The sequence below is a fragment of the Phocoena sinus genome, chromosome 17 (genome assembly GCF_008692025.1).
Source record: "Phocoena sinus isolate mPhoSin1 chromosome 17, mPhoSin1.pri, whole genome shotgun sequence".
NCBI classification, from domain to species: domain Eukaryota; kingdom Metazoa; phylum Chordata; class Mammalia; order Artiodactyla; family Phocoenidae; genus Phocoena; species Phocoena sinus.
The window spans coordinates 61,010,910-61,299,267 of NC_045779.1; the positions used below are offsets into that span (position 1 = coordinate 61,010,910).

At 41.3% G+C, this 288,358-nt stretch overlaps 1 protein-coding gene across 3 annotated transcripts; it reads right to left on the minus strand.

Moving 5' to 3' along the window:
• Positions 1 to 2,787: 2,787 nt before the first annotated feature.
• SNTB1 (syntrophin beta 1) lies at positions 2,788 to 228,808 on the minus strand. Of its 3 annotated transcripts, XM_032609748.1 has the most exons (8): positions 228,633 to 228,808; positions 227,686 to 228,465; positions 127,886 to 128,102; positions 85,179 to 85,386; positions 46,030 to 46,169; positions 16,930 to 17,126; positions 9,145 to 9,335; positions 6,164 to 6,256 (listed from the first exon to the last, which is right to left on the minus strand). In XM_032609748.1, exons 2-8 carry the CDS (start codon positions 228,257 to 228,259, stop codon positions 6,164 to 6,166), a joined length of 1,620 nt encoding a protein of 539 aa, XP_032465639.1. In that variant the 5' UTR covers positions 228,260 to 228,465; positions 228,633 to 228,808. The 3 variants fall into 3 exon arrangements, with proteins under 3 accessions (XP_032465641.1, XP_032465639.1, XP_032465640.1); XM_032609750.1 differs by lacking the exons at positions 9,145 to 9,335; positions 228,633 to 228,808 and having other exon boundaries at positions 2,788 to 6,256; positions 227,686 to 228,259; XM_032609749.1 differs by lacking the exons at positions 6,164 to 6,256; positions 9,145 to 9,335; positions 228,633 to 228,808 and adding an exon at positions 9,393 to 10,335 and having other exon boundaries at positions 227,686 to 228,259.
• Between the last annotated feature and the right edge of the window lie 59,550 nt (positions 228,809 to 288,358).

Genomic DNA, 288,358 nt, shown 5'->3' on the forward strand with positions numbered 1-288,358 from the left:
CCTGGCTGCCTGGCAGCAGCCTAGGGGAGAGGTCAGGGGAAGCAGCGTTTCCAGGCAAGCAATGGATTGGCTCTAAGTGGCAGAAACACTTAGGTCAAGCACAGCTGTCTGTGGTGATGCCTGAAGTTGAATAAGCGGGTGAAAAGTCTGGGAGACCAGCCAATCGCATTGAGGGAATCTGAGGAGATACACAGGATGTGCCTATTAGAGTAATCTAACCTACATGCACTCAGAAATTTTTTTTTAATTGATATCCTCTAATTGTAAAGAAGTTTTGGAAAAGACTAATGATAATAAAATAATATGCATTTCAGTATGGAGAAGCTGGGGTACTACTACACTGAAAGACAAAATGAAGTAGTCGAATATTTGACTTTTAGTTGGATTCAGCATGAATGAGGCACATATAATAGCCGTCATGTGTTTGACTCAAGTACCACAAACACACTCGCTACCAGTGACTTGTTTTTATAAAGTGCCCTGAGCAAAACAAAAACACGACCTTTCTTCCATATGCATGGTAGTTGTATACCTAGAAAATTCAGAATATATTGAATCAGTCAAAAAATGTTTTCATTTGTAAAATGTAGTCAGGTCTAGGCTCAGATCATTATACGTGTTTCTCACCTAACTCAGCAGGCACAAAAGTTGTGTGGGAAATGGTTCTGTTGGATGTGAGGACTGTCATCACATTGCAGGGAATCTAACCAACCCTGGCTCTTGTTCATCAAACTGATAGCGTCATACTCCTGCACCCCTTCCCCCGCCCCAGCCCCATCATTGTGACAACACTAGCACAGACTTCCAAATGCCCCGCAGTACCATTCTTCTTGAGAACCACTTCTTTTGAAAGAACAAATGGACTTATATATCTACATATCTATATCTGCATTTTTCAGAACTTGCATTTAGAAATTCTGTGCATATTAGATGGACCATTCTTTGTAACAGCTGCAGAATATTCTGATGCATTGGTGAGCCATGATTTATTTAGCTCTATCGACGGTCACGTGGACCTTTTCAGCTTCTTGTTACGAATGTTGCTGCAAAGATGATCTTTATACATTAGCCTTTGTGCACTTCTGTAATATATCTGTAGGACAAATTCCCATAAGTCAAAAGGTACATGTATTTGTAAATTTTTATAGATATTGCAAAATTGCCCTCCAAATTATTGCCAAATATATACCTACAAATTTATACCTACAGGTATAAAATGCCTGTTTTCCCATCACTTCCCACCACTAAGTATTGTGGAAGCTTTAATCTTGGCCAATTTGTTCTTTAAAGATAAAAACGAGAAAGTTTAAATATCCTATTTAAAGCCATTTTCAGATCATTTTATATTACCTAGGAGCCCCCAGCCTTGATTTGTCTTTTATACAGGACACTCACGTGGAAAACAGATTGGACTCTCAGTGTTTTCTAGAGTAGAACAGGGTGATGACTAAATTTGACACAGACGTTAAGTTTTGGCTCTACGAGTGTAAGAATTTTCTAACAACTCTAGCCACCCGGCAATGGGATGGCTGGCCTCAGGAGATAAGGAGCCTCCGCCATATAGCTGAAAATTTTCAGTTTCAGGTGGAATGAACAAGTACAAGGGATGTTCAGAAAGAGATTCCTGAATTTAGTGGCATATGCTACAAGGTCAGTGTTTCTCAAAATGTAGTACTTGGATTATAGTGTATGTGGTGGTGGTACAGATTTTTCCAAAAATTATAATTGGTGTACATTCATATTTTTTTAATTTTATTTATTTATTTATGGCTGTGTTGGGTCTTTGTTTCTGTGCGAGGGCTTTCTCTAGTTGTGGCAAGCGGGGGCCACTCTTCATCGCGGTGCGCGGGCCTCTCACTATCGCGGCCTCTCTTGTTGCGGAGCACAGGCTCCAGACGTGCAGGCTCAGTAATTGTGGTTCACGGGCCCAGTTGCTCTGCGGCATGTGGGATCTTCCCAGACCAGGGCTCGAACCCTTGTCCCCTGCATCGGCAGGCAGATTCTCAACCACTGCGCCACCAGGGAAGCCCTACATTCATTTTTATATGTATACACCATGTTGCTATATTACTAGCAAATTCCATATCCTAAAATATCAATACTAAGGTAGTATTGCTAAAATTATAGGTAAACTTTGAGCAATAATGTGCTTGATAACCTCTGAAGTCTCTTCAAAACAGATTCTAGGGCTTCCCTGGTGGCGCAGTGGTTGGGAGTCTGCCTGCCGATGCAGGGGACATGGGTTCGTGCCCCGGTCCGGGAAGATCCCACATGCAGCGGAGAGGCTAGGCCTGTGAGCCATGGCCGCTCAGCCTGCACGTCCGGAGCCTGTGCTCCGCAACGGGAGAGGCCACAACAGTGAGAGGCCCGTGTACTGCAAAAAAAAAAAAAAAAAAAAAAAACAGATTCTACAGTTCTAATCTCAACACTATTAAATTTTCAAATAGTAAAAGACTTCTCAACCCCAGCCTGTTACATTTATTACAAGTAACTTAGACACGAACCAAGTTCTACAGAGAATTTGAGTTTTTGGAGCTTGGTGTACAGGTAAAATCCCATGAAAATTTAGTTAAAATGAGAGTTGAAAGCCCTAAGCCCCAGGTGAAGACCCATCCTGGAACTATACACACAAAAACACACAAAAAAATTGCTAGTGGCATCATCCCCTCACCTCCACCCACTAGCACCTTTCAAGGCCAGTCTTGGAGGCACAGACTAACAGGATGTGTCTTTTACACACCCATATCCCTCTGTGGCTATTAGGAAACCACCAGCCAGCCCACCATATTCAGAGATGAATATTTATTTAATTCATATATCAATTTTACATGATATCCATAGTGCTATAAACATAGGCACATTTTTTTTTTTAACTCATGGTACATTCAAAAATTACTCCCTTACCCCAGTCTACTCCAATCCCGTCAAGATAGAGTATCCAGTATTTGTAACAGGGGCCAGAAAGGCCCTGCTCATTAATTTCAGAAGAATCCTTCTGCCCGTTAAGACCTCCTTCTGACTTCAACCAAGCAGGGTCAACAAGCATTTGGATAAAGAAACATGCATTTTTCAGCATTTTAATGCATCAATTGATAGAATTAATGAAATGTCTCAGCCTGAGTGTTTTTTTGAATAGGTTTATAGTTTTGTTCCTCCTACTTAATTCAAGTCAGAAAAAAAAACTGATAGCAATCTTCCTGTTGCTTTTCTTTAAATTCCAATGGGATGGTTTAAAGATATGTCACCACACCAAAGGGCTCGCCTAATCACATCTAACAAATGGGCAGCTTCCCACAAAATATAGATTAAGACATCATTCATCGGTGTTGGTTTGCCCCTAAAAGGACAGACATTGTGAGTTTAATAATTCATCAATTCAAATAAGAAACAGATTGAGCACAGAGGGAACTGGACAAAAACAAACCCCCCAAAATCACTCAGTTGATTTGCTAACCATACCCACGCACAATCCAGATGTACGGGTTTGTGTTGTTCACAACATTCATAACACACATCAACAAGATTAAATCTACAGGGTAAACTTATATAACCTGTTGAATTCAGAATGAGGAAAAATGAGTATTTAAATTGACATCATAGCCACTCTGATATGATACAATTTAACTTTGAGGAAGAAAAATGATTTATATACACAATTCTCTTAGTAAAATTTTCTATTTCTTGCTAATAACACATTTTAATTCAGAAAATGCATTAACTTTATGCAAATATATTTTTCTAAAATATAAATATTTAAATTAAACTTTTATAAACACGGAGAATGTAGTTTCTGTTGACCCGCATCCAGATATTAATCAGTCCAAAACTCAAGTGATGAAATAATATTTGTAATTATGATCATTTTGTCTATAAATATATAATAGGATCTCTGCAACTAAATTATGAGTAATTAACTCACACTTCATGTAGTACTGAGCACCTTAGATTACACATTGTTGAATTAAGCTATTGGCATTAATATATGTATTTTAATATGTTATTTACAATACACAAGTATAATTCTCTCGTATAACAACATTCCAGTGATTTTGAAAATATATAATGAAAGAGTACGTTACAATTTACAATTCATCAAAGATTTCCTACAATATTCAGGCTGGGGCTTCACTCTTTAGCATTTTAAAATAGGAAACAAAACAAAATCAGTGTCCTGAAGCTGTGTTTTCCAAAATGTATTTTTTGTTTTGTTTTGTGTGTGTGTGTGTTTTGACACTAGCTTCACAAGATGCTCCTTTAGAGAGGAGTTCTGTAGGTAAGCGTTAGGAATGGCACACAGGATGCCCCCCCTTGCAGAATCGCAATGTTCAATAAAGTCTTTGAGGAGGCCTGCAGTCATGAAATCTGTTCAACATTTTTTAACTCAGTATTGAACAAACTTTTTTTTTTTTGCGGTACGCGGGCCTCTCCCGTTGCGGAGCAACAGGCTCCGGACGCGCAGGCTCAGCGGCCATGGCTCACGGGCCCAGCCGCTCTGCGGCACGTGGGATCTTCCCAGACCGGGGCACGAACCCGTATTCCCTGCATCAGCAGGCGGACTCTCAACCGCTGCGCCACCAGGGAAGCCCTGAACAAACATTTTTGATGACCAATCCCTTTAATTGCCCCCCGACAAAACACCAGTCAATCAGTGCCCCTTGGAACTTGTATTACGTGTTACTTGTATTACTTTGGGGAAACACTGATCGAAAATAAAATGCTGATCTAAAGTAAAACTCAAGAAACACATGTATCTGAGTGAACAAAATCACATTCTTTTAAAACAGTTTTACTTTTTAAAGCTCTTTGCATAGGTATTTGCTAAAATACGGTTCTGAAAAATAACACACAAACCTAACCTGAAACATTTGTCTATGTAAAACTATAAGGGAGAGGACGGTTACAAATACAGAAATTCTAGAGCTAATTTTCAAGATTTGAGAAAAGTGACTTTAAAATCAAATAACAGGTGTGTTTTCAGTGAATTTGTTTTGAAAGATAAAAGCAAAAGTGTTAAATCAGTAATATGCTATACGATGTCTGAAAATATTCTTGTAGAAAAATTTCAGGTCATTATATTATTTCCCTGGAATTCCAAAAGAGCTGTTGATGGGTTTGATTATAACGTTGGCTCTCTATGTAAAACCCAGCATTAACCAGAATCATATAAGGCTGCTCTATTACTTGCTTGAAAATGCATGCATACAAGCACAGGCAGAAACAAGGGCCAATAAATTGCTGGGTACTTCCACTGAAAACCACAAAGTGGGGAAAATTAGTTAACCCCGCATGAATTATTATTATATATATATATATATATATCCATTGACAATCTTTTAAAAAAATCCATAATTTGCTTTTATAAATAAAGCTATAAGTCATGGCTCTAAGATAGCAGACTTTGGGTATGAGTGTAGTCCCAGAATTAATCATCTTTCACGCACACCACTCTTCAGCAGAGCTTTGCAATTTAAGCAGTCTACTTTGGCTCAGAATCCACCAGCTTACAGCTCAGATCAGTATCTGATGCTTTATTTAATTCCCACTCATCATATGCTAATAAGAACACTTCAGAATCATTCTACATCATTGAAAGATAATTCATTAAGAAAAAGTAACAGCTGTTTCACACTTAAATAAAAGGTGGGTTTCCATTTGAAGTACTTTTCTTTCCTTACCAGCGAAAGTCAACTCAATTAGAAATAGAAAATAAAGCACAATAAAACAAGGGGTCCTTATTACTGGGGTGGGGAGGGGAGAGGTGAAAAATGTCCATTTCTCATCTATACAGCCCTTGCTTACCTGGGTGAACCAGTTGCCTAGAAACTGGTATGATTAAGATCTGCACATCCTGTTCTAATGTTCATGTCCTTGACTGTCATTACTTAAAAGCTATGCTGTGTATTTCCAATCAGCCTCACCTCTTTACCCTTTTACTGTTCTAAAAAAAACAGTTTCATTCTGATAGTCCTTGTGGAGTTTTTCTGAAGGTACCCTTTATAGTTGCTGAAATTGACAGAGGAGTCTGGGACTGTTACACAGGACTCGGGATCTAAAGCTGACAGTGGCATGCTACATCTGGTGCATCACTGCAAATGGTGTCTGATATGACACTTTTCGGTGGCATTGCAGCCCTCCTTTTCTCAAAGGCAATTCGTTCCTCTGTTCAGGCCACCAACCCCAGCCTTGTAATCTTAGCTGACAGGAAGGAATGAATGATGAAAACAATCGGCTTGGGGCAGGAATGAAGGTCCAGTTGCTGAAATTCAAAAAGAAGAGAATATGAAAGATTTTAAACTAATGCTTGATACAAAATAGTGATTTACACATCAAACAGATCTATGCACTTCCTGCTTTTAAGTGTTAACTGGAGCAATTGTGTTTTTAAATCCTTGCCCCCCAGTGAGATAAAAAAATAACTCTTTGAACTTTTTCCTTACATCTCGTATATCTTTTTTTCCAAAATAAGTTCTGTGAAATTTATACATACCCATAGCATAAATATCAGTGTTGCCCTTCTTGACTGTCTAAACCATTTATTTTTGGTATCACGATAGTGATACTATTTATGTCGGATTAGGTACAGTATGAAGCAGTACTAAATTTCACATCATAGGTTTCAGTCCTGGTTCTAATACTTTTTAGACGTGTACATAATCTTGGACAAGTCACTGAAAATTTTTCCCAGGCCTATCTAACTCACAGCGGGTAGAGTATTAAAATGAGATACTGTATGTGAAAATTCCTTATAAACCATAAAATGCAGAACCCAGGTTTTGAAGTAGCTGTGTCCTCACTGTCCTATACTCATAGATTGTTGTAATCACGTACATCACTTGTCTGTTAAGACCCCCTCTAAAGTTTTATCTTTCTCCGTGTGTTCCTCCTGGGCTGGCACGTGGTCAGAGCCTAATAGGCTGAATTTTTATCACCTGACCTAATTCAGGAGTATTGAGTGTGTTGCTCCCAATTCTCATCCACTGTCCCCAATTCTGTTCCGATGATGACACTGTTGGGGAATAACAACCTGATCATAAAATAACATCCAGCAGAGTTAACTTGTATTTAGCATGAACCAGGTGCTGTGTTACTATCTTATTTAATTTTCACAAAATCACTATGAGGTAGCTATCATTACTATCTCTATGTTTTATAAGGGAAACTAAGATTTGGAGAAGTTATAAAACTTTCTGAGATCATAGATCTTTCAGTAAAGAGAAAGCATGGACTCAAACGCAGGTCTGTCTGATGCCAGAGTCTGGGCTTAATCACCATATTCTATTTCACTAACACAGAATGCAACTTTTAGAAGTAACCTTAAAGATTATCTACTTCAGTCACTGTATTTTATGGATAAAGACTCAGATCCAAAGAAATAAAAGGACTTGCGCAAGACAATTGGTGAGTTAGTTCCACACTCAGAAAGAGCAAGGGTCTCCTGACCCTCTATTTATTGCATTTTGTACAGCTCACCTCTGTTCCTTTCCTCCTCCCTGGCACCTGCCTCTGGGGGTTGCATAGCTAGACCCTGGGGGAGCTGTGTCTGAACTTGAGCTTATCAGCCTAATATATTGGCAGCAAAAAATCAGTCCTTCCTAAGTCTTTCAAGTCAGGTTGTAATTACAGGCAGAAAGGCTGAAATTTAGACATAAGTGATTTTTTTCCTCATGGGCAAAAATAGCCTTGAATTTTCAAGCCATGGATGAAACAGGAGACTGCTTCTTGTTCTTTTCCCTGCTGCTAGGGAGCAGTCACCCTTAGGAAAAAGTGCACAGCTGGGTGATGGACAGAGCAGCAACTGAACCAGAAGCATTCTCAGCAAAATGGACTTTCCAACAATTTCTTCTTTCCAAACTGGTGCCTTCAGGCTGCATTTACTGATTGAACACACAAATAAACAACAAAATTTTATAAAATTCTGCGGATCCATTTTAAAGGTTAGAAAAATGACTGGCTGGAAATTGTTCTCAGAAAGTGAGTTCAGATCACCTGTCAGCCACGGGGCACTGACTTCATCATGACTCCTGTGACACCCATAGGAAGAAACCTGGTACTGCACTGGGGCTAGTAGTATTGCATGATCTAGGAGAGTGGTGCTGAAATTTTGAGATTTCAGGCTCCTGTGCTCTTTCAAGTGTGGCCCTGGCCCTTTCCTTCAGAGAGACGGGAGTAGGGAGAGGGAGAATTGTGCAAGGCTAGTTAAAATGACTAGATCTTTAAAATTGAGGTTTATCTCTGCATTTTATATATCCCCTGTCCCCGTTACCAAGTGTGAGTCAACAGATATTCGTTGACTAGGAAGGACCTAGACACAGACTAGTTGTTCCAAATCAAGGTCCTGTTTGAAGTTCTACATTCCACAGCTTAAATGAGATGCTATGTCTTCTTGAGAACTATACTTGTTAGAAAGTAAAGGAATGTGCCACTTTCACCCTTCAGTGGAACTAGAGTAACATATTTTTTCACTATGGTAGGCGGTAACGATCACAGGAAATCATGATTTTAAATACATGGGCAATTTGCAATGATATGAGAAGTATAAATGTTATGTTAACTGACAAACTTGCTGAGCTTGTTGGACACTTTTTGATATGAGCTCAAAACTTCTGGGTCCTTGTCTGGCCCTCTCTCCATTCAGGTAGAGTTGACCACTTTTGCTGGGTTTCCTCACTGCCCCCTCCACTCTGCCCCTTCCCACCCCCTCCCCATCTGTACTCTTCATACTCTCTGCTCCTTTGAGACCCCCCAGGTTGCCAGGACTGGTGTTTTACACCCCTACATCCCTGACACCTGGCACAATGCCCAGGTTAGATCAGATGCTTGATACTTTTAAACAATGAATGGTATATCTTAAAGCTGGTGGGACCCTCTTTGAAAAGAATTTAATGCTGACTTTGTAAAGGATCCTTTCCTTGATTCAAATATTTCTGTAATATTCCCATGGAAAATGAGACCAAAGTAAAGAACTGTGAAAAAATTGGATCCCCTCACTGTTTTTAAAGGTTCAATTAAGACATGAACCTATAAGTACTTTGTAAATAGTCAAATGCTAAATAAATACAGGCAGCATTATGTTTGCAGGCCATAATGGGTGTACTGCAAGACAAAATATACGAAACCACACTGTCTAAAGAAAAGTGCACTTACAAGCTCTCCATCTTTGCCTCCAAAATCTAAATACAGCATCCTGATTCCATCATCTGAAGACATTTTCAGCTTTTCATAAGGAGCCTGTATGATTGTCTTGGGAAAGACACCCTCCTGTGGTTCAGTGATAATAGAAAATCCATTCTCATAATGTATGGTCAACCGGCACTCCTGGTTTTTATAGGTGCAAGCTGAGAGAGACAGATGGAGACAGAAGTATGAACAATGGAAGTCCATCCATTTTCCCAGGCACTTAAGCTTCTAGTCTCCCCAAACCCAGGGCCCAGCCACCAACTTCTTTCTAAAGTTAAAAATTAATAATCATGCATGAAAATATTCTCCTTAGATTGATTGTGATATTGTAATTTAACTTGCCCTGTGAAACTAAGGGAAATAAACTGAAAGAAATTCCTTTTGCTGGATTTTGTCTGGGCTGTAGCCCTTATATGACCATCTGACAACATGTATGTAGGGAGACGGGTGTTCCGATGGCCTTGTATCAAGCTGGAAAAAACTGACATTTGATTTAGAGTAAGCTACCTCTGATCATCGTCAGCACACACACAATCAATCGATCAATGAGTGCCATGTCTACCACCTGGTGAAAGAAGCAAGCAATCCCCCAGTGACATTACCCAAGGTAACAAAAACACATGGAAGAAGTCAGGAGTGAGTAGTGAAAAAATAACCTGATTTTTAATTTTTAAAAAGTTGAAAAACTCATTTTATAAACAGAAAGAAGTGCTTTTTGAGTTTCCCTGATGGTCTGATCATCTTGGGTCCCGGAAAAGCTGCCGCTGTAGATCGATGTCAGGTGTGGCACCTTCGGTGAAGGATTTGGGTGTCCACACTCCCTCTGTCCAGTGTGGTATTCAGGAACCTCAGCTGGTGTCCACAAGGTGCCCTCTGATCCAACGGAACAAAAGTAAAACCTTCTGATCAGGTTAGGTGCCAGCATTTATCTGTGGTCCACCTTGCGTTTAGGAAAAGAGACCAGCGCTCTCAGATTATGAGCTGGACAGGGGGACTGCCACCTGATTCCAAGTTCCCATTAGGAAGACTTGTGAGTGTTTAAAACCCTTAATCAAAAAGTTCTGGAGGGAATTCCCTGGCGGTCCAGTGGTTAGGACTTGGCACTTTCACTGCCGGCCCCCGGTTCGATCCCTGGTAGGGGAAGTAAGATCTTGCAAGCTGCTCGGCCAAAAAAAAAAAAAGCAAAAGTATCAGATTGGAGTTTTTTGCCTCACGAAACACCACATTTAACCGGCCCTGGCAAGTCAATTGGCTCTGGCCTTCATATACATCTGAAAGCTCTTTGGGGATAGGAGGACATAGGCAGTATTGATTACTCTCGACCAACTTTAGCTCAGCTCAGCTTTATATACCAAACTGAATTTCACCTCAGCACACTTTAGAAGCAGGACCTTAGCTTAATATTATAGGTGATAAAAGCAAAGCTCAGAGAGGTGAACATGTCACAATCCAGTGGTTTAGATTTCAAAATTCAAGTTCTTTCCTTCCAGTCTGTCTTGTACAGCCTTCTCACACTCTGGTGCTCAGGACACGGAGGCATGTGGGGAGGGATCTTGGTAAAGAGGCTCTCAGACTAATAACTGGGGTGGGGGGAGCCCCTCAGAGTTTGGGGGAAGGAACAGAGTGTCTCTCTGCCCACAGAATGAGGTGGCTTTTAATTGGTTAAAACATATACCCCTTCCTTCGACTGACCGCAGCCATCTTTCAACTTGTAACAAAGGGTTGGTATTTTCCAAAGGTGCATTCTCTAATGAGTCCTGGGAAGAGCCCCTTGGCAAGTCTTAAGTTATCCTCTCAGAAGGGCCCTAGACCCCTGCCACCCATCCAGTTCAAGGATGACCAAAACATAACATAGACACGGCACAGATGTAGTTATGACTTCCCATCTCGAATCCTCGTTTTTGAAAGTTTTCACTTCTAACATATGCAGAATATGTGGGTGCCTGAGCTCTAAACATGTTTTTTCCCCCTTCCTCTATGTTTGAATTTGAAAGCTGTGCCACTGGATGGTTTGAATTAATTGACTCTGGTTACTTTTAATTTTAATTGACCTAAAGTGGTATTCGTGGCCTTTATATATAATGTAATCAGTTATCTGAAGATGTTCTTAATCTACACAGGATAAATTGAACCCATTATCAAGTTAATTGAAGCTCTGATTAAAACATAAGCCCCTCCCCCCAACTCTCTGCAGGCATCTTTCCATTTGAAACTGGGCTGCACCTTTGGCCATTTCCCTAATTTCTTCTCTCCCACCACCCAGCTAGCTCAGTCCACACAATTCTTTGTTATCCGCCTTTGGCTAGTCTATTAACAGCCTCATTGTTTTCCTGTTGAAGTAGAGTTCAGCTTACTGAGAGAAGGATTTTATGAAATTTGTGGAATGTAAACTAAACCAAACCCCTTTGGCCATCTTCATTCTTTTCTAGAACACCCCAGAAGTTGTTGCAAGGAGTCTGGACTTCTCTGCAATTACACGTATAACTACATTAAATTTAGTTTTCAGGTGACTTGAGCCTTTTCCAACTCTCAGGTTTGAAACTCTAGTTTTTCGTGCCATACAGAGTGGCTTAAAAAATAAAAACTTCCGTGACACTCCGAGAGACATTTTCAACAATGTTGGAAAATATTGGGGGGTACTAACTAGTTTCAGGATAATTTTTAAAAGACAGTGATTATCTCAGAGATGCTGCAGCAGAAATTCTACAGAACATCTGGTTTTTCATGTTTGCACCAGTAAAGGAAATGTGGAGAAACCCTACTACACGTTGACGTGGGTCCCATCTTTTAGAATCCTCCTGGGTGCTGGAGGAAGTTGCACCCTAGTGCAGTGCTGCACACCGAGTGGTCCACGGACCAGCAGCACCAGCACTGCCTGGTATCGTACTAGATGCAAATTCTCAGGCCCTGCCCCAGAACTGCTGCGTCACAATCTCTAGGGATAGGCATCAGCAATCAGAGGCTTCTGAGGGTACAACTAAAAAACTTTGTTTTTGTTGTTCTTGTTTTCAGTGTGACTGAAGTTTGGAAACGCTGTACCTAAGAGGTCTTTTTTTTTTTAAGGCCAACTTAATTTATTTTAACCTAAAGTAAACACAAAATGTCTTGTTTTTATATGGCATCCCTCCCTGGATGAAACACCTAATTCAGGAACCTCAAGAGACAGATATTCGTTTAGGATAGAGGAATAGTTCTGCTTCAGAGCAGAGATGGAGAAAGGATTTATATTCCACTTAATTAATTCTTTTTAAAAGAATTTTTTTTATTGTGGTAAAAGTTACATAATATAAAACATACTATTTTAACCATATTTAACCATATACTATTTTAACCATATTTAACCATATACTATTTTAGCCATATTTAACCATATACTATTTTAGCCATATTTAACCATATACTATTTTAACCATATTTAACCATATACTATTTTAACCATATTTAACCATATACTATTTTAACCATATTTAACCATATACTATTTTAGCCATATTTAACCATATACTATTTTAGCCATATTTAACCATATACTATTTTAACCATATTTAACCATATACTATTTTAACCATATTTAACCATATACTATTTTAACCATATTTAACCATATACTATTTTAACCATATTTAACCATATACTATTTTAACCATATTTAACCATATACTATTTTAGCCATATTTAACCATATACTATTTTAGCCATATTTAACCATATACTATTTTAGCCATATTTAACCATATACTATTTTAACCATATTTAACCATATACTATTTTAACCATATTTAACCATATACTATTTTAACCATATTTAACCATATACTATTTTAGCCATATTTAACCATATACTATTTTAGCCATATTTAACCATATACTATTTTAACCATATTTAACCATATACTATTTTAACCATATTTAACCATATACTATTTTAGCCATATTTAACCATATACTATTTTAACCATATTTAACCATATACTATTTTAACCATATTTAACCATATACTATTTTAACCATATTTAACCATATACTGTTTTAGCCATATTTAACCATATACTATTTTAACCATATTTAACTATTCAACCAGTCCAGTGGCACTAAGCACATTCACATTGTTGTGCAATTCTCACCATCATCCGTCTCCCAAATTTTTCACCTTCCTAAATGGAAACTCTGTCCCCTTTAAACACTAACTCCCCATTCCCCCTCCCCTGCCCACCTCCCAGCCCCTGGCATCTACCAATGTACTTTCTGACTCTATGAATTTGGCTATTCTACATACCTCGTGTAAGTGGAGTCAAACAGTATTTGTCTGCATCTAATGTATATTGGAGTGCATTTTTAAGGTTAACTTAATATATGTCCTTCAAACAGATTTTACCGTCATTCTCCCCAACCCGTGCTATACAGTAGGCCCTCACCAGCCATCTACTTCATACACACTAGTGTACATACGTCAATCGCAATCTCCCAGTCCATCCCACCCCCGAACTTGGTGTCCATACGTTTGTTCTCTATGTCTGTGTCTCTATTTCTGCTTTGCAAATAGGTTCATCTGAACCATTATTCTAAATTCCACATACATGCGTTAATATACGATATTTGTCTTTCTCTTTCTGACTTACTTCACTCTGTATGACAGTTTCTAGGTGCATCCATGTCTCTGTAAATGGCACAATTTCGTTCCCTTTTATGGCTGAGTAATAGTCCATTGTATACATGTGTCAAAACTTCTTTATCCATACCTCTGTTGATGGACATTTAGGTTACGTCTGTGTCCTGGCTATTGTAAATAGTGTGGCTATGAACATTGGGGTGCATATATCTTTTGGAATTACAATTTTCTCAGGGTATATGCCCAGGAATGGGATTGCTGAGTCATGTGGTAGTTCTATTTTTAGTTTTTTAAGGAACCTCCATACTGTTCTCCATAGTGGCTATCAATTTGCATTCCTACCAACAGTGCAAGTGGGTTCCCTTTTCTCCACACCCTCTCCAGCATTTACTGCTTGTAGATTTTTCAATGATGGCCATTCTGACTGGTGTGAGGTGATAACTCATTGTAGTTTTGATTTGCATTTCTCTAATAATTAGTGATGTTGAGCATCTTTTCATGTGCCTCTTGGCCATCTCTATGTCTTATTTGGACAAAAGTCTATTTAGGTCTGCCACCCATTGTTTGATTGGGTTCTTTCTTTTTTTGGTATTGAGCTGCATGAGATGTTTGTATGTATTGGAGATTAATCCCTTGTTAGTTGCTTCATTTGCAAATATTTTCTCCCATTCTGAGGGTTGTCATCTCGTCTTGCTTATGGTTTCCTTTGCTGTGCAAAAGCTTTTAAGTTTAATTAGGTCTCATTTGTTTGTTTTTATTTTCATTACTCTAGGAGATGGGTCAAAAAAGATCTTGCTGCGATTTATGTCAAAGAGTGTTCTGCCTATGTTTTCCTCTAAGAGTTTTTTATATATGTATATATATATATATATATATATATATATATATATATATATATATATATAGTGTCTGGCCTTACATTTAGGTCTTTAATCCATTTTAAGTTCATTTTTGTGTATGGTGTTAGGGAGTGTTCTAATTTCATTCTTTTATATGTAGCTGTCCAGTTGTCCCAGCACCACTTATTGAAGAGGCTCTCTTTTCTCCATTGTATATTCTTGCCTTCTTTATCAAAGGAAAGGTGACCATATGCATGTGGGTTTATCTCTGGGCATTCTATCCTGTACCACTGATCTATATTTCTGGTTTTGTGCCAGTACTATATTGTCTTGATTCCTGTAGCTTTGTAGTATAGTCTGAACTCAGGGAGCCTGATTCCTACAGCTTCGTTTTTCTTTCTCAAGATTGCTTTGGCTATTCGGGGTCTTTTGTGTTTCCATACAGACTGTGAAATTTTTTGTTCTAGTTCTGTGAAAAATGCCATTGGTAGTTTGATAGGGATTGCATTGAATCTGTAGATTGCTTTGGGTAGTATAGTCATTTTCACAATGTTGATTCTCCAGTCCAAGAACATGGTATATCTCTCCATCTATTTGTATCATCTTTAATTTGTTTCATCAGTGTCTTACAGTTTTCTGCAAACAGATCTTTTGTCTCCTTAGGTAGATTTATTCCTTGGTATTTTATTCTTTTTGTTGCAATGGTAAATGGGAATGTTTCCTTAATTTCTCTTTCTGATCTTTCTTTGCTAGTGTATAGGAATGCAAGAGATTTCTGTGCATTAATCTTGTATCCTGCAACTTTACCAAATTCATTGATCAGCTCTAGTTTTCTGGTGGCATCTTTAGGATTCTCTATGTATAGTATCATGTCATCTGCAAACAGTGACAGTTTTACTTCTTCTTTTCCAATTTGTATTCCTTTTATTTCTTTTTCTTCTCTGATTGCCGTGGCTAAAACTTCCAAAACTATGTTGAATAAGAGTGGTGAGAGTGGCCATCCTTGTCTTTTCCTGATCTTAGTGGAAATGGATTCAGTTTTTCACCATTGAGAATGATGTTTGCTATGGGTTTGTCGTATATGGCCTTTGAGGCCATATGTTGAGGTAAGTTCTCCCTATGCCCACTTTCTGGAGAGTTTTTATCATCAATGGGTGTTGAATTTTGTCAGAAGTTTTTCTCCATCTATTGAGATGATCATATGGTTTTTATTCTTCATTTTGTTAATATGGTGTATCGCATTGATTGATTTCTGTATATTGAAGAATCCTTGCGTCTCTGGGATAAATCCCATTTGATCATGGTGTATGATCCTTTTAATGTGTTGCTGGATTCTGTTTGCTAGTATTTTGTTGAGGATATTTGTGTCTATGTTCAACAGTGATATTGGTGTGTAGTTTTCTTTTATTGTAGTATCTTTGTCTGGTTTTGGTATCAGGGTGATGGTGGCCTTGTAGAATGAGCTTGGAAGTGTTCAATTTGAGAAGGATAGGTGTTAGCTCTTCTCTAAATGTTTGAAAGAATTTGCCTGTGAAGTTATCTGGTCCTGGACTTTTGTTTGTTGGAAGATTTTTAATCACAGTTTCAATTTCATTACTTGTGACTGGTCTGTTCATATTTTCTATTTCTTCTTGGTTCAGTCCTGGAAGTTGTACCTTTCTAAGAATTTGTCCATTTCTTCCAGGTTCTCCATTTTATTAGCATATAGTTGTTTGTAGTAGTGTCTTATGATCCTTTGTATTTCTGCAGTGTCAGTTGTAATTTCTCCTTTTTCATTTCTAACTTTATCGATTTGAGTCCTCTCCCTTTTTTTCTTGATGAGTCTGGCTAAAGGTTGATCAATTTTGTTTATCTTTTCAAAGAACCAGCTTTTAATTTCATTGATCTTTGGTATTGTTTTCTTGCTTTCTATTTCATTTATTTCATAACCTTAGAGGTCTTGTGGGAAAATCCTGCTCATCCAGAGCAGATACCATCAGGGCTTTCTACCATGATGGAAATGTTCTAGATTTGCACTGTTTACCATGGTAGAAATGACATCTGACTATCTAAGTTACCCACTTTTCCTGAATGACGATGAGATAGGCTTTTCACAATCAGACCCCTAGGTTTCATTTTAGTAGGGCATTCAGTGCCTTAATTTAGAAGAATTTTAAATTTACCTCTGGAATTTAAGTTTATCTCTGGAATTTTAAGTATCCCAAATGGCCAGTAATGGAAACAATTTTGAGGCTGTGGTGGAGTAGACGGTGCATTCTTTCCATAAGGATGTGACATCACAAAACCAAAGCCAACAATGCTCACCTGTGGTGACTTCAATAGTGAGTTCAGCTGAATTATGGCACCCCTGTACTATGCTCCTTGTCCAATGTGAGAGGTCCCTGCTGATCTCAGCCCTGAAGAGATGCGTTTCAATACCCTGCCTGGTACCAGTTCGTGTTGCAAAGGACAGATCTACACCAGCCTGGGGTGATCCTTTCCCTGGACCTGAATGGACCAGCCTGTTGAGAAAAACAGAGAGAGAGAAATTATCAAAATGGAAACTACTGTATTCACCTGATACACCTGTGAAAAGCCCCAAATTGGTGATTTGCTCTCAATTTTCTGATCCGGTACCAAAAGGTCCACTATACCCTAATGTTCACCATGATTTTCTGCCATCTCCTCACCCAGTGCCCGGTCAATGGTAGAGTGAGATTAGCATAGTGGCCAAGAACTGTGCATCCGGTTGACTATGCAGAGGAATTGAATATTGTGACTTTAACTTTATTTAGACAAATTCAGCTATACTTACTCAACCAGAAAGGAAGATGATTAAGTAAATGATTGAGAGAACAATTTAAATAATGTGGAAAATTCCATCTCCCCCATTCCATTCCTGGGCATATGTATGACCTAGTGAGAGCATGAGACAAGAAAGGAAATCTGTTGTTTCCTGGGTTAGAATTAGTTACCCCCTGTGTTTCCTGTACTTTGGATCATCTGGCTGCACTTCTGCATGCATTTCTCATGCTCACAGCCTCCAAATGCAAGCAGACAACCAGGGGACTCAGCTGAAGAAGTAGCAATCTGTGTATCGGTGTTAAAGCTTGAAAAAGAACAGTAATGCTGGACTTCTTGAGACATGGAGGAGAACTGCATTTTATGGGAGATTAAAGGGATTTTAAAGAGTGATTTTTTAAACATCTTTATTGGACTACAATTGCTTTACAATGGTGTGTTAGTTTCTGCTGTATAAAAAAGTGAATCAGCTATACGTATACATATATCCCCATATCCCCTGCCTCTTGGGTCTCCCTCCCACCCTCCCTATCCCACTCCTCTAGGTGGTCACAAAGCACCGAGCTGATCTCCCTGTGCCATGCGGCTGCTTCCCACTACCTACATATTTTACATTTGGTAGTGTATATATGACCATGCCACTCCCTCACTTCATCCCAGCTTACCCTTTCCTCTCCCCGTGTCCTCAACTCCATTCCCTACATCTGCACCTTTATTCCTGTCCTGTGCCTAGGTCCTTCAGAACCTTTTTTTTTTTAAATTCCATATGTATGTGTTAGCATATGGTATTTGTCTTTCTCCTTCTGACTTCACTCTGTATGACACGCTATAGGTCCATCCACCTCACTATAAATGACTAAATTTCATTCCTTTTTATGGCTGAGTAATATTGCATTCTATATATGTGCCACATCTTCTTTATCCATTCATCTGTCGATGGACACTTAGGTTGCTTCCATGTTTTGGCTATTGTAAATAGTGCTGCAATGAACATTGTGGTTTATATATTTTTGAATTATGGTTTTCTCAGTGTATATGCCCAGTAGTGGGATTGCTGGGTCATATGGTAGTTCTATTTTTAGTTTTTTAAGGAACCTCCATACTGTTCTCCATAGTGGCTGTATCAATTTACATTCCCACCAAAAGTTCAAGAGGGTTCCCTTTTCTTCACACTCTCTCCAGCATTTCTTGTTTGTAGACTTTTTGATGATGGCCATTCTGACCAGTGTGAGGTGATACCTCATTATAGTTTTGATTTTCATTTCTCTAATAATTATTGATGTTGAACATCCTTTCATGTGTTTGTTGGAAATCTGTATATCTTCTTTGGAGAAATGTCTATTTTGGTCCTCTGCCCATTTTTGGATTGGGTTGTTTGGGTTTTCTGATATTGAGCTGCATGAGCTGCTTGTATATTTTGGACATTAATCCTTTGTCAGTGGCTTTGTTTGCAAATATTTTCTCCCATTCTGAGGGTTGTCTTTTCGTCTTGTTTATGGTTTCCTTCACTGTGCAAAAGCTTTTAAGTTTCATCAGGTCCCATTTGTTTATTTTTGTTTTTATTTCTATTTCTCTAAGAGGTGGGTCAAAAAGGATCTTGCTGTGATTTATGTCATAGAGTGTTCTGCCTATGTTTTCCTCTAAGAGTTTTATAGTGTCTGGACTTAAATTTGTCTTTAATCCATTTCAAGTTTATTTTTGTGTATGGTGTTAGGGAGTGTTCTAATTTCATTATTTTACATGTAGCTGTCCAGTTTTCCCAGCACCACTTATTGAAGAGGCTCTCTTTTCTCCATTGTATATTCTTGCCTTCTTTATCAAAGGAAAGGTGACCATATGCCTGTGGGTTTATCTCTGGGCATTCTATCCTGTTCCATTGATTGATATTTCTGTTGTTGTGCCAGTACCATACTGTCTTGATTACTGTAGCTTTGTAGTGGAGTCTGAACTCAGGGAGCCTGATTCCTACAGCTTCATTTTTCTTTCTCAAGATTGCTTTGGCTATTCGGGGTCTTTTGTGTTTCCCTACAGATTGTGAAATTTTTTGTTCCAGTTCTGTGAAAAATGCCATTGGTAGTTTGATAGGGATTGCATTGAATCTGTAGATTGCTTTGGGTAGTATAGTCATTTTCACAATGTTGATTCTCCAGTCCAAGAACATGGTATATCTCTCCATGTATTTGTATCATCATTAATTTGTTTCATCAGTGTCTTATAGTTTTCTGCATACAGGTCTTTTGTCTCCTTAGGTAGATTTATTCCTTGGTATTTTATTCTTTTTGTTGCAGTGGTGAATGGGAATGTTTCCTTAATTTCTCTTTCAGATTTTTCGTCATTAGTGTATAGGAGTGCAAAAGATTTCTGTGCATTAATTTTGTATCCTGCTACTTTACCAAATTCATTGATTAGCTCTAGTAGTTTTCTGGTAGCATCTTTAGGATTCTCTATGTATAGTATCATGTCATCTGCAAACAGTAACAGCTTTACTTCTTCTTTCCCGATTTGTATTCCTTTTCTTTCTTTTTCTTCTCTGACTGCTGTGGCTAAAACTTCCAAAACTATGTTGAATAATAGTGATGAGAGTGGGCAACCTTGTCTTGTTCCTGATCTTAGTGGAAATAGTTCAGTTTTTCACCACTGAGAACGATGTTGGCTGTGGGTTTTTCATATATGGCCTTTATTATGTTGAGGTAAGTTCCCTCTATGCCTACTTCCTAGAGGGTTTTTATCATAAATTGGTGTTGAATTTTGTCAAAAGCTTTTTCTGTATCCATTGAGATTATCATATGGGTTTTATCCTTCCATTTGTTAATATGGTGTATCACATTGATTGATCTGCATATATTGACGAATCCTTGAATTCCTGGGATAAATCCCACGTGATCATTGGTGTATGACCCTTTTAATGTGCTGTTGTATTCTGTTTGCTAGTATTTTGTTGAGAATTTTTGCGTCTATGTTCATCAGTGGTACTGGCCTGTAGTTTTCTTTTTTTGTGACATCTTTGTCTGTTTTTGGTATCAAGGTGATGGTGGCCTCGTAGGATGAGTTTGGGAGTGTTCCTCCCTCTGCTATATTTTGGAAGAATTGAGAAGGATTGGTGTTGGCTTTTCTCTAAATGTTTGATAGAATTTGCCTGTGAAGCCATCTGGTCCTGGGCTTTTGTGTGTTGGAAGATTTTTAATCACAGTTTGAATTTCAGTGTTTGTGATTGGTCTGTTTATATTTGCTATTTCTCCTGGTTCAGTCTTAGAAGGTTGTGCTTTTCTAAGAATTTGTCCATTTCTTCCTGGGTGTCCATTTTATTGGCATAGAGTTGCTTGTAGTAATCTCTCGTGACGCTTTGTATTTCTGCAGTGTCAGTTGTTACTTCTCCCTTTTCATTTCTAATTCTATTGATTTGAGTCTTCTCCCTTTTTTTCTTGATGAGTCTGGCTAATGGTTTATCAATTTTGTTTATCTTCTAAAAGAACCAGCTTTTAGTTTTATTGATCTTTGCTACTGTTTCCTTCATTTCTTTTTCATTTATTTCTGATCTGATCTTTATGATTTCTTTCCTTCTGCTAACTTTGGGACTTTTTTGTTCTTTCTCTTATTGCTTTAGGTGTAAGGTTAGGTTGTTTATTTGAAATTTTTCTTGTTTCTTGAGGTAGGATTGTATTGCTATAAACTTCCTTCTTAGAACTGCTTTTGCTGCATCCCACAGGTTTTGGATCATCATGTTTTCATTGGCATTTGTCTCTAGGTGTTGTCTGATTTCCTCTTCGATTTCTTTAGTGATATCTTGGTTATTTAGTAACGTATTGTTTAGCCTCCATGTGTTTGCATTTTTTATGTTTTTTTTCCCTGTAATTGATTTCTAATCTCATAGCATTGTGGTGAGAAAAGATGCTTGATATGATTTCAATTTTTTTAAATTTACTGAGGCTTGATTTGTGACCCAGGATGTGATCTATCCTGGAGAATGTTCCATGAGCACTTGAGAAGAAAGTGTGTTCTGCTGTTTTTGGATGGAATGTCCTATCAATATTAATTAAGTCCATCTTGTTTAATGTGTCATGTAAAGCTTGTGTTTCCTTATTTCTTTTCATTTTGGATGATATGTCCACTGGTTAAAGTGGGGTGTTAAAGTCTCCTACTATGATTGCGTTACTGTTGATTTCCCCTTTTATGGCTGTAGCATTTGCCATATGTACTAAGGTGCTCCTTTGTTGAGTGCACAGATATTTACAACTGTTGTATCTTCTTCTTGGATTGATCCCTTGATCATTACGTAGTGTCCTTCTTTTTCTCTTGTATAGTCTTTACTTTAAAGTCTATTTTGTCTGATAAAAGAATTGCTAATCCAGCTTTCTTTTGATTTCCATTTGTATGGAATATCTTTTTCCATCCCCTCACTTTCAGTCTGTATGTGTCCCTAGGTCAGAAGTGGGTTTCTTGTAGACAGCATATATATAGGTCTTGCTTTAGTATCCATTCAGCCAGTCTATGTCTTTTGGATGGAGCATTTAATCCATTTACATTTAAGGTAATTATCAATATGTATATTCCTACTACCATTTTCTTAATTGTTTCGGGTTTGTTATTGTAGGTCTTTTCCTTCTCTTGTGTGTCCTGCCTAGAGAAGTTCCTTTAGCATTTGTTGTAAAGCTGGTTTGGTGGTGCTGAATTCTCTTAGCTTTTGCTTGTCTGTAAAGGTTTTAATTTCTCCGTCGAATCTGAATGAGATTCTTGCTGGGTAGAGTAATCTTGGTTGCAGGTTCTTCCCTTTCATCACTTTAAATATGTCCTTCCACTCCCTCTGGCTTGCAGTTTCTGCTGAAAGATCAGCTGTTAACCTTATGGCGATCCCCTTGTATGTTATTTGTTGCTTTTCCCTTGCTGCTTTTAATATTTTTTCTTTGCATTTAATTTTTGATAGTTTGATTAATATGTGTCTTGGCGTGTTTCTCCTTGGATTTATCCTGTATGGGACTCTGCATTTCCTGGATTTGATTGTCTATTTTCTTTCCCATATTAGGGAAGTTTTCAACCATAGTCTCTTCAAGTATTTTCTCAGTCCCTTTCTTTTTCTCTTCTTCGTCTGGGTCCCCTATAATTCGAATGTTGGTGTGTTTAATGTTGTCCCAGAGGTCTCTGAGACTGTCCTCAATTCTTTTCATTCTTTTTTCTTTATTCTGCTCTGTGGTAGTTATTTCTACTATTTTATCTTCCCGGTCACTTATTCGTTCTTCAGCCTCAGTTATTCTGCTATTGATTACTTCTAGAGAATTTTTAATTTCATTTATTGTGTTGTTCATCATTGTTTGTTTTCTCTTTAGTTCTTTTAGGTCGTTGTTAAACATTTCTTGTATTTTCTCTATTTCCAAGATTTTGGATCATCTTTACTGTCATTACTCTGAATTCTTTTTCAGGTAGACTGCCTATTTCCTATTCATTTGTTTGGTCTGGTGGGGTTTTACCTTGCTCCTTCATCTGCTGTGTGTTTCTCTGTCTTCTCATTTTGCTTAACTTAACTGTGTTTGGGGTCTCCTTTTCACAGGCTGCAGGTTCGCAGTTCACGTTGTTTTTGGTGTCTGCTCCCAGTGGGCAAGGTTGGTTCAGTTGGTTGTGTAGGCTTCCTGGTGGAAGGGACCAGTGCCTGTGTTTTGGTGAATGAGGCTGGATCTTGTCTTTCTGGTGGGCAGGACTGCGTCCGGTGGCGTGTTTTAGGTGTGTCTGTGAACGTGTTATGATTTTAGGCAGCCTCTCTGCTAATGTGTGGGGTTGTGTTCCTGTTTTGCTAGTTGTTTGGCATGGGCTGTCAGCACTGTAGCTTGCTGGTCATTGAGTCGAGCTGTGTCTTAGTGTTGAGACAGAGGTCTCTGGCAGAGCTCTCATCGATTGTTATTACAAGGGGCTGGGAGGTCTCTGGTGGACCAATGTCCTGAACTCGGCTCTCCCACCTTAGAAGCTCAGGCCTGACACCCGGCTGGAGCACCAAGACCCTGTGAGCCACACAGCTGGTTGGCAGAAGGAGTCTTTGTAAAAAGCAGATTCTGGGGAATTCCCTGGCAGTCCAGTGGTTAAGACTCTGCGCTTCCACTGCAGGGGGCTTGAGTTTGATCCCTGGTTGGGGAACTGTGGCAGGCACCCAACACTTGAGAGAGAGAAGGGTTTAAATTTGGAAGAACTGGATGAAGTGGTGCCTCAGTCACTTGCTGGTTGTGGAACCCAGGCACAGCCCTAAAATCCGTGAGCCTGTTTTCTCACCTCCACTCAGCCTCAGGGCTGTTGCAACGTCGTCGTGGCTCTGCCTGTCACCCGGGTCTGATGCACCTCCAAGGGTGATTTTTACTGTACATGATTTCACACTGACTTTAGAACATACATTCACAGCATAAAATGTGACTCTCATGGTAAATATTTTCTAAAAGGGCAGAGGAAACATGAGGAATCAAAGGCTGTGAGTGCTGCCTTCTGAGCAGGCACTGGCTCCTACTTCTCACTTGCCCCCTGTAAACACTCAAATCTCTTATGCTCTCTCCTTCTCCTCCATACCCCAACCTCCTTCTGGGAGAGACTCTCATATCAATAATTTGCAGGAGAGAATGAGTATAATTTAGTAAATATTACTTCTCTCCAGGGTATTTGCATATTCAGCCTTATCTTTTAATACGGAAAGAAACACTTCAGTATTGGCTAGAGAAATTCCAGGTGTCCATTCACTTGGTGGATGAGAGAGTTATTTTCTTAGGCAAAGGGCTTGTTACCTCTAGATTAAAAATTGTACAGAGGAAATCCAAAAGCTTATTTTCTCTTGCAAGCTTAAATATTGTAGACCAAAATTATCACTGAAATAAAACATACTGTAACCCACTGAATTTCTAGCGACAGGCTCGTTTAACCCTGAGGAGCTTTCTTTTACTTACAGAGTTGAAACTCAGTGGGAGATGTGGTCTGCAATGCTGACTTGAAGCAAAAGGTTAATTGAAAAAGGTTTTTGGCTGTACAATTCTTTGAAGATAGAGACATTACAAATGGTAACAAATGTTGGCAAGAATGCGGAGAAAAGGGAACCCTTGTACATGTTGGTGGTTATGTAACTTGGTGCAGCCACTATGGAACACAGTATAGAGGTTCCTCAAAGTATTAATATTAGCACTACCATATGATTCAGCAATGCCCCTTCTGAGGAAATATCTGAAGGAAGCAAAATCAGCATCTGAAAGAGATGCCTACACTCCCAAGTTCACTGCAGCATCATTCACAACAGCCAAGATATGGAAACAACCTAAGAGTCCATCAATGGATAAATGGATAAAGATGATGTGGTGCATATATACATAATGGAATATTATTCAGCCTTAAAAAAAAAGAAGGAAATCCTGCCATTTGCAACAACATGGATGAACCTGGAAGCATTATGCTAAGTGAAATAAGCCAGACAGAGAAAGAGAGATTCTGTATGACGTCACTTATACGTGAAATCTTTTTTTTTTTAAAAAAAGGCAAACTTATAGAAGCAGAGTGTAGAATGATGATTGCTGAGGCTGGGGGAAATGGGGTGATGTTGGTCAAAGGGTATAAATTTTTAGTTGTAAGATGAATACGTTCTGAGGATCTAATGAGCAGCCTGGTGATATAGTTAATAATATTGTAGACTTGAAATCTGCTAATAATTAAGATTTGTGAAAAAAGAGGTAACTATGTGAGATGATCAATGTATTAACTTGATTGGTAGCCAGTTCACAATATACATGGACATGAAAGCATTGCGTGTATACTTTTGTCAGTTATACCCCAGTAAAAAGATAATGCAAGACAGAAGTTCCATGAATCTCATTGAGAGGAGAGTCCAGGAGAGCATGAAGGAAAATGTCTGCTGACATGGGTGTCGCCACCCAGGGATTTAACATGTAGAGACTGAGTCGAGTTCGTCGGGAGGGAGGAGGGTGTTTTGTAATAAGAAGGGAACAAGAGTAACTGAGAAGCTTCTGGGAGGTTTCAAAATCTGGGTGAGAGTAGAGAAAATGGAAAGCACTTCTCAAAAGCCTAAGAATTTAAAGGGATTGAGGGTCAGATAAAACTTCATTAAGAAGAAGTATGTGCAGAAAGCGCAAATTCCTATTGTGTTTTCTTAGTTGCTCAAAAGTGTTCTTCTCCTCAAAGGTGTTTACGTTTTAGTTGCTTCAAGAAATATATCTAGCTCTTCCTTTTTAAAATCTTAAAACCTGTGTCAGTTGGGCACAGGTGGCAGGCTGCATGGTAAACCGAAAAGGGACATGGGTTTGGGAGGCATAACAAACTGCATTAGAACCCTCTTCTACAGAACATTAGTGAAATGTTCTAAGAGTCACCACCTCATAAAGTAGTGTTATAAAGATCCAATGAAATGATCTGTGTACCGTACTTGTACAGAACCTAGATATGGTTTGTAATCAATAAGTATTATTCCATCCCTTGCCCCTACCCTCTGTTTCCTTACTTTAAAAATATAATTCTTGCCTCATATGATTAGGATTAAATATAAGAAAATATATAAAGAAAATATGTTGTGATGATCTGGAACCAAACCCGCAATATCTCCAAGGTCAGCCTGTGATGGATTTGTATGAGTCTGTCATTAAGGCAATCTGAAATGTTGTCCTTAAAATATTTTTTAAATGCTCCTTTTATAGAGAAATATAAGGAGACTGAACCTACCAGACATAAAAATATATTTTAAGGCTGTATTATTCAAAACGGGTTAGTACTCATTCAGGTAGAAATGGGAAGATCAGTGGAACTAAACAGAAGATGGCTGGCTAATCAAAATAACAATGAGATGCTACGTTAACCAAAGAGAAATGAAGAGGTCAAAAAGTTTGGTAACAGATTTGGGGTATACATTGGGGCAGCTTCTACATAAATTAAAAAGTATGTGAAGGAATGTATGTATATTCAAGGATTTTCAATGCCACATTGTTTATAAAAGCAAAAGACTAGGAATACCTGGTTAAATATCATCATATATATATACTCAGTTATAATATATATGCTTGTGGAAAGAATGGGCTGTATTGATGTTTACAGAAATGAAACATCTATAGTAAACAAAAGTGAATAGACCAGGCTCCCATTTGTTTAAAAAAAGAAGGTGGGGAAGGAGTAATACACACACTTACATATTTATATATGCTTTTGTGTGTTTATAAAATATTTATGTAAGAACATATAAGAAAATACTAATAGTGGTTGCCCTGGGAAACAGATCTGAAGTAGAAAATTTGACTTCTCCTTATATACCTTTTTCTACTCTTATTTGCTTTTAACTGGGTACTTTTTTTTTTTTAGTTAAAATTACTTTTTTTTAAGGAAAGAAAAAACAAACCTGATTCTTTATGTTCCTAAGGGTACATAAATGTTAAATGCATTAAATGTCATGTTTATACACACACACAAAAAGAAAATATATAAAGGACTTGATCCAGTATTTAGTGCATCATAGTAAGCATTCAATAAAAATTATTTTCCTGATGCCTTCCCTGTTCACGTTCTCACTTTCTATCCACTAAATTTCCACCCAGAGGACATCAACTTTGTCACAGTCCAGGGATAGTGTAAATGTAACACAGAGGCACAAGTGAAGCAAAAAAGAAGTTACACCACCCTCTGAAGAATGTTACATGTTTGTGAATTTCTTACCAACATTTCTTTTTCTCTAGAGAGACTATAAAATTAAAGCCAATAATAACTGGAAAATGCAATTTGTTAGGAATTTTGCATTTGGTAAGTCTGGATATAAGGGAATGAAATTACTAACAGAGTGTAACAAGATATGAGCAAGCCCTGTATCTAGCTGACCAATACCAGGCACAGGGAGTGCTTGATGGGGAAATTCACCGTGTTACAGGAAATAATGATTAAAAAAAAAAGCCCTTTGTGGGGAGGACTGTTGGTGTACCTTGTTATTTGTTTCATCACCAAATTCTCACTGAAGAAGAAAAGGGAAGAGGCAAAATGGATTTTTCAACTACCCAAGTGTGAATTATCTAACATTTGTGTCAAAGAACAAGTTGATTTGCAATCTGAAGAACATGCTGAATTATGTGTTCTTTTGAATATACCAATATTGGTTAATGAAACCTACAGTACTGTATGTAAACTGTGAGACAGAGCAAATTGTCTTTTCTGCTACCTAGTGTGCATACTGGTAACAAAAGGATAGTTTTTCCAGATGAAAATCAAATGAACTACATCAGATATCCACACAATGCACTTCGGTACACATCTTCTGGATGGGGTACTACACAGTCCCAACAAATTATTTTAGAAACACATATGTGAATGTGGAGAAGTGCACCTGTACTCATTGAAAGGCTCCAAATATGCAACTGAACTCTGTAAAATAAAAGCTTAGAAACAAATCCATTAAACTGTCAAGCAATTTCATGCTTGATTTTATTTCTACTTTATTTTTTTAATTCTTAAATTTTTCTCTAAGCAACATATACTGCACAAGGTAAAGATTAGCTTTACAAGGCTATGGGACTAAAATGAAACCAAATATTTCGCCTTAATTTCTAGAATCAGGACTTCCATTGCACTGAAAAACATATGCATTCTGACTCAGTGTGGAATACGTGTTTTGTTTGTTTAATGTTAGCGGCAGTTCAGGGCTGGAATACTAGATGAACTCATCTGTGTCCTCTTGCATTGGTTTGTGTCTGTGTTAGTCTAAATTGTCCATGTCTAGCTCCTATCACCTGACACCTGCAGCCTGTGGCTGTGGAATAGCCTTTCTCAGAATGAAGTTAACCGATCCATGTGGGATGAAACCTACACTCATGGCCTCATGAATCCCTTACATGAACCTACTGGCCTCCAGCAAGTGAGTCACGAGGGCTGCTGAGACCTGCCAGTTGAAGTTACACGATCCTTTTGGATTCAGGGGTGCACTGGGGGGCCTTCGACAAGCTTCTTGCTCTGTTCAAGCCTCTTCTTCCATCCTTTCAACTGAGCGCCAGAAATCACTCAGAACGTAATTTGGCGATGAGAGACCGTGTGAGGAATGGGAAGGAGGAAGGGGGCAAGCATACAGGTCTGCAGTATCTGTGGAAGTGTTCAAGCATAGGCTGGTCAGCGACTCCCCAGGGATGGTAGAGTTCTCACCTTGAGAGTCTATGGTTAGATCAAAGCCGTCCCTGGACTTTGGGCCATCTTGGGAGAACCACACTTGGAGTAGATGATTTGCTTCTTGGGATCTAAGGTGAGGTAGCGACATTTCCAGCAAGGCTCAGACTGCCTAGGCTGGCAGCCAGCAGGAGTTCTTGGGTGCCCTCTCTGTATGTAAGGTTTGTTGCTCGTGTGTCAATGACAGCTCCTGGGTAGGAAGATGTCGGGGGAAGCAGACTTGCTGTTGACAGCACAGTGATCGGCTGGTGCTCCAAGACCAAGCATAGCACGGATCTCCTCAAGGTAGGCGTCCCTCCTCTGGACGCCACACATCATTATCAATTCATTTACCCCACTGCTTAAGATCACCACGTCATCTCCCCTAATGTCCTTCAAGGTGGGAGCCTTGTCCCATCTCTCATTGATTCCTCAGTGTGTAGTATCTTACCTGATTCATAGTCGGTGTTCAATACATGTTGGCTGAGTAACAGCATCAATGCAAGTTTTTCAAAAGTTTTTGAAATGTGAGCTCAGTTTTACAAAGAGAAGTACACACACACACAAACACACACACTCATACACAATTGACCTATTTTGAAATCCTTTGAAATTTGGGGCCAGTGAAAAGCTCCTACTGGGCTCTTCATTTGCAGACTGCATTTGAGAACACATTACAGTAGTCAGATTCTGGATACAATGTACCAAGTAAATGTCAGCTGGATGGTAAGATTTTAAAAGTCATCATTTGGACTTTTGAAAGGGTAGGGCTAAGGACAGAATCTGTCTGCCTGAGTTTTTCCCATCCTGCTGGGAACAGCCTTTTTACATTCCTCTCAAGATTCTTGCCAAAGATCTTTCCTGATCTGCAGTCTCGGTGGGGTGGGGGGCAGGGGACTCTGAAACAGCTATTATTTATCTTTCAATTAGTTTACATTTTTAAGCAAGTGTATCCTTAAAAATACGACCATCTGTCTCTTATCTGCAGTGGGGACTACACTAAAGAAACCAAGGAAATGCTGTCTCCCTAGAGAAGATAACTTTCTTACCCAGCTAGAAAAAATACTGGCGCCCAGGGACAGGGTTTCAAGGTGCAATTCACACCCAATTTCCTTTTTTTTTTTAATGTTTATTTATTTATTCTTATTAGTCATCCATTTTATACACATCAGTGTATACATGTCAATCCCAATTGCCCAATTCAACAAACCTCCCCCCCCACCCCCCCGTGGCTTTCCCCCCTTGGTGTTCATACATTTGTTCTCTACATCTGTGTCTCAATTTCTGCTCTGCAAACCGAATGATCCGTACCATTTTTCTAGGTTCCACATATATGTGTTAATATACGATATTTGTTTTTCTCTTTCTGACTTACTTCACTCGGTATGACAGTCTCTAGATCCATCCACGTCTCTACAAATGACCCAATTTTGTTCCTTTTTATGGCTGAGTAATATTCCGTTGTATATATGTACCACATCTTCTTTACCCATTTGTCGATGGGCATTTAGGTTGCTTCCGTGACCTGGCTACTGTAAATAGTGCTGCAGTGAACACTGGGATGCATGTGTCTTTTTGAATTATGATTTTCTCTGGGTATATGCCCAGTAGTGGGATTGCTGGGTCATATGGTAGTTCTATTTTTAGTTTTTTAAGGAACCTCCATACTGTTCTCCTTACTGGCTGTATCAATTTACATTCCCAACAAGAGTGCAAGAGGGTTCCCTTTTCTCCACACCCTCTCCAGCATTTATTGTTTGTAGATTTTCTGATGATGCCCATTCTAACTGGTGTGAGGTGATACCTCATTGTAGTTTTGATTTGCATTTCTCTAATAATTAGTGATGTTGAGCAGCTTTTCATGTGCTTCTTGGCCATCTGTATGTCTTCTTTAGAGAAATGTCTATTTAGGTCTTCTGCCCATTTTTGGATTGGGCTGTTTGTTTTTTTAATATTGAGCTGCATGACCTGTTTATATATTTTGGAGATTAATCCTTTGATGATTCATTTGCAAATATTTTCTCCCATTCTGAGGGTTGTCTTTTTGTCTTGTTTATGGTTTCCTTTGTTGTGCAAAAGCTCTTAAGTTTCATTAGGTCCCATTTGTTTATTTTTGTTTTCAATTTCATTACTCTAGGAGGTGGGTGAAAAAAGATCTTGCCGTGATTTATGTCAAAGAATGTTCTTCCTGTGTTTTCCTCTAAGAGTTTTATAGTGCCCGGTCTTACATTTAGGTCTATAATCCATTTTGAGTTTATTTTTGTGTATGGTGTTAGGGAGTTTTCTAATTTCATTCTTTTATATGTAGCTGTCCAGTTTTCCAAGCACCACTTACTGAAGAGGCTGTCTTTTCTCCATTGTATATCCTTGCATCCTTTGTCACAGATTAGTTGACCATAGGTGCATGGGTTTTTCTCTGGGCTTTCTATCATGTTCCACTGATCTATATTTCTGTTTTTGTGCCAGTACCATATTGTCTTGATTACTGTAGCTTTGTAGTATAGTCTGAAGTCAGGGAGTCTGATTCCTCCAGCTCCGTTTTTTTCCCTCAAGACTGCTTTGGCTATTCGGGGTCTTTTGTGTCAACATACAAATTTTAGGATTTTTTGTTCTAGTTCTGTAAAAAATGCCACTGGTAATTTGATAGGGATTGCATTGACTCTGTAGATTGCTTTGAGTAATATAGTCATTCTCACAATATTGATTCTTTTAATCCAAGAACATGGTATATCTCTCCATCTGTTGGTATCATCTTTAATTTCTTTCATCAGTGTCTTATAGTTTTCTGCATACAGGTCTTTTGTCTCCCTAGGTAGGTTTATTCCTAGGTATTTTATTCTTTTTGTTGCAGTGGTAAATGGGAGTGTTTCCTTAATTTCTCTTTCAGATTTTTCATCATTAGTGTATAGGAATGCAAGAGATTTCTGTGCATTAATCCTGCAACTTTACCAAATTCATTGATTAGTTCTAGTAGTTTTCTGGTGGCATCTTTAGAATTCTCTATGTATAGTATCATGTCATCTGCAAATAGTGACAGTTTTAATTCTTCTTTTCCAATTTGTATTCCTTTTATTTCTTTTTCTTCTCTGATTGCCATGGCTAGAACTTCCAAAACTAGGCTGAATAATAGTGGTGAGAGTGGACATCCTTGTCTTGTTCCTGATCTTAGAAGAAATGCTTTCAGTTTTTCACCATTGAGAATGATGTTTGCTGTGGGTTTGTCATATACGGCCTTTCTTATGTTGAAGTAGGTTCCCTCTATGCCCACTTTCTGGAGAGTTTTTATCATAAACCAGTGTTGAATTTTGTCAAAAGCTTTTTCTGCATCTATTGAGATGACCATTTGGTTTTTATTTTTCAATTTGTTAATATGTGTATCACATTGATTGATTTGCATATATTGAAAAATCCTTGCATCTCTGGGATAAATCCCACTTCATCATGGTGTATGATCCTTTTAATGTGTTGTTGGATTCTGTTTGCTAATATTTTGTTGAGGAGTTTTACATCTATATTCATCAGTGATATTGGTATGTAATTTTCTTTTTTTGTAGTATCTTTGTCTGGTTTTGGTATCAGGGTGATGGTGGCCTCATAGAATGAGTTTGGGAGTGTTCCTTCCTCTGCAATTTTTGGGAAGAGTTTGAGAAGGATGGGTGTTTGCTCTTCTCTAAATGTTTCATAGAATTCACCTGTGAAGTCATCTGGTCCTGGGCTTTTGTTTGTTGGAAGATTTAAAATCACAGTTTCAATTTCATTACTTGTGATTGGTCTGTTCATTTTTCTATTTCTTTCTGGTTCAGTCTTGGAAGGTTATACCTTTCTAAGAATTTGTCATTTCGTTCAGGTTGTCCATTTTATTGGCATAGACTTGCTTGTAGTAGTCTCTTAGGATGCTTTGTATTTCTGTGGTGTCTGTTGTAACTTCTCCTTTTTCATTTCTAATTTTATTGATTTGAGTCCTCTCTCTCTTTTTCTTGATGAGTCTGTCTAATGGTTTTATCAATTTTGTTTATCTTCTCAAAGAACCAGCTTTTAGTTTTATTGATCTTTGCTATTGTTTTCTTTGTTTCTATTTCATTTATTTCTGCTCTGATCTTTATGATTTCTTTCCTTCTGCTAACTTTGGGTTTTGTTTGTTCTTCTTTCTCTAGTTCTGTTAGGTGTAACGTTAGATTGTTTACATGAGATTTTTCTTGTTTCTTGAGGTAGGCTTTTATAGCTATAAACTTCCCTCTTAGAACTCCTTTTGCTGCATCCCATAGGTTTTGGATCGTCGCGTTTTCATTGTCATTTGTCTCCAGGTATTTTTTGATTTCTTCTTTGATTTCTTTAGTGATATCTTGGTTATTTAGTAACGTACTGTTTAGCCTCCATGTGTTTGTGGTTTTTACGTTTTTTTCCCTATAATTCATTTCTAATCTCATAGTGCTGTGGTGAGAAAAGATGCTTGATATGATTTCAATTTTCTTAAATTTACTGAGGCTTGATTTGTGACCCAAGATGTGATCTATCCTGGAGAATGTTCCATGTGCACTTGAGAAGAAAGTGCAATCTGCTGTTTTTGGATGGAATGTCCTATAACTGTCAATTAAATCTATCTGGTCTATTGTGTCATTTAAAGCTTGTGTTTCCTTATTAATTTTCTGCTTGGATGTTCTGTCCATTGGTGTAAGTGAGGTGTTAAAGTCCCACACTATTATTTTGTTATTGTTGATTTCCTCTTTTATAGCTGTTAGCAGTTGCCTTATGTATTGACGTGCTCCTATGTTGGGAGCATATATATTTGTAATTGTTGTATCTTCTTCTTGGATTGATCCCTTGACCATGATGTAGTGTCCTTCCTTGTCTCTTATAACATTCTTTATTTTAAAGTCTATTTTATCTGATATAAGTATTGCTACTCCAGCTTTCTTCGATTTCCATTTACATGGAATATCTTTTTCCATCCCCCACTTTCAGTCTGTATATGTCCCTAGGTCTGAAGTAGGTCTCTTGTAGACAGCATACAGATGGGTCTTGTTTTTGTATCCATTCAGCAAGCCTGTGTCTTTTGTTTGGAGCATTTAATCCATTCACAATTAAGGTAATTATTGATATGTATGTTCCTATTACCATTTTCTTGATTTGGGGGTGTTTGTTTTTGTAGATCCTTTTCTTCTCTTGTGTTTCACACTTAGAGAAGTTCCTTTAGCACTTGTTGTAGAGCTGGTTTGATGGTGCTGAATTCTCTTAGCTTTTGCTTGTCTGTAAAGCTTTTGATTTCTCCATCGAATCTGAATGAGATCCTTGCCGGGTAGAGTAATCTTGGTTGTAGGTTCTTCCATTTCATCACTTTAAGTATATCATGCAACTCCCTTCTGACTTGTAGAGTTTCTGCTGAGAAATGAGCTGTTAACCTTAAGGGAGTTCCCTTGTATGTTATTTGTCATTTTTCCCTTTCTGCTTTCAATAATTTTTCTTTGTCTTTAATTTTTGCCAATTTGATTACAATGTGTCTTGGCGTGTTTCTCCTTGGGTTTATTCTGTATGGGACTCTATGCGCTTCCTGGACTTGGGTGGCTATCTCCTTTCCCATGTTAGGGAAGTTTTCAACTATAATCTCTTCAAATATTTTCTCTGGTCCTTTCTCTCTCTCTTTTCTCCTTCTGCGACCCCTATAATACGAATGTTGGTGCATTTAATGTTGTCCCAGAGGTCTCTTAGGCTGTCTTCATTTCTCTTCATTCTTTTTTCTTTATTCTGTTCTGCAGCAGTGAATTCCACCATTCTGTCTTCCAGGTCACTTATCCATTCTTCTGCCTCAGTTATTCTGCTATTGATTCCTTCTAGTGTATTTTTCATTTCAGTTATTGTATTGTTCATCTCTGTTTGTTTGTTCTTTAATTCTTCTAGGTCTTTGTTAAACATTTCTTGCATCTTCTTGATCTTTGCCTCCATTGTTTTTCTGAGGTCCTGGATCATCTTCAGTATCATTATTCTGAATTCTTTTTCTGGAAGATTGCCTATCTCCATTTCATTTAGTTGTTTTTCTGGGGTTTTACCTTGTTTCTTCATCTGGTACACAGCCCTCTGCCTTTTCATCTTGTCTGTCTTTCTGTGAATGTGGTTTTTGTTCCACAGGCTGCAGGACTGTAGTTCTTGCTTTTGCTGTCTGCCCTCTGGTCTCACACCGCATTTCTAAGTTTTATCTGAAACTGCTTGAGAAGCCGAAGGACATGTTTTGTTCCAGTACAAAATTCAGATACACATTTCCATGGCTGGAAGCAAAGCCACAAACTCTAGCAAGATTTTACACTCCCTGTTAGCAAGGAGTGTAGATAACTGAACAAGTGAATAGGACCATATAACATGAGGGAGTGGGGCAAGAGAATAAAGCCACAGGTAGGAGGGGACATAGCAGAGAGGCAGATACCCCAATGGCTCTTTGCCAATGGTATGACCTTGACAAGTTTCTTAAACTCTTCATGGCTTGGGTTCATCAAATGGAAACTGGGGTTAGCAACATGTCAGGATGAAATGAGTTACAGGAATACTGTATGGAACAGCACCTGGCACAGAATATATAGTAATAGTCATTATTATAATTACTTTGATCTGCGCAGGACTTTTTATTTGATTATCCCCTGCTGTATGCTTAGCACCTAGAACAACTCAAGCACATGGCAGGTGCTCAGTAAATATTTTTTAAATGAATGACTAAATGAACAGCTAGACTACAAAGAGGACTCTTTTCCAAGAAGTTTGTGATTAATTACTGCTATGAGATATTGACTTCTCTCCCACCCTCCATCCCTCAACCACACCAAACAGTAGTTACGGCTAAATCCAAAGAATTTGGTTTGCATCCACTAAAATGCTAATTTCCAGATTAATTCGGTCCTTAAAAAAAAGTGATCTTGAAAGGTATCTGGGATTGGATGTTCTATGAGATTACTCTAACATCCATTTCCTGTTTTTCTTTCAAATCCATCTTTAGCAACTGGTGTTTTCAGTAGTAGCTTGGTTGCTTAGGGAGTCTGAGTGTTTTGGGGGTTTTTTTGGTCTGGGAGTAGAAGGTAATCATCTTATCAAAAAAATGAAAGTCATTAAGATTTTACATTCATGGCTAGCATGGATCCAGTGTACATTTAAAGAATTATATATAATTAGGTCCCTAACCCATTTATCTTTCTATAAGATAAAAAGAAAGGGCGAAACATTTTTAAATTACTTCCAATTCCCAAAGTGGTGGATTCCATGAGGCTCAGAAGGGCTGTGTGATAAGCCCACTTTCAAGTCAAATTCTTTGTCCAAGATTTGGGGGAACAAGGCAGTAGAAATACTCATTACTGTGGGAGGCCAGGCCACCTGTTTCTCTATCAGTAACTGAGGTATGACATAAGGCTGCATATTGTTTCTTGATCCTCAGATATGCCCCTTTTGTGTGACTGGTTTTGAGATAAACAGAAACAAAAAAATCTATCTCACAAGGGATGCTTATGCACTAATTTAATTCTGGATAGGTGTTCACATAAAATGTTCCATAAAAAAACATTATTATTAATATCCTTAATTAAAACAAAAACAGTTGCAGCACACAAATTCAGCCAAATTAGTAAAATTACAGATTAGGTAACTGGGTTGCTAAGCAATATTACATCCTCATTTTACTTAATTGCTGTAATTAGCATCTCCCTGCATACCACAATGCAAGACACACAAAAATAAGTAAAGAAAAGAAAGAAAGGAAGGAAGGAAGAAGAAGGAAAGAAAGAGAGAGAAAGAAAGGGAGGATGGAAGGAAGGAAGGAAGGAAGGGAGGGAGGGAGGAAGGAAGGAAGGAAGGAAAAGCAGCCGGTTAGATCCCTTCAGTGGTTCCGGTGCTCCTTTTGAATACTTTCATCAACTGGTCACCCCTAATGGGGCTCAGCAGTCAACAGACTCTTCAGGAAAGAAGTGAGGGGAAATAATCTCTAATAAACCCCAAACTATCAGACAGGAAGGGCTGCCCAAGAACAAGCGTGCTGTCCCTCGGCCAAGAATAACTGAACACTTACTTCATTTCTACCTTCTACACTTCTTTCATCTGAATATGGTGGTAAAAGACTTAGGCAAGGTCCCATCTCTCAGAAAGTTGATATCATTGCGGGATACTGAGTGTAAGCCAAGACCCACTGAACGTAGGAGAATGAGCAGCAAAACAGATTGGAGCCCAGTTTTGACGAGTTATGGTATTATTACCCAGGTGCATTTCCAGAGACACGTGATCATCCTCCACACAGTCCCCATGGCCTCACAATCATTCAGAGCCAGCTTCCGGCAGTTATAAAGAGGGAGGAAAGTAGATGTGAAAAGTTGCACTGATAAACTATCTCGTCTATCCTCCACAATGAGTCTTGACAGTGTATTATGAGCTCCATTTTCCAAACAAGGAATCCATGGTTCTCTGTGGTAAAGTAGCTGCCCAGGACCACATATTGAGTGTCCAGCATTTGAGCCCAGGTCCACAAGACTCTTTCCATCATACCAGGAAAAGGGGCCAAACTCCACCTGGTCAACTTTAGGTGGGAGGGAAATTAAAGTGAGAGAGTATAATGAAGACCTCAGGTCATCTGTGGGCTTAACTCATCCATGTACTTCCCTTCTCCAGGGATAAACAAGACTCCCAGTCTGATGGATGCTGTCACATCGTGATCATCCAATGTCTTGGTAAGTTTTTCCTTTCAAGTTAATAGCCTTTTAATTATTTAGCAATTTTAGAACTCTGATTTTTAGATATAGTCTTTGAATTGTCTGATTATCTTTACATATTCTTCTATCCCATCTATGCTTTAATTACGTCAACGTATATCACAATGGGTATAGAATACATATTATTAAAAGACCTTCAAGAACTTCTCCATGTAAGGTAATGACAATTAAAATCAGCCCTGGTTTACTGAGAAAATAAAGCCATGAGTGCATAAACTGAACAATTAGCTCTTACAACATTTGGCTTTTATCTCTCGCATTTTTTTTTTAATTCCCCTACTGTCAGCCTCTAGTACCATGTTGGCGCCTAACAGGAGCCTGTTAAAAGTTTCTTAAATTGAACTGAAATTCCTTCTCCAAGGATGAAGCCATCAATTAAGCCACCTACCTGCAATGCTGTTACAGGCAGCATTCAGAACTAACTTTGTGACGTGAGGTAAGGGGTTCCAGGTTCCCTATTTCCATCTCACACTTCCCTCTCCCTATAAACAAACCCACAACTGTTAATTAACCCAATCCTTACATCACAATGACTTTGGTTTAAGACACTACAAGTCCCTGATAAATACAGTATCACAGGTAGGATCAAATAGGTCCAATTACTTCTCAGTCATTCATACATTAATGCCAATTATTAATATTTTCCCCAATAATAACAGTTGCTAGCATTTATCAATCACTTATTATATCTCAGTAATCTGCTAACCGTTTACATACACTGTCTCAGTCGGTCCTATTAATAACTATGTGAAGCAGAAGGTACCATTACCTCCTTCATATAGATGAGGGGACTTGTTTTCAAGAGAGATTGATATTTTGCCCCAATCACTTTGCAAGTAGAGGTCTCAGAATTTGACTCCTGGTTTGTCTGATTCCAAAGTCCATGAATTTCCTCACTCTGCTAATCTCCCACTCACCACCTCTGAAGAACTCCTGGATTGGTAAGAAGGAGGGCAGGAGGCTGACAGTTAATATGTGTACTAGGTATATGGGAACAAATGGAATGGATGGGTGTGTAGGCAAATCCCCCACTTTTCAGTTTGACGGAGTGCAGATTCTTGGGCATGTAGATCCTTTCATGCTACCCTAGGGAATGCCCATGGAATATGCCCACATTCTGTAAGAGTGAGGGCGGCTCCTAGGCTTAGCGTGAAAACCATGGGCTGATTATAATTTAATGTTTGACAAATGCAATTGGCCAGCCTTTTCCAGTGGAAAGCATTCTTAAAACGTCTGAGGCTGGCCTGAGGCAGCAGCTACTTTTAGCGCTTAGAAACAGGTTAGTTCCTGAGGCACCAAAGATTCCCCCAAATGTTCCATGTCTCTGGTTCCCAAGTGATATCAAAGTAGAGGAGTGCATCTCCGTCTGTTCCTTTTTTTGAGCTACTTCAAACCCACAGGTCAGGGGACTGGGCTCAGAGCAGCGTCATTCTTTTTACAAGCTCTGTGCTTCTGAATTTTTCACCAACCACTGGGACTGGGTGGGCAGAATTTCTGGGTTAAACTTTTTCTAGAATTCCAGAAATACTGCAACCTTACTCCTCGCTCTCTGTAGACCTATCTCACTTGCCATTTGTGACGACAGTGACAAAAAACCAACACACTTACTCCTTATGGGCAAGAATACCTTTCTTTATTTTTAATGTTCAGCAACATCAAATAAGCTTTTAGCTAAGCAAAAAATGTTTTCCCGGGGATGCATAAAAAGCTGAAGGATGAGAACTAAAATTACAACATGTTTGCAAACTGAGCACACTGCTATGAACTGCGCCATCAATGTACGGAGGCACCATGGAATTTTGTCAGTGGAAAAAGTGACTGCCTGTAACTTCTCTGCATGGAGGCTGACACCAAGAACATATTGTGAGCATTTCTAGGGCCTCTGCCTTGAAATACAATCAAATTTTCATCTTCCAGAAAAATATAAATTAGATGTGCCTGGGCCCCCCCAAAAAACCTCAAAACAAATCAACTATGAACTCTCTGAGCTGAGGGATAACTTGATTTTAGAAGAAAACTGTTTCCTACTGGCTACAGTCCCAGCCAGTTCTTTCTGTGCAAAAGAAAAGACTGTCTCTCTCTGACCTCCTGAGCAATGCTTTCCAGAACTGCTAAGATGAAGGGGAGAGGCCTGACAGCTGCGCAGTCCTGCTATGTGCCAGGCATCGTGCTAAATAAGGCTGTAGTTAAGTCAGTGCAATGGATTGAATTCTGCTCCACCCCTACCCTATCAATTCATACGATGAAGCCCTAATCTTCAATGTGACTATATTTAGAGATAGAACCAAGGTCATTAAGGTTAAATGAGATCTTAATGATGGGGCCATGCTCTGATGGGATTAGTGTCCTTGTAAGAAGAGGCCCTGGGGAGCTCAAGTTTTCTCTCTCTCTCCTCATGCATGCAAAGAAGTCATGTGAGCATGTAGCAAGGTGGCAGCCATCTACCAAATCAAGAAGAGAGCTCTCACCAGAAACCAACCATGCTTGGACCCTGATCTTAGACTTCCAGCCACCAGAATTGTAAGAAAATAATTATCTGTTGCTTAAGCCACCCAGTCTATGGTATTTTGTTGTGGCAGCACAAGCTAATACAGTCATCATATTTTAACTTTCATAATCACTCTGCAGTAGACATTTTTCAGACAAGGAAAATGTTTTCAGACAAGGAAAATGAGGCTCAGAGAGGAGAAGTGATTTGCTCAAGATCATACAGCCTGTAAACTTGGGCTTAACTGGGCAAAACTGGAGTGTGAACCCAAGTCTGCCAAATCCAATACTGTGATCTTTCCTCTCTACCATTAAATAAAGTTGTTGTTCTTTTATTTTTTAAGGAGATAAGAGTAAAAATAACTAAATTTATTTAGCATTTACCATCATCATATGCACGTTACACGGTCTAATGTGATCCTCTTTTTTAAAATTAATTTATTTTTGGCTGCATTGGGTCTTCATTGCTGCACGCAGGCTTTCCCTAGTTGCAGCGGGGGGGGGGGGCTACTCTTCGTTGTGGTGTGCGGGCTTCTCATTGCGGTGGCTTCTCTTGTTGCGGAGCACAGGCTCTAGGCACGTGGGCTTCAGTTGTGGCACGCTGGCTCCTTAGTTGTGGCTCACGGGCTCTAGAGCGCAGGCTCAGTGGTTGTGGCGCATGGGCTTAGTTGCTCCACGACATGTGGGCTCTTCCCAGACTAGGGCTCGAACCCGTGTTCCCTGCATGGGCAGGCAGATTCTTAACCACGGCGCCCCCAGGGAAGCCCCTAATGTAATCCTTATAACAACCTTGTCAGGCAGGTACAAATATTATCCACATATTACAAATATGGGATATGAGGCAAAAAGAGATGGTATGATTTGCCCAAGTTTCCAAAGCTGGTAAGTAGCTGGGATTTGGAGCCATGTTGTACTGTCTGAGGGATAATTCAATCATAGAAGAAACCTGTTTCCTACTGGTGACACTCCCAGCCAGTTTCTCTCATGCAAGACTGTCTCTAACATTCCGAACAATGCTTCCCAGCACCGCTAAGCAAAGAGAAGAGGACTGACAGCTGCCCCGTCCTGCTGTGTGCCAGGCATCGTGCTAAATAAGGCTGTACTTAAGTCATCACTGTGCAGTGACATCCTGTGCACTGGAGGATCCATGCAGTGGGGCACTGCACAGTAATTCAAAGGAAGCTGAGGTAGAGGGCAAAGGACCCATGGAAAACGCCTATAAGATGAAAAAGCAGGGCAGCCATACTGTACATTCTAGGAGCTGTGAGCACCTGGATCCAGGACACCCTTTGAACTAATTCATCATTGGTCATCACAGCTTGAGGCAAAACAGTGCTTCCGAAGAACCGCAGAGGAGAAAGAACCCAGTCCTTGCTATGGCATTTCCTTCCTACCAGGAAGGCAGCAGAGCCTTCCAGGAATCTTCTAAACCAGTGGTTCTTATTAGCCTGCATCAGAAACACCTGGAGGGCTTGTTTACTCACAGATGGGCTGGGCTCCACTTCAGAAGTTTCTGATTTAATTGGTCTGAAGTGGGATGGAGAATTTGCAGTCCGGGACCCTACTTTGAGAACCCTTGGGCTAAGTCCTGGGTAGAAACTCCAGGTCTCTGAGAGCATCCCCAGCTCCATCCTCGCTCTGTTGGGGGATCTGAGTGGCCATCTATTCATGATTAAGTTGTTAGGAGAGCTAAGGAAAGCTCTGAGCAGATTCAAAGAGCCACCAAAACTTCAGGGAATAAGAAACATGCTCCTGGGACGCTGCAGAGAATGGTGGTAAAGAAGGTGGGTTCAGAAGCAGAATCTCAGGTCTGATTCTCACCAGCTGTATGACTGTGGGTAAGTTACTTAACCTCTTAGTTCCTCAGCTTACTTCTTTGTGAAATCGGAATAAAACTTAAACCTTGTAGGGTTGTGAGGGTTAAATGTGGTATCCCTGAGGACTACATGTGCTTGATGCTTGTTAAAAACACAGCCTCCTGGGCTTCCCTGGTGGCGCAGTGGTTAAGAATCCGCCTGCCAATGCAGGAGACATGGGTTCGAGCCCTGGTCCAGGAAGGTCCCCCTGCCAATGCAGGAGACATGGGTTCGAGCCCTGGTCCAGGAAGGTCCCACATGCCGTGGAGCAACTAAGCCCGTGTGCCACAACTACTGAGCCTATGCTCTAGGGCCCGAGAGCCACAACTGCTGAAGCCCGTGCTCTGCAACAAGAGAAGCCACTGCAATGAGAAGCCCGTGCACTGCAATGAAGAGTAGCCCCTGCTCGCCGCAACTAGAGAAAGCCTGCAAGCAACAGTGAAGACCCAACGCTGCCAAAAATAAAATAAATAACTTTTTTTAAAAAGGAGCTGCTTTCTTCAACAACAACAACAACAAAACAGACTCCTGACTCCTAACCCTGGCCTGCTCAGCCAGAACCTCCAAGGCAGGGCCTTGGGACCAGAATCCTTAATAAACAGCCAGGTGAATCTTAAATTGGATAAGTTTTGCAAACTCAGATAGAATCCATGTAAAGCCCTTGGCGTTGATCTATGCTCCCTCCACAAAGGTCAGCCACTGGCTTATTACCAGCTGGGTCTAGCTATTTGCAAATGGTACTACCATGGCCTTTGTGATAACGTTACCCAGGATGATTAATTAGTAGACACCCTAACCTATAATAAAATTTTAGAAGACGTGGCTCTGTATCCACAAATAAAAATTAATTGAACCATACATTTAAGATTCATGTACAGTACTGTTTATAAATTTTACCTCAATAAAAGGTTTTCAAAAGAAATATTAAAAAGACATGACTCCCCTTCCTTAGAGAAATGCCCTCGAAGACAAATAACGCTACTAGACAGGCTATGTGCCCAAATGCTCATATATCAAGGGCACAGTGCCACATGTGACTGCCTGGAACACATGGAAAGTAAATGAAAGAGTCACCTGATGAACTTCAATATGCGGTCGGGGAAGAAGCCACTGGAAGTACTGGGGTAGCTTCTATAATGCAATGATCCAGAGTTTCCTTGGACTTCTACCGCTTCTAACGGTGGTTTCTCTAAACCATCCTCAGCCCAGCCTCCCACCTCAGAGAACCAGCTTTACCTGCAAGGACACAAGAGTTTCAGTCCTCAGCTGAGATGAACACTGCTTCACAGCCTGGAGCTACAAAAGGGCTACATCTCCCCCGCGTGATTACACAGGGGAAGGGATGGGTCGTTTTCCTCGCTCTTTGTTTGCCAAAAGTCTTTTTCTAGACACATCCACAGGGTCGAGGAGGGGAGCTGACCATGACCAATGTGTGCAAACCACGGTAGCTGATGAACAAGCCAAAAGGTCAGTGAAAAACCCATTTCCCCAAAGCACATCTCTCCCTGGGTTTGGCAGAGGGCAGCATTCTGCCTAGTGCATTAACAGATGAGGACTCAGAAGAGGGAGGTGAAGTGATCAGGCGGGGTAAGACTGTTTTCGCGGGAGCAAAACTAGGATGGGAAGTTCAGCTCCTGCATCTCCAGCGTGCTGCTCAAGGACAGACAGCTCCTTACCTACTAGCTCAAGGGGCTGAAGTAAGAATGGACTGCCAGCGCTGCCTTAACATCTCACCTCTGCCTCACAGGCTTCCAGCTTAAGATCAGGGTCATGATTATGGGCCTAATTTTATCATTGCTCCTATGGCTAACATGCGCACATCATAATGAATTATTTTGCAGCGCAGAGGTTAGTAATTTGGGAGAGGGGTAGCGAGATGAGAAGTCACGTATCCCCGCTACATCTCCTTTATATTTAGGTGGCAGACACTGATTTTTTAAAATGTTGCATCTTCTGTTCTAAATGAGCAGTTTGCACTGAATGGGGTTTCCATTTCCTATTTCCATATTGGATGCAGGCTTATGGTTTTAGGCTATTCATGTGTTTTGCTCATAATCCAGACCTGACATCCCTATGGCTCATGAGCCTATGACAGGCGCCCCACCCAAACCTACTCAGATACCCTTTACTGTGTCTGTGCACCCATCTCTCCTTCTGGGGGCTTTGCTTCTTTATGGGTTCATATCTACGATTTTCTTCAGTGAGTGCCCTGAGCCACAGGTGCCCTGCTTGCGCCGACAGCCTGAAAAGCCTGTAGGATGAAATCCCATCAGGCAGCCTGAGCTTTGACTGACTGCTGTGGAACGGGCAAGTCCAGTCACTTGCCCGAATTGGGACAAATTCTGAGGAAGTCACGTATGCTCTAGGGCAGTGCTGTGCACAGAGCTTCCTGCGATGATGGAAATGTTGTAGATCTGTGCTGTCCAAAATGGCAGCCATTAGCCCCAACAGCTGAGTCCTAGAAATGTGGCCAGTGTGATTGAGGAACTAAATATTTAAAATCCTGAATGAATAGTGCACGCACACAGGAACGAAACAGTAGCCTCCACTAGGTCAGAATGCTGAGAAACGGTGAGGCAAAAGCTACATGTTAGGCTAAGTTTTACTCTCAAGTTGCCTGAGGATTACCCAGAAACATTACCTTCTTTAAACGTTTTTTTCCTGAAAACCGTTCCAAGAGGCATGAGTCCAGTTTATCTGAGATCTCAGTAACTGGAAGACCATGATTGTGGTCTAATCTTTCTTTGGTTTCAATTACAGAAATGTCTCAGAATCTGAACATCAGTGCCCATGGATGAGGAAAATGGATATTAACTGCAGGGGACTGGGGGCCTCCCTGGTGGCGCAGTGGTTGAGAGTCAGCCTGCCGATGCAGGGGACACAGGTTCGTGCCCCGGTCCGGTTAGATCCCACATACCACTGAGCGGCTGGGCCCGTGAGCCATGGCCGCTGAGCCTGCGCGTCCGGAGCCTGTGCTCCGCAACGGGAGAGGCCACAGCAGTGAGAGGCTCGCGTACCGCACAAAAAAAGAAAAAAGAAAGTGATGGGGATTACGCTGAATTTGAATGAACCCCAAGACATAGCCTGAATCTTCGCAGGAACATCTCAGGATGCTTGGATTCTGATCATTGAGGTTTTATTATAAACATCAGTAGTACTTGAATAGCTAGCCTGCTGAAATTTCTGAGGCTTAGGAGACTCAAATTAAATTACTGTTTTATTTCATTTTATTTATTTGATTAATATCTAAGTGATCTAGGCCTGGTTCCTAGCCCCGGAAGGCTTCCTGTATTCACCTCTGGGGCCAATAACTGGCATTTTCAGGTTACTTCTGCTGTTCTCCATAACCAACCATGAGTGGAAGGAGGAGGGATTTTAGGGAGTTTCAGCTCTATTCACTATTGCCATTTTGAGTTTATGGTACTTTTGCTCTGCTACTGAGTCTCATCTTCTTCCCTGCACCTGAGCCTTGACTGTAACCTGTTAGGCATCTCAATCCCTTCAGAACGGAGAACCCATCTTGATTCTACCTCTTGCTCAGAACAGATGCCCCCAAACCTCAGTCCACTATGCTACATCCACTGGACCAAACTCCTTCCAGAGTTTGCCCCACATTGTTCAATAATTCATTCAACAGACATTTAAGGGCCCCAAATTACCAAGCACTATGCCAGTGGGGGCCACAAACATTATGTTAACACACATAGCTACTAGGTAGAGAAACAGGTAACAAGAGTAGTGAAAACTGCACCCATTATCATAAGGCACATACAGAAAGAGCTCGCAGCAGAAGCCAGGCGTGAAGGCAAGACTGGTTTGATGTGCTTTCACGCCCAGGATACAGGGCTTTAAAGAAGGGGGGAAGCATATGATGTATTAGGATAATGTCACATGAACAATAAGTGAGCACTGAAGGTGCTAAGAAACGGACCGTGGCAGCCCCACTCCACGGGAAGCATCACACAACTGCAGAAGAACTTGTTATGGGGTCTCCCGCTGGGTGAGCTTTAGAAAGCACAATGGGACATTCCCACGTGACATTTTTTGTGCCACCAAGTGAAGTCCCTTTCTTAATTCTACCTGAATGTCAAGACTGTAAACACACTGGTATAGTTCATCTCAGAGGGAATGGGATGGAGACCCAGGAAGGTGACTAGGCTGGGACCATATCACAGATGGCACTGTTCCTTCCTGATGGAGAAGCAGTTTGTTCTCTGGCTTTGTGTTGCCCTGTGTTTGGTCATAAATAATAATCTATCAATAAAAGGCTAAAAACGTGTGGCTATATTCTGGAGGAACTCTCAGCTCTTATTGCAAGAGGAAGCAGTAATATCATAATATGCTGAAATAACGGTAATTGATTAAATAGTTTCAAACAGACCACACATCATACCCGGACACAAAACCATGGCTACCTGGTGGCAAGAAGAGGGTACGTGTGCACTGGGCTGAACCAGGCTTCCTTCCTCCGTGGCATGTTGTCATAAATTAGAAGGTCCTTCTCAGTCAGCACAACCAGGGCTGGCTTCCACTGTTTCTCGCTGTCCCCGGGCACCTGAAACAGAAAGCAGAGACCCATCAAGCAACAGCCTGAGAAAAGAGTAACTGAAAAGAAGTTGGCATCCCCCCAATCAGAAGACTCAACAATAAAAGTGCCTTTTGGTTCAGGTTGTAAAAATCAAAATGAGAAGAAATTATTCATGGTTGCATGATGCTTTTTTTTGTGTGTGTGTGTGTGTGTGGTTCGCAGGCCTCTGTTGCGGCCTCTCCCGCTGCGGAGCACAGGCTCCGGACGCGCAGGTTCAGCGGCCATGGCTCACGGGCCCAGCTGCTCCGCGGCATATGGGATCTTCCCGGACCGGGGCACGAACCCGTGTCTCCTGCATCGGCAGGCGGACTCCCAACCACTGCGCCACCGGGGGAGCCCCGGTTGCATGATTCTTGATCCTTGAAAATATGTTTTCTCAAAGGCCCTGGTATATACAGTCAGTGCAGCCAAGAAGTAGCCCAGCAGCCAAACATCTGTCACTGTTTCTCACCTGCCAGTCAGCACTGAAACCTCTATTTCATAGTGGGACGCAAATGCATAGGGGAATAAGCACTCCCAGCTGGTTCTCTGGTAGAGGGCATTGTTTTTATTATGAAATGGTAAGGTCTGAAAGCTTTTGAATAAATATCCAAAGGCTCCAAAACTATACCATGGAGGCAAATGTCTGTCTGCACAGGCATGAGATGTCACAGCTCTTCCCCCAGTCTTTCACTCTTAGACTGTTTCTGTGATTCAGGCACCATCTTAAAATTCTTTCGTTCAATTGAATGTTTTTTCCTTTCATGGAGAATACTTCTTTAACTCAAGGGCTGAGATGACCTGGCAGGGATACAAGAGGATTCAAACATCAGCTGGATGTTTGGACCAGATGACCTTTAAAGTTCCTTTCAATCCTGAGAGTGTGTAGCTCAGACCTTATCTCATGAGCCATCCCTCCTCTGCCCAGTGTTGATTTGACCAGACTCCCTAAGTGTTCTTCCACCTATGAAAATGCCCTCCTTCCCACTTGAACTCTGGGCCCTGGGATAAATCCTTCTGATCAGTTTGGAAAAGCTCAGTGCTCTAGCCTTGGTACTCCAAGCACAGATCATGTTCCAGTAGCATCAGCATCACCTGGAAGCTTGCTAGAAATGCAGAATCTCAGGTCCATCCCAGACCTATTGAATCAGAATCTGCATTTTACCAGATCTTCAGGTGATTCTTATTGTCATGAAAGATAACAAACACTGCTGTAGACGAGGTTAAGATTGCCTTCGACACTGGCAGTTAATCCGGTGATGATTCAGCTCTCTCATAATGAGCCACCATCTCCAATTTATTCAGAAATAAAAGAAACAGTAAACTAAATAAATAAACGGTAAGCTAAACAAATGATAAAGCAATTTCTTCCCTTTCTATGCTTATCATTATCTTTTCTAAGCACCACAGTGAGATCTGTATTGAGGTGGAAGCAAGTGTGTGTGGCTTTACAAATGACTGATCAAAGAGAAGGTGTGCAGGATGATATGAGGGTTGAGCTTTTGTAGGTTTATGTAGCTTATAGGCTGCCTGACCTGCATAACTTGGAGCAAGTTGTTATTCTCTGTCTTTCTGTTTCCTCACTGATAACATATACAACAGTATATTCTGGAGCTAGAATGCCTGAACATAAATCATAGCTCCACAATTTGCTACAACATCCCCACAAGACCGTGGGATCCTGGGCAAGTCAATTACTCTCTTTGTATCTCAGTTTTTATATCTGTAAAATGGGGAAATAATAGTACCTATATCAGAGGGTTGTTGTGAAGATTGAGTTAAAATGTCTAAAATGCAGATTAAACATCATTTAGAGCCTGTTTAGTAGCATGGACCTCATAATGCTGGAGAGGAGATTAAATGAGACAGTGCATGTTATGTGCTGAGCCTGGTACCTGGCAGATGGTGAAACTCAGGGTGAGAAAACTGTGGCAGGCTCACCAATTTTTAAACTTATCAAAAAAAGGTATTCTTTGGAAACAGCAACAATATAACTACCTGCTTTCCCTGGGAAAAACTATAAGGCAAGACACGATTATCTTTGGTGCTGACAATTTCAACTCATTCTCCTCCCAGGAAGAATTCATTACACAATGATCACCTTTACTTTTGAATGCCCACCTTCCAACAAGTCCAAATAAACATTTACTTTTTAGAATGAAGAAATCCCCTGTAGAGCTATTTATACTAGAATGTGAATGACTGCCTGGCTTATTTCCCCCTTTATGCATTTTATGCATACAAAAAAATTGAGCTTTAGCTTATTGCTTTTTCCAACAGTATCTTCAAGAGATCAAAATGAATTGTTAGAGAAGGCAATGTACCAGACCCTACAAGGTGAATAAGCTATGGTCTCAAGGCATAAAGTGTTTGGGGGGTTTAGAATAAATTTTTTCCAGCCTCTACATTAAACCTAGTAAATTACTTTTCCAGCTCATTAAATAGGACTGGAGAAGCTACAAACAATCCTCCCAAAGCGCCTGTCTTACTTACCTAGTCACATCTGATCCATTAACTTTGACTGGAACCAGTCACTTAAATGTGAACACAACTAAGCATCATTCTTCAAAAACAATATTAAGTTTGTAAAATAAATGTCAACAGTAAATACCATCAGTAAAGTGCAGACCTTTCTAATGGTGGAATCATAAACTCACCCACATGTTAAGTGGCATATATAGGTATGAATAATCCCAAAGCCCTGAAACATTTTGTGGCTTATTAAAGACTTCTGTGTTGATAAGTTAATTCTGCTGAGAGAAGACTCAGAGTGGGCAATCCCCACCATCCTTGTGTACAGAATGTTCGTTTTGATACTATGTGGATGCTCAAAGGTAGAAGTCTGCTCATGAGGACCACCGACTTTCCAAGGAGAAAATATTCATGTTGAAGAACAGGTTTTTAAAACTATACTTTGGGCCACGTGAGCTCCACATTGTAAAGCCTTTCAAGGACACTTTTCTTCAGGCTTGAATATTTAGCTTGTAGTTTGGTGACAACTTCTGTTACAAGTCCAGATTTCCTGGCACCCAAAGATTCTCCAGTGTCTATGCAACAGTTCTGGGGATGTGTCTGCATTTTATTGAAACGTGACTCCTGAAATGGATGTGACAACTTTCATCTCCACTCCAGCTTCCCGTCATCAGATGCTGCATTGGTCAGAGACTCAAGAACTGATCATGTTTCTAATGAAGAAGGTGAAGCGAAAAAGCAGGGAAACAGACATTCAATTTTGAAATTATTCTGATGTGCAACCGAAGTGAGCTAAATCCCATAGGGGGATATCGCACAGTCACCTCTGCAGAGCATGAGAGAAAAAGGTTTATGAAAAGACAAGCAGAATCTAAGAGAGAGTGGTAAGAAGTCAAGGTTGAAAACTGAGGGAAGTAGATATAAATGTATGAAATCAACACGTTGTACACCTTAAACTTACACAATGTTCTATGTCAATTTTAATCTCAATTTAAAAAAGAATTGAGGGAAGTAGTCATTGAATCCTCAATTTGAGGCAGGTCTCAACAGTCATCTAGTTATAAAACAAAATGTGAAACAACTGAAAGAGAGTTTGTATAGGGTTGCAGCCGGGTTGGGGTCCCAGACTTTACGGCTTTATCCTCCAACAACTCACATCTCTGAGCGGGGTTCCTAACAAACATTGAAATAACAAACATTGAAATGGGATGAAAAATATAGTCTGACTGTGGGGCAATTAAAGAGGACATAATTTTTATACGCCAACTCTCCCAACAACCAACAGCAGCAGTTCTCAAGTTCAAGATTGCTCTCTTCTGCCAAATTGTGAAACTGGGTCTGGACCCCTATAAGCCATATATAATAAAGCCCCAGATTCTGGGCTTATGGTTGGAATGCTCACCAGAGTCAACATACAAGTTAGTGAGGTGAGACTCTGGCGCTTGGGTGACAGATAAATCAGTCACCTCAGGTGTCGGCAGGACGATGTCCCCTCTGGAGAGTCCAGGGAAGAATTCTTCCCTGCCTCTTCCTAATCACGTGGTAGCTACCAGAACTCCTTGGTGTTTTGTGGCTTTGTACTGCATGTGTCCAATCTCTGCTTCCATTGTCACATGGACTGCTTTCTGTGTGTCTTCTTATGGCCTTCTTATAAACACACCCGTCATTGGATTTACAGCCTACTGTATTCCAATATGAACTCAACTAATTACATCTGCAAAGACCCTATTGCCAAACCAGGTCATGTTCTGAATTGGGGGCGCAAGGTTAAGACAAGAAATTAATCATAAGAAAATGGTCTGAACCCACTATATTTTCAGTCAGTTTTCCAGTTTTGTCTTTTTTTCCCTTTGAACACTTGCAGATCCAGAGTAGATTTTTTTGAAAGTTATCTTATTTACTGAGTATGCAGAAGGTCAGATGCTAACGGACTCTCACAGAGGCCTTGGTGGCTCTATTGAAAGTAATGCCTTGGTCCCCGGTATTTCATAATGAAGCCAACCTTAGGGCAGATCACACATATCCACGGAGGTAAGTGCACAGCCAGGTTTTTTTGTTTTTGTGGTATGCGGGCCTCTCACTATTGTGGCCTCTTCCGTTGTGGAGCACAGGCTCCGGACGCGCAGGCTCAGCGGCCATGGCTCACAGGCCCAGCTGCTCTGTGGCATGTGGGATCCTCCCGGACCGGGGCACGAACCCGCGTCCCCTGCATCGGCAGGCGGACTCTCAACCACTGCGCCACCAGGGAAGCCCTATTTTCAGTTTTTTGAGGAACCTCCATACTGTTTTCCACAGTGGCTACACCAATTTACATTCCCACCAACAGTGCAGGAGGGTTTCCTTTTCTCCACACCCTCATGAACACTTGTTATTTGTTGCTTTTTGATGATAGCCATTCTGACATGTGTGAGGGTTATTAGAATTTGAGTCATTTAAATCTGACAATTTAAAAATCTATATGACAAGGAAGAATTCTCTTTATCAAGGGAGGATACGGCTGAGAGAGTAAACACGTATTAAGAGCCTACTCTATGATGAGCACCGTTATGGGTTGTACTGTGTTGCCCCCTCCCCCAAATTCATATGTCGAAGTCTTAACTCCAGTACTACAATATGTGACCATTTTTCGAAATATGGTCATTGCAGATGTAATTAATTAAGATGAGGTTATACCAGAATACAGGGGCCCCTAATCTAATCTGATTGGTGTGCTTATACCAGGGGACATTTGGACACAGACACACACACAAGGAGCACATCACATGAACATGCAGGCAGAGATCAGGGTGATGCATCTAGAAGTCACAAAATGCCTAAGGTTGCCAGCAACCCAGCAGAAGCTAGGAGAGAAGCAAGGAACAGATTCTCCCTCACAGCCCTCAGAAGGAACCAACCCTGCCAATGCCTGAATCTTGGGTTTCTAGCTTCCGGAACTGTGAGGCAATACATTTCTGTTGTTTAACCCACCCAGTTTGTGGCAGTTTGTTAATGGCAGCTCTAGGAAATAAGACAAGCACTGTGATACGTTTCACTTCTTTCAATCCTTCCAACACAATGAGGCATTTATTATTATCCCCATTTTATAGAAGAAACTGTGGTTCAGAGAGGTCATGTACAGCCAAGGCTACATTAGTTCCTGTCTTCAAAGCTGTGATACTTTCATATCACGAAGCTGTCTCCTATAAGAAAAGGCGGATGATGTGGGAAAATGAGGTAAAAGGTAGGAGGGAAGATGGCTGGGAACTCAGCCATGATGCTTCCTGCAGGCTGGAGAGCTGGGATCCTGTTCTGTGCACCCACGCAGCAGGCTGTTTCCCACGGGTCCTTCCCTTTGCCCCTCTTTCCCACCTCCTGGCACATAGGGCTTCACTCAGGCCAGACATCAGTCTAATCCAAGCTCCTAACTTCCCTTCTTAATCATCGAAGCTCTTGACTCCCCCAGTCTCACATTTCATTAAAGTATTTCAAGACTAAGGTGTAAATGTCTCATAACCCATAATAGGTTGTTCCACTAAAGGGATATTTCTATTTATAACGAAAATTAGTCTCTTATGTTTATTCTTCATTGAACAATTGAGGGGCCAGTAAATGAAACACAGTTTGTTTTCTAAAGGTGATGAAACATTCCATTACACTATAAATTTAATTTGCATGTTTTTTTATTTTGGTTAACACATTTCCTCATGGGTGGTGTTCACCCCAGTACAAATGTTTGCAAGTTCTGAGAGGGTGAGGTCCAGTTTAACGTGCTGTGTAGTTTTAAATCATCCACATATCATATGTTTAGGGACATATAACAGATGAGTACAGTAGGCTGTGAAATAGTGTTTGAATATTTGTAACTACCAAACCTTTCTAGATATTGGAACCACTAGGAAGTTAAGTGGCTTCTGACCCTTCCAGCTCATGGCTTAAAATAACGGTCGATTCAAAACACATGCTTTCAGCAATGTTATGGAGGCTATATGAACTACAGAATCTTCTAGACAAGCAGTCACAAATTCAGAGACTACAGAGGACCAGACACAAGAAAAAAACAAGCTAACCACATCCCAGTTATAAGGTAGCTTCTTTTCAGCTTTAGCCTATCATTGCCAGGAAAGACTGTGGGCTCAGCATTGCCCAGTCTCTGATTTTTCAAAAGAAGCCCTAAATCTGTATTATTATGTGAGTTCTCCGTATTTTTAAAACTTTGTGTATTAGTTTCCTATTGCTGCTCTAGGAAATTACTGCAAACACAGTGGTATTTATTATCCTACAGTTCTGCAGGTCAGAAGTTCTAAAATCAAGGTGTTGGCAGGGCTGCTTCCTTCCAGAGGCTAGAAGGGAGAATCCATTTCCTGGCCTTCCAAATGCTGCTGCCTACATCCCTAGGCTCATGACCCCACATGGCATTGCTCCTTCTGTTTCTGTCACCACATCCTTTGTCTTGATTCTTACCCTCCTGCCCCCCTTTGTAAGAACCCATGTGATGAGATTGGGGCCGCCTGGATAATCCAGGAAAATCTGACCACCTCAAGAGCTTTAACTCAATTACACCTGCAAAGTTCCTTTTCCCACCTAAGGTAGCATATCCGCAGACTCTGAGGGTTAGGCTGTGGACACCTCTGGGAGATCATTACTCTGCCTACCTCAGGTGGCAGCTAGTTCAACGTATGGAATGAGGTGATATGAAGTTTGGCATTTGTTTTGAAATCTTCTGCCCCCTGTCCCCCAAAAGGAAACCAGTTGGACAGAATACTCACGGTTCCATACTGTATCTAGGTATGCATGGTGCCTACATAATGCCTAGGATATAGGGGGGCGTTCAGTAGATTCTGGCTGAATGCCGAAGGACTGAAGTCATACCTTGGTGTCTCAGGCCCCCGATAAACACCGTAAATAGGACCTAACCATTACTGCCATTGGAGCCCAGAGGCCTGTGATCACTGTACTCTCCCATGGGCATTCTTCACATACCCATGGCTCCAATTCCTTGTTCCCTTCACTAGGTATGAGCTGTCCATACTCAGCTTCTAGAAGTGAATGAAAGGCTGCTTCTAATCTGTGACACTCACAGATAATTAAATTAGACTCCTCTCGGTCTGCTGGGGAAAAGCTATTTCATACTTTCATTAATTCCAAAGGGCTATTTCAATTACAGTCCCTGTCTGGTAAACAAGTTATCTTCGACTTACAGCCTTTACTTCTCTAATGCCCAGGAAATTTGCCCTCTAAAGGGCTGCTAGTAGGCAGCAGAAATTTATAAGTTTTTAAAAAGTTATCTTTTGAAAGACAGCTGACATTATCACTAAATCTAAAAGAGCAAGTTATTAAAAAAATAAACTATGCTTCAGCATCCTTTGTTTTGTTTTCATTGTATCTGCGGGCTTCCTTATCTGTTTTCTTTATCCTTTAAAGGAGAAAACCAACAGTTCGTCAAAGGAATAAGTCTCGAGGATGTAACATACAGCATAGGAAGACAGTCAATAATATTGTAATAACTGTGCATAGTGACTGATGGTTACTAGATTTATCGTGGTGATAATTTCATACTATATGCAAATGGAAATCATTATGTAATAAACATGAAATTAAGATTATATTGTACATCAACTATATTTCAATTTTAAAAAACACTATCAAAGGCAAAAAAATGTAGGGAGTGTCAGCCTCAAAAACACATCAGCGTTTTCTAAAGTCATGGCCTAGTCCAACAGCTTATGTCAGACACCATTCCACTATTTACTGTATGAAAAGAATATCAACACGCTTGCTTTCAGTTGGAGCTCTCAGAGTTTTATAACTAAACAAACAAAAGCAAAAAAGGATTCATTTTAGAGACAGCTCAAACTTTATGTGTCCAAGGACCAAGCAACAAATTCCAAAGTCCCCTTATCCTACTTTTGTTTAAATGCCTTCATAAAGCCTGCCTCAACTGGGAAGATTCTTTTTTTTTTTCTCTGACCTCCTGAAAGCAAGGAGGCAATCTAGTATTAAGATCATAAATCTTGCTGTCAGACAGTTCTAGTCTGCAAGTCAACTCAGCTATTTACAGTATGATCTTGACCCAGTTTTCTCCATGCTTCAGTTTCCGCATCTGCAAAATGGGGGTCATAAAAGTCCCTCTCCCATATGATTATCTGAAGGATGGAGTCAGATACTGTGTATACATGGTTTATAGCACAGTGCCTGGAAAATATCAAGTTCTCAAAAATCAGTGTTTCTCAACATTTGTTGTGCAGATCACCTGCTTCTGTATCAGCTGGGCTGCCAGTTACAAATTCAGATGTCTGCCCCTTCTAAGATCCAGTTCTTCAGAAGCACTGGGGGTGGCACCAGGAACCTGCGTTTACAGCAAAGGCTCGGGAATTTTTGTGTCCACTATTGTTTGAAAACATCAACGTGTCAGTTACCACGTGCACAATCATAAATGTACAGAGCACTCGTTTTCTACCCGTGATTTCCGGAGACCAGTGCCCTTGGATGCTGCCTCAGCAGCACGAGGGGACGCCTTCAAAGTACAGATTCTAGAATCCCAAATCCACTGAATCGTAATATCTAGGGATTGACACTACACATCTCTATTTTTTGCAACTTTGTCTGGAGATTCTGATGCACAGCTTGCTTTGGGATTCCCTGGCCCACATAACTCATTCTGACACTGGATCATAGCCTCCTTTTTATAAATTTTATTTTTTTAATATTTATTCATTTGGCTGTGCTGGGTCTTAGTTGTGGCATGCGAGATCTAGTTCCCTGACCAGGGATCGAACCCGGGCCCCTTGCACTGGGAGCATGGAGTCTTAGCCACTGGACCACCAGGGAAGTCCCTTAGCCTTTTATTTTTTAACCATTTCATCAGTGTCTACGATAGTATGATAAATGTTGCTGAGATGAGTTGACCTGAGTAAAGGTGTGTTGGCCCAAGGAAACCTCTAATCTATAAAAGGCTCTGCTAAGGGATTTTCCCTCTTCGTTTCTTCCTAATGTGATATCCATGGACATTTGATTCCTGCACAGTTTTTCCAAACTCTAGTCATTAATGTACCATTTTCATGATTTTTATTGTATTTACTTAATATGGGAATAAATGCTAGCTGCCCACCCCAAATCTGTTTCCTCCTTCTTTTTATTAAGAGAATTAAAATTACCAAAATTATTAGGAGTGACAATATGTCCAGTTAAAACACTCTACCTCCTAGCTTCAGCTTTCACATTCCTTCATATTCACCCCCTTCTGACAATTCCAACACAGGCATGTCCTCCATCTCTACCCTATTAGGATTGTCTAAATATCCAAGTTCATAGGCATTTGGCGGATCACATATCCAGGCACATCCTACTCTGAAAAGAGGTCTCTTTCATGTCTGTAGGTGCACTCTTTGTAGGTGTCAAACAGGAAACAATATAAATGTCATTTCCAGATAGAAAAGTAACTGTGAAAACACAGGGTGACAAGTGCTTTTCCTTCTCTCTCTAATAACGTTTTCTCTTTCAGCTTTCCCTTCTGCAACGAACAGTCTCTTTGCGGTCAACATGCTACTTTCAGGAGTAAAAGAATCATGAGGAAAATTCCAAGGACATTTGAACATTCTACAAAAGCTCAGCAGAATTAAATGAGACACTGTTAGGAAGGCACAGTTTCACATGCAGTACCACGTCAGAGCCGAAATCTCTCCAAAGGTGGACATTTTCTGGATGACCTTGAATCTCCCGGGAGGACTTTTAATGACAGGTTTCATAAAAAATTACCCTCATACTAATTAAACCTGAGATCTAACTTCAAATTTATAAAACTGCTAATGTAGTACACTATTAAGAACCTAAAAAGAATGCTGTTTTCTGAAAAGAAATGTCATTCTTGCCATTTTTTCTGCTTTCAGAACTCATTCATTCATTCAAGAAGTATTTATTTACCGCAAATTGTGTGCCAGGTACTCTGCTCCCTGTCTCAGGCCACTTAATGGAAGTTAGACGAGGCAACAAAGAGAGTAAATCAGCAACAAATATAAAAAAGTTAACTTGGCCAGTGTTGTAAAGAGACAAAATAGGCTAATATGGTTTCAATACGCGACAAACTAGAGCTGAACTTTTCATTTAGGAATAGTTTTAACTGCTATCCAGTGACAGTTCAATGTGCTAACTCTGCAGAGAGTTTTGAAATCGACATTTTTGCCTTCACGTTATTCGTCATCCCTTAGTGCAACTTGGCTTCTCCCTGCTCTTCTCTGGTTTCTAACCAGTGCCTCACGCTGGTCTAATTCAAGGAAAAAACAGTATCTACTTCACAGGATAACTGAAAATCAAATGAGGTAACATATGAAAAGTAGAAAGTATTAGAAGTATTATATAGAGTGTCAATAGGAGTGTGTGTTGTAAAAGTGCACACTGTTAATATGATGCTTCCTGGAATCCCCACAGTTTTTGTTGGCCTTACAGGGCTCATCACATATGAAGTGATGCCCACTGTCATATCAGCACATCCTTAACAAGTCTGATCCTGGCTACCCCTGTGCTAATCATAGGTCTCAACTGAACATGACAACACTTTTGATTCTCTGGAATGGATTGTCTTTGAGGTGTTATACAGTCATCCCTGGGTATCTGCTGGGGATTGGTTCCTTAACCCCGTGGATACCAAGATCCTTATATGAAAGGATCCTTATATCAAGTCTCTTATATAAAGTGGCAATACAGTCAGCCCTCCACATCCATTGATGCAGAACACACAGATTGGGATGCGGAACACACTGACTGTACTTCCCTAAAGAAAGCATCTGCAGAAGTGGTTAACACACAAAACATACACTGTAACGCATCCGACATTCAGCATCATGGATTCTCAAGACACTTGTCTCCTGGATTTTCCCTGGCCCTTGGATCATCAGTAAGTTCTGAAAATTAGCCATCCCCAACCCCACAAGAACACACGTCTTGTCTTTTCCTCTTTCGTTTCCCAAATTTACATCTTCCTATAGCATCTTCTTATGTGCTTTTCATTTACCAAACGCCGTTAGATTTTAGTCCACTTCATCTTTGACCCCTAGAGAATTGGTGACCTTTTTCATTAGAGTCACTTTTTTCTCCCATCCATCTTAAGAACTGAGGATCAAAGGCTTACATGCTATTCTAGATAAGATTTTCCAGAGACGCATAACTCCGGGACCTCCTCGCTCACTGTCAGGAAGGAATGTCTAAGAATAACTCTGGCTTTAAACTCACAGTGTGGGGAGTGTAAGGTTTGGGATTGAAAACATATTAACCATGACAATGCAATGGGTTATAGAAAGACTGCAGCTGGTAGCAACAATGGCCCTGTTTTATGAGTCTGTAAAGGCACTCATTCTGGTCTCTTCCCTTGCCTCATACCTCGCCTCCAACAAATTTTGGGGTCCTTTCCAGCCTCATCCCCCTGAGTGTCCTACACAGTCCAGTCTGCACCCTTTTCTCTCCCACCCTTGTAAAAACTCTTTCATCTTCATTGTGTGCAAAGGGGTGTGAGTTAGGTTAAAGGAAGTGACTTCCGTAATATGCAAGTGTTTGGTCTCAGTGGATGCAAAGAGCCATTCTCATTAAATTAACTTGAACATGAGATCGTTCAGTTGAAGATGATGATGATGAAACATGTAAAAAGAAGAACACAGACTACTTGAGTTTAATTTTACTACTTTCTCATTACGAGAATCTTCGGGGTCAATCTCTTCCAACTGCTTCTATTATAACAGTCACTAATGATCCACAGTTAACACCATTCATGAGAAAAGCTAAGTCATCTACCAGCATAAATTTTTTTTTAAAGTGTGAATAAAGTGTGAAAGCTTTGTTAGAAAGCTACTCAGACAAAAATGATAAATGAACAGTCCTATGTCAAACTAAGAAGCTGAACAATTTAAAAAAATCCATTCACACCACTAGTACTGGCCATCCTAACTGAATGAGGTAATAAGTATTCATTCACGGGACAAATGTTTTTGAGCACATGCTATATGCAAGCACTGGGCCAGGAGCTGGGCATGTTGTAAGAAGCAGAACCAGTCTCCCCAGATGGAGCTTATAGGCTGGAAGAGGAGACAGATGTTACAGAAATTATCAAACAAAATATCCAATTTTAAGCTGTGGTGGCTGCTGCCACTCATCATGAGGCTATATCAGAGTCCCATTGAGTCAAGTCTACTTTCTCCTACTCCGGAAGCGTTATTCTTAGTTCCCAAATTCCCTGTGCATTGAATGCCATTCAAGGCAAGTGCTAACATGGTCAGTGAGTTCGATGTGCACACCTGGAATAACAGGTGCGTGGAGGTTGCTACCTTTCTGTAAATATTTCTGCAAACAGCGGATTCCTTTGCAAATGATCTTTCACCCACACCCTGTTCTCATGGTTTTTTGTTTTTGTAAATGTTTGTTTATACAGCTGTTAAAAAGAAAAAGGGGGAAAAAACAGCTTTTGGGACTCAGAGGAAAAACAAAACCTAATAAAACAGATACGCTTCTCTTGCTTTGATTTTCTATCGTCTCAGACTTTTAAAAATCAGTTCCAGAGAGTTTTGATTCACAGGGTGGGTAATTAAGAAAACTGTGAGGTCAGTAAAGTTTAATTATGGCATCAGGTGTGATATTCAAGCTATTTAACCACAGCACAGCCCCACCAATGGAAGTGGGAGCCAAGAGGAAGGACGCCCTAGATGCTGACGGGTGCACATCAGCAGGAGAGCAGGCCTGGGAGGCAGCCCCCACCCTCTCACGCTGTATTGCCCGTGCCTTCCATAATGTTCCAGCACCCTTTGGTCTCATGTCTGATTCCATTATTTCAAGATCTTCCATCCAATCACATCTTTATTGAGCACATCTGGTATCATTGTATCCCAGTAACTGGATAGTACGAAGGCATAAGTAGTCCCTGCCCTCATGAAACTTAGAGTCTGTGGTGGTGACAGACAAAAAAGCACCGAAACACACAAATGATTCCAAACTGTGATAATAAACAAAGCAGGTGATGAGATAAGGGAGCAGGGAGAGAAAAAGTCTTAATTTAAATAAACTCATTCTTATAAAGATCCTTAGGGCTTAAAGGGTTAGTCTTGTATGAGGTATCTGCATCTTAAGAAACCAAATCATTAAGCCAAAGAAATGAATTGCTAATGATAGAGTTTCAGCCATAAAATGGCATAATGAGAACATTATTTGGGGAGATGGCAAGTTGGACAGGGCTTTTTCCTAATCCCATAAATCACCTCATCTAGGAAGGCATCCATCCGGGGAGTCTATTTTTAAAGCTGGCTCAAATTCACAAATACAAAAAGCCCTTGTCTTGAAGAAGGGAAATACTGAACTGCTCAAGGATAAGATCAGGCAGGAAGAGAGGAAGGACTTTCACTGTTTACTTTACCCAATTCTCTATTGTTTGAGTTTTTGGTGAGCCTTTATTACTTTTGTCAATTACAAAGTGGGAGGAGTTGTCTCTTCTAAAAAGCTCATGCCTTCATGTATAAACCTCAACTGATTTTGATATTTCTGAATCATTTCAAACTTTGAAGTTTGTGGTAATTTGTTATAGCAGCTGTAGAAAAGTAATACAACATCTGGTGAGGGTGAGGGGCATTAATCTGCCCCCAACAAGTGGTGTGATGGATTTTTATAAGCATGTGTGATTTGCACATGCCTGTTTCATAGCCAGGGTTCTTGCTAAATTGACATTTTTACAGGATGGCGGTTTTCGGAAGTACCAGTGGAAAAATGAGTATCCTTCACAACAGAACCACAAGGAAGGATCCCAATTAGTGAGTTTGCTAATTAATCACCATTTTGACTGGTAAGCTCTTACTGAGGACGTAAGTCATCATTATACAAAACAAGAGTTTGGGAGCGCCACCATCGGTGATCACCATTTGCTGATCTCTGCAGACTGGAAACGATCCACTGTTCTGAGCCACATGGGGCAGCAGCAGGACATAGCCCTGGCCAGGGATGAACCAGTGCTTTCTAGCCCATCTTGCAGCTTCAGAGGCTTAAGATCTACAGAGGCTTAATGTCCTAAAAAGGTTGTGGATTTACTTATTTACATGTAATTCAAAATAAAACCAAGATTTAATTTTAAAACAGAACATTGTATGCTAAAATTAAAAGAATATCTCGGTAGATTTTCCAGTTGCAAAATTCTTCATTAATTCCTCAAAGATAAAGCTTTCTCTTTTGTTAAGGGAGGCTACTTTGTTGATGCTTTTAACTGCCCACTGGGTAAACCATTTGCCCACCAGTCCAAAGCTATCCAGCTTTCACTGCATCCCTTTCTACTCCTATCATCTTTACTGGGTTTTCAAAGTCCTGCTTAATCTGCTCTCATGTCATCCCTCCAGGGGAGAGTGTTCTTGTTTCTCAATGGGAACTCAGGGTTTATTTGGCCATTTCTTTTTTCATTCATATCCCCAAACCCCATGTTAATTTATTCTCACCTTTGCACGTTTGCTCATAACAGCGCCCCCTGTCTGTAATGCTCTCCCCTACTTTACCCACTGTCTAATGTCCATGCATTCCTCCAAAAACCTTCTCCAACTTGTCGTTAGCTTTAGTATCACTTTGTATACATTTACTCTATGCCAAGCACCCAACTGCGTACCGTGGATACAGCAGTAAAGACGAACAAAGTCCCTACTCCCAGGAGCTTACTGTTCAGTGAGGGAGGAAAGAATAAAAAAAAAGATAAGCCAACAAGTAAATCAAATTGTGATAGGTACGTATTAGTATCCTATGTCTGCTGTAACAAATTACCACAAACTGGGTGACTTAATACAACAGAAATTCATTCTCTTACAGTTCTGGAGGCTAGAAGTCCAAAATTAGTGATACGAGGCTAAAGTCAAAGTGTCCACAGATCAGCAATTGCTTCAGAGGCTCTAGAGAATTCTTTCTTTGCTTTTCTAGCATCTAGAGCTGCATTCTTTGCATTTCTTGGCTCAGGGGCCCCTTCCTCCATCTTCAAAGCCAAAGGCATAGCATCTGCTCTCTTTGACTTCTCTCCACTTCCATCGCATCACTTTCCCTCTTCTGTACGAAGCCTCCCCCTACCTCCCTCTTATAAAGACATTTGTGGTTACTGGTAGGGTCCACCAGGATAATCCAGGATTACCTCCTCATCACATGATCCTGAACTTGATTACATAATCAAAGACCCTTTTTCCATAGAAGATAACATTCACTGGTTCCAGGGCTTAGGACCTGGTTATATTTTGAGCCTATTATTGAAGCTATCACAGGGGTTAGGTAGATAACAAACAAGGTGGGAAGAAAGGGTCCTTCCTCTAAATTAGGTGGCCAGGGAAGGTGCATGCCATGAGGAGACTTTAAGTCGAGACTTAAAGAATAAGAACAAGCCTTGGTTCTTGATCTTTTATCAGTGCCCATTTCAAAATATAAATGCACATTAAAAGTTAATCAGAATTCTATGTAATAGTCAGTTGTGTGATTGTGTGATTTCTAGCTCATGAGAATCTAGCTACTACCTCTGAAAATAGTAAAGTGGACAAAATGACACTGTACACATGCAGATTTTTTTTTTTGTATGTTTCTGAAGCTAATTGCTGGATGATGCTTTTGCTAAAACCCCTTATATTTATTTATGCCTCATTTCAAAACACATTTGAAGAATTAAATACCATTTTGACAATGATAAAAGCTTTGCTAAAAATATAGGCCATTGGTCAATTCACTAAACATTCAGACTGGCCACTCAACTGTCAGGAAAATGCACTTCCATTCATTTGCTACAAACTGACGGATATTAGTCAGTTGGGCCCTGAAATCTATAATTTAAATAATCATGAAGGGTTGGTGGTTATTTTGCAAATGTCAAAGATGTGGTTTTACTTGTAAAGGATAGAAGATTGGTAAGAATTGTTGTTTTTTATAATAGATCCTTCTTTTTCAACACTTTTTTTGTCACAGTAAAAAGCAATAGCTATTGAAGAAGCTCTCTCGGGTGCTGATAATGTTCTCTTTCTTGACCTGGATGCAAGTTGCATGGGTATGTTCAGTTTGTTAAAATTCATCAAGTTGTACTAATAACATATGCACATACATGCATGTATTATACTTATTAAAGTTAAAAAATAGCAATTTATGTATTTCAGAAAATATAGTGAAGCAACTATATTGAAGTACATAAAAACCACCATTACCTCCTCAAAATTTTAATTGGAATGTTTCAATTCACCTATTCTTTATTCATCTGTTGATCGTCTTGATGTGGTAGATTAAAGATGGATACAAATGCATCAAGAAATGGAGTCTATTTCCCTTTCCTAGGCTGGCCCTGTCACTAATTTTGACTAACAGGATGCAGCACAAGTGATGCTGTTGTAGCTTCTGAGATTGGGCTTTGAAAGATCTGCAATTTCTGCTTCTGTACACTTGGAACTCCTGGGATCCAACTGCCATGCTTCAAGAAGTCCAAGCCCTACAAAGAAGGCACACAGAGGACCAAGGTGCTCCAGGCGACAATCCCAGCCAAGCTCCCAGCTGACAACCAGTATCACTGGACAGCCATATGCGTGTGCCATTTTGGATGGGGCAGCTCAGTCAAGCCCCCAGACAGCAGCTCCAGCTGATAGCACATGGAGCAGTACTTTCCAGATAAATCCAGTCAGCCCACAGAATTGCGAGAGATAATAAAATGGTGGTTGTTTTGAAGCCACTACCCCAATTAAAAAGGCATTTAATTGTTGTAGATATTACTTAGCAATAGATAGCTGAAATTCTCTACTTGTCTATTATTGTATCTATCAATTTATTATTTAATTGACCTATAGACTGTCTTGGTCAGCATGGTGTAGTGTCTCTGCAGCCAGATTGCATGGTTTTATAGTCCAGTTTCAGGCTGGCCATGAGATGGGGGGAAAACTGGGAAAACTGGGCTTGGTCACGGGGAAATGGATGGGCCGTCGCTGCAAGATGGGGAGTCAAGGAAGCAGAGGCATAAGTCACAGAACAGGGCTGTCAAGGTTAATCTGACTGGTGGACAGAACAAGAGCCCGACACAGCTATGCACAGCCTGAGAAAAGGGGACTGGTTACACTAAAGCTGGAAGGAGAAGCCAGTAGTACAGAGAGAAGGAAAATCATGCCACTCAAGTGGGTAAAAGAGCCTGATGCCCAAGGGACCCAGACAAAGGGGAAGAGGCACGGCAGTCAAGCTGCTCCCCTGTGGGGTTACATCAGGACCGGCTGTCTCCTAGCACTGCTGGGAATACAGCTGGGCCAGGCCAGCTGGGCACTCTCACTCTGGGGAATGATTCCAAATCTCAGCAAAGAATGGGGCCAGCTCTGGCTCTCACCATCAGACTGGTCTCAAGGGGTAGGGGGTGGCCACATCGGGGGAGGGGGTTCATTACCTACCTAAGGATGGTGAATGTCGATGTTAGAATTTAGATTTCACTAGTCTCGTGAGGATGAAAGTATCTGAGATCCTGAGACAGCTTACTTGGACGAGACAATATGAAATTCCCTTAAAAAAAACCTTTAAATTGTAAATGTGTTACCAAAAATACCGCTCAGACATTCCGTACCTCATACCGAGCCTGACCCCATCTCTAGTCCCACTGAGAGCCTCACCACATCCTTCGTGCTAAAAAAAAAAATGATCCTTAATTTCACAGCCCTTTACAAAATAAAAAATACACAGTAATGCGTATCACAGACAACTTCATCCATTGCTGTCTCACCCCATCCACGACTCATACTGTGAGCCTTGCCTGGGGATGCAGTGGGAGCTCAGGAGCATCAGCTAAGCACGGAACTGCTTAAGAAACCACAGTGTTTTTATTTATTTACTCTTTATTTTTAAATTTTACTGGAGTATAGTTGATTTACAATATTATGTTAGTTTCAGATGTACAGCAAAGTGACTCAGTTATATATGCACAAATATTCATTCTTTTTTAGATTCTTTTCTCATATAGGTTTTATAACCAACAAGGACCTACTGTATAGCACAGGGAACTCTACTCAATATTCTGTGACAACCTATATGAAATCACAGTGTTTTTACGTTTTGAAGCTGCCACGTCAAAACAGCCTCCTCAACAAGAACTGCTTTGGCTGCATGTAAATGATACAGGGAGCCTCATGTTAATCATCTTGATGTGTCTGTGAGATGTGCCTGCCAGCCTACACGTGTTTTCCACTCGGTTCAATCATCCCAGGCTTGGCGTTACAATCCCTCAGTCACAAACATATGGCTGTCTAGAGTAATAACGCTGACAGCCAGATGAGGCTCCTGGAGTCTGGAGACTGTGTTCTCCCCGCTGGGTCTTTAAATTGGAGGCAAATAAAGATTTCCTTGCATTCCACTTAGTGTGCCTTCACCACAAGTAAGAAAGCAGGTTTTCTGTTTGTTTTGTTGACTTTATGAAGTTTTCTAAAGCAGAGGCTTTCGTACTTTTAAATCTGCGAATCACAGTCACGAAGACATTTTAAATCGCAAGCCAGTTCATCTGTGTGCAAATGGAAACAACAGTTTCACGGAGTGATATTTTTACTGTGTGGATGGTAAATTGTTTATGTCAGTTTTATATGTCTGGCTAGGCTATGGAATGAAGTTGTTTGATTAAACAATCTAGGTGTTGCCATGAAAGTATTTTTTAGATGTGGTCAATATTTAAATCAGAGTACGTTTGAATAAAGCAGATTATCCTCCATAATGTGGGTAGGGCTCATCCAATGAGTTGAAGACCTTAGGAGAAAACACTGAGGTCCCCCAGAGGGGAAAGGGTTCTGTCTCCAGACTTCCTTTGGACTCACGATTGCAACTGCAAATCCTGCCGCAACTGCCAGCCTGCCCTGCAGATTTTGTCTGTCTGTCTATCTCTGTCTATATCCTATTCCTCTGTTTCTTTGGAGAACCCTGACTAATACAATGTATAAAACACATGCTGATATTTTCTATTTCATTCCAATTAATTAAGAGAAAAATATTGCTTGCAACCCACTCTAATTAAAGTCATGGCTTTTTGAAAAGAGCTTTATTATCATGTGATTTACATACCACAACATTCTCCCATTGAGAGTGTACAATTCGATGATTCTTCATATATTTTTAGAGTTCTGTGGCCAGCCATCACCATAACCTACTTTTAGAATATGTTCATCATCTCCAAAAGAAGCCCTGGACTCTTTAGTATTCATTCTCTAGTTATCACTTGTTTTTTGTTCTAAAGCAGCGTTTCTCAAAGCGTGATTTGGAACCAGCATCATCAGCATTATCTGTGAACTTGTCAGCAGTACAAATTCTTGGACCCCAGTCCAGACCTAGTGAATCAGAAACTCTTGGGGTGGGGCCCACCACCTGTGTCTCAGCAAACATTCCAGATGATTCTCATGCAAATAAACATTTGAGAACCACAGTCCTGGAGGATAGGACAGGAAGACCATGTGCTCTCGAGTGTTCTCTGTGCTCCCAGGATGAGACAGGGCAAAGGCTGAGTCTCCCAGAGGTTCTGTGGGATTCAGGTTTCATTCAGGGATCACGTCAAATGTTCAGAGCTAAAATTCAGTTCAATAATCAATTCACTCATCACTTGGGGGATTAGTGGATTGATTGAGCTCTTAGTGAATTGTTAGAGCTCTTTCTAACAGAATAGAAAGTTTGAGTCAAGGCCTCATCTCCCCAGTGTGGATTCTAACCTGGATGGTGAAGAGGTGGCTGCAGCCCTTCTCAGCAGGATGAAGACAGTCATGAGGTCAAGACTTTGGGCGAAAGGACCCTGCTCCCCCAAAGGTTCCATGTCCAAGCGTCTGAGAGTGACAGCTGGCTTTGGTTCAGACACTCTGATTACAAAAAAGGAAAAATGACAAATCTGGGACCAAATCAAGAGGGGGTGTAGAAAGTGAGGCTGGAGAGGTCTCACAGAACCCAAAGACCAGGAGGGAAGGTGAGCCAGGCCCCCTGAGAAATGGAAAGGCAGATGAAGTGGAAGCAGTTTCCTCCTCTTCAGGTATCACCTCTGCTTCTTCATGTGTGTGTTCAGCTGTCTTTGCAGATGGGCATCCTCTGCTTTCTCATGGCTCAGGTGCTCTCAGGTTCTGAGTCTCAGTCACCCATCAGTTAGGCTTCCACACCTAGCAGCTCACTCTAGCAAGCTCCCAAAGTATCAGTCCTTCTTTTCTCGTGTGGTCATGTCATCAGCCACTGATTAGCCTAAGGATAGGTAGCCTGTGTCCCATATTCATACATCCAGCTACTCCACCAATAGAAACATCAGATCAAAGACTGAACTATAGAAACCATTCCCAGGTAAGACACATAGAAATCAGGATTCAAAGCCAGGCAACTGTCTCCAGTAAGATGTGCTTCCTTATTCAAGCCATTGCTATTCCAGAGACTATGAATGCATGTAGTGGGTGCATCGTAAGTTGTTACTGAAGGAATGAAAGTGCTTGAAATCTCACAAGGAGGGGCCTCTTGAATCCCAGAGTAGAGGTCCGTGCCGCATTTTAGTTTCTACTTTCCCATGACAAGCATGTGATCTTGGATTGGTAAAGAACCTTCCCACACTTACGTTCCTTCATGTATGAGGAATGTAGAACGGGCGATGTACACAACTCCCTGCCCCCCCTGTATGCATTTGAATCGTCAGTGCTGACTCAGCGGTTCCCTTTCTCCGAAGCTTGGAGGAACAGCAAGAGATGGGCTGAGTCCCCTGCTGCAGAAGAGCGCGCAGACTTCCATCTGCTTTCAGGAGCCTTATGTGCTTCTCCCGCCTTTCGGAACTCACTCTGGAAAAACATGTTACTTCCTCCAGCTCCCACAAAGACTGCCAACCTCCCAGGAAATAGCTGCAAGGCTAACAGATGGAAATATGTGGCTTCCAGTGACCTTACCATGTCTGCCTGTGCTTCTTTAGAAATGTCGCTTCAAACAAAAGTAATATCCATTTACAAGACGATCCATGACACACACCTTTGGCTACTGCTTGTTAAGCAGACATGCTGAGTTCAACTCTTTTCCACCTAGTGCGTATTAGTGATCCCTGCTTAGTAAATACCCAGTAGATGCATGTTGTTGACAGTGATGAAGACGGTATAATGTTTCAAAACTGAGAGTTATAAAAGGGAACACTCTGCAAAAATTATCTCACATTTGTTAAAACGAAGTCCAGATTAGGACAGGACTAAAGAAGCAGATGTACAGAATGGACTTGAGGACGTGGGGAGGGGGACAGGTAAGCTGGCACGAAGTGAGAGAGTGGCATGGACGTATATATACTAGCAAATGTGAAATAGATAGCTGGTCGGAAGCAGCCGCACAGCACAGGGAGATCAGCTCGGTGCTTTGTGACCACCTAGAGGGGTGGGATAGGGAGGGTAGGAGGGAGGCTCAAGAGGGAGGGGATATGGTGATATATGTATACGTATAGCTGATTCAGTTTGTTATACAGCAGAAACTAACACACCATTGTAAAGCAATTATACTCCAATAAAGATGTTAAAACAAACAAACAAATAAATAAAATTTAAAAAGTCCAGATTAGGCAAAACCGCTGTAAAACACTAGCATGAATTTGCACCGTAACCCCCATGAGCTGTGTATGGACTTATGCTTTAGGGGAGAGGGTTTAATCCATGGCTTGTGGGATCAGCCTATGTACTCTTTAAGAGAATTAGGAAAAGGCGCCCTCTTCTGGGAAGAAGCAGCCCTGCAGGTACACCACTTAGCTACAGTCATGTTGAAAATAAAGGGCCCTTTCTTCTGGTGGGGTCAGGTTCCTGCTACCACCCAATGCAGGAGGCTTGGCAAGCGGAATGTCAGTTGGATTTTGCCCTATTACTCCCCACTGCTGGGCACCTTTGTGGGGTGCACGAACTGTACAAACTTACAGAGCAGCCTTAGTGAATATTATCAACTGTGTAAACACAAACAGAACAGATGAGGGTTTTTCAGCACTTTATACAAGCATCTCAAAGCAACAGCTATTATTCCCCTAAAAGTTTACACTGAGACATATCTATTCCAGTTCAAAACATTGCACTGCTTTTGGATTTTTCTCACTTGCTTTTTAGTTAAAGAGAAGACCCAATTTGGGTTTTCAATAAGAAGTAAACAATAGGAAGTCTGAATAGGAAGGTCTTATTATTAAATCTGGTAACCAAAAGTGGACAAAACTTCCACTGGTATGTACAGTTGAAGGTCACTGCCCACTCAGGTCCAATTTTCAGTAAGTCATCTTTAAAAGAAAATTAAGCAAATTGGGCATTTTTCTGTGTCTCACAAAACCAGGTGGTGGTGAGAATTCAAGATGACAATGTACAGAAACGTGCTTTTAAATTCTGAAGACCTACAGAAATGTCAGTTACTTTAATCTGCGAACTAGCCGGTGTCAAGCTTAACAAGAAACCATGAATGGCATTCCTGTTCAAGTTAGGGAAAAGAAAATATCAGAATGCTTTCTATCCTCACTATTATGTAACACTGCTAAGAAAGTACTATCAATCCAGCAAAATAAACAAAATAGGGTCATAAAAATAATTGGAAGACAGAGCTAAAATGATCATATTTGGAGGTTGAGATGACTCTATAACTGGAAAACCCAGGAGAAGCAGTGGGAAAACTTATAAGTAACAGAAGAATACAAGTTGGCTAGGTACAACATTAATATATAGAAATCATAGACTTCATATATACAGTCTGTAAAAGTGAAAACTGAACAGATCCTATGTATAGTAGCTAAAAGTAAATAAAAGTAAGTACAAATCCATGTAAAGAAAATTAAAGAGAATAGAATGGAGGGATTCAAAGAAAATCTAAACCAATACTCAGTTCTTGAAAGGAACTGTTCATCATTATAAAGATGTTACTCTTCCCTAGAACCCATCATTTACATTTTCATTCTGGCAGTGGGAGACTAGCTATCTTGAAACACTTTAAAATGCTGGATAAAATCTAACACATATCCTTTTAAATGAATACCTCAAAATCTCAGGTGCAAGAAAAAAGGAGGGAACTGCAAAGCAATGGGTTGATGCTATGGCCAAGCTGGCGCAGAGAGGCTGGGGTAGACTGAAGGTGAGGTTATCGGTTTCCATAACCAAAATCAGGTTTCAGCACTCCTTGGGAATAGCGGGTTGCTGCCCAACGCCATGGCAGACCATGCCTGCAAGGTGGGAAGTTGTAATTGCTGTCCATGCATAAATCTGAACCCTTGAAGGGCTTCACAGTTAGTGAAAGAATAGACAGAAAAAAATTTTCTTGACAACACCCTGTGATTTGAATAGGATAAAAGGCCTCCTCTGATTATTTATAACCACAGGCTATGGCCCATGAAGGTCTGGGGTCAGCATTTACACTGCCCACATGGTCCAGGAAACCCCAAGCTGAGCAATTATCAAAAATGTTGACCTGAGCCACTGAAACTCTGGCCGCATCTGGCAGATCCTTCAAGATAAAGCTGTTCTGTAGGGACACAACTTTGACCCAGGCACATAGTATTCCCATAATTAAGCCCCCGATGGAGATAAGTTTACAGTCCAAAATTTCACAACACGTGATAAAAATCTTCCATGAGAACGGGTTAACAGACACATCATATAGGGTTATTAGAACACTAAGAACTTATGCTATAAGTTTAATTGTGTCTCCTCTAGTCCCCAAATTCATAGTCGAAGTCCTAACCCCTAGTACCTAAGAATGTGACTGTATTTGGAGATGCAGTCTTTGGAGAAGTTTAAGTTAAATGAGATCATAAGGGGGGGCGCTTAATCCAACATGACTGTTATTCTTTTAAAAAGAGGAGATTAGGAGACAGACACAAACAGAGGGAAGACCAAGTGAAGACACAGAGAAGACGGCCCATGAAGACACAGGGAGAAGACGGCCGTCTACAAGCCAAGGACAGAGGCTTCAGGAGAAAGAAACTAACACTGTCAACACCTTGATCTCAAACTTGTAGCCTCTAGAAGTGTGAGAAAATAAATTTTCTGTTGTTTAAGCCACTTAGCCCGTGGTACTTTGTTACAGCCCTAGCAAACTAACACAACTAACTACATACAGTAAAAGTACATACTCTAACATAGAAGTCTGTTAAAAATATTAGAAACCATAAACATGGAATAAGATGCTGAAAATAAGAAAAGAACTCCTGCTGAAAAAAACAAAAACAAAAGTGAAAAGCACTAAAGAAGTACTTCATCAAGAAGGAAACTGAATTCCAAAGGAAGAAGTGGGGTGTAGAAAGCAATGATGAGCAAAGAGAGCAGTCAATTTGTATGCAAATCTAAGCAAGTGTCTGTTGTTGGATTTAAAAAGTGACCACTAATTTGGGGAATGTAAAACAAGATGGCAAATAAGACATTGAACAAAATAACGTGTAAGACAGGAGTGGAGCACAAGCTTCCTAAGATCCTTACATTTGGGGGAATGAGTTAGAGATATTAATTTTGTTTAGATTTTGTGAAGTCATATACACATATTGAAAATTAAAGGGAAACTACTAAAACAACAGATAAAGGCTATCTGTTGTTAAGTAAGTAGAGAGGGAAAATAAGTAGAGAGGGAAAATAAAAGAACAAAATAAAAACAATAAATCCACTAGCAGGCAAGAAAAAAAAAGAAACAGAAAAAGCGAAGATCCTAACATAGGAAGAACTCAGTGTAGAATTGCCTGCTTCCCTCTCGTGTAGTTCATGACCCAGTGTTCCTTAACCCTCGGGAAATAATGGGGTAGACCATGTGTACAGCTCCATGCTGGAGCATTTCTCCCACCAGTGACTTCTATGGGTGATCCGATGACCACCTACCAGCAACAGTCCGGCCAGCAGGCATCAGACGGGAGCAGGACGCCCTGAGTCATCAGAGGAGACTCTTGCTAAGATGTGAAGTTCCAAGCCAACCTGCCTCCCCATCATCAAGGGAGTGTCTCTGGGGAGAGCTGCCCGCACTGCAGAGTCACCCTTGCAAAATCCATAATCAAATTAAAAGATGAATGGACAATAGTTTTTACAACAAGCACCCGTTAATTTTCAAAGAGAAAAATAAGTTTAAAAACATCTCGAAAGCGAGTGAAAACGAATCGTGTCAGCCTCTCTCTCATTCTTCCTCTTTTTCTGCTTGGAAGGGAGAGAAGAGAAACGTGTGTCACTTTATCTAATATTCAACATGTCTCTGCGCACAGATATTCCAGCAGTGCTGGGCCACAGTTCTGCCTGATGTTTTCCAGGCTTTGTAGGAAATACCTGACAAATTGGCTTGATATACTCTGGAATCATAGCACAGACCTGATGCCTCTTGTGGAAATACGTAATCCCTAAGGGTACCGGAGATGAGACTTACTAAATTCATATTTTCCACCCAAATCTTTCCTTAGGGGTTCTCCACGAGGCTGGACCAATGTTCCTAGCCCACCTGATCTCAGATGTATCTAATTAATCACAGGAAGACTTATACTGTTATTTAATCCAACAGGATTGGTTTTTGCCTTGCACATTTTCTCTGTGGATCATGGTTTGATTTTGAAACTTCTCACTTTGTTGTTTCCTTCTTTGATCAGCTTATAAACTACCTGAGGACAGGGGCTGTGTTTTGCATTTGTAGCCCACGTATGCCCTTGAGCAGGGCTGACCCTCCCGCAGGCAATTAACCTAACTTTGCTGAATTTTCTTGATAATGCTGAACAGAGCACTTAAGAAATTAATGCTGGCTGTTATTAGTTTTATCCACCACTAAGCTTGGAAGTAATTAGACCTTGCTTCATGGTCACTCTTAGACACTTGCTGGCCAGTGACCAAAGAGTGGGGATGGGAGAGAAGCAGCAAAATCAAAAGTTATTAAATAGCAATTGGAAGCAGCAGGGGCAGGGGGGAGTCAATAAAGAAACTGGAATTATTATTTTAAATTATTTTTGAATATTGATAGGGTTTTTTTTTTTTAGTGCTTCCTATGGCAGTCTCTGCAGAAAATTAAATCAGAGAAAGAACAGTTACCTTTAGACATGAGGTGATAGGAAGCCAACTCACATAACTACCAAGAAGGCAGTGTCAGACATGTGGCGAATGTCCTGTGAGTTTGCTGGAAGTCCTATTAGGATTGTTTTCTTGTTTTTTTCTGTTTATTAGTGGGCTTGTTTGGCTGTTACCTAGAAGACATCTACTTCAAAGCTAGCTCAAATACTGTCTTTGCAGAGCCTTCTAGGTGTCCCTCCAAACAGTGAATCCCTGTTTCCATTTGACTTCATTCATATCCCCGTGGCACGTATCGTGGTGTCCATAGTCAACTGCTAAAATTTAACTCCAGCCCTGGACAGAGCACACTTGAGGAGAGCGATCATGTTTATGTCTCCACCCTGTATAGTGGTCCTAATAATAATAGCAACTTTTACTATTAATGAGATCTCATTATATCACAGGTTGCTATGGTGTGAATGCGTCCTCCTAAAAAATCGTATGTTGAAATACTAATCCCCAAGGTGATGGAATTAGGAGGTCGACACTCTGGCAGGTGATTCCACGGTAAGGGCAGGGGCCTCCTGAACAGGATTTTCCCTCCTATGAGAGCAACCCCACAGAGATCCCTCTCCACTTCTGTCATGTGAAAACACAAGGAGAAGTTTGGACCTGGAAGAGGGCCTCAAACTTGCACCCTTATCTTGGACTTCCAGCCTCCAGAACTGTGAGAAATACATTTCTGCTGTTCATAGGCCAGCCCATCTGTGGGCTCTGGTTAGAGCAGCCCGAACGGACTAGGGCAGATGTTGTGATAAGCGCTTCGCATTCTTTACATCAGTTCATCTTCACAAAACCTTTGCCAAGTAGTTATTATACCCCTTTCACAGATAAGAAAACTGGGGCTTAGAAACATCAAAGTGGGCTTGTCCAGGCCACACAGCTGGAGGGTCATCGCACCAGGTGGGCTAACCCCATAGTCCACGCTCATTTTCACGATGGTAGACAGCGGTGGTTATTAAACTCCGATGTGCATCAGAATCTCCGGGGAGCTCGCTGAGAATGCAGATTTCCAGGCCCCGCCTCCTGGGGTGATTCTGATTCAGTAGGTTTGGGGTAGGGCCCCAGAATCTGCATTTTTAACCATCAGCATCCTCTCTCTAGGCAATTCTGATGAAGTTTCTTACAAAATTCTCGAGAAACAATACAATACTGTTGTCTGCGCACCAGACACTCAGTGATGGTCAATAAGTGGATATAACATTTATAGACATTTATACAAGATAAGCACGTGACATTCTTTTTTTAATTGGAGTATCGTTGATTTACAATGTTGTGCCTATCTGCTGTACAGCAAAGTGACTCAGTTATTTACATATATACGTTCTTTTTTTTATATTCTTTTCCATTATGGTTTATCACAGGATATTGTATACAGTGCCCTGTGCTATACATTAGGACCTTGTCGTTTATCCATTCTAAATGTAATAATTTGCATCTACCAACCCCAAATTCCCAGTCCATCCCTCTCCCTCCCCGCCCCCCCACCTTCGCAACCACAAGTCTGTTCTCTACGGCATGTGACATTTTTGTATCTGTTTCTACAAGGGTAAAGATGAAGAATTACAATGGTGAGACAGATTTAGGGACCTCTATGCCAAACACAGTCAAATGGGTTTCTTTATATCAGGACCTCTCAGAGCTTTTAATATAGGCAAAATATTAAAGGCGAAATATAGCCTTTTTTCAAAGTTATTTGGTCATGGATCCCATCACTTCTTTTTCTCTTACATTACCTCTTTTACACTGTATTAACAGTTTGGAAAGCAGTGTCTTGGAAAATAAATTAATGATAATAGCTTGCATTTGTATGGAGCTCTACAGTTTACAAAGAGCTTTCACATGCATCATTATTGCCTTTTTCAGGGTCGCATGCAAGAGTTCAGAGAAACTATCAGTGCTTTGCCCAAGACGAAGGAGCTTGTGTGAGCAGAGTGAGGGTCAAAACCGGGTCTTTTGGGCTTGGTGTCCACTGTTTATCCATGCCATCATAGCAGGTACTTTCTTATATAAACTTAATGCTTAATGGAAGCAGTGCAGTAAAGTGAAAAACCATTTACCTTTCTTTGCCTCAGTTTCCTCATCTGTAAAATAAGGCAGTTGGAACAAATTTAAGAGAGGTGCCTTGTCCAAAGTCAAATAACTACCTTCTGTAGCGTGAGTTTGTAATCAATTTTCTCAACTCCTTAACCAGTTCAATCCATCTGCCCTGAACTACAAGCCAGCAACAGTGCTAGGCACTCTGGGTGCCATACAAAATCAGGCACGATTCCTTCTTTGACATATTATGTCTCCCAGGATGTGCTGGTAGAAATTTTTGTGCACAACTGTCTTCTAAGGCCAGAGTGGCATGCGCTTTTGTACCTCCCACCTGCCATCTCCTGAAAAAACAAACAAAAAAACCCAGACAACACAGCACTGCCTTGAAATGTCACCAGTGTCCTTGCGGTCAGTGCCACATGGCCATGCCTGAAGGTCTTAAATCTACTGTTACTCAACAGCAAGGCTGGAAGTCAGTCAGCTTCCCTTTGGTAATAAAAGCTATTACCTGACTTTAAACATTTCAACTTTCCTCCCTACTTCACAGTTCACAGAGCACCCCCCTGATGCAGAAGGATTTTTTATTTAAGAGGAGATATAAGACATGTTTTTCCACCTCTTGATGGCTTATTACTTCCTGTAAGCTAAGAAATGGCGATTCTGCAACACAGCTTTGCTAATTGCTCACGTCTGTTAAGACGTCAGTGCACTGGGTGTCTCGCTGCCCTCCTCCCAACTCCATCTCATGGCTGGTCTGGCATTAGCACTGCCAGGGCCTGCGTTAATACGTACGCCATGCAACTCATTAGCTGCACATTAGACATTAGTATCAGAGCCAGGAATCAATATGATGGAGCCAACAATGTGTTGGAACTTGGGTCAGAGTCTCAGCTGAGGACTCCTCAAATGCAGAGGCCAGCAGCCTGGCGTGGGCTCCACAGTCCACACCGAACACATTGTGCTCCCAGGAGCCATTGGGGAGGACGACAAATATGGGGCCTCATTAAAAATTGAGGGGAGGAGAAAAAGCCCTTTGCAGGACCCACGAGACTTCATGGTTATTCATTTGCCCTTCCACTCACATGAAGAATTTACTAGGATTATCACCTAAATAAGACAGTGGTGAACTGTCAAGTGCTATTATCATAGTTCCAGGAATCAAATGCCATGCATCAGGGATCCAAGTGAAAGTTTTAAGCATGTCTCTTTAAATCCAAATGTTACTTTTATCCTCTGAATAACATAAGCTGGTTTCAGTCTAATGGAGGTAAAATTATTAAAGCATGTGTTTCTCTCCCATTCCCTCCTTCCTTCCTTCCTTCCTTGCTTCCTTCCTTCCTTCACTCCCTCCCTCCCTCCCTCTTTCCTTCCTGTTTCCTTCTTTCCTTCCTACCAACTTCCCCCTTAAATGGATATAGTAATAAATAGCTCTTTAAAACCTGTTCTTCCAGATTGGGGCCTCTCAAGTCATCCCCGTAATGCATCATTTGGCACACAAATACTGCTCACATACCCCCTATCACCTTTTCCTGGAGGACAGCAAACCCTAGCAGGACCAGAAAAATTGTATCAGAAAAGAAAGGCTTCGTCAGATCTCCAAGTCCGTCATGTTTCAAAGTAATTATTTAATAGGACACTTTTGGGTAGGACTGTCTTGCTATTACTAACAGTTTCCCTTTCTTTAAGAGTAGAACAAGGAGGTAAAGGCTCCCAGCAGTTGGTATTTTAGAGATGATTACCTGACCCTACATGGCTATTTAAAGTTAGCTTGATTTTTGTGGGTCTGGTTTGAAGAAGAAAAAAAACCCAACACTCCATGTTTAAAATTACGGTGCATGCAGTGCTCATATTTTCATAAAACCACTTAAAAATGAAAGGTCAAACTAATCATTCCAACACCGAGAATCGGCTTTCTTGTCAGCACAGTTCAAAGAGTAGCTTTTATTTTCAACGATCACACCTTTTTTGGGCAGAATCCCAATAAGCACTTTTCATCATGACAGCCGTGAGGCGTGCACAGCATCTCCGACTGTGCCTGTGTTCTTCCTGAAAGGGAATGTGTTTCTGCAGAGCAAGGATGTCCCCACCTCTAAACTGGGCACACAGCCTCATGCGTACCCACTGAAAGAACAGAACTCAACTCTGCTCTGGTAGTTAGATGGAGTAGAGTCAGTGAGTTCTCAGGAATGTCAAAGGAAATGAAGATGAAATCACTATGAAGCACGAAGTAAATATTTAATTCTACATATGGTCTGAATGTTTCCCTGAAATTCATATGCTGAAAACTAACGGACAAGGTGATGGTATTATGGGGTTGGGCTTTGGGGGAAGTGATTAGGTTGTAAGGACATGGAATCTCCATGAATGGAATCCGTGCCTTACAAAAGATATTCCAGAGAGGTCCCTGACCCCTTGCCCTTTCCCCCATCTGAAGACACAACAAGAAGTCTGCAGTCCAGAAGACAGCCCTCACCTGTCTAGGCTGGCACGTTGATCTTGGACTTCCAGCCTCCAGAGCTGTGAGAAATAAATTTCTGTTGTTTATAAGCTACCCAGTCTATAGTGCTTTGTTAAAGCGGCCCAAACAAAACAATTGTTTATTTATTTATTTTGGTCTGTTTGGGTCTTTGTTGCTGTGCATGGGTGCATGGGCTTTCTCTAACTGCGGTGAGCGGGGGCTGCTCTTCGTTGCTGTGCTCAGGCTTCTCATTGTGGTGGCTTCTCTTCTTGTGGAGCACGGGCTCTAGGCGCATGGGCTCAGTAGTTGTGGCTCACGGGCTCTAGAGTTCAGGCTCAGTAGTTGTGGCGCACGGGCTTAGTTGCTCTGCGGCATGTGGGATCTTCCCAGGCTAGGGCTCGAACCCATGTCCCCTGCATTGGCAGGTGGATTCTTAAACACTGCACCACCACGGAAGTCCAAGACAATTGTTTATTATAACTGGTGTGCTTCCTGGAGTTGGGACACCAAGGAAGAACACTTCTATGAGAGAGACAGTGGAGTGTTCACTTCTAAATCTATTTTGGTACAATACACAAAGCCCTAGGCTATATTTCATAAAAAGCAATATGCTACAGTACTCAAAGTTTTTTTAAAAAAAAGATAGTCCTGAAACAAAACAGAGAAGATGGCAGCGTGGGAAGATGCAGAGTTAGTGTCTCTGCATCTAGGGCGCCTGCCTGCCACTGGTGGAGAACTCTGACACCCAAGGAGACGGAAGGAACCCCAAGGTGAACTGGTAGGATGTAGGGGGACTGAGGGGGAAGAAGTGGAGGCCAGACAGGCTCAGCGCCCCTGAGGTGGGGAGATCAGGAGAGGCAGGCAGGAGGGACTCTCCGGGAGGAGAGGGAGAGGAGCGGAGGGCGATCACCTGGCCCACTTGGGCTGGGGAGCCTGCTGAGCTCCCAGGCTGCTCCCCTGCCCTCCAAGGTTCCCCCTTCCCCACCGGCCGTACTGGTCCTGGGGGCATAGGAGGGAGGTCGGGGAGATTAGGAGAGGCAGGTGGGAGGGGAGGGGCCCTCCCAGACCCCAGATGGGAGGAGCAGGAGAGGAGAGGAGGGCGTTTGCCCCGCCCACTCAAGCCCAGGAAGCCTGCTGGGCTCCCAGGTGAGGTCCCCTATCCTCTGAGACCAGGGTGGGGGGCACGGCTGGGCCCCTGCTGTTCCTTCAGCCTAAGCCCCACCCCCCACAGGCCCCAGGGCCTTTCTAGCCCTGTGGGTCCTGAGCATTGGCCCCTCCCACTGCCCAAACCTCTGCCACTGCTTAGACCCCGCCCTCCACAGCCAAGGCCTCCCCATCCCACCCCTTTTTTTCTTTTCCCTCCTCTTTTTTACTGTTGTGGTACTGATGTACGTTCCAGTTGTTGATTAATCTATATTTTTATTTTTATATTCTTCCTAACATATCTGTTAGTTTCCTAGTCTAATTCTGGTTTTTACTTTGTTATTTTTGTTTGCTTGTTTACGCGGCCTCAGGTAGCTTGCGGGATCTTGGGTCACGAGCCTGGGGTCTGGCCAAAGCTCCTGTGGTGGGAGCTCTCAGTCCAAACCACTGGACTAACAGAGAACCTCAGACTCCAGAGAATATTCATCAGAGTGAGGTCTCATGGAGTCTCTCATCTCAGCACCAAGACCCAGCTCTACCCAATAGCCCACAAACCCCAGTGTTGGAAGCCTCAGGCCAAACAACCAGTAAGACAGGAACACAATCCCACTCATAAAGACAAAAATGAGATGGCAAAAAAATATGTCACAGATGAAGGAGAAAGGTAAAAACATATGAGACCAAATAACTGAAGAGGAAATAGGCAATCTAGCTGAAAAAGAATTAGAGTAATGATAGTAGAGATGATCCAGAATCTCAGAAATAGAATGGAGGCACGATTGAGAAAATACAAGAAATGTTTAACAAAGATCTAGAAGAACTAAAGAACAAACAAACAGAGATGAACAACACACACAGCATCGGCCTTGCTTTGCATGTTTCCAACATCTATGAATTCCAATTGTCATGGTTTAATTAAATAATCCCAGTCTCTCAACAACATGGTTCAGATTTCAGTTACCATGGTGCATTAACCTCTGAGCCATACAGTAAGTCAATATTTTGCTGAAAGGACCAGTGCAAATCCTTTTTACTGCATTTAATAGACAATGTGTGTGTGTGTGTACACAAATTATATTTGTGTGTGTGTGTGTGTGTGTGTGTGTATTCTAGTGTTCCTCTAACCTATCCTATCAAAGATAATTTCAGTCTTTGTAGGACAGAAGAGAAAAGATTTTAGTAAGTGTTGCTCTGTCGTGGTATGTAAATTCCCTCTACTGTGGAATGAATGTTTCTGTCCTCCTCAAATTTATATGTTGAAGCCCTAATGTGATGGTATCAGGAGGTGGGGACTTTGTGAAGTGATTAGGTCGTGAGGGTGGAGCCCCCAAGATAGGATTAGTGTCCTTATAAGAAGACAGCTAGCCCTTTCTCTCTCTCTGCCACTTGAGGATACAGAAGAGGACTGTCTATAAATCATGAAGAGGGTCTCCACTAGAACTCAACCGTGCTGGTACCCTGATCTTGGACTTCCAGCCTCCAGAACTGTGAGAAATAAATATCTGTTGTTTATAAACCACCCAGTCTATGGTACTTTGTGATAGTCCGAACTGACAAAGACACCCTTTATTTTCATAAAGGCAAACGAAGGATTTGAGTTATTTTGATATGTCTCTTAGTTCTGAAACTGTGCTTTTCGTATGTAGTGGTGCTCTGACACGGGGTTCTGGGGGGGGTCTCACTCATATGGACACTTGTTCCCTGGGTCCCTTATTAGCTCAGCTTAGTGGAGAGTTCTGAGCTGTGGAGTTAGAAAGAGGGGTTCAAACTCTGGCTCTGCTACTTTCTAAAGGAGTGATCTTAGAAAAGTTTCTTAACTTCTCCAAGTTTGCCTCCTAGGATAGGGATTATTTCAAGCACACTGCCTGAGACAGACTAGGCACATAATAAATACTAATTACCAGCTTCGTCTCTTCCAACAACACCCTGGGGAGGAACAGCTCTATAAAACTGCCCATTTGAAGGAAACTAGTGGAAATGAGGAAAGCTGAGAATTGAACTTGCATCTCAGAGCTACCAATGGGGTATTTGTTTTTTAATTGTGTTGTGTTTATAATCTGACAAGAAATGTTTGCAAACTGAGATAATAAGGTAAAGCAAAGACAATACCCTACAAACTGAGCACAAAACAGAATTTTAAAATTCTGCCATATCCCTGTTTATTATTGTTTTTTTAAGTAGTGAGTCACAACTTTATTTTTTTCTATTTATTTTTTCTTTATTATTCTTTATTTTATTCTCTCTCTTTTTTTTTTTTTTGCGGTACGCCGGCCTCTCACTGCTGTGGTCTCTCCCATTGCAGAGCACAGGCTCCAGACGCGCAGGCTCAGCGGCCATGGCTCACAGGCCCAGCCGCTCTGCGGCATGTGGGATTCTCCCGGACCGGGGCACGAACTCATGTCCCCTGCATCGGCAGGCGGACTCTCAACCACTGCGCCACCAGGGAAGCCCTATATTCTCTCTTTGTTTTTCTCTTGTCTGAAATTGGACCACTGAAAACACCTCAATAATAACTGTAAAAAGATTAACTGAAGAAAGATGATTGAAAAAACTTGTTTGGGGCATAATGCATTTTATTGTTCAGGGTAGGGATGAGCATTTATGGGCCTTTTGGGGCAACTGGGGCTTTGCAAAGAGTTAAAAGGCTTGAGACTAATATGATGACGGGAAAGACTTTATATTGGTGCACCTGGCCCATCTACAAGTGAGGGCACTCACAGGGGAAATCAGTCCAGGACCTGTCACTGTGGTGTCGTTCACAGGACCAAGGACACCAAGGAGATAAGGAAAACAGCCCCACTCAAAGGCGATTGCAGAGCTGACCTTGATTCTGTAGAGAGTTCAGGGAATGGCTGCCAGAATTCAAGGAAAGAATTAAATTGATTGCCATGAATGAGCTGCACTGGATTCTTTTAAAAATTAAAGAGAAAATGATATCACAGCACTGTCCCATTCACTAATTATTCCTGTATCTTGACTTAAAGTGTGACCATAAATAAAACACCTTCCATTTTCTAGGTCCCAGAGTTCAGGCTACTGTAACACATTACCACAGACTGGGTGGCTTAAAGAACAAACATTTATTTCTCATGGTTCTGGAGCCTGGAAGCCCAAGATCAGGGTGTCAGCCTGGGGTTCTAGTGAGGGCTCTCTTCCTGGCTTAGAGAAGTCTACCTGCTTGCTGTATCTTCATGTGGTAGAGAGAAAGCGCTCTGGTGTCTTCATCCCTTATAAGGGCACCAATCCCATCATGGAGCTCTCCATCCTCATGACTTCATCTAAACCTCATTACCTCTCAAAGCCTCCACCCCCAAATTCCATTACATTAGGGATTAGGGTTTCAACTTACAGATTCTGGGGGGACACGTTCAGTCCATAGAGGTCACCTCTAAGTTCCCTTCTCTCTGATTTTCTACATGAAGATTTCCTATTGCTGCCAAATCAAATTCAAACCATCTGTCCAGCTTTCAAGATCTTCCATAATTGGGTGCCATCCAAGGTACCAGATTTGCTTACCGCCTTCCTTCAGGATGACCCCACTTCCCTTTAGACCAGTCTCTGGTCTGCTCTCTCTACAAACTGTAAGCCGCCACCTCCACTTTTTTCTCATTCTCATTCTCTTCTCTTGGAGTGTACTGAACTCTCCCCATTGACTCAAGACCTAAGCATTTCTTGGGAGACATTCTTCTAGTCCCTGGACCATCTCACAATGAAGAATACGTTAAATATAAAGTTTTCCTTCTGTGTAGTGTAGAGGAAGTTTTAGGGTTTGCACCGAACAGGATTTTTGAAGGGAAAATGTTGCTTCATATTGTTTTAGTTCATGTAAATGCCAGTTTTAAAAACTTGAAATTGAATATAATATGTACAAACCTTGTCCTAGAGCTACTGTTATTAATCCAAAAAAATCAAAGATCGACAGTATAGGAAAAGACAAAGGATATCAATTTAAGGTAAATTACAGCTGAATATATATAGGATCACACTTTTTATCTTTACAAATACCAAGTGAATTCTCTGATATTTGTGATAATATAAGAAAGCCACAGTATTAAAGATTTGCCATTCATTCTAACATTTTGCTAAAAACCATTCATATGTCTACACACTAGGATTCAGTATTAAATATTTATTCAAAAAAATTCCAGTTTGCATTTGCTCCCTTGGACTTGATCTATGGTAATCTTTTAAGAAGTTCTGAAGATGAAAGCAATAAAAGACATCCTTGCCTCTGATAATTATCCATGATAACTCATTATTGATTGCTCTTATGGATAAAGTGCATACTACAATTTAAAGAAACATCTATAATGATGATCTGAAATTACATCAAAAGAACAAGAATATTCTAAAAGCAGAAAGCTTTTTATGCACCTTTATGACTGCTCCACAGGAATGCTTAACGTGTCTACTGATAATCTGGGATAAGCAAAAAGGCACAAGCAGACAATTTATAAGTGAGAAAATGGAACCTCTGGAAAAAATGTCAGTATCACTACTAATGACACAATATCATTTTTCAACTATCCAGATAGTAATGGTTTTAAATGTAGTTGGTGTTAAAAGAGATGAGAGAAAAGTAGCTTCTAGAGTTGAGACCATCTCAGTTACTTGCAAGGTAGAGGGATGTGTGTTGGACAGCCTCCTTTTGCCACTAGTTCCACGCTCCATCCTTTTCTGCCCTGGTCGGAGCCCTGGGAGTCTGACCCTAACAGAGCATCGGTGGGGCTCTCTTGCCTCTGGCTTCCAATCAGCCTCAGCCAATGGGAGACACCAGCAGGAGATCGGCAGGCAGGGATTGGCAGGGGTTGTGTTTCTCTCCCGAAGACCATAGCTCATAGTGGATGCCTTTTTCTATAGCTACAAGTCTTGCTGGTTTCAGGTAACTGCTCCCGTTCCTGGCCACTTCAGGTTAAAGGATGGTAGTGACCTCTAACTGTTGAGCTCTGGAGTGCTTCTCCATCCCTTACTGGTTTTCCTTGCCTTGGCCACACCTTATAAATTATTGCTATGTTAAATCCCTTCCAATCATCCCTTTTGAGTTTGCCATCCACCTCCTGCTGGATCCTAAAGTATGCAGTACACTTCCACGTCCACTCCAGACCTAACCAAGTGAGGACATTTTTCATCCCAATCGACTCCTCCCCTTTTCCTTCTATAGCGAATGTCTATTGTTTTCGCTTTCCCAGAACCCATTCCGTCTTTTCCTTGCACAGCGGCCTAACTTTCCATGGGAGAACCACCTCCCTTCAACAAACGGGGCACGTGGTTTGGGTCAGGCTTATCTAAGGACTTCTGTGGGAACTAATGAGAGCAAAGAGGTTTCTATTCACTGAAATAGCCACAGCTACAAAAACAAATCAAAACAAAACCGCCCCCACGAGCCTGAAACTCTTAGGCCAAGTAAAGGGGGCTTGCTAGGGTATAAACCAACAAAGTGGACAGGGTACAAAGAGATGGAGAGGCAGGTCTATTATTATTATTTGAGTCCCTGGGTCCCACCATGCCTGAAGCTTACCCTTGGACACTGTAGTTATCAGAAGTGGTAGGTCCCCTTTCATGCTCAAGCTGAGCTGAGCTTTCTGTCACTAGCAACTGAAAGATCCCTGACTAATGAGACTTCTCCTAATAAAAACACATACATTTGGAGAGAGTAAAAAGCAGAGAGGGTTAGAGAACGACTTCTAAAATGCTATCATCCAGATCTGCAGTGTTGTTTTCATCAGGAATCCCCACACACGGTATCATGAGAGACTACCTGTGGTTTTTATTATGATCTTGGTGCCACCACAACCTGCACTGTCCCTTTAGTCCTTTGAAACCTGTGAGAGATGGGACAATACCAAACCAAACAGCCCACTTTGTGTTGAGCTTTGTGGCTGAGACCCACACATGAACTGATGCGAACAAAGAACAATGGTGGCAAACTGCCGAATGCTGTGTTCAAGTATTATTTTCAGGTGCCATTGGACTGGGTCTTCTCAGATGACATGGTTCACTGGCAGGAAAGCTGTTATTGCAACAATCATTATTCCCATTTACCACCTATTAGAATGTGAGTCACTGGGAGGTCAGACTGTCACCAAAGCCCAGTGTTCCTGAGCACTGAAGGTCAAGTTCAAGGGACAGCAATCAGATGTAAGGGCAATGGCAAAGGCTCAATCCTTTGAAATCAAGAGGAGGGTTAACTCCCAGGAGATGGCTGCAGTGAGTTTTACTATCTTCAACGTATCACACCACTTGGGAAAAGAAGTCAGAGTGACAGTGTTACCATGACCCTAGGTCCCTTCCACAGCAGCTGTCCTCCCTGGGGAAAGACAGTAAGCATTTTTTCATCTTTATACACCCCTCCCCACTCCTGCCTAGCACCGTGCCTAGCATAAAATAGGTGCTCATAAATGATGACACATTCAGAGCCTGCTGGCTTAAGAATACAACTTAAAGATAATATATAAGAGTCAGCATGGAGTAGCTGCTTAAGAAATCCTTGCTGTTATTATTTGTAAATGCGTCGATGTTAACAAGCAGGTCCATCAAAACCCACACGAACCCTCTTTTAAGCAACAATTTCAACTTCCTTACCTCCCAAGGAGACAGCTGTGTTGTGAGTCTGAGTTACTGCCCCTGCCCTTCCTGTGTACATGTGAGAATCAGACTGTCCAGTCACTTTCTCACTCATTCATCCATGCAACAGGCAATGAGTGACCACCTGCATTTTGCCACATATTGGACCGTCTGTGGGGAATCAAGGTTGCTGAAGACACAGCCCCTGCATAATGCAACGGAAAATCTGCTGGAGACAGACAAGAAATCCCAATGAGAGAATCAGCCCGTGGAATGAGGTACCTGACTTCAGTGGTTGCAGCAAGTGCTGGGAAAGCCCGGGGAAAATGCCTACGACGGCGGGAACGTTTTCCTTACCTTCTCTGCAAGCCAGCCAAGATGCCTGATCTCCCGGCTCCCAGCAATGCCCATCTTCCCCAGCTGCTCTCGGACCTCGGTGATCACTCGGGTGAGCAGGTCACTGACGTTGCAATGGATGGCAGTGAACCAGGCCTGGGCAGTGGCCGAGTCCTTGCTTCTCAGGATCACCGTGTGCTTAGCATCTGGAGAGTGGATTTCAAGCTGCCTACAGAAGCAAAGAGAGAAGCGTTGGAAGGTTCCCTGGCAGATCATGCTTCCGAAGTCCTGGGCCTCAAAGGTGAACTAATTCTTTGTTTTCTTTTCCTATTATACATTTTAATTTTTAGCTTTTCAATTAAGATTTTTGAATTCATTTTTCACTTGAATAAAAGATTCTTTATAGTGCTTTACAATTTTCAAAAGTTTCACACAGATGAGAGTTCATATAATTCCGTAATAACCTTTTTCCCCACCTCCTACCTCTATATTGCCTCTCCCCGCTAAGTTGAACTAATTCTTTACTCTTACTTTTAACTTGTTTCCCATGGTTTACCTTAATGCCCCCATCATTCATTCATTCATTCATTCACTCACTCATCCATTCATCTACAAACATTGACTGTATGCAGGCACTGGTCGAGGTACTGGGGGCCTAGCTATCCAACCATCCAATCACCTGAATTAAGGATGTCTGGTTTTCCTGTTACTCAGCTGAGTGGGTTTTTAGTAGTATCATATTAAGACTTCCAAACTGTGAGCTGATATTAATTTACCTTACCTCTCAATCCACAGAGGATTTTAACAATATACTCACAACCTAGCTGCTGCTGGTGGGAAGTAGACTGAAATATCCTACTGCTAGGGTTAATTGTGAATTAGCATCAAAGACAACCAAACTGCATTCTTTAAGAATCCTGTCTGTGGCTCATCTCCCTACCACTTAATACCTGGACAAGTGTAGTGGAGGAGTGAGTTGGCCGAGGAAAGGGTAACAGTGGGGAGAGAGATGCACGAAAAGTGTTGTTTATTTATTTTTTGGGGCTGCATTATGCAGCTTGCAGGATCTTAGTTCTCCGACCAGGGATCGAACCTGGGTCCCTGGCAGTAGAAGCACGGAGTCCTAACCACTGGACCACCAGGGAATTCCCAAAAGTGTTATATTTAAAGTCAAATACCAAAGTTTATGCCAGAACTCCAAAGGGATCACCTGAGATTCAGAGTGAGATCTACATACTGTAATTATGGTAAAAGGCAGAAATTCTAGACAAATCCTTTTAGTTTTTAAATTTTGCTTTGAAATACTTACAGATTTACATGGCATTGCAAAATTAAGACAGAGAGGTTCAGTATACCCTTTACCCAGTTTACTCCGATGTTTCTATGTTACACAACTCTCCCCCGACTCACCCCTCACAGTCACAAGCGCTGCCCTCCCCTCCACCATCCCAAGTCCCTGGCAACCACTAACCTGTTCTCCACATCTATAATTTTTAGACAGATAATTTTTATTGCAGAGAGAAAAGCATACATTTTATTTATTCATTCATGTATGTGTACATGCAAATAAATAACATTTCTTCACTCATGTTTGCATTAGAAAGATACAGGGATTGGGAAATTCAAAACTAAATGAAATGATCCATGTATCAATTTCCCTTCATCCCTCAATAATTATGCTAACATTAATTGAGTATTTACTATGTGTCAGGCAAAAATTTATATTATATAAATTTTTTATATTATTTTTTATAATTTTTGTAATATTATATTATTATATTATTTTATATTATTTTTTATAATTTTTTATATTTTATATTATATTTTTTATATTATTTTTTATAATTTATATTATTTTTATATTATATTATATTATATATTTATATTATATTTTTATTTTTATTATTTTTATATTATTTATATTATTTTTTATAATTTTTGTAATATCTCTATGACATATTATTTACCTCATTTAACAGGATAAAAAAAAACCCAAAAAACTAAAGTTTGGAGGGACAGAGAAAGAACTGACTCAAGGCCACAAAGTTGGTGATACTGGGATTCAACCCATGATGCTGAGGCTCAAAAGACCATGAATTTAAATACTGAATTACAATGCCTCTCCTTTAGACTGGATGACATCCAATAAGGGAGCATCCATTGTCTTCTACAGCTGTCTCAAGGCATCATCACCAACAAATATGCCCAACAGTGTCCTACTTAGCTCCTAAATTTAAAATAACAGTTTTGCAGATCACCAGAAAATTAGAAGTCCCAGTGTAACCTGGCCTCATTTACATTTGAAACCAACATTTTCTACCACCCATAAACTTAAATGATAGAAAAAGAATTATTTAAAAAGTAGAATATCTCTAGGGGAGTTTTAGCAATAAATAGCAGATTTTTTTTCAGTAAGAAATTTGCAAAACAAGTCTTCTCACTAAGACTTCAAAGGTTTTATGTGATGAAACAGGGAATTTTTTAGGTGACATGTGTTCTTACCCAGAAGAAAATACTCTCATGCCTCTTAGGCACTTTTCAAAGAAATGGGTGGTCAATCTAGGGTGAGTTTTCCTTCCCTCCCAAAGTTCTCAGTAAAGTTGAGTAGCCAAACACAAACTAGGATTCTCCAAAAACATTACTGAGAGCTCAACTTGCTTTTCAAATTATTCTATCAATATCCATTATTCTAGGAATTTAAAACATGCAAATATTTCTCTTAGAATATTTTCCTTTGAAGACCTGGATTTTTTTTTTCTTAATGACAGTTTGGGAAGCAGCCACTAGCCAGGTATCTCACACACACACACACACACACACACACACACACACATGCATACAAAAATGATGCCAGCAAGAAAGAAAGAAAGAATAATTTCTTTGTTGGGTTGCCAGCGTAACCAGAGGAAAGCTGGCCTATACACAGATGTCCAGGCTAGTGAAGAGGAGGCCCATTTTCCCCAGATTTTGACAGCATTTATCATTACTATTAATTTTTAAGTAAGCTTTTAAAGCGTAACATAGAGATAGAAAAGTGCACAGATTGTAAATGTATTTTCACAATGGGAACACATTCCTGTAACCACCACTCAGACGAAGAAACAGAATATTACAAGTATCCCAGAAGTCACCTCACACTCCCTTTCCAGTTATTTTCCCCTCAGATAACCACCAGCAGAATTTCTGTCACTGTGGATGACTTGTTTCAGGCAAAATGGTGAGGTTTTGTTTGCCTGTTTTCATTTGCTGTTGTTGTTGCCTGCACTATAGGGAGGATCTTGGACTGTTTTTTTTTTTTTTTTTTTTTTTTTTGTTTTGTTTTTTGTTTTTTGTTTTTTTTGCGGTACGCGGGCCTCTCACTGTTGTGGCCTCTCCCGTTGCGGAGCACAGGCTCCGGACGCGCAGGCTCAGCGGCCATGGCTCACAGACCTAGCCGCTCCGCGGCATGTGGGATCTTCCCGGACCGGGGCACGAACCCGTGTCCCCTGCATCGGCAGGCGGACTCTCAACCACTGTGCCACCAGGGAAGCCCTCTTGGACTGTTTTTGAGGCAAAGTTTAAACACCAGGTCCTATGCCTTTTTAGTGGTGGTTCTCAAAGTGTGACCACAGACCAGCAGCAGCAGAATCGGCTGGGAACTTATTAGAAATATAAATTCTCAACTCGTACCTGGACCCACTGAATTAGGAATTCTGGGAGTGAGGCCCAGCGATCTCCCTCCAGGTAAATCTGACGCAATTTAAGTTTGAGAAGGGTGCTCTATGGGGTCATAAGAAAAAAGCATTGAGCTTGGTTGTTTGCCAGGGTCCCCAGTGGCTGAAGTGAACATGCTGAAAAGTGAACTGACCTCACCCCGCCCCATCAGTCTCAAAGAAGGAACAGAGGGGATACAGAATAGAGAGGCTTGTGGCTTTTTATAGTCAAAAACAGAAGGCAGCAGAAGTTCTCCATCAGAAGTATTCTTCAGGAATCCCTGAGTTTTTTTTTTTAATCATTTAATTAAATACAGATGTTTGGGGCTTCCCTGGTGGTGCAGTGGTTGGGGGTCCGCCTGCCGATGCAGGGGACATGGGTTCGTGCCCTGGTCCGGGAGGATCCAGCGTGCCGCGGGGCGGCTGGGCCTGTGAGCCATGGCCGCTGAGCCTGCGCGTCCGGAGCCTGTGCTCCGCGACGGGAGAGGCCACGGCGGTGAGAGGCCCGCGTACCACAAAAACAAAAACAAAACAAAAAAATATAGATGTTTGGACCCCATCCCAGACCTATTAAGAATTTCTAGAGGCTGAGGCCTGGGTAAATGCTTTACATGTTCCACAAATTATATAGATTAAGGATCATGGCAGGCCTTTCTGAGCTCAAGCTCAAACCACCCCCTAAAGAGCTATGCCCATAGGGGACTGTCACCAGAAGGGCAACACAAGAGAGGGCTGTTGGAAAGTGTATTAGTAATCCACTGCTGAGTAACAAATTCCCCCAGAATTAAGTGGCTTAAGACTCCAAACTTTTGGGACTTCCCTGGCAGTCCAGTGGTTAAGACTTTGCCTTCCAATGCAGGGGGTGTGGGTTTCCTCCCTGGTCTGGGAGCTAAGATCCCACATGCCTCGGGGTCAAAAAACCAAAACATAAAACAGAAGCAATACTATAACAAATACAATAAAAGACTTTAAAAAATAGTCCACATCAAAAAAAACAAAAACTCCACACTTTTGTTTTCTCACAAAAGTTGCTGGAGTGTCTTCATGACGTGGTAGCTGGTTTCCCCCAGAGAGCAAGAAGAAACTACTATTCCTTTTATCACCTGGTTTCCAAGTCATATACCATCAGTTCTGATTCATTCATTCTTTTATTTTCTTTTTGATTTGAATTTTATTTTATTTATTTATTTTTATACAGCAGGTTCTTATTACTTATCTATTATATACATATTAGTATATATATGTCTGATTCATTCTTTGTGTTGGAAGTAAGGCACCAAGTCCAATGCACACTCACGAGGAAGAGTTAGGCTTCACTTCTTAAAGGGAAGAGAATCAAAGGATTTGGGGACATATCTTAAAACCACCACAGACAGGCCTTGGATGAAGTAAGGCTCTGGAGAGTCTGTCCTGAATGTAAAGGGCAAGTGTTTGGGGTTGTGAATCAACAGCCTAGGAAGGGCTTACAGATTTGAGTGACGAGGAAGAAGGCCATTCTTTCTGACAAAGCTGCAGCTTTGTCAGCTTTATAGATTCTATAAAGAGACAGAATGTGACTCAAGAGAGGGGTCACTGTCAACAGGGCGATGAGAAAGAGCCTTTCACTGACAGCATATGGGAGCAGCATGAAATCACCAAAAAATGATAGTGGGTGAAGAGTTGTTGGCTTGTCTGGCACAGAAATGATGTCAATTATTTGTGCAATGAATAAATGAAAGAATTCAGTGATCCACATTCACTTCTCCCTAAACCCAAAGGGGAAGGAGGAAGAAGAGTACCAACCTTTCCTTTTAATACCAATGTACTCTACACGCTAAAGCAAACAACAAGTAGCTGGTAGCACCAAAGTCCCCAGAACTTCTGAGAGACAACTCAAGATTCTGGTCAAGGTCATGGAGTGACTATGTATATATACGGTTACTTATCACGCTACCTAGCACAAATCTCAAACACACACACTTTGGCTTAATTTGTCATTTAATCTTATTTTGCCAAAATGTAAATGTACCAGGTGCAATGCATGTCTTGGAGTATAAGGAGAGAAAGAAGTCCTATTCCTGGGCTGGCTGTGCAGTAGTTTTTTCAGTAGCCCATTTTTAAAGAAAACAATTCAAACCCACATGTGTCAGGAGGTAGTTGTTAAGCATATAGATTTTGGGGTTCAGGCTGACTTTAAATAACCTCCCTAAGCTTCAATTTTCTTATCCGTAAGATGGCTCAATCTTGCCTCTCAAGATCACTGAAAAGACAAAAATGAGATAATGTATGCATGGGCTATCACAGTGCCAAGCTAATATTGATCAATTCTGGTTTGTATTCTGGTTTACAATGAAGAGTCTTCCCAAATTTGCGTACAAGAAGATGGTAGTGGTCCCATGAGGCAAGGAAGAGTCCTCCAGGGTGGGCCCTGAGACTCTTTTTCAGAGTACTTGGACTTGAAAAATGCAAGCCCCAGGAGAAACTAAAAAGTTATACAAGGGCTATTTCTAACATCTTGGGATAGAAAAAAAATAACTTTGGGGAGAGATGCATGAGTTTCTTGAGAGATACTGGAAGATTTGGGGCAAACCTGATTCTACATTATCCCTTATCCCATCTACCTAATTTATTCCACCTAAAAGGACTTTATGAAGTTTATGTTGAGTTTTAGCCATAACTAGAGCTACAACTATCTGTTGAAGTCCTTTTGCTTTCTGAACTGCCTGAGCTAACCAGTGACTCTGGGGGTGAAAAGAGATGTGGAATGGTTTCATCCTACTTAAGTATTTTGCCGACAACCTACCCCAAAAGAACCACTTTGTAGGGTCAAATATTTCAGGTAACTCATTCCTTAAAAAGGCACTTTCAACTCCAATAATTACCTCATCCATTTACAAAGGAGAGATTAAGATGAGGAAATAAAGTAGGAAGAGGGGAGGTGGCCGGGGTGGGGGAGAAAGAAAAGGAAAATAAGAAAAACTCAGGTGTGGAAAAATAACTAAGTGGTGTATAAACATGGCACTGTGGTTGGGTGGCTGAAGTCATGAGAGTCAGAGAACCAAAAAATGCCTGATACAATGGGAGTGAAAAATGCACAGGGCAGACAGTGAGAGCAGTATCATATCATTAATGTAAAAATGATCCATATAAATGTTTGTAAATGTGGAGACTATGCCTGGAGAGGTGTACAGGTAGGTTCAGTTAGGAGGGAAATTGAGTGACAGGACAAGATAAGAAGGGAAGCTTTCTCTTTTTTTTAAAATTTAAAAAAATTTTTATTTCAAAAAAAATAGCTCTATGCTAGATTTTACATATGGAGACATAAACATATACACATTTAATAACAGAAGAGGTACAATAGTCCCCCAAAGCCAAGTTCTGTAATCGAAGCCATATCTTCACAATAGAGATAGTACCAAACTATGTTTGCAAGCCACATAAAAACACAGCCACATTATAAAAATTGTCTTATTGGCACGCCTGAATACAAATGCCAACAAGCAACTGAGAACACAATCAATCCTTGCAGAATGTTAGAACCAAAATGAATCAGCAAACCCACTCACTTAAGAAGGGAAACTTTCACAGTATAACTCTGTATTTTCTGAATTTTGTTCCATGTGTACCCACTGTATATTCACTGTATTTGAACAGAAGAGGAGGAGGGGGGAGGGGGAGGGGAGGGGGAGGAGCCGGACTGGCCTGTTGGTTAAAACAACATTGTCCCAAAGCCCAAGCTCTGTCATTTATAAACTATGCTTCCTATGGACATCTGTGGTTCTGTCTGCCCAGTTTCTACTCCCCCCTTTTCTGGTAACAGGCTTTACCTCCATTCTCAGTCTATGTGATTTGGGGGCTTGATGGGTTAAAGGTTGTAGGTGTGATGCAATTTGGCCAAGGAGAGCCAGGCCCAGGATTTCTTCAGGAGTCATTGTTAGATGATGTTTTTCTCTCATCATATATACAGAGGGAACAGTTATAATCATGGATCTCCTGATGGCCATCTGGCCATCAAGAGGGGTGGTCTGCCTGCAGATGAAGCCAATACAGAGGAAAGCAGAGCTGAAAGATGAGAGACCTGCATCCAGCCGTACCTGACACTCAGCAGCATATCCTTGTATTTTCTTCCATGTTCCCCTTCTGCAGAAGCCAGTTTGAGCTGTGTAATTTTCAAACACAACTACAAGTCCTGAATCATAAATAGGTCACAGTTTCTATGAGCCTTGAGTTTCTTTATTCCTATCAAACAGGGATGATGATGATGGTGATGATGAAAGTGATAATGACCATTATAGTGAAAGTGAGAATAATAACCTTCATGGGGTTATTACTAAGGAACCAAATGAGATAATAACTGTGAATGTGCTTTGTGACTGGTAAATCCTGATGTTAGCAGTTGTCATTTAAGCTTTGGGCATTTTAAGACTGTGTTGTTGGCTCAGTTACTGGAAAAAGAAACTATATTAGTGGACGCAATCCTTTTATATTATCTGGACCCATGGGCACATATAAGCAAGTTAGCTCTCTCTTAGCTACACTATTAGTAAAGAGACAATCATGCCTATTAAAACAGAAAATCCCAGTAAATCTCTTGGGTTACAAAATGGAGTTGGGAACATGCAGCGATTTCTTTACCCATGCACACAGAAAATATGCTGTGAGTACTGGTGAGTCTTCCAGACACTCACATGTGTGTTGGGTGCTGCAGAGAAAAGTAGAATGCATGGTCCCTGCCCCCAAGAAGCTCACCATGTGTAGATGGTTGCATAGTATTTCCCCCAATTCATGCCTATCCAGAAACTCAAATGTGACTGATTTGAAAATAGAATCTTTGCAGAAGTAATGAAGTAAGGATGATAATGAGATGCTTATTTTATTAATCTACCCACTGGATTAGGATGGGTCCTAAATCCAATGAGAGTCTCAGTAGAAGAGACAGAAAAGATACACAGAGACACAGAGAAGAAGGCCTGGTGGTGATGCAAGCAGAGACTGGAGTGAAGCACCGCAAGGCCAAGGAATGCCAAGGATGGCCTGGAATGGTTTCTCCCTCACAGCCTCGGGAAGGAACCAACCCTGCCAATTCCTTGATTTCACACTTCTGGCCTCCAAAACTGAGAGAGAATATATAAAATTCTTTTCTTTTAAGCTTTCAGTCTGTGCTCATTTTGTTACGGCAGTCCTAGAAAACTAATAAACCATGGAACTATCTTCCTGTGCATAGTTGAACTGGGACTACACTAATGTTTAAAATATATGGATGCTTAGAGCCAAGACAGATTTTTCATGACATCATGTGAATCACTACATCCACCCATGCCTGTAGTTGGAGTCACCCCTTGAACTTCCTGGTTTCTCTTTTTCATAAGTAGTTTGAGTTGAATGTCTGTCACTTTCAAAGAAAAGAGCCGTTAACTACTTTTTCTTCCTGTCTTCAAGATGGTCTTCATAAAATATTTAAAGTTAATTTTTCCTGGGTTTCTATTACTATTTATGTTTATGTTATTTACTTGCTACTTGTTACTTACATTTATATACATGCACATCTTCTTGTAAACGAATAATGTTTTGAAATTTAAGAAATTGAAATTATTATAGAGAAACTTGGAAAAATCAGCTGCTATCCTCTGTTCAGTTAAAACACGGTATTTTACCGTGGTTTTATTTTGCATAGCTCAGTGTTTTATTACAAAGCAAACACCCATTTAACCACTACCAGAACAAGAAACAGAATATCGCCAGCACCCTATATATATGTGAATGCTTAAAGGAACTTGTAAGATGCAGACCACTTAAAGCTGTGGCAATCCTGCTTCCATTCCAACACATGTTGGTATTAAAAAATCTTCTCCTTGGCAAAATAATCATACTCCCTACTCACATTCAATTCTATAACCCGAAAAAAAAGGGAAGCCTTCTAAAATGAGACGCATAGATAAAGCACCGGGAAGCATACTGGCTCACAGTAGGTCTATACGCAGTAAACAGACTGAGGGGCTTCCACTTCCTCCTTGGTGTAAAAAAAAAAAAATCTAGACAACTTCTTTGAGAGCTGATGATTCCTACGTTTCTGGAACTGGGGGAGGAGGAGAGAGGGAGGGAGGGAAGGAGCAATAAAGTCAGGCTGGCTGATTGGAGCTATTTTCAGCAGGCCAGTCTTTTCTAACTCCTGTTTTGTTCCCCAGTTGAACTGACCACTGCTTGATGAATTGTGTTTATCTTTATTCAGCGATAAAGTTCTCTTTTAATTCCCTACTGAATAGAAATATTTAGGGCAATGCCACAGCTGTGTTTATTCTCACACTCCACCACAGTTATGTAAATACTGCCTATGGAACTATTTCTGATAAAGGCCCATACCAACCCCAAGGAATTATATGCTCACTCTAGATGTCTGCCAAGATGAGCCGTTTCCATGCAGCTTGGCAAGGCCTATGAATGATATCACAGCTTTTCAGAGATCATTTGGCAAACCTCACACTAAAAGTCATTTTCTTCCCCTCTCACTCTCTCAAAGGCTCTCACGGAGCCAGATAATATTTCCCAGCATCCTCTACTTCCCCTGTTTAGAAACACAAGGCTGACACACAAAACTGAAGCCTCCTAACACAATATTAATAAATAAAACATAACTTGCAACCTGGCAACGAAGGCTTCAAGTGACCTTTCCCCTCCGATGTGAGGCTGGAGAAAACACAGACGAAGGTGGTGAGTAGGAAGGTGGCCTGTGGACTTGCAGAACTACAGGGAATCAAGGGGAACGCAAACCACATGGTTGTTTACTGTTCCACAAATCTGTGACTCTGGTGGTTGATAAAAAACTTCCCGACAGACAAATACATGGCAGACCTTTAACAGTGGCTACCCCTAGATGGTGGAATTCCGAGGCATTTTTATTTCTACTTTTCTGCTTTTCTACAATTTCTCATCTTTTTGCAATGTAATCAGAAAAAAAATACTAGAAAAAAAGTTGAAGACAGTGAATGCTTGCATACCTTCTGCGATATGTCGTTAGTGAAACAATTCACCAGAAAAAAGATGGTCTTCTGTGAAAAAGACAACACTAAAAAAAGAGGTAAAATATGGCAGTAATAATATTCAAAATGAGGATGAGTATTTGTCCTGTGGGGATGTAAACTCCACCACCAAACGAGTTCACTGTCCTCCTTTTATCCTTATCACCGTCCTGTGAGGGGAATCGTATTAATGTGTCTACAGCACAGATGAGAAGATTGTGCCTCAGAGGGGCTAGGCTTGTCCAATCTCCCAGTTAGTAACAGGCAAAGCTAGAACTGGAACCCAAGTTCACCTGACTGCAAGGCTTGTGTCTTTGTCATTATGTTCCATTTAGTAGGACGTTTGTAAAGCATGGTCTGTTACTTAAAAGAGTAGAGAAGAATTTTCACGCTTTGCTCAATATCTTTTGAACACCCTTCCTGTGTATTTGGAAAGTTTTCCAAACTCTGAGTTGAGGTTCCCCAAAGTAGAAGCCAGAATTCCAGTTCTCAGCCCTCCTCACCGCTAGGGCACCGAGCCACTCACTCAAAATGGCAATTCTGAAGGAGGCAATATGAGAAAGCAGGTGAGTACAGGGTCCATCCTTTGGCACGTATAGTGGTGGAGGCACCCCGCTCTTAATGGCGGCAGTGGTAGAGCTCGGCCAGTGCCAGCTGTCACAGGAGCAAGCTGAGGCAGCTGTGTGGGCTGTGGATGGTTGTTAAGCAATGGCAACGGTGGCATTTCTTCTAGAACAGCCTTCACCATGTGGTTGGATGTTGAACTTCCTAGCCTGGCTATCTGAACTCCGGGAGATATGCGAGCACCCTAATATCCTCAGCCCGAGTTGATTCTGTTGCTTAAAACTACACTCCCCAGCTAAGAATGGAGATTTGGGAATATGGTTGCCATGATGGGAGCTGATGAGATCATCTAAGGAATGTGTCAAGTGTGAGCAGTTAATGGAAAAGAAGCCAGAAAAAGGTGTTCTGCTGTTTTTCCACAAAACCCCATTTCAAAAACAGGTCATGCATGATATAGTATTCTGCTCAGCTCTGAGGGAACCTGACAATATCTCTCACTTTGGCTCGTTTCAGTGTTTCACTAATACATAAATTTACAAAATATGTGAAGAATTTCAGCACTTTGGCCTCTCCTACGGGAGCGATATCGTTATCAAAGTTTTGGAAGAGGAGACAGCTAATGTCAAACTAGAGAAAACATTTTGTTCTTCTCCACACTTCATCTGTACCTCACAAAATATTCTGTGGTTTGACCTTACTCAACTGGAGTTTTCTTTTTTTAAAGCCATGTAAATATACAAGGTGCAATGCAGGTCAAATAAATATACATTTGTCTCTAGAATCTTAGTACAATATACTGACAAAATAAACAATCCACCCCATGGTTCAATCCAGAGCATAGCATTTGAAGCCTAAAGACCTATTTCTGCTTCTGTGTAATTAGATTATTTGGGCTAGGGTTGCCAGATTTCACATATAACAATATAAGATGCCCAGTCAAATTTGATTTTCAGACAAACAATGAATAATTTTTTACTCTAAGTATGTCCCGTACAATATCTAGTGGTGGAAATCGTATGAAGTACATGGATTAGAAATGTATAGAAAACAAAACTGATAGGACTTCATGATGGATTAGCTATGAGGAGTGAGGAAAAGGGAAGAGTCTAGGATGCCTAGTTTTCTGGCTTATACAACTGAATGAATGACAGTGCCAATCACCAAGACAAAAAGAAAAACAAAGTCCAGATTTGACAAGAAACATTATAAATGCTCCATCTTCATTTAGGTGTCTTGTAATAACTTCATACTTGTAGAATATACATATACCAGCTACTCTCCAAGAGTATTCTGTGGTTACTTTGTCTTCACAGTATCAGCGTCCTCCCAATAATCCAGGTTGGATGACCCAATCATCCTTGATGCCTCCTATCTTTTTTTTCCTGGTGCTCATTCAGTCTCCAAGTGTTATCAATATTATCTCCCTTTCAGAAAAGCTAGCCAGACTGTAAGTTACCAAATTTTCATAGTGGAGCTGGAGCAATATCTAAGGTGGGATATAAGTTCTACTTTCTAGGTCAACTTGGATTAAAAAGTAGTGGTTTCCTGAAATGATGTCTTGTGAAGGAGCCAGAGGTCTCATTCTAGGCTCAATGAGGTGCAGTAACATAATCATACATTGCTGTCTGCCATGGGCATGGCAGTGAGGATTGACAGCACTCATGCTATCTGTTTGATATTTCTAGAAATATCTAGAAAGCATTTTGACGTGTAGCTCTGACATGTAGCTCCTTATTGCCCTACCCTTGGAGAGAGTTCTCATTTTTAGTCATCTGATAATTTCTTTCAAGATTTATCCTTTTATAGTTTATCTCCCCCACCAGACTATAAATTCCTTGAGGGTATGACATATAGCAGAATTATCTTCATTTCACCCCCATTGTCTGGCACATGGAGGAGGGTATTCCATAAGTATTGGTTGGGCTAAGTGAATGGATGGCTCTGTCTACTAGTAAAAGATTGTCTCATCTCTATAGTAACTCCCTTTCCAGATAAAGTTCTATCACTGCCTGCATTGACATTTTTATTTTTTCCCTTACTAGAAATTAACCTTTTTAGTCTTGAAGAATGGAATTTAATTCTATGGTACAAAGTGTCTTCAGTTCTAAGTCATAAGCTTGGTACATTAAATAAAGTCAAATATGTTTTAATGTCCCACAAGAAGGCTAGTTTACATGGGTGAAGTGCAGTAGCATTCAGCTCAGAAATATTTATTGTATTTTATTTCATATTATAATGTTTATCACACAATTTGCCACAGATGATTTTCTTGGGCTAAAATAATCAATTTGTGATCTTGTGAGACTTACCCGGATTAGATGTAAAAGCAGGCAGCCTTGCAAATGTGTAAAACAGGGTAAAATGATGACACAGAATTGAAGCAACGAGGAATACTAATTCAAAGTGCTTATCTCTGAGAGAGAAGAATAGAAGTGGATGTCATCTAACTCTTCTATGTCAGAGTTTCATGTGAAAAAGTAAGACTTACTGGTCTGCCTCATTTACAAAATTGTGAGATGCCTTTTTCATTTATTTCCTTATCAATTATTTTCTGAGTGTCTGGTACCTACCAGACATGGCATTAGGCACATGAGGAGAAGGGCAACTCAACACTGATATGGTTCCTGTAATCACTAAGATTACTGTCTAGCAATCTTGGACAAACATACACACTTTCTTAAGTTTTCAAATATATCATGAGAAATTCCTAACACAAGAGAAGAGTTTGTATCTGTTCAAGGAGCAGAGAATCTTTTGTTAAATTCTCTATAAATGACTTAAGCAATAATTAACCACGTGAAATTGGTAGCTGCTTACACAGAGAACAGTACTTCACTAGCACCAAAATATCGCTCATCCATTTAGTTCTAATTTTGACTAAGTCTTTCAAGGAGGGAGGAGAAGAAAAGGGGAGAATATAAGGGCAAAAGCACTACTGTATGTCTATGACCCCTATATAAATAAAGATGTGTTAGCTACGGAAGGCAGCACCTTAAACCATTAATAGACGTGAACGCTTCAACAAAGATTATTAATAGCCACCAGCCAGCAGAGAAGAGGGCCCCGAGAGAATGGCAAAGAGGAGACGTAAATTGGATGGGGCAAGAAAAATTTGAAGAAGTTCTACCACCTGAAAGGACTAGAGCTGCCAGGGAATTTGGATTCAGGAAGTGGAAAAGACCACTGGCGATTTTCGTTAGCATGAGAACTAGATAAAGAAAGGTAGAAACCAAAATTATCGTAGTTTAATGTATGAATGAATGAGTGATCAAAGACAGAATTAGCAATCCAGAAGGAAGTTAGAGGTCATTTAAGCCAACCATTCATTTTAAAGATTAAAAAAAAACAACAAAACCCTAACTTCTGGAAGAGGAGAAGTGATTTAGCCAAGGTCACACTTACAGGCAGTAGTATCAATATTACTCAGCCGCAAATCCAACTTCTTTTTTTTTTTTATAAATTTATGTATTTTTTGGCCGCGTTGGTCTTCATTGCTGTGTGCGGGCTTTCTCTAGTTACGGCGAGCGGGGGCTACCCTTTGTTGCGGTGCGCAGGCTTCTCATTGCGGTGGCTTCTCTTGTTGTGGAGCACGGGCTCTAGGCACACGGGCTTCAGTAGTTGTGGCGCACGGGCTTAGCTGCTCTGTAGCATGTGGGATCTTCCCCAACCAGGGCTCAAACCTGTGTCCCCTGCATTGGCAGGCGGGTTCTTAACCACTGCGCCACCAGGGAAGTCTCTAGAATCCAACTTCTTAACAACCATGTTAAGTTCCAAGTTCAGAGAACAGGGAAAGAATGGAGAACTCATGGTGTGCTGGAGCCAAACAACTTTCTCTACCATTTTCCAGAGGGTTGATCCTGAATTTGAGGCTAGTAGCTCTTTCTGTGTTTGAAACACTCACTATAGTATTTTGTAGATATTTCACTGTCAAGGTATTTATGGAAATGACAGCTTCATAATTATTTTCTCTGTGAAGGCTTTGCTCAAAGACACTTTCACCTCTTTTGTAGACAGCAATAATCACTTTCATTACATGAAGGATTTAAACAAGCACGAACAAATAAATCAGCTACCCACAAAATTGCTATTTAAAAAAATCTATATCTGAACTATCTAGACAAGTTTTAAATTATCATGCAATTCTGTACCGGCTGCAAGAGAGGGTGAAAATCAGAATAATGCAAATGATCATCCTGAGTTTCAAAAGGTCACGCTATATGAAATTCAATCTTCCTCATTCTTATAGTAAATGCCAAGGTGTGAAACAAGTTGGAAAGAGAGTCAGTTTCTCTGTGAAGCAGCAAGGCTGTGGGTTAGATTTGTTTGATTTTGTTTTGACTTCATTAGCTTTTTTTTTTTTTTTAAAGAAAATATATGTTAAAATAGTGGAACTGGAAAATTGTTACAAATGAAGGAATTAACTCAAAGCTCTCTACTTCTTGGCATGGGAATGCATGGGGTAGGGGAGGTGCTGGGGACTGGGGTGGGTGACAGTGGGAGGGGGCGGGCCTTGGAGGGGAGAAAAGAATGCAGTGACTTCTATGGCTGCTGCCAGGGAGACCTGCCTCTGCCTCAAGGCATTCCAAACATTTGTTCCCTCCAGATGTTCAAGGCAATTGATTAAACTTTATATCCAGCTTTGTACCCTCGGGCAATCTGCATGAGGACTGCTTATCAATTAGCCCAGACTGCTTTTACCAAGACTTCAACATACTTCCTCCAAAAAAAGAAACCGAAAGAAGACAGATTTGAGGCTGGTGCAAGTACATATAACCTTAATCATGCTTGAATCATTCATTCAAAAAGATTTATTGAAGGTCTGCTCTCTGCCAGGTAGTCTGCTAGGTGCTAGGGACACTGAGTCTGACAATATGGCCATGGCTTTCGAGGAGCTTATTGTCTGCAGGGACTGAAAGGTGAGGGGGGAGTGGGTAATGGCAGCCAAAGAACTCAACGACTGGGCTTCCCTGGTGGCACAGTGGTTGGAGAATCTGCCTGCCAATGCGGGGCACACGGGTTCAGTCCCTGTTCCGGGAAGATCCCACATGCTGGGGAGCAACTAAGCCCGTGCGCCACAACTACTAAGGACGCGTGCTGCAAATACTGAAGCCTGCGCACCTAGAGCCTGTGCTCCGCAGCAAGAGAAGCCACCACAATGAGAAGCCCGCATGCAGCAAAGAGTAACCCCCGCTGGCCGCAGCTAGAGAAAGCCCGCCCGCAGCAAAGAAGACCCAACATAGCCTAAATAAATTAATTAATTAAAAAAAAAAAAAAGAACTCAATGACTGCCCTCCAGGAAAGGCCACATAGCACACTGGTTAGAATATTGTTGATGGAGTCAGTTGGCCTTGGTCCATGTGCTGGCTATGAAGCTGAACAGTCTGGAGTAAAGAACTAAACCTCTCTGCAGCTCACTTTCCTCATCCACAAAGAGGACTGGACTGAGTTATAACAAATACAGTGATGATCCTAAAGCTTACGTTTGAAGGAAGAGGATAAGCTGGGTAAACCAAGAAGAAGGATTAGTAGCCCAGGGAAGAGTATTCCAAGGAGAGGGGCAGCCTGAGCAAAGGACAGTAGAGGAAATCCACACTGCACATTATGGAAACTCTGTGTGGGTCTTGGCTTAGACGAAGTGTAGGGGAAATGTGGGCAAGGAAGTGAAGAGACAAACAGGGGAGAGAGGCTGAAGGGGACCCACTGACAGAATTTCATTTCAGCAAGTGACATGACCAAGCTGTATTTTAGGGGGATCATGCTGGGGAGATGGGACTGGAGGGGAGAGACACCTGCTAGGACATCTCTGCAGTTATGGGGGTACCAGCAGTAGAAATGCAGAGGAGAGAACAATGTAGATACTAAAGGTTAAACTACAGCAGAGTGGAAGAGCATTCTATCCTGACCATTTGATTTATAAATTAATACTCGTATCTTTGGAGAAATGGGTCCACCAAATATTGAATTCAAAAATACCCATACATGGATACAGAAGTCTGCTAGGCATGGTGGGGCATGGTGGGATACAAAGGTAAGTTGGATGTAGTCCATTTACAGCCTAGTGAGGGTGGTGGCAGAGCATATGGCAGAACAGGTATGCCATTAAAGAAGCATAGGTTATCCAAGGAAAGCTGCTAGATGGCAAGGATCAGGAAATACTTCTGGAAGACAAAGGCATTTGAGATGGGGCTTATGGAGTAAGTGGATTTTGACAGGTAGAGAATGGATGGAGGGCATTCCAGTCTGCGGGACGGGGGGACCACGACCAGGGACAGAGAGGCGCAGAAGCGGAGGATATTCTCAAACAGCAGATAGTCCAGTTCATTGGAAACTCTTTCTATAACTGCATTTATTTTTAAACAGTGTTATTGAGTTATAATTGACATACAATAAACTGCACGTAATTTAAAAAATTTTTTTTTTTGCGGTACGTGGGCCTCTCACTGTCATGGCCTCTCCCATTGCGGACCACAGGCTCCGGATGCGCAGGCTCAGTGGCCATGGCTCACGGGCCCAGCCGCTCCGCGGCATGTGGGATCTTCCTGGACCGGGGCACGAACCCGTGTCCCCTGCATCAGCAGGCGGACTCTCAACCACTGCGCCACCAGGGAAGCCCCATAAACTGCACATAATTTTCAGTGTACAAGATTTAGACACACGTATACCCTCCATGACTCTTCTTCCCTCTATTTCTCTTACTATAGCTTAGTTTGCATTATGTAGGATTTTGATAAATGGAGTCATACAGTATATATTCCTTTTTATCTGACTTCTTCTATACAGCACAATTATTTTGAGATTCATACAATGTTGTAGCATGTGTCAATAGTTCATTCCCTTTTATTGCCAAGCAGTAATCCACTGTATGAATATACCACTGTTTGTTTATCCACCACCTTTTGATGGACATGTGGCTTGTTTGTAGTTTTTGGTTATTACAAATAATGCTGCTATGAACAACTGTGTTTTTTTATGGACACATGCTTTCATTTCTCTTGGGTAAACAGCTAGGAGTGAAATTGCTGGTTCATATGATAGATGTGTGTTTAACATTTTAAGGAATTGACAAACTGCATATCAAAGTGCTTGTAACAATTTTTCATTTCCAATCAGCAGTGTATGGAGGTTCCAATTCTTTCAAACCCTTGTCAACACTTGATATGATCAGTCTTTTCAATTTTAGCCAGATTAATGTGTGTAGTGTTATTTCATTTGTGGTTTTAATTTGCATGTCTGTAATGACTAATGATGTAGAACATCTTTTTATGTGCTTATTTCCTATCCATCTATCTTCTATGGTGAAGTGTCTATAAATTTTTGCTCTTAAAAAATTGCATTATTCCTTATTACTAAATTTAGAGAGTTTTTAATACATTGTTCTGGATACAAGTCCTTTATCAAGTATTACTCTGCAAATATTTTCTTGTGTTTTCATTCTCTTATGAATAGGTTTTTAATTTTAATGAAACCCAATTTATCAGTCTTTATGGATTGCACTCTTGGTGCCATATATAGGACCTTTGCCTAACCCAAATTCACAAAAGTTTTCCCTTATTTTATTAGAAGTTCTATAGTTTTAAGTTTTACATTTAAGTTGATGATACATTTGAACTAATTTTATATACTGTGTAAGGTATGGAGTGAAGTTTTTTTTCGCATTTGGATATGCCATTTTTACAGCACCACTCACTAAAAAGACTATCCTTTCTCCATTACTTTTGCATTTCTCTTGAAAATCAGTTGTTCGTCTATGTATGAGTCTTTTTCTGGACCCCTATTATTTTCCATTGATCAAGTCATCTATCTTGAAGTTAGTACCCCACTGTTTTGATCATGTAACTTTATAAAAATGCTTGAAAGAGGTGGTGTTAGTCGTCTCACTTTGTTTTCTTTGAAACTGCTTGGCTATTCTGGGTCCTTCGCATTTCCATATGAATTTTTTAATCAGTTTGTCAATTTCTATAGAAAAACCTGCTGAGATTTAGATTAGTATGGTATTGTATTGTATACAGCAAATAACTTTGAAAGGAACCAATTATAGGACTTGGGTATGACCCATGCTTTTAATACTCCCTCCTTTGTTCTCGTGCCTGCCAACACCATCACTCATTTTGCATCTTGGACAGCTGGAGGAAATAAGGAACTCAAGTCACATGATTTTACTAATTGTAAGCAGCCCTTAGGCTTAGACTTAGGGGCAGAAGTTGAAACTCTAGAGGGAAATATTTTATGCTAATGAGCTTCCCTGTTTCACACTGTTATTCTATTGCCATAACCATAACAGAAAGTTGGCTCTACTTCAGATGGGAGAAAACAAAGCCTCAAGTGGTTCCACCTTAGATCCTGTGGGAACAAAGCAGGCTGGAGTAAGGGTACAACGTTGATGACATTGAGGTGTTGGCTTACATATAACCATCTTCATAGTGCTTCCAATTTTGAGATGAGCATTTCTTTCTTTTTTTTTAAACAGCAACTGGCTTTTTTTTTTTTAATTAATTTATTTTTGGCTGCGTTTGTCTTCATTGCTGCATGCAGGCTTTCTCTAGTTGCGGCAAGCAGGGGCTACTCTGCCTTGCGACGCACGGGCTTCTCATTGCAGTGGCTTCTCTTGTTGTGGAGCATGGGCTCTAGGCGTGCGGGTTTTGGTAGTTGTGGCACTCTGGCTCAGTAGTTGTGGCGCACAGGCTTAGTTTAGCTGCTCCGTGGCATGTGGGATCTTTCCTAGACCAGGGCTCGAACCCGTGTCCCCTGCATTGGCAGGCAGTTTCTTTTTTTTTTTTTTTTTTTTTTTTTGCGGTACGCGGGCCTCTCACTGTTGTGGCCTCTCCCATTGCGGAGCACAGGCTCCGGACACGCAGGCTCAGCGGCCATGGCTCACGGGCCCAGCCGCTCCGCGGCATGTGGGATCTTCCTGGGCCGGGGCACAAACCCGTGTCCCCTGCATCGGCAGGCGGACTCTCAACCACTGCGCCACCAGGGAAGCCCGGCAGGCAGATTCTTAACCGCTGAGTGGCAGGTGGATTCTTAACCACTGCACCACCAGGGAAGTCCAAGATGAGCATTTCATAAAAGTTGTTTGAAACAATATGTTGACCTTTCATGAGCTGGAGCAGCTGACATTTTGCCTGGATCTGAGCCAGGTTGGGTGCTGTTCTAAACGAGAAATCAGTCGTCCCATCTGCACTGAAGGAACTTTTTCTGATCATTTGTTAAAGCTTTATTTCCAAGGCACTGAGTGAATTTATTTCACCACCACCATCCCCTCCTTAATAAATTCCTCACATACGTGGATTCACTAGGAAATTGAATTTCATCTTTAGAAAACAAAAAAAAGGACAGTCAACCAAAGGATGAGAGATTAATTTGGTGAAAGCTCAGTGATTGAGTCAAAATGAAAATGCCTCTCAAACTGTAGTGAGACGAATCATAGTAAAATGCAGATTCTGGTATAACAGGTCTGGAGGGTGTGCCTGAGATTTGGCGTTTCTCACAAACCCACAGGTGATGCACTGCTGCTGGTGTCTCTGTATCGTACTTTGAGCAGCAAGGAGCTCGAAGACATCAAGACATCACTCATGTCTTATTTTACCACTAAGTCACTGCTGTAACCTGGGAACCCTTCTCAGCTGGGCTTCAGTTTAGTATGAATTGTTCTCTAAAGTTCCTTCCAGGTCTTAAAAATGTATCGTGTTCTTGAAAGCATGGGTCTAGCTTCCCTGTCTTCATGAATTCACCCCTTCTATTGGCAGACATGTACTGAGCACCTACCAGGGGTCAGGCACTGAATAAGGTACTGGCTAGTTAAGTATGCACTAGATCGAACACCTGCACTAAGAAATCAATTCACAGAGAGAATCAGGCAGTGATAACAAGATGCCACACATGCTATAAAGCTGCTTAAACAATGGTTGTTACGAGTACACAGAGGGCTGAGAATCTGTGTTTTGGATAGCAGGTAGGAGGGAGTGTGCATCTTCTCAGATGACTGTGCATCTCAGTCACCTGTAGGGCTTGTTAGAACAGAGTTGGCTTGATCCCACCCTCAGACTTCCAAGAATCTGCAGTTCTAATACATTCCTAGGTGACGCTGATGTTGCTGATCTGGGACCATACTTTGACCTCTGTTCTATTATAAATCATGCATTGTGCTAGGACACAAAAATGAATGGAACATGGGGTTTTGCTCTGGAATGGATGACTAGAAGGTCAGAGCTCAGTGGAGGAAATAGGCTTTCCCCCCTTTCCCCCATCCTGAATGGTTAGGGCAACTTTTTTTTTTTTTTTTTACATTTTATTTTTAAATTTTTATTTATTTATTTTTTCAGTTTTAATTTCTTATTTTTTTAAACATCTTTATTGGAGTATAATTGCTTTACAATGGTGTGTTAGTTTCTGCTTTATAATAAAGTGAATCAGCTATACATATACATATATCCCCATTATCTCCTCCCTCTTGCATCTCCCTCCCACCCTCCCTATCCCACCCCTCTAGGTGGTCACAAAGCACCGAGCTGATCTCCCTGTGCTATGCGGCTGCTTCCCACTAGCTATCTATTTTACATTTGGTAGTGTATATATGTCCATGCCACTCTCTCACTTTGTCCCAGCTTACCCTTCCCCCTCCCCGTGTCCTCAGGTCCATTCTCTATGTCTGCGTAGGGCAACTTTAGAAGGGGGTTGAAGACAGAGAGAGAGAGAGTATGTGAAGTTATGGTTCTATGCCATATGAGCTTTGGAATAAAAGGGCTGGGCTCAAACCCAGTTCTGTCACTTACTGCCTTGGTCTTAATACAGTAAGTGCTGTAAAAATGATAGCCAGGGTTCCTCGGAATAATAATAGCAATGATTCTGTCTTGAGAGAGGGAGACAGCAAAGACTTCCCAGAGTAGGTGATATCTCCCCTGGTGTGATGACTAAAGAATGACCCGAGTTTATGAAGTCCATCTGTTAGGAGTCAGTGGGTAGGGAGGCGAATAGGTGGTTCTAGGTGGAAGACGTCAGCAAGGTGTCAAATAACACACTGCTCTATTCACTGAGTACTTTCTGCTAAGTAGGCATGTATTACAGCTTTGTGAATAGAATTAAATTTATAATTCTTTGGAGAAACCTAAGAAATTCTTTAAAGAACTCTGACGTAGACACCTCTGTGAAGTCAAAAAGAAGACAGATTTCAATGGAAAGTTCATGGTGAACAAGGACTAGAAAGTTCTAGATTCAAGCCCCAGATCTGCCTCCTAGCAGCTCTGCCACATTCAGGGTTCATGTACATATGTTCTTTCCATTTTTAGAAATCCTACAATGTAGCTGACATCATTACTACCATTCTACAGATAGGGAGCCTGAGGCCCAAATATGCCCGAGGCTATAAACTAGTGAATCCCGGCACAACCAGTATTTGATCTCAAGTCTACTGGATCAAGTTTTATATTTGGGGATTTTTGCTTTTGTTTGATTATTTCAAAAGAGGATTTTCTATACTTAACCAATGATTAGACATGCCAAGAAAATGTGTTAAAACTGCAGATTTCTATGCTCTTTTTCTGGAGGTTCCAGTTCTGTGGGTCTGGGGTGGGCCCAGGAATCTGTATGTTTAATCAGTGACTCACTCCCTCCCCATACGGGTGACCCTGTGCCCTGGATGCTGGTACACCCCCTCCCTACTTTGTCCCTTCAGTCTAAGAGAGCTTGCTCAGCTCTGGGTGGTCATATCACCCCTGTTGGCTTCTCAGCTCTTCCTTCACCAGTATAACCAATTTCCTGCCTTTCATTGCCTCTGTTTAAAATGCCCAGAGTAGTCTGTTTTCCTGGTTGGACCTTGAATGACATCTGTCTGCAGGCTGGATTTTGATTTCCTGTGGTTGGAAGCCATCCCCTCTGCCTGGGTTACGTAGGGCAACGGAGGGACAGCTGCACCACCTGGAGTGGCACAAACTCTGTCTGATTCCCAGAGTGCCTGGAGCTGGGGTCCTCTGGCTCCACTGGGACTGATTAGCTCCAGGACCTCCTGGAAGAGGAGGGACACTGACTTCCCAAGGCCAGTCTTTAGTCCAGTCCTTCCCCCCCACCAGTCCTCTGGGCTCAAGTTCATGTCTCTTCGGGACAAGTAATTCTAAGCTGAAGGGTTACAACATGCAATTAGAGCACTGTCTACATGGAAATAGGGAAGGTACAATATTAAAGCTATCCAACTCTTACAAAGAGGCCAACAGAGGTCAACCGAGGTTCCCTTGAAAAAAATGAATTCTCTGCCCTTTGGTCATAATTGGAGGGTCGTTTTCCTCTCATAAGTGGTGCCTCATGATTTCTGCAATCTAACATACTGACTGAGGCAATCATTGTAAAGAAGAATTTTTCCATCTGGGAACCAGAAGTACCTTGGGGAACTTACAAGGTACCATAAAGATCATAGTTGAAGAAATTCTAGACATCTGTTTGGCCCATCGATGGTAACCTGCAGACTACAGAAATGCTGGAGAGGAAAGTTGAGAAGCGCTTTCCTATCTCCTGGGTCTTTCTTGTGTTCTTTTTCTCTCTTCCGTTCATCAATCCATTCATCCATATATCCCTACATATATACATCCAATGACTATTTATTCAGTACCTGCCCTGAGCCAGTCACTGATGAGCAAAAGCAAACATGGCCAGTGAACTCAGGGAGCTAGAGGGAGAGTCAGATGTTAGTCAAATAAAGACACAAATAAATGTAAAACCATCACATTGTAACAGCTGTAAAAGGGTGATACATGGAGACTCAAGTTGGGGAAGTTCTGGGTTTCTTTGGGCCTTGATGAAGGGGTGATGAGATATAGACATCTTCAGTGAGGTATGTTTTTCTCTTACATTCTTATATCTTTATAGATTGTGAACTACTTTAACATACATTATCTCACTTTATTTTCACATCAATTATGCAGTGACAAGATTTAAAAAAAGAAGCTTGAGAATTATTGTAGAGAAGCTAATATAGATGAAAACTTGAGAGAATGGGTAAAGGGGCAAAGGTAAATTAGAGAGGAAAAGTGTTTTCAAGTCTGTTCTTCATTGACCAAACAGGTGTCCTCTAGCCCCTGAGGGAAAGAGCCTTGGCCACAAGTAGTAACAGTCCCCAAAAGCAACAGCTATAATTGCAACAACAAAGGATGCTTTTCACATGTTCTGAGTGTGAAAAGGCCCAATGGTCCTTCATCTGGTAACTCTAAGTCATGCTCATTCATTTGGATGACCTCAACTAAAAAAAAAAAAAAGCAGTATGGTTGTTTTTGCATTCTAAATTAAAAACTATATAAAGTGGGAAAGAGAAAATTTCATTTACTGAAGACTCCTAGCTTCAGGAGGAACACGGGTGTCTTCCAGTAAATATTAATCAGCTTGACTGACTGGTTAGCACATTTACAGGATGATCGCATTAGTCATGATGGGATAGGTTTAATGTGGTATCAAATGATCCTGGTATCTCAGTCATCCCACATAACCAAACTTTATGAAAATAACATGCTATATGTCCACAAAGGGTCCCAGGTGAGTAAGGTGGGGATCTGCTCATGGAGTCACTCAGGAAGCTCCCCCATTTTGTACTTGCATCTCCAAGAACACATGTGCCCATCACAGCCTCAGCCCGGAAGTGTGCACATCATTTCTGCTCATATTTCATTAGACAGAATTAGTCACAAGGCCCAACATAACTATAAGAAGGCCTGGAAATTCAGAGGAACAAATGGACGCGGTGAGCACTACTGTCCCTGCCACTATAATCTATTTCCAAAACTCTACAAAACGGATCCAGGAGAGGAGGTCCTATCTTTGCCACAATTCCCCAAACCATATCAAGGCACAGAATTTCCTTTAAGCTCTTGTTTTTGAGTCTTTACAGAAAAAGAGAGGAGAATGAGCTCCCACCATGTAGCCAACACTTTATGGGATGGATACTCTGAATCGGCTAACTCAGCCTCATTATACCCTCTCTATAATGTAGACTGCTTAGAAAAACTTACCCACCTTTCCCGATTCTGTTGCAGCTAGGGTTCTGGAGACATATAAGATTATGCCAGATATAGGTTTTATATATTCCCATGAGATTTGGGAGGTGGAAGTGAAGAGGAGGACAAACTTCTAATGTTTTAACTGCCACTGCTGGCAAACAAGGCTGGCAGCATCAAAAGGAAGAGGCAATGGCAGCTGGCTTGGAGCTGTGGTGTCCAATCACCGACTTTCTATGTGTCACAAGGCAGATGCAAGGTTCCAGCATCTTTATTCCAATTTCCTGACTCCTGGATCACTGCTCTGGTGCTATATAATTTCAACAGTTTCAGTGGCAACCTCCTGGTTCCCCACTTTCCTGAGTATATCAGTATTATATAGTTCTGAGGGTCATTAAGGGAGACCCATTCCAAAGGCTTCCCATTTTTTGTAAGCAGTGAATTCCTTATATTAAATCCCTCTCTGTTTAAGTTACCTAGGCTGGTTACTATTGCTTCACTGTGATGTGGCGGACATTTGCTAAATACTGTTATATATATATAGGTTCTTCTAACAACTTTCTAAGAACTCTTAATTGTTGAAATGAGTAAACTTGTACTTTCAGGGAATCTAGGTTTGAGCTAAAATAACTCCAAGCATAAATTTGTTTGAAGTCCCATGTTTTGGCTTTAAAATTCATGTGAATGAACTCCATAATAAATTCTATTCTCCCAAAATTCAGAGAAGAATTCATGCTTCTGGAAAGTACACTTCTTCATTTACTGGTCTTATATATTCCCTGATAAAACCTACTTTATCTTAGAGGCTATGCATACCTCATTTTGAGAGGTATTTAATCTGTGTAACAACTCTGAAAAGTAGGTCTTATAATGCCCATTTTATAGATGGATTAACTGAGGCTTAGAGGGATAACATAAGATGTCCAAGATCCAAAGAGCCAGGATGTAAACCTAGGTCCCTCTGCTTTCAAAGGCACAAGCTCTTTCCATTACAACCCACAGACCTGGAGCAAAAACTCTCAGCTGCTCTGAACATTGGTTTGTAATGGAGCTTTGGTTAGTTCATTCAGCTCAACTGCCCGTATGTTTAGTTAGTTCTTCTCTCCTCCACAGACATCAAAAACTATAAGCATCTGCCTGAAAATGGTGCATTTCTCACCTTATAAACACTATCGAACTCTTAGAGGAAAACACAGGCAGAACACTCGATGACATAAATCACAGCAAGATCCTTTCTGACCCACCTCCTACAGAAATGGAAATAAAAACAGAAATAAACAAATGGGACCTAATGAAACTTAAAAGCTTTTGCACAGCAAAGGAAACCATAAACAAGACGAAAAGACAACCCTTAGAATGGGAGAAAATATTTGCAAATGAAGCAACTGACAAAGGATTAATCTCCAAAATTTACAAGCAGCTCATGCAGCTCAATATCAAAAAAACAAACAACCCAATCTAAAAATGGGCAGAAGACCTAAACAGACATTTCTCCAAAGAAGATATTGCCAACAAAGACATGAAAGGATGCTCAACATCATTAATCATTAGAGAATTGCAAATCAAAACTATAATGAGGTATCATCTCACACCCGTCAGAATGGCCATCATCAAAAAATCTACAAACAATAAATTCTGGAGAGGGTGTGGAGAAAAGGGAACCCTCTTGCACTGTTGGTGGGAATGTAAATTGATACAGCCACTATGGAGAACAGTATGGAGGTTCCTTAAAAAACTACAAATAGAACTACCATAGACCCAGCAATCCCACTACTGGGCATATACCCTGAGAAAACCATAATTCAAAAAGAGTCATGTACCACAATGTTCACTACAGCTCTATTTACAACAGCCAGGACATGGAAGCAACCTAAGTGTCCATCAACAGATGAATGGATAAAGATGATGTGGCACACATATACAGTGGAATATTGTATATTCAACAGCCATAAAAAGGAACGAAATTGAGCTATTTGTGATGAGGTGGATGGACCTATAGTCTGTCATACAGAGTGAAGTAAGTCAGAAAGAGAAAAACAAATACCGTATGCTAACACATATATATGGAATCTAAAAAAAAAAAAAATGGTCTTGAAGAACCTAGGGGCAAGACAGGAATAAAGACGCAGACTTACTAGAGGATGGACTTGAGGATATGGGGAGGGGCAAGGGTAAACTGTGACAAAGTGAGAGAGTGGCATGGACATATATACACTACCAAACGTAAAATAGACAGCTAGTGGGAAGCAGCCACATAGCACAGGGAGATCAGCCCAGTGCTTTGTGACCACCTAGAGGGGTGGGATAGGGAGGGTGGGAGGGAGGGAGACGCAAGGGGGTACAGATATGGGGATATATGTATATGTATAACTGATTCACTTTGTTATAAAGCAGAAACTAACACATCATTGTAAAGCAATTATACTCCAATAAAGATGTTTAAAAAGAAAAAAAAGAATTCAAAAAGAAAAGATGGACGGAACATAACAGAAGACTCTGCACATCCAGAAAGAAATGACTAAAATACACATTCTATACTGCTGGTCGCCCATCAACAGCACTTTTATAACTCTGTACATAGGAGACATAATGATAACAGATTTGTGAAGCCTGGAAACCTGATGCAAATTGAAGTCAATAGGATCCTGGGATTACTGTGGTATCCGCAGAAGTATTTTGGTTTTAATTCCTACTCTGGCGCATGCATGCGCTTTTTTGTTTTTTCTATCACTCTCCTTCTCTACATATCTGACAGCTGGCTAGAGAATTCTTCCATCAAGATTTATTGGAATATTTCTACAAAACTGTATGTGGCCTTGGTAGGAGTCTACCCCTTCTTAGTGATTCAAGTCCTGTCTCTTTCTTTCCTGGAGAAATCAATCTAAAGATACTATTTGCAGACTGACCCAGTTCTTCAGACTGTCAACTACTACAGATGCGGTATCAGACAGAAGTGTATAAAATCACGATGGGGTTTTCATCTACCTAAACAGCTATTTTATACTTTCGAACTCAATATTCTTCCCAGGGCTTTCCCAGCACTTAATAAAACTATCTAAAAAATTCTTAACATATCTTCATGACACTAAAAGACTCTCTTGATAATCTTATTAGGGTTGGCTATTTCTGCACCAGAAAAAAAGCTAAACGGGAAGGGATTAAGCGCCTACTATGTGGCAGGTAACTAGGCACATACCAAGTTATTTAATTCCTAAAACAGCACATACATAGAAATGCTATCACCCTCATTTTATATATATATAAAAAAATTCAAAGAAGCTAAGTAAATTGACCAAAATCACCCAGATAATAAGTAGAAAAGCTAGCAATGGAACTCAGGTTAGCCTGGCCTGAAAGTCAATCATCTTTTCAAGATGACACAACACATCCAGTAAAAAAATATTGCCAGAGAGCTTGAGAAAATAGCTCCAAGAATTCTAACTTCTGGATCTAGTGTTTCATTTCCAAGTAACATGAGGAAACATTTTCCAATTGCCTGAATATTTAATAATACAGGAAATGAAGCACATTGTACTCCTTGGCCTTTACTGTGTGTTTCATAACAGAGGTAGAGGAGAGGGTTTCATTCTGGGGGAGAAAAAAAGCACCGTATTCCAAGTCAAAGCGTGTCTATAAAGGGTAAATGATGTGGCATTTTAGATCAGAGCAAATGAATGTTTAAAAGATTTTGCAGTTTTGATTCCCACTGACCAACGGTTACTGCTCAAATGTACCCCCGTCTCCTCACATCTCCATCTGTCTATCTGTTGCCTTTTTATGGAGATTTCACTGTCAAAAGCAGCTTGGTATAGTCACAGCATTGCTCTCACCTGCCCTTTCTCCAGCCCTCAGCTCTGTCATAATGGAAGAGGACACCCCCTCCAGACATCTGCCACTTTCCGAAGAGATGACAACAATGATCATCAAGGCCATTTCTTAGCTATGCTGCCCTGTCCACTCCGTTTCCCTGTCCTTCTGGCAGCTTCCAGCCTCCGTAAAATAAACTTTTTCTCTAAGCTTCTCAATTGTCATCTCTATATCCAGCTCGCATCACCGTGGTGAAAAGAAATCTCGATCAACACTCTAGATAGGGGCTTCCCTGGTGGCGCAGTGGTTGAGAGTCGGCCTGCTGATGCAGGGGACATGGGTTCGTGCCCCGGTCCGGGAAGATCCCACATGCCGCGGAGCGGCTGGGCCCGTGAGCCATGGCCGCTGAGCCTGCACATCCGGAGCCTGTGCTCCGCAGCGGGAGAGGCCACGGCAGTGTGAGGCTCAAAAAACTCTAGATGGGGCATAACACCATTTATTAAGCAGGAACCTACAAATATTGACTTGGGACTGTCCAAGACGTTTTTATCTAACAAGATCAGGAAACGAAGTGTTGGGGTCAACCACATTTTTCTTATAACTAGTATATAACTTGTATATAACTTGTCATAAACATATCAGACCTATGTTCAAAAAGGCTGAATGTATATTCACTTTTGTGATTTTTTTCTATGTTTGCCTCCAGATTCATTCTCTGCCCTTCTCTGCCTTGCTCCGTGCTCCAAGATGTCAAACTCTAACTAATCATTCAGGCTCCCTAACTTCTGGCTCCCAGTTGCATGCAGCCAATTGGAAGCATCGACAGGAGATTCTAGGGCAGAAGAAGAGAAGGGTTGGGCTTCCCTGGTGGCACAGCAGTTAAGACTCTGCCTGCCAATGCAGGGGACACGGGTTCGAGCCCTGGTCCAGGAAGATCCCACACACCACGGAGCAACTAAGCCCATGCGCCACAATTACTGAGCCCGCGATCTAGAGCCCGTGAGCCACAACTACTGAGCCCACGTGCCACAACTACTGAAGCCTGCATGCCTAGAGCCTGTGCTCCGCAACAGGAGACACCACCACAATGAGAAGCCCGCACACCGCAGCGAAGGGTAGACCCCGCTCGCCATAACTAGAGAAAGCCGGTGTGCAGCAATGAAGACCCAAAGCAGCCAAAAATAAGTGAAATAAAATAATTTATATAAAAAAAAAAAAACGAAGGGTTGAGGGTATTGACCTACCCCCAACCCTTCCTGGGCCACTGTGCATCTCCCAGGGTCCTCACTGGGCTGCAGAAACTTGTGCCCTCTGCCCCTCGGTCCCAGGAGGTAGGAATAGCTTCCTGCTGTTGCTAAATGCTGGGCGCCTCTCCATCCGTTGTTTGTTCCTTTAACCCAGCCCACTCTTCCATAAACAGTCCCTTCATTAAAAGCTCTTCAGTTAACCCTTCAAGACAGACACCTGCCAGGACCCTGAGTGGAATCACTGCAGTTGCCTTTCTATATTTAGCGAGTGATTTCTATGTGGTCTTCTAAGAAATGTGGCAAATGCGAAAGAAAGCCAAGCCATGCTACTGGTCCTCAGGATGCTTGTGAATCTAGGTAGGGACATAAAACCGTCCAAAGGTGTCATACTCACACTCTCAATGGAGGCAGTATCTCCAAAGGCCTAAACTTGTTCTAAGCCTCTACCTACCCCCAGCCCTGTACCAAAACATATGTGTCCTCAGTCCCGTTCACTCAGGGCCAGTGTAATCATCTAGGAAACAGTGGCCAGGTGTGTGGCTCTGCTTCCATGGATTAGTTCTGGGCAGCTTCGTTCCCCTCATCCCTCCAAGCCCATTTTATCAGGAACTCCTGCAGATTCTCTTTCTTAAAATCTCTCAAATTCGTCCAACTTCTCCTTAGTGCCTCTGTCCTACTCTGGTAGAAGCTGGGATTATTTCTCACCTCCATTTCTGCGAGAGCCCTCTCACCGCTCCCCCAACCTCCAGTCTTGCCTTCCGCTTCCAGCCCGTGCTTCACTGTGAGGCCCGAGGGATCTCTGTCCTGTTGTTCCACTGCTCCAGACCCTCCCAGGATGAAGTCTAACCACAAAATGGCTTAGCTCAGATTGTGACAACCTTTTCAGACTCTTTTTTTTTTTTTTTTTTTTGGCTGCTCAGGTCTCAGTTGTGGCATGCGGGATCTAGTTCCCCGACCAGGGATTGAACCCAGGCCCCCTGCAATGGGACCACGGAGTCTTAACCACTGGACCACCAGGGAAGCCCCCTTCCAGACTCTTGACACAGTCTTCTCATTGACTGCTCCAAAGAGACCGATTTCTTCCAGTTCTTTATCAGAACTATGTCTTTTCTTGCCTTGGTGCCTAGACTCATACTATTTCCTTTGCCAAGAATCCCTTCTCTGCCTCCCTGCAGTGACCTTTGGCCTGACTAACTTCTATTTTATGATTCAAGTCTCAGCATAGACATCACCGCCTCCAACAATCACCCCTTATTGCCTGCACCCACCCCCTCCAAAACCAGAACTTTGGAGTAGGTAGTTGTCCCATGAGACAGCTTCTACAGCATCCTTTACTTCTCTCGTCACCCTTCCGTAGTATTGTTTTGTAATTGCCGGCATGCTTGTACCTATTTCCCACCTGACAGTAAGCTGTGTCAGGGCAAGAACTCTGTCACTGCTGCCGCTTCAACATCTAGCAAAGAATGATCAAAACTATCTATTTAAAAGTTGAAATTAAGAGAAGGAAGGAAATCTCAACCTGGTTTAAAGGACTGGCAATGTCAAAATTCCTATTATTTAGAAACAGAGTATCTCTCAACAGTCACAGGCTCTGTATATCCAAGTGGGTGTTGTTCTAAATGTGTCTGCAGCTCTTCGTGCCCCAAACCCATCCTCTACTGAGGAGAATAAAATTCCACGCATGCGTCAAAGGACCAAAGGGCAGGGACTGCTCTGTGAACCTCCCTCTCTCCCCCTTGTCCCCATTGCCTGGTAGGTGATGCCTGCTTGAATAGAGAACGCCTGCATGAGAGCATTGGAGTTATTTTCAGAAGCTTCATTATCTCAGCTGGAAATCCTGGGGCGGCTTTTTGCAAACCAAATGGAGTTCAATTAATGAATCAAGAGCAAAGGATCAAGACCTAAATATTGAGAATCAACATTAGCAAAAATCTCTCAGCACCCAGATGGTCAAGTTCAACGTCCCAAAGTGCTCTCAGAAGAGGGGAAACTGAGATTTTCCTGGAATGGTGTTTAGAGGCACAGGAATGGACTAAAATGAACTCATTTTACTGGTGTATTGATGAAATCACAGAACCATGCTTGGCAAGTCTTCTCCTCAACTCTTTTTCTCAAGGCTAACTAAGGATAGTTGAATTCCCTTTTGTAACTTGCTTACCATTGCCAGGGAAGCTTTACTAATTCATCTCCCACTGGTTAAAAATGGATGATAATTAGGATGAATACAGTCCTGAAGTGTATCTACGGAGGAAACTGATTTTCTTAAAAATAACAAGGCTATGAAAATGTTTTTTAAGCTCATTGAAATGAACCTTTGGTGCACTCTGTTGTATACAAAGATGCAAATCATGTAAGGGTTCTCACTGGGAAAAACACAGTGGCTTGGCCACCCATGTTCATCTCCCCTCCCTTAAAAGATCCCAGGAAAAAGACAGTAAAATAGGTATAAAACCCACAAGAAAGTAAGAGGCAGGAGTTCAATGCATGTGTGAAGGACCGACAGCAGTGGAACCAGGTAACTGACTATAGAGTCAGAGGCAAGGAATTCCTCTTATTTCCCTACTAAGAGGCAAAGAATTTACAATTTGAAGGGCTGAAGACAGGATTTCAGTGAAGTGTGAGCCCCTTGGCTCTGCAAACCTGCAGGGGCTTGGAACCTCCAGAGAGAGGACTGGGGATGATGCAGGGCTCAAAACAAGGGTCCTGTGTGAGGTCTGCAAGCTGAGTGGTGGGACAGTGAGAAAGCTGGCAGAGGGAGGTTCTCCACTTTTCCCACCACCCACACCCACAGAAAGACTAGATGGTTCTCCCCTAAGTAACTCAAACTTCCAAACACCAACATTTGCAGAATCAGAAGGGGTCTCTTAGGATGGCTGACTCAGCAAGCAGCAACTGTGCATGAATTCTCAACAATGATTAAGCCCCACGCCTCACACACATAGGTTCCAACAGGCTTCTCAGTCTCTCCATGTAAAAAATGAACAGATAGCAATGGGTCACCAGCCATTTGAGGAAAACCTCCAGCAAGGAATATGAAATCGAAACAAGCAGAAAAAAGGTAACTGGAGAAACAAAGAGCACAATGAAAAATAAACAAGACTAATTAATAGTCTACAAGACGGGCTTCCCTGGTGGCGCAGTGGTTGAGAGTCCGCCTGCCGATGCAGGGGACACGGGTTCGTGCCCCGGTCCGGGAGGATCCCACGTGCCGCGGAGCGGCTGGGTCCGTGGGCCATGGCCGCTGAGCCTGCGCGTCCGGAGCCTGTGCTCCGCAAAAGGAAAAATAAAGTCTGTTTAAAAATAGTCTACAAGAAGTAAGAGAAAATATGGGATCCATAAAACAAGAACAAAATTCTCTTAAAAAAGAACATTCAGAGAACAAAAGGAGCTAAAATATAATAGCTGAAATTTAAACAAGATATTTTCATGAGAACGGTCAAAAAATGAAGTAAAAAAAATATGGTGGAAATATCAGAGAAAGAAACAGACTTAGAAAATCAATCTAGGAGGCCCAATATCCTTCCAACACGGGAGGCACAGAGAAAGAACAAAGAAAACAGAGGAGAATTTTATCAAATAAATAATATGAGGAAATTTCCCAGATCTCAGACATGAGTCTCTGGATTGGTTTACAAACGGGCTGCAGATTAATGATAAGACTCCATTGCTTTTTTTGTAAAACAAATCTTTTAGATTTATTTGATTTTTAAACTATCTGCCTTTATTGTTTTTTGATAAAATTTAAACTTTCATTTAAAATAACTTTAAAAAGGGAGCATCTTACCTATTTTCTTAGGTCTGTTTTAGGAATGCTATGAGGCATGCCTCCTTTGTCTCACTATGTACACTTAAAAACAATACAACTGATTAGGACTTTATTTCCTATGTCAGATTTCTGACTAATTCAGCCCAATCTCTCTGAATTTCTCCTTCCCATTATCTTTAAACAAATTGTTGAAATAATAGTATATATTCCATTTCCTATATTTCCCAAATGTAGAATGTGAGCACAGTTGAAACAAACACCAAGGCCATCTCTTGTTTTATGTATATTCTTCCTACAGTAACAAAATAGTTCACTGGGCTTGTCTGAGTAAGAAACAAGAACAGAGAGCAAGATAGGTAGAAAGATAGATAGATAGATAATGTGTTTGATAAAGATGATAAGTAGATGGATAGAGAGATGGCTAGATAGATAGACAGATAGATACAGATAGATATGTGATTGATGAAGATGATAAATAAGTAGATGGATACAGAGATGGATAGATAGATAGATAGATAGATGAATGGACAGGTACAGACAGATGAATAAGCATGACCAAAATCGTGCTCTTGGTGGTAGAGGGAAGCCCACACTTTCAAATGAAAGTGGTAGATCATCCAAAGGTTAATACTCAAATTGTTTGTTTTTAGTTTTCAACATGATGGTAAAGTTTAACTTGTTTTTCTAAATAAGTTGAAAAAATAGAACATTGACTTTTGTTCATGATACACATGGCCAATTACAAGCAATTCTGCAGCCATGAGAGGAGGCTTCCCGTTCCAGCACAATGGTGGTCTACACAGATTCGGAAACCCTTCTGCTATGAACACCTAGATATGCTGGATAAGATATAAGAAAAGTTTGCTTCTTTATGTTTTAATGTAATACTGAGCTTGCAAAAAAGAAAAGGAAACTCCCAGGTATAAAAAAAAAAGGGTACAAGGGCATTGAAAACCAGGAGGGTGAATATTCAGTCTGACCATGAGGCATCCCTGATGAAACGGGGTGGAGTGGGGTGGTGTCAGAGAGTGCATCAGGTAGTGGTGGGGGGCTGAGGACCGTCTTGATACATAAATGACAGCTAAGGCTGCGTGAGCCCAGGAGTTGGGAAACTGGAACTGAAGTTTCTGCAGAGAGCCAGACGTCTCAAAAGGCTAAACCCCTCTGTGAAAGAATGTCTTAAAAAACAGCCTCTGCTCAACAGCTTGGGGAGATCACCTGGAAACTTCTCTGCTGGAAAAAACTCCCCCCACCCCTCTTGCACCCAGGAATAAGGATATTTTGATCGAAAGCTGCATTTATGCCATGGTTATGCTGCCAGGAATTAGAGGATATCTACATTAAGTCATCTAATCATCACAACAATCGTATGTGGGCAGTATTTTAAAGCACATTTTATGGATGAACCTGGGAATCAGAGAGATTAGATAGTCTGTCTCAAGTTAAAGGGAATAAGTAACAGAATTGGGATTCAAACTCACATTTTCTAACTTCAATCTAGAGTTTTATTCATTGATATTAGTTAACCTGGGCCTCTGTTTTAGATATTTAAACTGTGTCCACTTACTACAGCACCAATATAATTGATTTTTCATTTTTCCTTTGTTTCCAAAATGTAACATCAGTCATGATCTGCTGGTGGTATTTTCAGTTATGAGGCCACCATGATGTGTCCAACCAAGAGTGAAGAAAACCGAACCAAGAAAATACATGTTTTGTGAGCCTCTTAACAGGAGAAACACTTTTCATATGCAAGAACTTACTGTGGAAACAAGGTGGTTATAAGTACCTCATGAATCTTCTTTCTGGATGTACTACAGGAGAGGATTTTTCACTAGTATTCTAAGTTTAAAGAGCATAGTTTAGAATTCTACGTAAGATATGGGGGCGGGGGGGGACAATAATGTGTCCCCAGACAGTGGGAAAAGGAGAAAATAAGGCGAAACCAGTAAAATGATTACTGTTCCGCTGGGGGGTCACTAAAAGACCATCTGTTTATAAATGTGTAACTAAAGTATTTGGGATCACCTAAAACTCTGAATGAGGGGATACTGGAGCAAATTCAGGGAGCCAGGACTGGAAAATGATATAATTTGATCAGCAAAAATTCAGTCCACTGTTCTGATCCCCATCAGGTATAAGATCATGTGAAATTAAGGGGACAGTGGAGAGCCACTTGGGGGAACCCCGGGCCATTTACATACAGACCAAAGGAGATGGGAGTCTGAGTAGAGCAGAAATTAACATAACGGCCACGTGGCAAAGCTCTTCTGATGTAGGTAAGGACAGCTTCCAGCTTCCTCATGGAAAATATACTTCTTATGGTCGACTGGCATATCTTATACTGATAACCTTGGTGATAATCTAATTTCTCACATAGTTGGCCTACATGGAGAGAATGCATTGCTTAGGCTGCCTTGAAAGTCCACGGTGTTTTTGTTACTTGGAGTTCTGGTATTCTGCTTATTATTTACATTTGTCTTCTAATACGGCCTGCCCCTAACGGGGAGACACAGATCCTCCCATGCAGGTGTTTACATCTGTTTGACAACTGCACTGCCCGTTACAAGTGAACCCTAGTTTGCTTGGTTAATATGAGTCCACCCCTTAGAGATGGATCCAACGTCACTGTGCCTCTAATTAGGTTCCTGATCCTCTGTGGCAGAAGCCTGGGCACTGGATTATGGGGATATCACCAAGGGCACTTTGTGGGAACAAATCCATGGGTCCTATAGGATTTACGAGATCCCATCCCTCTGAATCATGGTGTGATGAGCGGAGCTTTTCCACTTGAAACCACAATGACGCTTTCTGTGCATCTTTCACTTACGTGCTGTAACTAGAGATGTGCACTGTTTTTCAAGAAAGATTGTGTGCTCTGTAATTTAACCATGAAGATCTACAGTGGGATCTGTTACTAGTACACAGAGTCATGAACAAAGCTTTGTATACCACCCACTGCATTGGTCCATCTGCTTTCAACGGGCTTGGTTAATGAATTGTCTTGGTTTAAATTTGCTGAGCATGGCAGGATAGAACCGTGCTTTTTCTTTTATTTGCAAGAATATTTAGTAGAAGATTTTTTTAAAAAGAAGTTTTTGAAAAGGTAAGAATAGCAAAACTGGGCAGATAAATATGCCATTTATCATTTATTAACATCGTATATTTTTGAATGCCTGCTTTGTATCAAGCAATGTTCTAGAAAGCCGGGATTCTTATTTTTGGCAGTGTGTGGATTTTTCTTTAACTTTTTATTTGGAAATAATTTCAAATTTGCAGAAAACTTGGAAAATTAGCAATTGTGCCAAGAATATATGAATACTCAGGTGTACCTACTGTTAATATTTCCCTCCATTTACTCTATCACTTGCTGCTTACCTCTCTTCATAATAATTTTTAGAAAGCTGGGATATCAAAGTAAAAGCATGGGGAATCCCAGACCTCAAGGGTCCTCTGGCTTTAAGAACTGGGTAATCATGTTAGGAAAAAAAAATCACAAGTCATTATAAAGGATGCTATCATGAATGGATCTATACACAATGTTTAGCAGGACCTGTGCTACCCCTGTGTTGAGGCTTAAAGGGTGACTAGGAAGCTGTCACGGTGGCAAGTGCAGGGTGTGCAGAAATTGTTTAAGGGTTCCTGGAGCATAACAGATGAGATGCAGAGGCGCTGGACAGTTAGGAAAGATCCAAAATCTCATGGGGATTTTATGCAATACTGAGGAGTTTCATGATTAGCGAAGGTGACGGAAGCCACGTTGACCAAATGGATAAACTTTGAGTGTTTCACACTCCCTTAACTAGCTGAGAGTAGGGTAGATGCTAGGGGATGGGGGAGGGGCAAACTAGAACCTTGGAAGCATCCAGTAGAAAATATGTCCCAATAGTCCAGAGGACTTGGGATAGTCTGGGCCTGGACTAGGGCAGTGGCCATGATGGCAAAGAGCTGACTGTGAAACACAGGAGATATTTACGAGTTGGCAAAAGAACTATTGTGATCATTGACAACCAGCACTAGCAGTGACATATTCTTGTGTATTCAGCGCCTGCTGGGTGACCTTTTTTACACAAAGAGCAGCAATGCTACCTGCTGTTCTATGGCTGTTTCAATTTGAGAAATTGAACATTAGAGCTTTTTTTTTTTTTTTTTTTGCTGTACACAGGCCTCTCATTGCAGTGGCCTCTCCCGTTGTGGAGCATAGGCTCCGAAAGCACAGGCTCAGCAGTCATGGCTCACGGGCCCAGCCACTCCGCGGCATGTGGGATCCTCCTGGACCTGGGCACAAACCCGCGTCCCCTGCATCGGCAGGCGGACTCTCAACCACTGCGCCACCAGGGAAGCCCGAACATTAGAGCTTTTAATGCAAACTATGAGTAGCTGTGTGTCACCAACCGAGGGGATTAGCCCCAAGATGCTGAGGTTTTAGCATCCAGGAGACTGTTAATTCCTGGCCATGGTGCTTACAGTTCAGGTGAGCTGTTCTGCCAGGCGCTAAAATCGGAAGCAATGGGGTGTCATGTTTAAGAAACTGAGCTTGGTGACAGCCAGGCCTGGGTCTGAATCTCAGATTTCCCGTTGGCTTCAACTCGTTTCTGAACCAAGTTTCGTTGTCCATAAAATAGAGATTAGAGTACTTACGAGCTAGGGTTGTTATCGGGATTAAATGAGATACTTGCTTCACACATAAGTGGTGGAGCTAAGATTCCACCATAGATCTAGCTGACAGCAGAGGCAACACTCTCCCTTTCAACTTCTTTCCCTTTTATATTTAATATTTGCATAATTTTCATTATTTTTTAAAATGGTACACTTTCAGTTTCTATTTCCCTTTTGACCCGAGTTATTTATTTCAGAGAGAGCTTTTGAAACTCCATGAAGAAAGGCTTTCTGTGCTTTGGTTTAGTTATTGATTTTCTAGTTTTATTCCACAATCATCAGAGGATGTTGTTTGTATTACTTCTACCTTATGGAACTTACTGCATTTTTTTGTGACAATCTATGGTTAATTTGTGAATGTTCTATGTGGATTAGAAAAATAAAAGTGTACTCTTTATTATCAGGGTACAAAGACTGTGATGTGTCCAGACATCCCTTAATTATGTCATTTGGGTCTTCTGTATCTTTGTTTATCTTTTGTCCAATTGCCTTGTCTTGGATTGAGAGTAGCATTGAACTACCTAATTTTAGTACGCTTCTATTTCTTCTTGCATTTTCTGCGTATTTTGCTGTAAAGGTTGCTGCTGTGTCACCTGATGTGCATGCATAACTGCTGAATTCTGTTCCTTGTGAACTCTGGCCTTTAACATAAACCAGTTCTTCTTTGTCTTGTTCTGTGCTTTTCAGTCTGCACTTTACCCTGTCACATATCAAGATCAAAATTGATGCTTTTTGTTTTTGCTGTTAGTTTGCATTTGCCTTATATAATCTGCCCAGCCTATATTTTTGGCCTTTTAAAATCACTTTGTGTTAGGTGTGTCTCATACTCAGCACAGAGTTGAATTTTGCAGAGTCCATATTTCTGACTGGTACATTATGCTCTGCCCGGCATGTGACTGGAGTTCCATAAAATATGTTTCTTTTTTCTTTTCTTCTTTTATTCAACCAGGGTCAAGACTCAATTAAACCCCTAGTCTTTTGGGGTTTTTTCTTTTTTTCAGTTTTAATGAGGTATAACGGACAAAATTGTAAGATATTTAAAGTTCACATCATGGTGATTTGATACACGGGCACATTGTGAAAGGTTAGTTTACTGTCAGCAGTTTTGTATCTGTTTGGACCAAAATCCCCTCCTGGACCCTCTGGCTTAGCTGGATTCTCTTTTGCAGTCTTGCCCTACTGGTTCTCACACCCCAGCAGGACAGGCTTTCCCTTACCACCTAGGAGGCCCTACATATACTTATCAATGGTCAACTTGAAGAGCACCGATATAAAAGTTTAAAAATGGGAACTATATTCAATATCTTGTGATAAACCATAACAGAAAAGAATATGGAAAAGAATGTATATATATGTATAACTGAATCACTTTGCTGTGTAGCAGAAATTAACACAACATTGTAAATCAACGATACTTCAATAATATAAAATTTTTTAAAATGCATCCTCTCTATTGGCTTGACAAAATGAAGCTTCCAATATTTGAACTAAGGCCTGATATCTCCCCAAATATTCTTTACAATGTAATTAAATAATTGGGAGAAATATGATAGCATGTAAGTCCACCATTGAAAGGAACCCTAGAAATCATCTACTCACACTCTCTCCCTAATGTATTAACCACTTCTACAATATCCCGAGTTTTCTAGTCTCTGTATTTTTCTGGGAATGGTAAACTGACACTGTCACCCATTCTATAGGCATGACATTAAAGACCAGTTGTATCATACATCAACTATATGACCATAGGAACTTACGTAAGCCCTGAGCCTCAGTTATTTTTATCTGTAGAGTGGGGATGATGTTAGAAACTCAGAGGACTAAACATGATTACAAAATTCAAGGACAAGGCAGGAAATGTGAAGACCCAGGCAGGTAATTAACTGAATCCCCTAAGTGTAAGGCAAAAGGAGTGACTAGGAGAGTTCATTCCCTTTTCAAAGGATGAGACTCTACTGGGCTCCTATAGATGGGAGGCCTGCCTGCAGCAATATAGGCCTAATGATATCATTAGATCTTCTTATTTTTCTAGAAAAGGAGAAATCTGGCTTTTTTTTTTTAATAAAGTAATTTCTTATAGCCCATGTGAAAGTTGCAGAAACCTTTTTTTTTTTTTCTTTTTTTTGGGGGGTGTACCATGCAGCATGCGGGATCTTAGTTCCCTGACCAGGAATTGAAACTGTGCCCGCTGTGGTGGAACCACACAGTCTTAACCGCTGGACAACCAGGGAAGTCCAGAAATCTGGCTTTTTAATGTGAAATTTTCTGACTATTCAATGTGGCAACTAATTCAAATTTCTTTGCAACCCTAGATAGACCACTAAAAAAACATATCTGTGGGCTGGGGACACCTAAAGGCTGCCACTTTGCAGTCTCTGGGTTGAAGTAATTAGCATGCGGCCCAGCACAAGACAGCCACTGGATAAATTATGAATTCATCAGATCTGAAACCTTAGGCCTCAGACTCTTGGGAGAAAGGACTTGTTTGACTGAGTGGGTAAAAGCCCAGGGAAGAGGAAACTCAGGAACCAGGATGTCAACTGTAGGCCCAGGAAAGTGGTAGAAATTGGGGGGAGGGGAAGCAAAACAGAGAACGGGTGGGAATGGACCATCTAAGAATTCTGCCTCCTTCCCAATCTGCCTTCTCAGATTCATCTTTTGCTGATACCCCCTGGCTCGCTCATACAATGGCTGATCTCTGATCCCTATGCAGATAGAACTGAGGGGCGGGGAGCAGGGTAGACCCTGCAGCTGACTGGGGTCAGAAGGGCTAGCAGCTTCCTTAGCATAAGTTTACTGGGAAGAGAACAAAACATTTGGCTGTGAGCCAAGCAGGCAACTTTCTCCCCGCTCTTATTTCCTTTGGGTTTTCCCCATCAGCAGCTCGGAACCCAGCCAAATACTTCCTCGTTGGGTTGGGGTGGGGTGGGGTTGCAGCTGTCCCACTCATTTGTAAATAAGGGCCAGTAGAGCTGTTTCTTTTTCTAGCATTTGAATGAGGATGCAAAGGTCACCACGATTCCCCCTTCTCTGGCTCAATTTCTCTCTCTCTTCTCTACATGTCTTTTATTTTCCTTCCAGATGTATGTTTTCTGTCAGCAGAGATAAAGGAAAACTTTTGGGGGAATAGGGACCCCAAATACTGGCTCATCTTGCCTGGATTCCTTCTAATTGCCATGGATTGGGTTATATATCTATCCTGTGGCAAAGATGTCATGTATAGGCTTTGGGAAATAGCACTCCAGGCTTGGATCGAGGCCACTCCTTTTTCTCTCTTGAGGATAAAGAGAGCTTCAGAGCCGAAAAGTGTTAAGGATGCTCTCATCAAACCCTCCAAGTACACAGTTGAGAACACCGAGGCCCAGAGAGGCCTAGTTGCTTATTGTTACCTAGCATCAATAATACATAGTACTGGGGACTTCCCTGGTGGTCCAGTGGTTAAGACTCTGTGCTTCCAATGCAGGGGGCAGGGGTTCGAGCTCTGGTAAGGGAACTAAGATCCCATATGCTGCATGGTGCAGCCAAAAAAAAAAAACCAATAGGAATAATACATAGTATTATATAGCTTATATTCATGGAAGGTTTTCCTGGGCTAAGCAGTTCACATGGATTTCCTCATTTAATCTTCACAACTCAACGAGGCATTGATTTCAACTATTTCCATTTTACATACGACAAAACTGAGGTTCAGTGCTCCGAGAGACTTGCCCAAAGTTACATATACTGGCAGAGGCAGACCCAGGGAAGACACATAAGATCCTGACTCCACTGATTCAACTTTTTCCAGAACCAGAGCTTAGTATACAGATTCTTCATGAGGATAAAAGGAAGAAAAAGAAGGATGGAGGAAGAAAGAGAGGGAGGCCTAGCTTGACATATACATTCCTGCATTGTGGTCCTTTCAGGCTATTCTTTGGAAACCGTCCAGTGTTTCCAGAACACAAGTACAAGCTGATAAAAGCTCTCTTTCAACCGCAGAGGCCAAAGAGCAGCGAGATACGGAGGAGGGCGTTAGCCATCTTTACCTGTTCTCAGGGTCAGCCAAGGCCATGCTCCGAGTGACGAAGCACATCTTGAGAGGGATGCTTTTCCGGTCTCTATGGAAGGAGAAGGACTGCGATGACAGAGGATCTGAGGACCCGCTGCCTAACCGAGGGGATTCTGGCGGAGGCGTTTCCCACCCGATCTCGGATACTGGGGAGCCTTTCTTCACGTAGGGTGTGGCTTCCCGCATATACTTCACTGCAAGCAAAAAGACAACAGTAAACACTTTTCAGTACATCAGGGCTGAATTTCTGGAAAGTCTGATGGCATTTTTGAAACTTGTATTAGATAAGCTCTTAAACAGAGACTCTTAAAATCTGAACAAGATTCAGAATTTCTATTCCTTAAATTATGTACCAACGTGGTTTTTAGAACTTGCCATCAGGATAACCTGAACTTGAGAATTACTCTCAGCTTCTTTCAATTATGACAATTTCTATCTTTTCTGATTATGAGGTGCATTCTGGGAAAGAGGCTAAAAAACAAATGGGCAGAGAGTGAGAAAGCATATCTTAGGCTAAAAGACACACAGTTATTCAGTATAGATGTAGGGAATCTGGTGGCCACATTAACTATCCACGTCTCCATTATTCTGTTGAGACTCAGGGATAGGCTTTTCAATTTAATAGTATTAAGAACATATATGCAGGGACTTCCCTGGTGGCTTAGTGGTTAAGAATCGCCTGCCAATGCAGGGGACACAGGTTCGATCCCCGGTCTGGGAAGATCCCACATGCCACACAGCAGCTACGCCCGTGCACCACGACTACCAAGTCTGCTCTCTAGAGCCCTCAAGCCACAACTACTGAGCCCGCATGACACAACTACTGAAGCCCATGCATCTAGAGCCCATGCTCCGCCACCGCAATGAGAAGCCCGCGCACCACAATGAAGAGTAGCCCCTGCTTGCTGCAACTAGAGAAAAGCCTGTGCACAGCAACGAAGACCCAACACAGCCAAAAATAAATAAATAAAATTTTAAAAAATTAAAAAAAAAAGAACATATATGCAAAGAAATACATAGAAGAACACATTTTGTAATGGTAAAAATCTGTGATGGCAAAAACATTACTTGTATAAGCCAAAAACTAGAAACAACCTAAATGTCCACTAAAAAGAAAGAGGACAGGTTAAATAAATTGTAAGACGTTTATACATTCATTAAAAAAAATGAGATAGCTATAGAGGCGTTGATGTAGAAAAACCTCTAAGATCTATTAACAGTCTAAAAAAACTTTACAGAACAGTGCACATACTGTACTCATTTTGTGTATAAAATCATAGATATTTATCCTCGTAGAGCTACAACTATTTCTGGATAGAAATCCAAGAAAATGTTAACGGTAGTTAGCTCTAGGAGTGGAACTGCAAGTCAAGACGATGGAAAAATAGACCTTTACTATTCATTTATTACTCTTTTATACCATTCTCATGTTTAGCCATATGCATATATTACTTTACAAAATTTAAAGAAACAAAATCGTTTAAAAGCTGAATGGAGCAGACTAAAATTCTGCTCTTTGATAAGCTTACTAAGGTGGTATTTGCCAATTCTAAATTTAAGCATTTGGTCCTTAGACAGCTTTCAAGTTGACAGGGAAACTGGATTCTTGGAATATGCAATATAAGCTTCCATATCCTTCTCTCTGTCACTTACATGGTAAGTCCCTTAGAGGTATTTGTTATTACAAATGGCAGTGGATTGGAATGGGTGCAAACCAGGGGGCACTTCCTCCAGATCTCTGGTGATTCAATTCCACAAACTAGTGCCTTCCCTGTGTAAGACTTGGACTCAGGTTCATGGAGACTGCAGGAATAAACAATACATGGCTTCCATACTTAAGAGTTACAAAATCATGGCTGACTGTATTGGATGCTGTTGGTGTCCCGGCAGATTCTTTTCAGCAGCTAGGGCACCTATATCCTAGCTGCTGTGTGTTGGCTGAGAACAATTCTTAGCTACTCTCCTGCTCTGGAAAACTGCTCTTGGACCATCAGAAGCCGTCAAACCTGGGAGACTATAGAGCTGCTGCCCGATTCCCCAGACAGAGGCTCTGCTTCTAGGGAACCCCACCTAAGACAGTCGCATAAAACAAGTACATAAACTGTGGCATAAAGCAGAATGAGCTATAATAAGAATAAAGGACCTTGGAAGAATTCACCAGACAAATGGATCTAGGGGCTTGAGTGACAGGTTAGGTTTGCAACACTTTAATAAGCAGACCAAACATACCCACATGCATGCAATATGGATCTATATATTGGAGGACCCAAACTAAATATCAAAACCAGCCACATGAATTTAAGACAGAGGAGATGTCATTTAGCACCAACACATATTTAAGAAGAAGATTTCAGAATTTTCACTGAATATAAGTGCAACTGGGAGAAAACAGCTCCATGGTTGCTGCAAACCTGTTAGCACAGGTTGCAGTAACAGAAGAAGAAAGGTGATTCATGGACAGTGTATTTCAAGGAATATTGTTTATTTCTGGGCAGTGTATTTAAAGAGGAGCACAGACATACCTACAAACAAATGCAGAAAATTTAGTGGGACAGAATTAAGCTGTCTAAAAACTGAAATAAATTCTCTTTTGAAGGTACTGAATTTCCATCTCTAAAATGCTTTTGCAGAAGCTAGAACTCTGCTTAGCTTTGTATATTGTAGACTTATACTTATTGATATATGGGAAATTCAAGTATCAGCTGAGATTGAAGATTCTACTTTGATTGTATTATTATCCTTCTGGCTGGAGTAGGGGGGTGAGCATTGTGGAGGGGAGAATCCAGGGATGCTTCATGGAGTAGGTGGCATTTGAACTTGGCCTTAAAGGGCAGCTAGGACTTTTAAAAGTAGAGGTAAGAATAACAGTCCTTCTTTTAAATAATGTACTCTGATTTATAATTTCTATCACAATTCCATAGGAAAGGAAAATTGGACCTCAGTTTGGAAGGGGAATAAAGAAGAGCATTTATCATACTCTTCATGATGTGCCAAGTATGAAATCAGGCACTCTTCCTTAGAACCTATGTTTCCTCTGAGAGCTTTAGATGTCATCTCTCCTTTTCACCAGTGTTGGGAAGATGGCTCAGCAAAATCCCTAAATGAGTCTTGAGATCTCTGGCACCGTCCGAAAATAAGATTCAATTTCAAGGAAATAAAGGAGACTAAGAGATTATCATCATTGCTCCTAAGCAAGATACACTAAGATCACTGAACTATTTCCACATCTATCCTGAGGAAGAACTAGCAACACCACCACAATCCTGCTTAAAGTTCCTTTGTTTAGGAGTCCTGCTTCTTTTTGATATTTATAGGAAGTAGAGAAACTTGTTCTTGGGTATAGCAACGAGAGCAAAAGAAAACTGTCTTGGATTTGTCCAGAGGCTCACAATTTCTGGCCCAAGGGAAGTAATAAAATTGTCAGACTATCCCTTCTGAGGGATATTACAAGTAGTTTCTACAAGATTTGGCCATCAGTTATGAGCATAATTCTACTGTCAAGCAGTGCCCTCTCCAATCACCAAGTGAGGCCTGAGGATAAGTCCCCTCATTCAGACAGTAAAAGCACTGCAGCCATGTCTGGGTGTTGTAAAGCAGTGCCTCTAATAGGAAATTAAGAGTGTGTGAAAACTTTCCGTGGTTCTTTGTGCCTTAGTGTCCTGAAATGCCTACACATTGCAATCAAAATAATGAATGTGGTCTAATTCAGGGAGGGTAAGATGTTACCTAAGACTAGATTTGACAGCAATAGGTGCCCCGAATTACAGTGTATTAAATAATATAGAGGTTTGCTTTTACCAAAAGTCTAGTGTGAAAGAAAAGGGCTGCTAGGGCAACTCTGCTCCCTGAAGTTTTTAGGTCCTCAGGCCTCTGCTCCTTTCCTGCTCTATATTGCTAACCTGCCATCTAGTGACCCAAGAGGGCTGCTTGGGTTCCAGCCATCGTGACCAAATTCCCATCGTTAGGAAGAAGGAAAAAGTCAAAGACACACTACCCTTCCTTCAGGGTCACTTTTCAGAAGCTGACACACTATCTACTTACAACCCATCAGCCAGAATTTAGTCACATGGCCACTTCTACATGGAAAAGAAATTTACTCTTAACTCTGGACAATTCTATGCCAACCTGGCTAAAAGTTGGTGCGAGGGGAGGCTATTACTGTGGAAGAAAAAGAGAATAGACATTAGGGGACAATTCTTAGCTTTTGCCACAGGGAGATATCCCTAACCGTGCCAGCTTAACACAACTAGATTTTATAAGATATAACCACAAATAAATGTATTGGAGCAATCAGTAAAAAACACAAGAACTAGGTTTCATGAACTCTGATAAGTGTTTGTTGTGTACTAACTCACTTGAACCTCACAACAACCCTAGGATACAGACATTGCAATCATTCCCATTTTACTAAAGGCTGTGCAAAAGAGAGAGAGAGAGTAACTCACAAACTCAAGTTAGAGTGCAGGAAAGTGGCAGACACATGAGTCAAATCCAGGCAGCCTGGCTCCAGAGTCCTTACCTTTAACCATGAAGCAATACTGTTTCTCGCACTTTAAAAAAAATTAACTGGATGAGTGTGTGTGTGTGTGTCTGTGTATTTAAGCCAACGTTTTCATGTACAGGGAGAAAACATCCAGTTAAGAGGCTATTTGCCTATAACATAAGAGAGCTGGATTTTGTAAGGCTGAACTAATAAACTGGCATTTCAACAAATGCCTTTTAAGGCACTGTCGTATGTGTAATACAGGGTTTAACCTGGCAGACCTGAACAGCTAGTGTCTGCATAATTAGACCGCCATGTGCTTATAGACAGTAATTTCAGGCAAAGAACTGTTGAAACTGATCAAGAAGCAGCCAGGCCCAGGCTCAGGGCACCTCATAATCAGGACTAATTAATAAACCATGCCCTTTCTGGGCATCATGAATTAAAAACCATGGCTGAGCAATTAAAATTCCAATCTTCCCTTACAAAATAGGGGGAGAAGAGAAATGAGAAGTGGTCTTCAAACCAATAATGCACCAAGTCACTTTCAATATGTTTCCAGTTTTTCATCTGAAAGATGCACAGTTGTGAAGATTTCAAAAGAACATTCAGGAAACCCACGTTTCCAAAGGCCCCAAGTTGCCACAATTAAATCTTTGTTGAGGAGGCCAGGTGACAATTGAAAGGAAAAGCACACACAGGCTACTAATGAGGAAATGCTTTAGGCAAATCCAATCAACTCTCCTACCAGGCTGGTTTCTGAAGAACCAGCAAGTCCCTCTGTTACGTGCAAGTTTTCTTCTTAAAAATAACAACAAAACAACCAAAAAAGGGATTTCCAGATTACAGGAAGAAAAGAAATATTTCACTACTCTAGGGGATGTGAACGTGAAATGTACATTTTCTAATGTAATTAACGGGAAAAGGCATCAGCTGGAGCCAAGAAACCTGAGTATTCGGACCTTCAGTGAAACGTGCAAATTGGGGACAAGTTGGTGACAATGGGGTTTGCTGACTCAATGTAATATGCAAGAGACTTCTCTTAATGCCATTTCCTGGGTCATCTTAGGAAAGATGCAGAGGGAGATCATCAATATTTCCAAAAAGACCAAGAAATGATGAAAGAGGTAATATAAGCTTCTCAGAAACTATAGCTAATCTCTCAGGAGGCTGAGCGGTGAACTGGAAAGAGAATTGACCCTGGGAGTCAGGGACCTGGTTCCAGTTCCAGCCCTGTTGCTAACTACCTCTCCAGCCCTGGGCAAGTTATTTCACCTTCTAGACCTCATTCTCCTCACATGTCAGGGGTGGGAAATAAGGCTCCTACCCTTCAAACATTCGATGATCCCTTGGGAAATCGCTGTTAAACATTTAACATCACTGTTAAAATGTGTGCCAAATCCTTAGGCCTTAGGCAGATGTGCCTTCTGACTTTTTACCAAGCCCTATGGGCACCTGACAAATGAAAATAAACCTATGTTGAGCTTATATACTTAGGTTACTTTTTCTTTACTTTGGCATAGTGGCCTAGAAGGATCATTGTTTTCATTCACTTTCCAATATTTTTTTCACTTATATTTTGCCAGGTGGGTCCTTGAGGGTAGGGTTTTCAGACATCTGAAGGATGACCAAAGGTTCGCATGAGGTCATAAGGACATTGTGGGTGAGGATGCTGAATTTTCATATGTGGAGTCAGGACTAAAATAAACTGGTTATGAATTTGCTAAGCCTCTACTTTAAAAACTAACTCAAAAATTACCCTATTTTCTACAGCAGAGTCATTTGAGGTGACCTGCCTTGACTCTTCAACAAAGCAAGCTCACTGTCACCAGGGATGACAGGTGGACCCAGGGAAAGTATCCTATTCCATGAGTCCTACAACCACCCAGAAGGATGCTGATTGGTTTAGTTATCCATTAACTGAACAAACATTTAATGAGCTCCTGCTATGGGCATGGCCTTTAGTGTTGGAGTTATTTCAGTGAACAAAACAGACTGGGTGCCTGCCCTTGAGGGGCTTACATTCCAGTGCATATGAGCAGGATTGGGGGGGGGGTGTTTGACAATAAACAAACAGATATAGAACTCTGCTCTGAAAGAGACACCCACTAAAGGACTTGGGTCTGTCCCAATTCCTACAGAGCCATTCTGGCCCTGCCCACTTCCTATCAGTTGACTACCTCTTGGTCCCCATTGTCCGCAGACCAGCCATAGAGAAATACTGTTTAGTTCTCTGAACATGCCTCTGTTCTTTGCACATGTGTTTTCCTCTGCATGGAAAGCTTTCTGGCAAACTCCTCTTAATATCAAGTAAGTCTCAATTCAGGTAAGATTTCCTTCTTGAAGTCCTCCAGGCATGCCTCCCTTAAGCTCCAACCACGGTTTGTGGCGATCTCCACTGATATTAACAGCATCAGGACCTAAACATTATGATGACGGCTTATGCCACGCAAGGCACTGTGCTGGTTCATCTTACAAATATTTAAACACACATCACGTGCAGTCATCTGTTCACATATAGGTCTCTCTGGTGGAATCATAAGGTCCTCAAAGTTGAGTGACTACAGTAGAAGTGAAAACTCTACACTCTGGAACCACACTGCATCGTTTCAAATCTTGCCACTGCCACCTGCCAACTGTGTGAGCTTGGGACAATTTTCTCAACCTTTCGGTGGCTCCATTTCTCCATCTGTAAAGTGGGGATAAAGAGTAGTGCCAGCCTCAAAGAGTTGCTGTGAGGATTAAATGAACTAACACATATGAAGGGCTTAGAACTGAGGTCCGCACATGCTAAGTATTCATTAGTGTTAGAAAAAATAAAAAATTGATATTCTCATCTATATCCACAGCAATTAACACAAAAGTCTGGCTGTAAAACACGGAAGTTTTGAGCAAATGAAAGACAAAGTTAGTAGGATCTCCAAGATACGATTTTTCACAGATTTGTTCTTCAGGAGAAGGAGGCTTATAACAGAAGTAGCAGAGGCCAGAGAGTATCTGTCATTGATCCAAGGTTTCAAGACAAAGGAGTAACAGACGAGGCTCAGAAATCCTTGTCCTCTATCCTGAAGAATGAAGGTTGGCAAAAGCTCTTTCTGTAAAGGGCCAGATATAAAATTTGTTGGACCTTTGGGTCTTGGTCACAACTACTTCCTTCCATTGTAGCATGAAAGACACACAGATGATATGTAAATAAATCAGCGTGGCTGCATTGCAACAGCATTTTGTTTACCCAAACAGGCAGTGGGCCTTGTTTGAACAAAGGGCTTTAGAATACTAACGAGCAGCTATTGACTACTCACTATGCATCCGGCCCTACTCTAAATGTCTGAAGTATACTAGCTTATTGAAGAGCAATTCTATGAAGTAGGACTATTATAATGCCTACCTCACAAGCTAGGGGAGTGTGGCATGGAGAGCTGAAGTGACTTGCCCAAGGTCACACAGCAGCAATTGGCAGAGCCAGGATCTGACCTGAGGGAGTCCGGCTCCAAAGCCTCCAGTCCGAATCCGTGTTCTTTCCTGTACTCTGGATGCTGCCTCTACACATGGCTAGATGCTTATGCCTGAATGAATCCTGTTCGTCCAACCATGAAAATTTATAAGTCATGCTTTTAAAAAGACTTTTTTGTCTGGAATGTTTTTCTTATCCTCCTTCTCTTATATGAATCCAAATCTTACTCCTATAATTTGTATTCTCTGATGGTGGCTTTACTCTGCAGAGTACACAAAGCATTTAGAGCACCTTATAAACAGATAAAATATACATATTTGGCTTTACAGAAAGAAAAAGACAAGCCTGGCAAAAAGGAGGCTGGAACCACTAGTACCTTCCTCATCTGATATCCAGTTGTTATCAGTTTCCTGGTCCACATTCTCTCAGGGCCTAAAGGAGTTAATGGATGACCTAATGTATGACAGGCATCACAGATGTTGCTTTTGCTATTTTAGGTCCCTAAAGAGTTGCTGGAAGAGGGGCCTAATGCCTTAGATAACAAAATAAGGATTTAAGAGTTTCACCCAAGCCCAAACTAAATACATGAAATATAATAGGGATAAGATGGAAAGTTCTGTCATTGTGTATTCAAGATAAAAATCATTGTAACATGTAGGACAGGAGAACTGTATTATAAGCAGTTTTGTGCGTAGAAAGGTTCTAGGGATGGCCATGGTTATGACTGCATAATAAAGTAATAGGACATTAGGCTCCAATGATACATGTATAGTGTTCAGAAGAGGACAGTTCCCCCTTTGTCACCTTGATCAGCCTATACCTGAAGCCCAAATGGGTTAGACAATGTTCAAATGAGGGTAAAGAGGGTAATCGGCTTGTCAAAGATTCAGGAAATAAAGAAAACATAGGTTAAATGAGAGGCATTAGCTCATAGTAGTGAAGAGCATAAACTCTGGAATCTGACGGCTGGGGTCCAACCCCTAGCTTTTCTATCACCAAGCTCTTGAGTAAATAACTTAGTTTTTCATGTGTTATTTCTTTCACCTATCTCATAGGTATTGTGAGGATTAAATGAGTTAATATAAGTAAAAAAACTTCTAAGGAACTTGGCATAGTAAACACCATAAGGGTCAGTTACCATTATTAGAAGGTAACCTAGAAAAGCGAAGATTGATGGGGCCTAAAGAACAGAAAGCTGTGCCAAACTCACTTTGTGTATCTCTGCAGGGTAGAGCCACAGTCAGTGAAGACAAATTATAGATGCTATATTTGGGTTCAGTGTAAGTAAACACTGTGAAGTAGTGAGTTCGCTATTGCTAGTAACATTCAAGCAGAAACTGGATGAGCTATCTCCCACGTTGCAGAAAAGATTCTTTTACTCTGCAGAAGAACAGATTGCTTCTAAAATCCCTTCAAGCTGTCATGTTCTATGTTCTTCCTGGAATGTGGTTCATTAAGATGCGGAATCCAATGACTCCAGTACAGTGAGGGCAGGTCATGGTTGTATACCATGCAAAGTCATGCTGTACATTTCTTTGTTATTATATGCTTATTAGCTACATATTAGTTATGTAACAATGGGACAATTTGTTACAATATCTAAATCTTAGAATTCTCATTTAGAAAATGAGGAAAACAGTGTCTTCTTTAGAGAGACGATAAAATGAACTAGTTTAATAAATGGGCTCTAGAGTCACAGAATCTGGGTTCGAACCCCAAATCTTCTACTTTACAAGCTGGGCTTCTTTGAGCAAGGTATGTAACCTCTCTGAACCTCAGTTACCTCACCTGATAATAATACGACCTATCTTGTAGAACTGTCATGAGGGTTAAATAATTTTTAAAATGTATGCAAAGCCATTAGAACAGTGCCTGGCACATCCTTGGCACTCACATACAACTATTGCTATTATGTTGCTGTTACTGTTGTTAGGAAATTTAAATGAGAACATGTATTGCAAGAATACCAATCTCTTTTCTAACTCTAGGAACTGTCAAAATCAGCAGTGCATAAAGTATCATTTCATTCATGCATTTACTGCACATAAATTAAATCTGGGGTTTGCTACAGCATATAATTCAATACACACACACAACTGGACTGAAGCGTATTCATTAGGTATTAATAAGTACTTGAGAGAATATGGATTAACAATGTCTACAGACTTGATCCTCCAACAACTTGCCAGTAAGCTCTTCACCATCGCAAATAATCATAGTTTCTCTTCCTTCGGAAAATACAGTAACTTTTAACAGCTATACCCTAACATCTGAAGACAGGAAATGAGTAATGGGCAGAAAGGATGTCTGAATGCTCAAGCCCTAATATTGTTCTTACTCTTTCCTAGACAGAGATCATGTGTGAATAGGACTTTACGTCAAAAGGCAGGAAGTCCTGCTCTCACTTCCTCCTGACAGGTATCTCTGGAAAATAAACTTCTATTATTCCAGATGTAGCTTGGTAATAACATCCTGCAAATCAGACTTGGGGCTCAGTAAACTTGCAGTTACTTTTCAGTGGCAGAAGCCCAGAGTCATCAAGCTTTTCCAAAAGAAACCACATTAAGTAAACAAAGTATCATTACCAACTGCAGACTCAGGCCACGTCTGAGATTTTTTTTTTCACCCTAGCCTGGATATGCTGCAGACCTAAAGCGACTGTAGAAGCATCCGAGAGTAAAGGAGATGGGGGTGCGGGCTTTGAAACATTAGGGTCCATTAAACTGGACGATGTTATGAATACCTGCCATTTTCAACAGGCTTTACCGTTTAAAACACTTCTAAGGGCACAATCTCATTTCATACTTATTGTCATCCCCACTGAACTGTGCACAATCTCCAAGTCCTGTAAGAATCTGGCTGTGCATTTATTTGCTTGAGATTTCCGTGGCCCAGGAGGTAAGAGCCTAACAACTTTCTCCACCAAATTCTACCCCCTCCCAAGCACACATACGTGCACACAAACACATCTTGCTCAACAGAACTAATGCCTATTGGTCACACCTGATGCACTGGATTCTGTCCTATAGGCCAAACTTAGCTTGACCTTGCTTACAAGTCTTTTGGGAGAGGAATTGCCAAGAACTACAAGAACCGATCAGGATGGCAGAGGAGAGGCCTAAGCAAGCTTCTTGGATCTAAATGCCAGATCCAGGAGACTAAAACCTCGCAAGTTTTTCCTCTAAGCCTCCAGAAGCTTCTCTTGACCCTGAGCAGCCAAGATAGAAGGGCTTGTTTTGTTGTTTGGTTTGTTTTTTAAGGAGGCAAGGAAGGAGTGATGGTAAGCATCAGAAAAGAGATACAACTCTTTGTAATAAAGAGACCCACAGGAAAATTTAACAATAAAAAATGTGGACAAATTGGGGTTCAGAGGGCTTAATTATCTTACCTCAAGGAAGAAGCAGATCTGGAATCTGGTCTTTTATGTTCTAAATCTAATATCTAATCGAATAAATCTAATAACCCCAGCTGTAGCAATGCAAACGATCCAACTGACATGGAGACATAGGCTAGGTTATTGTGACTAATAACTAATGAGTTGCTATTGGTGCTGGAAAAACCTGTGGATATTGGGAGGATTAAATTAATAAACATATTCTGTAAAGATTATATCAGAATTCAAATTGTCAAACTATTCCACATCACAAGGGAAAGATCTAAAAGTAGCAAAGGAAAGCCTGAAAAAATAGAGAGCCTCCTGGCATGTTTGATGAAATAAAGAGGTAACAGAAAACCAGTATTATAAATAAATAGAAGGGGAAATAACTACAGACACAAAAGAGACTAAAAAGATAATAAAATAAAACTTCAGACATATTTAGGATAATGAATTTGAAGACTTAAATGAAATGCACAAATTCCCGGGGCAGGGGGCGCGGGGATCCTTACTAAAACTATGTAGAAATAGGAAGCATGGCTAGTCCTATAACTCTTAAAGGAATAGAAACACTGGTCAATATTCTTCCCACAAAGAAAAGAGAACCAGAGTTTATTAGTGAATTCCGTCAAATTTTCAAAGAATAGATGATTCAAATCTTAATCAAATTATTTCAGAAAACAAAGAGCGAGCCTCCCCAATTTATTCTATGAAGCTAATATAACAAAACCAGACAAGAAAAATTTCAGAAAGGAAAACTGCCAACCCATTTCATTCATAAATTAAAGCAAAAATAGTAAACAAAGTATCAGCAAACCAAGCCAAATAGTATATTAGAAGACAGTACAAATTTGGATTATTTGGAGGCGAGATCAGTTAAATATAAGAAAATGTATAAATGTCATTCAGTATGTTAACAGAAGAAAAGGAGAAAACATATGATTACTTCAATCAGAAAAATCATTTTATAATATAAACCAGCAAGCAGTTTTAATGAAACAAAAAAGCCCTTTGTAAACCAGAAATAGAAGGTAGCTTCCTTAACTTGATAAAACAAAACACACACACACACACACACACACACACACACACACGCAAAAACAAAAGAAAAAAAAAAACACTTGACATCAAACATTCTAAATGAGGAAATGCTGAAAGCATCTCCTTGAAAATCAGGACCAAAATAATGATACCCATTATTACCACTCTATTCAGTATAATACTTGAGGCCCTAGGCAATGTTAAAGGACGAGAAGCAATTAAAAGTATAGGATTGAAAGGTTTAAAAAAAATGAATGAATAAATGAGAGAGTGAAGAAAGAAAGGAAAAAAGGAAAAAGATGTAAGGTAAAGTACTTAGAGCTCATTATACCTGGATTTCCATCCTGGCTGGGGTCCTAATTTTCTGTGTGGTCATTAGCAATCATTTAACCTCCAATGTTCTTAAGCTTCCTTATCTATAAAATCCAAGCTTTCAAATACCTTGGTTAATTAGGTAGACAGTGATGCCATTAAAAAGAACAGAAAATATGTGAAGAAGTACAGGTTTGGGACATGAGAGTAAACTATTTCGGTTTTGAAGATGTAAGGTTTGAGATGTAGACAGACCATCCATGAAGACAGAGATCAAAAGGCAGTAGAACTGTGAGTCTGAAGCTTTGGGAAGTGGTGAGAGCTTCACCTCAATCCCAGGGGGAGGAGGGAATATAACAGTCATAATGGTTAACACTTACTGAGCGCTAACTAAAGGTCCAGAATTTTACATAGCTTATGTCTTTTAATTCTCACAACAACCTTGAAAGATAGGTACTCTTATTATTCACAGTTTACTGATGAAGACACAGAAGTCAAATAAATTACTCTAAGGCCTCACAGCCTCAAAGTCATGGTGTTTCACTCAAGCCTGGATCTAACTGCAAAGTCCTTCCTCTTCCCCACTGTGCTGTGCTAAGCTGCCTTTTGAAATCCAAACTAATGTAGAATCTACTCTCCTGAATGAGCTCTGAGATCTTGAGCAAGTTGCTAAACCTCTCTAAGCCTGAGATTTCTCCTCTTCAAAATGAAGAAAATAATACTAATCACATGGGGCTGTTGTGTGTATTAAACCAGATACTATATGTATAGTGTCTGTTATTTTAAAAGGCGCACGTAGCTCCCTTTATTTCCAACCAAGGCAAACTCCCAGAGACAGACACAGAGAACTAGAACACTAGGACAGAGGGAGCTGGCAGGTGTGTATCACCCTAGAGTCATTTTAGGGATTCCAACCTTAGTGATATTTTCTTATGTTCCAAGTAATCCACATCTCCACCACCGCCCCCTGCCCCATCTTCTTTGCAGACAGCTAAGGGCCAAGCAAAGGGCAAGTGTAAAGATCAAAGCTTAAGAAGGAAGTAGCTGTTGAAATGAACAGATGACTTAAACTCTTCCTCCTGTTCTAAAACACTTTCTATGTTCCATGATCTAATCTGGGAGCAGGAAAGAAGAAGGAGGAGGTTGTGGGTGTTATGAAGGGAAAGCTCACACTAAACAACAGGAAAATGATTGTGTTATTCAAGAACCAATATAGTTTAGGCAAAAGATTACAGATTGAGAGTCAATCCAATCTGGCTTATGCTACTGATTCCTCCACAAATGGCTACATGGAACATTTCCTGACCTAAGTATCTAACATTTCCTAAGCCTTAGTATCTGCACCTCTTAAATGAGGCTAATACATGTAACTCATATATTTACTATAAATCTTCAATTAGATCATGTTTAGCAAATATTCAGAACACCCTGAAGAGACAGCTGGTTGACCTTGAAGGCATATTTCCTGCACTTAGAGAAGAATGCAAACCGAAAATCCTTTTGGCTTGTGCAAGGGACAAACCACTACTTGTGGTGAAACACTGGAACCAGGTGTTCATTGGCAGAGGCTAAAACCAGAGTTTTAACAAGCCTGGGACAAGCAGCCTGAAAAATATCTCAAATCAATTTTGTGGTTCATAACATTACTTATAGGCAGTACTAATATGATGATATGGTTAACTGACTCTACGTATGAAACTCAAGTTTTCTACAGGCTGAAAGAGTACTTGGACTATCTTTATGTAAATAACATCTATAAATATTGCATAGTTTTAAACAAATCATTTTAAAAAATCTTTATATACTCTAAATTTTGTTGCCCCAAGGCAAAATCTCCCCCAAATCCCTCTGAGGCAAGGTCCTACAAGCTCCGCCTCACCAGCTGAAGGGTTGCAAAATGGAAAATCCTGGTTGTGAATTATAGACTAGACATTCTTACTGTCTATCGTCCTGGGTATCCAGGCTCCGCACCATGCAAACATGCCATGCAAACAAAAGCTGCAGATGTTGTCAGGCATCTTGAACCAGAAAGTTTAAAGTATTTCTTCATGAAAAAGTATATGTAAGTGCTTTATTTCCTATCAAGCTCCAAACTTTTCACTCCTTCTTTTTTGTTCAACAGACAGTGCTTATCTAAAATATATTACCTTGTTGGACAAGCCTACAAGTCATGCAGGATTTGTGACCTGAGCCAGCTAAAGAGGGCTCTGATATATAATAATCAAACATTTATAGTCTAATATGCTATCTATAATAATAGAAGTGAAGCTGGAAAAACAAACTTCACCATCAAAGCCGTATATTCTGGGCTTCCCTGGTGGCGCAGTGGTTGAGAGTCCGCCTGTCGATGCAGGGGACACGGGTTCGTGCCCCGGTCCGGGAAGATCCCATATGCCACGGAGCGGCTGGGCCCGTGAGCCATGGCCGCTGAGCCTGCGCGTCCAGAGCCTGTGCTCCGCAACGGGAGAGGCCACAACAGTGAGAGGCCTGCGTATCGAAAAAAAAAAGCCATATATTCTGTTTATCATGTCTCAAAAAGACTTCTTTTTTTTAAATCCTTGAGTAATACTCAAACACTTTTTAAATGGACTATCCTGCTTTAAGAAAGTCTACCTACATTAAACTATGTAATATACTAATTATTTCCAAAAGATGGTCCCTTCCAGTTCTACAATCATTTACAAACATTAAGACATTTCAGTGAATCATTCCCAGAGTTCATGGAATCATAGATTTATAAGTGAATTGTACTCGGAATGAATTTTCGTCCAGAACTTGGAAAAATACATGACATTATACACACCGCATATGAAGTACATATAGTAATAAATTGTTCGACAATGCCTGTTGCCAAAACAAGGAAGTCAAGGAGAGAAGTACTGGAACTACTGACTCTTAGCTTTACATGCATTTCTTTAATATGATGATAAGTTAACTATGTAGCCACTTGGACAGGTATAGTAGAGACAAAGATTTCACATTATAATACATATAGGTAAATAATACAGTATAATACAGTAAACCTGTGAATAACACAAGGGCATTTATTCCTCCTTTAACCAAAATGGTGACTAATAATAGCAAACATTCATTGGTAATTCATAGACACCTACGGACTGTCTATGAATGGTTATATTTATGCCTCACAGAAACCCATTTTACATATGAAGATGAAGCTCAGACAGGTTTACCTGCCCAACGTCACGTGCATAGTCAGTTGCAGAGTGAGAATTTTGATTCCAGCACTAGCTATTAACCATTACACATGCTGTGAATCTGTGATGCTGGCCCCCTTCTCTTTGCTCATTCCAGTACCCACTCATGTGCTTTTGGAAAGCCATCTCTATTCCCAGGAAGAAAAGTATCTGAAAACTCACTGACCTCATAGTGGAGTCATGTAAATATGACCATTCTTGGAAATTGTTTTAGAGTGGAAAAACCTGGACTTATGAGTTACGTCACCTGGGTTGAGGCACAGTTCTCTCCACAGCTACATGACAATGGACAACTCATTTGGTCTTTCTAAAACTCAGGCTCCTCATGTATATATACTAATAGAAATCATAATTTTTAAAATTTAGGTGTAATTCACATAAAGTAAAGGGCTCAGATCTTAAACACATCATTCAGTCAGATTCGAAGAGTGCAAAATAAGACACAGAACATTTCCATCCCCCTAGAAATTTCCCCCATGCTCTTTTTCAGTCAACCCTCCCTACTGCCCACTCCTAAAGCAACCTGATTTGCTTATTCTAGAATTGTCTATAAATAGAATCATACAGTATGTATATGTGTGTCTCTGGCTTCTTTGACTCAGCGTAATAGTCTTGAGATTCACCCATGTTGTAGTGTGTGATAATAGTTCATGCCCAATGATAACAATTTGACAGAAGCATTAAAATAATGTACATTATTACCTATTAAAGGCTCTACCGAAAAACAGTTATTATTATTCAAAAGAGGAAACCCAGGAACATGAGAGTGCTAGAGCCAAGAGGAGAATATCTAAATCTATCACAGGTTGGAGTATATTTAGAGAAAGGAGTCCATTATTAGCATCTCTCATATCGCATTCTTTATATGTTTAAGGACGTCCCATGTCAGAAACACATATATTTGGAGTTTGGGTTGGAACTGGATTGAATTTAGCCTTCCAGACGAGAAATTAATTTTTTGCTATGCAGATATGCCAAGAGTATCTTCCCAGTGTATTTCTGAAACATTCCCTTTTGCCTACCACAGAGATAGCGGCCGACCTAAATCAGAAGATTACATTTGAAAGACCAGCATGTGAAAAGCCATCCATAACGCTCGCCTTCAGCAAAAGCCAAAGCTTATGCTGTCAGTTCTGGCCAGCTGTGTAATTCAATTTTTCCAAGGGAACTGGAGCCTGGCCTGCATAAGTTTGACACCAATGCTGCATTTCACAGAAGGCGATTTGGCCACAATAAATAAACACACACTAGAAAGAAACAGAATCATTGAGATGGATATTTTAAGTCCTTTCTGGCAGAGACATTCTTCACTAAAAGTATGGTCTTCAATCTAAATAGGAAGCAGATACTATTCCCAAAGAGTTTTTCCTAGAATCAGTCTTAGAGGATGAGGTGTCGGTATAAATTCCAAACCCTCAAGCAAAAAGTTCAGAAGCCTCTGTTAAGTGAACTAACAGAAGAGTTTTAGAAATGACCCCTTGTTCATGTGGCAACTTGGGCAAGAATGATGCCCTACAGGGAAGCAACAAGATATACAAAATTTATTAAAATATCAAGTCACATTTGGAGCGAGGTGCAGAAGAAAATCTCCTCAAAGTTACTGCAAGCCTGTGTAAGTTTCTCTCCTGCAGAAACAAAATCTGCTCTTACATTCAACCCAAGCCACCTCTGATATTTATTGCATTTGCTGAATGCTGAAAGGATCTGAAATGTTAAACCTCTTGATCTGTCAGCACTCTGGGATTTCTGTGAAAAGATGAGCTACATAATAGCACAAACTGGAGGAATTTCACGTACCCAAAAGATGTAAATCCCCATCACAGTGGAATTCTCTTTCAATACACAACTCTAGGAGTCGTAAAAAAATAGATCCAACCTTTATCTTGTAATTTTCTCTTCTTTTCATTTTTCCTCGACATGCATAGCTCCATTTCCTTTAATAAGTAAAGTACATTCAAGGTCATTCATTCTCAACTTAAGCCACTCACTTCTCCAAAACAAGTTTAGATTGAACGCGTGAAAGTCAAAGCGTGTGTTTGGTCTCCTTAAGCTCACAATATCCTTAGGAGAGGAACAGGGAATTTGGTTCATTATCGTGTTAATGAAGGATAAGTTGCTGATATTTAAGTGAGGTTTACAGTGTATACCTACCCAATGCTCAGGTTTCCTGATTCTCATGAAAATGTGAGGCTGGCAGTATTCAACAGAGTCCAGAAAACAACAGCAAACAAGCCTGCATCACATGAGCTATGCATGGGGTGGCGGGGGGAGAAAAGTAGTTAAAAAGAGCAACGAATAGACTTGGGTTGTATGATTTAAAGATGTCCCCTTTAAAGAAGTGATAAACAAAAGAAGATGCCTACAAGTATGATAAGCAAAGAAGATGGGGACTTGATAGATAGGACTTGAGCCATTTCTATGCAAGATTTCAAGTGATGTCAAGTACTGAGACCAACTATTTGGCAGAGACCAGAGGGTCCCATTACCAGAGGTTGAAATAACAAGTAAGAGAGGTGGCATTCTTCTCCTTTCTTGCTTCTCTCCTCCTCGTTTCACATTTATTAAGCACTCCCTGTATTCATGATATCGTCCTGCTTGCAAGGCAGGGGGGGAAACATTTTGAGAAACTAACCAGAGTCTGGACTAATCAAAAAGCCAAATCTCTAACTGATCAAGGGACTAGGGTTTCTGAGAAAGCAACGAAGAGAACTAGCTGACATCAATATATGATGGTCCCATTTACCTTGGGAAATTCCTTCTGATTTAATCCAGGTACATTTCCTCAGTCCTGGGAGAACCCCAGGAATCCTCTTCTCAGTGAGCCACAGTGAGTGATTTAAATCATCTTCTCTCTGACCAGATTCTGGGCTCCTTCATAGATGAAAAAATTTAAGTCTTTCTTCTGGCTATTTTAGGGCTGAGTTGGTACCGAATAAATGTTTTATGAATGTATAAATATATACATATATATGTATATATACATGCATATATGTAAATATATACGTGTAACTAAATCACTTTGCTGTATACCTGAAACTAACACAAACTGTAAATCAACTATACTTCAATAAAAAAGTAAATATAAAATAAATGAATGAATGAATAAAGGAATACATTTTCTCACCTTAAGCATATCTGCCACAGACTAACTGCCCAAGGATAAAGTATATAGTCTGTGTGGAATTCTATTATTATTATTACTGACAATTTTCACTTGAAATATACTTCAAAGTATTGTCCCACATCAGTAACCTTAATTTTTTTATCCCTGTTTAAGCTATTCACATTATACTCTGTTATTCTCTTCACACCGTCACACAGAACAAAACTGATTCCTTAGCCAGCACTCTAGGCAAACGACTCTATTTTGTGAAGGTCAACACTTATAGTTAATCACCTTTTCCAGCAGCTGACTTTGCAAATATGTGTGCTTCCTCACTCAGAGAGGATGCTAGAGATTAAACTATAGGTCTCTGTTTTGGGACAGTTGACGTTCCAGACTTCAGGGAATAAGAACTTTTAACAATCAGAAATGCCCTCAGCTACAAGCAGTGGGTTCCCTGTCAGGGGAGGTTTCTCACAGAGGCTGGAAGTCCCCTGGGCAGCCCCTTGGAGAGGAACTGAGCATCACAGTTTAGATATCCTTGACCTTCTCTTCAATCTGAAATTCTGCATCACACTTCTGTTTAGATGCCCTTACCTTCTCTTCCACCTGAAATTCTAAAATTTCGTGATTTTGCACTGGAAATAGAAGTTGTTGCTAGCCCTACGAAGTAGTTCTGAGGACTGCTAAATAATTCACGCAAGGGCAAAAGTTCAAGAGGTCCAGAGCCTGGGCTTCTCTGAAAAGCAATTTTCTTACTGATCCCCTCACAGGAGTTCTCGCAGATTTTAATATTTTAGCCAAGAGAGCTGATCCTCTCTGCAGAAATCCTTAGGTTCCGCAGAAGTGGCCCTTTCATTCGTCATACGAGGCCCTTTAACTTGTCACTAGCCTTTCCCTGGCTCAACACGCTTCAGGCTTCCTTGTGGATGACTTTTTCCCCTGTGAAAGGTGGTTCAGCCTTCCTGCGCCAACTAATCCTAGATCTGTAGGAGGCTGCCCAGGAAGACATTAGGCAGACTGATTAGAATGCTCTGATTCTGATCCACAGGTCACTAAGGACCTCGCTGATAATGGAAATGCAGTTTAATGTTCCTTTCAGTCCTGCCTAGATGATATGTAATATCACCGGCTACCACAGAGCCCGGGATGCAGCCCACTGAACCCCATTCAAACGGCCCACTCTATATTAAGACTGTCCTCCCACTGTACAAGTTTAGCGCTAAGTCACTGAGCCTTTGCAGAAAGGCGGCCCGAGCCAAAGGAATGCTTGGGTGACTCCAGTGGCCCAGGGAATATGATTAAAACTCACCAGGTCACCAGCTGCCTTTTTGTTCCAACTTTGCCATGACACACTCTCTCTCTGATTTCAGTTTTACTGATGGAGATTCTCAGCTAGCAAATAACGCTAAGCCTCCAGAGCACTGAAGTTTGCCTTCTCCACCTCTTGCTGCAGAGGCTGGACAGGAGTCTACCTAGTTGGCTTGCATTATCAGATGAGACCTTCCCGCAGCACTGATGGTAAATAGCCAAGAATAATGTCCAGGGTGGAAGGAAGCCAGGGAGAGTCAAGATGAACTTTCTGTTGTGTGTTCCAGACACAGAAATGGGGTCAGGGTTAGAAGCTGCTTATGCAATGCCCACACTCTTAAGAGACAGGATCTTCAGGGTATTTTTAGAGAAAATAAAAATGAAATGAAAAACAGAGCCCTCTTTCCTCAAGTGGCTCAAACAAGAGAGCACTTCTAAGGGTGCCTGAGGACAGGCTGAAGTTGGGAGAAAAGAGGTGTTAGATGTATCCACCCATCAGCTCTGAGAAGTCCTGCCCTTTGAACCAGGCATGAGAGGACCAACCTCAGGCTCCAAGAGGAGCAAAAGTAATGCATGTTTGTAGAGGCAGAGCTTAGACAGAGCTTGTGTGGGCTTAGTTGTCCACTCACATGAGCACAAAGCATGTAGTGGCGTCTGTGAAGCCAAGGGTGGAGACAGAGAGGATGAAAGTGTCCCCAGGGCCACTTCTCTGCCTGCTCTCCCACCAGCTCTCCCCTACCAGTTTCTGGACTGGAACTCCAAGGGATCTGAGAATTTTAAATATGATCCAGCAAAGGAGATGGCCAAATAGATTTTATTTAATTTTTAAAATCTGTTTGAAAATGTTAAAATATTTAGGCCAATAGCATGTGGATCTCCACTTGCATTCATGCCCAGGGCTCTGAAAATATTAGGAACGGGCCTGCTTCTGACACATCCCTTGCTCACTAACTGCTCTTGGGAGGGAAAGGGAAAGAAAGACTAAGCATTATTTGGGAGGTGGGAAGTGAGGGTTTTGGAGGGCTGAGTACAAGGCACAATAGAGCTACCACAACAGATGAAGAGGTTAAGGGAAATTAAAACCACCAAGAGGAAAGCAAAATAGAGCACATTTTCCCCCTGTGGGTCCTTAGAAACTCCAAATATTACAAGCATTGAGGCAAAAGAATGTCAACTCTCTACAAGAAAGGAAGAATAGAATACTTTCTTCTGCCTGGGCTTTTGTGACTCCAGAACTCCACTGATACCATGAGTAGGAAAGTGCAATGGAGGGCATCGATCGGGACCTGCTTCCAACCCCAACTCTCTCACTGCGTCAGAAGCAAACAGCGGGGTATAAGAAAGACTTGTCCAACTGCCGAGGAATTGAACAGAGAAGCAACTCATTAACCTGGTTGTCCAAGTTGTCTACAACTGGATCCAAGCCACTGTTCCCAACCCTCCCTCACTACCCCCTGTGCAAGTTCCCTGCTCCAGGAACACCCCTGCTTTCTTGGATGCATGGATAATTGGCCTGGCCAAGTCTCCCTGGTTTGCTCAGGTCAAGACGCCTGTTTCGGCTGATGGGCCTGCCTTCGGTCATCACCCCACAGAATGTTCTCCCAAAGCTGCGGCACACTCAGTGGAAGAAGATGGTCTCATTGTCAAACTCACTTTCTTACTTTGGCTTCCTCCCAAGAGCAGAGCCCCAGATAAGGTCTTGGGTGCAGGTGAATTATTTGGAGGGTAATTCCAAGAAGCACAAACAAGGATATGGGGAGAGAGAGGGACCAAGAAGGGAGAAGAGCCAATATGGTGTGCTGGGGTCGAAACGTACTTATTCACCCAGCCTTCACCTTTGCTCACACCATTCCTCCTATCACGGGATGTGCCTGACTTTTTTTTCTCTCTCATGTAGGAGAGAGAGAATACATGAATAGGGCCCAAGAGAGAGAATACATGAATAGGGCCCAAGAGAGAGAATACATGAATAGGGCCCAAGAGAGAGAATACATGAATAGGGCCCAAGAGAGAGAATACATGAATAGGGCCCAAGGCTCAGAAAACCCAAAGCTCTTGTTCTCCTGTTTGTAAAACAATTTCAGGCTATCCATATATTTCAATAAAAATTTTATACTCACTATCAGGATTAGAACAGCTGCAAATTCTCTTAGAAGTCTGGGCTACCACCACACCTTCTGGTGACAGGTGATGTAGTGAACATATGGGCGAGGACAAAGGGGCAGACAGCAAGATACGGCAGTGCTCTCTAAATAATTTCCATCACCTCCTGGTGTGCCATGTCCAGAAGAACCCAGCTACCCCATAAGAGTGTGCGGACAAACCCCCTATGCCCTTTGGGGTTGCCCAATGCTAAGCGTATTAGACCTTGCCTGGCACCCAAACTCTGAAGCTTCGCTTTCTTCCCAGCTCCCTACTTGGCTTCTGTCCTAGGGGCCAGCACCCTGGCTCTCATACAAGCCTGCCATAAGCCAGCAAGGATAGATTTAAACCCTCAGCATAAGACACAGCCCATCAGTATCAAGTGCTCTTGACTCTCTGACCTTGTGACCCCATTCTGACAACTGGGTCTTCTCCTTATTCCTCAGATCTGCCTACCATTTCCTGTTCCTATCTGCTGCAAGTGAATACAACTTCCCAAACAACTAGTTGGCTCAAGTGGACAGGTCAAATGACGGGCTTTCCCGTTCTGCCTGACTCGCTGCAACCACCTGTATCCTGGACTGAGCTATGACAAGATGGATGAGAGATGCACATAAGTGCTATGAAGGGCATCAACCAGGATCTTTTCCAAACCCAAACTCTGAAAACATATCAAGTTAAATGTCTTCTCTGTTGAGGTGACTTAAAGAAGTCACTACTGCTTTGGCAGGATTTGGGGGCTAACCAGAAAATGATGCTGCCGAATCACGGGTACCCACGATGCTAAGTCAGGAGTGGTGAGAGAAGACATATTTATTTGGTGAGAAGGAAGGTAACCAACTACTTTACCCCTCCACAGAAGCCTCAAGCTACCGGTCATCAAGGATTTTCTGAGAACCTCTATCTACTGTGCGAAATTCAGGCAGCAGCTTAAGAGACTTGAGTCAGGCACGAGGAAAATTCTTCTGACCATAATGAGGGGATTTAAACACTTGGGTGTATTCCTGAAGCAGTCTTGGGTAGACTCCCTGTTTTCCAGCTTTTATAAATTTATTAGACTTTGTAGGGGGATGCTATATCAGTGGTTTCCTAGCTGAGTTCCAGAAAACTCTAGAGTGTCACAGAATCCAAGATTTCTACAATGCGTGCTTTAAGGGGTTACACAAATATTTGTTTAAGATTTTATATTTTAGTGAAAATTTACCTTCGATGATTTTTTTAAATGGTAATAAAAAGTGGTACTCCCAGATTTAAATGTGTCTTATATGAAACTCTGACACACTGGCACACACCAAGGTGTGGACTTCTGCTATGAGGTTAATTCATGTTTGTACAGACCTTGAAATCAAGCTTCTCCTGCAGCACATACTCAGCTAATTGTGGTGGTTAAATATTGATGACCACTCACAGATACTTAGCTGTGTGGTCCATGATCTTCCCATCACAGCACAATCAAAACAAGATGCCAAGGCACGCACAAAACTTCAACTGCCATCCCTAACTTCCAACTAAAAAGGGCTGTCTAGACAAAACAGCCTTATTACTCGAGTTGGTTGCCTTCTTAATAAGTAAATGTGTAAAGCTGCAGTTATGAAATAAATTCATACAAATATAACCCTACTGCCGTTTGTTGATATTCTTTATAGATTTATTTGGAAAAAACAATAAGTCATGGTTAAAAATGAGTTTGAAACCACCGCTTTAGATAAAGTTGGGTGGTGACTTCAGAAAGTCCCTTCCAATCTGATTATCTTATCACAACACTTGTTTCCAGCTATATCAGAGAAATGATATTTTGATATGGAAGAATATTCATAGCGTTATGTTGTTACATGAACAAAGAAGGTTCAAAGGAGCTATATACAGCACAATATTTTATATATATATAAATACACACACATATATACTACATATTATACATGCTTAGAAAAGACTTAAAGTGTATATGCCAACGTTACAAACCATACAGAAAGCCAATTGGAATTATTTTCAGAAAGCAAGGCAAAGGCTCTTCTTCAGTGTAGAAGGATGGGTGTGACTGGCATTACTTCCAAATGCAGAGTGTAAATAAGTGTGTGAGATGAGCCTGGGGTTTGCTAAGCCTGCTCTGTGAATTCCTTCATTCACTCCTAGTTGGTTGCTTGACAAAGTGACACCATACAGCTCACTGGTCATACACTCTGGCTTAGACATAGAGGCTACTGGGTCCAAGTTCCAACTCTGCCCCCTCAAAAGCTGTATATCCTTGGGCAAACTTGACCTCCCTCAACTTCAAATTTTCCCATCTACCAAATGAAGATAATAATACCTTCCCAGCAGGACTACCGCAAAGAAAATGAAATATGCTTACAGCTGGAGAACCATGCCTAGCTCATACTGAATGTCCAACAAATGGCATCTGTTGTTCATCCTAGGATATGTTTCCTGCCACAAGGTGCTTCCAGTCTCACGGGAAGACTGCAGACATGCAAACAGATAAATGACACTACAACGCCATCATCACTGCTGCAGAAGCATAAACAATATGTTTTGGGAACTCAAAGGAGGCATATGCTTGATGGAGCTTGAGCCAGGGAGTCCGAAATTCTTGCTCATTCCCCATGAAGGAAAGAGATGAGTTCAGTCTCTGCAAAGATCGTTTGGGTCCCTGTGGTTGGAAAGGAAACCGACAGACAACAGCAGAGAGAAAAAAGGCTTTGGACATTGATGAGCCTTTCTGCTGCAAAGGTTAATTCATGTTTCTACAGACCTTGAAACAGATCCCCGTTTCAGGGGCACCAAACAGCATGTGTGTGGGTAATTTGAGAGTCAGAGCCCCTGGACACCCTGACAAGGTTTGGGTTTAGAGTGACAGCCATGGGCCTGGGCCTGTCCGCTCTAATGGGCTCTAGTTGGCGTCCATCGTACATTCCTTCACTGCTGCTATAGAACATGAAGTCCCATCAGCTTGGGCCACCTGTTAAGCAGGGTGTGCGTCTTCCTGCAGCTCTCAGAATAAAGCTCTCTCCCCACCAAGCCCAAATCCTCAAGCCACACCACATTCCGGCTTCCAAATGCTGAAAAGTTATTTTCAGTAGCGATTCCCTTCTAGGGAACATGGAGTAGGGAAAAGAGTAATTTGATGGAAAGAAAGCACTAGATTTTAAAGCGACAGCTGCAAATTAGCTCACAGTATTTTTACGATCACTAACCCAATGTAAGATTTGAGCTTTGGAAACCCATCCCCACCCTTTTTGTTTTTTGTTTTTTTTGGTCTTTTTCTGTTTTGATGAAATGGAAAGCAGATTTAAAAAACGATAAGCCCCCAAACAAGGACGATATCACCAATAGAGGGAGAAAAGCAGGGGTGGCAGAACCGCACAGTTGGATGAAGATAGACATGGGGATGAGGGGAAAAGCAAGGAGCCTTAGGGACCAGTGAAGGCAGTGGGTTGAAAAGTACAAGGCAGAGAGCGAATGAACAGTAGTGAAGTGGGCTGTGGGGTAGAGAAGAAGGGCTGGTGGGTAAAAGGAGTTAGAATATTTTGGGAGCTGCTAATGGGGGCTTCGTGCCCCCTCCCTATGGCCTCCTGTGACTTGAACCACATCTGACTTCATTTAGCTCCGGCTGTGGCGGACAGGTCTTTACATACTGAGCGCCTCCCCTCTCAAGGCTTCTCAGCTTCTCTGCCTCGGAACTTTCTCCAGAGCTGCGGAAGCCATTCATTCAGCGCGGAGGAGTTAATGAGAAGGCAGGGAAGGGGGAGGTGAAGAGAGGGAACAGGGGCAGGGGGAGGAGTTGGCGGATGATGTTGCATTTTTCAAACCTAGGGCAAGGGGGGATTATTCTGGGTGCATTCTGAACAATTCCTTAAAGGGTCCCCAATGACATTAAGCCCCAGTTGCCCAAGGTGGTCACCAGCTCAATATTTCAATGTTATGCTCTTCCTGGACTTTCCATTTTTCCCTGTATCAATCTCTCTGCCCTCATTCCAGCTTCTTGAGATCACCTCCCAAATTAAGTACCTGCGCCTAAGTCCTTGTCTCAGACTCTGCTTTCAGAGGACCCCAAACTAAAAGAGGATTGAAGGAAGGAAGTTAGTGGCAGCAGGTGCAGCAGAGAAGGAACAGTTGTTACGCCTGCAAGAAGGTCCAACCATACACAATATTAATCATAGTAACTTCCGCTGAGAGGACTCTAAAGACATTACCTAGTCTGTCTGCTTACCTTAAGACAGGTGCTTCATCAATCCTAGGCAAGAGAGACTTTCTTAAAAGTTGCTATGTGGAAATCCTTTAATATCGTGAACAAAATCTATGAAGTTAATCATTATCGTTAACACTAATCATGAATTAGACCCCTAGTACCAAAAGCCTAAAAAATGATATGACCGTTGACTTGCTATAAGCCAATCTAATCCACCTGATCAATGATCCTTTGGGAGGTCAGCATCTCATTACACTGAAACTACTCTCCTCTCCCTTCCCACCGCAAGAAGGCTTCTGTTTCCACCATATACTTAACTGGAACCAAAGTTTTCCCTGCTCACTGGTGCTCATCCTTACTTAAGGGCTCTGTGTTCATTTAGTTTAGAAAATCTATTTTTTAACACTTACATTTCTTTTTAAAAAACGTTTATTTTATATTGGAGCATAGTTTATTAACAACGCTGTGTTAGTTTCAAGTGTACAGCAAAGTGACTCACTTATACATATACGTGTACCTATCTTTTTTCAAATTCTTTTTCCATTTAGGTTATTGTGCTCAAATTTTACGTTTCTTTTTTTTTTTTTTTTTTTTTTTTTTTTTTGCGGTACGCGGGCCTCTCACTGCTGTGGCCTCTCCCGTTGCGGAGCACAGGCTCCGGACGTGCAGGCTCAGCGGCCATGGCTCACAGGCCCAGCCACTCTGCGGCATGTGGGATCTTCCCGGACTGGGGAGCGAACCCGTGTCCCCTGCATCGGCAGGCGGACTCTCAACCACTGCGCCACCAGGGAAGCCCCTTACGTTTCTTTAAAAATCATCAGCTATCACTTAAAAACCCTGAAGATTATTTTAGCCCTTAGATGCTCTCTTCCCTAGTTTCTCAGAGACACTGTTGGCCACTGAGTATACATTTTATTGGATAAGGAAGGATTCGATTTGTTGCTCTGTAAAGAATCATATATTCCAATAGCAAAGCTATTTTCTTGATTAAATCACCCTCTGTGGATTAAACTCCTCTTTCAGCATCGATATCAAATATGTAATTCCCAGAATTATTCAAATGGCGAAATACATTTATGAACAGATTTCTGATACCATGTAAGATGAGGGTGGACATTTTGAAATAGACTCCTGTTTAAATAATCGTTACAAGGAAAATCACTCTTCTGCAGAAAGATAACAGTTTCATCCGATTTTTGTTTTCATGGTACATAAGGAAAAAAAATATGAGTTCTAAGAGGGAAAACTGGAGCCATTATCTGGACTGTTTGTGACAGTGCTGCGGAGTAAAGAAAGCTATTAAAGATCCACAATGTAGAGAGTGAACATAGCTGGCTGTAATTGACAATGAACTTCCACAGTGTTTGGAAGAGGCACTTGCGGGCAATGTGGGATAGCGGTGGTAATTAAACAGTCATAAAAATCTGAAACTGTAAGGCTGACAAGAAAGTGTCCGGGCATTCCTAGCACTAAGAGTCTAATAGTCAATCTGCAGCACTCCTTTTCAGCTTAAATAATGTTTGCTAGAATTCTCAGTCAACACTTTTCTCCCTTTCTTTTTGCATTACGCAGCAAGAGTTGTATGGCTCCTGCTGTGATCAAGAGATGGAAGGGCTCCTGAATGGAGGGGTTGGAAGATGAGAGTAGGAGAAATCAGAAAATGCACCTCAGTACAAGCCCTTACCTGCTGACCAACAAAGTAAAGAGGAACACTGACATGTGGGCTCAAGGTGTGACTCACCTTGCTACTTGTGTTTGCAACAACTTAACGAGGTGTGTAAAGCTGCATAAAACTTCAGGGATGTGTGTGGAGAACTAGGCTGAGGTGGTAACAAGTTCATTCTTGCCTGTGATGTCCAAAGGCTGTGTCTACAGGTGTGAAACTATCAGATCCAGACAAGGAGCAGGTGCGTGTGTGAGAAGTATGCACGTTGGTTTCAGGCAGCTCAGAGTTCAAGTCCTGTAGTTGTCATTCACCCAAGGGGCGACTGTGAGAAAATTATTTTACTTTTCTGCTCAGTTCATGGTCTGAAAAATAATGGTAATAATCTTACAGGGTTTCGGCGAGCCTTAAACGTGATCATGTACCCAAAGTGCTTTGCACGGTGCCTGGCACAGAGTAACACTCAGTATATGCTGGCCACTGCTTTCAGAGACCAGAAAAACTACTGCCAGATTTTTGCCACAGTATGTAGAATATTGCAACAAGACCCAGGTTGAAGTAGAATGAAAATACTGCAGAGGAGATTCATGAAAGACCAGGAGTTTCTACCGTTCCTGCGTCACATCCACCATGTACTGAGCACTGGGCTGGGTAGTTTCCTATGAGAATTCTCAGTTTGCTGATCACTGGGAAAATCAATGGCTAACAAATTCTGTATGAGTTTGATCCCAAGCCCTGTGATCTTTTAGCTACACCTCATAGCTTCCTACTGTAGCACAGAGGAACAAATGGAGATTAGAAGCCAGCTTCCTACGGACATCTTTCTGAGCTTTACTGGGGAATGGTATTACCAGCCACGCAAATATTCTCTCCCCCACCTCCTCCCTCTTGCTGTTGCCTTTGTGGATTAATTTGTTAAACAGAATATTTACTAACTGACCCTTCAGTGCTAGACACTTTTTTAAAATCCTGTTTTCCAAGCAAGGTATAGGATTGTATAAAATGTATTACTCTTGGTGGAAAAAAAATACATAAACGCCTAAGTGCTTACATATGTCTAGAGTATCTCTGGAATATTCTGGAAGACGCCAGTTGCTTCTGGGAAGGGAACTGCGTGAATGAGAGGGAGGGCTGGAGGTAGGACTTTCGGTAGTTGTTGAATTATGTACCCCATGCATGCATTAACTCTTGAAAATTGTTTTGAAAAATAAGATTTCCCTATGTAGGTACAACTATAATCATTATCAATTATAGTTAAAAACTCCACACTTTGCCTACATGCTCTATGCCTTTCAAAGATCCCCAAAGTGAAAGTCATGTCCCTTTCAGAACAGGCTGAAGGACCAGGGCGAGGACCATGTCTAAGTTATCATCAACCTCCCACAAGAGCGAGACTATTGCAAAACATGTCTGGAGAGAAATCTGTTTATTAGACCTAATCTTTCCACCGACATATTTTAAACACAGAGTGTGGGTTAATGTCCCAGTGTCCCCACAGGCACCGTGCCAATGACCACGGCATCAGGTCAAAGTGCAAATGCAGAGACTGCCATCATCTCAACTCAACATCAACAAATGCACTGCCGATTCTATCACCGACCCCATAGTTATGTCCCATACATAAATCCCATGTTTATAAATCCAAGCATCTGTTCAACCAAACTGAGAACCTACCCTATGCTAGGGGCTGTTGCAATGAATTCTAAATCCTTGGGGGGTGAGTTTAAAATGAGCTTCATTTTGCAACAAACTGTTTTAGAAATGGAAGTGGAAACATTACCACTACCTACATCTCCTCAATATGTTTTATACATATTGATATACACATGTATATGATATATATATCTGTGTATATATACCGTACATTGTGGTTAGGATGACTGGGATGAACTGGAATCTCAGTTCCATCACAAACTGGGTGACTCTAGGCAACTTAATATCCTTGTGCTTCAATTTCATCTTCTGTAACATGGGCATAATGACACCTATCTTTCATGATGATTTAAAGATTTTAAATAGTATGTCTAGAAAAAGAACTTAGCCCAGTGCCTGGCATGGGGTGGCTTAATAAATAATAGCTAAGAAAAAAAAAGGTTAAAGAAAATAATAGCTAAGAAGAAAAAGCACAGTTGTTTTCCATTCAATGAATAAATCGCAGTTTCATAAATCCAGGTCAAATTATACCGTTATTTTAGTTTGTTCAAGAAAAAAAAACAAGAAGAAGAAAAAAAGAATGCTTAGCTCTGTCTTTTTTTCTCTTTAAAAAAAAAAACTATACAATCACAATATTAAGGAACCACACACATTCCATAAAATGAGGCAGTAGCAGCTCCTTGGTTTCAGACCCAGAGAGAGTGAAAGGGGGTCAATGGCAGAGCATTAGAAATGGACCAGGAGAACCAATATCATCTCTCTGGGCAGTTTATGACATTCTGGATGGACGGGGCTTGGAAGAGATGACTTTTGAGACCTAAAATCTTGATTGCTTAATATTTCATTAGAAAAGTTTAGCTCCTTGGTCTTGCCAGGAGTCACAGAACATTGGTGCAGGAAAGGACATCGATGAGTATGCAGACATCAAGTCACGTCACGAGGGAGGAAGCTGGGGTTCACTGAGAGGCGACTTGTCCTGAATCGCTCAGGAAGGACCAAAACCCAGAACCAGAAGCCAAACCCGCAGATGTCCGTGGCAGAACTTCCCTATCATTCAGCACCCCAGCTGTTACTAGATACCATGGGTTTAATTCTGGGTAATTATTATGACTTGTTGAATTTTTAACTTCCCCTAATAAGAACTTCAACGGAAAACACTCAGCATTCCCCAATACTGTGTAATTTCTGCAAAGGCGACTAGAATGACAATTTTATTTCATGGAAATGGGAGGGCTGTATAAACAGTGAGCAGTGTCTCAAAACTCAAAAAGCCATAGGAAGCAATCTGGCTCTTTTGAAGATGCTTATCTTTCCACGAGGGTATGAAAATTAAAAGTTGGAAAGCTCAACACCTTTGTAAAGATTTTATTACCCACACTTTTCATAGGATGTAACAGCTGTGTTCTTTTCTTCAAAGCACTGATATGACTCGTTGGTAAATCAGCTACTTTTTTTTCAAGTCTCCCTTGGTTATTAAATAGCTTCCTATAACTTTTGGTTATCAAATACCTTAACTCTCCTCATTTCTGCAACTTTGAACCACTGAGAGGAAGACAGAATTATAGCTTATGATGGGAAAAAAAAAAAAAAAAGGAAGAACATTCAAAGTAATGTTTGTTGTCTCTAGCAGAACTTATATTTAAGGTAGACTTTGCCGGTTATTCCTCACCGTTAACCAGAAAAGCGGAAACTAGATCAGGGGATGTGGGTTCTGGGTTCTTGAGCATGAGAAGTTCTCCTTTTGCTTTCACATCATTTTGTCATTTCCCTCACTGCAGAGTTGATCGTTTCTATTTCGAGCACAGGAATATTTTATGAATAGAGAGCACACACACTATTTCTCTGAGACTCTTGCAGGCTGACAGACAGAAAGGGCGTGGAAGTTTATGTGATGGGCAAAAGTCAACTCTTGTTTGCCTATGCCTTCAGGAATTTATATCGTACTTTAGAGTAAAACACATCTTTGCAAGTGACAAACATCACTGGGGTGACAAAGGAAACTAATTTCATCCAAGAGGCCCTGACTGGGAATAAAATTATATGTGTGCAAAGTATTAGGCAGGTAAATATCACCTCTGAGAAGTACTCACAAAGTGGTTTAAAAAAAAGTACAATAGTTTCTTTCAGAATCATTGGGTGGCCTGTTCCTTCTTCTTCCTGGAGTGAGTCATTGTACCTGAGGGATCACTTTGTACAGACAAGAATGTCTACCCATATTGAAAATCTGGCTGTGGTTTTTAATGGAGGGCTAGGAAAGGTAGCCGTGGCTGGCAACTGGTGGTGCATGCATAGGTGTCTGTATCATTTTTCTCTCTAAAACATTATTTCTGTGTTCGGTATACTGCTCTGTGGAGTCGCATGGCCCAGGCAGGCTCAGTGAGTCTGGATCTCCAAGCAATAGGTCTGTTCTAAACTCCTATTCCACCAACCAAGTAACTGCCTTCTGTAAGGATGCTGGCTGGGAATTCCAAGCTCTTCGGTGCCTCCTGAAAGAAAGACTGGAGCTTGGGTCTGTGTGTCTTCTTTACCAGGTGATAATAAATAATCAGCTCTAATCTAACAAAATACAAATGACCATATGCTTTCCACTCTCTTCCTTCTCTAAGCTTTCCGGATTTTCACTGATAAGAGCCCTAAGGGATGCCAGAGGTTGGCGATATAATTTCACAACATGAAGCACTTAGCAACAGTAAGGCCAACTCTATTTAAACTCCAGGATCCCGTGATCACTAGAAGAAGTAGCCAACCACCTCCAGTAGAGGAGGCTGATGTGATGACTATTGTAGTCGAACATCTGACTTTCCCACTATGCTGCAATCTCTGGGAAGAGGCTACAACATCTGTCTTATTCAAGGCTATACTCCCAGGATTGTAAAGTTCTGCTCCTAACAATACCCACCGCAAGGCTTACTGTGAGGAATCCAGTAAGATCAGTGAATGCAAAGACCTTAGCACAGTGCTTAAAACATACCACTTATTTAATAAATATTTTGTTGAATAAAAAGAGGAGCACAAAGAGGAAGAAGGAAGCTTCTAACGTAAAAAGATCAAGACTGTCACGACGTCTTATTGGCATAATGGTCACGAAAGCTAATATTGACTGAGTGCTTACTACGTGCCAGACTTTAAGCTACCGTATTTAATGCCTGACAGCAGCACTAAGAAACAGGTACTCTCATTATCACCACTTTAGAGATGAAGAAGCTTGAGACCTTTGGGAAATAATACTCCTTTAATGAGGGGCCATTATAGGGTTTAATTCTAGATAATTCTAGGATTTACCCCAGGGCCAGAGGGATCAAACCCATGCTGTATTCCCTAATACAGGTTGGTGTAACTTCCAATGAGATGTGACTGAAGCATTTGGACATTCTGGCCAGCCCTAGACAGAACAATGGCTACCTTTGAATTGTCTAGGAAGTCCTGGAGGAGGAAAGAGAGCACCCCCCCAGCATAGCGATTCTGAGAGTTTGCAGATGATTCTAGGATGAACGGCTATAAGCTGACAAGGAAGCTTTGGCGTTAAACACAATGCCAATTGTTTTTCAACCCAGCCCATGGCGTGGATGTGTGAAATTCCAAGAGGGAGGATATATAAAATAGAAAGAGTGTGACAGGAAAAGCAGCCAAGATACTTAGGCGCATCTGAGAGAGAACACACACATTGCCCATTTTATGTCTTAAGAAAAAGAGTCATCACTCTGGTGGAAGGGGGCCATAGTCCAACTCAGCAGTGGCCGCGGCCATGTTGACAACATGAGGTCAATGCAACAAAGTCTGCGCAAACCCAAGAGTCCACCTGGAAGTCAGCAAGTCTTCACAGGAGTCAGAACACAGGAGAGGGGCTGGCAGAGGAAGACAAGAGATCTCCATGAGACAACCCCTGGGGGGAGGTGAGGCCAGAAAAGGAACAAACAATGGAGGCAGCAAAGCATGAAGATTTGATAGCTGTCAAGGTGCTATGGGCTAAACTGGGTCCCCCTCAAAATGTATGTGTTGAAGCCCTAACCCCAGGACATCAGAATGTGACTGTATTTGGACAGAGGGCCGGTAAAGAGTGGATTTAGTTAAAATAAGGCTGTTAGGGTAGGCTCTAACTCAATGTGACTAGTGTCCTTCTAAGAAGAGGAGATGAGGACACACAAAAGGAGACTGGGGGTGCTTACGGAGGAAAGATATGGGAGGACCCAGTGAGGAGGTGGCCATCGGCAGCATCTGCGAGAAAAAGGAAAGAGGCCTCAGGAGAAACCAAACCTGCCACCACCTTGAACTTAGCCTTCTAGCCTCCAGCGCCGTGAGAAAATAAGTTTCTGCTGTGGAAGCCATCCAGTCTGCATATTTTGTTATGGAAACCCTAAGCAAACTACTGCACGAAGCAACAAATGAGTCACCTGGGATTCTCCAAGGATGCAGGGGGAATGTGGGGGAGGCAGGAAGAGACTGGTTCTAACAGTTCCAAAGCTGTGTCACAATATCCCCCCAAGTCTCCTTATTGTTAACTGTGCTCTTTGGAAGGTAGCCCTTAGGCTGGTGGATTATAGGGAATAACAGCTTAAGGCCCAGCACAAATGTTGGGATTCTGAAGAGACCTTAGGTGAGTTAAGACTCTGCAGCAGGCGGAAGTCAGGGATGCTGAATGATGGTAGGGGGGCCCCAAAGAAGAGCTGGGAACCAATGAACGCGAGTCTACTTCCCCTCAGAATTCTATCAAGGGACTGAAACTTCTGTGGCTGGAAATGACATTTCCATGATGTTTGTTAGGAGGTCAAGAAACAAAGTAGATATAAAAAGACTTCACAAAATTTTCAGCTGAACCAGTTTGGATTTTATTAGAAGACCTCTCCCTCCCCTGGGGCCCTCCAAGGATTGCCACGCCAACCATCTATTAATATGCAAGGTCTGATGCAGCAGGGCTAAAACATGGAAGCCTAAGAAACTAGAAGCTGGAGGAAAATTAAATGCGCTTCATTCCCATAAGCCCTTTGGTTACATTACCATACTAAAGCCACACAACCACACACACACACACACACACACACACACACACACACTTATTTTTTATGATATCCTAACTGTGCCTAGGTGAAGTACTTATTATCTCTCACCTATCTCTTAGCAAGTCAACATTTTGAAATCTCTCTTAGGACTTCCCTGGTGGCGCAGTCGTTGAGAATCCGCCTGCCAATGCAGGGGACAAGGGTTCGAGCCCTGGTCCGGGAAGATCCCACATGCCACAGAGCAACTAAGCCCGTGTGCCACAACTACTGAGCCTGTGCTCTAGAGCCCGCGAGCCACAACTACTGAGCCTGCAAGCCACAACTACTGGAGACCACACACCTAGAGCCTGTGCTCCACAACAAGAGAAGCCACCGCACTGAGAAGCCCATGCACCACAACAAAGAGTAGCCCCCGCTCGCCACAACTAGAGAAAGCCAGCATGCAGCAACGAAGACCCAACACAGCCAAAAATAAAAAGCTCTCTTAGTCTGGTTGGGCTGTTCTAACAAAATACCACAGACTGGGTAGGTGATAACAACAGAAATTTATTTCTCACAGTCTGGAGTCTGGAAATCCAAGACCAGGGTGTCAGCAGGGTTGGGTGAAGGCCCTCTTCCAGGTTGTAGACTTCTCATTGTATCTGTGATGTGATGGAAGGGGCCAGGGAGCTCTGAGGGGTCTGTTTCATAAGAGTGCTAACCCCATTCAAAGGGGTCGCACCCTCATTAGCTAAGCACCTCCCAAAGGCCCACCTCTTAGTACCATCACATTGGGCATTAGGATTTCAATATATGAATTTGGGGGGCACACAAACATTCAGACCATAGCACATGCTTGTGTTCCCCCTCTCTTCTTTCTCTTTATCTCTCTCCCTTTTCCTCTTTTTGTCTCTGTTTGTTTCTCAACAGTTTGTGACATGGAATCCAAACTTAAATGTCACGTGGTTTGACTGTTCATTGCCATGTTAGCATGGTGGAGAGGCAGTTGGACCTATGGATCCACCTTTGACTCGTCCTGTAACCTTAAACATATCACATAACCTCTCTGAATTTGTTTCTTCATCCATAAACGAGGGGCATTAGAAATATGTGCTTTCTGTATGCCAGGGGGCTAAGCAGAGTGCTTGATAAACATTGTCTCATTTAATCCTATCAATCTTGGGTGGCAGGTATGTATTACTACCTTCCTTTTCCCCCCAGTACTTAGGATACCTACCCACAGAGTCAATGCTCTAAATAAATTACATAATACTTGAAAAATACTTTGTCAACTATGAAGCATTAAAGAAAAGTTAGCTATAAATTTGTTTAAACAAATCTCATGACTTGTATAGCATATACTCCTTTTATTGATGTTTTCTAAGAGGGGAAAGAAGGGCAATTTGGGTCCAAACCTGACATTATCTCCTATAAACCGACAAGTTTTGATAGAAGAAATGAAAACCAAAACAAGCTCAGAACGACCTAACCATAGGACTATCCAGAGATTGGGGAGACATAAGAGTTCTGAAGTCGCTTAAGGGGTCAGAGCAGTTGTTGAGTTTTAAGGCTGAAGGCAGTTCTAGGGCCAGCCTGGACGTCAAGGTCTGTCTTTGTTTAGTCTGGCTTCAACCTACCCCTGCAATACAGTCCTCATTTTCTCCTTGTCGTTCTCCAGTTCAGAACTCTTCTCAACCCCTTCTTATTTATCAGAATATACAACCCCATTTTTCATCCCTACTAGGTTTCCCTAGAAGCTAACATGTAAGTGGCTAAACCAATCCAGTTAATGTGTTGATGAGTGCTATGGAGTTACTGTGTTACCTCCGTAACTGGGAATTTCACAGTGCAGGAGGCCAGTGAATGAAACAATTTTGGCTGGGCAGACTTTCCATGCATCATCATAATATAAGCAGTAACACCCACTAGAACTGCTAAAGCACTTTTTGGATGAAGTAGGACTTTCATATAGAGGTTACTGCAGGGGATCGAAGACCTTGTGAGACAAACAGGGTAAGGATTACTACTCTCTTCATTTTTCAGGTAAGAAAAGCAAATCTTGATGAGGTTAAGTAACTGACTTCTCTCATTCCCTCCCTCCATGCATCCTCTCTTCCTTCCTTCTTAAATGTAAAAGAAATACCACCTCCAAATCCCACTCACTCATTATAGCTGTCTTCTAAAGCTGCCACTGAACATCATCACCCCAAACCCTCAATAGTATTTTAAAGCCGAGAAGCACGTGAAAGTACATGAGTCCTATGCAAATTGCAAAGCGCAATACAAATATAAGATATCCAGCCTCAGATAACTGCATGCATCACCATGAAGTTAAAAAAAAAAAAAAAAGCACGACGTTTTATTGTTTTTTTCTTTTTTTCACCAAACACATGTCAGCCTCAAGTATTCCTGAATCTATGCTCTATTCTGTTCCAATAAAAAGTTATCAGAAGACTTCACTCATCAACCATTCCTGCAATTTAGGAATAAACTAAAACTGCAAAACAAATCATTGTTCATAAGAATTGCTCTTCTGTTGGGCAGCTGAGGTGGGTGTGACCTGGGCACAGCAACAAACATTAGAGGCAAAAGCTCTCCTCAGAGTGTGGCAAATCTCCCTTGTGAAACCGCATCCAGACAAGTGTTTACTGAAAAGCTCTTGTCATTTCAAAAGAACAGAGTTAATCTGGAAAACTCTCCATGCATTATTAAGAGTAATTTTTAAATAATCCCCCTGCCACCTTCATTTACTTATACCCCTCCTAGCCTCAATCAGGAAACCTTGCTGACAGTAGCAGGTGCTGGGTCTCATTAGTGACAAGGACCCAGTAGGGTTGTAAAGCTGGAAGGAAATGCCTTTAGCCTGTCCGTGGAATAAGCTAGCCTAACGAGAAGGGAGGACTTCCAACAATGGGGGCTGTTCTGGGATAAAGGCATTCAGTCCAGTTTGAACACAAAGGGATATTTCTGTCAAAAAAGGGAATTTCCTAGTGAAGCCTAAGTTCTTCTGTGACAGCATTTAGGAACTCAAGATGGACAGCAGGACATCGGGGCACCTCATAAGCTAAAATTACCCTTTGCTGAGGAATTAAAATGAACTGTGATTTGATGTTGGGTGGGAAATATTTGGGTATTGTGAAAGAAGAGAAATAAGAAAAGGAGAAAGGGGGTCAGAAAAGTTCAGGGTCCACAGTGTTTGGACTGGGAAATTAAACACATCTAAAGAGCTGTCATCACAAAAAGATTAATGTTGGGTTCCATACTCCCCTGACATTTACCTCAACTACCAAGTATTAAATATTTACAAAGCATTTGGGCTTACAGAGTGCTTTCTAATTCTTCCTCACATTTTTGCCTTCTGCCCAGATGTGGAAGTGTTGCTATTACTCTTATTTTATTGGTGAAGAAGCAGAGGATCATAAACACAGAGCAACTTACTCAAAATTGCAAAGTTAACGGAAAAGTTGGGGGTTGGGATGAATGACAATGACACAGTCATGCATGAACCCCTATTCCTAGACTAACCCATGCAGACCGAGGGGAAATCAGCCAATGGTCCGAAAAGAAATTTAACAGGAAAGCAGTTGTCTACATCCTTCCCATAAAAAGATTTCTGTGATCTGTGTTTGCAACAGACAAGATACTGGATTCTTTCATTCTAGTGACATGAAGAGAGCTGGAAGGAAAGGGAAGTGATGGACCGCTTATAAATAGGGCTGAAGACAAGATTAGGAGAGAGGCTGCTGCCCTCATCACCTTCTCTGTCTTCTGAGTCACGAAGCTGTCGTGGTCAGGAGCTTGGCACACGCTCTACTTCATATTTTATACAGGAGAAAGCACCCAGGCTCAGGGTCTCCCATCACTTCCACATCTTTCTTTCCAGAGAGCGATCTCTTATGAGGGCATCGTCCATTCCCTTTACTGGATTTACAGTAATAAAGCATCTACCACGTGCTACACACATTATAAGCAGTTTAAATCTATCGACTCAATCTTTCCAGCAGGACCATGAGGTGGTTACAGTTATGACTGCCATTTTACAGATGTGGAAACTGAGGCCCAGGGAGTTTAAGACTGATGACATCACAGCTAGTCAGTGGCAGAGCAAGGATTTGAACCCACAGCTCATGCTCTTAATCTCTAGGCACAGTAATATCACACCAGTCTTCTGTCCTCACAAAACACTGGGCAGTGAGTTTGCACACAAGGATGCATTGTCTTCTTTTTTAAAAAATTGAAGTGTGGTTGATTTACAATGCTGTGTTAGTTTCTGGTGTACGGCAAAGTGACTCAGCTCTCTCTCTCTCTCTCTCGAGATATATATATATATATATATATATATATATATATATATATATACTTTTTCAGATTCTTTTCTGTTATGTTATTATGAGGTATTGAATATAGTTCCCTGTGCTATACAGGTCCTTGCTGTTTATCTATTTTATGTACAGTGTGTACATGCTAATCTCAAACTCCTAATTTATCCTTCCCCCCTTCCCCCTTTGGTAACCACAAGTTTGCTTTCTATGTCAGTGAGTCTGTTTCTGTTTTGTAAATAAATTCCTTTGTATAATTTCTTTTTAATCTATTCATTTATTTATTTATTTTTGTCAGCTTTGGGTCTTTGTTGCTGTGCGCAGGCTTTTTCTAGTTGTGGCCAGTGGGGGCTACTCTTCATTGCAGTGGCTTCTCTTGTTGCGGAGCACAGGCTCTAGGCGCGCGGGCTCAGTAGTTGTGGCGCACAGGCTTAGTTGCCCCGCAGCATGTGGGATCTTCCCAGACCAGGGCTTGAACCCATGTTCCCTGCATTAGCAGGCGGATTCTTAACCACTGCGCCACCAGGGAAGTGCCTGTATAATTTTTTAGATTCCACATATAAGTGATAGCATATGATATTGGTCTTTCTCTGCCTGACCTACTTCACCTAGTATGGTAACGTCTAGGTCCAAGGATGCATGTTTTTGGTGTTCAGTGCATCCACCTTCACTTCTTATAGCGCTTTTCCTTTTGGATGAAGCATTATCCTAGGATGATTATATTCCAGACATATGACCAAGTCTACCAAGTCTCAGTGGCAACTACTCATTAATTTTATTTCCCCGCATTAAAAATCTCTAGGTAACTTTGCTTCATGTTCTTTCTGTGCAGTGGTACTCAGAGAAATATAGTTAGAATTAGGGTATTTTACCCCTTCTAATTAAAACAATACATGAATCTGACCATCTTCCCATGTTTACTCTTTTATACCCTACAAGCTGTAGCCCACAGACGGATCTGACTGGCTCCTGACCTTACTTGTACGGCTGGCATGCTAAGAAGGAGTATGTGATAAAGACTGTATGTGACCTACAAAGCCTACAGTATTTACTATTTGGCTGTTTATAGGGGAAAAAAATTGCTGACCTCGTGTTTGATATAATTTCTAAAGTTCACCAGAGCAATATATTCTATATTTTCTTTGGGCATTTTGCTCTGTCCATTGCCATAATTGGAGTAATGTCCTCTTCATCTGATTAGCTCATAGCTGAGGAAATAAACCAAAAGAGACCATGGGTATGACTGCAGCAACAATGAGCAGGGTGCTGGAGCTGGCTTGCACAACTGATTTTGTGCATCTTTTCCCACATCAGCATTTGATGGTTTTGTATTGGCAGCCTGGAATCAGCCATGGTGGGAGGATTTATACCGTGGAAATTGGCAAATGCTACCAATTTACTAATGAGAGAGAAACCTTCTATATGGGAGAAAAACACATCATAGTAACTCTTCATTCTCCAAAAACATCCTAGGGTTAGGACTGAAGTTTGGTATGTGTAGGAGATGCAGAGGTGACCATGTTACTATTGTCTTTTATCAAGTTGAGAAAATAAGAGTTTAAATCAAGAGTCCTGAGCCCAAATATCCACAGGGGCTGGGCAGGTAGAACACACATGTGAATGGGCTGAATGAAAAACAGTAGGAAATGGCAGGGTCTGTGGAAACAAGGGAACGAAATCAAAGACATTTAACTAAAAAAAAAGTCAAGCCATCTACCAGACAAGCAAAACACTGCCTGCCAATTTATGGCCCTTGGCTTAAGGGAAAGCATTTTGAGGCAGAAAACTGTTCCTTTAAAAACCCTTTTCCTGCCTCTCCTGGACATTATATTGTATTGGTTTGAAAAGCAATAAAAAAGATTTTCACGAGATATAAGGAAAAGTGTACCAACCTAGGATTATTGAGTAAGGGATACATTATTGAGAGAGGTGACCAGCTCGCCTGTTCTGAAGGAGGTTTCCAACTGAAAGCATCACATTCATCTGAGGCCATTTATTCTCCTACAGAAGGCAGAGGTCTTGATTGACAGATGGCCCCTGAGCAGCCCGCCCCAGCTGTGTGACTCCCAGCCCAGCTTCCACCTCCATCTGGGGGTAGAAGTTCTCCATCTTTCCGGCCTTTGTTAACTATTTCAAGCCACACTGGTGGCATTTCATTAGGCTGTCTCTTTCAGGAGCTTTAAGTGATCCCCATACAGGCTGGAATAATGGATTTCTCTTTCAGAGTAAAAAATTTCCTTTCTCTTTCTGGAAATTATCAGACTGATGGGTATTTTTTAGACGGGGAACCCCACACAAACATCAGAAGAGGTCCCAAACACAGCATGAATTTCTCAAAACTAAGCCAGGGCTCTCTCGTGGTTCTTGCCAAAGGGAGAGAGGAGGACAGATCAACTCACATCTTGCGGGTGGGAGACAAGTAAAACCGATAGTGATTCCCAGCAGATTTTTAATAATAATTGGGAAGAGAGAATGTATAGAGATTTCCAAGAGGGCAAAAATAAGACATTCCAAAGAAATGTAAAGTGAGGTGGGGTTACAATACAGGACGCTTCAGGTCCTGCAGATGGTCCCCAGAGGGACTGCCTCTTCCCTAAAGGCAAATGCAAAACAACGCATTTAGGGAAAAGATGACAACTGCACAAAAAGGACGCTGAACCAGCCTCTGTAGTCACAGAAAAGCATGGAGGAAGCAAGGAGGCTGCATCCTAAAGCCACCACACAAGGCTCTGCACAACAAATAATCCGTTCTGTCCTTTTTGTCCCCAGTCACGGACATTATACCTATTATCTGTTACAATCAGAAAATGCTGTAGCTAAAATGGTATAAGATAAAATGACTAAAAAGCCTTTTTTATTTGTTTGTATTTACTATTGCTATGGACTGAATATCTGTGTCCACCCCCCCCCATCCTCCCAAGTTCATATGTTGAAATCCTAACCCCCAGGGTGATGATATTAGGAGGTAGGGCCTTTGGGAGGTGCTCTACCCTCAAGAATAAGATTAGTGTTCTTATAAAAGAGGCCCAAGAAATTTCCCTTGTCCCTTTTGCCATGTGAGGACACAGTTCAGACACAGCCGACTATGAACCAGGAAGTGGGCTCTCACCAGATACAGAAAGTACCAACACTTCTATCTTGGACTTTGCAGCCTCTAGAACTATGAGAAATAACTGTTTGCTGCTTATAAACCACCCGGTTCATATGGGCTTTTTTGTTATAGTAGTATATGTTTTTGAATAGACTAAGAGAACAATCAATAGTTACTTATCAGGGGGCTGAAGACCCTTGACTATACGCACAGCCAGGTTACAGACGTACTCTGAACAGAGGTGGCAGCTCATCTGCAGAGAGTGGGGACTGGCTTTGGGTTCTTAAATGTAAGGCAAAAATCCTGAAGGGCCAAAATCACTGCTGAGAAATTTCTCAACGTGCCCAGCATGGTATTGTGTATACAAACTTTTAAAGTACTTCCTGTGCCCGGTCAAAACCTTAGAGTCACAGAACTCCTAAAGGAAAGGTCAAAAGTTCTACAAGCAGATGTCGACCATATGAACCAGTCATCCTTTGGGATAACTATCAAAACTTCAGCTGTTCTTAGAAGATAGGTAACATCGAACATGTTCTTACTTGCTGGGTTTCTGGCCATTCCATTGATATAAGCCTAATACAAATGAATAGACTTGTTTTTCTCTTGTATTAAAGAGGGTTTGGAGTTGGCAACTTGCTCTGGCACCTTTGGGTTCTAAGTCAGTGACTGTACTATGGAAGCAAAAATGCTTCTTTCTAGGTCTTTCTGCTCAACAGTCCTGCAAGGAGACCTCTGATTAGTAGGGACAAAGTATGTGAGGACAAGCGCAATGAAGCTTAATCTTCAAAGGATACCGTTCTTAAAGTGACACTGAGTGTCTGTGTTTCATTATCACTTGGAGTCCGGAAATTGCATGGAACACAGAGGTAATTACAAAAACACGCTCAGCACCCTTTCCTTGGCTTCTCAATCGATGTTCCCGATACCTGGCCAGCATCACTGTAGTTAACTGAGACTTGTAATGTGAGCGGCAGTAATCAGCCCATATTAACAGAAAGCTGAGTGAAGGCTCACGCAAAGGTCTGTGTTTAAGGGGCTGTGCATCCGTGAAGGAAGTTGAAAATTTCATGGAGCTTGTTTTGCAGCAATGGTACAAGTGGTAATTCTCTATCTCCTGATAGAGTAAGATCCTCTTGCAACCTATGAATAAAACATTCAACTAACAGCAGGTAGTCTAGCGACTGAGGGGCTTTGGGAGGGGTGGGCTTTTGTGGGTGTCATCATTACTATGTTGGCAGATGGTGCCGAAATAGCCTCAATCTGTTCCTAAACTGTGTGTCTCAGGCTAAAGCACAGAGCACACTACTGTTACCGCACTGGGCCAAGAAAAGAAAATGTTGTGCTTTTTTTTGGTCCCGGAATCCCTCCGACAAGAAACTAATGTGCTGGGGAGACATGTCTTCACCTCCATTTATTTCCAGTTTCATTAGGAAGAGAATCTGATTAAATCAACCTTGAGAAGAAGGTGCATCTACATCTCTTACACTAAAAATTAACTAGTACCTCTCCCTTGCCTCTAAAAGCCAACAGATCCACATAAGTGAAGATCAGTGTTAATGCAATTCCATACAATAGAAAAATGTACAGATTCCTAGAGCTACACAAGACGATTATGACCTAACGTTTGTCTTGGCCCCTCTACCAGCCTCGGAGGCTGACTCTTCTGGAGAAGATGGATCATTCACACCAAGTATAGATCATACAAAACCATCCTTTTCAGCTGCTCTTAATATGTTTGATGTAGCGTAAGTTCGATGTTTTACCAGTAAATATGACGTATTGCTATAATTATAACTGCTGTAATCGGCCATAACATTTTCCTTTTACTTTAATATTTTATTATTATTTTTTAGTGTTGGTAGAGTTTTTCCAGGACAAAAGAAACTTTGAATAGATGCCACACATCGATTAATTAGGGGCATATTTTAGCCTCCTAAAACCAGAACAAGAGCAAGCAGCCAGTACGAATCACAGATGTATCTGCTGTCCCCTCTTCCTCTCTCTGTCTAAAGCACCTAGCACTGTTGCCATGTTTAAAACAAAAAATATAAATAATAAAATATGGTTGTTCATTAAATAATTTGGCAGATTTATTAAAACCCAGATATCCCAAGGCCTTCAGTTTTCTGATATATCCTTTTTTATTATTATTATTATCCAAATAAAGTGAACAGTATTCTCGGTTACAACTCTTTGCCCCCAGGTCATTCTGCTCCTCTTGGTTTACTGGGAGACTGACCTCTGGGAATTCCACTGCCCAGTCTCCTTGCCCTCTGACTTTTATTTATTTGGTCTGGCCACTGGGAGCACAGGCAGGAGAACAAAGATGGGAAAAAAGAGGTCTGAGTGATTATTTTAACAGGCCCAGCCACCTAGATGTCTACTCTGATCTTGGCTGCACACAGCTACAAGCAAAGGCAAGCAGGTCCCTCTTAGATGGCTCCAGCCCTCATCAGCCCCTGGTGACATGATTCTCTCCCATACCTCCCCACACCTAGGGGTGCTGATGGCTCCCCACTCTTGCTGGTCCCTGGGCCCATCCCCATCTTGGCCGGTTCCCTTAGCCCCGCCCACGATTCTACTCCAGCTTTGCATCTGTTTCCTGCCAGGATGCTGCCTGATACAGCCCCATCCCACAGATGGAGAGTATTCCAGCATTCCGCCAGAACTTCTGAAGATTCTGAGGGAGAAGCAAGATCACACTCTCCTGTCACAATTTGCCTGGATCCCTTCTCTGGCTTAATTCTCAAACACTTCACTCACCACAGCCAATGTCACCTCTTCCCACCCCTGGAACTGGTCCTATTGCCCTCATTCTTCCAAAGCACACAACCACAATGTAGCAAGTGTAGCAAAATCTTACCAGAGGCCTGAGAAAGATGGAGGAGGCCTCCTGTTTGGAGCATAACAGGAAATAAGTTAAAATTAATCTTAGATGTGACGAAATTCCTCGGCCAAATTTATTCAGCCACCCCCACCAGAGGGAATTGCTCTCTGGCAGGCTTCTCCTTAAGCCTTGCTAACTGCCCTGATACTGGACTCGTCTGAGTTCTCTCCCACCTCCCCCAAACTTTCGCCCCCTCTAATTGCTGCCCCTCCTACCAAGAGTTTCCCAAGTACCAGTTACTCTATCCTGCAAGGCACTACTGTTCAGTCTTTGTCTCAATCTTATCCTTAAAGACCATGCTGAGGGTCTAGCCTAAAGGCTGGCAAACCACAACACCAGACGTCAAATCCACCTGTGTTTGTATATCATTTTGCTGGAACACAGCCATACCCATTACCTGGAGAGTTGAGTAGCTGCAACAGAGACCTGCTGGCCTACGAAGCCTAAAATATTTACTATCTGCCCCTTTACAGAAGAGAGTTTTCCACCCCCTGGTCTAGCCTTTCTCACCTAAAAAAGGTCAAGGAGGCATTCTCCTATATAAAAGTTGCAGTCTTAAGGCAATTTTTGCCAACCAAAATGAATAAGTCGCTGGCTTTTAAAATGATGATTTTCTCTTTATTACTCAGGACCATGGATATTCAGTGTTAGTGAAGATTAGAGAAATGGTATTTCCTATATTCAGACTGTAGATCTTTCTGAGGACAGTTTAATCTTGAATATATGCAGATCTTTTAGCCCAATAAATGCCACTTTTATTAATTAATCGTAAGGAAATTTGTATTGAATAAGGATTCGCCTACAAGAATGTCAACATGGATAGTTTATAATAGGTAGGTAGAAAGCAACATATATAGCCAACAACTCATATATCCACTCAAGGAATTCTCTGAAGCAATGAAAAACAATCATGTAAACAAAAATTTTTTTTTTTCCTGGAGTTCACTGGTGGCTTAGTGGTTCGGATTTTGGGCTTTCACTGCTGTGGCCCAGGTTCAATCCCTGGTAGGGGAACTGAGATCCCATAAGCCTCACAGCACGGCCAAAAAAAAAAAAAAAAGAAAGAAAGAAAAATATTTTTTTCAACCAGTGAAAGAGGTTCATGTTGTATTTTCAAGTAAAAAAAGGCAGGTGAAGATACAAAATATGTAGTACGGTCCTATTTTTGTTTAAAAAAATATATATGTATATAAGCATACCCATATACACCTATGTATGTATACAAACAAATTAATCCAGAATAATACACCAATTTTTAAACATGTTTGACTCCGAGTGGAGAGAAAAAAAGTGATTATTTTTTCCTTTTCCTTCCCTCTATTTTTCCCCCAAAAGATACATTTTACACATTGCTAGGCATTGTCTGTTTGATGAGATCTTGAATGGACTTCTTTGCCAGTGTTTAACTGTTTGATACCTGCCGAAGAGTAACTGTTGACTTCTCTAATTAACCCAAGCCTTTCATCCCCCTTTCCGCTCTGAAGCAGGTGAGAGAAATTACATTCTCACTCTATTCAAACAAGTTCTGGGGACTTCCCTGGTGGCACAGTGGCTAAGATTCTGCCCTCCCAATGCAGGGCGCCCAGGTTCAATCCCTGGTCAGGGAACTAGATCCCACATGCATGCTGCAACTAAGAGCCCACATGCCGCAAATAAAGATGCCATGTGCCACAACTAAGACCTGACCCGGCGCAGCCAAATGTTTAATAAATAAATAAATGTTAAAAAAACAACAACAAAGAAAAACAAGCTCTGTTGTAGCAACTGTTGACATCCTGTCCATTCCACTGAACGTAAGGACTCCTGCATTCTCTGTGTTAGATCAGGGAGTTGTTTGCTCGGGAGTGGGTTTTTTTCCCTCCTCCTTTTTAACTGACTCTAAAAATATATCTATCCACAAAAAATTGAGCTGATGGAATATAAAAATATTTTGGTCCTCATCCTTCCGCAATCTGGGAATTGTGGTCTGGAAATTCAATACAAAGGATCTGTTTTCTGAAGCATCTGGCACATGCAGGACTTGTAAAGACTGGAGAGGGAAAAGGAGGGTGAAGTGATTTGCTGTCTGGGAAAGTCAAATTCCTGCATTGGGGGCCACAGGAACTCTTTGGAGCTGCCCAGAGAAGGGGAGACATGTTAGTGCTTGAATTGACTATATAACTTCAAGGCGGTGAATTCCAAAGGAAAATAAAATATGAAAATTTCTTCCAGGGTAATGGTGTTAATACTTCAGTGCTTAGCAAAAGACTAGCATGGTGCTAATGACATACCCTTGTTCACTGCAAAGGGTGGTGTTCTGGTTTCATTAAGCCCAGTGCAGTGGAAATAGCCCAGGCTCTGGAGGAAGACAGACTCAAGCGTTTGAGTCCTCAGCCATGTGACTTCACAGCTGTGGGACTTTAAGTCATTTGCATCCCTCTGGGACTCAATTTCCTCTTCTAAAAATAATAGAAATAATACTACCAACCCTGTACTGATTTTGTTATTGTTAGTAATTATATGTGCAGTGGGTAGTACGTCCCTGGCACCCAGAAAGGAAATAATAAAGGCTAGCTACTTCACTAATAGTTTAAATATAAGTAATAAAAATATTATTTCAAACACTGGTCATATTAATAATAATCTTCTAGTTTGCCTGATTTTTCAAACTCGATATCAGAGGAAGGTCTGGAAAAAATTTAGAGGACAGCCTTCCAGGCATTAGTTAGAAGGTCTGGGTCAGAGCCTATTTCCAGCTAGTTTTTCCAACAACCTGTTTTCCTCAACTTTTAAAAGTAACTGCTAGGGCAGACCTTCAACAGTTCACTGGTTGCAGGAGAAAATAAAAGAGAAAGGAAAAGCATTCTCTTTCCTCTTTACATGTTTGCAGAATCTTGTTGTGATGGAGGCTAAGTCTCAAATAATTCCTTTCATTATATGCTAGCAGTTGACCAGACTGCTGGCTGAGAAGCCAAAATTCTCTTTTTTTAAAGACTACTTAAATTTATTGGTTTCTCCATGTGTAGGGAATGGATCAAGATACTCTTTATAAACCACTACAGTCCCTGTCTGTATGTGCCTGGTGCATTTTATTCTACTTCCCTGGTAGTGTCTTGTGGTTGGCTGTCTGTACGTTGTGAAGAGGCCCCTGTCTTGTGGTTGCCTGTTGAGTTTTACGGTTGTTATGAAAGTCTTGTGAAAAATGCTGATAAAGGTTTGCAATGAAGAAAACTGAAACAGACTTATAGGAAGTTAGGAGCCAGCTATATTTTCTCATCTTTACATGAAAGCCTAGCTAGCTGGTGCTCAGCAGCTGCAATATTGAACTATTAGTATGGAAAAGTCTGTGCTGGTCTTGGAATCCCTGTCTGCTAAAGCGCCCATTTTGAACTTACCTAACTCCTTACGAGTCCAGATTCTGTTTCTTCTTTGGGCAAACAGACCGTTCAAGTCTTTGCATCAAAGCTGTTACCTGATTCTTTCCCAGCTTTAAAGCTTTCACTTTATAGAACTCTAGCAATCATGGGATGTGGATAGAAACTTGCACTTTCAATATTTCAACTGAATCAATCATAACCATGATTATTTTCATTATTAAGAAGTATTAAGAAAGCTCATTTGATCTTTCAAGGCCAGGCCTCTCTACTGCAGACAGATTATTCCATCACTTAGGCTAATAATTCTTCCTTCCTTCCCTCCTTCCTTTCTGCTCATCCTTCCCTGTCTCCTTCATTTATGCGCTCATTGATGGGCATACAAAGTCAGAGACTGCTCTATCCCTAACTCCTAAAACAATACTAGGCACATAATGAGCCTCCAGTATATACGGTTGGAATGAATGAATAAACCAGATTCCTTTGCCCACTCAGCCTGTCACTGTCATTACTCCTCAGCAATATGGCAGTGATTATACACCACAGTATTATTACTATACGAAGCATTATTTTTTATAATTATTTTTATAAGTTTTACTCCACGGCGATAATGTGACTCATACAATGTGGTGGTTACTATGCTGCTCCCTGCTTGGGGTTGGGACAGGTGATGGAGTGGGCAAGACAGACACAACCTACCCCTGCTCTCTTGGACCTTACAGCTGAATGATGGTGAGGGCCACTGCACACATAACTACACAAGCAATAAAATCGTTATATTTTCTGTGGTGGAGAAGCGTAAGGATGTTTTGAGAACATATATAGGAAGACCACATCTTGTGCAAGAAGACAAAGGGAGCATAGCCAGGTCAAAACGAGGTACCCTGAGTTAGTGATAATTAAGCTAGGACCTGAAGGGTGGGCCAGAGCTTGTCATAGGGAAACTAAGATCTAGGCAGAGAGACAGCATGTAGGAAGACCTGAGGTGAGAAGAAACACATCTAGGAACTGTGCAAGGGCTTGGAAGGAATGTAGTGAACAAGAGATGAAGCTGGAAAGGAATGGAAATCAAGGAATACTTCGAAGGTGGAATTAGCAGGGCTTGATAATAAATTCATGAAGGGGTAGAGACAGAAGAATCAAGGATGAACTCAGGGTTCTGGCCTTAGTAACTAGGTGGCTTTATCTTGAACTCAATTTTTAGAAGCCACTGTATCGTTGTCTTTTTGAGTAGAAGGTGTTGCTGAGAGAAAGAGGCTGTAAATGTGCCCACATCTCTTAGCTCGCCAAGCAATGTCTCCCATGATCTGGCCTTGCCCTCTCACTCCAGGAAAAGGTATCTTCTTGCTTCGGGCAAAACCTCACAGTTCCCCTAATGGCCATCCACCATTTACCACCTAATTAAAACTTCAGCTTTTAACAGCACTCAAGACTCACTTCCTCTCTGACACCTCTCAAAATAGGACTGACTCCTTCCTTCTTCGTTCCCCACTGCACCCTACAGCAGCCTTTTCAAACTTAAATGCTTAGGGTGGCAAGGAGGCATATATGCAAAAGAGGGTCACTTGTATGTAACTGAACTTGTCTGTACTGTGCACGGGTGGGAGCAGGGAAGCTGGGGCTAATCGGAGATGGACCACCGTCTCTAAAAGGCTACTCAGCATACACCAGATATCGTAATGGGAATTAGGGGCTAATGTTGTCAGGTTTGAGAGATTCAAAAGAAGCTCAAAATCTGAGGGGTGCATGTGTGTATGGGGGTGGGTGGGTGGGTGTGTATGATCTCCCAACTTTTCAAAAGAACACTTACTTTTTAAACTCTGAGCAGGTCATTGAAAATATGCCAGTTTTGTAACCTCTGCTCTATAAATTTCATCTTCATTATTTGTTCTCTTGTGTCTTCTAATCATCTTTATTATTTTGATTTGTCTCATGTGTCTTCATCTGAGCTTCCTGAGGGCCAGCACTGTGGTACATTCATGCACTACTGCATCCTATGGCGGCATCCCCCCGCCTCTGTAATCCCCAGGCTGAGCCCAGTGTCTGGCACATAGCAGGAGCTCAACAAATATTTTGAATTGACGCATTTACATGGTTAATCATTCAGTAGAGATTTACTAAGTATCCAGAATGTGCAATAACTTGCTGTGTTCCTAACTTCCAGTACCAACTGGCTTGCCTGAAATTCCTTCATCTGGGATGCATTTGTTGAGCTGACTTCTCTAGGTGTTGCCTTATGGAGATAGCACACGAAGAACTTGTCATCCACTGATCAAAATCAAATTTGTCTTCTCATATTCACTCTCTCCTAAATCACCGTCCTCAGATGCCGTTCACTGTGCTCCGACTTGCGATAATGTTGCCAATATAGCTCGTAAAGTGCTCTCTGACCCTTGGAAGAAAGATGCTGCAGAAAAGGGAATTGATCATAAAATAACTGAACACACTGGGGTGTGTCTGGCCTTCTGTTTAAACGGAATTGACTCACTAAGGGTCACGAATGCTCATTTGCTCAGAGAAGAAGGATGCTGAGCGATAAGGAGGAGAAGCGGAAGAGACATTTCCATCTGTCATGAAGTCAGGTGGAAAATGAAGAGCTGGCTTCCATTTTACAAGCAGAACCAGCTCTATGCACAAGCAAAGGCGACTGTGATTTAAGAATGTGGGAAGGGGGCTTCCCTGGTGGCGCAGCGGTCGAGAGTCCGCCTGCCGATGCAGGGGACGCGGGTTCGTGCCCCGGTCCGGGAAGATCCCACATGCCGCGCAGCGGCTGGGCCCATGAGCCATGGCCGCTGAGCCTGCGCGTCCGGAGCCTGTGCTCCGCAATGGGAGAGGCCGCAGCAATGACAGGTCCGTGTACGGCAAAAAAAGAAAAAAAAAAGAATGTGTAAAGGCTCCTGAAGAATTTAAAAGATCTCTGCCCCCTTCCTCCAGCCATCCCCCCCAACCTAGAATATTATGATTCAGATATTGAAAACTCAACAGAACTAGCCTGCCGCTTGAATATTACCACACTGTGTGCTAAGGAGGGGAATCATATTATCTATGGCTAAGGGATTCCACCTAATAACTGACCCTTTATCACCCACTGTCAGCTTTAGCGAACAAAGGAGTGAGGGACAGATTCACAGAGTGGAGAAGTGCTAACGAAGGGGATGAGGAAGTGAGATTCAGTGTAGAAACGAAAGGCCAAGTGCGGACACTAAGTTATCTCAGGGTAGGAAATAGGACGCAGTGGATGTGAAAAGACAAACTCTGAATTTTGATGAAATCTGATAGGCTACGAACGTGTTGCCCACATGACGATGACATCTAGAAAAACCATGCAAGGACATTAGTCACTAATGAAGGCATTTCAGATGTGACAACAGGGTAGAAGAGAGAATTTGGGACGGAAGGGTTTTACAAAGCCCCTCATGCCACTCCTTGTATGTGTTTATTTCCACTTCTTTTTCATACAGCTCCTTCAGAGATCCACACAAATTAAATCTTAAAGGCTAGATTTTATGTGCAAGAAGTCTGTCCCCGCTGATCGTACTTCTACCTGCAGTGGTGGCAATATTGTTGTTGGCACTGGAAGAAAACTCCTGCCTTTACAGCTGGTCCCGGTTTTTCTTTTCCCTTATGCATTTGGCTCGTGATTAAAGCTTCTTCCCTCGTGGGCCAATGAATTATTTTATATTTAAAAAAAAACTTCTTAAGCCAGCAGCTCCATCACGTATTAGTTACAACCTCTTGAGCTACCGACTTAAATTCTGTAAGCTTCCATTTCTTTTTCTGGAACCTGGGGATAATAACTGTATGAGGATTAAAAGAGAAGCATCATGTAAGAGTTGAGTACAGTGTCTGCACACAGTGGGTACCCAATAAATGTCAGCTGTTATGACCGGGTAACTTTTCCAACCCATTCTCTTTCCTTCACCTTGTTCTAGCTTAAAGCAGTCAGACACAAACGGTGCTGCCCAGCACGCAGCTCACTGTGTTGTTTGAGATGTTTCAGAGAATCTTGGCATTGTAACCTGCGACCCGTTGTTGGTGACGGTCTTGTTTTTTCTTGCCTATAAACCTCCCCCAACCACTATGTCATGACACACAGCGTGAGAAAAGAAGGATATCCAATTTAAAGAGATAATTAACAAAAGCCAAGCCTTGGGACCTCCCTGGTGGCGCAGTGGTTAAGAATCCGCCTGCCAATGCAGGGGACACAGGTTAAGAGTCTAAGCCCTGGTCCGGGAAGATACCACATGCCGTGGAGAAACTAAGTCCATGCGCCACAACTACTGAGCCTGCAAGCCACAACTACTGAAGCCCACGTGCCTAGAGCCCATGCTCGCAGCAACAAAGACCCAACGCAGCCAAAAAATAAATACTAAATACATTTAAAAACAAAAAAATCAAAAGCCAAGCCTAGCAGAAGGGCAGTTTTACTTGGTTCATTAGACAAAAGGGTAATGAAAAATCCAATCTGATCTCAGGTCAGGCAACTTGGTTAAGTTAAAGTTCCCAGAAACACAGGGGTTAGCAAACACACACACACACACACACCCATATGTACACATGTGTTATATAATTTAAAATAAATAAAATATATAATTAATTAATATTAAATATGTATCATTTAAAAAATCTCCTCTCTGAGATGGCAGCAAGTGGTGACATGCGGTTGAGCTAGAATTCAAACACAGTTTAATCCAACTCCAAGGCCCATGCTCTTAAGAACAATGGTGTATTGTCTCCGTGGCTAGACATCTTTCAGAGAATGAGGTGGTGTTCCGGACTACCTAAACTTCCACTTCCCATCCTCCAAATCATTAAGAGTCTAAGATTCATAATGAGTGTATCTAATAGCGTCACTCCCTTACCCTTCCATCCTCAACATCATTTTCTATGTCCTCACTTTGCTTTAGTTTTCAGCCCAACACTTAACACACCTGACATTAAAGCATCTATTTATGTATTTGTTTTCTGTTTCTTTCACTAGAATATAAACTCCACGAGACCAGGAACTTGATGTTGGTCACATCTAGCACCTGGAACAGAACACTAATAACAGAATAGAACAAAAATTATCTTATTCAATGGATGGACAGATGGGGATGGATGGATGAACAGATAAGGTGGTAAAGATGGATTTAGTTTGGTGCAGGACACCCACTTGGGTAACAATATAGGGAAATTTCAGAGGTACCCATTCACAGGGTGAGCTTTGGGGACAGTAAATTGACCTCTTTGAATGGCAAAAGGTAAGAATTAGAAAGTAAAGGGAATTAAAGCTGGAAAATTAAACTAGAGCCAAAAGTTGGAGAGCTTCAAATGCCAAGACATTTACCCAGAGTAATAATATGAGAACCGTCTTTCTTCAACTGAGCTGAACGAGTCGGGCTGACACTTTCAAGAAAGCCCCAGAGAAGAATCATCTCTACCTTTAGGGTCTCTAATAGCTGACCTGGATGGAATTTGAATTCTGTCCAATTCCCTAGCTTGGGATAACAGAGGTTTTATTTCCCTCAAGACCATTGGCCTAAGACCTGAGGTAGAAAACAAGAGAAAATCAACTGCTACATTCCCAGAGGCACAGAGGTTGAAATCTAATGCCTGTGGGGGAGAAAGAAATTGAAGTCCCAAGGTCCAACTTGTGCCTGCCAATTTTTTCCTTTTCCAGGTTAGGAAAAGTCTCATCTTTTTCTCCACGGACAAAGGCTAGAGGATCTGGTCCTAGCCCCATGCCCCTTACCTATGGGATGTCAGGAATTCAGGTAATCATCATGATGACAATAACCACAGCTATCCTTTATTGGGTGCCTACTCAATGCCAGACCTTGGGCTAGGGACTATGTGTAGGTATTAGTCCGTAATCCTCATGACAACACTGCAAAAGGCTAAGTCAGTTTCTCAAGGTCACACTTTTACTCAGTGGGAGAGATGGAATCAAAACAGATCTATCAGGTTCCCAAACCTGTTTTCTAATGAAAGAACTGCATTCCTACATGATACTGGGTAACAGGCCCACAGCTGCCAAGGCCAGCTGAGCGATGATTAAGGGGAACTCTGGGGACTAAGGTGGAATGACAGGGTGAGTAAGGAGGCTAAAGGAAAAGAGTAAGTAGGGAGACATCCAAGAAGGTCCTATTGGAGCCGAAAGTGAAAGGAGAAGGTCACTCAGAGACAGGAGACATAGGCCAGGAGATTGTTGTAAGAGGCCAAATAGTCAGACGTGGAAGCTGTATTTACATATTTGAAAGGTCACAAAGAAGAAAGGATTAATGCATTTTGTGTTTCAAGAGAAGGCAAAACTAGGAAGTACAAGCACTAGTTTTAATTTAGGAAAGCATTCCCAAGCACCCAAGATGTCTCTAACGTGCATCCCCAGATTCATCAGCCTAACACTCTTCCCTTCCTCTGTGAAAGACTTTCCTTTATTCCAACCATAACATTCCAATGGGGGTGTCCTTCCTTCCTGGCTACTTTGACTGCGTGAGTATAGACACCAGATGGAAGGTAGGCTAATCAGATCTTTTCCCCCGACTGGGAACATGGGAACCAGAAAGAACAAACAGCAACCCTTTCTAACTGTGAAGCAGGGATATATGAGCTTGGGAAGTTGCTGGTGGCCGTGTTGTTTTCCACTAAGTGGAGAAAGCCCATCTCTACTTAGAAAGATGGACGAGAATAGAGAAAAATCAGAGAGGGAAAGAGGAAATGAGGAAAGTGAGGGAGGCAGGGAAAGAGATGGAGAAATTGATTGATCTCCAGTATTCAAACCTAGCTTCTACTCAACCCTGAAACCTGCCCTTGCCATGTTTTGTCAAGAGAGCTAAATAATGTTGCTTTTCCCTAAAACGAGTTTGAGTTTGGAGCCACTCAACCACAAGATCCCTATAACATAATCATTAGTGAGCCCTAATGCATGTGAGTTGAGGTGAGGGCATGAGTTCCCCACCTCTGGACACATTCAGAAAGGACCTGGATGATGATGACAGAACACAGTTTTCATGAATGTGGTCTCTGCAATGAGTTGGAAGTCCTTGTCAAGTCTAAATTCTATGAGAGCTGCAAGACGGTCAAGAATATGCTCTTTATTTGTGCCTCAGTCACTTTCTTTTTTTTTTTAATTGGGGTATAGTTGTTTTACAATGTTGTGTTAGTTTCTACTGTACAGCAAAATGAGGTAGAGTTCCCTGTGCTATACAGCAGGTTCTCACTAGTTATCTGTTTTTCACATGTTAGTGTATATATGTCAATCCCAATCTTCCAGTTCGTCCCACCTGCCCCCTTTCCCTCCTCGGTGTCCATACATTTGTTCTCTACGTCTGTGTCTCTATTTCCGCCTTGCCAGATTCCACATATATGCGTTAATATATTTGTTTTTCTCTTTCTGACTTACTTCACTCTGTATGACAGTCTCTAGGTCACTTCTGCATGGGTCATTTGCTTCATTATTTCTCCAGCTCCATTTACACGCAATGTCATCTGTTGATGGCTCACTTACAAGACTTCCTGAGGGGATTTCACAATCACTCCGATAAAGAATCTAAGAAGAAGGTAAGGGAATGTACCTTTGTTCCCCTGCCAAACCACAGCATAGTATGCAATCAGATTGCAGTTTGGGGACATAGCCAGAAAGACTCAAAGCTACTATTAAATCAGGAACTCGGCTGACCTTAACACTTAACACAAAGAAGACCCAAGAGGCTAGTGTGGTCATCTCTTTCCTAAAGACTCCAGACCTCACTGAAGTTATCTTCAATGAATAAGGAAATCCAGACTGTATATCTACATGTTGCCTACACCCACCCTATTATATAAGCCCATCACAGACCTTCCTCAGCATCAACCCACTTAAGATCAGGAAGTGTTTCTGATATCTTTCAGCTGTTATACACATAACAATAAGGACTGAAAGAGTTTAATACAGGTTATGGCCATGAGTTCTAAAGTCGCTATTCTCTATGGAGATCATAGTAGACTCACTCTGCATTATAGGATATATATGAGCTCAACAGTTAGTGGTTTAGCTTCTTTTCTGCAGGAAACCCAAAGCAAGCTTCAGAGGACAGAAAGAGAGCAGCAAATGTAACCAACAGAGTTAAGACCAACCTGGAAATGTTCACATATTTCTACTTGTTTATAAACATTTAGGGAATTCTCCTGATTCACTAGTCATCAGGTTGGTAGTCTGCTTCAAATACTTTTTTGATAAATGAGCACACTCCCTCCCCAAAGCAGTATACTTCCTGGTAACATAAGAATTGAAAACCACACTGAACACAGTTATGCCTATTTGAAAGTGGCATTACAATAGTGAGGTGGCCACAGCAGTCACGGGGCATCCACCACTGTTAGCGATCGACACTGAGTAAGGAAGTACAGCACACCAACGATCTCCTGACCTTGGCACTCTAAGAAGACCCAGCCCTTGGCCCATCACCAAGTACTTCCTATTCTCCCCGACAGGCTGGGCTCTAATGACGCTCTCTTGCAAGCTAACTCCAATGTCTTTCATTCTGAAACAATCCAGTAAATGCTTATTTGGTTGACCCCTAGTCTGCCCCGCAAGCCTGTAAGCTCCCTGGGGGCAGGCCTATGTCTTCACTCATCTCTGAATATGATGATCCTGTCCCGTACTTGACAGGTGCTCAATGTTGATTTCCAACTCAAGCACGGTGTCAAAAAGGATTTGAACTTACTCAGGACCTGCACCCAGAATGTGCTAAACCAGGGGTCAGCAAGCTTTTTCCGTAAAGGATCAGAGGGTAAATATGCTACGCTTTGCTGGCCACAGAGTCCCTCCCGCAACTACTTGATTCTACCGTAGATAATATGTCAACGGATAAGAGTAGCTATGCTCCAGTAGAATTTGATTTCTGGGTACTGAAGTTTGAATTTGATATAACTTCTACAAGTGACAAAATATTCTCTTTTAAATTTTTTTCAAAAACTTAATTCTTAGCTCATGGGCCGTTCAAAAAAGGGTGGTGGTAAGTTTCACTTTCTGGTTTGACACGCGAAGAGCTAGGAAGTCGTCGTTCCCATCCTCACAACAGGAAAAAAAGCTGAGAAGCTACAAATCAACAACTTTTCTTAGGTCATGAGAGAGTTGAGGTCACAAATTTGTGAGAGCAAATCACCATGCTCCCACAAGTGGCCAGACAGGTAGCTATAGAGATTCACATCTTACCAGGAGGAATTGGGTAGGAATACCTAAACTGCAATGGGCTGATTAGCCTTTAATTACTAATTATTGGAGACTGGGTTTGGCCTAGCTTGAGAGATTAAAACTCCTGAAGGCCTAGTCCTTGAGGGACTCCCACACTTTCCTGAGTTTTATCTCCGAGAGCTCCATCAGGTTCTCAACGTGAAGACTGGAAAATGAGCCCTTCATGCCTCCAGCAGCAGGAGAGGAAAAGTAACCACTCGGAAATACAGCTGACCCTTGAACAATGTGGGAGTTAAGGGTGCCAACCCCCCACCCCATCCCATCGCCCCACTCCCCGCAGTCAAAAATCTGCATATAACTTTACAGTCCACCCTCTGTATCCATGGTTCCACATCCATCAACCAACCATCTGAAGGTTTGACCAACTTCAGATCGTGTTGTACTGTAGAACGTATTTATTGAAAACAATCCATGTACAAGTGGACCCATCCAGTTCAAACCTGTTTTGTTTAAGGGTCAACTGTATACCCAGACTCTTCTGTTCTCCTTAACAAGGCCTGCCTTCAAGGGAAACTATTTTACCAGAGGCTAAACTACTGGGGTTTTATCAGAACCCAGTGAGCTAAGGGAAGGGAAATACCCAACTGCAGCCCTTCCTCGTCTTCCTGTTTCATCTAAGGGGTGAAAAAAACTTCTGAGAACCACTTGTGAAGAACTGTATATAGTCAAATGTATTCACCTTTTTGGGGGGGTTTTCTCTGTGGATAAAAAAAGAGCATAAAGTCAAAAGACAAATGGGAGGGCTTCCCTGGTGGCGCAGTGGTTGGGAGTCCGCCTGCCGATGCAGGGGACGTGGGTTTGTGCCCCGGTCCGGGAGGATCCCATGTGCCGCGGAGCGGCTGGGCCCGTGAGCCATGGCCGCTGAGCCTGCGTGTCCGGAGCCTGTGCTCCGCAACGGGAGAGGCCACAACAGAGAGAGGCCCATGTACCGCAAAAACAAAAAAAGACAAATGGGAAACTAATGTGAGGCTAATTTCCTTAAACAATAAAGAATGCCTACAAGAGTTAATCAACCCAACAGAAAAATGGGCAAAGACTATAAACAGGAAAAGAAATTAAAAGGCTCTTAAATCTGCAATGATGGAGACTAAGGACTGAGACCTAATCATAATCAAAGGATAAAAGAGTGTTTCCCCTCGCACACATGCTGCCACCACATCAGTGCGGCTACTGTATAACAACAGGGGATTACTGTTAACTGCAAGGCTCTGATCATATTTCTAAAGGAGTCTCTAGGGAAACCCAAGACAACAGAGCAGACAAAAACAAGGACATCAGAAGAATTCAGCCTCTTGACACCTACAGTTCCAGGAAACAATAAACACAGCCTAATTCCTAGGCAGATAACCCCCCAAAAAATGTGGTGAACTGGAATTGGCCCACAGGTCATAGTTAACCCACCCCTGTGCTTGGTATAGAACACCCTGTGAGGCAACCAGAGACTTTTAATAGAAGTGTTTCTTTTTCTCAAAATGGTAACTCAGACCAGGATTTGCAGGATTCACATAAATCCATGGGTTCCAGTTACCCATGTTGTTATGGTCTGAGTGTGTCTCCCCCTGCCCCTCATTTCATATGCTGAAATCCTAATGCCCAGTGTGATGATATTAAAAGGTAGAGCCTTTGGGAGGTGCTTAGCTAATGAATGGTATTAGCACTCTTACAAAAGAGACCGCAGAGAAATCCCTCGCCCCTCCCTTCCACTAGGTGAGGGTATGATGAGAAGTCCGCAGCCTGGAAGACGGCCCTTAACCCCACCATGCTGACACCCTGTTCTTGAACTTCTAGCCTCCAGACCTGTGAGAAATAAATTTCTGTTGTTTACAAGGTGCCTAGTCTATGGTATTCCTGCAACTCATGGATTGCTGGTTCTTAATAAAAATAAAACCACTGGAAAAGAACCCATATGATTCTTTATATAAATATCAACCTTTTTTTTCTCAACTTCTCAGAAGTTTCAACTTCCAGTGAGACAATACCCGCGTTTAAAACCACCGCTACTATGGGTTCCAGAGAACTGAATTTGATTACTCATTATGCCTTGGCTTTACTTTCAGAATTGATTATAGTGAATTTCAAGAGTCACATAAAAGAGCACTAATAGCACCAGCTGGCATGCGGCATGAGACACACCAGCATTTTTATAAATGTCCCCCCTGTCACTACAGCTCTATTCACTGACAAAGGCCCTGCTGTTTTCCACCAACTGCAGGTCCAGCAAATTGCACTTAACTAGGGTGGCAGTTCTGTAAAGCAGGCAAAATGTTTACCAGGATGAGACCAGCCAGGAAACCCATTTTCTTTATCCTCTAATCAGGATGAAAAGAAGGACTGGGTTCATGAAAGCCTGTGCATTAGGACCTGATCCCGTGCTGTCATCTCTCGTTACGTGCATGAAAGAAGGGGACTGTTTGGGTTTGGAGGGTGCAGAGGAAGCTGCTACTTGATTTTCCTACCAGCTGTTGTTCACTCACAGGCTTGTTGCCAACATAAGTTACTTTGCTCTATGTGCCATTCCTTCTCTAGCTTGGATTATAATCTAGAATTTGTACAGTGCTTTTGGCTTTATTGATCTAATTAGTATTTTGTCCCCATACTTCTGTACAACCTAAGACTGTGGTCTTTGATGACAGGTACCTTGTTTAATCTTCTTTATGCCCCAGAATCCAGTACAGTGTTCAGTACCCGGTGGGCACTCAATAAATGCTTGTTGAAAGAAAAAAAAAAATGCTAGGCAATGGAATTGTACCAAAACAGGATAGTAATAAAAATAGCTAGTATTTATCAATCATTTAAACTTTCAGGAGTGCCTGACTACAATCCCTTGGTAGTATTAATATCCCTATTTTATAGATGAAGAAACTAAGGCTCAGAGGTATGTGTAGCCAGGCCCACAGGCCCTCTGACTCTGAAGCCCAGTCTCTTATCACTGCAATGGACTATCTCAGAAACGTCTACCTCCAGCACAAGGTATGTGATTCCCAGGAAATTCATTTTGTTATTTAGACAGTATGAGTTCTACATATCCCATTACTATATGTGCTTATTTCCCAAGAACTGCTTGGTTAATGATGCTCATTGTAAAGTGCAAAGTTCTTGAAAGGCAGACAGAGGAACGCAGGCTTCCTGGAATACTCAGAAAAATAGTTAGCTTACTAAGCCACAAAGAAACCCGCAAAAAGGAGGTGATGCCATTGTTGGTCTCTCTGTTTGTCAAAATGTTCTTTCTTCCTGGAGGAGCGGAAATCAGTTTCCTTGTAACTAGTAGTTCACGGGTCTTTGTCCTAACAGCACTAACATATTTCTCTTCAACAACCACCTTGCTGGTATCTGGCACTGACTGCCTGGTCTTATCTTTGTGTTAGACACCAAAAGGCATGGGATTATTAGTACAACTGGGTTTTAGTACATAAAATGTAGAGGTCATTTTAAAACAATACACCTTCAACAAAATAAATTACAGAAGGATCAAGATGTAAATTTAAACAATGGAACCAATAAATATTAGAAGAAAAATGACCTTTTAAAATAATCTAAGGTAAGGCAGGCCCTGCTACATATGACATAAACTCCAAATGTCATCTTTAAAAGATTAATAAATTTGACAATATAAACATTTTTTAAATGTCTTAATGAAAAAAATACTATTAAGCAAAGTCAAAAGATAAATGGGAAACATATTTTACAACTAACAAGAGGCTAATTTCCTTAAACTATAAAGAACACCAGCAAGAAAATGGGCAAAGAATAGAAACAGGAAAAAAATATTAAATCTACAATATGATGCTTGACCTCACTCAAAATAAGTGAAATGCAAATCAAAGTTTCAATGTTTTTTTTCCCACCAATCAGATAAGCAAAGATCAAAAAGTTGATAACACAATGTAATGGGCAAGAGTATGAGGAAAAATACATTCTCAGTACTTTGCTGGTGGAGAGTAGACTGGCACAATAGCTCTGGAGAGTAATCTGGCAATAGTCTCCAAGTCATAAGCACACATACCTTTTGACTCAGGATAAATTCTAATTCTTGGAGTACTTTCACATGTATGCAAAGTGACATATTTCTAAGAATATTCATTACAGTCTTGTTTCTGATAGCAAAATATTAGAAACTCTCTAATGGCCATCCAAAAAGATGTCATCAAGAGAATAAATAATGGTACATCCAAGCAGTGATATATTAAACAGAACAGGGCTCCTCTTCCCCTCCCACCCTCCCCTTCTCCTTCCCTTCCATTTTTTCCAAAAAATTAAGGGACCTGGTGGTGAGGGAAGGCTGACTACTGTGGGTTAGTATTTGACCTACATTCCCTCGCTTAATCCTCACAACAATGAGGTTATTTCCATGTTTGCAGATGATGAAAATGAGGTTCGGAAAGGATAAATAATTGGTCCAAGCTAATAAACAGCGAAGCCATGACTCAAATCCAGGTACGACTGATTACAAAGCCCATACTCTTACCACCAATTTATCTTTGCATTTCTAACAGTTTTTGCTCCATATGTTTTATGGCGAAGCTCTTTGGCACATAAACTTTCGAATCTATTATGTCTTCATCATTGATTATACCACTTATCCATGTGAAACCACCCACTCTCTTGTGTATAACACTTTTTGATTAAATACTATCTTCCTCATATTGTTATCCACGTATTATCTTTTTATTATTAAATCATTTAACATATATTTGACAACAGTATTCCAGCTATACACTGGCAATACCAAAGTGAATAAGACTTAAAGTCTGTCTTCAAGGTAATTAGAGGAGATATTAACTAATAAAATACTGTACAATGTGATAATTGACTAGACCATTTTAATTCACCGGGTAATGAATGCAAATGACTGAATATTGCTTTTTAATCCACTTTGACATTTTATGTTCTAATAGAAGAATTTAAACCTATGAACTTGCCATACTGCATACATTTGGGGGTTTATTGTTGTTCTTTTGTTTCCTTGCTTTTTCTTTTCCATTATTTTTTTTTTTCCTTTAGAGGCTCTTTTATGTCCCATATCCACTTAAAAGACAGGCGTCTTATTTTTAATTATATAAATGGTTATCACAGAGTTTTTTCACAAACACACAAAAAATCTTATTTACCTAATCAAAACAAATGAACAAACAAAAACGGGTTTGACCATGTTTTATAGATGCCCAGGCATTTAGTGTCTATACTTCTCTCAACCCCACTCTCCTCCATTACCCAGCCTTTATTAATTGACTTGGGTTCCCAGATCTAGTCATTACTCTGTGTGTGTGTGTTTTATTCTCTTTTAAGAACCTTTTTTGTCATCTGTGTTCTAGTTTGTTTCCATGGTTACAGCAATTATTAACATCAGTTCTTATGCTGGTTCTTAGTATTTTTATTCACCTGACCTTAAAGTTGAAGCCAACCTGAAGGATGATTCCCTGGGGATCCCCGCATTGGGTGGGAAGCTGGAATAGACTGCTTCTAAAATCACTTCCCACTCCAGCATACTTGGTAACTGTAAGCAATGTCTATAAACTGTTCGCACACACACCATGCTTATATACTTGAAGAATACAAAGAGCTTACATCTTAGATGCATTCACTGACTTGCTTATACACGCTTTAGACCTTGAAAATGCTATCAACAAAAAAGGCAGTAGAAAGATCTAGTGATATAGCTGTTTAGAACTCAGGCTCTACAGCTAGAGTATCTTGGTTCAAACCTGGGCTCTGACACATTACTGTGCGACTTTTGGGCCGATCACTTAGCATCTCTGTGCCTTAGGCTTCTCATCTGTTAAACAGGGGTACTACTTCCTCAGAGGGTTGTTCAGAGCCTTTAATGTGATAAAACACAGAAATCCCTTGCAAGATGCCTCAAGAAAAAGTTTCTTCTATTACTAGGCTTTTATCGGGCTTTGTTGTTTCTTGAGCATGGTGGCATTATTATTAATATACTATACATATATTAATACATCCTTCTGCACTTCCCAACTCTAACCTCTCTCATTCTTGATAAACTGCAACTAATGACTCTGATGAATGAAAAGAGAGATGCTACTTCTCTACTCCCCACAAAAGACCCGCAGGCATCACTCGGAAAGATGGTCACAGCCCAGCCAAGCAGCTGGACGTTTCTGGGGTCTGCATTATTTCACTGCAACTGCATTCAATTGCTTTGTTGATCTACCCAAGAGCCAGACAATGGTTTTGATGTTCTGAGAGCTCTGCTAGAAAGAGAGGCAGTGGTTTCTGTCTGTGAAACTCACCGTAGAAAACAGCAGCAAAGCCCGGAACAATTAACCTGAGACGGAGACTAACCCACCTGTACATGGTCACACCACTGAGTCCCATGGAACACATCGTCCTCATGCCACTCAAGTTCTAGCAAAACAGCACCAACCATTAGCCCCTCGGCTGTGTGCTGGCACCCTAAAGCCAGGAGTGATGGATACCCAGCAGCCCACATCCTCAGAACTTCATCATAGGGACATCCTAAAGTCAGAAGGTATTTACCGAATACTAGAGGGGACACAGTGGTACTGCCTGTGTGCAAATAACACTAGCTTGTACTTGTACCTCTTTCATACTCCAACCACATCACTTACATTTGACCACATTCTAGTGAGAGGGGCAGACAACACTCACATGAACAAGTATGCATGGACTATACAGGATGGTCATAAGGGTTCTGGAGAGAAACAAGCAAGGGAGGGTTGCGGGAAGTAGTGTACATCAGAGGGAGGTGCTGGTAAGGTTTGCCAGATGTTCCATTTAAAAGATGCTGAAAGAGAGGGTATGACGCCCTGACAGCATGCTCTACTCTTTGTCGGCTTGTGACCCTGGCAAGTTGGTAACTCTATTCTAAGCCTCAGTTTCCCTCCACTGCAAACGATGACCATGGAGTTGTAAGAGAGAATGATACATTGTTGAAGTTACTAAGCATTAGATGCACAGCAGATAACCAGCACATATAAAATGCCTAACAAAATGCTCCATATATTCCATACCTATGATGTTATTATCATTATGTGATTAACCCAAACTCACATAGCAAATTTGCTGTTGGGCAGGGCCTAGAACACAGGCAGGTCTGCACTCCTAGCCCAGGGCTCTCTCTGCACACATAGTTGTTCTTGCTAATCACTGGGCAGTTGGTTATCATCAGCCATGGTATTTCGTGAGAAACATTTCTATGCATCCTAGCTGTCTTTTCCATCATGAGATGCATCTCTTCCTACCAGTTTATGTCTATAACTACCGCAACATCTGACTCTATAGTAATCAGTCTTGTGATGCTGTCTTCTACTAATCCTACATTGCCAAGTGGCTTTTCCTTCCAACATACGTTGATCCCAGTGAAGGGACTGACACAAAAAGGCAAGAAAAACAATCACCATTCACTTTGCAGAACGTCAAGTCAGTGTGGATCTTTTCCTTACTTTCCCTCACCTCATTCCCTGTATCCACCCCGGTCTTCATGATAGGAACCATGCCTAATAATTGGGCATTTCTTTGCCTGATTTCAAGTGCTTACCGAAAATTTGGACCTCAAACCAATTTAACCTTCAATATTAAAAGGGAGACTGTAAATCCTGTGTGCAAGATGTACCTCTTAAAATGCAGACTCATCTAGTGTGAATGGATCATGCTTATTTTTTTAAGCAATTTATTTTTGGCACCAATCTTTACCTATGTTTACATTAAGCTGGGTTATGGGAAAGACAGACAGAGGTATGGAGTAATGATCTCAGAATTCTAACAGGAAGAGTCACTTTGGACCATCTATTTCCAGATTGTTCACTCAATGGAAAGGTGAGAGAAGGTGTTCGGTGGGGAGATCAGGAATATTTGACAGCTGCTGTGATACCGGATTTGTGGCTGGACTAGAATGGAGCCAGGCGCCCAGTATCTCTGAGAAAGGAAACTTCTCGTCCCAGAGGGAGGTGAACAATGTTTTGGGAAAAGAGAAAGGTCCAGGGACTCAGTCAAAAATTAGAATCTCAGACTCCAGAGAATAAGATAAAAGGAAATCAGAATTTATGGAATTAAAGGAAACCCTGGGTGGCATTCTCTTTTAGTCTCTATTATTTCTGTTATGTGAAGAATGGAGAAACAATTATTCTTTAGGAAAATGCACCTGAAAATTTTGTTTCTGTACAAAAATAAAGGACAGATTCAGGGGAAAATGTATAAGTAATCTCTGTTCCATTAGATCACAAGCATTTAGGTTTCTTTGCTAAGAGAGTGAATACAATGAAGACGATGAAAATGCAAGTGCTGTATGCTTATGCTTCTTTTTAACAGTCAACCAGTTTGAACTGGAGAAGCCCTTGATTGGTTTGTGTCTTCTTCCCAAACAAGAATCATTTTCAACTCAAGGATCTGATTTGAAAACAATGGAAGAACATGTGTAAAACAAATATAATCATGCCTTCTTTGAAACTTAACCCAAATCATACAGCTTTAATTTACATCAAGCTCTTTGAGCATCTTTAGAACAGAATTTAGCCCTTCTAATAGAAATCTTCCAAAATAAGCTTCTCTCAGGACTTCTGTTGGGTAACAATGTTACAATACATATCTTATCTCTGTCCTATATCTGTCCTGTCCAGAACCCTCTGGATTGCCTTTCACATATAAGGTTAGGGACACACTTTTTTTTTTTTTTTTTTTTTTTTGCGGTACGAGGGCCTCTCACTGCTGTGGCCTCTCCCGTTGCGGAGCACAGGCTCCGGACGTGCAGGCTCAGTGGCCATGGCTCACGGGCCCAGCCGCTCCACGGCATGTGGGATCTTCCCAGACCGGGGCACGAACCCATGTCCCCTCCATCGGCAGGCGGACTCTCAACCACTTGCGCCACCAGGGAAGCCCAGGGACACACTTTTTTAAAAAATATAAAGTATAACAAAGGACGCAGATAAATGTCTCCAATACAACTGGGGTCAACTAAACTGAAATAAGGATAGGGAACACTAAAAATTGTGTGCCCACCACAGACAGGACAGAGGAGAGAAACTCCTTAAACTGACACACTCTGGGTCCAGAGCAGGAATGGAAGCTCTCTAGTCAAAAGCAGTGATCAACCACATTCTTCAAAAGCTGGAAGAGCCCTTGGAGGGAACGGGAAGAGAAGGAAGGAAGAGGAAGAAAAGACGCTGCCATAAGAGGCAGCCTGAGAGGTAACATGTTTCATTAAAAGCACTGACAAGTGTATCACTGTTGTTGGTACCAACAGCACTCACAGACCAGGGAAGAAGGCAGTCCCCTCTGTTGACAAGTCTCCAAGCCTACAGAGGATACACTTGCAAAATCACCATAATAATAATGTACTTTAAAAGTAATAAAACAACAGGAACTGAGATCTAAAGGAGAGATCTGAATGGGCCTGGGGTAACAGGCGGGGAGGCTTCCTAAAGGAGCCAATTTTCAATGGATCATAAAGGGGGATTGGCATGGATAGGAGAACGGGGCAATGTCCTGGAAGGAGCCCAGACTGTATTGTTAATTGTGGTGCAGAATGAAAACTTCGGATGAAATGCTCCTGGCTTTATCCATTTGAAGAAATACCTTCTGAATGCTTATTCCATGTTTCCCGGTAGTCGCTGAGGATACACGCACGAGTATGGCATAGCCTGTTCCCTTTAGGAATCTTCAAGTTCATAGGAAAAGAAGAATGTAAACAAATAACTGTGATATAGCACGGCAAGTGCGGGGGAAAAATGATTACAGCCAACATCCATTGCATGATTACTGGGTGTCAAACACAATAACTTTACATTTATCTAATATTCCCAAGCAGCCTACAAAGTAGGTTCTATAATCATACAGATGAGGACACTGAAAGAAGAGTAATTTGCTCAAGTGAATGTCATTGCTCAAGGTCACTGATATGAGTTAAGTGGTGGTGCTGGGCTTTATAAAGCCACATGCGCTGGATTCAGGGCCATATTCTTTTAACCACTGTGCTATATATCTCTACAGTTTTGTGAGAAGGAAACTGGTATTTATTGGAAACAGTGCCATTTTGTTTAATCCTATCAATGAGTCTACGAAGTTGGCACTGTGTCGATGCTCTGAATGAAACAACTGAGATTCAGGTTCCAGCGTTTTTCTGTCAGTGGTTGTTCAGCAGTTAGCTGTGATTTTGATGTTTCCATAAGAAGGGGTGAGCCCACGTCCTTCTACTCTGCCATCTTGAGCTCCCACTTTTGTAATTATCCGCTGAATGATACTAATTCTGTATTTAGGATGCCGAGTCACACATAAGTATTCATCTAAGGCAGTTTCTGTAAAGGGCTCACAACTGAGATTCAGAGTGAAACACGTTCTCAAGATCTGTTTGGTCGGGCTTCCCTGGTGGCGCAGTGGTTGAGAGTCCGCCTGCCGATGTAGGGGACGCGGGTTCGTGCCCCGGTCTGGGAGGATCCCACATGCCGCAGAGCGGCTGGGCCCGTGAGCCATGGCTGCTGAGCCTGCGCGTCCGGAGCCTGTGCCCCGCAACGGGAGAGGTCACAACAGTGAGAGGCCCGCCTACCGCAAAAAAAATAAAATAAATAAAATAAAATAAAATCCCACAAGCTGCATGGCGCGGCCAAAAAAAAAAAAGAGAGAGAGAGAGAGAGACATCTAGAAGACAAACAAGCAAGCAAACAAGACACAAGGCATTTCAGCTGCTAACAAATACTTTGAAACTAATACAGATGTGATACAATGGCAACAGAATGTGACTGCAAAAGGCTCCACAGCTAATACGCTCCTATTCCAGTGTTTAAAAAAAAAAAAAGATCTGTTTGGTCTAACTCTGAAGTTCATGTTCTTTCTAGTAAGCCACACCCCAGGTAAAAGGATGAAGCCACCAACTAATTGAGAGGCCTTAGAAGACTTGATAAAGAGTAGAGAGATGGGTTTCCCTGGTGGCGCAGAGGTTGAGAGTCCGTCTGCCAATGCAGGGGACGCAGGTTCGTGCCCCAGTCCTGGAAGATCCCACATGCCGCGGAGCGGCTGGGCCCGTGAGCCATGGCCACTGAGCCTGCGCGTCCGGAGCCTGTGCTCCACAGCGGGAGAGACCACAACAGTGAGAGGCTTGTGTACGCAAAAAAATAATAATAAAATAAAATAAAGAGTAGAGAGAGTTGAGCTGAATCTGAAAGAAAGAGCAGAATGTGACTAGCTGTGAAAGTATATTCCAGGTGATGCAACTAACTAGAGCAAAGATACAGGGGCATTTATGATCACACCCCATGAAGGCCTGGTCGGACATTCAGTGTGGCTACAGGTAACCCCGACAGGGCTGCAGCGTGGCTCTACCATGCTTCAGGGTACAGACGTGATGCTCTGAGTCTGGGGGATGCTCAGAGCTTTTTAGAAAGGAGAATGGCACATTCGGCTTTGCATTTTGGACAGATCTTCCTGGCAGCCATGTGGAGTACAGGGTGGAGAGGCGGCAGTAATTGGATTCACAGACGTTTAGGCGGGAGAATTGACAGAACACGGTGCGTGAAAGGAGTGTAGGCTGAATCCAGTGTTTCTAGCTTGGGATCTTGGTGGCAGATTTGGAAAACTGAAGAGGACGAGCGGGTTTCTGGAGGAAAATGGTACGTGCAGTCTTGGCACGCTGAGTTTGAAAAGCCTTTGGCACACTGAGTGTGCTATCCACCAGGCAGCTCATAGATAATTCTGGAGCTCCAGGGAAAACACAGAGTTAAACTTTTGTCATACTGCACTTGTCTAAAACCCAAAGAAAGAGAAATAATAAGAACAAGACAGGCAGGTAAATAAGTCACTCTGGCCTAGTTTGTCTTCTCCGTGTTTTAGGCGGAGAAGGGGGTTGCTTGTTTGTGTGGGTTTTATTTTTTTTTAACTTTTTATTTTATATTGGAGTATAGCCGATTAGCAATGTTGTGATAGTTTCAGGTGCCCAGCAAAGGGACTCAGCCATGCATACACATGGATCCATTCTCCCCCAGACTCCCCTCCCATCCGGGCTGCCATACAACATTGAGCAGAGCTGCCTGTGCTATACAGTCAGTCTTTGTTGGTTATCCATTTTAAATATAGCAGTGTGTACATGTCAATCTCAAACTCCCTAACTATCCCTTCCTCCCACCCTTCCCCCCCCCCCCCCCCGGTAACCATAAGTTCCTTCTCTTAAGTCTGTGAGTCTGTTTCTCTTTTGTAAATAAGTTCATTTGTATCATTTCTTTTTTAGATTCCACATATAAGCGATACCATACAATATTTCTCTTTCTCTGACTTACTTCACTCAGTATGACAATCTCTAGGTCCATCCATGTTGGTGCTAATGGCATTATTTCATTCTTTTTAATGGCTGAGTAATATTTGTGTGAGGTTTTTTTCTTTTCCTCCCTCTCTGCCTTACGTAGTTGGGACCTACTGAGAAAAACTGGTTGCAGGTTTTTAGTCCAAGTGATACTCATTTTGCAACAGGCTAACTGCATCCTGGCCATCCCAGCTCCAGGGAGGAGAACACACAGCCTCAAGTTCACTGTTGCGATAAAGTCCTGCTCTGGCCCCAGGCAGGAGAGTCAAGCAAGATCAAAGCACATAACACAAATATTGTTCTGATAAAAACCAAGCTTTTGGCTTTTGATGTGGGCCAACCTCTATTGTTAGTAGAAACAATGGACTAGTGTAGTGAGAAGACACTGGCAATAAGTATAAAGCAGGATGTACTCAAACAAGAAGGAGAGAAAGTGAGAGAGACAAAAAGAAAGAATGAGAGGGAAGGAAGAAAGGAAGAGAGGGAGGAAGGAAGGGAGGGAGGGAGAGGAGTGAGGGTGTGGGAGAGAGAGGAGGGCAAATTGAAGTCAACCTGTATCCTAAGGAGTGAAGTAGAGGACCATGCAGCAAGGTAAAGCACAGTATCTTTCGTTGAAGGTCCCCTTCTATGGAGGAAAGAGAAGAGCACATCAGATTCAGAAACCTTCATTCTAGTCTCACTGTGCCATTAACTGCCCAGGGGGCTTTACGACGTCCCATACCTTTTCAGTTCTATTCCCCAGAGGCTGTCTCTTGCTCCTTCCATCTAACATTTATTTTCCACGGCTGCTGCCAGGAGATGCTCCTTCATCCCGGCAAACCACCTTCTTTCTTTCTTGGGGGAAAGGATGCCTGATCTTCTGGGGGGCAATGAGACACAGGAAGGGTGTCAGAGCCATTCCTAAAAACTCTCAGAGGTGGTACCTGGCCCAGGCCACTTCCTCTTTCGAAACTCCCAACATGCTATGGAATTAAGACCTGCCAAAGCAGGATTATCAGAACCCTCAGATAGTCTAAAATGCTTATATTTCACAAATTACCCTTACTGACAGCCAAAATAAAACTTCATTTGGGAACAAGGTCAGGAGTCTTAATTTGAGGCCTTTTATGAACATGAGACCTAGAGCTAAATAGCCCACCTGCTCTTCCTCCTAAGCCTGGCCATCTCAGCACCCCCAGGAGCTTAGCACATGTTGTCACATGGTGGGTAATAAAGTACTTGCGAAATGAATAAACGCACACATGGATGAATCAACAGTCTGCATGTCCTTGGGCTCTGCATACTTCATTACGAAAATAATAAGATGGCAATATGGTTATCTGAGAAGCATGTTGATTAAAATCAGGCCCTGTGACAGGGCAGATTCTCAGAAATCACCTTCAATTTATAGATCTAAGGACAGAAATAACACTCTTACCTAGAAGTAGGAATAATATCCCAATTTCAGCTATAAGCATTTAATCCCAATCTTCAACTAGGATGCATTTCTACTGCTCAGACTTAGAATGAAGAAAAGAACTCTCCGAAGCCAGAGACTGGGTCTCTTAAAAGAGCACCTGCCATGGTTTATTCATAAATATTTTTGAGGAGATTAGAAAACAGTTGGTTAAACTAACCCTTACCCCTTGGATAAATAGGAGCCTCAAAAAACTGATAAAACATGTTGAATTTGGAACAACCTCAAGGTCATGCATCATGGTCTTGATGTTATAAGTATCTCTTCCCCACCCCATCAAACAGTTGCTGTTGCTTCAAGTTTTATTTTTCAGCCCATGTCTCCTTGCTAGATTTACTCAATGAGGACTTTTGCTTGGTGGCTTTAAAGAGCCATCTTGGAGTTACCAGAAAAAAAAGAATCAGCTGCTAAAACATGTTGATTTCACAAAGCTCAAAATGGTAGGGTCACTTCCCAAGACTGGCCATACATGTGCTTATACAGCCTGTGCAAATCTGTGTTTCGAATTCACAACCCTTGGAAGGAAGAAAACACAACTTGACATCTACCTTCCTCACAGGGTTCATGGAGAAGATTAATGAGTTAATAAGCATTAAGTACTCTGCAAGCCACGGGTGACTGGCAAACATGATTAGGGCCACATTTTTCCTACCGAAGTGGTTCAGGCTTTGCACAGGAGGTTAAATCCCAGGAGGAATGTCTACTTTAGTACAGGGAACATGAAGCCAACTCTCAAGTAACAGGCTGCCTGTTAAAATGCCCTAGGTTTGGGGCTTCCCTGGTGGCACAGTGGTTGAGAGTCAGCCTGCCGATGCAGGGGACACGAGTTTGTGCCCCGGTCTGGGAGGATCCCACATGCCACGGAGCGGCTGGGACTGTGAGCCACGGCCGCTGAGCCTGTGCGTCCAGAGCCTGTGCTCCGCAACGGGAGAGGCCACAGCAGTGAGAGGCCCGAGTACCGCAAAAAAAAAAAAAAAAAGCCCTAGGTTTTCCAGTCACTGGTGGCAGGAACAGACTTAGATAATACAAAGGCAATGGTATCCCCCAAAGCACTATGGAAAGTGACGGAAGTAATAAGCAATTCCAATTCACAGTGGCATCTGCAGTAGCAGCAGAAACGCTTTGGTGAGACGGATGCTTCTCAGAACGCTCCCTTTCTCAAGTCTCCAACTTATTTAGCTGTCCTGCAAACTTCAGCTCTGTTGACAAAGTCCAGTCATTTGCATCAGTCCACACTCTATGTGCATGTGAACATAACCTCGTCAAGCTGCAATAACCGTATTTATATGCTACAACTCAGGTAATTTCCGAGACCCCTTAGCGGGGGAAATACACTTATTAGGCTCACTTTAGGCTTAGACATGTCTCCTTCCTGCTCCCAGGAACATTTCCTCTTAACTCTATATTTACTCTCAAAGTACAAATACTGCAAAATGGTTAGGCAGCTAAAATTTACTGAAAGATCTCCCATGCCCCACAAAATGACATTCTATTCATTTTGCAACCTAGGGTGCATCAGAGTTACCAAAAAACGGAAAACTTCAGATGCTTTCAAAAGGGCAACAACCTCTAAATCAAGAATCCTGACCTCTGATTTCACCAGTGTTCTCACATTTTTGCAAACTTTTCATTTTTAGGTCAAAAGAATTAACCTAGCAGGGCTGTGAAGAGTAGATTTTAGGATGAGAGAGTGAAGACAGGGAAAACGCCTATGAAGTTATTATAGAACTTCAGGAGAGATATACTGAGAGTCTGAAAGAAATCAGTGGTGGTGGGAATTCAAATGAGGGATGATTTCCCATGTGCACCAAGCTTTGTGTTAGGGGTTGAGTCTTCATTGCCCTAAAAGGTCCAATTCTCGGTGAATACCCAGCACACACGTAAATAACCATGACGGATACTAACTGCTGTGACTGTGGTGTGAATAACACATCCCCCAGTCACAAACTGAGAGGAAACTGATCACGTCTGGATAGTCATGAAAAAGTGCACAGTGATGACACACTGGATACCATTTCATCCATTCTAGAAGGAGGGAAATAGCTTTCCTGGCAGCATGAGACGAGTGTATCTTTGGCGCTCAATACCTGTTGAGTCATTCATTTGGTCATTCTTTCATTCATTATTCATTTATTCATCAGGCTTCTACTGGGTGCCAGGTCCAGTGGGGACAGATGAAGAAATGGCGGATGTCAGGCTGTGAAGTTTCGGTTGTAGCCTGATAGTCACTAGGGATCTAGCCAAGGATTTCTGAGCAGGGAGATGACATGATCACAACATCTACTAAGTGAAACAGTTCTGGCAAAAAATAAAATTAATGGAGGATTACAGAAGCTGATGACTGACAGCCCAACTATGAAGATGTTGCTACAGCCTAGAAACAGGATGGTAAGACCTGACTAGGACAAGAACAGTGGGCACAGAAAGAAGCATCAGGATTTGCAAACTGTGTGGGTAGAATGAACTGAACTCTGAGAGATGGGCAGGGGCAGAGCCCAAGCCTCCGTTTCCTGGGTTGGATAAGTGGGCAAAGCATGGGTCTGTAACCCAACTGAAGGGCACTGGGAGGAGGTTAAGTTTGAACAGAAGAGTGAAAAATGACGATTTTGTTTGGGGCATGTCTCATTTGAGAAATTTCCGGGTCACTCATGCAGGAATGTCCAGCTGGCGTGCCGGAAGTTCAGGATAGGAGCAGCAGCTAGAGAAAGGGATCTAAGAATTGTGTGCAAATAAATAACAGTTAAAACTATGGAAGAAGAAAAGAAGTAGATTACAGATGGACACTTGCCAAAGCCTATTAGGGACATATAGGGGATGATCTACCAAAAAAAAGATAGGTGGTAGAACAGGAGAAGTCGGAAAGAGTGCTATTATGAAGTCAACAAGGCAAGACAGGAAATTCCCTGGTGGTCCAGTGGTCGGGACTCCATGCTTTCACTGCTGAGGGCCCAGGTTTGATCCCTGGTGGGTGAACTAAGAGAGTTTCCAGAAAGAGGGTTGGTAAATAGAAAAAAGTGCTGAAAATCCAACCCTTCCTTCTACATTTCTTTTCACCTCACCACCAAATTTGTTTGTCTCATTTGTAGACACATCCTTTAATATCTCCCTTTAAGCTATGAGTTAATATGTATCTATGTGGCTATGGTCTATGTGGCTTAATGTATATCTTAATATGTGGCTATGGTATATATGATAGTTAAATTCGAAACTCCATTAACATCAGTGTTTCTCCACTTTGATGAGACATCTAACGTGATCAAGGTTAGAAATGAACAGCAGACGCGTCAGATTATTTGAACTGGTTCAAAGAAACCCCAAGTTGTCAACATGACAACCATTGTAAAATGTATTTTATTGCCATCATGGATGAAAAAGAGGTTTTCTAAATTATAAGCCAATGTCATTTACTTAATAGCATTTCCAGAAAAATCTGTATTGCAGAAATGCTGTGTTTCCAAGAAACAGTAATGGTTTCTTCAACTCCGTATCTTACTCTTTGGATAGCCAATTGCAATTTTCCAGAAAAGGGAAGTTGCAAAACCAAATCAAACTAGCGCCACAAATGAACACCAATTGACCCTTTCAGAGCAGCTGGGTTAGCATTTAAGAACCAAGCATCTAACCTGTCAAGTATCTCTTAATTTCTTTTTTAATCAATGATGAGCTATCAGGGTAGATACTTTTCCTTTTTATAAAAATAACACACAATATTTTGTTTTATTTTACTTCTTTTAAAATAAATATGTGCAGAAAAACAGAAAGGAGGGACTTCCCTGGTGGCGCAGTGGTTAAGAATCCACCTCCCAATGCAGGGGACACGGGTTCGAGCCCTGGTCCGGGAGGATCCCACATGCCGCAGAGCACATAAGCACATGCGCCACAACTACTGAGCCCGCGCTCCTCGAGCCTGTGTGCCGCAAAAAGAGAAGCCACTGCTATAAGAAGCCCGCACCGCAACAAAGAGCAGCCCCCGCTCGCTGCAACTAGAGAAAGCCCGCACGCAGCAATGAAGACCCAACACAGCCAAAAATAAAAAATAAATTTAAAAAATATTAAAAAAGAGAAAGGAGTAAAAACATAACAGTTCAGGCCCAATTTGAGGCTGAGTAATTAAACCAAACTCCTTCCCGACATCTTGTGTTATGCCCTGTGGAAATCATCTAATCCCTGGTTTCCCTTTGACTGAAGATAGAGTTCTGTTCTCAAATTAGATCCAGAGAGTGAGACTCCTAAAGGGACCTGTTGACCTACAGGCATTAGGAATGTCTGCTGAATCAGTGATTCTTCACTTTAAAACTAGTAAGCGTTGGGGAGTGAAGAGCTAATGTCTGGACCTGATCATCAAGGAAATGTAGCATAAACATATCATTAAAGATAGGGTGGTAACCACTAAAAGAGCTAAATATGGCAAGTGTTCAAAGTGGTTTCCTCTGGGAAGTGAGCTGGAAGTTAAGAAGGGTTGGGATTCTTCACTTTAAAACTAGTTAAAACTAGGCTGAAGCCAGGAGGCTGTGATATTCATTATAAGGTGTTCTGTACTTTGCAATGTTTTTTTGTAACCAACGGCATTTGTATTTGGAGAATACGAAAGTGGAAAAAGGCTATTAAATGTTATGATTACGTGTATGCTTACTCTGTCTTATGTAGTCTAGATTTTTGAATTTACATTCACAGAGTCACAAAAAGATAGAGAAGATCTTCTGTTTTGCAAATCAAAAGACTGAGACTCAGAGAAGTGAGCTGTCCAAGGCCACACAGCTAACAGCTAGAGCCAAAGCAAGAATCCAGCCTCTCTACTAGTTCTGTACCTTATCAACGCCCTCTCAGCCTGCCTCTTTTTATGAATTCTGCAACGCAGGGAAGGGATCCATTCTTATTTAGGAAGTTTCAGACTATACGATAGACTTCCCTGGAAAATTATTATATCACAACTCAGCCTCATCAGACATTATAAATGTCTGACGTTAAAGAGAAGAAGGGAAATACCAGGAGGTGGGGTATGGAACTGGAATTTCCAAAATGAAAGTCAGTTTCTAGCGAGGGGGGACCCACGGCACCCTGTATAGCCACCCCTGCTCATCAGATTACATAGCCAAGTGGATTCATTTGCTAGAGCTGCCATAACAAAGTATCAAAAACTGGGTGGCTTAAGCAACAAAAATTCATTGCCTCTCAGCTCTGGCGACCAGAAGTCCAAAATTATGGTGTCAGCAGGGTTGGTTCCCTCTAAGGGCTGTGCGGGAAGGATCTGTTCTGGGCCGCTCTCCCTGGCTTGTAGATAACTGTCCTCTCCCTGTGTCTCTTCCATGGTCTTCCTTCTATGCATAGCTGAGTGTGCAGATTTCCTCTTCTTATAAGGACACCAGTGACACTGGATGGGCTCACCCTACTCCAGTATGACCTCATCTTAACTAATTACACCTGCAACAACTCAATTTCCAATAAGGTCATCTTTTAAAGTACTGGGGGTTGGGATTTCAACATATGAATATTGGGGGAACACAATTCAATCCACAAAACCAGGCAATGACCAGATCCTTGAAGCCTTCCTCCGAACAACATTTACAGAATTTACTGAATATTTTCTTTTTCTGGGAATGTCCCTTTAAAAATTAAAATCAATTGGAAAAAAAGATTTGAAAGAAGAAATTCACTTTACATTTACCTACTGTTAACTCCTCTACTAAATAAAATGGAAAATACTAACCATAACATTACCTCCTCTAAATGAATACATACTCTAGGATAATTTAGGATCAAAGGAAGTAATAATAATTTAAATTATAAATAAATATGCTTGCATTTATATATAAACATAACAAATGTTATACAACAAAGTCATCATCCAAAAGCATCCACCCGATAGCTATACTGGAAGGTTCAACCCTCGAGTGACTATGTCACATTTTAAGGGGTCTTGTCAATTTTAACTGTACAGCTGAATGAAGCCTGAGCACCTCAAACTGGGGAAACACACATAAAAATTTAAAATCCATTTACTTTTCCATTCGACCATGATGTTTACCTTTGGCTTTCCACCCAGAAAGAAAAGCAAGGATGACAAGTTTCCCTTTGATTTCTACTCAACTCTTCCTGGACAGGTCTTTACAGCAAGGGCACTTCACAGGAAGTTTACAAGGGGAGAATTTTCCTCTTATTTGGTTTATCTAATCAATAGTTCTCCTATAATATGCAATTGTACATTTGCCTAAAAAACTTTTGCAAATCTGTCTATCTAACTTGAGACAACTAATCTGGGTTAATTTGAAAACAAGCTCTGGCAGCAAACCAACAGAGAGTAGCAAATATTTCTCAGAAGACTCAATTATATAAAGCTGATAGTTTTCCAAACACACCCACTTCTCACTCTCAGTTTATATGTTTTATACTAACTCACTCGTTCACTCACTCACTTTTCACTGAGTCATTCAACAATCATGGGTAAATCCCAACCTAAAAGTGGGTTACTTCCCTTCAATTTGTAACACTACTGTTCGGAACTGGAATGCATCATTTAAAATAAAAGCAATGTTACCCATGCAGACTTGGTCTTATGTATTCAGTAAATGCATATCTGATCACAATGAGATAATGAGAAAAAAAATGTCAATACCCATAATTAAGCATAAACTAAAATGAATTATGTTTACTTGTGAAAAAAGATTCTTTCTCCTTATCTTCAATCTTTTCTTAAACACTCCCTCCTCCTACTTGCCCTGACGGAAGCCTGGCTTTCCCCTGAAAATACCACTTCCTTTGTAACTCTTTCCAATGCTGGCCATTCCTTCAACCTCTGTCCAACTACAAGGGCGAAGAAGGAAAATCAACAGACTCCTTGTTCCCTGCTGCCCCTTCCAGATACTTGATCCTCTACAATCTCTCAATAAATTCTGCTCCTTAAGCCCAGAAGTACAGCAGGTCATATTCATGACACCCTTCCCAGAGCAGATGCTCCAAACCCCTGCTGACTGACCACCTGGCCCTGGACACAATTTCCCAGACACAGCTATCTGGACAAAGGGGAGACACCTCATCCAAGCCATACCAGTCAGATTTCCTCTCTCTCTCTCAGAAATTTGGAATTGAAATGGAAGAGGAAATACCTACATTCATATTGATTTTTTTCCTCATTCTCCAAATATTGACTAATTACCTGCTGCTAGCCAAGTATTGTGGCAGATCCTATACTGTACAGTGTTTTTAGGAGGTAAGAAGAAGAGTTTAGCTAAAGCCTAGTGTTCATGAAGGAAGAAGAAAGTAGGTTGAGGCTAAAATTGTAGCAGGTTCCAACGGCTGACCAAAGATTGAGGGTTGTATCCTGCAGTTAAAATTAAAAGGTAGCTGGTTTTACAAAATGTTTCTTAACTGACTCACATCAAGAAGTCCTCTGCTTCTCCCTCACTTGCCTTTCAAGACTCATACTTTGAATGTGACCAAAATTGACTGAAATGCTATTCCAACCCACCCTTTTTATTACTAGGCTTGAGCTATCTGTTTACACCATGGTTCTCCCTGACGCAGTGCAAGACAAACTCTAATGGAAGAAAAGAGAAAAACATGGCTACTCTGTAGGTCTTTTCCCCCCGTGGATTGATTGTAAGCCCCTTGAGGACTTGCTTCTACCTCTGGAAGCTGCTATAATGCTCATTACACAGGAGATGCTCAGTCAAAAGGTGTGGACCGAAACCAAATAAGAAACATGCATCATGAACTTGGAAATGCAACTAGAATGGAATGAGTTAAAAAAAAAAATCATCTGGGATTTCTGAAAGAACACCTTGCTCGGTGTGGAGAGTAAGTCTGGGAAATGTGCCTTCTTTGGCATAAAGAGGGGGTGGGAGGAAAAAGAGGTAGAAGGAGAGCCAAATACTTTCAAAGAACAACATTATGTCCTAAGGAGAGAGTGGTTTAACGGTATGCAACACACCTGTGCTTGCCCAACAGTACGGTGATTAAGAAATACTGTTATCGCCTTCAAAAGGAAGTTTTCCGAAACATTAAATATGATAGCCTCCTGCTGGATTTTTCCACTGCGACTGCAGTCGCCACTTCTAATCGTGCTGCTGAAAAGATAAGGCAAGATCTAAGAGAGAGGACACCGGGTGCCCATGAACAAATGCTGTCCCCAAAGGTAATCTCTCAGCATACAATCTATTAAGTGTTCCACTCAAGGGACCAACTCTAGTTCAAAAACATTTTTTTTTTTCTTCCAGAGTCCTTGGCTTCTGATAACTGGAATTATGAAGATTTAGGCAGTGAGGGTCCGGGGAGTTGCACAACTGCAACTCAGCCTGTTTGACTTCAAACCCCACTTTGCTTTAACTAGTCAAATACAGATTTTTTTAAGGTGATTTTTTAAAAATCCTATTTACAAGATTCTAGAACACATTAACAATCAAAGATTTAATCAGAATGTTAATGCTGCTGCCAAGGAACGAAAAAATTATTAGGTGTTTTTTCATCTTTATATATTTGCTATTTGAAGCACATGAAAGAACTTTCGTAAGTGTGACTAGCTCACAGTGTCTTTCTCAATAATATATGCTTCAACTTATTTTTAATATAGGTCAAGCATGATCATGTATTTTTAATGTCATGGAAAAGAAAAAATCCTGCAACTGGTTTAGTTATGGCAATAATAGGGTAAGATCCAGGCGATGAAACTTTTCTTCCCATATGCCTCTGTTCCCCTTCACGAAACCAACTGGAGGAACAGGAAATGGCTGGTGAATTCAGTATGAAGAAGGTTAACTTCACTACTAGTTAGCAAGAAGCTGCAGAGATTTTGAGAAGTCCTTTGGACCATACAATGTCTTGCAGCCTGACACAACTCAAAAACTTGGAACGGAACGCTAGAAAGTTTTGAAAAAAGGATCTTTCCATCTCTAAATTTCTCCCACCATGCTCTCAGCCCCCACTAGCCCAAATTAATTCACAAGAGCAGAAAATTTTCAGACCTTCACATAGAAAGCTCAGAGGGTCAGCCTTTCTTTTAAATTGACTAACTAAAGGGTCTTCTGTAAAGCCTTGGGTTACTTAAAGAATGCCATTTACTCATTCATTCAGTTTAGTATTTACTGAGTGTCTTTTGAATTCCAAGTAATCCTCTAGGCACTGGGAATAGAGCCTCCAACAGAAGGAATCTGACAAGAAACCAATAAACAATATACAGTATATGCACTATATATATATACACGCACACATACATACATACATTTGGCCCTTGTATCCACGGATGTGGAACCTGCAGATACCAAAGGCTGCCTAGACTACCCCGTTTTATATAAAGGGCTTGAGCATCAGTAGATTTTAGTATTCACAGGGGTCCTGGAACCAATCCCCCAGGGATACTGAAGGCCGGCTGTACTAAGGAATAGAAGTACTATGGGTATGACATGCTAGAAAGAAATCAGGGTCAAGATATAAAGGGGGGGTTGTTATTAATAACAATCTTGTTAATTAGTTTTACACCTACAGCATCAAGATGCCAATTCTTCAATTTTCAGATGAGAACTACTTCAGGTCACAGTGGTAATATTAGGTTTTATTAGTAATTCAGTCAGTGCTGCTTCTAGATTTACAGTTATCTAATGCCTTGTCCCTAACCCCCATTTCTTAGTCAGTGCTCCAAATCCTGGTCCCTCTGAAATTGCGGATAAGGAGCAAAGGCTTCAGAGAAAGAATCACATCCTCCATCTCCTGCTCTTGTCTTCTTCTGGAAAAGGCTTGAGAAAGGACACAGCCACACCTTCTGAGCAGCTTCTTGGTTTACTTGTATCTTTACAAAACCCTTTCTAAATGATCCACCCTCTGATTGGCTTACTCCAGTGACTCACGGTTTTGTCACTGGCTGGCTTTAAGGCTACAATGTTGAAAGCAATGTAAATTGGGTTCCCAGCTTTACCAAATCAAAATGCAGGATGCCCAGTTAAACTTGGCTTTCAGGTAAGCAGCCCAATTTTTTAGCCTAACTATGTCCCACGCAGTATTTGGGACATACTTATACTTAAATTTTTTAAATCAAATAACTGTATTGCATCCAGCAACCGCATATGTGAACATTTTGGGAATGACATTAATGATTTATTCCAGTAGCGCGGATATCAGGTTTTGACACAGCCAGAAAGTAGAGAAATTGCTTCCAAGTAACAGTCTCACAGCAAGGCTAAGATGCGTGAGAGCAAAGTTTTGCAGTGCTGTATGCATCATTACAGAGAGCTAGTTCCCACCTATTTCACGAGCACAGATCAACCTGCAACAGCCTTTACCGTTGCTCAGGCCTACTGCTGCTGACGTACACACCTAAAGGTGATGAGCAATTTATTTGAACACTTAGAAAAGACAGATGGTGTCATCAGACATTTGACAAAGAGAAAAAAATGTGCTAGAACTCAATGACTATGCACCCACTCCTTAAACTCCTTGCCAAATTTTAATGGAATTTATTCTAAAACCTCCTATAGGGGGTGCATCTGTTTGCTAGGGCTGCCATAACAAAGCACCACAAATGGGTGGCTTAAACAACAGAAACTTATTCTCTCACAGTTCTGGAGTCCAAAAGTCTGAAATCAAGGTGTTGGCCAGGGTGGTTCCTTCTGAGGGCCATGAGGGAGAATCAGTTCCATGCTAACCATCTTTGGAGTTTCTTGGCTTGTAGAAACATCACTCCAATCTATGCCTTCATGTTCACAAGGTATTGTGTGTGTGTGTGTGTGTGTGTGTGTGCGTGTGTGTGTGTGTGTGTGTCCATGTCCAAATTTCCCCTTTGCATGAGGATACAAGTCAGGGCCCACCTTGTTCCAGTATGACCTCATCTTAACTAACTGCATCTGCAAGGAGCCTATTTCCGTATGTCACATTCTGAAGTACTGAGGGATAGAACCTCAACACCAGAATTTAGAGGGGACATATTTAACTTATAACAAGGGGTGGAATCTGTAAATGTGTTAGAAAGACTGGAGAGGAAAGCCAAAGATGAAGGAGGCCAGTCTGGATATGAAACCTGACAGAGAGAACTTGGGAAGTGGGAGGCTCCCAAGACCTGGGACCGGCCCCCAAAAGTCTAACTATTCCAGCCTGGGGAGAGGGGGCTGATGAGGAAAGAGATGAAGCCTGCTCTGCAAGCAAGCACCCTACTTTTACCCAGCGTGGAAGGACGCAGTGGCAGACAAGAATGAACCATTCTGTGTCCACTTCAGGCTTTGGCGCTGTAAAAGCATTCCGTATTGTCCACAGCTTTCAGGATTCCTCCCTCATTATGTGTGTAGTAGCACTTACTGTCCACAACACTCATTTAGCAAAGCTGTCATATAGTGTCATGTGTGTTTTCTAGGTATGTTCTTTCTCTACAACTATATCAGGGAAACTTTCCATTTTCCCAAAATATATTTTATGTGCATATCTTACATTACATGCCCACACATATATAAATATGAACATATATAAAAAAATTAAGCAGCTGAGAATGGAATTTTACAAATCAGTGGCTGAGATTCATTCTTTAAAACGTTTCTTCTTGGGGCTTCCCTGGTGGCGCAGTGGTTGAGAGTCCGCCTGCCGATGCAGGGGACGCGGGTTTGTGCCCCGGTCCGGGAAGATCCCACATGCCGCAGAGCGGCTGGGCCCGTGAGCCATGGCCGCTGAGCCTACACGTCCGGAGCCTGTGCTCCACAACGGGAGAGGCCACAACAGTGAGAGGCCCGTGTACCCCAAAAAAAAAAAAAAAAAAAAAAAAAAAGTTTCTTCTTTCATATCATCCTTCCACGCCTTATGGATGTTTTCAAAGGACAGACAACTTAATTCAGTACTTGGAACAGTTGTAAAGTTATATTCATTTTTTCCCCTGACAAATACAGATTGATAAACATACCATACTGGAAATACAGTCTCCTGTCATTTCATAATTATTGAGGCAAAGATAAATTTGTGGAGAGTACATTTTCTGGCAGAATGAGAAATAATGATTCTGGGACATGAGGTATAATTTAAAATAAAATGTACCCACGTAAAAATTGTAAAGTGTTCAAAATATATTTAAACCAGCAAATCCATTTCAAAATTCTATTTTCCAGGTGTTAGAAGGATTGGGACAAAGCATCTGGTTTTGTTAATTTAGGCCCCTCTTTCAACCAGGTATTGATAAAGACCTACGACATGGAGACACTGTTAAATAACTGTTGATCCAACACCACGTACATTATTTAACCATCTGTAAATCTTACCAAATGAAGCTGCTTGTTTCTTAGTTTTGCCCAAATCCTGCTGTTTTAGGGCCATGGCTAATGACCAACAGACAACTACCGATGAGTCAATTCTGTTCAGTTCATTGAAGTTCTTAAAGTAGATAAGGCCTGATCCCTTCTCTTATGATCATATAATCTATGCAGGAAGACAAATATATCATAATAGTAACCAACACACTTTGATACTTTGATACAATGCACAGTACTAGATATTGTACTAAGTTCTGTATTCACTCTTTCCATTCTCATATCAGCCCCGCAAAGAAAGTACTATTGTTATCCCCACGTTAGCCATGAGAAAACTAAGTTCTAGACAGGTGAGGCTATTGTTCAAGGTCAGAAAGCTAGTTTGTCCACTCTGCTCCTGCCTTGTCTACACTTTTGACCGTCCCTCTGAGACTCAATAGTTCCTTTGTCCCTGTAACAGGAATGGTATTATCAAAAGAGGGGCTTGCTGTTAATGTATTTTGTGCACTCCAAAGCGTCAATAAAGGAAAATCGCAAGTTCCAGAGACAAAACAGAAAAGAGATCTTCTTCCACATGGCAATAAGAGCTGAAGTTGCCCACCTTAAGATGACATTGGATTAACCCAGTCCACCACGGGCCCCACCACTCCTGATTGCCTTAGACTCTGTTTCGCTACTTTACAGTTAATGAGCAGATCGTTTTGGCCAGTGGTTCTCAGCCCTGAAGGTACATTAGAATCACCTGGGGAGCCTGAAAACCGACTAATATCCAGAATAAATCCCTGACTAGTTAAAATTAGGATCCCTTAGGGAGGGATCCAGTCATGAGGTTTTTTAAAGCTTCCTAGGTGTCTCTAACGCATGGCCAAGTCTGAGAACCGGTACTATAGGCTGTACACCAGTGCCTCTCAACCGGGGCCTATTTGTCCTCCTTGGGATATTTGGCAATGTCTGGAGACATTTTTTGTTATTATAAGTAGGGGCAAAGGATGCTACTTGCATCTAGTGGGTAGAGGCCAGGGAAGCTGCTAAACATCCTACATCACAGAAGACAGACCCTGCTCCCCAACAAAGAATTATCTAGTCCAAAATGCCAATAGCACTGAGGGTGAGAAACACAGTGTTCCCCTTTGGTCCAATTAATCTAACTTGTGCATAGCCTACCTGCAGGGACTGTGCGATCAACTAAGTGGAACCGCCAGCCTCTCTGCTAACCACACACTCAAAGAAATGAAAAATCAGGTAAAGGTGGGCAAAAATTTGCCTTACAAGGCTTCCCGAGGATAATATACTCAATCTTGACTGTGTCTGAACCAGCCTTTACAAAAGATTTTGGGACAGAAATGGGTCTGAGCACAGTGCATCTTCCATCACGATTTCCTCTGAACACTTTTAAATCAGGAAATGAGGTTCTGATGAAGCCCAAGTCAGTATACCATGTCTCCTCTGCAGTCAATGTTACATGCAGAGAAGGCCGCTTAGAGTGAATACCTGCAGTTCTCTGCCTGGAGGGCATCTTTTTGGCAGGAGGGTACTTGTGACCCTCGCAGAGATGCCAGCAGGAGTATCAGAGAGGTAATACCCTCAGCAGTCAACCTTAACGAAATGATGATGGCGAGCAGGTGAATAAGTTTCACCCCCTTCCTCACCCCTCAGTTAGGATCTGATGCATTCCAGAGCGGCTTAGTGGCTCACGGTGGGGTCTTTATGGCTTTGTTCCAATCACCGTCTTACATTCCCACTCTACTACCAGTGTTTTCTATGATTCTATCCCAAATAAACTTCTTACACTGAGATACTCTTATCAGGTTCTGCCTCTCGGGGAACACAAAAATGGAACAAATCTCAGAATGCGTGACACTATCAGATATGCCTAAACACACTGAAAAATTAAGTGGACAGAAAGGTACATTGAGACATCTGAGCCAATATTAGTGCAAAAAAAAGTCTTCAGGAAACTATTATTCATGGGTTCTTAGAGAGCAGCAAAGATATTGTATCCACAAAACAAGAGAATGCTATAAGAAAAGAATGAACAATGAGACCAAGAGAATGTTCTGGAGCTTAGAGATAGAACAGATAAAATTTTTTAAAGATTCAATACAAGAGTTGTAGATACAAATCTAGTAATTGTTCATGAAAATGAACAAACATGAAAGAGAAGGACAACTGGAGAAAAAAAGAAAAAAAAGATAACAAAAATTAGTTTCTTAGCGTGTCCATACAGAGGTTCCAACATCCAGCTATAGGATTTCCACACACAGAGAGCAAAAACGGCAAAGGAGAAGAACTGTCAAATAAATAATACAAGAAAACTGTTCCAGAACTGACGTGTAAGAGCCTCTGGACCACAGACCCCAATCTACTCAGTAAATGGCACCCTAAATGTCTTAGTTATTTTTTTCATGACACTCATAGGCCCAAAGAAACACCTACCAATTCAATTTATTAAGTAGTTAAGTCCAAACAACGTAGTACATCTTTAAGTCCTAAAAACTTAGCATTTGTTGGGCACTATACAACCTCTAAAACTTTGCAATCATATGGATACTGCCACCTTCATTTCATGTGGTACTTATTTTTAATTTAATTTCTTATCACAGTAATCACAGAAAACCCAGTTTTGCAAAGATATTCACGTTATTGAAGGAATGCAGCAATCTAATGTTGAAACTTCCTTTAATAGTTTGCCTGGTATCCAAGAGATGTTGCTGTTTTCCTTGAAACTTTAAAATATTCCATGGAAAAAAAAAAAAAAAATATTCCATGGTACCCTTGTGAGTTCACTGGGGCACCCTAGGATATCTTGGCACACAGTTTGGGAACTATGGCTTCAGCCTACTGCTGTCCATTAAGTGCTTGGAAAATTGATTACCAAAAGCCTCACACCAAGGCAAGGCACTCTATACAACTGAGAATATCAGAGATAAAAAGAAGTATTAGGGCTTCCCTGGTGACGCAGTGGTTGAGTCCGCCTGCCTTTGCAGGGGACACGGGTTCGTGCCCCGGTCTGGGAAGATCCCACATGCCGCGGAGCGGCTGGGCCCGTGAGCCATGGCCGCTGAGCCTGCGCGTCCGGAGCCTGTGCTCCGCAACGGGAGAGGCCACAACGGTGAGAGGCCTGCGTACCGCAAAAAAAAAAAAAAAAAAAATAAGTTTCCAGTAAAAAGAAACAGTTCACACATAAAAGAAAGCGAATGAGAATGGCCTAAGACTTCTCACTAGCAACCCTGAAAACTGCTAAGGGAAAATGACTGCTACCTCAGACCACCACAATCAAAGGACCAACCCAGTGAGAAAACAAATTAAAGATATTATCACATATTTACCTCCCAAACATTCTTTCTCAGAAAGCCACTGAAGAATGTGCTCCGGGGCTTCCCTGGTGGCGCAGTGGTTGAGGGTCCGTCTGCCGATGCAGGGGACACGGATTCGTGCTCCGGTCCGGGAAGATCCCACATGCCGCGGAGCGGCTGGGCCCGTGAGCCATGGCCGCTGAGCCTGCGCGTTGGGAGCCTGTGCTCCGCAACGGGAGAGGCCACAGCTGTGAGAGGCCCGCGTACCGCAAAAAAAAAAAAAAGTGCTCCAGCAAAACTAGGGAGTAAACAAGAAATGAAGGTGATAGTAGATTCAGGAAAACAGACACAGGATAAAGCCAAGGACAACCTGAGGAAGATGGCCACACACCAGGCCAAGACAGAAGCAGTCCAGAGTGGCAGGGCTCCAGGAGAAAAATAAACAGAATGGGTGGATTATTTGATATGTGTGAAAATCTGAAAAAAAATTATTGCTAGAAATTTGATACATTAGTGCTGCATTTGGGGAAAGAAATAATTGAGCTAGGCATAAGAAAACTAAGCAAATGGAAAAAAAAGAAAAGCTGTTAGTAACTGCAAAAGACCTGATCATAGAATATTACTTGGCTGGAAAATGGAGCAATACTGACATTATCATAATTTTATAAACAGAGACTGATTTAGTCAATAATGGCTAAATCTGATATATCAAGAAATAGCAGTAACAGGCATATTATTCAGAATATTAGAATATATATTCTAGTATGTAAAAAAAGTATTCCAATATTCTAAATCATATGCCCATACTGCTATTAGAATATTCTAAATAATATGCCTGTACTGCTATATATTCTACTATTCTGGGGAACAGGAGAGAAGATATGGGGGAGGGTAGGCGAAGGAATGCTATAAACATGTAGTATTTTGATTTAGACAAATTCTAAAAATGAAGTACAGAACAGAGGACAGTATATGGATATCGCAAGCAAAAAAGAAAAATCGTTAACCTTGATTTTCATTGCAGATGAAGGACATTTCAGATGAAATGCAGGGCCCCAGATAGCCATGTAATTACCTATATTTTAAATTTCACTTTGTTTATGTAATCCTACTCTCAAGTCACCTCTTCTGTGAAGCATTCCTTTCCACTTCATATATCCTTAGTACCTTCAGATATTCCATAAGTTCTGTTACAACATTTACTCCTTTATAACTTTTTATTATTATAGAACTTATTGTAATTTACATAAATGTAGTTTATTACTCTACACCTGTCTCCCCTCTGGGCTGTTCTATTTTAGAACAGGAATTTCATCTCATCCCTCTATAGATTTTTGCTTCAATCTACCAACAAGGTGCCACCTTACAAACATTAAAAGAAAAATTATTTTAATAAATAGTTGTGTAACAATTTTACACCATACCTCATCAATTCAAACTGCCCATTTCTTTTCACATTTTATCATCTTTGAATTGGGGGATGGGCCTTAAAATCTCTGAAGGTGTGGATGGAAACCAAGTTCTTGCAGAGAGTATTTATAATTTCTCCTATCATTCATCGGGGGCCCTCTCTATCTGAAAACACTTTAGATTAGATTATCTGCCTAAGTACTTTTTAAAACTCACACTGACATTGTATATTCAGACCTAAATATTTATTAGAACCAACCTGCAATTCAATATTATTGGAGATATATTCTTCCTTCCTTCCACCAGTACCAAATTTGAAATGAGTGCCTTTGTTGTCCCTTTTTGTGTGATGGGTTTATTTTTCATTTATTCCTGCATTGAAGGCATAGCCCTTTGGTGTCCCAACTTTATGCAGGTAACCTATCAGACTTCCCATCTTAGACAGTTTTTTCTTTCTTAAGGGTACATAAACAATGACATATCTTCCACTGGATGGTCTCTTGGAGACCACGAAACACAGTACTAAATAACAGAATAAAAAGTAAAGTATATTTTTGACTTAGTAATGATTATATAAATATTTTACATTTTTTGTAAAAGAAACATTGGGTTTCTTTGGGTTAATAAGATCTCCACATTCCTATAATTACTAGAAAAAATTTTAAAGAGTTTTGAATTTTGCTGTGTAGGTTAAATCCCTACTTGCCTACTGTTCCTTCACAAAACACTCCTCTGCACGTTCCTGCATATCAGCATTTTAAGACACAGTTCACATTTGCCCACTAAAAGCCACAGCGCCCTACGCTGTGGTTTGGTTGATGGAAAGCATCTGATGCGACTAAAACTCATCAGTGAAATACACCCTTGTGGGATCATAATTCACACCTGCAAGGCAAACGAACTCTCCTAAGCCATCACTTACGTCGTTTGGTTCCCTAACATGGCAAATCCCAAGCTCTCCCTTGTGCCCCCCAAAAGGCTTTATAGAACATATGATTGAACCCTTCATTTTACTTATAGGATTGAACCCTCTATCCAAAAATAATACTTAGATAAGCATGAGACCTGACATACTACACAGTTACTAATTATTTAGTGCAGACTACGGTTCCAGGCAATGAGCTAACCACTTTACATACATAATCACTCCACTCCTTACAATGAACCCACTGATTAAGAAACTGAAGCTTGTAATTAAGTAACTTGCACAAGATCACACAGGGAGAAAGAGGTGGCTTGCAAATTCGAGCCCAGACAAAATAAATCCAAGGCCCACCCTCTGAACCATTGTCTTTTACCACTTTGAAAAAAAAACAAAATTGCGAAAGGAAGAAACAAGAGCAGTTTGAACAGCAATGCAAACAAACTGGACATGTCAGCTGCAGTCATCCTCAGCAACCCGTTACATTTTAGACAGAGCCTCCCACACTTATGAACATGCTAAGAACGATGCTTCAGTCCACAGGGAGGAGCAGTTTTTAAAAGTACTGAGCTATTCTTGGATGGGAAGAATCAACATTGTGAAAATGACTCTACTACCCAAAGCAATCTACAGATTCAATGCAATCCCTATCAAACTACCACTGGCATTTTTCACAGAACTAGAACAAAAAATTTCGCAATTTGTATGGAAACACAAAAGACCCCGAATAGCCAAAGCAATCTTTAGAACGAAAAAAGGAGCTGGAGGAATAAGGCTCCCTGACTTCAGACTATATTACAAAGCAACAGTAATCAAGACAGTATGGTACTGGCACAAAAACAGAAAGATAGATCAGTGGAACAGGATAGAAAGCCCAGAGATAAACCCACGCACATATGGACACCTTATCTTTGATAAAGGAGGCAGGAATGTACAGTGGAGAAAGGACAGCCTCTTCAATAAATGGTGCTGGGAAAACTGGACAGGTACATGTAAAAGTATGAGATTAGATCACTCCCTAACACCATACACAAAAATAAGCTCAAAATGGATTAAAGACCTAAATGTAAGGCCAGAAACTATCAAACTCTTAGAAGAAAACATAGGAAGAACACTCTATGACATAAATCACAGCAAGATCCTTTCTGACCCACCTCCTAGAGTAATGGAAATAAAAACAAAAATAAACAAATGGGACCTAATGAAACTTCAAAGCTTTTGCACAGCAAAGGAAACCATAACCAAGACCAAAAGACAACCCTCAGAATGGGAGAAAACATTTGCAAATGAAGCAACTGACAAAGGATTAATCTCCAAAATTTACAAGCAGCTCATGCAGCTCAATAACAAAAATACAAACAACCCCATCCAAAAATGGGCAGAAGACCTAAATAGACATTTCTCCAAAGAAGATATACAGAATGCCAACAAACACATGAAAGAATGCTCAACATCATTAATCATTAGAGAAATGCAAATCAAAACTACAATGAGATATCATCTCACACCAGTCAGAATGGCCATCATCAAAAAATCAAGAAACAATAAATGCTGGAGAGGGTGTGGAGAAAAGGGGACACTCTTGCACTGCTGGTGGGAATGTGAATTGGTTCAGCCACTGTGGAGAACAGTATGGAGGTTCCTTAAAAAACTACAAATAGAATTACCATATGACCCAGCAATCCCACTACTTGGCATATACCCTGAGAAAACCAAAATTCAAAGAGAGTCATATACCAAAATGTTCATTGCAGCTCTATTTACAATAGCCAGGACATGGAAACAACCTAAGCACCCATCATCGGATGAATGGATAAAGAAGATGTGGCACATATACACAATGGAATATTACTCAGCCTTAAAAAGAAATGAAATTGAGCTATTTGTAATGAGATGGATAGACCTAGAATCTGTCATACAGAGTGAAGTAAGTCAGAAAGAAAAAGACAAATACCGTATGCTAACACATATATATGGAATTTAAGGGAAAAAAATGTCATGAAGAACCTAGGGGTAAGATAGGAATAAAGACGCAGACCTACTGGAGAACGGACTTAAGGATATGGGGAGGGGGAAGGGTGAGTTTTGACAGGGCGAGAGAGAGTCATGGACATATACACACTAACAAACGTAGTAAGGTAGATAGCTGGGGGGAAGCAGCCGCAAGGCACAGGGATATTAGCTCGGTGCTTTGTGACAGCCTGGAAGGGTGGGAAGGGGAGAGTGGGAGGGAGGGAGACGCAAGAGGGAAGACATATGGGAACATATGTATATGTATAGCTGATTCACTTTGTTGTGAATCAGAAACTAACACACCATTGTAAAGCAATTATACCCCAATAAAGATGTTTAAAAAAAAAAAGTACTGAGCTAAAGTACGGGTCATCCTTTTAAGATCCATGATAATCATTATTAATCGTGAACCTGTCCATCTTGTCTATTCTGCGCTGGAAATGCGGCTCATTTGTGCTCATTGTGTCTTAGGATATTTACTTTGTGGTGCACATTATATATTTTCTCTTAAGTCTCACTCTGCAGACCAGGGCTAAAGGCAAGCATTATTATAGACCAAAGCCAGTGAAGTGGGTAATGAGGTTTGGTATGTAAAACACCTGTTATAAATCCGGGGGAAATTCTGGCTTTTCTTTAACATGAACTGCTTTGAAATGCATCATCTGAAGTAGAATTCTTAGTAGGCCACTAGCTGCCAGAGAATGATTTCCCTTCGCCAAACAGAACACTGGTAGCTTTGCTTAGATGTCTTTCACAAGTGTGGAGCCATGTGCAGCGAGTTATTTTTATACATACTTCATGGGGTGACGGCTAAAATGCACCACTGAACAAGAAGAACATCCCCTACCCCGGCAGAAAGAAGGAACTGAAGGACCATCCCGATCAGCTTCACTTAAGGAACATGGTCTGAATTCTCAGGCTGATACATAAGCTTAAAAAAGAAACAATTAAAATATCTAAGCAGAGAGTTTTCATCTCCTTGGGTAGAAAGCGTTCTTACTTATTCAGATGTGTAGGTCCCTGTGCCACAGCGGGGCAAAGGCAAAGTGGTTATAAATATAACACGAAAAGGATAATTAATTACATTTTTGGATCACTGTTAAAATCATGCCTGGCTCCTCTTTTGGGAACTGTCTTTCAAGACTGGTCTATGTTAAGTAAGTGCTTCCTAGGTTTATAAAGTCCCTTCTTTCTTCCTCTTCTCTACAGGAAAAGGTATAGTTTTCATTATCGTATGCCAAATGTTTATCGCCATAGTCCAACAGCAGGAGTGCTGGAGGATGGGAGTCATAAAAAAAGGGTCACTGCTAAATCCCCCAATTTTTTCTCTCCCTCCCTCCCTTCCTTCCTTCCATCTGTCCTTCCATTTTTTCCTTTTCTAACACATTTTAACAGCCTGATGTCTGCCAGGTACTATGCTATATATGCTGGGGTCAAAATCACCCTATTTGTCTTACTAATCTCAAGTACTTCACAATCAGCCTCAAATGCCCTACCTCCCTAATTACTGTAAGGCTCCCAAAATCAGAGGCCAAGGCTTATTCCTCTGAGACTTCTTTTGGTCCCCACACGATGTCTTGAGTTTGTGTAGCGCGCAGCAGGAGAGCTGATGGGGTGTTAGATAATCTGATTTCCAGCTCTGCCACTGACAGGTAACCTGGGACCAGTCACCTAACCCTCCTGTGCAAAAGGCAGATTGTAACACCTGTCCAAGCATCCACAAAGGGGTGACCTGGTGACAAAAATCATAATGTGAGTAAAGCCCCTTTGCAAACCTAAGCCTTACTCATGGAGTTGCCCCCAAGTATAATTCAGGGTCAAGTGGCCTTGTCCCAGGGCAGCTGGGTGGAAACAGGGAGCCAGTCATTTCACTAAAGCCCGCCAACCTCATGCTAGAAGCACCGCCCTAGAGAGCGAGCTTCTTGAAATGTGAAACCGAGCGTGACATTTCCCTGCCTAAAACACTTCACCCTCAGAATGAAATCCAACTCTGTAACAAGGCTTACCAGCCTTGCCCCCTGCTCAATTCTCTGGTCTTTTTTCAGTCTTGCCCTTCATCAAGGTCTGAAGGTCACATTCTACCCGCTCAGCCACACTGGGCTAAAGTTGATGGCCAAGCTCTTTTTTAGGCTGCCCTGAGGCATTTGCCTTCCCTAGCCCTAGAGGGGCTCAGCTGCCCTTCCCACGGGAACCCACAGCATCCCATAAAACCCCGCATGTTGCCCTTTTCACTCCATCCTGTAGTTGCCTGTATGGTGCTGATCCGATGCTGATCTGTGTCTGTCACTCAAATGTTGCTTCTTGAGGGCAATCCCCTAGTGGCGTGTGGCACATAGAAGACACGGAATAAATAACTCGTTAGAGGCGTAAATAAATGAATGAATGAAGAACTCCTTTGCAATGAGACAGGAAGTGATTCTTTACTGTGGTTCAGTGTATTCATGAAGTCCTACCTGGGAACTCTGCACCATTATGACTTTAGCGAACCAGATGTGGTAGCAGAAAAATTATCCCTCCCCACCACCCCCTGAAAAGAAGATGCCTAGTCTCCAGAACCTGTGAATATGTTACCTTACATGGCAAAGGGGAATTAGGGTTGCAAATTGAATTAGGGTTGCTAAACATTAACTTTAAATGGGGAGATTATCCTGGATTATCTGGATGTGACCAATGTAATCACAAGGGGCCTTTAAAATGCAAGAGAGGTATAATAGAGGTTGGAGTGATTAGAGGTGAGATGACTCAAACTGCGACCCCAGGCTTAATGGAAGGGAGCCATGAGTCAAGGCAGGAGAGTGGTCTCTAGAAGCTTCTGGAAAAGAGCCTCCAGAAAGGAATGCAGCCCTGCAGATACGTTGATTTTAGCTCAGTGAGATCAGCATCGAGCTTCTGACTTTAACAGACTGTAAGATAGTAAGTGTGTGTTTTAATTTACCAGGGTTTCTAGTTATTTGTTACAGCCATAGTAGAAAACGAATATTTCAAACAAGAAAGTAGAAGAAAGACCTCATAAAGACAAATCATTCCACCTCTTGGAGCTTCACTTTCCTAATCAACAAGTTGAGGATAAGCATCCCTAGTCCGCTTATTTTATACAGCTGTTCATGAGGATCAACGGCTTTAAGGCTTGTGCTTCAATCTCAGCCTCAGCATTTATTCACTGTGTTTCTTTGGCAAGTGGCTTAATTGATCTGGGCCTCAGTTTTCTTAGCTGTAAAATAGACATACTGATAGCATCAGGGTATTGTGAGATTCCACTGATTTGGTCCACGTAAAGCACTAAGAACAGCGTCTGGTACAAGGTAAATATTATATAAGTGTTAGGTACTATCACACGTGTAAAAAGAGTTTACAAAAGGTTAGGCATTATAAAGTAGAATTAGCATTCTTACAGAACACTGGTTCTTAAGAGGTTGGTTCTTGCCCTTCCCCAGTAGCAGTTCATAAACTTATGGAGGCATTTTAGAGGTCAAGGTGGGTCATGCTGGCATACAACTAGCATTTAGTGATAGCCGCCAGGGATCCAAGACACCTTGCAACATCTGAGCCAGTCCTTCACAGTGCAAGATTTTTCCAGATCCCAAGTGATACTACATACCCCTACTCATCTTCATTTGTAGCTATGCATCGATAGTAATTTTACATACGAGTCCTAGCATCTACCTCCTTCATTATGACCTCTGGTGTAGTTGTACCATGCAGTTATCTATTGAAACATATTTTTTATAATTCACTTCATTTCTCCATTTTGTCATGTTAATAATAGGGCATTATTTTGATTTTAAATTTAAATTAGAGTTAGGTTATATTTATGAAATTCATTTCATGATAATAAAAGGGGTGTTAGAAAGATTTGTTAATAAAAGTGTGTTGGGTCTGAATTTATAAGTTATGAAGTGAAATAAGGTTTAGAGATGGCTTACCGCAGCTTTCTAGCTTTCCAATGAAGAAAATTAAGGCCCAAAGGAATAAAGTATATTGCAAAAAGTGTAATTATTAGTTAAAAGATAACTCAAGTTTCAAGATTCTAATTCCAGGGTTCTTGGGTATTCTTTAAGAATCTGTACATCCTAAATAAATTAATATTCTTTAAACTTCAAATTCTCATCCAATCCTGAGATTGAATGGCAGCAAAATCACTGCCCTTCCCTTGCACCCTGCCACCTCCCTGCCCCATCATCCCTACTTCCACCACTGGAGAAAGTGATTATGAAAGTGACATTTTAGATGATCTCAACAGACGAGCATTCCTGGGAGTAGTACTGAGGGAGGAACTCTGATGGAGAAGGTTAATGCCAACAACTGTCTCTGACTTTCTCCTTTGCGTTTCTATTTTTTCTAGTCTAGTTCCATAAGTGACCTCTGTACCCAAGGATAATTCTGTCCACCCCTCACCTCCACTTCCGGAACATTCTGCACTCCTTGATCTCAACAAAGTTCTGAAGAAACTAATTTTATTGTCACTTCAGTTACAAAAAGGTTGATATAGGCCAAATTATGATCTTACTATTGATATAAGGGCAAAAACCTCTTCCCCCACCCCCCTTCTGTACCCAAAGCTGCCAAAGACGTCTATGCAGGTATGCCCTGCCCAACTCCAGAGGGTGCACCCCTGGAGTTATGAGGTTGAATATCTGCATGGCTGAATGCAGGGTCCCTGTTCCCACCTCCCTAAAATGGGAAATGAGTTCACAGTGTGAAGATTTCTGATCTTAACTTTGATGCGCGTTTGGTTTAACACTGACTTAACTGGAATAGTTTATTCACTCTTTAAGTCTGAATTGCAATTTAGTCTCTTTGCCTGCCATGTGTTTAATGACGGACGCTCAGTCACTTTGTAAATTTGGGCCATATCGCAGCAGCTCCCTCTTGATAGCCAGACACTTGGTGATTAGGGCTTTGAGACTCAATCCTCTTTCCTGTCTCTCCCTTTTGAGTGGTCCACACAATTGCTGTTTCCTGCTCAAGGCTGTCCCAGGCACGTCAGCACATTCGAGGAGTGGGGAAGGACATCTCGAGCCCAATAACTGATGAAGCTTCAACTGATTCAAGCACGCAGTTGAAGCAGAAGCTCAGAGTATCAATTTCACCTGGAGGTTTTAAGTATGAGCTTTGAAGTCTGATAGACCTGGATGCCTTCTAGCTCTGGTAGTTTATGCAAATAACCTGTAAACTTTAAACGTGTAAAGTCTGTAAACTTTAGTTTCCCATCAGTAAAATAAGCAACAGTAGCACTAACCTCATGGGGTTACCAGAAGTGTACACGAACAAATATAAGTAAAACCTGGCACAAATTATGTGCTCAAGAGATGTTAGCTGTTGCTGTGATTCTCTTTTCCCAGAGCAAAGGTCTCCTAACATTACAGTTCTATAGTACAAAAACAACAACAACAACAAAACAATAAAAATTTAAAAATATAAACTCTAGTAAAGGAATAGGAAAGATGTGTCCCTTAGAAGGGGCAATTTCATCTTCATGTGAATTGTAAAAATAATCACAGCAGGCATTTGATACGTTCTGTCCCGCCCCCCTCCCCCGGCCTTTTTAAATTCTCAGAGTGCTCTTCCATACGGCAGCCCAATAAGTAAGCATTTCTTTATTCTCATTTTTCAGAAAACACTGAGGCTCAGGGAGGTTGACATCCTTCTGCGGCAGAATCTAAGACTAGAACGCTGGCATTGAAATTTGCTGGGCGGGGTTTCATTTCACAGGATGTACCATTAGTAGAGGCAGTCAGTCTCCACTAGGGGGCGCATGTCACGTAATGGGGGTCATATTGGCTGTGGTTGAGGGATGAAACTAGTCTCCAACCGCTCCCTCAAAAATCATACAAACCAAAAAAAAGCAATCTAAATAGAAAACAGTGTCTTTACCATATAAATATATCTGTAATACATCTCCCTTAGTCCTCTGGTCCAACTAGATTACATCAGCAAAGACTTTCCTATGTAGAAATTCTGAAATCAAGATGGCATTTCAGTGCAGTAGCAAGTAGATAGGTGATTTTATTTTATTAAACTTTTTTCAAGATTTTTTTTTTTGATGTGGACCACTTTTAGTCTTTATTGAAGTTGTTACAATATTGCTTCTGTTTTATGTTTTGGTTTTTTGACTGTGAGGCACGTGGGATCTTACCTCCCGGACCAGGGATTGAACCTGCACCCCCTGCGTTAGAAGGCAAAGTCTTAACCACTGGACCGCCAGGGAAGTCCCGATAGGTGATTTCAAAAAGCCCTTCCCGTGATTCTGAAAAGTCCCTTCAGCTGGGAATCCCTGTACTAGGCCAAGCTACAAAAGAGAGGTTGTTTTCTATTTGATTTGATGATACATGATCATTCCCACCTCATTTCGGACCAATACTCTCAGAAGAAGAGACACTGTTTTGGGGGTGGGGGGAGAGGGTTTCTTGCTTATCCTAATAGCAGTCAATTTCTGAAAACTCAGGCTTGGAATAAGACTGCTGCTCAAAGCCCAGGTGGGTCGTGTCTAGCTAGGAAGCCCATAGGTCTGCCCCTAGAGGTCCTGCCTGGAACACACAACAATCAGTTGTAAGAATGTTACCTTCAGAGATTTTTACAAAGCTCACTTTTCAGTTGCTGCACCAATAAAGTCAGACAACTGCTTGACTTTTTTTCTTTGTCTAAGTTTATTTTAAACTGTAGCGAGTCACATTTTCTTCCTCTTTAGGGGTGAGAGAGTTTTTTTGTTTTGTTTTTTTACTTCTTTGCTAAATCACTATTCATTAAAGTGAAACTGAGGAGAAGAAGGGACATAATGAAGGGCAGTGCCTGAAATAGAAGCAACCTGCCTTTGTGGCCCCTGATATTTTGCAGTAAATATTACAAGCCAAGCAGGTATCCAGCCGTTTATAGTCCAAACTACACTTGCTCCAAATTCCACCTGCCCCTTGTCACAGAAGCCAACACACACTTGAATCAAGAAAACTTTTTTGTTTACTTATGTTAACCATAAAGCCAAAGCAAATAGCCTTCCACTTTCCGGATCCTGGGTAGCAATTAAATATGAAGACATCACAAATCCTCTACACAAATAAGGGGCGGGGGAACGTGTATTCTAGGCCAGGATGTGGGCCATGTACCAGAGAGTTGCATCAGCTGTTACAGGGAACAGTTGGTTTCCCAACTTCGAACTTTCTGGGTTTCACACACCAGCACCACAATTGATGAGCAGGAAATTGACTTAAGTTCTTGATTTAGGCTTAAATCAACCACCTGGTTTACAAGGTCTCAGTTGAAACATTGTTTCAATGGCCATGGGTTCATTTACTCGTTGACTCAGCAAGCATGTCATGGAGCTCAAGGGAGATGACCCAAACTAAATCAAAGACCCCAGATAACTCAATCTACAGCGGGGAAAAGCTGAATAAATAGATATTTCCAAGACATTAGTGCTGAAAGAGCTATGTACAAAGCAAGCTAAGGGGCAGAGTGGCAGGCATCCAGTGAAAAATGCAGCTGTAGTGGGAAAGGAGAATGCGTCATCCCCTTACCACTGCCCTTCTGCCCCACGTAACGCCCCACAGTCACAAAAGGGCACAAAACGGTGCTACCTATTCTGCTCACATTCGGCAACTAGGAGAATGGGGACATAAGATCTCAAGAGAGTAGTTTCTAAGACACCTCACACGCAGGGGAAACTGTTTACAAATGCAAAGTTGTTTCCACATCACTCCGGGGGAATGGAGGGGAAACACCGGGGGAAGATGCAGGCAGAAACACCACTTCACCAGCCCTCCAACGGAGCAACCTGGAATCCAGAGGGACTGGCCAAACACCTGGCAGCAGAAGTGTACTTTTGCATACAGCTGCACCTCACTTCCCAGCCCTGGGCACAGCTCCCGAGCCAGAAGCCGAGTTTCCAATTTGAAAGGAGGAAATGGGAAGGGTGGTGGGAGTTCTAGCATTCACACGTTGCCACCCCTCTCTGGCCCCTTTGAGATTCAACCCTTTTTTTTTAGCTGGGCAGCCCAGGCTCCTGAGAAGAAAATTGTGCCAAAGCAGAAAACTGTCAGAGTTGCTATTACTCAGTGAGCTCGCTTCGGAACGCGGGCGCGTACACTTCATTGCCAGTTTCACTTCCAGCCCCTACACTACACAAGGATTTTGCGCGGATAAAAAATGAGACAACATCACTACGCCTCCGACCCGGTGCTCGGCACAGAAACCCTCCTCGCCTAGCCCTTTCCTACACCCCTGACGGGTCAACGCCTGGGACAACCCTAGGGAGGGAACAAGTTGCCCCCAGGTGGGCAAAAGTTGTCAAAACTCCCGCCAGCCGCGCGCTGCGGCCCCCTGGTGGGTGACAGCAAGCGGGTGGGTGTGAGGATGAGGCTGCGGTGGGGCTGGGGGGGGGGGGGGGGCGTGCGCTGCGCATCCCGAGCGGCCCGCCCGGCGTTAACCCCTCACCTTCCAGCAGCACTTCCTTGCCAGCGCGCTTCAGCGCCTGCACCGCCTCGTCGTGGGTGGCGTCCCGCAGGTCGGCCCCGTTTACGGACAGGATGGCGTCCCCTACGTACAGGGCTTGCGTTTGGTCCGCCGCCAGCCCCTTGAAGATCTTGCTGATGAGGATGGGCATCTTGTTCTCCTTGCCCCCCTTGATGCTGATGCCCAGCCCGCCCAGCTCCTGCTTCAGCACCTTCACGCCGCGCTTCTGGTTCGAGATAGACTCGGGCACCTGCTCGGGCAGGTCGGTGAAGGCGGTGCGGACCCCGGCGGGCGAGTCCGGGGGCTGCGCGCCGCCCGCGCCCGGGTGCCCCGCGCCGGCACCCCTGCAGAACGAGCCATTGGTGGCGGTCCCGATGCCGTTGTACGCCGCAGCGCCCTCCTCGCAGCTCAGAACCAGGGCGTCCTCGCTCAAGTTCACCAGAACTTTGTGCCAGCGATCCCGCACCAAAACTTCCAGCAGCCCGCTCCGCTGCGCTCGGCCGCCTCCCCCGCCGGCCGGCCCGGCCGCCGCTGCCGCCGCCGCCGCTACCGCCATCTTTCCGGCATTCTTAAAATGCCATGTGATTGCAAAAGGGGGGAAAAGTGGGGAAGGGTTGCGGGGGGAGCAAGGAGAGCGCGCCCCGCAGGGAGGAGGCGGGACGCGGGACTCCACTCCGGGACTTCGCCGAAGCGCCCTGCGCGAGTTGGCAACCGCGGTGCGGCCGGTTCCCCCTGGCCTGATCCTGGGCGGGGTGGAGCAACCTAAAAGAAGAAGGAGAGACAGAAACAGGAAAGGGGGAAAAAAACAGCTGCCAGTGGCAAAACCCCAAACCGAGGAGAAGCCGCGTAACGGCTAAGCGCCGGCGAGGGTCGGTAGGGGGAGTCGCTACCGGGGAAGGACGGGGACCCAGCGCCTGGCGGCCGCTCACCTGTTCCAGCCGCCGCAGCCTCGGCGGTCACACGCCGCGCGCCCGCTCGACCCTCCCCGCCTCCCTCCTCCGAGGGCACGTCGCCGCAGGGACAGCTTCCCTTCCACCCCGCCCCAGGCGTCTCTTCTCCACCCGCCCTTCTCCGCGGGCGCCCACACCGCACCTTGGCGTGGTCTGTGTGTCCTGCGTTGGTCCCCTGCCTGATGCTCCCAAGCCCCCTCCCCTTTCACACCCTCTGTTGAATCGCCTTTCAGTCCTACCCCCCAGGGGTGTCTAGATTCAAATCTCCTCCCTCTGGCTTCCTCAAACCAAGTCTCGGCTCCTCCTGCTGAGTTCTTACCTGTCTCTCCTTTTCGCAGGGGCTGAAAAGGTAGACTCAGGCAGAGGCCCTGGGTTGCCTGAGAGTCACGAGGGAAGGCTGTCTCAAGACCCCAAAATGAAACGTCAGCATAACCCGAGTGCGGGAAACTTCTTTTTAAATGCAGGACATCTTTCTGCCGGGTCTCTGGAGAGGTGTCTTTGCTGGCTGGGGTTTTTAGGAGGTCGCTGCCTGCCCCAGACCCCAGAGACAGATGTTCTTCCATTTCTAGCACATTATATGCTCTCTGCTTCTGACCTATCTTTTTTTTTTCCCCCAGTGCCACCCAAATGCTTCCTGTGACATTCTCTTTCTTCCCGAGATCCAATATAGAAAGTCCACCATTTAAGAACTCAGTTGCAATGGACTCTCTCTCAAAAGTTCCTTTATGAGTGACATATGTGGAGCTCTCGCTGCATTTTTCCTGGGAAATGATATTATAATCATTGGTTACTTTCCCGGGCCAATGCGGAAATGCCAACATAACCCATGTCTTAGATGAACCTCCCAGAACCCTCCTGGTCCTTGAACCTCTCAAGTTCTCCCCGACCCTAAGCAGGTCTCATGGAACTCTGGAAGTGTTTCACACTTCTCCTTTCTCTCCTTTTCCCTCCTCTCTCTGCCCTCTCTCCAAAAACCAAAACAAAATTCACAAATCTGAGAATTCCTAAAGGTAAACCCAACCCAGCAAGGTGTCAGGAGGAAAGAAATCTATTGAACACATTCCCACTGATGTGTATTATCACTGGAAGTTCTCTAACCCTTCCAGAATGACTCACACTTTTAATTGAGAATGTTTAAAAACCCAGACCCATCCCCAGAGATCGGGTGGTTGGTATTCCAGGCAGGGTCCCAGAATGAAATGGAAACATTTGAGTTTTGGGATTTTTTTGTTTTTGAGGAAAAGAAGTCACTGCAGGTAGGTCAAGGGGAATGCTTAGATTTATACTTCTGCTTGTAACAACCTTATTTCCTATATTTCTAACCCACCAGTGTTCCAAAAGCTGTTTATTCTTTCATGTAAAGGTCCTCACGGCCGGGACGGCACAGGCGGCTCCAGTGTTGGGTGGGAAAACCGTCTGGGGGCTGCCCTCTGCTTTAGAGGCTGAGGACTCACACACGTCACTCTTCAGGAACCTGAGTGCTGCCAAATGCACTGAGGTGGAGATAGGCACCAGGATGCCAGTGTGATGATTTAGAAATCGAAACAGATCGCCCTTGGACTGAAATCCTCCATTCACAGCACACCTGTATCTTGCCTCTGTGGTCAAGCGATGTCAGAGGCCCAGGCATAACTAGAAGTAATGTATCAATTTGCCATAAGAAATTGCAAGCTCTGGGATGAGAATTTCTCAGAATCTCTGTGATAAGCACATTTTTTTCCGGGTAAGCAGCCCTACATGGGAAGCAGTAGACTGCTTGTTGGAAGTGGCATCAGAAGGAGAAGAGCAAATATTCAACATCATTAGGCCTGAGGCATACATGTCAGCCAGAGATGCCTTCACCGATGGAATTAGAATAATAGCCCCTCTTCTAAGTGCTTTATACATGTTCACTTAATCCTCCCAGTAATTCTTGGGGATACTTACTATTATCATCTCTCCTATTTCACAGGTGGAAAGCCGGAGGTACAGACTGTTAAACTTGTTCTGGTCCTGTAGCTAATAAATGGCAGAGTCAGGGTACAAACCCAGGTGTGAAGAATTTGGACTCTTAATCATTGTCCTACACTCTCCTAAAAATGCTCAGAACCTGTCAGCCCCAGTGTTCACCTTGGACTGAGGCCAGCCTTTCCACCAGGAGGAAAGCCCTGAGGGTTAAGACCCTTCCCCTAGATATGTGTAGAAAGGTGCAGCCAGCCTTGTCTCTCTGGCCTCTCCTGCTTTCCAAAGTTAGAGCACACCGGGCCCTTCCAGAATTGACACACTCTTTTCTTTAGACATGGTAGTAAGTTGAAGCTGATGACTATTGTGGTCTTGCTTGCCTAAAAGCCCTTTCTTATCCCTCACACAGCTCTGCATATCTGGCCCCTGAGCAGTAAGGCCGGCTCTCAAAGGTAAATTTTACTTACCTCATTTCTTGGTTCTAGATGGGACTACTGCACTGCAGCCCTGTAATACTTACAATTAAGACAGATTATGTTCTCTTAGGTCTCCCCTTTTGAAGAATGGTCACTGGACAGGTCTGCAAAGACTACTAGCTTCCTCACTTTATGCGTGTGGCCTTTGAAGCTCAGAGAAGAGCAGCGACAAATCCAAGGCCACGTGGTGGGTTTGTGACAAAGACACAACTGGGTTATCATGAATCCCAGTCCAACTTGAGCATTCCAGATGTTACAGCTGAAGTCCCCTCCTCCTTTTTTTAACCAGATTTCTTTTACTTAGCTCTGTCTCCGGTTTTGTTTCCTCCTTCTGTCCTAAACCTTTGACTTCCATTTCCACCCAGCCCAAAGTGGGATCTTCCCATGGGTGCCCCTTTGCTGAGGGAGGTGCATTTTCCTGCAGATGTTTGGGTGGACCTAGGCTTGCAAAAACAGGCCACGAAATCCTCAGCAGCACAGAGCAGAGGATAGTGATGGAGCAGTAGCAAGAAGGGGCAGTGTTCCTCCCTCATTCCACAAAGTTAGGTGGTGCATCTGTCCTGTCCCAGGCACTGTTCTAGGTGCTGTGAAATGCGAGCAGACAAATGGTAGGATGTGCCCTATGAGGCTTACATCATAGTGGGCGGTAGGGTGGAGGTGGAGAAAGACTGCAAACATAAGATACTTTCACGGAGAAGTAAATACCAGGAAGAAAATAAGACAGAGCAACAGGGTCTAGAGTGACGAGGGGCAAGGGACATCTATGGGTGGCCACTGTTAAGGAAAGCCTTTGTGAGGAGGTGACTTTTGCCTGAGACATGGATGGTGAGAAGAAGGGAATCTTGCAGAGATCTAGGGAAGAGGGTCCCAGTGAGAGGGAAGAGCCAGAGCAAAGCACCTGAGATAGAACTAAGCTTGCCTGGTTCAAGGGACCAAAGGAGGCCAGCATGGCTGGAGCAGCCCCTGGGAGGAAGAGAGAGACCAGAGAGATAGACTGGGCCAGACCACAAAGGAGGGCCTTGGAGGGTTACAGCACAATCCATTCTCCTTGTCCTCTCTGAGCCTCAACCATCATACATTTTGGATTGTCAGGAACTGTCTTAATTACGACTACAGTTGGCCCTCTGTATCAGCAGCTGTTTAAATCCGTGGATGCGGAACTTGCAGTATGGAAAGCCGACTGCTGTATGCCATTTAATATGAGGGACTTAAGCATCCTCAGATTTGGGTATCCTTTGGCGTTCTGAAACCAATCCCCCTCGGATAGCGAGAGACTGTATTACTTCCTAATACCTACTGAGTCAATTTTTACTGGTTAGAACATGTGCTCCAGTGTTTAGGTTTGGAAAATAGGATCATTGTACTTTTGATGCTGTTTCCTGAAGATAGGTTGAGCATCTTTAGGGGGATTTATCCAATTACAGAATGGAGTTTGGTTATAAGGTATTTACCTTGTGAAGAAGAGGAGGCAGAAAGCTCCTTGACATCTGAGGGGAAATTAGAGAACAGAATGACAGAGGGGCAGGAGGGTGCTTGAAATGCAGAGCTCCTAAGCTGAGGCCTACCTGTGTACATACGTGTTGACCAAATGCTTACTGAGTACCTGCTCTTATAAAACACTGTGGAAGGTGCTGGAGACAGGCACACCCAAGGATGCAAAGATAATTAAGACAGCAAGACAGACATGTACATAAAGAGCTCATGGGGAGAATGAGATGGCTGCAGTACTGAGTGTGAAACGAACGGAAGCAGCCAGATTCCAGATTCTGAATCGTAATTCTGATTAGTGACTCTTATTTTATTTCTTCTTCTCACTATTGAAACTAAAGCTGTGCAACTCAGATTGGGACTTGAACCCTAAGGCTGGGACTCAAAACCCAGATTGCATCCAAGACTCAAAGTTGGCCAAAACCCTGATTGGGACTTGCATCCACGTAGCTGGGACTTGAACCTGGCCAAAACCCACAGTCTTTCAACTGAGATCACACACCTGGTCGCAGGACTTAATGAAGCTCAGGTTCTTGATGTCTCATCACAGAAAGAATTCAGTGACAGACAAAGTGATAGGTAAGAAGTGGATTTATTTAGAGAGAAACACACTCCATGGACAGTGTGTGGGCCATCTCAGAAGGCGAGAGCAGCCCCAGGGTATGGGGTTGTCAGTTTTTATAGGGGTGGGTAAATTTGTAGGCTAATGAGCGGGAGGAGTATTCTAGCTATTTTGCATAATGGGTGAAGATTCCCAGGAATTGGGCCACCACCTACTTTTTGACCTTTATGGTCGGCCTTGGAACTGTCATGGCGCCTGTGATGTCATTTAGAGTGCTGATGTGTTACAGCGAGTGTATACTGGGGCTCAAGGTCTGGTGGAAGTTGACTTGTCCACCATCTTGGACCTATTTGGTTGTAATCAGTTTATGTCGTGTCCTCAGGATATGTCATTCCTTTAAAGGTTGTGCCCTGCCCCTTTCCCTACTGTTTCACTATTTTTTGCTTTATTTATTGCAATGTCTTTATTGCATTACTGGAGCAAGCTGGCCAGACTGTCCCCTCTTGGGGAAGGTAAAAAGCAAAAAGACCAAAAAAGTATCTCCCCTCCCCTTCCCTCCATCCTCCCCCACAACTGCACAGCAATGTCTGAGCACGTCTGGCAACAAGAACGATTTGCAAAAGTTGTCTAGGAACTACATTTTGAACTGTCCCAACACAAGACATATAGTTGGCTTCCCTGTGAATCAGATATTTTTATGTAACTACATGAATTTTTTTGACTCCATCAAAGACAACAGAAGAATAGGTTTTTTACAAGTAATGACATGGCCCCAAAGTCACAGGCTGGAATTTGTAAGGAAACAAGGTTGTCGTTAGTGGCTGCAGCTAGAGCAAGCTGAGATTGACAGCAGAGGGCTCAGTCAGGCCCCCATCTGGACCCTCTGCTTTGAGGCCACTGAAGCCTCACAGAGACCTACTGAGGAGTCTTAACTGGCAACAGAGACCACCTTGAGAAATGAGGAGTTGCCCAGATGCAATTCTTAGCCCAAGGGGACTCTTGAGGCTAGTTACTTGCTGCAAAAAGGGGAGACCCGTGGAGGACTCCACGTTGGCTCTCAAAGTTTCTTCAAGGCACAGGAGGAGTGACTCTTATTTTAAAGATGAAGCACTGAGACTGAGGGACAGAGCTTGAACAGACGGCTGAGCAGGTTCTTTCTTCTCTGGCGTGCCCCAGGAGGCCTACAGGCACATCATCCATTTCAAGTGGGTTGGCCAACACACTCTGTTGCATAGACCTGGTATTTAGCTGGGTGGATCCTTGGTAAACTAGATAGACTACCACCCAGGCTCTCAGCCAGCCAGTATGTCAGGTGAGTTATCTGATTGCTCACTGTGTTTAGAATGTTGTAGTGGTGACTTTGGGCAACAAGACTAGCTCAAGGCAGAATTGTAGTTATAGATGCTTATCCTCTCTCTTTTCTTATTGAGTTCCACTCTCTCTCGTTCTCTTCCATAACTACTTCTGCTGAAACAAACCATTCCCAGTCTTTTAATATCCATGCTGTAAATTTAAGTCACTTTTCCTAAGGGATATAAATTTGATTCTTTTTTAAAACTGTAGAAGGATAGGTGAGATCCCATATTGAAGACATGTTGAATAAAATGACTCTGAAATCCTAGTAGGCAAGGTGTATCCCACCACATACTAAAACTTTAGCAAGTTGGCCTAAGTAGGCATAGAAGACGTCCCGGTGCAAAGGTAAAGAGGAATAAGAAATCAAAATTTCTTCCATACACGTCTTTAAAATATGGTAGCAAAGAAGTGAAAAGTCGAAGGATGATGCTTGAAAAATGTTGAAAGCAGAATTGATAGGGTCTAGCAATCGATTTGAATATGGGAGCAAAGGAAAAGTGTTTATGGGGAGAGAAATTCATAACTATATGCTAACTTTTGAATTGCTTCTCTGCATAATTAAACTAGAACTATGCAAAAGTAGCCCCAATTAATTGCAAAACTTGGAAACCCAGAGGCAGAAGACATATTTAAAGGCAAAGGGCTACTGCCCTACTTCTGGAATGAAAATTCAAGCCCTCTGAGGCATCGCAAGACACTGTATTTACACACAGTGTCCACTGGACTAAACTTGAAGTTGGCAGTCACTGCCTGAAAGCTCTGGTCTGCCTGGTGAAGGGACAAAAAAAAAAAAAAAAATAGAGCAAGCAAGAGGCTGAGCCTGGAGGCAATCCCAGGCAGCTGCCTCCTTTTCCTGTCTCCAAGGGTGATAAGACTTTGCACTGCAGGGGCAGGGGATTATGGAGAAAGTAAGCAGGACTTCTCCTAGGACCACGCTACCATAGAAAAGCAGGTTTCAGGAGTAGCCGGAATGACTGATATATTAAACAGCGAGGGAAAATACTTTCAGAAGTGTTTTGAAGGAGAAAAAAAATTGTCACAGGTTCACTAGAATTTCTATTTTTCATATATTTCTATTAAGTATTAGGTTCTCCAGACCTGGGGCTATGTTTAAGATTCATGGCTGTTATAGAATTGAACAGTGTCAAGGAGACACCTAGTAGTTGTTCCCAGTGGTTGAAGGGAACTAGAACCACCTGGGGAACATGTTAAAAAAGCAGGTATCAAATTCAATAATTTCTTCCACATTTATTATTGCTTCTGAAGCAAGGAACTTTTTTCTATATACAGTGATTTTTGTTGTTGGTTTTGAATTTCACTGTGATATAGATTCTTATCTAATGTGCTCTAACTCATTACTATCATTTTTCTATTTTCTGCTTAAATATATCAAATATGGCCAGTATGAACCTCTTCAAGCTGCCTCTTGTGTTCTTTTGACAGGTCCTCATTATCAAGCACTTTTTTTTTTTTGCTTTTTGCTTTCTGGCATAACAAGCTATTTCAGGATCAACTTGTATTTTATCTGCCTAGCCCTGGGATCAGCCATTCCTTAAGGACCCCTGGTTCCTTTCAGTGTGAAATGTGATTTAACAATCAAGATCTGGAGACTAGGTGTGCTTATTTAAACTATGATGATAGATAGATAGAGTTCATACTCCTATTATCATTTCAAATTCTACACCATGAGATACTTTCTTACTTTTCCTTATTCCATATTTGTGTCTCCCAATATGTGAGAAATCTGGTTTTCATACATGTCAATAGAGTTATTCATTTTGGTGTGTCCTACGTTACAAAAAGAAATTGTTTCAGAATTACTATTACTATCCTGATAGCAGTACAAACAACAAACCTACTTAGTAAGTTCAAAATTTCTCTGCAGTTCATTTTGTCCTTAGAATATATTTCAGTAAAGGTGCACAGATCAGTAAAGGTGCACCATATAGGTGCTTGATCCAATCTACCATCTAAATATCTAAATATGGGGAAACAGGCAGATCCAGATTGCAGGGATTCTGTAAAATAAGTGGCCAGGGCTTCTCAAAAGTGTCAAGTCATGGAAGACAAAAAACAGGGTGGAATTTTCTAAAAGAAAGGAAGCTAAAGGGACATGAAACCCAAATAAATTGCAAGATCTTGGATTCAATAATAAGAGAAAAACTACAAGGAATTTTTTGTGTGTGGCAATTAAAGACATTTAAATACAGACTGTATATTTGATCATGTAATTGTATCCATGTTAATTAAGTTTCTTGCAGGTGATAATCGTAGAAAGTTTTTCTTCTTAGAAGATACGTGGTGATGTCTGTAACTGACTTTCAGATGGAGAAAGGGAGGGATTACCAAGAAAATGTGGCAAAGTATCAACTGACTTTCAAACATAGAGACAGAGAACAAGAGAAAGAGAAGGAGATCTATGATGCAAAATTAATAATAAGTTAATTTAGTGAAAGATAAATGGGGATTCATTGTACGATTCTTTCAAATTATTGATAGGCTTAATACTTTTTTTTTTTTTTCAAAGTAGAGTTGGAAATAATAATGCAGAAACGTAAGCCTCACTCCAAAGGATTCTGATGATTCTGGTCTTTGGTAGGGTCTGGAAATTTACATTTTATCAAGGGGGTTCTGATGCAGCAAACTATGGTCCCTGGTCCAGCTCTTTGTTTTTTTTGTAAATAAACTTTTATCGTAACACAGCCACAGACATTTGTTTACATATTATCTGTGGCTGTTTTCATACTACAATAGCAGGTTTGAATAATCTGACAAACTATAGAGCCCTTTGACCTTTGAACCCTTTGACAGTAGAGATGGTCAAAAATATAAAAATATTTCTAACCTGGTCCTTTACAGAAAAAAAGAATGACTCCTGCTCTAGTGTATTCAAATTTAGGAAAGGGACTAGAGCAACTTTAAAAGCAGGAGAAAACTGGAATGTAGGTGAAGGGGCATCGGTCTGGCAGATAGTAAACATTTCAGTCCATGTTAGCTAACATTATTATACATAAAGGAAACAAACAAACAAAAGAATCAGAATCAACACTTGAATGTGCCTACAATGGGCCAATTTATGTTTTCTCTGTGAAGCAGAAGTTATCCATGTTTCATAAATAGGGAATTGAAACACAGAGAAATAAGCCCATTCTAGGTCACATCAATTTTGGGTGGAAGAGTTGAAATTCAGACTGTGGCTTAACAAACTCCATATCCTGCCCCCTTTCCACTGGGTCACCCTGCCACCCTCACTATATTTTAAGCTTCAGTTGATAGAAACTCAGATTTTACATCCGTGGTCCTCTGAGTGAGGGCCTTTACAATCATTCTGAAAGGGAAACCCACAAGAGAATCAACCTCTCTTCCAAAGAATGAGTCTTTGGCAGCCCTAACACTGGTATGTTTTAAACTCTGTCTCACTGGCTTTCTGAAAGGTTAAAAAAACTGTGGCTATTCTTTTCAATGTCACCAGCACCAATGCCCCCAAGTAAAGGCAGCTGTAGATTACAGTCAGAGCAAGGGAGTCTTACTTTTTTCACGAATGCAAAACACTTTATTGCCATTTATTTTCTTTCCAGATAATCAAGCGACTGAAAAATGTGTTTCAGGCTGGTTGAGGATTTCTTCCTTTCCTTCTTCTTTTTTCTTTTTCTTTTTAAGAGAGAATTTTGTTTTCCCCAAAAGAATCAATTTAGAGTGAACTTAGATTCTGTCACAAAAAGTCAATTATAATCAGTGAGCTCTGAAATTTTTTCAAGGCTAAAGTGATTTTACCTTGGGGAAGAGAGAAGCTTATGACCATAGGATGATGAGGATAGATAAATATGTATATATATTTGATGAGGATGTTTATTCTTTACCCCCAAAAGGAAATATGTCCTCTTTGAGTTTTTTAAAAATACTCTGCCCTCTAGTTTTCTATTAAATTTAACAAATTTTGATAGAGACATAAGTATAGATGAGATATTTCTCCGCAAATACCATGATAAATGATCCCCGTGTTGGATAATAATCTGAGGTGAGATATACGCAAACCTGGAGAGCACAAGCCCCCTGTCAAGAGCCAGTGTTGTTCAGGAACAGACAGTGATTGCTGTCGTTTGGGAAAAGCATAGGAGCCAGATGCTCTGATTTGCCAAAACAATCAAGAAATATACTTTTAAATGACTTTCTAAATTTGGCTCAACCTGTTAGAATGGCTGTTATCAAGAAGACAAGACCTGGGGCTTCCCTGGTGGCACAGTGGTTGAGAGTCCACCTGGCGATGCAGGGGACATGTGTTCGTGCCCGAGTCCGGGAAGATCCCACATGCCGTGGAGCGGCTGGGAGCATGAGCCATGGCCGCTGAGCCTGCGCGTCCGGAGCCTGTGCTCCACAGCGGGAGAGGCCACAACAGTGAGAGGCCCGCGTACCGCAAAAAAAAAAAAAGACAAGACCTAACAAGTTCTGGCGAGGATGTGGAGAAAAGGGAACGCTGTACACTGTTGGTGGGAATATAAATTGGTGCACCCACAATGGAAAACAGTATGGAGGTTCCTCAAAAGATTAAAAATAGAACTATCACATAGTCCAGAAATTCCACTTCTGAATATATATCCAAAGGAAATGAAATCACTATCTTGAAGAGATATCTGCACCCCCATGTTCATTGCAGCATTATTCACAATAGCCAAGATACACAAGCAACCTAAATGTCCATCAATGGATGACTGGAAAAAGAAAATGTGAGTTATATGTGTAATGGAATATTATTCAGCCATGAAAAAGAAGAAATCCTGCCATTTGCAACAACATGAATGGACATTGAAAGCATGATGCTAAGTGAAGTAAGCCAGACAGAGAAAGAAAGATATTCTATGATTTCATTTACATGTAGAATCTAAAAAAACCAAACTCAAAGAAACAGAGAGTAGATTGGTGGATGCCAGATGGGTGGGGAAGAATAGGTGAAGGAGGTTAAACGTAGAAACTTTCAGACATAAGATGAATAAGTTCTGGGGATCTAATGTATAGTATGTGACTGTAGTTAACAATACTGTATTGCATACTTGAAAGCTGCTAAGAGAGTAGGTCTTTAAAGTTCTTACCATTAAAAAAAAGAGATAACTCTGTGAAGTGATGGATGTGCTAACTAACCTAACTGTGGTAATCATTTCACAATATAAATGTATATCAAATTATCATGTTTTACATCTTAAACTTGCCCAGTGTTATATGTCAGTTATATCACAGTAAAGCTGGAAAAACCTTTGGCCCAAATTTGCATAAAATATTATTTAGCCCCAGAAATAAAATTAATGACAAGCAAAACAAAGACTGCTGCAGGCTGGATTTGAACTTTGGGTCATGACTTGGTACCTCCCACTATACATAACCGAATTGGAGCTCTGGATGTTCATATCAGTCTCTGGGAAGTTGGCATATGTTTGGTCTGTCTTCAGTCTTCAGTACATAATTTGTTACAATCTCATGTTCTCACAGCATAGAATGAAACCTCTGAGCTCCAAGGAGGTCCCATCCCTGCTCATACAGTAAGTGTAATGCGACAAGGTAGGTTTTATGGCAACTAGCCAGTTGGACTTTCTTCTGCTTCATGGTATGTGCCTTCAGCCTATACCACTGTCCAAACTAGTGACAGAAATAGGATGCTAGACCTTCTGTTTTCTACTGTATGGTTCAACACCAGACTCGATGTTTTTCTATTAGGTTCTTGCCCAAAAGGCATGGTGTGGCTATCAGATTGTAATTTTCCACCTCTTTCCCAACTCCTACTTGTCAAGAAGCAAACACTTCCACAAGCTTGCAGCAAAAGCAAATGAAAAGAAACCAACCTGACCCAAAAAGTGCTAAAAATGGGACTTGTATAGAGATAGATTTGGGGTTTATTTGAATCTATAGGAGTCTCAGAATTCTCTGCACTTTACATTCTTTGTAAATGTAGTCAACCCAGAGAACATTTCTGGGTAAGTACCTGGACTTTGCTCCCCATAAAGTCTCCTAATATTTTAGAAATTAGCTTTTAGCCGCTGCAGGCTTAACTTGGGCACAAGACCAGAGTGTAAGAGGCTAGCAGATCTGGTTCTGAGCAGTCTTGGGAAGTACAGCCGGACCCTCTGTCATCCAGGGGAGGATCAGATTATGTACACATTTCAAGGCTGCAAATCCTAACAATGCTCAGACACTGGGCAGTTTCCAGGAGAAACAGCCTACCTCTTTCTTCCTTTCCTAGGTAATCTTAAGAAGTCTAATTTACCCAATCATTCTCGGCTCTTTCATTTTTATACTATATTACTGTTTGAAAATGTTTTCATATAGATGATGGCAGTTGAACCTCAACATGTCCCAGAAAGGTAGGCAGGTTTTGTTAAGCATTATTTTCTGACGAGAACCCAAGATCGTGTGACTTTACCAAGGTTGCCAAGGTTATTATAACTCAGCTTTTCTGAGTCAAACTTGAGCATTTTTCTTCAGTATCTGGAGAATCACGCTCTATACAGCACTGTACCAGTTCTGTTGAGGCCATCAACTTTTACACGTGATTCCCGTCTTTCTCACCTTTTACCATAATATTGTCTAAATATTCCAATAATTTCAGAAACAGTTATTGACTAATCCATAAACAGCCTGGGCTAGACACTTTTATGGGGTTAAAAAAAAACATAGGACTTGGTTTGTGATCTCAAAGGACAGACAATTTGGATTTGAAAGGAAAGGATTATGTGAAACTACCAAAAAAGAGAGGTCAAGCTAAGAATAATATTTAGATCTCATAGCATGAATCAAGCACAGAGCTAAGCACTTTACATAATTATCTGATTTAATCATTGGAACAACTTTCCAGGGCAACTGTGATTATCCACCCGACAACGGAGGAAACTATTGCGTACCTTGCCCAAGGTCATAGGTGGCAAATGGCAGAGCTGGGATTCAGCTGCACCTCTGCCGGATGTCAACATCCTGGAGAGTTTCACCGTGCCGTTCTGACTCCGTGAACACAAAGGAGCCCATCGCGATAGGGACCGAACCCTTCAGTGTCCAGGAGAATGTGGAAGGTGGGCACCCTCAGAGAACGACAGGGTCAGAACAGTAAGTGTTGTGTTGGAACTTGAAAGAAACAGAGAGCAGGACTGGTGCAGACCCAGTGGTTTGAGGAGGGCACGGGGGGGTTGGAAAAGCATGAGTAATAAGTGGGTGATTGGTTCGAACTAAGTGATGCACGGTCTCTCTCAGAGGTCAGATGGTTTTCCTCGCTGGAGAGCTGTGGGTTAGTATGGTGTGTTCTCAGAGCTGCATTTACAGCTGTGCCTCTTTGTTCTAAAGGGCACTTTGTTGCTTTTGCCAAGTGCCCCAGCTTCCTGAGTTCAGGTGTTCCCTGAAGGGGATGAAAAACAAGATTTTGCAGCATCCGTGGGAGAAGAGGGAAGGGGCTTCCCTGAATAAGGCAGAGTGGGTTGAACCATGCTGTTTCTTAGGGGACAGTGAAGGAGCCTATAAGAGGCCTCTGGAGGGTTTTATACATGCTTGCCTCACAACACCGGGCTTTGCATAGGTTCTTAGAAACAAGTTCTTCAAATTGTGTACCTACCAAAATTATGGCCCACAGATGCGCTTTGCAAAGCCAGAGCTTGGTTTTGTAGACTCCACTTTCTCTAGTATTTCCTTTGTATTCTGAGGCTTCAGTTGCTTCTGAGAGGTGCTTCCAGGAGCTCTAAGAAATGTATTAGCCAGAGTCAACCTTGTGAGCTAAAGACGGCCCCGGGCTGGGGAAACCTTATTGCCTGGAGGACCCTGCCCCCTCAACCATTCCGAAAGGGATTCAACTCTGACATAGCATGACAGTAGGATGGTAGAGCTTGTTGGGCTTTCTGCAAAGTCTTCACTTAAGAGTAATGGTTTCTCACTAGGAAATGTGGTGCTGTTGGAGATCTTGGACTCTGGGTGAGGATTCACACCAGCTTGGAGAGGCCTAGGGTTATACAACCTATTCCTCTGACTCACAGAGGAGATATGACTTAGGAAAGAAGGGCTATAGTTTTTCATTCTGTCACTTAACCCTTTTGGATGAGTGTGTCCAAACTTGCCCCCCAGAGCCCCTCTCCCATCTACTTACGAGGGCAGTTGGAACCAAGGCACTCAGGCCAAGATGCCAGCTGAGTGGCTGGTGTCAGAAGTCAGAAAGAGATTGAATTACAGCAGGAGTCCCTACGCGTGGTGACCCAAGGCACACGGAGCCAGAGTCCTCGAGGAAACGGCAAGATTCAAATACTGGAAGGACATAAACCAAAAACACGACATTAAAAAAATTTTTTTAAAGAAAAAACAGATAAATGATAAATTTAGCAGAAGCTTCTCATCCCCACTAACAATAAAAATTAAAACAATAAAGCATTTTGTTTTTAATCTCTCAGGCTGGCAAAGATCTAAGACATTTGATAATAATCTTAAAGATAGTGTAGGGAGATTGAACTCGCTTTCCCTATCAGTGGGCTATACACTGAAACAAAATTTTTGGAGAGCTTTTCAGCACTACTTATGATGCTTATGGACTTTGACCCAGCTCTTTCTTTTCAGGAATTTTTTGACAGATATACCCACACAAATGCACAAAGGTACTGTGTTTTTTATAATAGTAAAAAACTGGAAACAATATATTTGTCCACGAGTAGGGAATACAACGCAAACATTTTTAAGGATGTCAAAATCATATTAAGTCAAAAGGTACGAACTTCCAGTCTTAAGACAAAGTCCTGGGGATGTAATGTACGCTATGGAGTATTGTATATTTGAAAGCTGCTAAGAAAGTAGATCTTTAAAGTTCTCATCAGAAGAAAATAAATTTGTAACTATTTGTAGTGGTGGATATTCACTAAAGTTATCATGGTAATAATCGTTTCACAATATATTCATGTATCAAATCATTATGTTGTACACCTAAAGTGAATACAATGTTACAATGTCAGTTACATCTCAATAAAATAATAATATTGTCAAAAAAGCAAATAATAGTATAGTAGCTATAGTAGGAGCTTTTTGTATAAAACAATAGGATATGCATATCCATATGTGTCTCTCTTTCTCTCTCTACATATGTCTATGTATATTTTTCCATGCATGGAACATATCTGAAAGGATACATGTACAACCATTAATAATGATTGAGGGCTTCCCTGGTGGCACAGTGGTTAAGAATCCATCTACCATTGCAGGAGACGTGGGTTCAAGCCCTGGTGTGGGAAGATCCCACATGCCATGGAGCAACTAAGCACATGCACCACAACTACTGAGCCTGTGAGCCACAACTACTGAGTCCGCATGCTGCAGCTACTGAAACCCATGTGCCTGAGCCTGTGCTCTGCAACAGGAGAAGCTACTGCAATGAGAAGCCCACGCACCTCAAGGAAGAGTATCCCCTGCTCGCCGCCACTAGAGAAAGCCCACGCAGAGCAATGAAGACCCAACGCAGCGAAAAATAAAAATAAATAAAATAAATAAATTTTAAAAAATAATGATTGACCCTAGGAATCATAGTGAAACCAACATGTTAAGGAACATTTTGAGTTTTACTTTATTGACTTATGTGCAGTTTAACTGTTTTTAATAGAGAACGTTTATTTCTTTTATAATTAAACAATTTTTTTTTTCGGTACGCGGGCCTCTCACTGTTGTGGCCTCTCCCGTTGCGGAGCACAGGCTCTGGACGCGCAGGCTCAGCGGCCATGGCTCACGGGCCCAGCCGCTCCACGGCATGTGGGATCTTCCCGGACAGGGGCACAAACCCGTGTCCCCTGCATCGGCAGGCGGACTCTCAACCACTGCGCCACCAGGGAAGCCCTAAACAATATTTTAAATGAACTTATAAAGGATAAAATAGTAACTCTATACTAGGAAGATCAAGTGCTATCAACATCGAGTCCAAAGCATCAAAGATACTGATGATGATAATATTAATAATAACAGCACACAGATAGCACCTCTTTGTTTCAGACACTGTTTAGCATACATTAACTCATTAAGCCTTACAATAATCCTATGGAGTAGTTACTATTTTAGTGATGAGGACCTGAAGCTTAAAGAGGTTAACCTACTTCTGGACACACGGTTAGTAAGAAGTTGAGCAGGTATGGGTGAGTCATGGGTTTCTGCTCTTGACCTCTATCCTACCCTGTGTCCCTATGTAAGATGGAAAACCGTGAAGTTCATAGCTGAGCTGGGAACTGATCTGACAAGTGGGAGCCAGGAAGTTGTCGTAACAGTCTCAGAGGTGCCCCCGATCATCTTTACTCACTGCTAAGTACTTGGTGGTCCATGATTTGAACTTCCTCAAAAAGTCAGAGATTCAATATTTCTGCCTGTATGAGTTTGGCTAACACGATGATTGTGTCAATTGTAACAACTGATGATTGTTAGACTTCGGGGAGGGGCGGGGGTCTGTGTGTGGTCAGCTGTGTATAATAGTAACCCAATAAAGTGGTTGTTTAAGTAAGATAAAGATTTATTTTTTGCTCATGTATAAAAAATCCAGAGGTAGTCCAGAACTAATTTGATGACCAAATGAAATTAGGGACCAATGCTCCTTCCAGCTCTCCATCCACCATCCCTTGTGTGTGGCCTTCATAGTCATGTTCAAAGTGGTTACTGGAGCAACAGCCATAGCATCTTTATTTCAAGGAGAAAGAGACAATAAGAAGGGAGGGCAGGGGTGCACACCAGGTACCTAAGTATGCTTCTTGAAAGCTATTGAAGACAGTTTGCCTTGTATATCATTGTTCAGAACATAGTCATTTCTTCACAAATGGCTGTAAGGAAGCTAGGAAAATTCATCTTTTTTCTAGACAGTCATTTGGCTGGGTAACAATTTTGGGTTCTATTACTAAGAAAGAAAGGGAGAATGGATTTTAGGATAAGTGACTAGCAGTTCTGCCAAAAAGGATCCATTCCTAGGTGTCGGAAAAAAATGGAGTTCTCATCATTATAGTTTTGAAATACCAAAGGCCATTCTGCCAATGGCTTTGATCTGAGTAGTTGAGCAAGGGGCGTTTTGAGGACACTGGGCACCTAAGTGTGAAGATAGGTAAGAGATGCTGAGCAGGCACAACAGACTCTAAGAAAGAATGGAAGTGCTCAGAAAGTAAGTTCTACCCCCTCACCATTATCAAAAGTGTCAGACTTGAACTTTGACAATTTTACTTTATTTGGGCTTTCCCTACAAAGAGGCTTCCATACCACCATGTCTACTAGAGCCTTTAACTTCTCCTCTTTGGAAAATGGAAGGAATGTTTTAGGGCTCACCCAACACCTCCATGAAGGGCCATTTTCTGAAGTCATCACTTTGCTTATTATCAGTCTCCCCGTCTGGACTTATAAAGGAATGAACTTATTAACTCAGAGGAATGTGCCTGGGAATAACAAGGTAAAAACAAAATGGGCTGGAAGAGCAAGAAGTAAAGTTCTGCCAAGTGTTTCAGAGCCACATCAGGGCAGAGAGACTGTGATAGGTTCTAACTGGCGCCAGCATCAGTCATGACTTCTAAAAAAATATTTTTATTTACTTATTTATTTGGTTACACCAGGTCTTAGTGGTGGCAGGCAGGCTCCTTAGTTGTGGCACGTGAACTCTTAGTTGCGGCATGCACGTGGGATCTAGTTCCCTGATCAGAGATCGAACCTGGGCCCCCTGCGTTGGGAGCAGAGTCTTATCCACTGCACCACCAGGGAAGTCCCAGCCATGACATGCTTACTTTCAGCTATGGGGCACTTTGGGAAGGTGAGAAATTATTTTCTACCTTAGAAGACATCAAAGAAAATCCAGTAACTCACACTTTAATAAAAACCAACTAAAACCAACAAAGGTCCCCACCATCACAAAGGAGAAGGAAAACTGCAAGCAAGCATCAGAGAGGAAGTTGGGTAGAAAATGATTTTTTTTTTTTTTTTTTTGAGGTATGCGGGCCTCTCACAGTTGTGGCCTCTCTCGTTGCGGAGCACTGGCTCCGGACACGCAGGCTCCGGACACGCAGGTTCAGCGGCCGTGGCTCACGGGCCTAGCCGCTCCGCGGCATGTGGGATCCTCCCGGACCGGGGCACGAACCCGTGTCCCCTGCATCGGCAGGAGGACTCTCAACCACTGCGCCACCAGGGAAGCCCAGAAAATGATTTAAAGCGGGGATCGGCAATGGATGGTCCAAGGGCCAAATCTGGCCTAGCACCTGTTTGAATATGGTCTGTAGTTTTATGGCTAAGAATGGCTTTTAAATACCTGAAAAAATTCAGAATAAGAAGAAGAATTGATTTTAATGCCACAGAAAAATTATATAAAACTCCAATTTCCGTGTCCATAAATAAAGTTTAATTGAAGCCCAGCGATGCTCACTGATTTATGCAGGTTCTCTGGCTGTTTTCACACTATTCCAGCAGAGTTGAGAGTATCTGCAAAGTCTAAAATATTTGCTATCGGTCCCTTTACAGAAAAAGTTTGCTGAATCCTGATTTAAGTACCAAAAAAACAGTGCATATGCCTCATCACTGACAAGACGTATGAGCTGGAAAAACATAATTTACTTTTTGAGTCTCAGTGTCCTCCGTGTTCAGATGGGAGTAATAATCTACTTCACAGATTGTCATGAGGATTAAATGAGATAATTCATGTAAAGCATGTGCCTAGAACATGGCGCATTGTCAATAAATGGTAGTTTTTGTTGTTATTTATTGCCTTGATGCTAAATTTTAATTCTCATTGAAGACTCAGCTTGCCTCTTGAGCTTTCTTTGAACCCCTCAAGTTGGACTAGATGTCTTTTTCTGTGTTCCCCTAGTACCCAGTGCTTTTCTCAGTCACTACTTACCACTTTACATTGTAATTATATGTTTATGTGCCTGGTCTCTCTTATGAGCCATGAGTTTCTTGAGTGAAGGGACCATGATTATTTGTTATGGGTATTTGTATTCCCAATAGCTCACAGTGAACATGACAGCAGTGTTGGACTTTTAAGGGACCCTGCAGCCAGGCTGGAAGATGTTGCTTCCTAATACTGAACTCTAGAATTAGATAGACGTACTCACTCAACCACAGAGTCTTTGGTCCAAGACAGCTTCTCCAATCCCCATCAGAGAGGCAGGGCTAACCCAAAAGTTCTTAAGGAATAGAGCTGTCCTGTCTCTTCTCCCATGCTCCTTACTTGCATAAATCATTTCTCTGCTGGGAAGGAGTAAAAGGGTAGGGAAGGAGGCCAGGAGTGTTACTTTAGTGGGACGACCTTTCTGTGGAAACATGAAATCGTGGAGGATAATGTTTCTGTTTAGCAAGTGGCTGCTCCTTATATGAAAACCAAATAAATGACTCCGACGGAATGGGACTCTACATTACATCATTGCCTTCACTGGGCTCTAGAAATTTGTCATACTTGCCATGTGAAAACCAACGGTGCCCTTTAGGCAGTCACGTAAGCCATAGAGCTGTATGGGAAGTAAAGGGAAGGGCTTCTCAACTGAAGAGGATCAAAGGAGAGAAGGCTAGAAATGGATACAAATAATTTTTTTAGTGGGTAAAGCAAAAAATTGAGGTTTTTTGGGATGTGTTGAGGGCACCAGGGTCTCACCCCCACTCTGTCTTATCTTTGCGTTTATTTTTCTTCAAATGGAAGCTGATTTTGCAGGCTTTGTGGGACGAGCAGTAATTTGCAGACTCTTTCCACATTAGAATTTGTAGGGAACTGAACAGTCTTGCCATCAAAATTCCTCATACAGAAGGGTAAAGAAAATAGGTGCACTGACTTTTTGTTTGATTAAAAGATGTTTGAAATGTCCTGGATTGCATTCTGCTTGTCTGATGCATGTACCATTGAAGGTTCAGACCAGGACTACGAGGTCTGTTTGTTTGCTGTTGAGATAGTAGCCATGTTGATAGACGAATTTCGATGGGCAGCCTGAGAAAGTGACGGAGATAACTTAAATTTGGCAGACCTTGGGAAAGGTGGGGCCGATATAAATCTAACTGAATACTCTTCATTCATTAACTCATTTACATAATCTATATTTATTGAGCCACGTCCAATGCTGGTTACTAGAGACAGATTAAAAAACAAAGGCGCCATTATTTAAATCTGTGGTTTTCACAGTGTTGGTATCAGGTTAATTGGTTAAATTTTTAATTTTCTTTTTTTCCCTCCTTGTGGTAACACATCTTGCCTCCTGTACCAGGTAGGAGCCAGAGCCTTAGTAAAAGCAACCTGAAGTCAATAATGCTTTCTGTCGTTTATAAAATACTGTGGGTATTTAAAAATATCGTGCCCCAGAGAGACAGGTGAGACGATGAAGGTTTTTGAGGGCCAGGAAATGAAAAGACATTCCCCTGAAAGTGGAAAAGGAGAAAGATTTGTGTGTCCCCAGACCAGTGGGCATCTGTATACCATACACTGCTCTGTGCCTGTCTGTAAAGAGGAGACAAGGGCTTAGAAGTTAGGACTATGATGAGTGCATAAGGAGGTGGAAACTCTATGGTGAAGGTTCTCAGCTTTAGAAAGAGTTCCCAGACTCCATGAGGGGCACATGAAGCTACAATAAACTTGAGCTCTGAGACTTCAGTGGTCCTCATATAGACTGGCGATTAGAAGACCTTCCCTGTATCTTTAGATCCCATACTGTGGTGCAAACCTGGGATGGAGAGGAGACCCCAATAATGCTTGAGATTGAATAGTCTGCCAACCTGGTGGGTTGGAGTAGAGAATCCAATTAAATTGAATTTAAGAAAAACAAGGGAACTGATATTTCTTACAGTTTTTATTCTATGCATTCTGCATCATGTACATCTTCTTTCTCAGCATCCCACTCTCCTGACAAGTAATCTGAAGAACAGGTAACTTTTTAGATTCTCAATAACTTCCCAAAGCTCCCACCGCCATGGATTTTGGGGTAGAAAAATGTTCCTCTTCTTATAGGGAGTATGACAAAGGTCACCTGTGGTATCAGGTAGACTATAGAAGCTGATGCTTTTTTCCTTAGGAATGATTCATCCTGTGGAAAGCAATAATGTCTCCTCAGTCTAACACCTTGTTTCTGTGGGTACAATTTAGAATTAGCTGGGAAGGCTGAGAGGCTAAAACTGAGGTATGATTCCTCCTGCCCAAGTCCAGAAAAGGACGGAACCAATATCTTTAGCAGCAACAAACATCAAAGCTAGCAAAGGCAAATATTGACTTCTGTCCAAAGGGCAGAAGAGGATCCCAAACAAGACATGATACTAAAGATCAGAAGCCAAAAGTAAACTGGACTTGAAAGAAGTTTGGAAATAAATTGCAAAGGAATCTGGAAAACTGTTTTCCAGGGAAGCTCTCAGTGTTTGCTCGATGGAGGCTATTTTTCAGTTTTTTCCACTGATCACACTAACTTCTTATTCATTTTATAGCACAAAAGCAACAACTGATAACAGAGATTTAAGAAAAATTCATGAACAAAATATACTAATGGGACTTCCCTGGTGGTGCAGTGGTTAGGAATCCGCCTGCCAATGCAGGGGACACGGGTTTGAGCCCTGGTCCAGGAAGATCCCACATGCCGCAGAGCAACAAATTTCGTGCGCCACAACTACTGAGCCTGCGCTCTAGAGCTTGCGAGCCACAACTACTGAAGTCCATGTGCCTAGAGCCCGTGCTCTGCAATAAGAGAAGCCACTGCAATGAGAAGCCTGGGCACCACAGGGAAGAGTAGCCCATGCTCGCCACAACTAGAGAAAGCCTGCGCGCAGCAACGAAGACCCAACGCAGCCAATAAATAAATAAATAAATGAATAAAACAAACAAAAAAAAACTAGTTAAAGAAAATACTTTTATTTGACTTTCCCCCTCTGAAAATTGAGAAGAAACAATTTATATATATATATATATTTTTTAGTGGTAGATCACCACTGTCTAGTTCCAAGAACACCAGTGTTTAGAGAGAAATTTTGATAACAACTCTCCTTTACTTTGTTACACAGCCCCAGGTGGTCCCTCTCTCTCTGCTTTTACTGCTTCCTGATGGGTGTGGAGTAAACTATGTGACAGGCACCATCTTTGGCACAAAAGACATAGAAATGAGAAGTCCCTAGTCTAGAGCACTGTCTGGTAAAAATACAATGCAAGCCACACATGTAAGCCACATGAAAGGAAACAGATGAAAGTAATTTTAATAATATATTTTATGTATACATATATATTTAATTCAATGCATAAATATTATTTTAACTTGTAATTGATATAAAAATTACTGAGATAGTTTATGTATATATATATATATATTTTTTTTTTTTAGTAAATTTGTGAAATCCAATGTACATCTTAAGCTTATAGTTTATATAGTATAGTATATAATGATCTCAATCATTACTAGCCACATTTTACATACTCAATAGCCACATGTGGTCAGTGGGTACCATACCAGGCAGGGCAAGTCTACAGGAGCTCACTTTATACCCACACACCACAAGGTCACAAGAACTCCTTGAGGACATGAACTGAGTCTGCCTTGTTTGCCATCATGTCTTCAGTGCCTTTTTCAATGCCTGGCATGTAGGAGGTGTCAATACTTGTTGAGTGAATAAGTGGAGTTTTCAAGTTTCTCCTCTCTGGTTTTAGTAAATAAGTCACTCCATGTAATCACTTGCTGCATTTGGAATTGCCACTTCTATTGCTTTGTTTTGTATCTCATTCAGTCATGATCACTCCCAGAGACCAAATAGTTTTCACAAAGCTCTGAATAGCTCTCAGCACCTGTTACCTCGCTGTGGACCATGGGAAGAGGGCATGTGATGACCGAATCCAATGTGCCATTTTTGCTATCCTTTGGATATTTAGTTTGTTATATCAACTACAGAATTAATATTATTTGTAATATCTGAATTTTTATGAGCTATTTTGAGCACTATTAGTTCATCAAAGCTTTATTTTCTATTATTTTGTTTTGAGAATGTTTGTTATGTTTCTATGTGTTGTGTTGTTATATCTTAGGGCCGATCATTTTCCAAAGGAATTTACCTCCAATTTTCTAACATGAGTCATTGGAAAATTAGGAATTGAAAATGACATCAAAATAGTTTAGATACTCAGTTTCTATTTGATTCCATGAAGATTCCATCAAGCCCTCTGAGGAGGACACACCCTATGGTGACACCTCAATGAATGACACTCATGTAATTCCCTCCTCGTGAGTGTAGGAAGAAGTAGTGGTTTCCTTATAACCAATAGCATACGGTAAAGGTGATGGGATATCATACCTTTGATTAGGCTGCATCATATAAGACTTTGTCAGTGAGAGAGACTCTGAAAAGCAAATCGCCATATTGTGAACTGCCTAAGGAGAGAGCCATATGGTGGGGAACTGTGGGCAGCCTCTAGGGTGTGAGGGTGACATCTAGCTACCAGCCAGCAAAGAGCTGGGACCCTTCCTCATACAACCACAAGGAAATTAGTTCTACCAATAACCTGCATGTGCTTGGAAGTGAATTCTTTTCCAGCTAAGCCTCCAGGTGAGCACATGGCAGTAGATGTCTTAACTGTATCCTTGTCAGACCTTGAGCAGAGGACCCAGCTAAGCCTTGGCCAGACTCCTGACCCATGTAAATTGTGAGATAATAAATGTGTGTTGTTTTCAGCCATCAAGGTACATAATACACCCTTCTTATAATTTGATTCTAAGTCACCTTTTTTAAAAGGCTGAAATGTTAAAGTGTAAATATATGTATGTGTGTATTTTGGGAACCTCAGTTCCCACTGTTCTCCCAGGTATATTTAATGCTCCAATCATACTGAACTTATGCAGTTCTCCAAATCTGCAATCCTATTTCATACCTCTGCTGGGATGCCCCTTGTTCCTCTTGTCCACCTACATTACTCCTACTCAGCTTTCAATCTTACTGCAAATACCTCCTTCAGAAATCTTCTCTGAGCTTCCCAAGTAGAATTGATCACTCATTTTTTTCCCTGCCATCACTGTTTTATAACTGCGGATCTACATGTCAGCCTCCCCTCTGAACTTCAGACCATTATCTTATATTCACCTCTTATGTACCCAACACCTAGTGCAATATGTAAAGGTAAACATCCAAATTTTGAATTTCAGACACACCTGCAGCCCCCTAAAATGCATCTAATTAACTTCCTTGATGGTAGAGCGTTTCTTGGCCCAGCTATTTAAAATTCCTTATTTAGGCACAGTGAAATTTATTATAGTATGGAACCTCATAAACCAACCTGATCGATTTTTGAAATTAAGAAATAAGACTTCTGTTTAGAAACCAGATTCTCAACATTATATATCATCAGATTTTTAAAAATTTCATTTAGATTTATGTTATATATGAACCATATAGATTATCCTGGGATAGAACCTGATTGTTGACAATTATTTAGGTGTTTTTCATTGCTCTCTTAGTTTTTTGACTCTGGGGCACCATTTCATAAATGGGTACTTAGCCCATTCAAGGGCCTCTGGATCCACAAAAAAGTTAACCGAACACCCCCAAATGCCTACTTTACAACTAGCAAATTGCTCATATACTAGGCTGTTTTATAATGGAACAACGACTTCAAAACTAATTCTTTTGAAAAGAGACATTTGGATTAAATTTATTTCTAGAATATTCTCTTAGAACAACCTTTTTTTTTTTTTTCAAACAAGTGTCATGAAAAGGTTTATTTTTAGATTCAAGGTTTATAAGAGCTGTAGTGTACTTGGCTCTCTATGCTAGATTTTTATAGCCCTCTCACTTTTCTCAGAAGAGAAGGCTATTAATGTTGCCTTCCAAATAGTTTTGATTCTGTAGGGAAGATTTATAAAAAAATCATTTTAGCCCTTGGGAAAAAATTAAGTCAGTTCAAATGTCATATCAAATATTTGGTATCCAATGAAATACAGAGTGGATAAAAATATAATTTTGAAAAAAAATGCCAAAGAATCTTTGGATAACATTTTAGAGAGCATAATATTCTCTCTGCATGTTAGAAAAGAACCTGAGAGAAACTTTCTTGTTACTGCTAACTTGCTCGTTACTGTTATTTTCATTTAAATGCTGAAAAAAATCATTTAATAGTTCTTTCCCCTCTATAGACATAGAATAGAACTAGCTTAAAACCATATTCATAGGACAGTTGTTGGGAATGGACTACTTCAGTAAGGTCTAGTCTGTTGAGAAATATGAAAATATTTTTCTTATGTATAGAAACAATGATATGGAAACAATGAGAATAATGGGTTTTCTCTTGTGGTTCCCACACAAGCAACTTTCTATTTTCAGGAGGTGCACAGCATTGCCAAAATGTTCACTTTCATTGCAGTGACTTTTCATCGCTGTTGTAACAGTAAAATTATATATATTTCTGCCTATGAAGTCTTTATTTATGAACTCATAAGTAGGATGCTTAGGTATGATGTTTCCAGTCATTAATGCAAAGGTGAAATTGTTCTTTCATGGCAGGTGGGCCAATTAGCATCTTTAAAAGGAGCCATCATTATGTTAACAAAAAACTGGGTTTGCTGATGAATAATGGTTTCATCTCAAAAAGCACTTTGAAAACATTGCCTAATTAATATGACTCAGAAGACTCAAATAAAAATATGTTCTCTGCTCTTAGACTTTTAGTTCAACAGAAGCACTTTGGGAAGCAAAGAATGAGCAATAGGAAAATTACATTTCTCATTTGTCAGTTGTAAAGCCAGTTGCAATACAACTTTTTTACAACTGTTTGTGTCAGAATGAGGAAAACTTACATTTTACTATGGGAAAAATATTTTAAAATAATAGTCATACTTTTATATCTGGAAACATGGTAGAATATCAGATAGCCTGAAGTGAGAGAGTGGCATTGACACATATACACTACCAAATGTAAAATAGATAGCTAGTGGGAAGCAGCCCCATAGCACAGGGAGATCAGCTCAGTGCTTTGTGACCGCCTAGAGGGGTGGGATCGGGAGGGTGGGAGGGAGGCTCAACAGGGAGGGGATATGGGGATACATGTATACGTATAGCTGATTGACTTTGTTATACAGCGGCAACTAACACACCATTGTAAAGCAATTATACCCCAATAAAGATGTTAAAAAAAATATATAGACAACATCCTTTTGAGTTCATAGCTTAGGTTTTCAATGAGTAAGGGTAGACATGAGGTGCCAATGGAGCTGTAAAAAAGTGACTTGATATTATAGGACTGTGGAAGTCCTGAAGTTGGTGGTTGTTGGTCTTAGTAACCTAGGGTGTTAGGTGCACATACTGGGACAGGACAAAACGAACCTACAGGAGAAAAAAGTTTATAACTGAGACCACCGTATTAAGTCTGACCCTTCAAGGGCTACCATTTTAGTGAAAGGGTAGATTAGACACAAATGAACCATTGGCACAGTAAGATGACAAGGAACCTTGTCTGTCATCCTGGACTCTGAGAGGGAACAAAGTTCCTTCTGATAAATTTAACCATTGGCATGTTCGCACTTGGATAAGAGATTGTACTTTTTACTGCCTGCATGGTTTGAGGATTCCATGATGACAAATTAACACCAAAATAGTTCTGGCATTTTTCAGAAGGCCCAATTTTTCTTCTGAAGGATGTACTCTCAACTGTGATGCGTAAGATTTTTACTGAGAAATTCTTTCTGAAGAAAAACTTACAATGATAAATCATAAATCAATTTAAGAAAATAGTTATCCTGAGAATCAGCAGACACAACAAATAGCAGGAATTCAAATGATGAAATAAGGGCATTTAAGATAATTAAAGAACTACAAAAGAACTTTAGAAAAAACTAAAAATAAGAAGCTATAAAAAATAACAGGCAAATCTGAAAATGAATCAAATAGAACTTCTGGAAATGTAAACTGGAGTCATTTATATTAGAAACTCAATAGATAGGTTAAATTGTAGATTAGTTACATTGAAAGAGAGAATAGGGGAAAGTAGAAGGTAGAGCTGAGGAAATTATCAGAACGGAGGGGTAAGTAGATACTACAAAGAGAGGTTAAAGAGATGCAAGTCAGGATGAGGAGGCCTAATGGATGTCAAAAAGGAGGACAGAAGGAAAAGAGGGAGAATAAGAAGGAAGCAATGTTTGAAGAGAAAATGGGTGAGGATATTCCAGAATTGATGAAAGGCACGGATTCTCATATTTGAAAGTGCAAGAAGAACATAACAGTGCTACTGAAGCAAACTTGGGCCCACTAATCCAACACACAGCAAAGCCAATCTACTGACACTGGGTTGTGATAAAGGAAAATATAGCATTTATTGCAGGGTGCCAAGCAAGATGAATAGGCAGCTTGTGTTCAAAAGACCTGAACTCCTCAATGGCTTTCAGGGAAGGGCTTTTAAAGACAGTGTGAGGGACAGGGTCACAGGGTGTGTGGTCAGCTTATGCACAGTTCTCTGATTGGTTGATCATGAGGTAACAGGGTGATGATTTGAGAATTTCAATCATTAACCTTCTAGTTTCAACCGGTCTGAGGTCTATGTGCTGGTGGTCAGCATGCAGTTAACTTCTCCCACTGGTGGGGTGTTTTGGTATCTGCAAAACAACTTCAGGATATTATCTATGGCCCTTGAGGAGGAATTAAATGTCCTTGACTTGCTTGATGGCTAAAGTATTATAATTTTGTCTTGCTTGACTGTTTTCTTTTGTTTCTGCGTTTTCTCACTTCTCTGATTAAATTTGCTCTTTGGAACTGGCAGAAGGCCTAGGAGGCTGAAGTTTTTCTGCAGATAAGAAGGGGGAGACACAGGGAGTCTGTCCCCAGGAAGGTCCCACAGGGACCTGTTTGGTTTCAACAGAAGTGGGGAGGGGCTAGATACATCACTGTCAAACTGCCGAATAGCACAGACACAGAGATGATCTTAAAAGCAGCTAGAGGGCTTCCCTGGTGGCGCAGTGGTTGAGAGTCCGCCTGCCGATGCAGGGGACATGGGTTCGTGCGCCGGTCCGGGAAGATCCCACATGCTGCGGAGTGGCTGGGCCCGTGAGCCATGGCCGCTGAGCCTGCGCATCCAGAGCCTGCGCTCCGCAACGGGAGAGGCCACAGCAGTGAGAGGCCTGCGTACCGCAAAAAAAAAAAAAAAAAAGCAGCTAGAATGAAAATAAGAGAACATCCTCTATACACTCCAGGGTGCAGAGGCAAGCCACATGCACGCTACAGGTGGTGGCCAGGCATGCAGGACAGGTGGAGCGCTGGCGTGGGTGAGGGGTTACTATATATTGTTCCTGTCTGGAGGGCTGTGGCATCAGGAGGGCTGCTGGAGACAAACTTCTCAGAGCAGGGGCAAGCAGTGAGAGTCAGGATGCCAGAGTGTGTGAGAAGTTTGGTACATGGGCCACAGGTCATAGGAGACAAACCTCCAGGGAGAGGGAGTATTGCAGAGGGAGTTAGGGTGCCAGTGTGGGCAGAACTCACAGTGTCCCTATTGAGACCATGACAAGTGATCACTAGACTAAACCAAAAAGCCATATATGTTCTGGGTGTGTGGCTAGGGCCAAGCACCATTGAATGTCTTAATGCCTATACCCCTCACTGACAGTACATCCAGATAAAACAGGGGCTCTCCTCCCTACTGAAGTGCCCCATCCATGCCCTCTATCCAGAAAGCTTAACGCATTGTAAAGAAGAGATATTGAAAGGAATTTCTTCCACTATTGCAGAGCAAATATTGAAGGGTGAATTTCGAGCTAGGAAGCAATAAATTGATAGCTGACATAATAAACTTTAGATAAAAAGAAGTTGAATATAGAAGAAAGACATGTGATCCAAGAAATTAGGTGTGTTTTCAAAAAACAACAGACAAGTACTGTGGGCAAATCTAAATGGCAACGGCTGTACATAAAACAATTAAGAGAACAGTGATTCATTTGGTGGGTGTAAAGCAAGATGGAAGTAAAATACTGGAAAACTAATACATATAAAAAGGAGAGGCATGATAAGAAAAGTTTTCAAAATCTCTTTAGTGTTATGGAAAGAAGGAAGAGATTAACATTTTTTGGAGTCATGTTTTACTCCTTTCTTTATCTCATACTCCAAGTGTATTTAATCTGTTTGCAAATCTTGCTAGCTATATCTTTAAGCCGTATTTGAATACATTCATCTTACTACCTTCTCTGATACCATTCTGGCCTGGGCTCCAATAGTTTTTTGTTTTTTTTTTACATCTTTATTGGAGTATAATTGCTTTACAATGGTGTGTTAGTTTCTGCTTTATAACAAAGTGAATCAGTTATACATATACATATGTTCCCATACCTCTTCCCTCTTGCGTCTGCCTCCCTCCCACACTCCCTATTCCACCCCTCTAGGTGGTCACAAAGCACTGAGCTGATCTCCCTGTGCTATGCGGCTGCTTCCCACTAGCTATCTATTTTACATTTGGTAGTGTATATATGTTCATGCCTCTCTCTCGCTTTGTCACAGCTTACCCTTCTCCCTCCCCATATCCTCAAGTCCATTCTCTAGTAGGTGTGTGTCTTTATTCCTGTCTTACCCTTAGGTTCTTCATGACATTTTTTTTTCTTAAATTCCATATATATGTGTTAGCATACGGTATTTGTCTTTCTCTTTCTGACTTGCTTCATTCTGTATGTCAGACTCTAGGTCCATCCACCTCATTACAAATAGCTCAATTTCATTTCTTTTTATGGCTGAGTAATATTCCATTGTATATATGTGCCACATCCAATAGTTTTTTACATGTACATTTCAATTACCTTTTAACTGTTCTCCCTGGTTCTGCCCTTTGCCTACTGTAGCTATTCCCTCTCCTTCCTGCCCCCCACCAAAAGATATCCAAATGACCTGTTTATGATTTTACTCATATTAATCACTCCGCATGCATCCAATGACTTTCCATCTCACTTAGAATAAAAGCCAAAGCCCTGAAAATAGCTAAAAGTCCCCGTTCAGTCTCCCTCCTCACTGCAACCCAGCAGCCTTCCTTGCTGAAATCATCATGCCCTAGCCTCTCCCTTACTTATTCTGTGGTAGCTTCACTAGTCCGTTGTGTTCCTTGATTCTACCAAGTGTGCTCCCACTGTAGGACCTTTCTACTTGCTAATTTCTCTGACTTCAGAAATCTACTTGGCTCACACCCCCACTTTCTTGAGTCTTTTCTCAAGTGTATCTTTCTCAGTGGGCCCTTTCTTGTGAACCCTACATATAATCCAGACCACTTCCCTTTCCCACCCTTGCACTATTTATCTTTTTTCTTTATTTTTTCCATTGTTCCTATCACCACCTGTAATTCTCTGCAGCCATCCCTCAGTATCTGAGAGGGACTGATTCCAGAACCTCCAAGGGTACCAAAATCCACTGATGCTCAAGTCCCTTATCAAAAATGGCACTACAGTCAGCCCTCCGTATTTGTGGGTTCCACATCAGCAGTTGGGTGAATCGAACCCTCAGACACTATATACCTCTCCATTCTTTCTTTCATTCCTTCTTTCTTCCCTCTCTCTTAAATTATCAGGGTTCCCCCCATAGGAAGCATTCTGATGACAGGAACTTTTGTTTTTATCGTTTCCACAGTATCTCAAGGTTCTAAAGTAGTGCCTGGCCGGTAGTAGTCACTCAGAGCATTTGTTGAGTAAGTGAATGAGTGAATGAATGAATCAAACCAAAATAAAAATGAGGAGAAACATAGAAAAATTAAAAAACTCGACTAAGGAGCTTTATCTAATGGATTTACAACAAACTCTGTATTTAACGATTAGCAAATGTACATTTGCTAATTACACTGTGACTATATATCTATCATTTACCAGAACCAATTATGTATCTACCTCCAAAGCATGTCTTAGTGAAAACCAAAGTTTCAGTAGTAATATATTGACTCTTTTCTATAACCCCAATGCAACTAGAAGACTACAACAAAAATAAAACTAAATAATTACCAGACATGATTGGAAAGCAAAATGAGCAAATAAAAAAATTAAACTCCATTCTTACCCATTGATAAATAGTAGTCATTATGGAGCTCAGAAAATACCTAGAACTGAAATACATGAGTTTTTTCCTACCAAAAATCTAAAACTGTATTATAGGGAAATTTGTAGCCCTTGGGAAAAACCCAGCAATTTAAACATAAAACAAGTAGAGGGAAGAAAAACAATAAGTTTAAAAGCAGAAATAAGTGAAGTAGAAAACAAAAACTAGAGAGGATCAATAACTACCAAATTGATTCAATGTGGAGAGTAATAATAACATAGAAAAAACTGTGAGTCAATTGATTAAAAAAAAAGTGAATAAACAAGTATACATGACTGGAGAAAAGGGGTACATAAGTATACAGAGAGATTAAAAAAACTAATTACAATGAATATTTTTATGCTAATACATTTTTAAAATAAGAGAAAATGGACCATTCTAAAAATGATAATGAAATTATTTTTCCAAGTTAACAATTTAAAAAAATTTTAAAATATCTCTGAATATTAAGTTTCTAGAGAAGGCAAACATTTAGTTTTTGAAATCCTTCTAATCATCTTTGGCAAAAATGAGTAAAAGGATATATTTTTCAGTCTCTTTCTGGGGGTTAAGAATTCTGACGTGCATTAATCAAAATCCATTTAGTTACAATCTCAAATCAAACTTCTCTAGGCAAAATAGGATTTATTGGCTCATAAAACTAGAAATTCAGAAACGTTTCTAGCTTCAGGAAGGCATCCAGTAGCTCAGATAATGCCACCAGTAAATCACCTTGTTCTCTCTCTCTATCTTGGCCCTGCCTTCCCCAGCTTTGGGTTCATTCTCATGGAACTAATGTGGCGGTTTTGGTCACCAAAATCTCTAGGCTTACATCATTCTCACAGCTAATGATCACAGAGAACAAAGAGCTCCTCTTTCCTGAGAGTTTCAGCAAAGTGCCGAGGGTCAACACTAATTGACCCACTGACGTCATGTGCCCATCCCTCAACTGATCCCTTTGAACAACGGAGGAAGTTGTCTGGCCATGTGACACGCCCTGGATCAGGGGGATGAAATTCATCCTTTCCATATCACATGGACCAAGAGTTGAGAGAAGCCATGTTCAAAAAATTTCCAACTCGCTCCTATAGATTCCATATTAGTAAAAATGACACAGAGATTACTAGATAATTATTTTTACCTGCTTTATCCAATCACCAGCAACGTCTATAATGTAAAGTGGCAGAAGACATACTTTTGTCTCCTTCCTTTGTCCAACAGCAGCAGTGAAGCTGGGATGTCAATCTAATTGGAATTTACCTTTATACATACAGCAACCTGATTTGCTGCTATTCTCTAGCATTTCCAAGTTCCAGAAACATGGGACAACCTCAGCATCACCAACTAGTAACTAATAATATGGTACGTACTCAATACCAGTTGAACTGATAACTAGCTGCACTCCTAGAACTCCCCTTCTTTTTAGGATCCTACTGGAAGAGAAGAAAGTGCTGGACCTTAGTGTCCAGGGAGAAGGAGGAGAGAACACTGGATGAAAAGAATGGGAGAAATTGGAGGGAGATGGAGAAAGAATTCTCCTTGTTTACAAGGGTCATGAGCTGCTTTAATCGAGGACCGTATGGGATTAGGTAAAATTCAAGGGGACAGTGAGATCAAAACATCCTATGTTGAGATTATGTTAGTTAAATATTTGATAAACTGTAAGTTACTATGTGAATGTGAGAAATTCAACTATATCTTATTTGGAGTTCTTATCTCTTTCTTCTTCTTCTTTCTTTTTTTTTTTTTTTAACAGGTATAACTGAGCAAAGTGTGTTCCACAGAACATTCTGTGTCATAGACTGTAAGAAAATTGTTTCCATAATCACATAAATCTGGTAAAAGCAACGTATTTTGCACTCATCTTGTCTTGCCACTTCCATTCACATATTAAAGTCTACAAAATTTCAAGTTTTATTTAGCCCAACAATGACTATAAGACTTCCTACCCCACCCCTCTTTTTTTTTTTTTTTTTGTGGTGAAGCCTACTAACATCATGTCTTTACACATACTCTGGGAAAGACTAATTTTTCTCCCTTCAAGGAAGAACTAAATGTGGAAATTGGTAATTGACTTACAAGTAGATTTTTGTAGTCTCCCATGCAACTGCTTCTTCTTTCTCTTTTTTCTTTCCCTCTCCAGCTCCCATTTCCATAGTTCACTGATCTCTGCTATTGACGTTAATCATGAAATTGCTGATTGCCTCCAGGGAGTCTCATTCAAACTTTACAGTGAAGCAATTGGTATGTTTCTTCACTTCATGAATGAAGGATGGAGGGATCAGAAGCTGAGGTCGTGTGATTAAAGACAACAGTAATGACCCTGCATTATTGCTGGAAACAAGAAATAGCAGCTGCATTGTGAGGGTGTTTGTAAGAAATGTGGTCTTGCTGGAGACAAGGGGTGAAACTTCTCTTTCCTTCTTCCTTAATCTTCCAGTGAGTCCTTCTCATATATGGAAGTCTGCTCAGTTTTTTATTACCCCAAACTTTGTTGCTTAAATCATTGTTCTCAAGGATACTTGGAGACAAAAGAATATTCATGCGATCCCAACAGACACAGTTGTGCAAATTATGTGGACTGGTAAACAACATACATGTTTATCCAAATTAGCCAACAAAAATACCTATGATAGCTAAGATGGAAGGAAAGTTCAGGTTTTGGAAGACATGAAGGAGCCACAATTTCAAATTTGACACTGGTCAGATTTGGGGTTTCTGCTTTTGGATGCCTGGAATGGGAGTATGGCCATGAATTTGCTAGTCAGTGACTGAACAGGATGCCTGGACTTCAAAGAGTTCAATAATTATTGACCACTAGGAGAAAGGAGAGCAGGGAAGGATGGAGGAAGAGGGGGAAGGGACTGAAGGAGGGAGAAGGGGAAGGGACCGAGGGATGGAGAAGGAAAGGAAAGGAGGTGGTAAATACTAGAGGTCTGTCTGCTCAGATCCAGTGTCCTGTTCTTCCTGCAACACGACATTGAGTCTATTAGCCTTTGCCAGGAGAGTCACTTAACTTCTTGGAGGTTTTGTTTTTTAATCTGTAAAATGGGAGTGATGGTACCTTTTTCAGTTACTTTACAGGATTGTTTTAAGGCTAAGCAGAAAGAGACAGGACATGGAAGGGGTTTGCTATGAGTGAAAAGCAACACAGATGTCTTTATACATTTCATGGAACAGTAATGAACACATTTATATCCAACTTTGTACTGTATGGCATGATAAACATAACACACAGGCGACATACGTGAGGGCAAAGTGAAGATTTGTGCTCAAGTGAGCATTCTCTCTGCAACTGGAGGATGGACTACACAAAGCACAGAAAAGGTATCTTAAAAATATGAATTTTTTAAATGGCATAATTTAATGATTTTAATAAATTAATTAAAAGCCATTTTTAGGGCTTCCCCGGTGGCGCAGTGGTTGAGAGTCCACCTGCCGATGCAGGGGACACGGGTTCGTGCCCTGGTCTGGGAAGAGCCCACATGCCGCGGAGCGGCTGGGCCCGTGAGCCATGGCCGCTAAGCCTGCGCGTCCGGAGCCTGTGCTCCGCAACGGGAGAGGCCACAACAGTGAGAGGCCCGCGTACCGCAAAAAGAAAGCCATTTTTAGAGTTGAGAAAGAGTGATGTTAACATTGTTTTTGGACAGTTGTTTGGAACTGGGTTCAATTATTGCTCTGTGGCTTTGGCCTTCAGCTTTGGTCTTTGCTGTTTTTTCTTTCCATTTGGTATGTTCTTAATTTGAGGGATGTTTCAGGCACCCAGAGGAAGCCAGGTGGCAGATGAGCACGTCTGATGAGTTGATTTTTCTCCCCCAACGCACGTCTACCTAAAACATATGTAAATAACATTTCAAATTTGCCGTAGGTTAGGATTTGGATTATTACATGGGAGCAGGGCTGTGGCTGCAAAGTTTCCAGGTAATGATGGAACTGTCTCCTTGATTTAAGTCAAGGCTGCCTGTGAAGTTGATTTCAATCCACTTTTGCACATAGAACCAAAATGACACCTTAAAGGAAAGATGAGAGCAAACCCACAGAAAATTTCTTTTCTAGGTAATTCTTCCTAGATGTTTAAATTTCTAATTAGAAATTTTTGTGGTCAGTTGTTCAGACTTGTTTTTTCAGTTCATTTGTTTGGTTTGGTTTTGATTTTGCTATTGATTTTTTTTGCTTGTGGTTAAAAAAAAGAAAGAAAGAAATAAGTGTCTAGGCCGGCAAAGGTCAGTTCCTGAAATTTGTATTTGTATGAACTCCAGGTAAACTTTATTTATCTGAGTTTATCGTCCTGAAATTGCCTGGGCCTAGATACAAAAAAAAAAAAAAAGGTTTTTTTGACAGTGGTGACCACACATCTCTTGATTAAGCTGTCAAATTAGAAGACGGATTGACCTGGAGATATGATTTCAATTATTGCTTTTGATGGTTCTAGAATTTGTATCAAGAGATAAGACATCGGGGTCTGGGAGACGTTTTCTATTGCTGGGGGTAGGGGAAGTAGGTCACTGTATGTGAATAAAATTTTACAAACCAGTTTGGTTACTTTGCTCCAAGAGTTTTATAGCCATTTATGGTTTTTTCTTGCTAAATTGAAGTCAGTTCTGTTTTGTAGAAGTCACATAGGCATGGCCTTCACTTCAGAACTTAACAAGTCACAGACATGGTTTGAATCCCAGATCCTCTACCTTCTGGCCTTGGGAACTTGGGCAAACTTTTCACTTCACTGTGCCTCAGTTACGGCAGGTTGTAAGGAAATCATGCTGCCTGTCTGGCAGGATGTTGGGATGATTAAAAGATCCTAGTACAGGAACTCGTACATTATCGTTAGTACTAGGATCCCTCACAAGGGCTGTATTTAAAATCGTTGTTTGCATTTGAAACGTGATTCACAGTTTATAAAGTGTTGATATTTCTTCTGTGTAAATCTCAAGGCAAGTATTAAAACTTCCCATTTTAAAATGAGAAGACCAAGGCCGAGACATATAAAACTGATTTTTCAAAGTTCACGTTGCAAATCATGACAGAGCGGGAAACCTGCCTTAGCTCAGCATCAACCCTTATAACCTATAACCAAGATTCTCTTCTTGACCAAACTACTCACGCTCTCCTAAACTCTTTTTCAACTAGGCTTCAACTCTTGGATTTACATGTTTATTTCTGCATTGTCTAATTTTAGCAAGAATCCTGCTATGTCTGTTTAGCCAGAATCCTCAAATCTCAATATCTGATCACTCTACTTTTTTTTTTTTAACATCTTTATTGGAGTATAATTGTTTTACAATGTTGTTTTAGTTTCTGCTGTATAACAAAGTGAATCAGCTATACGTATACATATATTCCCATATCCCCTCCCTCTGTGTCTCCCTTCCACCCTCCCTATCCCACCCCCCTAAGGGGTCACAAAGCACCGAGCTGATCTCCCTGTGCTATGCAGTTGCTTCGCACTAGCTATCTATTTTACATTTAGTAGTATATATATGTCCATGCCACTCTCTCACTTCATCCCAGCTTACCCTTCCCCCTCCCAGTGTCCTCAAGTCCATTCTATACGTCTGCATCTTTATTCCTGTCCTGCCCCTAGGTTCATCAGAACCAACTTTTTAGATTCCATATATATGTGTTAGCATACGGTATTTGTTTTTCTCTTTCTGACTTACTTCACTCTGTATGACAGACTGTAGCTCCATCCACCTCACTACAAATAACTCAATTTCATTTCTTTTTATGGCTGAGTAATATTCCATTGTATTTATGTGCCACATCTTCTTTACCCATTCATCTGTCGATGGACACTTAGGTTGCTTCCACGTCCTGGCTATTGTAAATAGAGCTGAAATGAACATTGTGGTACATGACTCTTTTTGAATTATGGTTTTCTCCGAGTATATACCCAGTACTGGGATTACTGGGTCATATGGCAGTTCTATTTTTAGTTTTGTAAGGAACCTCCATACTGTTCTCCATATGGTTGTATCAATTTACATTCTCACCAACAGTGCGAGAGGGTTCTCTTTTCTCCACTCTCTCTCCAGCATTTGTTGTTTGTAGATTTTTTGATGATGCCCATTCTGACCGGTGTGAGGCAATACCTCATTGTAGTTTTGACTTGCATTTCTCTAATGATTAGTGATGTTGAGCATCCTTTTATGTGGTTGTGGGAAATTTCCCTTTCTCTTTCTCTTCTTTGTTTGCACAGCTCCTGGGGATCAGCTTTGGTTTTGGCCCCGCCTCTGCTTGTAGGTCACCATCAGGCATCTGTTCCCCGCCCAGACAGGAGGAGGTTAAGTCAGCGGCTGATTAGGGCACTCTTGCTCACTCAGGCCAGGGAGAGGGTGGGGTACAGTAGTCATAATTGGAATGCGGGGCGAGCCTGTGGCGGCAGAGGCTGCCATGACATTGCAACAGCCTGAGGCGTGCCATGTGTTCTCCCAGGGAAGTTGTCCCTGGATCAAGGGACCCTGGCAGTGGCGGGCTACACAAGCTCCTGGGGAGTGTGGGTGTGGATAGTGACCTGTGCTTGCACACAGGGTTCTTGGTGGCGGCAGCAGCAGCCTTAGTGTTTCATGCCGTCTCTGGGGTCCGAGCTGATAACCGCTGCTTGCACCCATCTCTGGAGCTTGCTTAGGTGGTACTCTGCCTTCTGTGGGCACATGGGAAAGGAATCCTCTCTCCTTGTGCACCCTGAAACAATGGTCTCTTGCCTCTTCAGCAGGTCCAGACATTTTCCTGGACTCCCTCCCGCCTCGCTGTGGTGCACTAGCCCCCTTCAGGCTGCGTCCATGCAGCCAACCCCAGTCCTCTCCCTGGGATTTGACCTCAAAAGCCCAAGCCTCAGCTCTCAGCCCCCACCCACACGGTGAGTGAGCAGACAGCAGACGAGTCTCTCGGGCTGGTGAGTGCTGGTCGCCACCGATCCTCTGTGCAGGAATCTCTCTGCTTTGCCCTCTGCACCCCTGTTGCTGCGCTCTCCTCCGCGGCTCCGAAGATTCCCCCACGCCCACTCCCTGTCTTCGCCAGTGAAGGGGCTTCCTAGTGCGTGGAAACTTTTCCTCCTTTACAGCTCCTTCCCAGAGTTGCAGGTCCCGTCCCTATCCTTTTGTCTCTGTTTATTCTTTTTTCTTTTGCCCTACCCAGGTACGTGGTGGGTTTCTTGCCTTTGGGGAAGTCTGAGGTCTTCTGCCAGCATTCAGTAGGTGTTCTGTAGGAGTTGTTCCACATGTAGATGTATTTCTGATGTATCTGTGGGGAGGAAGGTGATCTCCACGTGTTACTCCTCCACCGTCTTGAAGGTCCCCCCTGATCACTCTTGATATCTAATTGGGTTCCTCACCTTCCAGCATCCCTCAAGTGATGTTTGATCACCCTGGCCTGCCTTCAGCAAGAATCCTGTTAGGTTGGTTAAGCAAGAATCTTCCCTCACCCCAGATGTTTCCTCTTAGTAATTTTCTATCTACTGATCCCCACCCTGCTCCTTGGCTATAAATTTCCACATGCCCAGGTTGTGTTCAAAGTTGAGACCATTATCTCTTCTCCACTACAAGACCCTGTTACACTGGTCCCCATACTGATCTCAATAGTCCCCCTCTGAATGAAGTCTGCCTTTCATCTTTAACAAGTGTCATGAATAATCTTTTCTTTAACACCTAGAAGAGGATTTGTCTTTTCATAGGTCTTAAGAACATTTTTGTTGAATAAATGGTTGAATGAAGTACCTAAAGCAAAAATTCTCTGAACTCCAAGTTCATTGGTATTTTTTTTTGTGTGCTCAATCTGCATATCTAAACCAGGGTCGTGTTTTCTTCTAATGACAGCAGAATAATGGGTATTCAGATAAAGCAGAGCTTCTTTGATGTAAGTGTGGACTGAATCCACAGACTGGGACACTTATATGTTCCACAATATTAAAGGGACCCCCCCTTTTTTTCCAATGAGGCTCATTGAGTATGCAGTCTTCAGGGCACTGTATTGAGATGGCTGATGTACCCTCAGCTTCTGGAAAGAGTGATTTAACAGCAACAAACCATTGACCAGGACACCTAAAGGGGGTGGACGCTTTATAGCTAATGTCCACACAAGCCACCAAACAGGCTGCATCAAGAAACATGCCTGTATCTGAAAGAACAACACATTCCTTTGATTCCCTGAGACTGTCCAGTGTACAAGGACTATTTTTCCTTGAGTGGAAAAGATAGCATTGATTCGATGAGACGCCATGAGAAATTTGACTGGACTCCATATTTGAGTAGTAAGGAAAAAAATTGCTGGGAGAATATACTTACTTGGCAAGAAAATTTAATGGTGAATTACAGATCCCTCTAACAAAAATATTTCTGATGGCACAGGCTGCTATAGTGAAAAGAATGCTGGATGGAGCACAGAGACTGGTTCTTAATTCCAAGTCTGTCATTAAGTAGCATTGTTGCTTTAACCAAGTACTCAGCTTTTCTGAGCTGCATTCTCTTCTTTAAGTGAGTTGGTTAAATAAATAATATTAGAGGTTCCTGAAATTCTGAATTTATATATTCATGAGAAATATTTTTGATCCACAACAATTTGTTTTTTTAAAAAAACTCTCCTGCATTTAAAAACAAAAGGAACTGAGTGACAATCAGCATTGAAACAGAAATTAATTCATTAGCATTTTAAAATATCTCAATGGCAATATTTCCCAAACAATGACTCCCATTGATGACATGAGTGGGCCATTGTGCCTTCTGCCAGTAGAACAGACACCACTTTATTCTTAGCAGCTGTGATCCCCAATTGGAAAAGGGGACTGGTCCAAAAATGATAAAGGGAAATCACACCACAGTGCTGAAAAACAGCATGGAGCTTAGGGGCTTCTACTGCCTTGGTCACTGTTCTTCCCTTGAGCTTCCTGTCAAGGAACTTGCCCTTTGGAGACTGAAGCCCCACAGTGGCTCAACTTTTGCTTTGGGGGTATTTGCCTGAAAAGGCTCTTTTTGCTCTCTTTATTGCTAAAAAGAGTATAAAAGGATCTTATTCATAGAACCAATTCTTCACCAATGCAGTGTCCCCCATACTCAAGCTTTACTTAAACAGTTTCTCCTATTTTCCATTTCCAATTTATTTTGAAACAGGGCAAAGCAGAAGAGAATACATTGATTCTTGAATCAAGTATTCAAGTTCCAAAGACAGATGATTCTCTAGATTTATTAAAGTAGCCATGAGTTCTTGCTACTCCCTTTGTTGGGGAAGCTCTTTAAGTGAATGCCCAAGGCTCTTCCCTCACCCACTTCAGAGCTTTGCTCAAACATATGTCCTGGGAGCCTTCCCCTGTCCAAACATGTGCACTACCTCCCACCCCATTTCATGTTCCCCATCCCTGATTTATTTTTCCTCACACCATGTTTTTTCCCCAGGATCTCATCAAGTATAGGATATTTCTGGATATTGGCTGGATCTCAATACCTAGAACAGTGCTTGATACACAGTATGCAACCTGTATGTATTTGTTGAATGACTAAATGTTGGATGGCATCCAAGAAAGTACTGTAATAAATATTTCATAAAGTGATAAATGAATCATTAAGAAAGGGAGTCCTTTGAATTCCCACTGGTCCTTTGATTTTCACTCTGGTGAAGCACAGCAGTAAGTTGGCTTGCCATTTGGATGTAGCCTTTCTGAAAGTCACCTACTTCTACAGTGTTTCTTCACTGCTAGGAGTGATTTCACTCTCTTCAGGAGAGGAAGGCTGTTGAACACCAAAGGGACATGTTGAAATTCGCTGTTATGTCCCTCTAGCTCTCTTTCATATCACTCAGTTTTGTCCTGGTTTCTCCTGGAGGTTTCTTTCCTCCTGTCCTCTCTGGGGATTTCTTATCCCACATTCAAACAGGTAATGGTATTAAAATACGAGAATATAGAATGAAAGCATGTTAGATTCAGGAAGAACCATTTAGTCTAGTGGCTCCTAAGCTTCCCTGCATCCTATAAACATTTGGAGAGCTTTTGTAAGTACTGCTACTCAGACTTCACCCCAGACTATTAAACCAGAATCTCTGGAGCCAGATCCACATCAGAATAATTTGAAAGCTCTCCTGCTGATGGTATCGTGTAGCAAGAGTTGAGAATTGCCTATCTATTCTGTCTCCTATCCCCAACTCAACAGATGAAAAACTTGGATTCAGATGTATTGAATTACTTTCCCATGGCTGCTGTAACAAATTATCAAGGCTTAAACTTAATGGCTTAAAACAGTAGACGTATTCTCTCAGAGCTCTGGAGGCCAGAAGTGGGAAATTGGTATCACTGAGCCAAAATCGAAGGAGTTGGCAGAGCTGTGTTCTCTCCAGAACTTCATAACAGAAACTTATTTAGAAATAGAGTCATTGCAGTTGTAATTAGTTAAGATGAAGTCATCATGATGTAGAGTGGGCTATGAGCTAGTATGACTGGTGTCCTTATAAAAAGGGGAAATGTGGACACAGACACATTCAGACAGGGAGAACACCATGTGAAGATGGGAGTTATGCTGCCACAATCCAAGGAACTACCAGAAGCCAAGAGAGAGGCCACAGCAGATCCTTCCCTAGTGCCGTCAGAGGGAGCATGGTCCTATCAGCTACTTCATCCTGGACTAACAGTCTCTAGAGATGTGAGACAAAGAATTTCTGTTGCTTAGACCACTCAGGTTGTGGTACTTTGTGATGGCAGCCCTAGCAAACAAATACAATACCCCTGAAATGGTGTTCCTTTAATGAGGACTGCCTGGATGTGCCATTTTTATAGTCCTCTCATTTGACAGATTCAACAATTCCATTAGAAGTCCGGACAGTAAACAGAAGAGCACATTAGTGAAGATCGAGAAGATGGGTTCTGTTTTCCAATATGCAAACTTCTTGATTTAGAGATAAAACTGAATCCCAGGGAGGTGATGTAGTTTGTCAAGAGGTTCTCAGGACTACAGTTAAATGTGTCAAATTATTGGATCCCAAAGAGTGGCTGATTGCAAAGTCCCTCCTAGTGTTGGTGGGGGTGGTATATATGGATGTGGGCTTTACTGAGTCATTTAATCAATTATTACTTATTGCATGTTGGTTACACAAAGTTCTGATCTCCTCCCTCAAAACAGTGAACATTTTCATGGAAAGAAAGTTGTGGTCAGAAGCTGCCGACTACCATTTTTCTCCGCATTTGGGCATCCTGAATAGAGAAAGCAAGAAGGAGGGTGAGGATAAACCAATCTATGTGCCCTACTTTCTTTTCTCTTCTCTCCACCTCCTTTCTCAACTCAAGATTTTCCTTTTCACCCACATGCCTCATCCTAGATTTGGGCAAGAGGAGCTTTTGACCTAAGACTGTTTTAGAAAGTCTCACATAACACACACAACTCAGGCATCAACAAAACATTTTCCCACTCCCTCTCCTGGATGGGACAAGATAGTGGAGACAGACACTGTATCAGGGCGTGGAAATAATTTGAGTGGCAGAACTCTTAATTAAGAGAAAGAAAAATTAATTAACAAGTTCTTTCTCTCAGGTAGCATGAAGCCAATTTTACATAAGGAGATAGGGTTTCCAGGTAGGGACGAGAAGGCATACATTAACGTGCCAAATGAGAAATATTTTGCAGTGTGAAAAATTCATATTACTTTTAAATTTGTTTATATGTAGGTCAAGATCTATGCTGTCCAATATGGTGGCTATTTAGATTTAAATAAACCAAAATTAAACGAAATTAAAAATCCAGGTCCTGGGACTTCCCTGGTGGCCCACTGATTAAGACTCTGCACCTCCAATGCAGGGGGCCAGGATTCAATCCCTGGTCAGGGGACTAGATACCGCATGCCGCAACTAAAAGAAAGATCCTGTGTGCTGCAACTAAGACCTGGTGTAGCCAAATAAATAAATAGATTTTTTTGTAAAAAAAAGAGAGGTTATTAAAAAAAAAAAATCCAGGCCCTCTGTCCTACTCACCACATTTCAAGTGCTAGTTAGTTACACGTGGAGTGTGGCTACCATACTGGCCAGTTCAGATACAGAACATTTTCATCATTGCAGAAAATTCTATTGGACAGCATTGGCCTAGGTGTAATGAATGTGGAGCATGGTACTGATTTTTCACATTGGCAATTAGATTGGTACCGAAGCTAGGATTGCAAAAGTTGTACTTTATAAGAATATTTAATATAATTTAACAAATTCTCAAAAAATCTGTTCAGCTTATTTAAGTAATTAAAAGATCAATCAGGAAAGGCCTAAGATAATGGCACCAAATGGTGGGTAAGGTAATAAAGTGTGCAAAGTAGAATGTTGGCTGAAATACAGAAATATTTTGTGTGGCATGTAAGGTACATCGTCTGAATTTGTCACTGGGAGAATGGTCTCGATGTTCATAGCAATGACACTGGGAACAAATCAGAGATTACATATGTTTTCTGGATTTAGTCAATGGAGGAACATGTTGATGAAACACATATCAAGTCTGACATCATAATTACTCTCAGACACATGCTGAGAATAATGACTAAATCATTCTTAGAGCAACAAAATTAAACTTAGATAACATATGAGATTCACTAGAAGAGAGAAATGAAATGCAGGTCTTATGAATTTTAATATTTCATAAAGAGATGCTAAATTTACGGTGTATTTGTGCCTTATGGGATAAAATTATTTTATGCCATTTTTGTGATAATTTATTATATGTGACCACATCAAAAATTTTTAAATGACATGTAAAATTATGATTAACTTCTGGATCTGTTTTGCTTAAAGAATTCATTGACAATGCTAATTGCTATTGTCTCGGAAGAGGGAAATTTCTCTACATTGAATTTAATTTAAAAAACTAAGAAATCTGATGACTCAAGAAAGTTTGTCTAATTTGGCTTTGCTGGCAGTAGATCCCAGATTATGTGACAAATCTTTAACAGCGTAATTAGTGATGTGCTGAAATAAAGGCAAGGCATATTTTTATGAAAAAATATAATAATTTATGAATGGCATGTCTTTAGAACTCATTCTGACATTGGCGGCTTACCAACAGAACATTGTAACTTGAATTAAATTCAGTTATCTTTGATATTACACTGACTTGCAATCATTTAAACTTAACAGTATTAAAAATATTTTTCAATTTTGTCATTATGAAGGTATACTTTTCAAGGAAGGTGGATAGAACATATTTTAACCAACAGTTTGTCAGCTTGATTTATACATTTAAAATATATTGTTATATGGTATGTGGGCCTCCATTTGTCTCCTGGCCTTTGGTTTGGGAATAATAAGAGTGAGCCTGGCTGTCAGTCCTTCTGGAGGAAGTAAAAATGCCTTTTTCCACGGGTTAGTTAGAGCTTCCTGTTTCAGACCCCCCAGGGAGTTTACAGAGACAAGTTCACTGGGTTCTAATTCAACTTCACAGTTCACCTATACCAGTCGCGTAGTTTCAGACATTTAGGGTGAGAATATTTAGAGATTGTGCTTAAGTATTTGCAATGGGTCATACTTCAGTGGATACTGACCAGTCTTATGGCACCTCTGCAATTACAGAACAAGAGGAAGGGGAAATGATTAGGCTCCGGTGTGAGGGATTTCACTTATGCCCCAGGAAAAATGTATTTGAGAGCTGAGTATCCTTACACCTTGGACTGGTTGATTGAGGGGAAAGGTGGGAAGCTCCACCCCGCTTCCCTTGGGCTCTGACTGGATTTCTCTGATTTGAGTGTTATGGATCTTGTGGAGTCTTGTCTGAAAGCAGAGGAATGGGACATATGATTTTTTTTCCAGTTTTATTAAAATATAACTGACAACAATTGTAAATATTTAAGATATACAACTTGATGTTTTTTGTTTTTTTTTTTTGCGGTACGCGGGCCCCTCACTGCTGTGGCCTCTCCCGTTGCGGAGCACAGGCTCCGGACGCGCAGGCTCAGCGGCCGTGGCTCACGGGCCCAGCTGCTCCGCGGCATGTGGGATCTTCCCGGACCGGGGCACGAACCCGTGTCCCCTGCATCGGCAGGTGGACTCTCAACCACTGCGCCACCAGGGAAGCCCCAACTTGATGTTTTGATATATGTATGCATTATGAAATAATCAATACAATCAAGCGAATTAACATATCCATCACCTCAATAGTTACCATTTTCTTCTTTTTTTTTGGTGGAGTCCTTACAGGTCTAAAAGATTCGGATTCTGTGGCCTGCTGTTTAAGCATTGCACAGTCACATCACTGTAGCTCAAAACAGAAATGAATTTTACCCCAGTTTACAAGGAGGCAAATAATAGTCTCCATGAGCTGTAAAGGTACACCCTCTTGACGTTTTGCATTCTTGCTAAAGCCAAAGGGAGCCCTTCTACACTGGGGACCTTTGGGTTCTGTTTTACCAGTGACCTAATCCATTGTGAATGACCACCAAGAAAGTGGCCTGAATTATGCTCCCACTGTTCACGTAGCTGTGACATTTCGTAACAAAGACCAGCTTCTCAGACATGTGTCCTATGTGAAAGTGAGCTCTAGCCTGGGCTGACTTTCTGTCCATCCCAGGCCCAGAGGCGCGGGGAGTTCCTGGAGCCACTGCTTGAAAGGGCTCTGGGCTCAGGTTTCCCAAGAGCAGCTGCTGGTCGTTTAGGCATCTGAAACCTTTGAATAGAACGTGTGAGGTGTCTGTCTGACTTGCAAGGAAAGCTCGGCAGCTCTGAACTCAGGGAATGAAATGGCTTTGGAAGGGAAAGATGAGAGGTAGCAGGAAAGGGGAGAGGCAGCCGGATGAAACAGGCAGGTGTCTGTGGGCTGAGATGGCAGAAAGAGGGGCATGCTTCCAAAAAGAAAAAGAAATGACTTCAAATTAGTTTTTGCTGTGTCGGAGGGAAATGCTTGCGTGACAACTGGCTAAAATGAAGGCCTGGGGCCCCTTAGAATGTAAGCTGATGAGGCAGAGATAAAATGAAGATAGAACCTGCTTAGATCCCTGCTTCAGGGCCAGGCCTGAGATACTGAGTGTGTAGGAGGTGATCAATAAATGTCTTTGAATTAACCAGTGAGTGGATGGCTCAGCAAACCTGTGAATTTCATGAGTGGCCACATGGCCTACTGGAAAGTGCTTGAAGGTTCGAACAGACATGTATGGATTTGAGAATAGTGGCTCCTCTTGTGTGATCTCAATGCTTTCAGCCTTGATTTTTCCATTTTTAAAATTTGCTTGGGGATAACCACTTTGCTCAGTTGCATGAGAACTAAAAGTGCCACATGTAGGGGCTTCCCTGGTGGCACAGCGGTTGAGAGTCCGCCTGCCGATGCAGGGGACACGGGTTTGTGACCCGGCCCGGGAAGATCCCACATGCCGCGGAGTGGCTGGGCCCGTGAGCCATGGCCGCTGAGCCTGCGCGTCCGGAGCCTGTGTTCCGCAACGGGAGAGGCCGCAACAGTGGGAGGCCTGCGTACTGCAAAAAAAAAAAAAAAAGTGCCACATGTAAGTTCTATATATGTTTATTTATTCTGAGGACTTAATTCTCTTTAATACTTTTATTTTTTCCTTTCTAGCAGCTGGGGAAGTATAGTTGTAATAGACCAGCCCATAGAATCTGCTTCTTGTTCTCAAAATTATCTGATACTTAGAAATAAGGCAAAGAGGACTGCGTGTCCTTTCAGTGTCATTCTGGAACATTGACTAATAGACCTACCCAATGACTACTTAATAATCAAGGAGAAAATGCCTGTATTTGATATTGTATTTTTTATGGATCAGGGCCCTAATTCTGTCATGTTACCTTTTAACTGGTAGATTTTTGTTTAATAGAGATGCAAATTTCTGTCTCGTAGAAAATTTAACTACAGAGGACAGTTTATTCGTTTTCTACCTAACCTAGCAATTTTACTCCAATATTCTTTCTTTAATCCCCATAAATTCTCAGTTCCTCAAATGCTCTTTGATACTATTTTACGATTCTGCTGATTCCCTTTTAAATTAGTCAGATAAATTGATCATTCCATATTAAATTCGTTAAATAAATTGATCATATGAGTCATGTTTTTAACTTTTTGAAAATCATACTTTGCAGTATTTAGAGATCTCCATCTTTTGCTAGCAATCCTAGAACATAGTGGGCACTCAGCATAGGTTTTGTGAATAAATGAGTGAAGAATAAACTAAAGCATGAACTACTAAAGGAGGACAGAAGGAACCCTGAGTCCCACCAGCTTTTGAGAAAAATAAAATATTTAATGAGTTTTTCATAATGTTAAGTTTATAGCAGAATTTTAGAATTCTGAGATAATTTCCTTCTTACTGGGGTTAAAATGTTCTTTATATTATGAAATTATGGTAATAATAGTTTGAATTTACTTTTGAATTCTGTCATTGAAGACCCAAAACTGGAAATTTGCATCTCTGTGCTGGTTCATAGGTTTTAGAGATATCTCTGGCCCTTGTAATCCACTTGATCTCTCAGATTTCCTCTTTCCCTGATATGATCATTATGGGAAGATGAAATCTCATTTACTTTAAACAAGTCATGTAGCTTTCAGCAAGAATTCCAAGACTTGCTATCATTAAGAGAAATGGCTGTTTTTGAAAGACATTGTGCATGCAAGCTCTTTTATTTTATTCCCACTAACTCCAGTTTTTAAGTAGCTTCTAGGATAAAGAAGAAAAAAAACACTTCCTTTTATCATAAAAAGAAACAAAGTATAGTCTATGTCAAAGTTTCATGTAATATTATTAAGCAGATACAGTGCCTGGAATATATTAGGTGATCACTTCATGTTTGTGGAATGCCTTTAGGCAAGGTTCCTTCTTGTTTCCTGTCTTTGATTGGTCAAGCCTCACCCTCTAGGGTTTTAACTCATCAGCATTTTACATGTTGGTAGAAAGAAAAATATAGGCATCTATAATATCTCTATATCATAAAACATAACCAGTAATAATCCTATGGGTATTACATGACAAAATTATGGGAAGCATTAAAAAAACCCTTTTTATACGATTGTCATTATTAGGAAATGATAGGAGTGAACTGTAGCAATAAGAAGTAAAGCAAACCTTCTAAAAGAGGAATCACACATGCTTCACATTCCCTTAGGAGGATGAAGCAAAGATAAAAGTGCCAATGGAGGGCTTCCTTGGTGGTGCAGTGGTTGAGAGTCCGCCTGCCGATGCAGGGGACATGGGTTCGTGCCCCGGTCCGGGAAGATCTCATGTGCCGCGGAGCGGCTGGGCCCGTGAGCCATGGCCGCTGAGCCTGCGCATCCGGAGGCTGTTGCTCCGCAACGGGAGAGGCCACAACAGTGAGAGGCCCGCGTACTGCAAAGCAAACAAACAAGCAAACAATCAAACAAAAAACCACACTGCATCCACTCCTTTGTAGTGTAATGTCAGTCACTAGATACTTCAGTATATCACATCAGTGGTTCTCAAGCTTGACTGCATATTAGTAGAATCAGCAAGGGGTCTTTAACATTTTTTAATGCCCAAATGACATCCCAGACCATCTAAATCAGAAACCCTTGGAGTGATATTCCAGGTTATTCCAAAGTGCAACCAAGTTTGAAAATCGGTGGACTAGATTAGATGCTTCTTATGATGAGATGCCCTTGGAATGCATTTACTTTCTAAAAATAAAATATTTTAATTTTTATAAATGGCTAAATTTCATACAGGCTTATTTCTGCTTCTGACTGTGATGGAGTAACTGTGATGGGACAGTAAACAATGAGAAAACTGCATGAAATATATGAGGTAACTGTTTCTGGACAGTAGACAACAGGCAGTGCAGGACTGTGATTCATGAGAGAAGAGAAATAAATAATGTGAACTTTATGTTCATCTGGGCTGTCTGTCCAGAGGCACTTCCCAGATTGCAATGAAGGGAGGGGAAACTCAAGCAGAGCATAGGAGGAGATGGAGGCTGGAATTTTGGCAGAGTGAGGTGTCTGGAATTTAAGGGTCAGAGTACCAGAAAGGAGGGAGCTTCCTGGAAAAAAACTCTCCAAAATCTGCATAAAGGCCCCTTGAATATAGTGTTGAATAGTAACCTACAGATGTGAAAGGTGAGCCTCCACGAGGCTGGGCAAAAAAACAACCAAGGAACATGAGGCTGGGCAAAAAAACAACCAAGGAACTGTAAACTGAAGGGTTCCTAGAACGCACACAGGGCTGGGAGATGTCTGAGTTTGGTCAACCACAGGAAAGAGTTCGTGTTGAAGCCCTCAGGACACTGGAGGGTCCTGCCTTACGAAGGAGAATAAACTAGCTCTAGAGTTAAGGACACTTGAAACCTGCACTAAAAAGCTTGTAAGAAAACTTTGCAAATTTCAAGCTGAATAACAAGTACAGTAATTTAAGTGCCTGCCTGGATGAAGTCCAATGCCTTTTAAAGGAATGTATCTTAAAAGGAAATCCCGCACTCAACATTATAAAATGCACAGGGTCCAAGGTCTAATAGAAACAAAATACTAGACATGTGAAGAAGTAGAAAAAGTATAACTTACTACCAGGAGAAGCATCCATTATTATCAACAAAACAAAAGTGATAAAGGTAATGGAATTAGCAGATGTGGATCTTAAAACAGCTAATACGGGCTTCCCTGGTGGCACAGTGGTTGAGAGTCCACCTGCCGATGCAGGGGACACGGGTTCGTGCCCCGGTCCGGGAAGATCCCACATGCCGCGGAGCGGCTGGGCCCGTGAGCCATGGCCACTGAGTCTGCGCGTCTGGAGCCTGTGCTCCACAACGGGAGAGGCCACAACAGTGAGAGGCCTGCGTACCGAAAAAAAAAAAAAAAGAAAAAAAAAAACAGCTAATATAAATACCTTTAAGGATTTAAAGAGAAATATAAGCTAAATGAGATATTTTACACTCTCTTTTTAGTACTAAATCTTTGAAATCCATATGTGTTTTACACCTACATCACATTTCAACTATTGGACTAGCTACATTTTAAGTATTCAGTTGCCACATATGGCTAATGGTTACTCTATTGGGCCGCGCAGCTCTGGTCCATCAGCCTGGTTTATTTCCTCAGTTCCATTTGACCCTTGAACAACAGGGTTTGAACTGCTTGGGTCCACTTATACATGGGTTTTTTCAATAAAGCCGTACTCCAGTACTGCAGGATCTGCAGTTGGTTGAATCTGAGGATTCAGAACTGGATACAGAAGGCTGACTGTGAAGTTATACTCAGCACCCCTAACTCCAACCTTGCACATGGGTCAACTGGATTTATTGCCATCTGAAAATAATAACACTTCGGATTCATTTTTCTGTCTCACCCTACTAGAATATAAGCTCTAACAGAGAAAGGACATTGTCTGGTTCACTGCTGTATGCCCAGTGGCTAGAAGAGAGCTCAATACATGGTAGGTACTACTATTTATTTCTTGAATAAAAAATATTTCAAGAGAAGACCTCAACACTATATACAGCAGATAGGGATTCTAAGAGATACATTCTAAGAACAAGGATGGCCCTTAGAGGAGGTTTAGTCAGTGAAGACTTTGAAATTTGATGGATATGGGTTTGAATCTCAGTTCCTCATCTGCAGTCCTATGACTCTGGGCAAGTTATTTAACCTCAATGCAGGGCTGTCCAAGGTGGGTGTGGTCCAAGAACAGTTGCAGAGTATTTTATCTTCGATAGTGTTTTGAATTGTCAGGGCATTATGATAATAAAAAGTCTTATTTTTCTTATTAAAAAATCCAGTATACAATGCACCCCCTCACTGTCTACACACTGTCACAGAGTGTGGCACTCTGCTCCATCTATGCTATTGCCACTGTGAGCTTGTGTTTTCTCATCTTTAAAATTATTTTTGTCATTTTTATTTATCAAATATGTTTATAGCCCTTCGTATGTGCCAGGCATATTTTCAATGCTTTATATATATAAATCTGCTTAATCCTAGCAACAGTCCTGGGAGGAATGTTTTTTTTAATTCTCATTTTATAGATGAAGAGACTGAGGCCCACATTTACAGAGCTGGGAAGAAGCAGAGCCAGGGTTTTAACTCAGAATCTGACTCCAGAGAACACAGTCTTGTGCCGCTTCTCAATAATAAGACCCTGCACACAAGACTGGAGATACTGTGTGCAAAGTGGAAGGCACAGTGTCCGGCTCATAACAAATATTCAATAGACAGAAGCTGTTCCCATTTTTGCTAATAATAGTATTTTGGGAATCTGAAATCATAGGGAGGGTACCTGACTTGTCCAAGTACACACTACTATTCAGAAGGCAGCAGGGGCTTAAAGTACAACCTGATGACTACCAGTCAAGCCAGGTCTGTCCTCAACCCTTACAGGAAACTAAAAAGAAATAACCACTGGAAGAGTAAGGAAAGTGTTGACATTTTAAATAAATTGAGAGCTCACATTTTTCTCATATGGCTTGAAGGTTCATCTTATCTGATCCTGAGAATTCCCTAATACCTTCCAGAAGGATTTTTATATGGAGCATGTTCTAAAAGACTCTCAGTCTTTTAGACTGAGAATGTTCTCTCAGTCTCTTATCCACAGAACAAGAATAGTATTTAGTATTCTAAGGCTGTGATACATCATAATTATTTTATGTTTTTCATAATTTTTAAAAGCATGATTTAAACTTTGAAAAATGTTAAAATTACGGTATAATTTACACACAGTAAGGTGCAATGATTTTAAGTGTGAAATTCGATGGATTTTTACATGTGTATGTGTTACCACCACTCAGATCAAGACAGAATGTTTTCAGTGCCCCAGAAGTCTCCCTCATGCCCCGTCTCAGATAATACTACCCACTGAAGAAGCACCATTCTGACTTCTACCAACTTAGATTTGTTTTGCCTATTCTAACACAGTTTGAATGGAATTTGGGGTCTGGCTGTTTTTGTTCCACGTTGCCTATGAGATTTATCTGTATGGTTGTGGGTAACAGTAGTTCATTGTAAATTTCTCAATAGAATTCCTTGGTGAATATATCACAATTTATTTCTCCATAATAATTTTTGTGTTTGGACATTTCATGAATTTCCCATTTGGAGGTATTATGAATAAAGCATCTATGAAATTACTGTATATTTTATTTGATGGACATAAGACCTTATTTTTACCAGATACATACGTACACATAAAACTGCTGGGTCATAGGGTTGATCGTACAAAACAAGGTTAATAATGCATAAGAATTTTCCGAAACAGTTGTACCAATTTATGCTCCCACAGCAGTGTAGGAGAGTTCTTGTTGCTCTCTATCCTCAGTGATACTTGGTATTGTTACCGTGGCTCTTTAATCTGTATTTTTTTTTTTTTTTGCGGTACGTGAGCCTTTCACTGTCGTGGCCTCTTCCGTTGCGGAGCAACAGGCTCCGGATGCGCAGGCTCAGCAGCCATGGCTCACGGGCCCAGCCGCTCCGCGGCATGTGGGATCCTCCCGGACCCGGGCACGAACCCGTGTCCCCTGCATCGGCAGGCGGACTCTCAACCACTGCGCCACCAGGGAAGCCCTTTAATCTGTATTTTGAACCTTCTGTTTCATTACCATAGCATGTGTCAGATTACATGCAATTTACTAATCAGCAAAATGCTACATTATTATAATTAAGGCAATTGTATTTATTGATAATTAAATTACAGCAACACAAAATTTCCACTGATGACTAAATCACTAGGGCCACAGGCGATTTTTTCCTGCACTCTATTTTTAAAAATAAACATTATTGAAGTGTAATTCACACATTATAAAAATCCACTAAGTGGAAAATTTGTTGAGTTTTGATAATTGTGTACAGTTGTGTAACCTCTACAGTAATCATGCTATTTTCATCATCCTATAAAGTTCCTTTATGTTTCTTTAAAGTCAGTTTTCTCTTCCTGACGCCTGGTTCTTGGTAACTATAAATCTGCTGTCTTTTACTATAGTTTTGGCTTTCCTAGAGTTTTACTTGAATTAAATCCTACAGTATGTAGTCTTTTGTATCTGGATGCTTTTACTTAACAAAAGTGTTCTTGAGATTTACTCATGTTATTGCTTTTATCAGTAATTCATTCCTTTTTATTGCTGAATTGTACTTCATTGTTTCTATATACACACCACAATTTGTTTAGTTATTCAGATTTTGATGGAAACTTGAATTCTTTCCGATTTGGAGCTATAGTGAATAAATCTGCTTTTGAGTATAAGTGTAAACTAATGTTTCCATATCTCTTGAATAAACACCTAGGAATGGAATTTCTGTGTATTTTGTAATATTATGCATAATTTTAAACGAAATTCCCACCGTTTTCCAGTGTGTATTTTCACTAATGATGTAGGAGAGCTCTGATTGTTCCACATACTTGTCAATAGTTGGTATTGTCAATCTTTTTGATTTTAGCCATTTAATAGGTATATAATGGTATCTCACTGTGATTTTATTAATAGTTTGCCTAATGATGAATGATAAGCATATTTTCATGGGCTTATTTGCCACCTTATTTTGTGAAGTATAAGCTTTTGCATATACATATATTTTTTAAAGTCAGGTTATTTGTCTTCTGATTATTGTATTGTAAGAATTCTTTATGTATTCTGGATGAAAGTACTTTGTAAGATATATGCATTGTAAATATTTTATTCCAGTCTGTGACTGCCTTTTTAAGTCTTAAAAGTGTCTTTTGGGTTTTTTTTTTTTTTTTTTTTTTTTGCGGTACGCGGGCCTCTCACTGTTGTGGCCTCTCCCGTTGCGGAGCACAGGCTCCGGACGCACAGGCCCAGCGGCCACGGCTCACGGGCCCAGCCGCTCCGCAGCACGTGGGATCTTCCCGGACCGGGGCACGAACCCGTGTCCCCTGCATCGGCAGGCGGACTCTCAACCACTGCGCCACCAGCGAAGCCCGTTAAAAGTGTCTTTTGAAGAGCAAAACTTTAAATTTCAATGAAGTCAAATTTATCAATTTTATTTATTTATTTTTTTTTGCGGTACGCGGGCCTCTCACTGCTGTGGCCTCTGAGCCATTGCGGAGCACAGGCTCCGGACGCGCAGGCTCAGCGGCCATGGCTCACGGGCCCAGCCACTCCGCGGCATGTGGGATCCTCTCGGACCGGGGCACGAACCCGTATCCCCTGCATCGGCAGGCGGACCCTCAACCACTGCGGCACCAGGGAAGCCCAAGACATTTATTTTTATTGAAAATATGTCTTAAAATGTATATATAGACATAATTTTATAATTCATAAATATTGTCTTATTATATTTGTTGTTTTTTGTGTTGTTTTTGTCTTTTTGGTTACCTTTTCCTCTTTTCTTTCTTCATATACCCGCCAGATAATTCTCTTTTTAAACCTGATCTACACCCTTAATGTATTCTTTGTCCACGTTTATGTGATAATAATATATAGCAGTTATATGCATATTTTTAAGCTCAGACATATTGGACATGTACTAAATATTAAAGATTATGCTAAATCTTTATGTGAATTTTCACATTTCATTCTCATGAAAATGCCCTATGTGGTTACTATATATTATCCCAATTTTAAGGATGAAGACATTTAGTCACTGAGAAATTAAGCGATTTGGTCAAAGTTACTCAGCAAGCAAAAGAACTGGAACTTATACTTTAGTTGGTAAGTGTATATTTTAAAATATTATATACTACACAATGCTCAAAAGCCTTATTTTTCATTTAATAATACATTGTAAATATTTATTTGGATAGATATTTGTTGTAATGCTACTATATGTCAGATACTGTTCCATTCAGTTTGACTTTCATTTCCATTAAATCAGATTGAAGGATGGGGTCTGAGAGTCCTTTCTCTCTTCGTTTTGAATAGCCCGAAAAGATAGCATCTACCCTTTCTTTGAACAAAAGGGAAAGCAGACTAAAGGTGGTCAGGCAACAGCTTGCCAGGGGGCCATTTGGAGGGGCTAAAAATTATGTCACACTTCTGTGAGGTGTTCACGGCTCTGGCCTTAAAACCCCATATCACATCAAGCCCTTTCCTTCCTCTTTAATGGCCAAATATACGCTCATAGTTAGACCCAATCAGCTCCCAAAGGGGACAGATTTTTTCTCTTACCCATTCATGTAGCTCCCCAACCCCAAGATGAGTAGAGTTGACCCCCAGACATTTGTTCCCATGGAAACCCAACAGGCGCTTAGAAGGAGAATCCAAAATTATGCCTCTTTCAGGGGGCAGAATCCATTAGGCCTGGATATGTGGATATAAGTTCCTTTACATGGTTATTTTAAAGTAATGAACCTGAGCCTTTCCAGGGTCTGATTCATGCTTTTAAAAGGCAGTAAGAGAACACTTTCTCAAAAAGAGGTTATCCTTAGTCTACGTACATCAGTAAGGTAGCCTTTAAGATCATGTGCTGGGTGATGAAGCCCTGTCATCCTGCTGTCATTTGGAAGCTGGCATCAGCTTAAAGCTTTGGCCTGACAGGATATGTGCAGAGACACTGCAAAGAGTTCTAGAAGCTTATTCGTCTTCTGCCTGATTTATTTCCCTTCCTGAGGTATTTCTCTATCCCTGATTGTATTCTTTTTTTTTTTTTTTTTGCGGTACGCGGGCCTCTCACTGTTGTGGCCTCTCCCGTTGCGGAGCACAGGCTCCGGACGCGCAGGCTCAGCGGCCATGGCTCACGGGTCCAGCCGCTCCGCGGCATGTGGGATCCTCCCGGTCCGGGGCACGAACCCGTGTCCCCTGCGTCGGCAGGCGGACTCCCAACCACTGCACCACCAGGGAAGCCCCCTGATTCTATTCTTGGAGCCAAATCATGTTAGGCATAGAATAGAGTGGGGTGAGTGTTACATAAGGAAAACATCGTAAAGGAAAGAAAGTAGCTGGTGTTCTTTGAAGGTCTACTATTTCCCAGGCCCTCTGATAGGGAGATTATGCGTGTGTTTATACACACACACACACACACACACACACATATATGTATAATACACAAATTATATTATATATAATATGTTTATATACAATATGATATATGAATGTAAAATAAATAAAATATTCCTTTTTATGTGTGTATGTTCATTACAATTTTTACCAGTATAAAAGATACAGGATGCACAATTTACAAGTAATAAAAAAATATTCAACACTCTTTACTGTAGATTCCATGTAGCCAATTAATTCTCAAAGAACGCTTTTGTTGACTTTTATCAAGCTCTTGTATCTGCAGCCAACCTATATGCTTCTGCCACGAATGCTGACATTTTTTTCTGTAGCCATTACATTGTGAATAGCTCAAAATTTGAGGAAATATCCTCCCATTATGTGAACACTATTATCCGATTTACCCAAGCGAGGCTTTGACATACAAGGAAGTTGTTTCACATCTGTATTACTCATTAATGTAAATAAAAACCTTTTATTTTATGTATGTCAATTATATATATATTTGTAATTGAATCTTGACAGCAACATTTTGAAGTTGATATCATCTCCAGGCAGACATAAGCTCTATAAATATTTTTGGTACATAAACTTCTAAAGTATTTGCATTTCTCTACTCATGTGTATGTGTATGTATGCGTGTACACAGCTGCATATACTTATATTATACAAAGCTTGTGAGAATTGGATTATACTATTGTAATCTCTACCTTTTATAAAATGGCATATATAAAAAATGATATATCATACCGACATATTATTTGCCGATGTTTTATTCTTGGTTACTGAGGTCCGAAAATATTGCATCATATATGACATCACTGATTTATTTAATCACACTGTCTTTTTTGATATTTTGTAGTGCCCTTTCTTTTCCCTACTATACGTGATATTGTGATGAACATTCTTGTATTGTTTGATAATTTCCTTAGGGCAAATCACTAGAATTGGAATGACCAGATCAAAGGGCATAAATATTTCTTAAAGGCTCTAAATACATATTTCCAAGTTGGACTGCAAAATGATTATAGTGCCTACACTTGCCCTCGAGTGTAGTGATTATACTTGCTCTAGAAGAATATGAGATTACCCCTTTCCCCACATTCTTGCTAAACTAGATACTTTCATTCTTAATCATTACCAACCTGACAGACAAAAATAATATCTCACTTAAATTTGCATTTTTTGATTAGAATTTTAAGCCTCTCGATATTTTATCTTGAGCAGAAATGTATTGGTCAAAAAAATAGAACTTAATTTCTACTAAAATAAGAAAAGTTAAGGATGATCGTCTTAGTACCCAGGATATATTTTGAAACAATTTAAAATCAGTGAATTGATTAGAAATTTATTCTAGCTGTACATGGTATTTAAGGAATCATTTTTTCCCATCTAATCATGCTGTGTATGATTGCATAAAGACACAGCAGGAGATAGACTTTTTTGAAAAAACTTCTGAAGCCAAGTTGGAAAGGTGTCCCTCATGATGCATGCCACTTTGATTTCATATGGTAATATTTTTGCAAGCATTTAGCACCCAGTTTGAACCTTGGTGTTCATAGAAGCCATCTTTTTCTCCACATGTGACAGAATTATGCATTCGAAAATGTGGATAAAGGAGAACTTCTATTAAGACTTGTTGCATAAAATTTAAAAAAATTGTTTTGAATGATTAAGCCTGATAAATTCTCTTTTCAGTTGAAAATCACCTACTGTATTTGCTTCTACATTAAAAAAAAATCTTACAATGTGAGGAACATGTACAAAATTTGAACAATAGAATATAATGGAAAAAGTACTACACTACCTGGAAGAAGAGGTCAGTTTCAACCTTGGATTCATTCAAGAAAAAGCTGCGTAACGCTAGTCAGATAACTTCACTTTTCTGGTTTTCAACTCCATAATCTGCAAAATGATGCTGTTCTTGGTAAACCTTTTCTCCTAATTTCTTTCTTTTCTTTTCATGGCATGATTGAAGTATATACCTGGACACTTTTTACCCTTTATGGCTTACTAGTCCTAAAGTCCCAGCTTCTCTTTTCTTTAACTGATATGTTGGTCTTTGTGCCTGTAAACTCTCAGAAACATTCCCTAACCTCCTTTTCTGCTTTGACGTGTAGGAAAATATATTTTTCAAAATATCTTGGCCAGTTGCCTTCTGTCTAGGTTCAACCAAAGGAACCACTAATGGGAGATTGAAGGAAGGAGAGACTGTGATATTTTTTGTGTTCTTTCTCCATGAGTAGCATCTCCAGCAGCAGATAGAGCTGCTGCATGGCTCCATGTTCTGATAAACAGCATCTACGTCCTGGCAGGCTGTCTTCATCTTCAGCTCCTGAGAGAGCCCCAGACCTAGACTCCAGTAAGACCCTATTTCCCAATTGTCACCCCAACCTTGGTGGCAGTAACAGCTTCCAGATTTTGTTAATTCCTGGTTTGCCTCACTGTCCCCTGTTTTACTTCTCAGTTCTTATATCATCTGTGTAGCCAATTCTCTGCATTAAATACCTTCTGTTTAAAATGATTGGAGTGGCTTCTGTTTTTCTGAATGGACCCTTGTAACAGGGAAGAGCAAAATCTGACTCCATGTTGGATCTGTTTCTTTTATTTTAACCTTTGCTTTTCATTGCTTTTGTTATTATAATCATACATAATTGCCTGCCTCAGGGAACCCTGCCCCTCTGCCTGAATGTTAAACTAAAGTGCCTTTGTTCAGCTCACAGGGAGACAATCTGACCCTGCCCACCTGTGAGTAGCTGCAGAAAGGAAGAAATTAACACATCCCTTCCCCCTGATGCTGGCCAAGCCAGGAGATACTTTGCAAGACTAATGGCTTTTTTACTTCACTTCCTCATCTCCTCCCCCTCTCTGTTCTATAAAAAAACTGTCATCCAGGCCTTGATAAGATGGTTTTTGGGGACACTAGTCTGCCATCTCTTCCGTCTGCTGGCTTTCTGAATAAAGTCAATATTCCTTGACTCAACACCTGTCTCCCAGTTTATTGGCCTGCCTCTCAGCAAGCAGAGTGAGCTTGGACTCAGTAACACTCTGACAGATACAATTAAACACTTTTCTTTTACTTCTGCTGCCAAGCACCTAGATAAGAACATTAGCTCTTTAAGAAGTCTCCCCTTTTCCAGCTTTTCTTTTTTTCTGTATTGGAAGATAATATTTTTTTCAGTTTTATTGAGATATAATTGACATACAGCTCTAAGAATCAGGTGTACCTTGTAAGGACTCAACATACATATACTGCAAAATGATTACCACGATAAGTTTAGTTAACATCCATCTCTCATATAGTTACAAAAAAAGAGAAAAAGATGTTTTTTCTTGTGATAAGAATTTTTAGGATTTACTTTCTCAGCAACTTTCAAATATACCAGATAGCAACTGTAGTCACCATGTTGTACATTACAACCCCAGTACTTACTTATCCCATAACTTTTTCTAGCTTCTCTTTATGACAGTTCACCTATTCATAAACAACTTAAATTTCCTTAAATGTAGTTTTCATCATAAGCAAACTTTTCATGGTTTGTTCTTGTGTGGAGTATAAAATCCAGTCTCCTCAGCCCAGAATTTAAGGAATTCCAGCATGCCGACAGAATCCATCTTTCTAAATTTTCCCTGTCATGATCCACCAGCCATTGTGATTTCTCCACTATTTTTTTCCAATGCTTTGTGCTGACTCCTGTACTATTTACACTTTGTTCAGGCTCTGCTATCTGCATGGACTTACCATCCTTTTCTTCTCTACCTTCTGAATGTCCCGCATTCTTCAAGACTCAATGTAAGCCCCACATCTCCTATGAAGCCACTTCTGACCATTCTATTCTGTACCAATCCCAGTTTTCTCTGAGGTGTGGGACCTGCACAGGCTATTTCTCATTGTTATTTATGTCTCATATCTGCAGATAAGGAAAGACAATAAAATGCTATGGTTCGTTTTTCTAATTATATCTATCCCAGAGTTATTGGAGGAACTGCAAGAAATGACATAGATCCTGTAATATGTAAGAGATAAATAAATGTTGGTTTCCTTACTGCCTTCCAAGATTTTCTTATTGAATGAGGTATTTTGTTTGGTTAT

Coding starts and splice junctions, on each gene's coding strand:
- SNTB1 (XM_032609748.1), bottom strand. CDS start 228,259: ATGGCGGTAGCGGCGGCGGCGGCAGCGGCGGCCGGGCCGGCCGGCGGG. Junction 17,127..46,029: donor TACCCTCTTCTTGCCACCAG/GTAGCCATGGTT, acceptor TTTTCTCAACAG/GCTGGTCCATTCAGGTCCAG. Junction 9,336..16,929: donor CACTATTGAAGTCACCACAG/GTGAGCATTGTT, acceptor TGTCTCTCTCAG/CTTGCACCTATAAAAACCAG.